The sequence below is a fragment of the Theobroma cacao genome, chromosome 3 (genome assembly GCF_000208745.1).
Source record: "Theobroma cacao cultivar B97-61/B2 chromosome 3, Criollo_cocoa_genome_V2, whole genome shotgun sequence".
Lineage (NCBI taxonomy): Eukaryota > Viridiplantae > Streptophyta > Magnoliopsida > Malvales > Malvaceae > Theobroma > Theobroma cacao.
This window is the reverse complement of record NC_030852.1, coordinates 32,407,755-32,660,311: the sequence shown is the minus strand read 5'-3', so window position 1 is coordinate 32,660,311 and position 252,557 is coordinate 32,407,755. Positions and strand designations below refer to the sequence as shown.

The 252,557-nt window shown below is 33.9% G+C and overlaps 34 protein-coding genes and 1 non-coding gene across 71 annotated transcripts; 11 read left to right on the top strand and 24 right to left on the bottom strand.

Moving 5' to 3' along the window:
- LOC18606253 (protein transport protein SEC16A homolog) lies at positions 931-8,461 on the bottom strand. Its single transcript, XM_007039768.2, has 14 exons — positions 8,352-8,461; positions 6,285-8,216; positions 5,759-6,079; positions 5,347-5,466; positions 5,143-5,265; positions 4,851-5,006; positions 4,279-4,404; positions 4,027-4,161; positions 3,487-3,614; positions 3,298-3,406; positions 2,898-3,221; positions 2,643-2,792; positions 2,232-2,530; positions 931-1,853 (listed from the first exon to the last, which is right to left on the bottom strand). Exons 2-14 carry the CDS (start codon positions 7,986-7,988, stop codon positions 1,358-1,360), a joined length of 4,191 nt encoding a protein of 1,396 aa, XP_007039830.2. The 5' UTR covers positions 7,989-8,216; positions 8,352-8,461; the 3' UTR covers positions 931-1,357.
- LOC18606252 (zinc finger protein ZAT9) lies at positions 14,948-16,246 on the bottom strand. The gene has a single exon (XM_007039767.2). The coding sequence runs from the start codon at positions 16,083-16,085 to the stop codon at positions 15,114-15,116; it is 972 nt and encodes a 323-aa protein (XP_007039829.2). The 5' UTR covers positions 16,086-16,246; the 3' UTR covers positions 14,948-15,113.
- Positions 21,647-25,413, bottom strand: LOC18606251 (WAT1-related protein At5g47470). 2 transcript variants are annotated; one of them, XM_007039766.2, is made up of 8 exons: positions 24,630-25,413; positions 24,457-24,522; positions 23,745-23,861; positions 23,405-23,636; positions 23,152-23,313; positions 22,524-22,675; positions 22,350-22,441; positions 21,647-22,050 (listed from the first exon to the last, which is right to left on the bottom strand). In XM_007039766.2, the coding sequence occupies exons 1-8, from the start codon at positions 24,827-24,829 to the stop codon at positions 22,043-22,045; spliced, it is 1,029 nt and encodes a 342-aa protein (XP_007039828.2). In that variant the 5' UTR covers positions 24,830-25,413; the 3' UTR covers positions 21,647-22,042. The 2 variants fall into 2 exon arrangements, with proteins under 2 accessions (XP_007039828.2, XP_017972196.1); XM_018116707.1 differs by lacking the exon at positions 21,647-22,050 and having other exon boundaries at positions 22,094-22,441; positions 24,630-25,399.
- On the top strand, positions 26,702-28,810 carry LOC18606249 (putative pentatricopeptide repeat-containing protein At5g47460). The gene has a single exon (XM_018116926.1). The coding sequence runs from the start codon at positions 26,829-26,831 to the stop codon at positions 28,641-28,643; it is 1,815 nt and encodes a 604-aa protein (XP_017972415.1). The 5' UTR covers positions 26,702-26,828; the 3' UTR covers positions 28,644-28,810.
- On the bottom strand, positions 29,232-31,091 carry LOC18606248. The gene is made up of 6 exons (XM_007039763.2): positions 30,478-31,091; positions 30,245-30,365; positions 29,981-30,168; positions 29,799-29,872; positions 29,559-29,708; positions 29,232-29,448 (listed from the first exon to the last, which is right to left on the bottom strand). Exons 1-6 carry the CDS (start codon positions 30,887-30,889, stop codon positions 29,311-29,313), a joined length of 1,083 nt encoding a protein of 360 aa, XP_007039825.2. The 5' UTR covers positions 30,890-31,091; the 3' UTR covers positions 29,232-29,310.
- On the bottom strand, positions 31,576-34,621 carry LOC18606247 (protein NUCLEAR FUSION DEFECTIVE 6, chloroplastic/mitochondrial). 9 transcript variants are annotated; one of them, XR_001926865.1, is made up of 4 exons: positions 34,312-34,620; positions 33,990-34,165; positions 32,833-32,903; positions 31,576-31,848 (listed from the first exon to the last, which is right to left on the bottom strand). XR_001926865.1 is itself a non-coding variant. In XM_018116652.1 (4 exons), exons 1-3 carry the CDS (start codon positions 34,482-34,484, stop codon positions 32,192-32,194), a joined length of 312 nt encoding a protein of 103 aa, XP_017972141.1. In that variant the 5' UTR covers positions 34,485-34,621; the 3' UTR covers positions 31,752-31,848; positions 32,171-32,191. The 9 variants fall into 9 exon arrangements, 5 of the variants coding, with proteins under 5 accessions (XP_007039821.1, XP_007039823.1, XP_017972141.1 ...); XR_001926867.1 differs by having other exon boundaries at positions 34,047-34,165; positions 34,312-34,619; XM_018116652.1 differs by lacking the exon at positions 32,833-32,903 and adding an exon at positions 32,171-32,211 and having other exon boundaries at positions 31,752-31,848; positions 34,047-34,165; positions 34,312-34,621.
- LOC18606246 (metalloendoproteinase 1-MMP) lies at positions 41,690-43,025 on the bottom strand. Its single transcript, XM_007039754.2, has one exon. It carries the CDS (start codon positions 42,921-42,923, stop codon positions 41,844-41,846), a length of 1,080 nt encoding a protein of 359 aa, XP_007039816.2. The 5' UTR covers positions 42,924-43,025; the 3' UTR covers positions 41,690-41,843.
- On the top strand, positions 53,403-58,808 carry LOC18606245 (uncharacterized protein At1g04910). Of its 2 annotated transcripts, XM_007039752.2 has the most exons (9): positions 53,403-53,988; positions 54,081-54,171; positions 55,060-55,136; positions 55,417-55,505; positions 55,628-55,817; positions 56,355-56,536; positions 57,074-57,176; positions 57,322-57,650; positions 58,123-58,808. In XM_007039752.2, the coding sequence occupies exons 1-9, from the start codon at positions 53,722-53,724 to the stop codon at positions 58,448-58,450; spliced, it is 1,656 nt and encodes a 551-aa protein (XP_007039814.2). In that variant the 5' UTR covers positions 53,403-53,721; the 3' UTR covers positions 58,451-58,808. The 2 variants fall into 2 exon arrangements, with proteins under 2 accessions (XP_007039814.2, XP_017973900.1); XM_018118411.1 differs by lacking the exons at positions 53,403-53,988; positions 54,081-54,171 and adding an exon at positions 54,230-54,543.
- On the bottom strand, positions 59,070-71,523 carry LOC18606244 (serine-rich adhesin for platelets). 6 transcript variants are annotated; one of them, XM_018117744.1, is made up of 18 exons: positions 71,338-71,522; positions 71,050-71,158; positions 67,913-69,579; positions 67,436-67,801; positions 66,910-67,056; positions 66,149-66,543; positions 65,615-65,936; positions 65,458-65,530; positions 65,194-65,246; positions 65,010-65,117; positions 63,145-64,931; positions 62,710-62,818; positions 62,129-62,309; positions 61,566-61,633; positions 61,332-61,447; positions 60,362-61,243; positions 59,527-59,620; positions 59,070-59,413 (listed from the first exon to the last, which is right to left on the bottom strand). In XM_018117744.1, the coding sequence occupies exons 3-18, from the start codon at positions 69,567-69,569 to the stop codon at positions 59,397-59,399; spliced, it is 6,375 nt and encodes a 2,124-aa protein (XP_017973233.1). In that variant the 5' UTR covers positions 69,570-69,579; positions 71,050-71,158; positions 71,338-71,522; the 3' UTR covers positions 59,070-59,396. The 6 variants fall into 6 exon arrangements, with proteins under 6 accessions (XP_017973233.1, XP_017973229.1, XP_017973232.1 ...); XM_018117740.1 differs by having other exon boundaries at positions 65,458-65,936; positions 71,338-71,523; XM_018117743.1 differs by having other exon boundaries at positions 65,458-65,936; positions 71,077-71,158; positions 71,338-71,523.
- LOC18606243 lies at positions 80,712-87,435 on the bottom strand. 2 transcript variants are annotated; one of them, XM_007039743.2, is made up of 11 exons: positions 87,043-87,434; positions 85,996-86,071; positions 85,672-85,782; positions 85,080-85,196; positions 84,484-84,831; positions 83,630-83,952; positions 83,182-83,281; positions 83,001-83,060; positions 82,306-82,392; positions 81,969-82,109; positions 80,712-81,242 (listed from the first exon to the last, which is right to left on the bottom strand). In XM_007039743.2, the coding sequence occupies exons 1-11, from the start codon at positions 87,171-87,173 to the stop codon at positions 80,913-80,915; spliced, it is 1,824 nt and encodes a 607-aa protein (XP_007039805.2). In that variant the 5' UTR covers positions 87,174-87,434; the 3' UTR covers positions 80,712-80,912. The 2 variants fall into 2 exon arrangements, with proteins under 2 accessions (XP_007039805.2, XP_007039806.2); XM_007039744.2 differs by having other exon boundaries at positions 80,843-81,242; positions 81,944-82,109; positions 87,043-87,435.
- On the top strand, positions 90,478-92,039 carry LOC18606242 (probable aquaporin TIP-type). Its single transcript, XM_007039742.2, has 3 exons — positions 90,478-90,700; positions 91,095-91,345; positions 91,509-92,039. Exons 1-3 carry the CDS (start codon positions 90,574-90,576, stop codon positions 91,881-91,883), a joined length of 753 nt encoding a protein of 250 aa, XP_007039804.2. The 5' UTR covers positions 90,478-90,573; the 3' UTR covers positions 91,884-92,039.
- On the top strand, positions 99,101-102,770 carry LOC18606241 (3-hydroxyisobutyryl-CoA hydrolase-like protein 1, mitochondrial). Of its 2 annotated transcripts, XM_007039740.2 has the most exons (14): positions 99,101-99,220; positions 99,356-99,436; positions 99,535-99,603; positions 99,720-99,783; positions 100,015-100,094; positions 100,331-100,414; positions 100,768-100,852; positions 101,067-101,152; positions 101,259-101,380; positions 101,480-101,540; positions 101,714-101,812; positions 101,896-101,997; positions 102,072-102,113; positions 102,197-102,770. In XM_007039740.2, the coding sequence occupies exons 1-14, from the start codon at positions 99,113-99,115 to the stop codon at positions 102,308-102,310; spliced, it is 1,197 nt and encodes a 398-aa protein (XP_007039802.2). In that variant the 5' UTR covers positions 99,101-99,112; the 3' UTR covers positions 102,311-102,770. The 2 variants fall into 2 exon arrangements, with proteins under 2 accessions (XP_007039802.2, XP_017973396.1); XM_018117907.1 differs by lacking the exon at positions 99,356-99,436.
- On the top strand, positions 105,683-108,318 carry LOC18606240 (VAN3-binding protein). The gene is made up of 6 exons (XM_007039739.2): positions 105,683-106,224; positions 106,647-107,028; positions 107,184-107,360; positions 107,490-107,539; positions 107,632-107,689; positions 107,901-108,318. Exons 1-6 carry the CDS (start codon positions 105,973-105,975, stop codon positions 108,137-108,139), a joined length of 1,158 nt encoding a protein of 385 aa, XP_007039801.2. The 5' UTR covers positions 105,683-105,972; the 3' UTR covers positions 108,140-108,318.
- LOC18606239 (formyltetrahydrofolate deformylase 1, mitochondrial) lies at positions 108,681-112,359 on the bottom strand. The gene is made up of 8 exons (XM_007039736.2): positions 111,946-112,359; positions 111,647-111,759; positions 110,950-111,100; positions 110,806-110,879; positions 110,528-110,687; positions 110,157-110,255; positions 109,968-110,054; positions 108,681-109,292 (listed from the first exon to the last, which is right to left on the bottom strand). Exons 1-8 carry the CDS (start codon positions 112,084-112,086, stop codon positions 109,146-109,148), a joined length of 972 nt encoding a protein of 323 aa, XP_007039798.2. The 5' UTR covers positions 112,087-112,359; the 3' UTR covers positions 108,681-109,145.
- LOC18606238 lies at positions 112,646-113,727 on the top strand. 2 transcript variants are annotated; one of them, XM_018118283.1, is made up of 3 exons: positions 112,646-112,863; positions 112,984-113,136; positions 113,411-113,727. In XM_018118283.1, exons 1-2 carry the CDS (start codon positions 112,858-112,860, stop codon positions 113,134-113,136), a joined length of 159 nt encoding a protein of 52 aa, XP_017973772.1. In that variant the 5' UTR covers positions 112,646-112,857; the 3' UTR covers positions 113,411-113,727. The 2 variants fall into 2 exon arrangements, with proteins under 2 accessions (XP_017973772.1, XP_007039797.1); XM_007039735.2 differs by having other exon boundaries at positions 112,647-112,863; positions 112,984-113,132.
- LOC18606237 (phosphatidylserine decarboxylase proenzyme 1, mitochondrial) lies at positions 114,178-118,658 on the bottom strand. Its single transcript, XM_018118282.1, has 12 exons — positions 118,339-118,658; positions 117,992-118,080; positions 117,563-117,616; positions 117,365-117,430; positions 117,211-117,271; positions 116,933-117,042; positions 116,587-116,846; positions 116,149-116,255; positions 115,990-116,057; positions 115,127-115,204; positions 114,857-114,979; positions 114,178-114,641 (listed from the first exon to the last, which is right to left on the bottom strand). Exons 1-12 carry the CDS (start codon positions 118,496-118,498, stop codon positions 114,483-114,485), a joined length of 1,335 nt encoding a protein of 444 aa, XP_017973771.1. The 5' UTR covers positions 118,499-118,658; the 3' UTR covers positions 114,178-114,482.
- Positions 120,178-122,842, top strand: LOC18606236 (inositol 2-dehydrogenase). Of its 2 annotated transcripts, XM_007039733.2 has the most exons (7): positions 120,178-120,456; positions 120,571-120,741; positions 121,414-121,578; positions 121,652-121,816; positions 121,905-122,039; positions 122,239-122,336; positions 122,481-122,842. In XM_007039733.2, the coding sequence occupies exons 1-7, from the start codon at positions 120,274-120,276 to the stop codon at positions 122,692-122,694; spliced, it is 1,131 nt and encodes a 376-aa protein (XP_007039795.2). In that variant the 5' UTR covers positions 120,178-120,273; the 3' UTR covers positions 122,695-122,842. The 2 variants fall into 2 exon arrangements, with proteins under 2 accessions (XP_007039795.2, XP_017972305.1); XM_018116816.1 differs by lacking the exon at positions 122,481-122,842 and having other exon boundaries at positions 121,905-122,142; positions 122,239-122,333.
- LOC18606235 (DNA mismatch repair protein MSH4) lies at positions 123,027-135,793 on the top strand. 8 transcript variants are annotated; one of them, XM_018117938.1, is made up of 25 exons: positions 123,027-123,172; positions 123,769-123,972; positions 124,070-124,105; positions 124,202-124,314; positions 125,124-125,169; positions 125,392-125,438; positions 125,572-125,697; positions 125,937-126,012; positions 126,738-126,810; positions 126,936-127,081; positions 127,168-127,253; positions 127,693-127,832; positions 127,941-128,080; positions 128,183-128,233; positions 129,010-129,073; positions 129,746-129,889; positions 129,975-130,042; positions 130,210-130,268; positions 130,728-130,884; positions 131,498-131,550; positions 131,627-131,725; positions 131,860-131,974; positions 132,063-132,173; positions 132,535-132,688; positions 135,383-135,652. In XM_018117938.1, the coding sequence occupies exons 1-25, from the start codon at positions 123,107-123,109 to the stop codon at positions 135,460-135,462; spliced, it is 2,454 nt and encodes an 817-aa protein (XP_017973427.1). In that variant the 5' UTR covers positions 123,027-123,106; the 3' UTR covers positions 135,463-135,652. The 8 variants fall into 8 exon arrangements, with proteins under 8 accessions (XP_017973427.1, XP_017973429.1, XP_017973428.1 ...); XM_018117940.1 differs by lacking the exon at positions 135,383-135,652 and adding an exon at positions 135,661-135,793 and having other exon boundaries at positions 123,030-123,172; positions 132,051-132,173; XM_018117939.1 differs by having other exon boundaries at positions 123,030-123,172; positions 125,590-125,697; positions 132,051-132,173.
- Positions 133,061-134,926, bottom strand: LOC18606234 (60S ribosomal protein L15-1). 2 transcript variants are annotated; one of them, XM_007039731.2, is made up of 4 exons: positions 134,825-134,926; positions 134,192-134,358; positions 133,598-133,795; positions 133,061-133,492 (listed from the first exon to the last, which is right to left on the bottom strand). In XM_007039731.2, exons 1-4 carry the CDS (start codon positions 134,826-134,828, stop codon positions 133,247-133,249), a joined length of 615 nt encoding a protein of 204 aa, XP_007039793.1. In that variant the 5' UTR covers positions 134,829-134,926; the 3' UTR covers positions 133,061-133,246. The 2 variants fall into 2 exon arrangements, with proteins under 2 accessions (XP_007039793.1, XP_007039792.1); XM_007039730.2 differs by having other exon boundaries at positions 134,192-134,454; positions 134,825-134,892.
- Positions 135,503-135,574, top strand: TRNAP-AGG. Its single transcript has one exon. It is a non-coding gene; the product is annotated as a tRNA-Pro (tRNA).
- On the bottom strand, positions 135,943-136,955 carry LOC18606233. Its single transcript, XM_018117944.1, has 2 exons — positions 136,792-136,955; positions 135,943-136,606 (listed from the first exon to the last, which is right to left on the bottom strand). The coding sequence occupies exons 1-2, from the start codon at positions 136,889-136,891 to the stop codon at positions 136,188-136,190; spliced, it is 519 nt and encodes a 172-aa protein (XP_017973433.1). The 5' UTR covers positions 136,892-136,955; the 3' UTR covers positions 135,943-136,187.
- LOC18606232 (E3 ubiquitin-protein ligase RBBP6) lies at positions 137,929-145,607 on the bottom strand. Of its 2 annotated transcripts, none has more exons than XM_007039727.2 (15): positions 144,708-145,607; positions 143,978-144,074; positions 143,694-143,775; positions 143,375-143,541; positions 143,191-143,267; positions 142,636-142,701; positions 142,390-142,546; positions 142,150-142,298; positions 141,906-142,070; positions 141,512-141,811; positions 141,058-141,099; positions 140,699-140,948; positions 140,372-140,491; positions 140,051-140,126; positions 137,929-138,778 (listed from the first exon to the last, which is right to left on the bottom strand). In XM_007039727.2, the coding sequence occupies exons 1-15, from the start codon at positions 144,871-144,873 to the stop codon at positions 138,125-138,127; spliced, it is 2,568 nt and encodes an 855-aa protein (XP_007039789.2). In that variant the 5' UTR covers positions 144,874-145,607; the 3' UTR covers positions 137,929-138,124. The 2 variants fall into 2 exon arrangements, with proteins under 2 accessions (XP_007039789.2, XP_007039787.2); XM_007039725.2 differs by having other exon boundaries at positions 137,935-138,778; positions 142,636-142,692.
- LOC18606231 lies at positions 146,803-150,374 on the bottom strand. Its single transcript, XM_007039724.2, has 10 exons — positions 150,162-150,374; positions 149,673-149,732; positions 149,521-149,560; positions 148,835-149,013; positions 148,647-148,685; positions 148,374-148,460; positions 148,141-148,201; positions 147,658-147,782; positions 147,240-147,331; positions 146,803-147,083 (listed from the first exon to the last, which is right to left on the bottom strand). Exons 1-10 carry the CDS (start codon positions 150,207-150,209, stop codon positions 146,969-146,971), a joined length of 846 nt encoding a protein of 281 aa, XP_007039786.1. The 5' UTR covers positions 150,210-150,374; the 3' UTR covers positions 146,803-146,968.
- Positions 152,472-156,652, top strand: LOC18606230 (probable glycosyltransferase At5g03795). 3 transcript variants are annotated; one of them, XR_001926894.1, is made up of 6 exons: positions 152,472-152,596; positions 153,614-154,183; positions 154,300-154,436; positions 154,547-154,895; positions 155,058-155,978; positions 156,405-156,652. XR_001926894.1 is itself a non-coding variant. In XM_018116865.1 (4 exons), the coding sequence occupies exons 1-4, from the start codon at positions 153,752-153,754 to the stop codon at positions 155,742-155,744; spliced, it is 1,605 nt and encodes a 534-aa protein (XP_017972354.1). In that variant the 5' UTR covers positions 153,356-153,751; the 3' UTR covers positions 155,745-156,357. The 3 variants fall into 3 exon arrangements, 1 of the variants encoding a protein (XP_017972354.1); XR_001926893.1 differs by lacking the exon at positions 152,472-152,596 and having other exon boundaries at positions 153,356-154,183; XM_018116865.1 differs by lacking the exons at positions 152,472-152,596; positions 156,405-156,652 and having other exon boundaries at positions 153,356-154,183; positions 155,058-156,357.
- On the bottom strand, positions 157,745-158,975 carry LOC18606229 (myb-related protein 308). Its single transcript, XM_018116810.1, has 3 exons — positions 158,560-158,975; positions 158,330-158,459; positions 157,745-158,167 (listed from the first exon to the last, which is right to left on the bottom strand). The coding sequence occupies exons 1-3, from the start codon at positions 158,858-158,860 to the stop codon at positions 157,867-157,869; spliced, it is 732 nt and encodes a 243-aa protein (XP_017972299.1). The 5' UTR covers positions 158,861-158,975; the 3' UTR covers positions 157,745-157,866.
- Positions 162,658-166,638, bottom strand: LOC18606228. Its single transcript, XM_018118302.1, has 4 exons — positions 164,965-166,638; positions 163,990-164,136; positions 163,570-163,686; positions 162,658-163,464 (listed from the first exon to the last, which is right to left on the bottom strand). Exons 1-4 carry the CDS (start codon positions 166,480-166,482, stop codon positions 162,856-162,858), a joined length of 2,391 nt encoding a protein of 796 aa, XP_017973791.1. The 5' UTR covers positions 166,483-166,638; the 3' UTR covers positions 162,658-162,855.
- On the bottom strand, positions 177,196-178,702 carry LOC18606227 (ethylene-responsive transcription factor ERF039). Its single transcript, XM_007039718.2, has one exon. The coding sequence runs from the start codon at positions 178,514-178,516 to the stop codon at positions 177,803-177,805; it is 714 nt and encodes a 237-aa protein (XP_007039780.2). The 5' UTR covers positions 178,517-178,702; the 3' UTR covers positions 177,196-177,802.
- On the bottom strand, positions 189,540-190,529 carry LOC18606226. The gene is made up of 2 exons (XM_018117135.1): positions 189,868-190,529; positions 189,540-189,783 (listed from the first exon to the last, which is right to left on the bottom strand). Exons 1-2 carry the CDS (start codon positions 190,527-190,529, stop codon positions 189,540-189,542), a joined length of 906 nt encoding a protein of 301 aa, XP_017972624.1.
- Positions 191,241-197,919, bottom strand: LOC18606225 (peroxisomal acyl-coenzyme A oxidase 1). 2 transcript variants are annotated; one of them, XR_001927208.1, is made up of 15 exons: positions 197,621-197,758; positions 196,363-196,471; positions 196,215-196,276; positions 195,758-195,967; positions 195,403-195,490; positions 195,169-195,331; positions 194,610-194,808; positions 193,925-194,122; positions 193,573-193,704; positions 193,186-193,306; positions 192,755-192,865; positions 192,381-192,450; positions 191,927-192,110; positions 191,458-191,837; positions 191,241-191,395 (listed from the first exon to the last, which is right to left on the bottom strand). XR_001927208.1 is itself a non-coding variant. In XM_007039716.2 (14 exons), the coding sequence occupies exons 1-14, from the start codon at positions 197,756-197,758 to the stop codon at positions 191,628-191,630; spliced, it is 1,995 nt and encodes a 664-aa protein (XP_007039778.2). In that variant the 5' UTR covers positions 197,759-197,919; the 3' UTR covers positions 191,400-191,627. The 2 variants fall into 2 exon arrangements, 1 of the variants encoding a protein (XP_007039778.2); XM_007039716.2 differs by lacking the exon at positions 191,241-191,395 and having other exon boundaries at positions 191,400-191,837; positions 197,621-197,919.
- On the bottom strand, positions 201,598-204,556 carry LOC18606224. The gene is made up of 2 exons (XM_018117923.1): positions 203,521-204,556; positions 201,598-203,013 (listed from the first exon to the last, which is right to left on the bottom strand). Exons 1-2 carry the CDS (start codon positions 203,985-203,987, stop codon positions 201,936-201,938), a joined length of 1,545 nt encoding a protein of 514 aa, XP_017973412.1. The 5' UTR covers positions 203,988-204,556; the 3' UTR covers positions 201,598-201,935.
- On the bottom strand, positions 204,622-207,424 carry LOC18606223 (transcription factor MYB1R1). The gene is made up of 3 exons (XM_018117924.1): positions 206,934-207,424; positions 205,928-206,136; positions 204,622-205,403 (listed from the first exon to the last, which is right to left on the bottom strand). The coding sequence occupies exons 1-3, from the start codon at positions 207,202-207,204 to the stop codon at positions 204,897-204,899; spliced, it is 987 nt and encodes a 328-aa protein (XP_017973413.1). The 5' UTR covers positions 207,205-207,424; the 3' UTR covers positions 204,622-204,896.
- On the bottom strand, positions 211,895-216,573 carry LOC18606222 (1-aminocyclopropane-1-carboxylate oxidase). 3 transcript variants are annotated; one of them, XM_018117691.1, is made up of 11 exons: positions 216,496-216,573; positions 215,739-215,931; positions 215,337-215,405; positions 215,063-215,114; positions 214,546-214,667; positions 213,966-214,066; positions 213,830-213,888; positions 213,358-213,414; positions 213,195-213,240; positions 212,800-212,879; positions 211,895-212,294 (listed from the first exon to the last, which is right to left on the bottom strand). In XM_018117691.1, exons 1-11 carry the CDS (start codon positions 216,571-216,573, stop codon positions 212,210-212,212), a joined length of 942 nt encoding a protein of 313 aa, XP_017973180.1. In that variant the 3' UTR covers positions 211,895-212,209. The 3 variants fall into 3 exon arrangements, with proteins under 3 accessions (XP_017973180.1, XP_017973182.1, XP_017973181.1); XM_018117693.1 differs by lacking the exon at positions 216,496-216,573 and adding an exon at positions 216,234-216,403 and having other exon boundaries at positions 211,903-212,294; XM_018117692.1 differs by lacking the exon at positions 216,496-216,573 and adding an exon at positions 216,256-216,403 and having other exon boundaries at positions 211,903-212,294.
- LOC18606220 (probable iron/ascorbate oxidoreductase DDB_G0283291) lies at positions 223,444-226,843 on the bottom strand. 3 transcript variants are annotated; one of them, XM_007039707.2, is made up of 11 exons: positions 226,629-226,843; positions 226,182-226,374; positions 225,810-225,875; positions 225,619-225,670; positions 225,290-225,411; positions 224,948-225,048; positions 224,811-224,869; positions 224,642-224,698; positions 224,482-224,527; positions 224,065-224,144; positions 223,444-223,792 (listed from the first exon to the last, which is right to left on the bottom strand). In XM_007039707.2, exons 1-11 carry the CDS (start codon positions 226,704-226,706, stop codon positions 223,729-223,731), a joined length of 918 nt encoding a protein of 305 aa, XP_007039769.2. In that variant the 5' UTR covers positions 226,707-226,843; the 3' UTR covers positions 223,444-223,728. The 3 variants fall into 3 exon arrangements, with proteins under 3 accessions (XP_007039769.2, XP_007039770.2, XP_017973922.1); XM_007039708.2 differs by lacking the exon at positions 226,629-226,843 and adding an exon at positions 226,468-226,592; XM_018118433.1 differs by lacking the exons at positions 223,444-223,792; positions 224,065-224,144; positions 224,482-224,527 and having other exon boundaries at positions 224,638-224,698.
- Positions 227,375-233,701, bottom strand: LOC18606219 (E3 ubiquitin-protein ligase HOS1). Its single transcript, XM_007039706.2, has 10 exons — positions 233,434-233,701; positions 232,706-233,099; positions 232,434-232,568; positions 232,160-232,335; positions 231,373-231,777; positions 231,113-231,271; positions 229,697-230,194; positions 229,190-229,327; positions 228,200-228,930; positions 227,375-228,040 (listed from the first exon to the last, which is right to left on the bottom strand). The coding sequence occupies exons 1-10, from the start codon at positions 233,548-233,550 to the stop codon at positions 227,881-227,883; spliced, it is 2,913 nt and encodes a 970-aa protein (XP_007039768.2). The 5' UTR covers positions 233,551-233,701; the 3' UTR covers positions 227,375-227,880.
- On the top strand, positions 237,986-239,638 carry LOC18606218. Of its 2 annotated transcripts, XR_001927269.1 has the most exons (5): positions 237,986-238,745; positions 238,840-238,911; positions 239,022-239,066; positions 239,184-239,263; positions 239,531-239,638. XR_001927269.1 is itself a non-coding variant. In XM_007039703.2 (4 exons), the coding sequence occupies exons 1-3, from the start codon at positions 238,152-238,154 to the stop codon at positions 239,025-239,027; spliced, it is 672 nt and encodes a 223-aa protein (XP_007039765.2). In that variant the 5' UTR covers positions 237,986-238,151; the 3' UTR covers positions 239,028-239,066; positions 239,184-239,479. The 2 variants fall into 2 exon arrangements, 1 of the variants encoding a protein (XP_007039765.2); XM_007039703.2 differs by lacking the exon at positions 239,531-239,638 and having other exon boundaries at positions 239,184-239,479.

Here is a 252,557-nt window from a genome sequence, read left to right as displayed (position 1 = left end):
TAAAAATTTAATATATTAATAATTTAATAAATAAAACATTAATAGTTTAAAATATTAATATTTAATATTTTAATCATATTAATATTAATAATGTTTAAATTATATATAAAATATTAATATTTTAAATTTTATAAATAATTTATTCTTTTATTTTATTTTTTTCCTTTTTTTTTCTTTTTCATGGGTCGGTCGCCAAAAAAGCGACCGGTGTAACAAAACGTCGATCTGGCGCACCATGTGGCCAGATCTGGCCACTACGACGCCAGATCGGTGCTTCCCCGCGGCTGGATCTAGCCGTGGAGTGCTAGATCCAACCGTGGGATCTGGTCGGGAAGCACCAGATCCGATGCTTCCCGCTGCCAGATCTGGCCGTTGAGTGTCAGATCTGGCTGAATCTCCGTTTGAATCTTGTCCGATCATATTCGGTCATAAAATCGCCGTCGCAGCCGCTTCCTTTGCAGTCACCGTCGCTTTCGCTGCCGTCGCCGTCGCCACTAACATCATCTCCGGTGTTGATGCCACTTAGAGAGAGAATAAGAGAGGAAAGAACATGAGAAGAGAGAGAAAGAAAAAGAAAAAATGAGAAAAAAATATATATATAGGTCTAGGATTGTAATTTTTTAAATGATAAGGGGCATTTTAATCATATCATAATTCAGAACTATTCTCCTGGTCACGAAATAGCAAAAATCATGAAAAATCTCGAGTTTAACTATGCCTGAGTTTTACCCCTTTTGAGAGAATAGCTATTACTAAGTAATAGCTATTCTTTGTGATATTGTCATACCAAACAGAGGTAAGTTATTCCCTTGGTAATAGACAAGGAATAGCTTAGCTATTCCCTGTACCAAACGTGCAGATAATGTTACTAGCACTACAAAAAGAGCAAACATCTTATTTTTGGAACTCAGAACACAACGCCTTTTCCCCTTGAGAATCCCTTTGCGGCTTTCTTATATCTTTCACCTCAAGGGAATAATTTCTATTCTTCAACAAATGAACAAATGACTGTACAATGGTGTGCCTGCTCAGGCTTTAGCTGCTTATAGTAAAAAAACCAAAAAAAAAAAAGAACAAAAACAACCCGGCTCCTTGAACCCTGGGACATACAGATGAAACCTAATAATACAACTAAATAAGCAACTGAATATCAAAATACAATGCAGAAGGGGGTAAGGGGTCTAGAAGTTTAGCCAAAAAGAACAATTTTGGTTTCCATTTTAACAGAAACAGTTCCCGTGCAAGCTGCCATTTTGTCGTATATTTGAAAGATGCAGGAGCAGGAATATCATGATTCTTGAGTACTATATATGATTGCAGGAACAAAACTTGATATTTACATCTTGACAACTCTGGTTCAAAGTTCCACCTCATGTAGCTCATCCCCAAAACTACCATTCGTTGGACTGGGCATAAATGAAGATGGAGGCATTCCCAGTGCCTCCCCTAAAGGTCTGATTTCCGCCTTACCAGGAGGACTAAATGCATCAGCCAAGTTCCCACCACTCCATGAGGCTGTTCGTCGTGAGTGCGGTGGAAAACCATTGGCATTTCTCATAATGCCTTTCTGAGCAAGATTATCCATGCTAGGGAACCTTTGCATAGTCATTGATGATAAAGGTGTGGGAGACTGAAAAGACTCATTGGCATTGGATTTTGTAGGATTATTACTAGTTGTATTTTCTTCCTGTGCACTTTCTGATATTGCCTCCATCGTTTGTTCATTTGTTGATGCAGGCGTGGGAATAAAGAACTTTGCATTTGCAGCCACTGCAGGTTTAACAGAGGGAACACTAGGTGATTGAAATAAATTTGCTTGGCCTCCACCACCTTGGTTGAAAGTGTCCACATACCTGTCAAGAGTTCATAATGACATAGAAAAGGGAAAATGAAATGAAAACTATGAATATTATTCTCTTGGTTTCTGAAGGAACAAAAGAAAGCCAAACAAAGCTCAACTTCCAAACCAAAAAATTTTCTATAGTTTCACCAATGAGCAATGATAGTGGTCTTGGAAATCTTATATGCTTATGAAAAGAAACTTTCATGGTCATATAAATCTTCTCCATATTTCTTAAGTCTAACAAAAACCAATATTTTCCACCTTATCTTACTTTCAACTTTCTTTCCTTTTTATTCATTTCTTCCACCAAATTTGTTCAATCATCATTCAAATGGAACAGTGGAAATTTTTAATAAAACAATTTAAAAAAAAAAACCTTCAAAAGTACCTTGCTCGAACACCCATTCGACCACGAGCTGAGAATTGATTGGAGCTGGCAGGAATAGGTGGGATCCCAGAAGCATGTTCTATCGGGGTTGGATTTCTGAATTTTGGGCTCCCATTAGGGGGAGACCCCTCACTCTTCAATGCAGACTTCAAGTTGTAGTCAGACGTTCCATTCTGGAATGCTGCGGTGGTTGGAGGTGGTGGCAAGGCTGCTTCTTCAGCTGGAGGTTCAGCACCTTCCTCCACCCATCTCTTGAGTTTTTCATCATAGTAGAATTTGTTCTTTTCACCCAATTTAGCCTACAGATAACAATGCAAATTATATTAAATTAAATAGTTTGTATATCAAGACTGCTATATGTGGTTCTTCAACAGAAATCTAAGAAAAACTAGCAATAAAAAAAGGAACTACCTGCTTATCTGTACGAGGCCTCAAGACTAGCCCCACAGTCTTCTGCAAAAGCTGTGAGCCAAAACCAAAACGAGCAAAGCGAGATGCCCCTCCCAAGCCCGATGCTTTGCCTTGTGCAGTGGATGCTACAGCTTCCTTTGATGAATCAACCTGATCCCATCAAAAATCACTAACACCTCATTAATTTTATTCAAGATAAGATGCACAAGCAATTAGCAGGAATTATTGTTTCGTCAAGTGGAGATAATTGTGAACCTGTCTTGGAGTTCTGCCAAAGTCCGGCTCTGAAACACTTCTATTATGCATCGTCATTCTGCCATCAACTGCCCTGCCAGCCCAATCACTTATAGGTTCCATTGAGGCAGATGACATCAAAGAAGACATGGCCATTGTTGATTGACTAGATGATACTCTTGGCCCACTTTGCTGGTGAAACTGATCATTAACTTGAGAATTTCCATTTGATGCTGATGGAGCTGGTGGTGGTAGACCACCAACAACACGATGAGCAGTGCTATCAAAAAAGTTGAGCAATTTACCAACTAATTTTGCTGGAGCCAAATTTGCAGCATATCCACCCTTCAAGATGAAAGCAAGCCCAATATAATCAGAGAAAATATTGATGAGAAGCCAAACCGAGAAGCTAAAAAGTTACCTGTTGATGGATTCTTATCCTGTCCTCAAGAGATAAAACTAATTGTTTCCAAGTTTCTACCTCAGGCGCTCGACCAGTTTTCAGAGATTTTAATACAGCTTGACAGTACCTGAACTAGCCTCATCATGTTAGGAAATTGAAGGTAAAATATGTTCATAAATAAAAAACTAACAACTTAAATATGCTTACTTCAATGAATCTGAAACTCTTCCAACTTCAGCCAGCATGTGTGCATAAATAAGCTTGTATGGCTGAAATGGTAGCAGGATAAACTGAGAGTTTCCCAGTACCTTTGAATATTCATAAAACTCAGTCCTCTGTGAGAAAAATCGAACAGAAAAGGTTAAAGGCATAATTGACAGCTCAATATCTTAAAATGTTCTCTACAATATAAAAATCTTGACCATCTGAGGACAGCTTAGATTTGTGCATTATATATAACCAGTTAGAAGAGAGATATGCTGAGAAAGCAAACCACATTTCCTATCTAGGTTTCAACCTAATCATCTTGCTTGAAGATCAAATTTTCAATTACCTTTCCCCCAACAGAGAAAAAGCACCTTCAACTACATACTATAAATCGGTCACAATACGAATTACTTAAACTATGGAATTACATGGTTCAGAACAAGTAAACATGCCAAAGTGACTACACCATGCTTGATAAATAGTTTTCCAAACTTCTATAAATTAGACAATGATTAAGGGTCACATAAATTTGAAGAGAACCTGGATAGCCTCTGGACTAGCGTAAGTTCGGGGAAACTTCCAGTGATCTGCTCCAATAAGACAAAGTCTAGCACTATCTGAATATGACTCAAAGTTTGCTTCCGCAACTAAGTAACAGATGTGTGCTGCAGTTATCTGAATTAAAACCCTCAAGTAAGAGCAATAGTTATAAACTTTAGGAATAAGTAAATAAGCTAAAGTGTGCTATCAACAAGAAGGGAGAAAAAGAAGCTAGAGTAAACAATAATGTACCTCACTTCTTTCCTTCCACAGGCAATCTCCAAGATGAATAATCACAAGCTCATCATCCTTGGTTCTGTTTGCAGTTATTACAGCCAAATTCTCTTCCCAATCATCAAGCATGCAATTAGCCCCTAACTGCCCACAAAAAAAGAGGAGTGGGGAATTCAGCTCTTTTTATGGCAAAAGTATTCCTTTCAAAATAAAATCAAACATATGGACATCAAATAAGAAGTAACAAAATGATATATAACAGGGACAGTAGCTGAATCAAGCACAAGTTCTCCACAACTAAGGATTCTTCTTGCCAAAAAAAATTGCACCATTCCCAAAAAATGGTTCATAGAATAGATGTATCAAAAGCATCTGAAATATAATCCCTTTAATCTATGCCATTTTTCTCATAGGTAAACCACTTCACACACTGCCATATTTTTTCTTATCTCTTACTAAGGATCTACAATTACACCAGAAAATGATCAGACCATATCAGTTGTCTTAGTACAGTAACCACTTCAGTTGGCGTTTTTCCTTCTTCCTGATAAATAACCTTTAGAATTGAATTTCTTGCACCAATTTATCACCTGTGCATGCTGTTGAGACATATCTATGCCATCAACTGAGGTGCCTGTGGAAAAAACTTCTGCTGGTTGCCCTGCAATTAGCAAGCATAATGTCCGCAAAGGAGACCCTGCTACCAGCTGATGAAGTGCCATTAGCTTCACAGTATCAACATAGAACTGCATTGATCCAAAGCCCCCAACCGGAAGAAAAGGCAGACAGAGAGAGAGAAAGAGATTGCAGCTTCAGTTAAAATCTTCCTCAAACATGAAACTCAGAATAAGTAATAGGCAATAGCATAAAGCAGAAACAAACCTGATCGCCCAGTTGTGATGCGAGAACAAGTGCAGGTCCCCACAACTGACCTTCTTGTGCGCATTGTAGAGCCTCTTTCTTTCTACCAGAAACCAGAAGATGCTGTACCTCAGAAGCGGTTGCCTACAACATACATTAAAATTAATTAAGAAAATAAGATAAACAGCCTGTTAAAAAAATAGTGCAGTATAGTTAATGGCATACCCGAATTTGTCCTTCAGAAGGCAATTGCTGCAAGCAGTGGCTAAGAGCACCATAAGGTGTGTCATTCCTCTTTGCAGATGCAAAGAGTTTTGCAACTGCTGATTCTGGAGTATCAGTCTCCTATCAATAACAACATGCCAATAAGAATGAAATATGATATAACCCGCAAGAAAAAAGAAGAGAAGATCAACAACAAATCTCATTTTACTTTGTTGAAACTGGGAAAAAACCCTCAGAAGATTAGCTATTTCTTAAGTGGTATGCTAGAAAAACCTAAGACAATCTGACTGAAAAAAATCACAAGAGAAGCATTCTCCCAAGATATAACTACAGGCTAAAAAATGAAAATCTAAGGAAATTGAAAACCCGTGGTTACTAAAATATAAGTTAAAATAACAATAAAAGTATTTACCTTCAATACAGTGTCAGCACCAAAAGGAGACCGGAGTTTTCCATAATGTTGGCAAGCTATTTTAAGCAATGAGAGAAGCAGCCTCAAAACTTCACCCTTTTTGTAGTCCATGTCAGGTGATTCACAGTTGGCAATTCTGTCATCAATCCACTTGTTCAACTCTTTACTGCCTGCATTTCCACCAACCAATGGACCAGGAAAGGATTGTTGGCACAGAGTACGGAAATAATCAGAAGCTGCCAGTGCAGCACCAGAACCATTTGAGTTTCCATTGACAACTTCCAACAAATTGAGAACGGTGATAGAGGCTCCTACAGAATCCTTCACACAAACACAACCATACAACATTAGCATTTAGAAAGTAGAAAATTACAGCAAGAGCTATTCATGTTTGGTATTTAATATCAAGATATTTTCTCTTCTGGAAACCAAAACAACAGACAACCTCAGAGAATCTATTTCTTACATTCATCAGCGTCTGCCAAAAAATGTAGATTTTTCAAAATATAACATTAAGTACTCTAACCTGGCTGCTAAATGACGAGTTCAGCAGAGGACTACTATCTTTCATTACTATCAGTTTTCCACCAAAACCAAAAGTAACAAGTGCATGTGGAGGACGCCCAGCTGATGATCTCTCTGTGTTGGAAGCATAAGAAAACTGATGGCTACTCTGAAGCGGCTGCTGGGAAACATTGACAGAGTTCTGGCTTCCGTAGATATCATTCGAGAAATGCATCTGCTCGCTTTGCTTTAAATTTGCCTGATTAAACTGGTGATTGAAGTTTTCACTAGGGACAAAACTCCTAAACCCAACAACTCCATTGACCTCAGTATGAACCTGACTAGCTTTATTGAGCAACTGAACTTCCTGCAGAGAATTATAGGATGACTTCAAATGATTTGCACGGCTGTTCACAGACATATTCGAACCAAAAGATGTATCCAATTGCTGGTTGCCAGCAAAACTTGAAACTGCCTCAGTTTTGGCAGCAGTCCCTGGTTGCCACATATTCAAACCCTGGCTATTATAATTACCATAGGAGTCACCCCAATTACCATGTTCACCAGAGCTTCCAAGACCTTGTGACCCATAATTATCTCCCAGTCCATATTTACCATACACACTAGAACAGTTACTTTGAGAATGCCCACCAGCAGAAGCAAATCCATTTTGATTTTGCTGATCATAACCTTGAACCGTTGACTGAAGAGATGATTGAACAGAGGCATCATAGCTCTCCAATGTCCGCCATTCTTGAGCAACTGTGTCATAATACCAACCAGGGTATTGAGGGTCAAAAACCATATGTTCCGGGTACCCATTATTCACTTGTGAAACCTGATTTGAATTTGTCACACTCTCCGTGGCACCACTCTCAGCAGTTGCCATAGTCCCTGCAACAGACTGAACTGCCTGTTGCAAATAAGAAACCCCTGCTTTCACATCCGTGGTCCCACTGCCATCACCACCTGAACTCTCATAACCCCCTTGAAGGTTCCCCTCATAGCCATCCACCTGATACCACTGCCCTGTATTAGCATCATACTTCCATCCTGGATACATATTCTCCCAGTACTGACTGCTGTTCAAATCTTGTTCATTTCCATTATCTACGGTAGAAGCTCCATAAACTTGCCCGCCATCATGATACTGCCCATAACTACTAACAGAATTTTGATCCAATGCACCCGGTTTTGCATTTTCATCCACTTCACCAGGGAAATCTCCTGTGGGATTCTCCCCTAAATCATTGAAAAATTCGGAATATGACCCAACTCCATTCACCCCATTCTCGTCAGAATCCGCATAAAACGAATTCCACCCTACTTCCTTAACCCCAGAATTCATAGATCCATTGTTCTTACTTATATTCGGATCAAATCCAACCTCTGACCCGGCCCTTACTTCTCGATGATTATTCGAGTCAATCACGCGATTATCAAGACCTAATGAATCACAACCGTCTTCACCTGCCTGTGCATTGACCGGTGCTGGACCTGCATCCACAGGATCTTTTTCCTTTTCATCGTAATTGTCAGCCTCGCCGCCAGAATCTTCGCCGATTGCTAAATTGGCGAAGGCTCTGGCGTCGTCGGACTCGTTACCCTCCGTGAATTTAGGGACGGTGGGAACCATGTTCTCATCATCATCATCATCATTAACTAACTTGTCAAAGAAATCTTCATCCGTCTGATCCTCCACCTGGAATGGAGGATTCGAAGCCATCGACCAAATGAAACAAAAAAAAAAGCCCTAACGATCTAATAACAAAAAAATGCTTCACTATAAGTTACTCTCGAAATTTTCACGAAAAGTAAATTAATTAAGAAAGATCTTCGGAATTCGAGCTGAAACTGTCACGCGAACATCGAGATCCAACCGCTAAAAGCCCGAATCAGATGAAATACAGGAACCGAACGAGCAAGATCTCGGGTTTTTGAGATCTCTGCAATCCTAAGAACATAAATTCTGGTGAAATTAAAGAAAAAAAAAACGAAAAATAACTGACAACTTGAGGCAAAAACTTAACTCGTTAGATTGAAATGAATAAGATACATCATAATGGAAACAGAAATAGAAAATACTTACAGATTTAGGTGAAATTTTGCAGAGAGAAAATTTTGAAGAGAGGAGAGAGAGAGAGTTCGATTTCGCACCAGCCACCCAATAAGAGAGAGAAAAGAGACAACGAGAGAGCTCTGTTTTTGTTATTTTAGTTTTATGTTTAATTGTTTTTTTTATTATTTTCTATTTCTCCTGAATTTTGTATTTCTTTATTTAATTATACAGCCATATTTCCTTTTTGTGTTAATTAATTATTGCTACTAATTTTGCTAATACCGTAAAAACGAAAGTTTAACCTTTTAATAGTTAATAATCTCAACTTAATTAACTAATAAAAGTTTCTAAGTAAAAATTATTACGCAAGATGTGATCATGCACCATTTTCGTCACAGCTTGAAAGAAAACAAAGTTTTTGCATTGAGACTGCACTTTCAAGTACATCATTCTCCCTGGACCTCAATTAAAAATTAAAAAAAAATCGATTTTTTGCGTTTTTTTTTTCCAATAAGAAATCATTAAATTGGATCTAAAATTTCGATCCAAACTGTCTTTGCTTGTCTTGAATTGTTTATTTGTGGCATGCCTATTTCATAATTGTATGTACATAAGATTTGAATCTAAACCCCAAGCTCTTAATTTTTCAAACCTCCTAAATGCCATTTTTAGATCGCGTCAACGCGGCAAGCCAAGGTTTCCCATTTGGCACAGCTTGATTCACCAATGATGTTGAGAATAATTGCCTCATTGGCTTATTCAGATTCTTACTTTTCTTGTTTGGGGTGGCAAAGTTTTTAGCAATGTCGCACTGTGACCACAGTAATCTGTTGGGTTGAAGGCTTAGGTAACAAACCTTTGCTTAAAATACTTTATTTGGACCATAAGCTTTCAATTTGAACGGCAATTATGGTAAATAATAATACAATTAAATTTAAAAAAAAAAAGATAAATGTATATGTCATTCAATGAATGACAGTTTCATCTGGGAAAAAAAAATCAAAGAACAGATAATTTCATAAATTTAAAGCACTAACAATGATAACAAGTTTAATAATTGCTGCAATAATTAACACTTCTTTAAGACAGCTTTATTGTTAAAGAAAGAGATAGGTTGTGTGTAAGTAAAAAACCGAAATAATTCAAATAGTAATGTAATAAAAGATAAGATTAGATTTTTGGGTAGTAAAGTATGACAGGAAATATAAAAAATCTCGCAAATATCAACACAACGTATACATCTTGATGTGGGACCTGTTGCCGAAGTAAGACAACTATGCAAAAGGCGAGCTTGTAGTACTTCAACTTTCCTGCATTGGTACCTTTGTTTTTTTTTTTTTTTTTTGCCTGGATTTATCCAATTGCTCTGCTGCTAACCCATACCGAATTGATGCATTTTCATGTCCTTAACCCGTACTCCAGTCAAAAAGGTAGTAGAAAGTTGTCTTTCTCATGGATTTTTTGTGGCTTTCTCAGAACAATTTTCATGGGAAAATTCTTGCAATAAGTTAAACGGGGAGAGAGACGAGCAGCTGGATCCTATTTCCCAGCCCTGTTTTCCGGACTAAATCTGGATTGCCCGTGAGCTTGTAATAAGAGGGCTTTGAACCTTTTTATGATAAATATGGGGCTCTAGCTCTGAAAGTTGGGCCTTTTGTGTCTTATATTTTAGGGTTCAACTTTGGGAAGAATCCAGCTACGGTTTGAGTACCTTGAAAATTTTTTTCGTAATTTCTCTTTGCCTAACTGGTCAGCACTGTAATTCACATGGACGCACCGAGAAAAGTTCGACATTTAAAGGGGGGAAAAACAAATTGATCACTAATAATACAAAGAATATTAATGAATTCCTAACTTTTTTTCTCTTGCCTTGGAAGTGATTCAAGTTGACCTCAGCACTTCAACATCACATCACTTTTATCATTATGCATTTGCTCCGAAGGAGCTATCAACCAGCCATTGTTATTGGAGTATACTTGTATAATGGAGAAATAGTTTTCCAATTAGAGCAATTTGAATATATCAAACTTTTGTCATGCATGGAATAAGTTAATGATCGGTTTCAGCAAAAAAGAATAGGTTAATGGGAACCTGGAAGTGGGTTGTAGACCGTGGAGAGTCCATAATCAACAAAATAATCAGGACTAATTGATTGATTGCTTAGTTACGTTCTTTCATGGTCTAATCATGAAGAATTATGCTGTCAGAAACCTATCATTTGAAATTCAGCTGCCGGGATAAATTTCTATCATGCTTTTATTAGGAGAACAGTACACAAAGTAGAATACAACAATTATTACTGCTTGCCATGCTTATCAACCAGAACAAATTTTTTAATACTTTTCTAGCCCTGCCCACTCCTTCAGGAATCAGGAGGGAAATCAGCTTTTCCTTGTACAAATGGTATATTATATTATGAGTAATTATACTTGGTAAATAAATATCTTTCCTTGCCCTGTATTTCTTTATTTAATATTCCTTTCCATCCTCATCAAAATTGAAAGCTAGTTGGCAGCAGCCAAGTAATACCTTTTTGGAAATAGGTTTAATTTTAGCTCTCGAGGGGCAAACTGGAAAAGGGGATAGCTGTTTTTAGTTGGTTTGAAGCAATGGGTTCAAACAATCTTGCAACTATTTTTATCAATGATTACCTAGCGACTATGGACTGCATCAGTGAGGTCCTATTTGTCAAGTTGAAGTCCTATTATTATCAAACAGATTAGGCCGTGCTGAAGGGCACCCCTATTTTTGAAGAAGCAGCCACGAGCTAGGCAAGTGGGTTATTAACAACAAGTAAGGTACATGCATGCTCAACTCGCTTGTTCTTAGTCTTTCCTTTTCCATTTCAGTGGGATATAAGATAATCTTTTAGTTCATCAAGGGAGTTATATTTCTTGTCAGTTGTACGTAAAGCGCATAAATTTAATTTAATTTCACTATTATCTTTTCTTATTACACAATAATTATAGTTAAAGGAATTGGAAAAGATTAAACTATCTAATTCAAGAGGTATAATTTAGTAGTAGATAAAAATTAAGTAACAAAACTTGAATTTTATTTTTTAATAAAAAATCATATATTAATAATTAAATCAAATATTAAAATACAATTAAAAATCAACTTTAAATAATACAATCCAACAAAAATACATAATAAATAAATAACGACTTAATAACGAAACGATTTTGAAATCATATTACGATTTCTTTTTAATTCTCAATGATCAATGAGCAAATAAAAAGCCGCTATGCTTACATCCACTTAATCTTCATTTATATACTTTGTCTGCAATATAATATTCCTTTTCAAGATACCCAGCATCAAATTAATCTATCCCGAATTCTGAAAGTCTAGATTGATCGCTACATAAAAAGGCATGCGTGGTTGTTTAGGTGGAAGGGAATAATGGGTGCTGGAGTTTCTAGTTCTTCAAGCCTCATATCTCCCATGTGAAAGGCACTATCCTGCTGGCAATGACGACTAGTTCAGCCAAGTCTCTGTTGTAGCCTAAAATGTGGCCTGGAATCATGGCATCTGTGGCGTGAAACAAGGGTAAAATGCCATTTAAATTTTGGAGAGGAAAAAAAGAAAGAAATGGTGTGGAAGGATGCTGGTAAAGTTAGCAAAGACAAGACATGTTACTGAACATGGCTATAATTTGTTGAAGAATAAAGGGTGGGGATGGGGAAGTATTCATGGTTAAGTCACAAAGCTTTGGCAGATCATAACCATGCAGATGCTTGGAATAGTCAGAACAGCCATAAAAATAAAAGCGAACCCACCTCGGTGTGGACTTCCTTTTATAGGATCCGAAACATACTAAAATGGAACGAGGTTGCAAGGAAATTGTGAACATCTCCAAAAGCATGCAAAGCCCACATCAGTAGTTTGTTAGCTACTAACTTTGGCCACTTTCATACTTAATTCTGAAACCTTATCCTTCTATAACTATAACGTTAATGTAAACCATATGCTAAGTAATTATATAAGCTTTTTATTTTTACATGATTCTAAATGAACCGCAAAACATTAAATCGCCATTATTTCTCTTCTTCATATGATGTATTCATGAGAACTAACGAAATGGAACCATTTAATAACTTTGCACAACAACCACCTTTACTTATTGCATTTTTTTTAAAAAAAAAATAATAATAAAAAAGTAACATATTAGATCCCGTGGGGTCCACATACATTTCTAGGAGAGAAAGATACATTAAGAAGTTGACCCAAAAGGTCTGCCACTTCATCCTCAGTTCTCCCAGTTTTCATAAAGAGTGGCACAAGTCACGCTGAGCCAATTCTCAATGTCAATTTACTAATTTGCCCTCTCTCGTAGGATTCTATCCTTCCTCTCTATGCCTCTTACAATTTTTTTTTTTCTTTTTCCTTTACTTTCTTTTCCAAAAAGTTCAATAAAATAGCTCAAATTCAAACAATAAAATTTGGATGTTCCAATTGAATCCAATTGGGGTCGAGTTATTTTGAATTTTCGATCATTGGAATTTTGGTTAGTTTAACTTTAAATAGTTGATATAACTTAATGCGAGTTCAATTTCAATTATAATTTAATTTTGTAAAACTTTAATCTTTATTTACTACATAATATGATATTATGAGATGCTTAATTATGTCTACTTTTATGATTGAAAATATGTTGTTAAATCAGTATGAATTCTCCGTAGTGTCACTCACTTCTCGTGGACATGGAATAGAAAAGTCGTCCTCCTTGCACTACTTTCATGAGTAGGAATTTATCTTCTGATAACCACAATACATAAATTTGATTCCTACCCCCACAAAAAAAAATAATAATAAATAAAAAATGAGCCTTGAGGATAAATGAGGGGTCAAACTCAAACATGCAATTCGATTGAAGACGTTTTTTTGTTGTTTTAACTAGGGTTTGCCATATGCAACCGGCTCTCTCTGACTCTTTCTCTCCTTGTCATTTTGTCTATTTCCAGTGATTTTTTTAATCTTCTATTTATATCCGTACAGAAAATAGAATAAATTCCCACTCATTCCACAAACCATCTCTATTTATGCCAACTTGAAGGGAATTTTTTTTTTTTGGGTTCTATTATTTTGCAATAAAAATAAATTTTCTCAGCTTCAAACCTCTTTTATTTTTTTCAAAGAAAATAAGTAATTTGATTCCAGGTGTTCAATAAAAAGTAGTGCTAACCTTTATCAAATTCATTAAATTAAATTTTAATTTTATCCACCATTCCAACAATGGAATTTTCAGTCAGGCAAACGAAGAAACCAGTTCTGCGGAAACTCGCCTTGAAATTTGAAAAATACGTGACGATGGTGACAAACCAAGTCTGTTGAGGATGCCACTATAGTTATAATAGATGCAGATTTCTTTATTTTCATCATTTTATATTTCCATCACGAAAGAAACAGTATAACATTTTACATAGTCAAAAAACAAATTCAACATTTGCTTGTATGATTTTGTCCTCAAAATCAGAATTCAACCTCAAAAATTATTATTATTATTATTATTATTATTATTATTTTACTAAGTAGATACAACTTCTAATCCACATGTAGTTTGCTTAGCATAAATTAATTGGGATCCTTTTGAGGCAAGAAATCACATGCATGCGTGTAAGAAAGGAACCTGAAAACCATTCTTTCTGTTGACCAAAATGTCCTTCGTATTTTTTGTAGTAATATTTAATAATCTTGGTTCTTTTAGGAAATGAGAAAATTAAAAAAAAAAAAAAAGAACAAAGGAAAAAGCATCGAACCAAAATGCATTTAATAAATCTGACTGATTCTTCGATAAGAATAGCATGGCCAATGGCACCTCCTTTTGCCCGGATATTTCGTTCATTTCAAGGTAGATAAAAATTTTACAATATCTTTTTATGCAGAAATTCAAGGGATTTTGGATCTCCCTCTGGTCAGTAGCAACATTCAAAAGATAGATATGCCAAGACCCAGACCGAGAACTGTAAAACTGAAGTTCCAGTGAGGTTATTTGAGTCAATTCGTGTTGAAGTTTCTGGTTTTTGTTCCTATCATTGATACTCCAAAATAGAGCAGAGAACAAAAGAGATGTAGATAAAGAAGAACAAACCCCATAAAATAATTATTAAATATAGTTCATATAAAGGTATAAACAGTTTACAGAACAGCTGGAAAACAAGAAACAGGACATGCTAACAGAATTGAACACTTTGGTACTTGCAGAGACCAGTGCTTGGTCCACAAGCAACCAAACCCCAGAAAAAATGCTTTCCTTTTTTTTTAGTTTTTTGTTTCTCTGACATGGGGTACACTTGAAGTGAAACTTGATCCAAGTCATTGCTATCTGATACCTCAACACAACAATGGCTGCTTCAGTTAATCAACTGTTTCACCAAACATAATGCCACTAACACCACGACAAAATCTTGGAAGAAGTGAAAATTGTACGGGGGGGTTGTGGAAACACTAGTGGTAGGAGAGTTTAGAGTTTGAGTTTCAGTACTAACTAGATTGAATGAAGCTTGTAACAATTTTCAGCTTGTAAGTTTTAGCAATAACAATTAACAAGTGTTGGAGACAAAACACTTGCGGAGAATTCAAGAAAAGAATTGTGGGTCAGCAACAATGAAGAATAGAAAGAATACCAAAAGAGAAAAGCTACAAAAACATTCATGATTCATCTATGAATGAAGAAATATTAGCCACTACAGTAAAAAAAAAAAGTTTGAAACAATGCATAGCAAATTGAATGTATAGCATCAGATCCACGTGAATTCCCATAACTGCTCGATAGCCCCATCATTCAATTTATGCATCTGATACCACACTAAACTCATCATCTTCGGATGGAGCAGGCAAGTTTAGATCTATCAACTTGTTGTCAAATTTAGTAGAATTTGCAGCAGCCGCATTTGAAGAAGAAGCAGCAGCAAGCAAATGAGATCTCTTGTGACCGCCGAGTGCCTGTCCTGACCCAAACACTCTGTAACAAAATGGACACTGAAATATCTTGTCGTTAGCAACAACAGCAGCAGCAGCAACTTTACCTGCATTTTTGGTTTCACAGCAAACTCTTTTATGTTCATCCAATGTATCATAAGATCGAAATACTTTCTTACAATTCCCACATCGATACTTCCCACGAATCTTCTTGCTTAACTCACTCTTGTTGTTCAAGTCGATCTCTTCTGATTCTTCCAACAACTCAACTGATTTTTGTTCTGCATTCTTTGTTTTCCAAACATCTCTTGAAAGCAGCATAAGACACATAGCAACATCTTCTTCAGGAGAAGTATCAGAAACAGAACTCACCGGTTCTGGCTCAGTCGGTGACTCGACCAAACTGGGTTTCCTCAACAACTTTGGTTTCTTGATTTCGTCTGTTGTTATATTAGTACCCACCTGCCGGTTTCTCTTGGATCGTCTCCGAGTTGGGTTTCTTGACTCAGTCTCACTTTCTCTATCTTGGACAACGGACCCTGAATCTACTGCAAAAGAGAATTCAGGATCTGCAAACCTGAAACTCTTCCTGGGATTCTCTCTTAACCCGTAAACCAAAGATTTCTCTTCAACTACTTCTCTGCTTTTCTCTTCTTGTAGCTCTTGCTCTTCACCTGATGAAGAAGATGAAGAAGAAGCTGACTCAGCACGGTCACCGAGTTGGTGCTGGGTCGTCTTTGGGGGCAGTGGATGAGTGGCTAAGTGACCTTTCATGTGACCTCCTAAAGCTCTGCCATTAGAGAAAGTTCGAGCACAGAGCTTGCATTTGTGCTTCTCCATTGCCACAAAACACAAGCAAAGCAAAGATCAAAGCTCTTTTTTTTCCAAGTGGCTTCTCTCTAAATCCCTCTTTTCTCTCTCTAAAAAGCATGAGAAAGCAATAGAAAGCAAGATTGGGAACTTAAAAGGAGTAGGTGACAAGCATTCCTCCACCAAAAGACACACAACCTAAAATTTTGATTTTCTTTTATTTTCTATAAAACATTTTTTTAAAATTAAAAAATTATTAGGAAAAGAGAAAAAAAAAAAAAACAACGATAATGTTGTTAGTAGTATTTCTTTAAAATTGGGCAAATCAAAATAAAAATTGTATGATCATGGACGGGGAGAGAGGGACAAGTAACATGCAAAATTTGCCCATTTAGGCAATAAACTTTTCTTTTTCACCACTTTCTGGAAGCCCATAAATTGCCAGTCAGGCAACTATACAGCTTTTTGTTTGCTAATTCATTTCATTTATACTATATGTAATTTGATGAATATAATGATATCTATACATGATTTTCGATATTTAAAAAAAAAAAACACCTGACCCACTAAGCAAAGAAACTAAACAACATGACCCAATTTGAAAATTTTGGTCGGATCCTTTTTTTTGTTCCTTTGATCAATTAACCAAATTTTGCTTATAGCACAATGCATGACTTAATCTGCATTGTTCATAATTTTGCACATTAAATTAACTATAGTATCTAATAATTGAATTAAAAGTTGACTTAATCAGTGAAGGGCTCTTTGGGGAAAAATAATTAGTGTTATCTTTTGTCACAGTATTTGTTTAATTAATCTATACAATATGTTTGCTGTAAATTGAATGCAACAACTTCACGCACGAAAACGGAGGCAAGTGCCCTGTCAAATCTCCAACTTGAATTTCTGCCCATTTATTAGTGATCTTATGGTTATTGTTTATAGAGCGCTCTTAGCCTTTTTCGATGAGTCGCTTGTACAAGTCAATCAAACTGTTTGGTTTTGTTGCAGCGCCAGCGACGGCAATTAGCAATATGGGGCATGGGTGATCAAACCACATGCCACCAGAAGTGCCAAGCCAAACCGGCCACCTCATCATTTCTTTTTTATCTTCTTTTTCTCTTTTTTTTTTAATTATCTCGACATTCACTTTTGTCAAATGACCTCTTGAACTAAGGTTAAATGAAATTAAGTATTACTATTAATTAAAAAAATTATCTCAAAAATGATTTAAATGAACACATATTTTGCAAGTAGAAGTTAGGAAAAAAAAAGAAAGTTTCTATTAATCACCTTAGAGTATTTGTTTTCTTCTTTCTTTTTTTGTCTAATTAATAAAATCTCTAAGATTCTGTTACCTTTTGCGCCAATATGGAAATGTAACAGCAGGCAGGTGCTTTTAATGGATAATTCTCCAACGCTCCTGGCAAGGCGCGTGTGAAAACAGACGCACCTAAATTATTCCAAACTCCCGCAAAGTTTTATTTGACCTTTGACCCGAATTAGACTTTTCATACTTCCTCTCGTACGTGATTAGAGCAAGACAGCAAAAGCGGCTCGTAGTATATTTTTGTTTAACAAATACTGATATAGAGTTTTTCTTTGCTTAATTAATGGAATAAAAAAAGGAGAAAAATAAGTCGAACATCATACTGCATAAGAAGCCAAATTATTTGGACTGAAATTAATATTTAAAAGAAACCAAAATTCTACTATGTCTGAACCAATAAACAAATCAAAGTTAAACTTTTGTCAAATACTATTACTGCAAATCTTTATTCTAACTTTATGGGAGAAAATGGGCGACGGTAAATGGCGGAGTCAAGATGATTTGGGACACGAAACACATAACTAGAAGTAGCTTAGCTTAGAATTTAGTGCAAAAGCTCCTTGTTGATGAGGCTTTTGAACACATCTCGAGGCATGTTTGCCCTTTTCGGATGGGCTCGGTGTCAAAGATACCACCCCCTAACGCTGTTTTTGCTCTGTATGCACTGTGCCAAGTAGACCTAGTCTACTCCTGCAATTTGCTCCAGTAAACGAATAAACTTTAACTCTAGTGAAAGGAAAAAGGATTACAGCTAAACCAAATTTAGATTATTTGGAGAATCATTTCCAGTGTTTGAGAGCCATGGCTATGACCGTGCTAGAACAGGTTTGGGATTTCAAGACACGGTCCTGTTAGAAGGCACGCGCAAGTAGTAAGAATGAAAAGGAATAAATTATGGAAAAAAAAAACATCAAAGGAAATATTAAATTAAGATAAAAAAATTTCTGTTTCATTAAAAAATGTGTTTCCATAGACAAAAACAACTAATCTTCAACTCTCACAATCATAGCTTAAAATTTTAATATGATTCTGACGGTAAGCTATGGATTGAGTTGAGTCCGACTGGATTTTACGGTAGGTCGATTTTGGTCATCCACTTATCCCTAATCCAAATCGTTTAACTTAAGACATTAACTGCCTTACCTCTTGCCATTAAAATAACCCAAAAGAACCCAATCATTTGACGATAAAACTTGCTAGCATTGTCTTAAACGGATTATGACGTGCCTTCGTTCCAATGTGCACCGACAATTACGAGAAATGATCATTATCTGAGAAATTTCTTAGAGAGGAGCGGAGGGTGGGTGTGTTTGTTTGTCTTGGCCAGAAGCTGTATGCTGGTTTCACCACCTTTTTCTTTTCTTTTTGTCGTAAAACCCGAAAAGTAGTCAAATATGTGAAAAAAAAGAAGAGAAGGGACATTGCGAAAAGGTCCAACTGATTACGTCCTTGATATATGGTCAAATTTAGAGTTAGTCACTTGGACTGATTAGTCGTATTTAACCCTTGGAGCAACTTTATTTGAAAACTTTTTCATTATATTTAATTTAATTTATTTTTTGTTCAATTATCAAACAAAAAATACCTTTACTTCAATTGTCCACAATCTTTTATATATTGATATTTGAACTTGATTTTTCTATTTCCATTGTTTCAGTGTATATTTGTACTCATGATTCTTTAGTTTTGGAGAAAAAAAAAAACGGAGAAAAATCGAAAGAAAAGGGGTTTATTGGGTAAAAAAAAATGCATATCAAACTATTCATGGATTTGGACTTGTGTCAGAGTCCAATAAACTGCTGGACAGAGAAAGCCCAAGAACACCACCCTTTGGCAAATCTTCCTGCACGGGCCCCACTGACACCACCCCTTTGGCACGAACCTAAAAAATCACAAAGGCTCAATTTTCATGCAACTCATGCAATTTTACTTTCGCCTTCATATAAGGACAGTGCCTCGGCCTGCCTTTGTCAAGCGCAATGTCACGTTTTAAACACACAGAGAGCAAACATCTAATTAGACTTTTTCCTCTTTTTTTTCCCACCCTATAGAAATAATATATGAAGGGGATGAAAGATTGGAACTTAGAATCATTAATTATCAATATAAAAAATAACAGCTCCGTTTCAAGATTAAATAAGGCTTTAAATTACATTGATGTCAAACTCATAAACTACATTGACTAGGTCGGCAGTTAAGTAAATTCTTGAGAAAAATTCTCAAGAAAAATTACTATGAATTGTTGTTTTTCTTTTTTTTTCTTTTTGCATTATTAAAACTTTATAATGTAAATTGGAAGACCCATGTTAATTTATTTAATTAAATAAACTAACAATTTTATAATTTAGTATCAATATGCATAAATGGATTTAATTTTTTAACCTGAAGAAAATACATTTCTGTTCATGTTAGGGTGCATAATAATGCTATAATATGACTATTAATTAAGTTAGTGGTAATTTGCATAGTTTCCCAATATGTTACTAGGTGCTAATAATTCACTTAATGGTAAAAATTTGTATCTTGATACGAATTGCAAGAGGCCATTATTCATATACAGTTAGTTCGTTTGAAAAAGGAAAAATAAACTGTAAGAATTAAAATGACATCTGAAAGGGTCAAAAACATTATAAAAATGGACAGTCACGGAATGGGCATGAGCAATGTGAGATTACACCAAAGTTGAAACTTGAAACCGCAATTAATGGAAAGTGAAGCAAAGCAAAGCAAGGGGCGAGCATCAAGCAAAGAATCTTTGGTGTAAATCTGGTTTTTTTTTTTTTTATTTAGCTGTATTAGTCACACGGATCAATACTTTTCTTTCATTCTATAATAACAAGTAATTAAGTAAGAACCTCTAATTTACTTTTCATTTATTAGCTTGTTATCAACACATCATCACTAGTGTTAATTAAGTAAAGTAGCCCTATTAATTAATGCCCAAAATGAAGGACTTTGAATCGTTAATCTTTCTCAATGTATTAGTTTCTTTTATTATTTAAAAAAGGATTTAATTTATTTATAGTCATCACAATGCACAATAAAAAAAAGTGGGTATTTTTGAAAATGTAACAATGAAATAAATTATACTCTTCAATAGAGTTATTTCTTTTTTTGGCCAATCAATATTTTATAGGTTGAAGATAAGTCAAATCAATATTTCATAGATTACTGTCCAAAGGCTAAGGGAATTATTACCTTATTAGGAGCATTAAGTCCATCATAACAGTGAAATAAACTATTAGCTTTGCTTGGTCCAGTCTCTCATTTTTATATAATTAAAGATTATTAATTTAATATGTACACAATCAATTCATAGATAAAATTATAAAAATAAGGTAAAAAACACGATATTCATTATTACAAGAAGAGAAATTTTATATTTTGAAATTATATATATCATTAAAGAGGTGAATCGGTTGATTTTATTTATGTTATTTGCTCGAAATTTTGCTGAATATGAACAAGAAATGGCTTTGCAAGAGACTCGCTACTCCTTCAATTTACGCATAAAGCAATACTTGAAGTCTCAAGTAAGAAAAAAAAATGTTTACTGTTACCAAAGAAAAGAATATGCATTAGAAAGAGAGATAAAAGAAGCTTTTGGTATTGTCTCCATAAACCAGGCAAAAAGCAGAAGATGGTTTTGTCTGCAGAATACTCTCTATCTTTACATTTCGGTCCAAGATAAAATTTCATTATTGAATGGTATATAGAGTGAGGTGCATCTTGCTAGTTGCTAGAGTAATGAATTTATAATTAAATTTCCCAAAAAGAAAAACAATGGGTTCTCTTTAGTTTGGTCATACCCAATATCTTTGTTGGTGATTTAAGATGACAAGTCCCTCAAATGGGCTTGGGCTTTTAGGCCGAGTCCATGTCCATCCATCTGAGTTGCAGTTTTAGTGTGATGAATTCGAGTTTATTGTTTACACCTAATAAAGAGGTGGAAGAGAGGAAGCAAAAGTAATCAAATCAAAGAAGAATAGTGAATGGAGAAGATCAAGGCGAAAAGCAAAAAGTTAAGACATAGAGTTAAAAGGATATGAATGGCATCGGCTTCAATCATCTCTCAGCGTGATTTGATTAAGACAACCATATTTGGACAAAATAAAGTAAAGATTTAATTAATTAGGCTGATGATTTCTATAGGTGTTAGCAATAGCCGGTAGTTTAGCCAATAAACGTGGAATTGTGTCCAATCCAGGATGTTTCTTTATTGGTCATAGTAAAGGGAACAGCAACATCTACAAAAGCGGGGGAAAAAAACGAAAGGGGTCTTTGAACAAAATCACAAGTGCTTTATACAAATATTGCCATTACTCTGAATCTAGAATGACCAATAGGCCAAAATCCCGGTGAACTTGCAGCAGTCAGACCATCTTTGGACTCATTTTTTGCCTCAAAACACATTATCTCTTCCTCTTGAAATGATGACAATTTGTGTAAATTTATCCTAGTAGGATGCTCAAGTTGTTTCCACTTCTCTAAGGCCTGCTGCTACCCTCTACACAATCTAATCTGACAGAGATAATCAGAGATACTATTCTTTTGTTGAAAGAAATTTCCGAAAAACTAATAACATTTGTCCAACTCTTCCCAAGCTACCTCTATCACCTTTACATAGAGTCAGAAAACTGTACAGGCTGCTGGTATATCAAGCTTCTGCAAAAACAGTTGAAATATAGGAATATTTACACTCTTGGCATTGAAAGCTTCAATCACACTTCATATGGTATTCATACCAGATATACTGGTCTGCGTCAATCATGTTTATGTGGAGCTTATGCACACACTAAACTTCGAAATTAAAAAGTTTTCCCCTGAGTTTTCATTTTTGTTAAATCTTTGAATTGGCCTAATTGAAACAAATTTACTTTCTAGTATAGGCCTGGTAACGATCAGTGTGCGAACTAAGTGGATAGCATGTTAACTTAATAGAGGCTTCTCTGGATCGAACTCACTTTCCAGGCCATTCCCATCCGAGAAAACTTCTTTTCCTTTAGCCCACAAGACGAAGTAGAGACCGGTGAACATGAGGAACATTCCAGCAAGGCTGCATCGAAAGAGTGATTTAATAGAATACTGAAGAAACTACTTGGGAACTTACAAGCGGAATTGATGAATCCGTAGTTTACCTTCCTAATGAAATTGTCTCCCCTAAAGTAACAAAAGAGAGAATGACTGAGATGACTGTTCCAATGGGGCTGAACATTGAGACAAGAACCGGTCCCCTCTTCCTCATTGCCCATCCGTTGAAGCTTACACATGCTCCGCCCACAGTACCTCCCTGCACATCCAAATTTTAATGAATAGATCAGTGAAAAGAGGCTGCATTCAGTGTCTTCAATGGATAATGGGTCTTGCACTTCCTGGCCTTGAAAAAGCTGAAAATGTAAAGCAAGAATTGATGTGCTTACTGGCATTTTCTAACTTGTTTGAATATGCATTAGCATTTTGTTTTCTTGGAGTGAACATTGTACATTTTTTTTTTGCCTGTTACAACTTTACCATGTAACCATAATGGAAAAGATTCTAGTTTCTTCTATTTCTTGATATCATAGTTTCATGAACTTGTTCAAACCCCAAAATTCTCAAGCAGCATGCAGTTCAGGAGAGCGCTACATTTTGCATCTAGATTACGGTTGGAATTCCTTGGCCATTTAGGGCACGAATAAGCAACTTCACAATTACTGGGACTTGGAAAAGCAGTATTAGTTAACTTTAGTATATGAGATTATTCAAAAAAAGGACAGAGTTGCATACCAGTAGAGAAAAGGCGATTAGGTCCTTAACGCTAACAAGGGGCCAACCCAATTTTAATTGATGATCTTCGACCAGCTGCACCATTGCAGTTATAATCACTCCAATTAATGATGTTATGGCACACAAAGACATCGGAGCAGGAAAGTCACCCAATGTTGTCGCCTGTAAAACACAACATCTTAGGGAAAGGAAAAAAACAAAAGAAGAAATATTCAATACAATGCCTCCTATATATTTTGTTTTTCCAGAGTACCTGCAAGACTACGTTGCTGGATAGAACCAATACCGCTGCCATGAGGTACATGCAACCGATGATTTTATTTTTGTCGAAAACGACATCGTCAGTCGGAGGAGCTATAATCCTTGCATCTTTTGATGAGACAGCGCTCTGCATTAAGCTCATTGTAAGGGCACCTACCACACACATCAATGTGCCTACAATCTTTACTTTACCGTATAGGCAACTTAGAGCAACTTTTTCTAGCCTGCACCCGCATTGCAAGATTCATCATTGGGTTTTCCTTACTAATTGATCGTACATCTACTTTATAAAAAAAAAAAGAAAAGAAAGGAAAGGATACTGAATATGACACCTGCAAGTCCAAGCAATTATGAAGATAAGGCCTGGAGCAAGGTTTGGCATGGCTGTTGCCATTGCTGGTGAAGTTAGATTAATCCCCTTGAGGAATAGGCATTGGAACAGAGTAACTCTGAAAGAAAGAGAACCAATATAAAATACTCTCTTACTACTACTATGTCATCTTTTCATTCCTCTTGCTTAGTTGTTTTCCTCTTTTTCAATTGGCACTTCATCATGGTTTTCTGTCGTCATCGCCTTTTGACTTTCAATTATCAAAGAGTGCAAGAAGGAGCAGTTGCTTAACTCACACACTAAAGGAAGGTAGGTGGAGATTTTGAGCATAAATTTTAAGTTAAATCCTTATAATCTCTCTCATAAAATAAAGAGTAAAAAAAGAAGTGCAGTTTCCTTCTGCCGGAAAGGATTGTGATCAAGGAATTGTCTTCCAAATTATGTTACCAAATTGTATCATTTTTCTTTTACTTGGGAAAGTTTATTTCATGATTGATGCAATATGCACTAAAAATTAAATTTCAATATCAATTTTTGGAGAGAAATATAAAAGAAAAAAAGTAAAAGAAAGGAGGATTAAAGGCCAAGGAATATCCAGTAGAAATTAACAATAATGATAGAAATTCAAATAAGAATAAAAAAAAAAAAGAGAGCGAAAGGCATTCTACCTTGTGTTTCCGAAAGGAAAAATGAAAATGAAAAATTATCCTTACCCTCCGAAGGAGATCAAAACCAGCTGAGTTATAAACTTCAAGGTCAATTGTTTGGGCCATTTGCTCCTGCAAAATGAACATTAAACCTTCACCAAACTTTCATGGCTGAGCAACTTCGGAGTCTCCAGGAAGAAAAAAAAGACAGAAAAGATAAAAGTGAGGGCAGAAATTACCTTTCAAAATAAACAGCAAAAGGAGTGAGAATAATGAAGGTGGAAAGGGTGAAGAAAATAATAATGGTGAAAGGGCTGAGGCCAAGGGACATAAGATAACCAAGTAAAAGTGAGTTCCCTGCATACACAAATTGCACCCCTACCAATCCTCCAATTATCGCCACATCTTCAAGGATATCTCTCTTGATGTACACCACCATCTTAGTTTCCCACACTTTCTTTCCGTCCAAACAGTACAAAACGAAAAGATGAAAGAACAGATATATAACCTTCTTCCTTCCCTCCAAAACAAACAGATGATCAAACTCTCTTCTTTTTCCCACTTCTTCTAACTTTTTCTTTCTTTCTTGTGCTTGTTTTACATGTCTGTTCCTGATCCTACATCAAATTCCTGACTTTGTTCTCTCAACTTTCGGTTTTGGGTTATGCAATCGTACCCGAAGGCAGCCATCTTCTTCTTTGTTCACTTTTTCTTTATTTGTTTTTATTGGTCATCGGTCTCTCCCCTTTGGACTTAGCTAACTTTAATGAGGCTTCTCCTACCAGTCTTCTCCAGATTATTCGCAAGAGGTTGGTATATACAAAGGGTGGATAGCTTTGTCCAACTGCTCTTCTCTTTCTCTCTTATTATAGCTTTGTTTATCACATAGAAAAATTTGGCTCCCTAGATTTTATCTCTTGTAACAATTCTGTTCTCTGAAACTCCCTGTTTAGATTTCGTTACACCATTTTTGGAGCTGGCTTTCCGGGGTTCCTTTATAATCTTGACTAAATATTTGTCCAATTATCCCCCTCCACAAATCAAAATCAAAGAAAACTTGTCCAATCCATCTTAACTTAGCAACTAAACAGTGGCAAAGTGTACTAAGTATTTGGAGCTTATTCTTGAAAAATCTAAGAATAATTAAGGGAAAATAAGAACAAATGGGAGCTTTAAGGAATGCAAAGGACAGAACTGCACGTGAAGTACACATGAATTGAGCATTGATAAAAGTGAGGAAGAATATTTGAAGTTTGAAATTTGAAGGTGGGCTGCCACATGTAAGGCGTGACACAGCCACCTGTAGGATGACTTTGCCTAGAAATAAGCAACCGCTCCATATCAATTACACGCAACAGCCCAAGTCTGTCTCGCAAAGAGGCTACCATGTGGCCCTGTCGCCCCAGAAAAACTTAACTACGCTGGTTATATTCTTCCAACGACAAATTGATTCCATTCATAAAATTATTTATTTTAATGTTAAATTATGATTATCTTGATACTATCTAATTAGAAAAATAAATTTTAATATTCATATCTTGAGTTGAAAATTAAATAATTTATGTATAGTGAATTAATTTTTATTGAATAATAGTAAGTCAATTTCACTCAATAAAGATAGTTTAATTTAGTCATCTAAGTATTAATTCAATGGTGAAAAGAAGTTTTGCATTGTTGTCAAAGTCTCTTAACTCAAGTTGGGTTAAAACCCCTTTTTAATCACAACTTCTAACATGGTTTTGATAATTAGAATATTTTACCTGCAACTGCAAATCGCTGTAAAGGTTTCTGAGTTAAAAAAAAGATAAAATAAAATCTAAATCTTAGTGGAGCCTTGTTGCTTTGCGCTTAAATGCTAAGCAATCATCAATATAATATAAAATATATGGATTCTCTTATTACTTTATACTTTATAGGCACTTAGACGCAACAGTGTATAAACGTGTATTACATTTTCATATTGAATTGTTTGAAAAAAGAGTCGGGAAAAATTAAATAAAAATTTATATTTGATATATTTATTCTTTTATACATTATTAATTAATGGTTTAAATATTATTATTTCTTTAATAAATAAATTTAAAAATTGATAATTATTAAAAATAAATATATATAATTTAAAAAAATTATCTTTTCATATTTATGAATTGTCGTTTTATGATGAAGTAATAACGTCTAATATTTATACATTGATATTATATTAAATATAAAATTTTAAATTATTCATGTAAAATAATATTAATGTTTTAGTGCTTTTTCTTATGCTTTTTATTTTTATTTTTTTTCTTATGCTTAATATTTTTTTGTTTTGGAGAAAGATCTTAAGAAATCTTCCTTTTATGCAATTAAAATCTTAAAGCTTTTAAACATCCAGAAAGAACTTCAACCATGGAAAAGTCGAAGAGAAAAAAAGAATTCCGCGCCACGTTTACAAAGCTATGCAAAGATCTCTGTTGAGGAGAGTCCAAAACTACCAGCCCAAGCAATGGCACTCATATAATCTCCAATCGAATCACCTTATTGGCACAAATCTCCCCTCCCAAAACAACAATGCCAGCAACAACGTTCCAAAGCAAAATTTTGAAACATGGCTTACTCTCATTTCAACCCTTGCCGAAGGTGGCACCGACATGGACCTTACCTTACATAAGGTGGCAAAACTTCTCCGCTCCGGGATTAAACCAAATGACTACTCCCTAGTTCACCTAGTTCGGGTCTCAACGGACCTGGACTATGACTCTTATTGCCAACAGCTTCATTGCTACATTTTAAAATCTGGATTTGTCTCCAATGTCTTTGTTTCTAACGCTTTGATGAGGTTTTATAGGAGGATTGACTTGCCATGTCAAGCAGGTAAGCTGTTTGTTGAAATTCCTCAACCGAGTGTCATTTCCTGGAACACTTTGATTTCTGGGTATGTTCAATTTGGGCAGTTTCGTAAAGCTTTGGGGTTGTTTCTTAAGCTTCAAAGGTCTGATATTTGCAGCAATGAATACTCATTTACCGTGGCTTTAGCTGCTTGTGGTCAACTGGGGTTTTTGCATCTAGGCAAATCAATTCACTCCAACATTTTGAAATTTGGCTTGGAATGTGGCATTATTGTTGGGAATTGCTTGATTGATACGTATGGGAAATGTGGGGCTGTGGACGATGCCGTTTTGGTGTTTCATAGCATGATTGATAAGGATGTTATTTCATGGAATTCAGTCTTAGCAGCGTGTGCCAGAAATGGAAAGCTTGAAGAAGCCTTCAGTTTTTGGCGCCAAATGCCTCTCCGTGATACAATATCTTACAATGAACTTATTAGTGGTATTGCTCAGTTTGGCAACATAAATGATGCAATTGATATTTTATTTAATATGCCGAACCCAAATTCATCTTCATGGACTTCAATAATGACAGGATATGTTAATAGAAATCGAGCACGGGAGGCTCTACAGTTTTTCAGTAAAATGCACTCTAATGAAGTTGAACTGGATGAGTTCTCGTTTTCAATAATTCTAAGTGGGATTGCAGGTCTCTCGGCTTTAACATGGGGAATGCTGATCCATTGTTGTACGATAAAGTGTGGTTTGGATACTTCTGTTGTGGTGGGAAGTGCTCTCATTGACATGTACTCCAAATGTGGGCGGGTTAAGAGCACTGAGTCTATGTTTCAGTCTTTACCTAAAAAGAATTTGGTAACCTGGAATGCTATGATCTCTGGTTATGCTCACAATGGTGATTCAACGAAAGTGATCCAGCTTTTTGAGCTGCTGAAAAGGGAAAGGGATTTGAAACCTGATGCGATCACATTTCTTAATGTCTTAGCTGCATGTTCACATAACGGGACACCACTGCAAGAGGTGTATCAGTACTTTGAATCAATGATCAATGATTATGGTATTAAACCTACTGTTGAGCATTGTTGTTCTATGATTCGGCTAATGGGTCAAGGAGGAGAGATCTGGAGAGCTGAGAGGATGATATATGACCTGGAATTTGGGTCATGTGATGTGGTTTGGAGGGCTTTGCTTGGTGCTTGTGGAGTTTGCAAGGATTTGAAGGTCGCAAAGATTGCAGCTGCAAAAGTAATTGAATTGGATGGTAGCAATGATTATGCTTATGTAATGATGTCTAACATTTTTGCACACTTTCACAAATGGGCGGAGATGAGTGTGATGAGAAAGCTCATGAGAGATAAAAGAGTGATAAAAGAAGCTGGTTGTAGTTGGATTGAAATGGAAAACGTCGAGTTAAATTCATCTACATAGAATTGGTTTTTAATTGCTGTTTGTGTCGTTCTCTGTTATCCTTTGTTGTGATTGTTTCATGCATTCCTTTAGGGTAGGGAGGATTGGGGTTGAATGGCAGACTTAGATGTCAACCAGGGAATCCACAAGCAAACTGTCTGAAACTTGTCTACATAAATTCCCGAATATGTTCCACCTTTGCATCTTAATTTCAGGGTGGAGGAATTTCCGTATGCCTAAAATGAATCTAGTCATGTGATATCATATCCATTGAAAATTCCAAGGCAAAATCACGTGTGGGCTACATTATTACTTTAATGAACCCAATTTTATCAGATAATTCTTTTTTAAAGCATTGAAAAGACAAAAACTACCATTCTGTGATGTATATCGTTCAACCCGCATTAGAGCCTCGGCACTTTTCTACTTACTATACCTTATGACTTTGGAGAGGGAAATATATTTGCTAATATATCCATGCCTCTATTGATAGATAAATTATTATACCGATTAATTCGTCTGATACAAAATACGAATGTCATATTAATTTTATATAAAAATTTAAATAAATTATTTTCAACATAAAATTTGATAAAAATCATCATTAAAATATTATACTTATTAATAGAGAGAAACATAAAAAAATTATTTTTTTTTAGGTATTATAATTTTGTAAAATTATAAGTAGTCATCTAGCTCCCTCACGAATTTTGGCTATCCCTCGTTGCAGTTTCAGGATTATTTTTGCAGCACGATCCCTTTCTTCAGGATCATTTGAATTTAGTTTACCAGTCCAAAAGACTATTTGCTTCTCCATGCTTTGAATCTGTAACATGCAGTACCTTCAGTTTAAAAAAAAAAGAAGCAGCAAAAATGTATATATATATGGAGGAGAATAATCCAAGAAAAAAGCCATAGCTGACGAAGAGAAAACACCTTTCTATGGGGCCATCTTAACACGCCATATTTGCGGCATATCTTCTTCAATACAGTGACAGACAAGTCCAACCTCCTGGCTGCCTCCTCAATGGGCAGATGGAAGTATTTTTCTATATCTTTCAAGGTCAGATTTCTGGTTCTCTCCCTCTGCATCACATCCCAAAGAGAAAATAACAAAGTCACTTAGGGTCTCAAGTTGGGAACCTCTATCAGAGTTGAAGATGGTGGCTAACTAACCTGTATTGACAGGGAGGGCTTGGGATGTTTCCCTTGGTTATTGCTGTTTCCTGCTTGGTCCATGCGGAACCCCCCTGCACAAAATTGAACAATTCTACCCAACTGTTGATTGTATGACAGAAACGGAGGTGCAAAAAATGGGAAATCAAACAATCCCCATGGTCGGGATTGGGAGGAGATACCTGCATGTGACGAAGATGGTTGCATGAAGTCGCCATTATTGAAATTTTCATCCCAAAGAAACCCCACGCATAAGGCCTCATAGAAACCTGAGAGTGGATCCTGAACGATGACGTATCCGGTTTGGCTTCGATGGAAGCAATACTGACTTAGAAACTGCTTCACATACTCAATGCTCTTTTTGCAGAAACTGTTTCAAAGTGTACCAAAATGAGTTTTGACAATTGGGTACACGTTATAATCAAATGATTGAAGAAGAAACTTACTCGAACATTTGATACTGATGGTCTGGAGCAACAGCATTAGTACTACCCGATCGATCAGTAAGAATAGCATGACAGATTATTCCAAGTCTTCCATGAATCTCAAGTTTGGTAACATTAATGCCTACCATTGTAAGAAAAAACGAAAAAATATCGTCAAAAAAGCATGCAATCTTAATCAAAAATAAAAAACAAACCCAACAATTGATACGACTGGAATTTGACACGAAACACACCATTAGTGTGAACGATTTCTCTTAGTACTTGGCAACAACTGCAACCAAATGGGACCGGTTCAATTGGCCAAACTGAAAGTGGCATTGAATTCTCAAAATTTAAGCTTTCTGTTCCCATATTTTTTTCTGTTGGATTATTCATTACCCCAGAAAGCCCGAAAAACCCCGCTTGAGAAGTCCCCGCATTACGCTCATTATAGAAATCCCGGATGACAGGATCATCTAAAGGATCAATAGTATCATTGGCAATTTCCTCACTGGACGGATCATGAATTGAAAAGGAACTTAACACGGATATATCCTGAGTGGTTAAGTCCTCAACTAGATTTTCAAAGTCCAGAAAGTTAAAAATTCCATCCGGGTACATGTCATTCGGATTATTATTGGGAACACTGGAATTTGGATCTTCCATGCCTGTACAATGCTGGTGTTATTATTATTTTACTATCTCAATTTTGTGGAGGAAGACGTTGAACTTTGTCCTTCGGAGAGATATTGGCCTTGGTGGTGGCCCGTGATTGGAAGCGCTGCAGCAGAGAGTGGAGTTTGATCAGGGCCTCAAGCCCCTACGAACGCCGCCGTAGGTGCTTGAGAATTGAGTGAGAGTGCGCAAATTGAAACTGAGAGGATTTGTCGTTTCAAATGTTACGTATTTATAGAAGAAGAAAGGCCGTTAACGACCGTTGTGACAAAGAAAACTGTCGGTGTTTCCTTCAAAAGGCTGAGTTTGAATTTGTTTATGACATGTTTACGGTTTAAAATTGGGCTTTGTTTTGGTCTGGAAAATATGGGCTTTTGTCTTCCTCAAAAACAGCATTGGCACACGTCTCTATGGGCCACCCCAAATATAGGGAGGAACATCGGAAGGGTGCCCTGCTCGTTCTATAGCCCTGAGTTTTACCATCGTTTAGTATTATCTGTGTCTCAAGATTCCACAATCAGTATAAACAATTTTAGATTTGCGTAAAAGGTCTTTTACCTGCCTTTGGAGATGAAGATTTTTACACATTGATTCCCTTCAAAATAAAAATTATACTAGCGCAACGAAAACACGTCTGCAGGAAGGATCAATCAAAAGGAAGCAAGTACATTAAAAGGTGTAGAAGATTCTGATGCTTTAGTTTGTTAGGCATAAACGAACGAGTCAAACAAGACTACTGCATTTTTATTTCAGACTCTTAGAGAAAACAAATCTCATAGCTTGTAAGAATCAAATCAGCTTCACTGCTGTTAAGGGTTCAAGAGTATTCAAAGAAATGACAACCTTTTTCGAATAATAATCTACAGGTCCTTGCTGCTTCAGTCCATTTGAAAACTCCTCATCATAATCATGATCTCTAACAAGTCACCTTGGAACTGCTAGACCAAACTCTAAGGCAACAGAGAATGCACTCAAATCAGAGACAGTTATTAGCAAAACTATTCTACAATGTTAAAATAAAAGATGCAATAGCACTTCATCCCAATCAACAAACAAGTGCAGCAACTCTATCTCAACCAAAAACAGATAAATTTAGAATGCCGTTAATGATATCCGGTTTTAAACTTATACAGCAGAAAGCTCATATGCCTTCCAGAACGTTGTACAAAGTTCTAAATTTAAGAACTCTTAAAAATGTCATGACACTTGGATCATCTAAAGTGGTTTCCCACATAGTTCAATGTCAAATGAAGAATAGATCACAGGGTCCACCTCCAAAACCAGCCACATGTCTCACGTACCATCAATTCTATCTGGGAAAAGGAGCAATTATGTTACCATTGTGTTCTAGATCACTCATAAATGAATCACTCTAAGTGCAATAAAATGAAGTCAAAATATTTGATTCCAAAAGATGATTTGACATTATCCTGACCTCTATTGCACTAATGCACAAATTTTTAGAATGCATTCACTAGGTCTATGTGTAACTACTCTTTGATGGGCTAACCATCCACCCTGATGTTTAAGCAGATAACTAAAAGAAGAATTTGACAAAAGAATGAAGCAATTGTAGGCACAAATCAGAAAGCTGGGTAGAAGGGGAGAGTGGGGTGGCAGAATTTATCATGTAAATTTTGATGATATATCTTTTCCTATATAACCTAAGCAAGACTAGTTGCTAGGAAGACAGGAAGAAATTGATCCAAACAATACACTAATGCCGGAATAAGATGGAATTTTCCAATCCCATAAGTACAAAGCAAAGCCATGTGTTACGTTTAATAGAGGCTTTTCTTTGCGGCCCCCACAAAGAAAGATTACAAAGAAGGGAACTAGTTTAGCTTCTAAAATAAGAAATGTGAAAATAAGGCCCTATTTTGATATAATTAAAAACTTTCAAGATCACTAAAAAAGCACTCATGTTTTCGTACTTGAGAATGAAGATGGGCCTGTCACTGTAAATTCCCACTTTATTTCTTTCAAGCATATTGAATTTATGTGCCTGCAGGAACCAAATATTCTGGTCAGATATTGTCAAGATACATGATTAAAGCACTGTTGGCCCCATTCCATAGCCCCTATTTTGTTTTACTCACAGGAGGCAAGCTCAATGATCTGATGGTGTCTAAAAGGTTGAGCACCAAAAAGGTCTTAAATTCTACTTCTAATTAGCTATGTTCTCTAAAATTGGAAACTGACACCTGTAACCTCAACCAAATTTAATGTAACAGCAAACTTATCTATTATAGAGACTGAGATAAAAATCATTTGTGATATCCAAGCAGTTAAGAAATCAACTTTCTTCAAATTCAAGTAGCATACAAAGTAAAATTTGGAATTGGAACTTTCATTCAAAAGCATGCATCTTAAGCATATTTTCCAACAATCTTTGCAGTCTGCCTCTTACCTCATAAGCCTCATTTGAAGACATGTTTTAAAATGTACATGACTCACCTATCCAAAGCAAGGTGGGTGTATGACAAATACCCTTCAAGAAGAGTGTTTCTATGCCTAATTGGCTAATTCAATGAACAGCTATGAAGATACAAGTTATGCATCCTCTCCACAACTCTCTTTCTGCAAACTCATAATATTCCTTGCTTGTCCTATATGTGCATGGACTACAGTCTACTGCAAAACTAAGCTTGGTGAGAGCGATAGAGAGCAGGAGGGAGAGAGAGAAAGAAATTTTGCTATGAGCTTCTTACTTCTAAAAGGAACGTGTTTAAAAAAAAAAACAATTATTTTAAGAATTAAAAATAAAATTTGACATTCACGGAATCATTATTTTTGAATTGGTTTTACTTGGCTATCTGCTCATTTTAATCAATATGATCCTGCTCTTAGACTCAAAGCTTTCTACCACAATTATAACACAGACATAAAGGTTAAAAACCATTCAGAATTTCCATGTTAACAACATCTTAAATCCCAAAACAATTGAACTAGAAAAAAGACTTAATCAATTTAAACAAAAAATTCAACACCAAAACCAAAACCAAAGAAAAAGGTGAAAGAACAACAGATATATAATGTCATAATAACAGTATGAGAAGCCAAAAAAAAAAAGGAAAAAAAAGCTACTCACAATAAAAAAAACAGATAAAACAGTACTAGAGGCCGGGATAGGTGCAGCAGAGTGTACCCTGAGAAAGTGCCCGGCAACTCCTCGATGTTGTGCTCAGGCATGACGTCATCCTTGACGCCGCCACTGCACTGTGCAGCGGCAACAGTGACTGCGCACATCCCAGCTCCGATGGACACCTGCCATCAGCAAAAAAAACCAAAACATCAAACTTCAAACAATAATAAAAAAGCGGAAATTCCCTATTTATAAAACGACTAATTGCAGGAAACACAGAGAAATATAATTTTGAAAACGGAAACAATTTTTTTTCTTTTTCTTGTACCTGGACAATGAGAAACGGCGAAGGGGAGGGATGGATTGGGAGGGGAGAGGTGATCGTGCGGAGGAGGGAGAAGCGGCGGATCTGGAAAGTAGGGATCTTGGACCGTTGGATCTGAAGGCGGATTTAATAGAGGACGATGATCTGCTGATGAATCTATTGCAAGTTGAAGCCATTAGAAAGAAAATTTCTTGACGGAGATAGAGAATTGAAAAACTTGTTAATAGAAATTGCAAACTTGGAAAATGTAACAATGCAGAGGACAGGATTTAGGGTTTTAGCGGTACGGAGCAAGTATCTGATTTGGTCAAATGTTGGGTCGGGTCGGGTAATTAATTGAAAGAATAATGATTAACAGAAATGATTCAAACTATGCTCTCTAGACAAATTATGTACTAATTAATGAATAAATGTTTAGATGTATATTTAAATATTATTCATTTAGAGATTTTAGTTTTAGAATTTAAGGTTATTAAAAAATTATATATGTTATGAAATATAACATGATATAACAAGTATGAGTGAAAAATATTAATAAAGTAAGATATGTGTATTAATAAATTATTAATTTCATTATAATATCTTCGAGTTGAAAAAAAATTATCTTATTAATAAATTTATAACAAATGATATATTAAGTCATATATTACTAGTAGGATATATTAATGTTTCGATTGCAATAAAATATGGTACTTCAGTACTAAAAAGTTTTTCATCATCTTTACGAGGTTGTAAAGAATTTTTTTTACATCTAGTGACCTTATAACTATTGGTAAATTTAATGAATGTGCTTTTTACAAAATTATTTTAGCACTTTTATTATATAATTTAATTAATTGACAAAAATTTTATTTGTCAAGTGTTCAATATGAAGATTTAAACAAAACATTGCTTTTTCTAAGTCTTTCATCTTAAATTTTTTTTTAAGTAACATTTTTTAAATTCTTTTTTTAAAAAACTTATGATTTTTTATAACTCTTCAAAAGTTTCAATAATATTAAGGTCATTAACATAAACAGTAATTATGACAAATTCAGATCCAAATCGTTTTATAAAAATATATGAGCATATAGGATTATTTTATAGCTTTCTTTTAACAAATATTCATTAAAGCGATTTGTTAAGGCTATTATACCACGTGTCCAAATTGTATTTAATTAATATAAATATGTATTTAATTTGATAGAATAAATTTTTTACGATTTTAATTTTGTGCTTAAGACAACTTAAAACCTTCAAAGATTTTCATATAAATAAAGATATCAAGTGAGCCATAGAAATAAATTGTAGCTACATTCATTAGACGCATATAGAAATATTGTATTCACCAGAAGAGAATGTGTCTCTTCATAATCAATGCAAGGTATTTAAGTAGAACTTTATACAACAAGGCATACTTTATATCTCACAATTTCATTTTTCTCATTTTGTTTATGTACAAAAATTCATTTAGATTTCACTGGTTTTATACTATTTATTATATGGATTATAGGTCCAAAAATTTCACGCTTTGCAAGTGAATTCAATTTCTTCTTGATTGCATCTTTTCACATTTGTCAATCATTTCTATCTCTACATTTTTCAATGGATGTAGGTTCAAGATCTTTATTTTTTTTTTCATAATACTGAGCGTTACATCATATGCAATAATATTGTCGATGTTTTATTTTATTACAGTTTCATATTTTTCTGTCATGACATAATTTATTGAGATCTCTTCATTTTTAATGATTTTAGGTACTTAAATTTCTTTTATAATTTTATCAATTATATCATAAGTCTCTTCTGGAGTTTTTGTTTCCTTTTTATACCATCTTGTATATTTACTATTTTTTTTTCAAGGATTTTATCTTTGAAACCGATTAATTTTCCATACTTTTGGCATACTTTATCTTATAGGGACATCAATTCTAATATAAGCATTACAACTAGTATATGAGATTTAGTCATTCTTTTTAAGTTAGTAAATACGTATGACAACTAATTTGCTCTATTTTATACATGAATTATCTTTGAATTTCAAGTTCTTATTGAATTGTGGGATGATTGAAATTAGATAATGATAACACATTCCAAAAAATTTCTTTTTTCAGTTGCTTATTTTCTCCTTTTAATATTAAAAAAATTATTTCATTAAAATGACAATCAATAAACTTTGTCGTGAATAAATTTCTTATTGATGGTTCTAAATTTTTAATTATAGATGGAGATTTGTATCCAATATATATTTGTAACCTCCTTTGAGGAATATCTTTGTGCATTATGGTAGAGCCATTGGAACATCTATCGCACATCTAAAAATTATTAGATGAAAAATATTTAGTTTTTAGTTATAAATCAATTGTTTTGAGGAGAATTTATGATAACTTGTTGGCTTGACGCGTACAAGTGTCATTGCATACAAAATGGCATGCCCCCAAATATAAATGGAGAGTTTAGTTTTTATAAGCAATAGCCTTACAATTAATTGAAAATATTTAATAAATGATTCTGCTGTACCATTTTATGTATAAATATGAGTAATCAATTGTTCAATAGTTATTCCAACTAACATACAATATTCATTAAAAACTTGATATGTAAGTTCACCAACATCGTTAAGATGAATAGTATTGATTGTATAATTAGGATAATGTGTTCGCAAACTAATGATTTGGACAAATAATCTTGAAAATATCAAATCACAAGTTAATAATAAGCACACACGTGATCATTTAATTGATGTATCGATTAAAATCATAAAATATTTAAATGATCTACATGGTGGATGTATAGGTCCACATATATCACCATAAATATGTTTAAAAAATATAGAGGATTCAGTCCCAAGTTTTACTGATGATGGTTTTATAATTAATTTGCCTTGAGAGCAAGCAATGGAAGAGAATTCATCAAATTGAAAAATTTTCTGATTTTTCAATAGATGATTACATGAATTTTCAATAGTTTTTTGCATCATTATTGATCTGGGATGGCCCAACTAGTCATGCCAAGCATTAAAATCAGTAATAAAGTTATGGTTTACAATAACATGAATTTCAATAATTCTAATATTTGTGTAATATAGTCTTGATTAATATTCATATTTTTCTTCAATACAATAAGATACATACATGTTAAGAACTTGCAAGTTAACATAAGATAAAATTAGATATATAATTTACTATTAAAACACATAATAAATACGTATCATTTAAATATAATGAGAACATATAAAAACATCTTCATGATAAAATTATACTAAAACATATTAACAAATTACTTAAGAAATTTCATTTTTGTATATTTTAATCACCAATTACATGATCAATACTCCTTTAAGGTGGACAAGAAAAACAATAATATCTAGATGTGTTATATCAAGTTGGCCATGGTTAAAATCATCTTGAACAAAATTTATTTCGATTTTTTTTTTTAGCTTTCAGTAATGCTTGATAAAGTTTAACAAAATGTTTCGACATACGATAGGTATGCGATCAATAGTATTTCATATCACATCGATAACAGATATTTTCTACATTTTTTTTATTTTTTTCTATATTTTCTTCATTACTCATCTATTTTTGGTGGGTAAAAGTATACATCCACTCTTGATAGGTAAAGATAAGGTATCCATCAACTCTTAGTGGGTAACGGTAAAATATCCATCCACTTCCAGTGGCTAAAGATAAGAAATCCATCCACTCCTGGTTGGTAAAGGTATTCATCCACTTTTGGTGGGTAAGAGTATCCATTCACTCTTTGTGGGTAAAAGTATCCATTCACCCTTGATAGATAAAATTATCCATCCACTTCTAATAGTTAACTGTATTATTAGGATAGTGATTAGTTTAACGACCATGATTACAATTATTATGGCGATCTCTTTTACATTCATGACCATAATTATTAATTATATCGCATTCATTTCAAGGAATCGACGAAGTTTATGATTTTTCATTAGTAGTTCGTTCTTTTGCTCAACCGTAAAAGGACATAAAATCCAAAGCAAAATGTATTTCAGATTACCAAAGTATAGTATTTTTCATTTTTTATAAAAGTAGATATCATACAAAGCCAAATATCAAACAAAGTCAATTCTATATGTTCAATTCAAAATATTTTATGTAAAATATCATAATATCAAATATAGATTTACATATGTCAAGCAAAATCATAGTTGAAATTCAACAAAAAAAAATCATATATTAAGAAAATCATATTCCAAAACTAGAACAAATATATCATATATAATTATATATATTTTCATGCTCAACTTGATTTAATAAATGAAGGGACAAAATATGATAAATAATACATGATAGCAAAATTCACATTAAGGTTGATTTTCAAGGAATGAAAATACCAAAAAGATATTGAGTTACTTACTTGATTTGCTAAAACAAAAATTCAAAGACCAACCATTGAAAACCTTTGGAAGCCTAAAGAAATGGAACTTCAACTTTTAGATGATGATAGAAATTAAATGATATCAAAACTTAGACTTTTAGATGATGATAAAAACTAAATGATACCAAAACTTGAGAGATTAAAAAATTATGCTGATAACGTGTTATGAAATATAATATGAAAGAACAAGTATGAGATAAAACTATTAATAAAATAAAAATCTTATTCTATAATGTGTTCTTATAAATAAAGTAAGGAATTTATCTATAGGCTAATAACCCTTATCTAGATAGAATTTTAGAAGATAAAGATAATGTTGACGGATTTGATTTGGATGGATTAAATCCAAATTTTAATCCAATCTAATTTACATATAAATCTAGATATATATAATCAAATATAAAAGTTCAAATTAAATTACAATCCTATGTCCAACCTACTGGGCTATTTGGCCTGTCTCAACTTTCTGACTTGATCTAAACTCTTGGACTGTGACCTAATGAACATTCACACATATATTCATAATAATATAAACCATTTCAACAATATTGAGTTATTGAAAATATATAAAAATTATTTAAAAGTATTTTTAAAATTATTAACTAATGAATAAGTCTCATAAAAAATAATTATTCGTATTATTTATATGATTTAAGAGATTGATATTGTTAAAAAAACTAATTAATTATATGCAATTTGAATAATTTAGTATCTACTATTGAAACTATATTTTAATAACTTTAGGTTAATAATATCATATCAAAAGTTATTGATAAAATATTTGTAAATTATTTGAATGTCATAAGAAGTTATTAGAAAAATTATTTGTAAGTTATTGGAATTTATTTAAATTTATTGAAAATATTTATAAATTACTGAGATTTTATATATAATCACTCTCATATATAATTACTGAGGAAGTATTTTCTTGTTGACAAAAGCATCATTAACAAATTACTTTGATTAACAAATTTTCAACTTTCAAGTAGGTACTGAAGTGTATGATTAGAAATCTATTACAACTTGCTAATATAATTGTTCGATTGTTAAGTACTGAACTTTAGTTGAACTTTGGACAATCTTAAATTTTGAAAATGAAAGTTTTAAGTAAGCTTAAAACCCTCACACAAAGATTAAATCACAAGAAAGCCAGAAGAGAGAAAGTTTAAAGAAATGTTTTCAAATTTAATTTCACCTAAACTTAAGGGTGAGCAAAACCAAACTAAATTAATTGTCTATCAAAATCAAATGCAATTTGGATAAAACGGTTCGATCTAATTAGTTTATTTGATCGATTTGTTCAAAATGTTTGATCTAATTGGTTTTTTAGTTGGTTCTCAATTTTAAAATTTTTAAACCAATCCACCCAGAAAACCAAAATATTATATATTATATATGAATATATGATATTTTTTATATATATTAAGAAGAATTGATAGTAAACTTAATTAATAATATACTTAAAATATATTAGTTTATTATATGTACGTATACAAATCATAGTCATAACAATTTAATTTTAGTTTTATTTATTTATTTATAAATATGTATTAATATGAAATTACAAGCTATATATTTTAAATGATATAACTTATATGCTAATATTATAATATATGATAGTAAATATCCTATATATTAATATGTTATAATTATTACACCTTGGTAATATTTCGTAATATAAAATGTTATGAATATATATAATTGTATAAATTATATATATATATATTTAATTTATATATAAGTATTACTATAACTTATAATAAACTTTATTTATATGATTACACTTAATAACCTTATAAATTATCACCTTAGTTTTTATAACATATTGTTTATAATTAGTTATTATTTATACAAACTTTGATATAAAACATTATAACATATAAGTTTTGTCATTAATTTCACATATACATAATATAGTAATACATATGTATATACACATAAGTACTACTGTAACTTAATAATTTTATTAGTTATTGCCTTAATTTTATAACATATTGTTTATAATTAATTATTATTTATACAAACTTTGATATAAAAATTAAAATATTATAACATATAAGTAGTGCTATTAATTTCATATATATAATAAAGTAATATTATATATATACATATATTTAATTTACACATAATTTATATATTTTATAATTATGGATAAAGTTTATAAGTTTTAATATTATAATTTGTAACAAAAAAAATAAAATTTTGATTTATTAGTTCAAAATTAAACGGATCAAACTAATTTTATATTTGATCGATTTGGTTGATTTTGGTCGATTTTTTAAAGATGTTTAGTCCATTTGATCTTTAGGTATAAAAGACCAAACCACACAAACCATTTATTTGCCCACCATTAAACTGATCTAATAAAGCTTTCATTTTTTTTTTAACTTTCGTTATTACGAATTTTAAAATTTATTTAAACTTTATTTCTAAAATTTAAGACCATACGGATTGAGTAAAAATCTCAGCACAGGACAAGTTCAAAAAGCACAAACAATATAGGCTTTGAAATATGATGATAACACGGCCACGTAGTGGATGGGTTAGATTTGGATGCATATAGAAGATGGGCCCATCTCTTCCCATCCTCAAGGAAAAAAAGCTTGAATTCCTTCAATTGAGGAATTAATACTAGTAAAAAAAATGTTTTTTAATGATTTAAGAATGTATTACCAAAAAAATACACAAAATCATAAAAGAATAAATAAGAATAAATCCTTTCTCTTTGTTTTTAATTTCAATCAAATTATAAAGGTATTAATCAAACCTCTGCATGCTTGACTTTCTGTACATTTCCTACATAGAAGAGTTTCACTGATTTTCCTTCTCTCCGTTGCTTACTTTCCGTCGTTCACCCGAGTCCCGGATGTAGGGTCAAGGGTTTGGTGTCTTTCTTTGTCGTCTCGTGCTCCAAATAGTTAGTGCACCTTTCAGGAAGTTTGAAGCATATAATTTTAAGCCAACAAAAAATTAAACACTACATATATAATAATAATTCACAAATATATATATATATATATATACCCTTAAAAACCAAAGAATTGTTTCAATTCTTCTGTGAGTGTGAACAATTTTTTCATCACCCATAAATAATCCTAGAAAAAAGGAAAAAAGAAAAGTTTAAAAGAGCTCAAAAAAGAAGCCCCTCATGTAATCATCAAAAGAAGAAAAAAAGATATCACTGCCAAAGAAAATGTCCACTTAGATGATATACAATTTAGAACATTTCCTTTGTTAGAAGAATTTTCAGACTCTAACAAAGAGCTGAACTTGAAGTTCGGATTTGACCCATACAAAGCCTGGACGCCTTCCACATCATCAAGTTTCAGGTCTGCCTTTCTACTACGAGGTCTCAAGCTCGGGTACATCACGGCTTCCGTTACTGAACTATGAGCCAACCCGAGTACGTGACCAATCTCGTGCGTCGCCACTGATTCCAGGTCAACAGCCGTCTTTGATCTCACTTTCTCAAAATCAACGGCCCACGTTTCAGCTTCATCAAGGTGGAACCTCCCGTTCTCCGGCGAAAAAGCATGCGCCAACACTCCTAGGACCCCATCAAACGGTTCCCCGTCACCGTGATCGCCACGGAAAAACCCGATTTTGATATTGGCCGATTCATAATCTTCTATCTCTGCAAAGTTTACAGGAATCACCGAAGCCCACCTCGAAAACGCGCGTTTAAAAACTGTTCTTATTTCCGATAAGCTTATGTAATCGATCATGTTAGACGGCGAAAAAGCGTACGTTAAAGTCATAGGCGATCCACGTTCCCATCTTGGCCTTCCATAGAAATAGGCGAAATGTTTCGTTGAATGAATTCTCGGGGCGGTGTCCGAAACGCCGCACCTGGGGGACATCATTGCTGATATTGTGCCGGAATCGAGCTTGCCTGTAACAGGTAACCCGAGCTTCTGTTGGTATAACATAACTGCGGATTCGAATTGGGTATCGAAAACGTCAGTGAAGTTGCCGTTTTGGTTGTCGGGAATCGAGAGGTAACCGAAACGTTGGAAGTATTTCTTGAGTTCCGACATGCCGCTGATGTGGCTTCCCTTCTCGGCGTCTTTAAAGCGAGTGAAATTATGCCACGTGGCGTTGTGAGTATCGGTAGTTATGACCGTTATTTGTTCCGGTGTGATTCTGGCGGGAAAACCAGGAAGTGGAAAAAAACAGAGAAAAAGAAAGAAGAAGAGGAAGGAATAATAACCAAACAACGGAAACATAGTTTCTGTTGTTAGTTATTTTGGGTTTAGAGCTGAAAATTGAAGAAATAGGAAGGTTTATAAAAGAGATTAGGTTAGGATTAAACCCAAAAAAAATTCATATTTACATAAATAATTGAATTTTAATTTTTTAAATAATAATTGAAACATAGCGAAGATAAGATCAAGGAACAAGAAACCGTGAGAAAGTTAAATTGATTCTGCCGTGCGTGCCTTTTCATTGGAGATTCTGACTTTGGAGGCAGAGAATGGTGGGTTAACCACTGCCTTAGTTTCTAACGAGATTATTGTTTAATATTTTCGGTATCTAATTTGAATATTTTGCTCGGGATTAAAGAGGGAATATACTTAATAGTCTTAGTTTAACTTTGATTGGTTCAAGTTTGGTTGAAGTTTATTACTTGTTTGTTGACCAATTGAGCTGATTTCAGCGTTTCCTTTTTTTTTCAGATCACTTTCCATCAAGGTTTTCTCTTGTTCTAACTTGTATTACAAGACAATTCTTGGTGACTCAAGGTCTTCGATTGCGTGCTTCATGTTCCATCAGTGAGATCATTGCTTTTGAATGGGTAGGCAGTTTTACCTGAAAACTGAAAATTCAGGAATGTCACAAGTCAAGAGAAATTTCCTACTCTCTCTTCAGGAAATTTTCAATCTACGAAAATTTTGTTCATGGCATGCACCAGTCTTTTGCGGCCAAATTTCTTAAAATGTCCTTTCCTTCATTCTCATTTCTTATTGTAGACCTCATACGCAAGCAATCGATTTTAAGTTGCAGTTTTTGTTATCAATGGTTAAGATGTGAGAATGAGTTGAAGAAGCAAGTAATCCAATTGCCATATGCAAATTCTTGTCTTAAATGTTCTGGGAGTGTAAACAGGAGTCAAACTTTTAACTTGAAATTTGGTTGGGGAGAACTTTGCAACTTTATGAGAAAACCTCAAAGAAAAGCTATTAATTAGGGGATTAATTAGTTGAAAATTTCTATGTTTGAATAAAAATACACTTAACCATCAATGCGAGGCTCCTCTGCTGTTGGCAACCGTATCCATTTCCTGTATGATTCCTTTGTTATCATCAAATTACATCATCCCCCACCCCCTCCGGATGGCTGCTTATTTTAGTTTGCAAATAATGACATTCAAGGCCAAAGTCTTCCATGGTTTCGCTTTCATAGCGCAATGAAGTTATCTTGATAAATGGAAGTGCTACTCCATTATATATTACTACTTCTTTCCTTCTGTCAATTGTCATTAGCTATTTCTCGAAGGGTCCCTTGCTTTCCCTTTCATATCGGTTTCCTTGTAAGGGTTTTTTTTTTTTTTGACAAGCTCCTTGGTTGATTTCATGATAGAAATCAAGTAGTCATCAAAAATATCTCCCAGCTATCTGTTCCTCTTTTGGCCTTTGTCAAGAAAGCTGATGATTAATACCACCTTGCCTTAATTCTTTAATTAGAACTATGGAGATGACACCCTTTTTAGGTCGATGTTTGGACCACCAAAAAATTAACTACCAGCTAACAATGTACCTTGGGGAATTTCAAAATTCCCAAAATTGTTGCTTCCACTTTTTAATCCTTGCATATATGGCTCAAAATTTTTACAAGGAGAGTTCAGTTAACATTAGAAACATTATGAACTTTTTTTTATGTATAAATTATAATAAAAAAATATAATTTACATTGATACTTTAGGGAAGGAAGATAAACTACTTTATAAGTAGCCATTGAAGATGTCATGATGAATGGGATTTTGAGAATAAACAAACGTATGCTGACGAATCAAGATGCCCATTCATTATAAGTTAGAGAAGGGTATAAAATTCAACCAAACCATAATCAATTAGAAGACTTAAGTTATTGGATTTTCTAGGTGAGGCATATTAAGTGGCTGAAGCAATTTCACCCCATGTAATTTAAACTCCTATCACACAATACCACGTCACCTAGTGTATTGCATGTTGACAGTTAATTCATGATTTTATATTAATATCTATCAACTTAAATTCTTAGAAGTATTTATTTCAGACTCTCCATTTGACCTCTTATGTCGTGATGTTCAGATATTTCCACATCAAGACTTCGATTTTTCTCTATTGACTGTTTAGGAGATATACATGCGTTGACTGGACATCTCAAAAGCCCACATACCTAAATTAAAACGATGGGCCCAACATTATGGAGCTTCAAGCTGAACCTGACCTGCAAAACCCATTACAAACTGCTCGTTACAACGTTAAGCAAATGGTCCAAATCAGGGGTAAACCCAATTACTATTGCTTCTTCTGTCAAAGCCCGATGGCCACCGCAACTACGACAAGTCGGAACCTGATGACCAGTGCCATGCCATCCACCCAGTGTAAAGTTGATTAAAAGCTGAAGCAGCTCGGTTGGTGCAGGCCTGATTCAAGTAATTCGTATTTTCGTATAGTAAACATATTAAACATAATTAGATATAAAATATATTAAAATTAAATATAAATACGATACGTTTAATATTAATATCTTAAATTTAAAACACGTACACGTATACATTTAATAAACGTGTAACACGACACGATTAACATGTTTATTAAACGTGTCAATAAATGACACGACATGATTAATAACACGTTTAAGATAATTAAATAAAAATATTTACAATAAAATATAATTTTATTATTAAATTTAAAATCTATAATTATAAAAATAATTATAACAAAATAAAAAAATAATAACATCAAATATAATAAAAATTAATATAAATAACATATATAAAATTCATTATCATATAATATGATAAAATACATCATTAACATCTAACCTTCAAATACTAATAATATCAAAAATCATTCATAATTTTCAATCGTAATAATTACATTATTACATTTATAAAATTAAAAAATACTTATTAAAATGATTATTTAAAATTATTTATATAGAGTTAAAATAATATTTAACTATTAATTTTTAATAGGTTAATAAACGTGTCATGTATATACGTTTAAACACGATAACATGATTAATTAAACGTGTTTATCATGTTTGACACGTTAAGACACGAAAATTTTCGTATCTTAATGTATCAGATACGATTAGACACGAAACACGTTAAGACTAAACTAAAAACCTGTTTAACTTGTGTCTTTTTGTGTCGTATCTAAAATTACCAAGTTTATACCTGACGGCCTGTCCCTTTTCTGAGCGAACCTTGCTCATTAAGAACAAGCTAGAACTTGGATTATGGTGTAATTAGCAGTGGAGTCAAAATTTTATGTTTAGGGGACACAAATAATATCTATGAAACGGATATATTAAAATTTTAATATTTATAAAAATAAAATTTTATAAAAAAATAGAAATAAATTTTTTTAAAAATAAAAAAAAATTATAAGTTTTAAAATTTTTAAAAATGTGGGGCTCTACTAACTCCCTCCCTCCATCTCTAGCAGTATACTTGGTTCATTAGAAATGATAGAATGAGAATAAAATAATCATTCAAAGAGAATATAATAAGAAAATAATAATTATTATATACATTGGTTTACGGGAATGAAATATGATAGAAATGATTATTATTACTTATTCAATTGTTTGGTTTGTAGGAATAATTTTAAAAATAGTTAAAGAATAATGGGTAAATGATAAAAATATCATTTATTAAAATTTAAAGATTTTTTAATTAAAAAACAAAAATACTATGATAAGAAAAAAAATATTGTTTATTAAAATTAAAGAATTTATTTTGTTAAAAGATAAAAATATTCTAAGTAATAAAATCAAAATAACTTTTACTATAATTAAATAATATTTTCATCAAAATACAAATATATTTTTATTATAAATTAATAATATTTTGTATTATAAGATAATTAAACCTTTTATTATAATTAAATAATATTTAATATTAAAAGACAAAATATATTCTTCATTAAATTTAAATAATACTAAATAATATTATTTATTACATTTATTATATTCAAATAATAATATTAAATAATATTTACTTCTTAAGTTTTGATCAAAATTATATGAAAATTTATTAGTTTTTGAAATAGACACTCTACTTCAAAAAAATACTTTTCGCTTGACACATAAGCCCAGCCGTTAATCAATTGTTAATATTTTTATTTATTTGCTAAAGTGACAAAAGTAAAAAAATAATTTTACCATCGATTAATTTTATAATTATAATTTTTTATTTTTTACTAATTAAAAAAAATTTCCATGTCTGTTGAATATTGAAAGAGAGACGAAAAGTCTGGAAAAATCTAGAGAAAGCTTTGTTGATTGTTGAGAAAGAGACAATGAAATTGGAAGAATTTAGAGAAAGTTAAGAGATGAAATAAAACTATGATTGTATATTTTGTTGGTGAAAAGAAACATTGTCAGTACAATAGACTTTTATAGTCAAGTCTTCATGTAAAATCAAAATACAATAATAACCTTAAACATTTAGAATATTTACAAATATACCACTGTACATGTCAAAATATAATATCTAACAATGTAGGGGATCCCAATGGGAGCTCGATGCTCCCGTAGGGAGTACATGCCAAATTGGGCTCCCTAAGGAACACTAGCCAATGCTCCCCTCTCTTGGGGAGAACCGATTGATGCTTCTCATTTTTTTAATATAATAATAATTTTTAAATTAATAAAAAAAATTATTTTAATATTTTCATAACTTTTATTAATAATATTTGTATTTTTAGAAGAAATGTTGATTTTAAAAATTAAAATTTTTTTATGTAATTTCAATATAAACTTAAAAATAAAAATATTTTAACCTAATAAATTCGATAAACTAAGATATTGCGTCACTTAAATTTATTTCTTTTTTAAGAAGTATTTGGATTCACCTGCACAAGCATTAAATACTTTACACTTCCCCTTTTAGAGCGTTCGTGCGTTAATCCATTATTTGCAGCTCATTAAAGCAAAAATTACTAGAGGAAGGGAGACAGGAGTGAAGCGGGGTGGCGGGGAATGCGAAAAACGGAAATGAAGTGAATCTTTAGGTGCTATAAATTACGTGATGTGACCATTTGGGTCACAAATGCTTCAAAACGGCACAGCTCGCTTACATTATTATTACGCTCTGCTTCTCCTTACCCTTCCCTCTGAGTGTATTGTTTGTTTCTTGATTGGGGAAAAGAAAACAATTGAACCACCTGTTAATTGAGCAAGTGGGTCACTAGCTCGGACCTTATAGCTTGAAAAAAGAAGGTAGCGGTTTGAGTTTTGACCATATGACTAAAGGTTTACATGCTTTTCAAGATTGGGATTACAAATTTACAATATTCATTTATATTATTAAAAAGTAAAAATAATAAAATCACACTTGACAATTAAAATTGATTCAAAGAATTTAATATAAATACAATTTTTAAATGAATTCATTAGTATATCATCAACGATTACTTTTTTTTATATATTTTTAATATTGATCATTCGAAATAAGCATGTATTATGTTAAAATTTTTATTTATAAAAAAACATATAAATCTTCTAATTTTTCTCTTATTTATCACCCAATATTTCTAAATAAATTTGAAATCAAAACTCGTTTACTTCCAAATTATGAGAAACTTAAGTCCAGGTAAGGCTAAGACAAAAAGCTATCATTCCACTAGTCTAAAAACATCATGATGCAAGTAAAACCTCCTTTAATCATAATATAAAACCTTATTTAACGACATAATCATATCAAAACCATAGCTTTTTCTTCCATCAAATTGTGCTCCACCACTTTATATGTATATTCAACTCACCAAAGCAACTAGACCTTAATTAAACCAATCTTTTTTTCCCTTTGGGACTTGAATATTACCCTTGAATCTGCAGTAGCGCCTTTGAAACTCCACGAGCGCCCGTGATCCATCACTTGCCTTGAAAATGTTTCTCTTGACAACGAGATCGATCTCTGACATAATAACATCTATTTAAAAAAAAAAAATTAAAAAAAATAATATTTCTCATAAGTTCAATTCAAAAATATTATTTTTTATAATTTTAATTATTTTTGATTAATTTTTGACATGACTTGACAATAATACCCTTTAAACAATTTTAGACAAATTAAAATGATTTCAGTTTTATCTCTCCCGACATCTAAATAAAAATTTCAAAATTAAATCTCGATTTCTCTCTTTACTCAAATATATCTATCTCGCCATCTAATTCGCAAAGATGATATCAAGCTATTTCTTATTTTATTTTATTTTTTTGATAGTGGATTTTGGAGTTCTTAAGGTCGATGAATAACGATTTTACTATTTGCAAGCAGTGATTTTGCTCAGGGAGAAAGAACAGCTAAAGTATGTTTGATGGCTTTTATAGTGGTTCACGATTTTGTTGTCTGGGATTGAGATGATTGTTAAGCATGTTTGCTAGGAATTTTGATTTTTTTATGAGATTTTGAGTTGAAATTGTTCAGGGAATATTTTGTAAAGAGAGTATATTTTGTTTTTGTATAAGGTGAGTGAGCAAGGCCTCCTGATAGGGATATATTTTCTTTTGCTTTGAAGAGTTATGGAGTTTTGTAACCTATCTTTTATGAAATGCACAATTTCGTGGCTTAGCAAAAAAAAAGTATGTGTTTTAAGTTCTTGAGTTTATTGATTTATTCATAAAATCCAAAATTGAGTTTACTGATTTTGAGGTATTGCGTGACTTAATCACTGTGTGATTAGTTTTTAAGTATTACGTGATTGGTTTTAGGTATTACGTGACTGATTTTTAAGCAATACTTAAGTCACGCAATGCCTTATTAGAAATTAGTTACGCAATGCCTATCAACTAATCACACAATGCTTTATCAGAAACTAGTCACGTAATGCCTTATCAAAAATTAGTCTCGTAATGTTCAAAGTCAGTCACGCAATGCCTTATCAGAAACTAATCATGCAATGCCTTATTAAAAATTAGTCACGTAATACCCAAAGTCAGTCACGTAATATCCAAAGTCAGTCACGTAATGCCTTAAAGCTAGTCACGTAATTTTTAAAAATCACCAAAATTATTGAATTCCATTTAACAAGATCAACAACTTCAAACAATATATCATATTCCATTTAACAACATAATTAACGAATATGAATGCTCAAAATGTTCAAAAGTTTTTCTTTATACATAAAAAATCATTGTAAAATGCTTAAAAATGCTCAAAACGCTAACAGATTTTCTTCGTGTATCAAAAACTATTACAAAATGCTCAAAATAGTTAAACGTTTTTCTTTCTGGTAAAGAATATTCCAGAGATAAATAGTCTGGTGAGGAAAGCTCAAAAAATATGAATCAGTTTGAGGCACAAATCTAAACATACTTGACTTGTTAATAGGTTTTGAGCTGAAACACGAAGCCAAATAAATGGGTCGACTTCATTAAGGGTAATTTTATCTAAATTTTAATTATCTTGATTAAAAACAGTTAAAATAATGAGGAGATCTATTATTAAAAACACGTTATGCATAAGACTCATTTAAAAAAAAGAACATTTTTTTATCACTTATACTATAATTTATTGTGGTCAACTCTATTATAATGTTGCTTCGGTCTTTGGTTGAGTGTCTTCGGGATGTTAGTACTTAAAAATAAAAGGCTTGGATTTGCTAGTTTTCCATATAAAGGAAAAATAAATAAATGTTTGCATGTTGGTAAGAGTTGATCCTGATATGCAATTAATTCTTTGAAAGGCCACCGATCCGATAAGATCACGTGCCTGTATCATTGTACTTAATTCTTTTAGTTTCTCTTCCTAATACTATATGATATGATAGTGAGGGGGAGCATTTGCATGCATGATTTGTCTACCAATGTGGTTGACATTGGACAAACTTTCCCCCTAATTCAAGGCACAAGAGCTCTTACTTTAAGAGCGGTTTTAAGTTTCCACCATAGAAAGAAAGATAAGAATCAAATGGAATCATTCTCGCATTCAACCCCACTAAAATTCATTTTATTTTTTGAAACTTTAAAATTCAGGATGGAAATGAAAGGAATTGGTGCTTTCAACAGATAATATTTTATTTTTAAAATAGTGAAAAATACTGTAAAAAGAGTATGTTGGAGACAATTTGTAAAGGATTTGGGAAGGTTAAAAGGTCCAAGAAGTAAATGAAAAGATCACAAGGACAACGATGGCTGGAGATAGATCAAACGGATGGAGACAGAAGTCCACTTGCTTTACCTGCTAAAGTTTCAGGTTGAATGGAAAAATATCTTGAAATTGAAAGAAAAAAATAGAGAAAAAAAAAAAAACTTTCCTCACGTGCACCTCAAATTACGTTGATATTTTCACTTTTGGTGGACAAAGACAGCAACTAACATTCGTTGATGATAAAATGTGGTTTTAATCTCATGATTATCAAACAGGCCATATCTTTGCCGAGACAACCTATTTCTTAAATGGGATGTTATCAATTGACGTGGGTCCCTCTTTTTCTCACAACCCAAAATTCTTTCAGCAACGACATTTTCTTTTTCCTTATTTTAATAAAAAGATTAATTCAAAAAGATTTTGCTAACTTTTTTTGTTTTTAAGGAGATTTAAATTTAAAACTTCAATTGACAAGGCGGCATAGGATTTTCCTCTAGTAAAATTACTTGACTTTTAACTTAAGTTATTGCAATTAAGATAAACCTTATTTCATTACTTTCATAGCTTTAAATTTGAAATCTAACACGTAATTTTATTTTTATATTTTAATATTACTTTTCACTTTTTTGGTGTTATTAAATCACTAAGTTTTGATTGATTGGTTCAACTAAGATAACTGTTCATGATTTAGATAAATTTATTTCGTTTTGTCTTTTTTGTTTAGGAAATTTCTAGACATTGTAGATAAAGAGCTATGCCTATACATGTGCATAAAGAAAAAACATTTGGTAGAAAGTTGGTTCAATTGAAGGAGGGTTGAATTATTGGGTCTGTCACCAGTGTCAGAACAGCTTAGGGATAAACTTCGATTGAATGCGGTTGAAAGTGTTAATAAGAGAGGGGCCATGGCTGCTCAGTTCTGAGCTCCCCTTCTCTTGCTGTACAAACAACAGCCTTAGATCTACTTGAAGCAACAATGCATATTTATATGTTTCCACAGGTTCTTCTGATCATGGATTGAATTTTGTGGTACCCAACCCGCAAACAAAAGTAGAAAAATCTAGGACCACCCTTATCAGACTTCTTTAGCTAATTCAAGAGCACATTTGATGGTGGTGATAGCAACAGGCCAAGGTATCTAAAGGGAAAAATGGAAGTAAATAAATAAATAAAAAAACCCTAAATTGACTTGAAAAAGAGTCATAGTAGATGGAATAAGACTGGGGAGGATTTGTAGTTTTGTACTGCAATTCAAAATGTGGGTTCCATACTTCATCTTCCTCCCTAGGATTGGTTCTCTTCTCTCTAATTCTTATTGTTAAATATAAGATTTTTTTTTTTGAAGAAAAGAGTTTGAAATTTGTTCTTTAAATAGAACTGTAGAGGATCATAGACTAATTATTAAACCAAATACTTGAATACTTATTACCAAATACAAAGTTTTTTTTTGATATTACTGGGAGAGTTTTATTACCAAATACAAGGGTGATTATGCAATTTTACTATATAAGCATGGCCATTAATCCTTTTGCCATAACGTTGTGAAATGAAAAAGGAGGGACTGTGCCTTATGGCCTGTGATAAAGGGTCTGTGGTTATTGTTGGCACTGAAAATGACCCCCCTATTTTGGTTATCTAGGTTCATATTATTTCGTGACTTGTCATCTAGCTTAGGTTTAGGAATATTTGTGAAAGTTACATGTAGCAAATCAAAGCAGAGATTTTTCTTTCATTGGACAAAATTCAATCACATACTTAAGCACGCACCATGTTGGGTTTTGTCAGTGAAACTATAAAAGAAAAAAATTTTGGAAAAAAAAAAATTAAACAACAAGATATTAAATTTTTTTTTTGTATTTTATCTTATTTATTTATGTAATACATAAACCAAATTAGGAGTTGTCACAGGTATACAACAAGATAACATGTAATAAAAAAGGAGAAAAAGTAAACTGACCTTCGGGCATATGCTTTCTTGTTTTTTTTCTTTAATTTTGATAAACAGATAAATGCTTATTTAAATTTCGGGCACGTACTTAATCAAATATTAAACCATGCTTTCTTAGATCCTAAAGTAGTTTATTTAATTCAAATTAAATTCTTATTCCCAAATCACAGTAGTCACTAATCATCGACTGCTCAACTAATAAGATCGACTAATTCATTATTTATTGGTTATTACCAAATTGGCCCTTGTCTTAACCTAAATCTCCATAGACATACTCTAATTGGGAGATAAAAACAGTAGTCTTCACTTCCCTAAAAGCCGGAGTAAAGCGAAGCATCTTCCTCTCTCTTCCCTTCGCAACTATTCTTCATTTTCTTTCAAGTTTACATTTATAAATAATAAAATTAAAAATATTTAAATTAAAAGCTTCACATTCTCTCTCTCTCTCTCTCTCTCCCTCTCTTTACCTCATTCTCTCTTCGCTCTTCTTTTCTGTGTTAACGAAAACCTGCAAAATCTGCCCCGTTTCGAAAAACGTTGAGAGTGTCGATCGCAAGAAACAAAGCAGACAAACCCTAATTATTCTTCAATCTTCACCTCCCGCATTCGCGGTATTTACAGTCGTACCCCTTCCGTCACTTTCGCTTCTCAGTCTTCTTTACTCATTGATGATAGCGTGGACGTTGGAGAGAGCGGGGGACGGCATTTGGCGTGAATAAGTGATGGAGTTTAGGGCGGAGTCGTTGTTTCTCTTGTTGTTGAGTCCGTGATGGGCGTAGCTAAGTCGTGGAGGTTTAGCGTGATATCGGCGAACCTGGCGCTGTTACAGCATCCGAATGGCAGTTTAAGCAACAAGCATGTGTGTTGGAGGTGGCGATCCTCTGCGGCGCAGCAGAGGAAGCCGATCTCATGGTCGCTCGTCTGTGGCTTGATGCTCTTCTGCTTAGGCATGATTTCGCTCTTCACTGGACACGTGGCGTCTGATCTAGAGTGGTACTCTCAACGACTTGTGAAACGAAGTCTCTATTTCAAATTGGTAAAATTAAAGAAAAAACTCTAAATTTTGTTTTTAAAATGTTGATTTTTTTTTTAATTTTTGTTTTGCTGATTTTGATGCAAATGCTGTAGGATGGAAGTAATAAAGGACCAATTGATATATGGAAATCTCAATATGCAAAATACTTCTACGGATGCAGCAAAAAAAGTCGTAATTTTCCTCGTACGTTTTATTTATTTATTTATTTTTTATAATGCATTCGGTTTATTTATGGAAATTTAAGTGTTCTTTGCACAAAACTGGATTAATAAGGAAATTTCAACCCTAACAGGAGTTGTTACCTTGCTCAAGTATGTCAGTTTTATCCATAATTCTCTTCTCATTTGGCATTTTTTAATTGATAACATAGCGTTGAGTGGTGCAAAGTTCCGTTGCTTTAGATGCTTATGTTGGTTTACTTGATATGTAGAGTTCTCATTTGTCCTGTTGGAAGTTCCAAATTATCTGCATCTCTATAAGTTTGTGCTTTTAGATGATGGATGTAGCTTTAGATTCTGTTGATGGCAAATTGTTTGGTTCTGCGGTTTAGCAAAGGTACATTGTATTATTCTGTAGCTCTGTGATCTTTTTTGGATGTCTAGACTTGTAAATGCAAATCTGTGGTACAAGTATTTCTATTAGTAGTTGGTAATGTTGAAATGGATGTGTCCATAATACCATCATATAATTAATTGGTTACTGCAATTGTTTAGCTATTTCTTGACTGGTTGTTTTGCTTAAATAGATTTGGAGGTTTGAATTTGCCTATGTTTATTATGTATCGGCCAATACATGGGTGTTTAACTTTGAAGAGTGAAACTATATTGTTGATCATTTCTCCCAGGAGTGGAATCGGATGGAATTAACTCATTTTGAAGCAATTTGCTGATGCTTTTTTTTTTCTTTTTAACATAAGTTTTCAGTAAAATGGTTCTAATTACCTGATGTCCTTTATCATCTGTTTTTAGTTCTTAGAAAAGAATCCATAACGACACTGTTTCATTTAAGTTTCAGCAAAGCAATCACATAAGTTCACTGATTGTTCATTTTCGTGGATAATTTGATATCTAGATGCTGTACGTGGGCGATCATCAAATGGTTATTTGCTTATTGCAGCAAGTGGAGGACTGAATCAGCAAAGAACAGGAGTAAGTAGAATATTTTATACAGTATGCTATATTCTTAGCTAAACATCCTAATGGAAGATCTTGTAATTGCATCAATTACAAATGTAACTTGTCTATGAGTGTGTACAGAGTACTGTTGCTCCTGCATTATGTATATTGAACCAATAAGCTTTACTTTAGTTGATTTGAATAAATTGAGTTTGTGAGCCTCTCTGATTTAGTGTTTTTACTTAATTTATTATCTTCACCTACCATGGGTGTGCTAATTGCTTAGAATTAAAAATTTTCTTCTGGCAACCAGATATCAGATGCTGTAGTGGTTGCACGAATTCTAAATGCAACCCTAGTGGTACCTGAGTTGGATCATAACTCCTACTGGAAGGATGGTAGGTAAGTTGAATCAACTTATTACAAGTTCTGCCTAATTTATATCATCCTATTCTGCTTTACTGGATTTACATTTCAAGCTACAAATGTTATCTTCTTAAGTGTATTTTTCTTCTGACATGCAGTGACTTCGTCAACATTTTTGATGTCAACTGGTTCATTTCTTACCTTGCAAAAGATGTAACTATTGTCAAAAGAGTTCCTGATAAAGTCATGCGATCAATGGAAAAACCTCCGTACACTATGCGTGTCCCGAGGAAATCCCCTCCAGAATATTATATAGACCAAGTGCTGCCAATACTGTCAAGAAGACGTGTAAGACCACTTTCTTATACTCTATCTCTAATGCTATTTATGTTGATTTTACTAATAATTTCAACAATTGAACTTTCTGTTTCTTGTTGAATCCCTCAATTATGAATTAAATGCATCTAATTCCACAAATTATCAAGACTTACAGTATCTGTGGGTTGATAAGAGAGAAATAAACGAGCAGAGAGATGATAGAAGTTAATAAAGTGAACTTCAAATTCTTTTAGTTGTCTGGGCTGGAAAGAAGTATAAAAGGGACATTCGAATGCCACAGTTATAGTAGTTTTCATCTACGTTTTATTTCTCCACTTGTGAAGACTCTGATTAGTAGCTTAGGGGAGCAATTGCGAGTGACGATTTCTTCTCTCTCTCTCCCCTTGTTTGGTGGTTCAAAGAAGAGAGTTTTAACATTTCTTGTCCTTTTTTCTTCTCTGCATCTCTCAAATCCAAACATGTTAGTAAAATATTCTGATTACAGTTTCCAGGATATTATGGCTTTCATGTGGGATTGCAGCAGTTAACTCTCTGAAAATTTTGTAGGTCCTGCAACTGACAAAGTTTGATTACAGACTGGCCAACAACATCGATGAAGAGCTACAAAAGTTGCGTTGCCGGGCTAATTTTCATGCTTTAAGATTTACAAAACCTATTCAAGAGCTTGGACAGAAGCTTGTCATGAGAATGCGAGACATGGCAAAAAGTTTTATTGCTGTCCACTTGAGGTTTGTAGTGAATACTACAGAGGTAGAAGTTGACTGATTAATTTTTAAAAGTATTGTGCATATCAAAAGCAACATTGACACTGAACCTGTTAAGATGTGCCTCCTGAAATTGGATTTTGTCAGTTATCCTTGGGGACAGATCTGCAACATAACACAGCATACTTTGGAATTTGCACGATTAAACTTATTTTGAAATCCCTTCACTTTCAGGTGGTGATCTTTAAGACTTTAAACCAGATAAGCTAGTGACAGTATAGACTACCTTTCACTTTAGTGCATACTCCTCAAAATTTTGGAGATTCATCTCAATTTCTGTGATTATATATATACATTGAGCTGTTATCTTTGACTCTGTATCCAGCAACTAATTTCTGCATCAATGATTCCTGCAGCACTTCAACATCTGAGTGCATGTGTATTTGATGACAACACATTGGCTCATATGTATATGGACATGTATAGACAAACATTTTTAAGTATGCTTAAAATCTGACGATACATGTTTTCCTTATATGTGTCCAATTCTATTAATGGCAGATTTGAACCTGATATGCTAGCATTTTCTGGTTGTTACTATGGTGGAGGAGACAAGGAGAGATATGAGCTTGGAGAGATACGAAAACGATGGGCAACATTACCTGTGAGTTGCCACATTTTATGAATTCTGAACTAGATATTTCTGTAATATATACCATAAGATACTTTTTAGAACGAGTACTAATGATTCTTTCTTCTGCATTCTGCATTTATCTTGTAAAATTGCACTCATCATCGTATTCATGCAGGATTTAAGTGCTGATGGTGAGAGAAGGCGAGGTAAATGTCCACTCACTCCTCATGAAGTCGGATTGATGCTGCGGGCACTTGGTTTTTCAAATGACACACACCTTTATGTTGCATCTGGAGAAATATATGGTGGAGAAGAAACTCTGCGCCCTCTAAGAGAGCTCTTTCCAAACTTCTATACGAAGGAGATGCTTGCTAATGAAGAGCTGAAACCTTTTCTTCCGTTCTCTTCTCGCCTTGCTGCCATTGACTTCATTGTTTCTGACGAAAGTGATGTTTTTGTCACCAATAATAATGGAAATATGGCCAAGATTCTTGCTGGTCGAAGGTGAGAAATCTAGTTATTTCTTCTCTCCTGCTTATTTCTGTTACAGTGCCGTGTCTTGCATGTATATGCCAACTTTTAAAGTAATCCAGAAATTAATGGTTCAATTAATTTAATGAAGATTTGGACCAGGCACCAAAGGCATCACAACGATAAAGAATAATAATGCTCTTAACCTGATCCTTTGTAATTTGCCTGTGGGGATTTTGATGGCTGATATTTATCTCTTTGGTGGGCCTGTGTGTTAGCTTAGATGTCAAATGATAGGATATCTTTCTTACTCTGAGAATAGATAATGGATGAAGTCTTTACAAATATCTTCAGTTGAAGGTTTGGTATCGAACTGCTTTGCATAGGCTCCTTATGTGTGTAATTTTTTCTACTTCTTTGCATTTTAAATTACTTGGTATTTATGCATATTTAGTATGAAGTTGTTTTTCTTTAATTCTGCTTGATTGCATGTTGGGATCAAAAGGAGGTACATGGGGCACAAGAGGACTATAAGGCCAAATGCCAAGAGGCTCAGTGCTTTGTTCATGGAAAGGGATCAGATGGATTGGGATACCTTTGCCAGAAAGGTGAAGGCGGCTCAGAGAGGATTCATGGGAGAGCCAGATGAGATGAGACCAGGACGTGGAGAATTTCATGAATATCCATATTCTTGTGTCTGTGAGAAGCCACTGAATGATGTTGTAGACAGCAGGAGTGGAGATCCTCAGTCAGAACAAGTCAGAGGATATCAAGGATTGAGGAAAGAAGAGCCAGTATCTTTAGGATACAAGGACGAAGATGCTGCAGGCTGATTTCATGACCAGAACATGCCTTTTCTATTGATTGATAATGATCTAACATATTGATGCCTCTTGCCTATGCAACTTCAATGCCTTCTTTATTATGCCGGCAGAAAAGTTAACAGCACATGCCATTTGAGCCAAAGCAGGGTCAGATATAGCTTCTGGTTTCTTCTCAGTTTCTCTGGTTGGATCCATGAAAGGATTGAATCTTTGTACAGGGAAAGGGAAGTTTAAGAAACAGCAATTGTTCATATATATATATTTGTTAGGTAAATAGGGCATGTAGTTATGAAGTAAGATACTGGAGTTTCCTGTGTTTGGTGGACTATATTTAATCCAAGTGTCAATGATCAATTATTCAAAATCATTCTGGGCCCTTGCTGCGCTATGTTACAAAAGGCCCATTATTTCTAGATGAGAATGCTTAGCTGAGCAGGGCAGTCATACACCAGAATCTAGACCAAATAGGCTCTCTCTATTCAAAATCGTTATGACGGCTGCTACCACACTTGGACTCATTTTAAGTTTTCAAAATCGTTAAAATTCTCTCATTTATTTTGCACCCTTTTGGAGCCTACACAAAACCAGAAACCCCCACCAATTTGGAGCTTAAGAGTTAAAAGTGCAGTTGAAGCAACAAAATATATATGGTTGATCACTTGCAACGCAGCTCTGCAAATATCAAAGCCAAACTACATGGAGATGTTCCATATACAAGCTAGGAAGGGGATGGCCTAAAGAGATCAGATTATAATTGTAAAGAAACTAAAAATCAGTATATATTAATATATCTAATACTACATCTCAAAAGCCAAAAGAAGCAATTTTCATTCCTAATTTTCTCCTCTATCATAATTTACACAAGCTACACTGGTGTATGTTGGTCATCCAATAATCTCTTGAATTTTCTTTCATGACTGGATTCGGTAGTTGGTAGTTGCAAATGAACTCCCTCTCAACCATGGTTATTTCCTGTTATCATTGCATGCATTAGTGTGCACGTTTTGGCAACAAACAAGGCTCAAGGGCAGCAGCAACATCACTTCAGTATACCAAACGAGAAAATAAAGAAATTTATGGTTCACCTCTAGTACTCCTGCTTTGACTTTTGTGACTTTTGTCATGTGAAACAGAAGGAATTTTTGAAATGATCAACGAGCTTTGTAGACCTTCCAGTAGCTGCGGGCAATAAAACAAGGATCCATAAGCAGATTGGGACAAAAATACAAGGGGCACAAACACAGACATATCTATGAATATGAATACATAAAAATACATGTGGTTAGTGACAGTAACAAGTTTGCTCCTTTTTGATAATATACATCACCATCATCACCTTACTCAAACAAAACAAATAAAGCTAGATAATGTAAGAGAGAGAGAGGTGGACAGACAGGGCAAAGCTTGATGGTGCAGAAAAAAAGTGAAACCATAGAGGGAAGTGGCATATCCTACTAAAATACAGTAGGCACCAAGCACAAATATCTCCTAAGAAGCAAAAACAGCATGAGTTAACACTTTTAAGTTCCCATTGTCATTCAACACAATATTCTACATAGTTTGAAACTACCAAAGTAACATACCCTAGCACCAGAGTTTAAAAAAACCCACTACTGACAAATTTATATTTTTGCCACGTATAACCCCTACATCCCTACTTGTTCCCTACTGAAACCAGGAATTTACACTTAACATGTCACCCCCTTCTTTTGCATGAAAAATACTTCGCAAAGCATAACTCAAAGTTCACAAGGGCACAAGATGTACATGCGAAGAATTTTTCATTTAATTTTCCACAAATAAAGTAACATAATTAGCATAAGAATTGATTCCATAAACTAGAAATTTTGACACTAAAATGTTAAATGCATCAATGATCTCAACCTATCAAATGAGAAATGACAATATCTATTTACTTACTCTTGAAGTTGGCTGAATCCTGCGATTAGATCTACGAGGTTCAACAACTTCAGAGATTGTTTTTGTTGAATTGTCATTGAAGACTTTTTCCTCCTCGATTTTACCCAACTTCCCGGCAGCTGCCGCAAGTTTCCCCTTATTTATCCGTTCGAATTTAGCATTTGATGTGGAAGTTTTCTTGGAGGGTGCATCTGATGAGAGAGCCACAGAAGAAAATAAGACTGGGCCCTCTGCTGCTCCATCAGAACTTGAAAATGATCTAAACTCCATCACATTATGCTTTCCTGATATATTCTCAGCATGGCTTACAGAATCTTTGAATTTTGACACGTCTGAGGCCACAGCATCATCAGGTTCAGAAACCATGGTGTTTGATAAGTTGTCCTTCTGGGGAATAGTTCTACTAGAAACACTAGGAGGTTTTCCGGACTTGAGAACCTTAGGCTTGGATACAGCCATTCGTTTTTCCTTTAGTTCAATTTTATTTTTGGTTCCACGTGGTCCAGATCTTTGAGGCATCAAATATTTCGTAATCTTTGCTGAATCACTTGTTTCATGAGTCTTGCTGCTTTGATCAGCAACATAATGTTTGCTTACTTCCATAAACTTTCTCTTCTTTCCTGGCTTAGGAACACCAAAAATCACTCTTGATCCTTCCTTCTGTAAACCTGTTCGTATCATTCTAAGTGAATCAGGCTTACTCTCATCTCTGGTGCTTTTACCAATATTAAATATTCTTTCACTTGCAGAAAAATCCAGCAATCTTGTGTCATCAGGTTTCCCAGATTCCTTAATGTCAACACCTTTTGAAAGCTTATCTTTCCCTTTGGCCTCAACTGTAGGACTGCCTACCCTTAACCGCTTTTCCTGTGGGGTATCACCCTGAAGAACAGATCAATGACTTAGTACACAGAAGCAATTAAAGTATTATCAGAGAAACATCAACCACAAGTATAAGTTAACATATCACCTCATGGGAAGAGACATTATTATCCCCAGAACTGGACCATTCAACCCAACTACCATTCTTCCACATCAGCGAAGGACGAAGAAGCCATGCTTTGACAACAGATGTTTCTCCTCGAGCTGCAATAAGAACAATAAAAAAGAAGCTTTATCCTCAAAGCACAAGCTGCTTACACTTTACTAGTGAGCACAAAAAAGTCATGATTGTAAATAGAATGTTGTACTTAGTTATACATACCAGGAAAATGGATAGTAAAAGAAGTTTCATCTTTCTTGCCCTTCTCAGTGACAACTCCCTCCCACCAGCTGAAAGACAAACAAACGAACATAAGTTCAGAGATAGTGAGCAGAATTTACATAGTAGTAATTATGAAGTACTGCTAAGTGCTAAGTGAAGAAACTAGCTGGAGTAGAGTGATTTAGATTCACTTTCGTTTCTGCTACAGCTAGTGCGAGTTTAAAATACGCATACAGATTCATCCTGCTACAGCTAGCGAGAGTTTAAAGTATGCATACAGATTCATTCTGGTACAGCCAGTGAGAGTTTAAAATATGCATACAGATTCATCCTGCTACAGCTAGTGAAGAGTTTAAAATATGCATCCAGATTCATCCTGCAGTACTTTTTGGGCAATATGACAAATCACTGATGTTGCTAGTTTGGCTAAAAAATATTAACAAATTATCCCACACTACTTTCTCATGTAGATTTTTTAATGCCTCTTCAACAGTACAATTGCTGTCCATTGCACTGAAAGAAATACATAGCAAGAAAATATGTAGAAAAGAATGCATGCATACCTATCTTGCATCCATGTATCAACTCTATCTCCAACAGACCAATTATAGTCCCCCATGGCTGCCCTGCGTCTCTTCCTCGTTCCTTCAAATGGCATGGCCGTAATAGGACGAGCAGTGCGTATCCTGGGTGCCCTGTCTCCTTCACCTTCAAGTTCCACCCATTCCTTTAGCCTATCACCATCTGTAAGATAAGCAGGCAAAACAGGTTTGTTAAGAAAACAATCATCAATGCACGTGCATCAGGCTTATTTTCTCTACCAAGAAAATGTATTCGCATAAGAAACCAACAGCACAAAGTACTTAGACAAGAACATTAGGAAAGGGAAAGACCCCCATTCGGGTGCATTTAATCATATTTTCTACCTCTCCACAACAGGGGAACACATTATACAAGCAAAATCCTGATTTGGCATAGAGATGATCATGCAATAATCCCCAAAGAAAAAGTGAAATCGCATCGACATCAATGAGGAGTTATATAAAAATGAAGGGAAAGGATTCTCCAACAGATCTGTTTTATTAGCTATCAACATTCAGTTAATTCAACCAAAGCATAAGCTACAATAGGTGTAATAGCTCACCTTCCTCTGACCGAAGTTCATTGTAACAGACATAAGCTTTGCCATCTTTCAAATTCAGTATATCAGCCAGGAACCATGCTATTTTCAAGCCACCTCCATCTCTCAATACCTACAAAGAGGAAATGGTAAAATTGTAAAAAATCATACATACATATAGAAGATCAATAAAACATGTCCAACTGCAACAGTTCCTACAGTAACTAAGAAAAATGCAGGCAAAAGTTCTCAAACTGACCACTATATCAACATATTTCAGTGAAATGCAAGTGCACACATACACATTAGAACTTAAAGCAAGAGTTCTCAAACTGACCACTATATCAACATATTTCCATGAAATGCAAGTGCACACATACACGTTAGAACTTAGAAAATTTATATGTTTCAACCAAAGATCACACATCTCAACTTATATTTCAAGTAAAAATCACAAACCTCAACATGGGAACCCTCCCTTAAATAGTTATCCTTTGAAACTTCCCCCGCTTTTTCATGTTCGGTCGGAGTGGTCATGGAAGGTGATCCAAACCCAATCTCAGATTCAGAAGTGACTCCCTTAGTTTTGGCGATATCTGAAGCTTTGCGGCCCTTTTGTCCCTTTTTGTCCTTTCCACTTGCTGCAGACGGAGAACCCAAAATGCCACCTGTCAACCTAGAACGATCCTCCAGAGACTCTCTGGCTATCTCTCTAAGAGTGGGTGACATTCCATGGTTGGCACTTTGCTTTTCCCTTTGGTCCAATGGAACCTCTTTTAGATGCCAGGCAGATGAACCAGGAGCTTCCACACTACCACTTTTGCCTCTGTGTTCTCTAGCACCATCTGGCTCAGGAGACACTTGGGGCACTTTCCAGTATGCCTCAGGACCAGCTCTGACCAATTCAGTCAATGAGAAAGGCTCACCCATAGCAACAATCTTGCCAGCCTGTGAAACAGCTTCAGCTGCCAGCTCAGCAGCTTTAACAATGGCATCCATGTTTTCAGCTCGCTTTGAGGCAGCTGAAGCAGCTTCTACCCTCCTTCTTGCAGCCTCCCTTGCGGCAACAATAACAGAGTTCGAACTAATAGTAGCATCTTCACCCCTCAAGATGGATGCAGGAGTAGCGTTCCCCAGCTTCTTCACACTATCAGAAGAAGAGATAGCATCAGTTGGAATAGAATTTCTATAGCCACTCGAGACCAATGCTTCATCTGCCATCAATTTTGCTTGCAAGGCAGCATTTGAGGCAACATTGGCAGCCGCAGCTGCAGCCTTTGCAACAGCCGCAGCTGCTGCTATTGCAACAGCTGCAGAAGTCAATTTAGTTTCAACATCTGGTGCCAACCCAGAATTTTGGTGCTGGTCCAACTTATTCCATATTTCTTGATTGTGACTAACAGCAGCAGCAGCAAAAGCAGCAGCATCCTCTGCCTGCTTCTGAGATTCCTTGAGTTTACTAAGGGTCTCTTCAGATATAGTAGCCCTCTGATCTAAATCTTGGTCGCCCTTCTTAAGATGATCAGCAGAGACAGACGTAATGAATTTGTCAGTGGAGGACTTGGAAACAATGGTAGCAGGGGTTGAAACGGCAGCAGGTGTAGAGGCATGACCAGTCGCAGCAGTAGCCAAAAGCGACTCTTTTTGAGAATGCAGCATAATCTGCCCAGGGTCCTCAGAAGCGGTTGACTTTTTTCTTTTTCTAGGCTTTGGATCAGCAGAATGTTGACCAGCTGTTACTGTTGTCTTTTTTGAGTCAAGCAGGGGAGTCCCGGCAAAAACATTAGCAGGACTCCCACTCTGAACCATGGGAACCGGGGAAACCGGCTTCATGCCAGAAGAAGGCACAGATGCTTCTCTTACAGGAGTCAAATTAGCTGTTTCTGTGATGGGAAGCACAGGAAAACGGGCATTGCCATCAAATGCAGAAGTCTGTGGAACCCACGGGCCACGGAAAGGGGATTGGGACATCCAAGAAGCATTAGGTCCAACAAAATTCCTCATGGGTGGAGGATGCAATGGAGAAAGTGCCTGCTGATAATCCATAACTGCACCTCTTGGAATGCCACTAGGTTGAAGGGGATCACCAGAAGGGGTAGGAATACTCCACAGTGGTGATGACAGGGGTATCATTGGGTTTACAATTGTTGTTGGAGTACCCTTGCTGGTGGATCGACTGGCAGGTGAGGATGTAACCTTACCCTGAACTGCATTCAGTTTGATTGCTTGATCAGAAGGTTTAGCACCTGAGCATCTCAACCAAGGCACAAAGTTAAGAGACATCAGAATCAGAAGATTCAACAACTTAAAATAAAGAGGCATACCTATACGTGACTGCAATGGGGTTTCAGGGCTAACAAGATGAGATTTTTGACCATGTACCCTCTCTATACATGCTCGCCAGGCATTCTCCCATATGGACCTTCCACCATCTGCAAACAATACAAAATAGAGACTATATGTATAAAATGTCCCAAGATGACATAGTTAGGGATAAGAAAACCTAACCAGGTCCCCCAAATGCCGATATCATATAGGCCTCATCAGGTGCTGTTCCTTGACTGCAGCAACATTGTTCAAAACAATTAGACATGCTCAAATGATCAACAGTCCTAATGGAAAATGCAAATACCAGAGACAACTACGCTTGACAATGATTAGTAAGCACATCTACAAAAATCTCAATACATGCTCCGAAGGAACTCAATATTATGCCAACACGTCACAGGAATACAAATGTATACCAATATGTACAAGTGTTACAAGACTTACATCAGAGCTCCATATACAAAGATCTGAGCACGTAATTGAACTTGTTGCAAATCTGTAAAAGGCTGATGAAAAACTGCAGATGAAGAAGCTGAGGTGTTCAAGTCTGGCAGACTAGATACTGAAGAAGAAAAAAGACCAAATGGTTTCATGTTACCACCTTCAATGTGCCCATAGTGCTGCATCTCATTGGATTGAATGAGCTGGCCAATTCCAGCTGAACTGAGTGATGCATTACTTGATCTATCACTTCTTTCTGATTGTCTAGCAGGAGTTGTTTCTTTTGCAGCAATTCCCTTTTTTGCAGCGTCCTTTCCTGTGTTCTTACCACCTGTTCGCCTTGTTTTACGCTCAGAAGTCCCTCTGGAGCCAACACGCACTTTCTCCCTCTCAGATGCCTGAGGATTTGCATGACTTGCATCCTGAGCAGTCTTGGCAGCCACTTTGCTTGAGCCAGAGGTTGACGGAGTTCCCTCCACGACCTTATTGTGTTATCAACACAAAGAGTGAGAGAGCAAGTGCAAGAGAGATAGAGCATAACCAGAATGAAATAATAAAAAATAGGGTCAAATTATCCACCCCACTTAACTTCTCAAAAATCTTCAGCTAAAAGATAGGCATTAGGAAGTTATTAGAACACAAAAAGGGCCACTTAACATAACCAAAAGTTCACTTTGGGAAAATTAAATTTTACCGAGGACAGTTTGTCATGTTGCATGGTAGAAAAGGGTTGCCAATTCTTGCCAGCTTCTTTTTCAGACATATCAGCCAATGGAGGTACCTTAAAGGTGAAACTTCTGTCTCCTGGAGATGCATCATTTCCTTTTGTATCCTGAGAAATAGACTGCTCCTCGCTCGCTTCCCCATTAATGACCCCAGACGCTGAAGCACTCTGATCTGCGGATCTTTTCACACCCTCCTCAATTTTACTTTGTGACTGCTCAGAAGTTCTAATGACAATCGGAGAGCCGCAAGAAGGATTGTCAAGATCAACACTACTACTTCCACTTTCTATCATGTGAAACTTAGTTTGAGATTCAGATGAAATCACAGAAGTAGAGGAACTAGAATGAGTCTTCGCAGGATCACCTGCAACATCAAATTAACCCATCAGAATCATAACATGAGATAATGTGGGAGAAAAAGGAAAAACTGATAAAATGGTCTCAAAAGTGAATAAAGCCACAAAAGAGGCTATGCATGAAATCAAATAATGGACTGTACATCTCTAAAAACAGTAGATAGATCATAAATTGCCCTTAAACAGGACACAACTTCATAAAACAGAAATTACAAGCAAAATGATGGGGGGTGGGGCAAAAAAAGAAGAAAACAAACAAACTTTTTACCAACACAACAAAGAACAGATATAAGGGATGAGAGTGGGGAGGGTATAGGAAGGATTCCATCGTGACAGGCTTTCAGAAAAAAATAAAATGATACAAAGAAACTCACCATCAACATGATGCATCTTCTCTTCAGAAACTAATTTGGGGTCACTGTCTTCTGAACGATTTTGGTCAGGATCATGGGAGGGCTCCTTTGAAGTTGAAGGCACCGGATTCGTTGGCGTCTTGTCATTCTGCTGAATTGATACAGCACCTGAGCGAAATTTTTTGTTTCTCAACATTAATCTCATGGAGTTTCCAGCATCAGAAATGCAAGGAAATATGCTTCATAAAGTAAAACAACAGTAGCTCATAACCAACCAACCGTCACCCAAAAAGATGAATAAAATATTTCAGAAAGAACTGCAAAGAGTCAAGGACAAAGCACCATAAACACAAGATATAGGAAACAGTAAAATAGTCATTCAAATAATTTCTCCAGCTATCGAATATTAGCAAATAGAATTTGCATACCCATCCTTCAGGATTAATATATGAGAAATTGCTAATAAGAATTTACTCTATTACATTCAGATTTAAGTTGAGATGATTACTAGGTAAACCAAGATAACCTATAAATTATAAAAGGTTACCTGCAGCTTCTGAAGAACCCCATTTAGAAATAACTTGAGCTTCAGCTCCATCAGTCTCTCTCACCACTGAATCAGAGACAACAGAAGATGGTTGCATATCCTTTCCACCCTCCAGTGTGACTCTGTGAAGTGTCAGGTCTCCACTTTGGCCCTCAGCATTAGAGGCATCCATTGCCAAGGACTGATCAACCTTTTTACAAGAGAACTGTTCACCAGTCTCACAAAGTGCACCTTTTTCGGTTGTCAATCCAGAATTTGTCTTCATGATTGAGAAACTTGCTTCTGAAGCTGACACTTGAACCTCTTTCTGATTAAAAACAGTGCCGGTAAGAAGACCCTTACCAGAAGGCAAAAGAACAGAATCCACTGTACCACAAGGATACCTAGTTAGCACATGATGCAGAAAGGGTAAAAGAAGGCAAAAAGAAAGAAAGAAAAGGCTCAATAATCAGACTTAATGCTTCACAATCTACATACCTGACTTGCTACTGGCAGCAACATCAGATTGTATATTTGAAACTAACTCATTTTCTGTGCTACATGTGCTAAAGGATGAGGAATCAACCCCCTTTTCAACAAGTGGAGATCCACCATCCCCACAATCTGCATTATCATAATCAGAAGGCAATTTAGTGTTCTGCTTTGCAGCAGCCGAAGCACTTTCATCACATTTATAATCATCGTTATGTTCAGTGACTATATATTCTTCACATACTCTCATGGTTTCTACTCCCAATGTATTGTGAAGGTGTTCACCTTCACCCTTAGAACCTTTACCATCTTCCACTGACGACGAAGATTTCTCAGATTTGTTGCTCAAGATTTTCGTATCTGGGTGGCAATCAGTTTCTAACAAATCCTTCTTCTCAATAGCATCACATGTTAACTGCATCATTGAATCCATCTTTGACTCTAGACTTGTACAAGTTTTAGAATCAGTATTGCTGACCTGACTTTCATGCTCCTTAAGGGTCATATCACCAACAAAGGGCATCGGTGATATGTCATGTAATTTTCCTCCAGACAAGACAATGTCTTCAGATTTGCCAGTTTGCAGAGGAACTTCTACACCCAAGCCCTCGCTGCATGCTTCCACCATATGGTGGTCAGAATTCCCTTTCACTATCCTATCACAAGGCTCACCAACACTAGCTGTGCTATTTCGAATAACATGTACACCATCCTTAGATTGCATGTCCAAGTTCCCACCATCAATATGAACTTCTTGCTTTGAATCAACCCTCTCTAAACTGTCCACAGTTTCATCAATGATATCATTTTTCAAATGTGTGGTATCTTGACTATCTATCAAAGCACTACTTGTGCAGGTATTTTGCAAAGAGGGAATCAGAGTATCAACTTGTGAATCAGAAGCAAATTTATCTTCCTGTCCCCTGTTATCCACAGATTGATCAACCAAAGCATCCACTTGATTTTCATTAACAACAATTTGCTCACAATCTTTAGACTCATCTCTCTCAGTCACAGGTAAGTCAGTATTTCTGCTGATGGTATTAGGATCTTTGAATGCCCCATCTACAGTTGGCTCACCTTCATGCATTTGAGAAACATCTTCAACCAGTGGATGATCTCCTCCAACATTACCTTTCAGCCCAGAAAATTTCCCTGGAATCTCACCTGCCTGTAAGGCAGGCCGTAAGCCATCCCCCTCTTTAGAAAGACCACTATCTCCGTGCTTCAAACTAGGCTCCATCTGCTTTATTATGCAGCCCAGTTCATCACAGGCATCTGAATCCTTACTAATAATTTGACCAGGAATAGTTTCGTCCTGTCCTACAGATTTTAATAGCATTTCAACAGATTCTGAGGAGGCTGCCTCAGACCAGACATTATTGCGCCTAGAAATTGAACACGGTTCTGCTGCACTTGAACTAAATACAATCCCAGTACTCCCCCGTGAAAAATCCTCAATCCACTGATTATCTTCACTACTTTCAATGCCCAGAAAAACTTCAGTTTCAACCAAACTATCAAATCTTAAATGCCCATGAAGGTTGTCATCAAAATCAAATCTTGGGAGAGCATATGGTCGTAAAACAGGAGGAAATTTATTATTTCCCTCACCAGCTAAATGAAGATTCTGGCTTTGGAAATCATTGTCATCATAATCCATGAGTGTATTCCTACAACAGAAAAAATTTAGAAGAAGAAAATGGGTTGTAAAATTGCAGTTCAAATAATACACAGATAAATTGATCAGGCCTCTGAGTTTTAAGAGTCTCCTGCTACAGTATGAATTGCACAGAAAAGCTATAAATTTAGAACTTTATCCAAATAGAACAATCCACATTACCAAGCTATATACTTCCAGTAGATTGAATAATAATTTACAGTTCAAAGAACAGTAAATTCACATGAATTCATTAATGATAAAGCTTAGAAAAGACATTAAACTGTTCACATTGTATAGTCCGACAGCATCATAACTATGACAATGAGTTAATATGCAAAATGCATAGATGGTGGATATTTAATTTTTTTTTTTTTCTCTTTTCCCAGTATAGCATGAAAATCTGATAAACTACATTGATGGATTTTTATGCATGCCAAGTCAATTATAAAAAGGAAAATGTCTCTAAATTTTTCTTTGCAGTAAACATGCAAAAAAAAAAAAATCAAAATATAACAGCTAAAATGTCATATCACATCAATAAAATCGAATCTAGAATTAGCTAAGTTTACCTAAATATATGAGGAAAGAAAACTTACGCAATTCCATAATTCACTCCCTAGGCCCCATCAAGAGGTTAATTTGAACCTAGAATATGCCAGCACCATGATCTCATAGTTTTGTCCAAAAATGAACATGGTTTTTGAGTTACAAAAGCCAGAAAAATGTCAATTGGTAAATTTTATTGCAAACTTAATGTGATATTTCAAATGTAGCTCAATTTGAATAAAAATCACATCAGGTTAAAAGATGAAAAGTCTTTCAACAAAGAGCATGTGGTAGTTTGCTATGTTAGCATTAAGAATAAGGATTATTATCCTATACACTCATCATGGAGTTTAAAACTTCACAACCACAAGTACATACTTTCCACGCGGTTAACACAAGGAATTCAACACCAAATTATTAGGTTAACATATTTAGTTAAATGGAAATGTGGCCAGCGTATAAACCAATTGTGGAGTTTTGGAAACTCCACTGCAGTGTACAAGAGAATAATCTTTAAAAATAGAAATAAAGATACATCTGTCTTCCAGAACTTATCAGTTAGTTGCACTCAGATATCAATACCGCTAACTAACTTCCAACCAAACCCTAGCTCAACCACTAACTAGTCAACTGCAAATTGAATTAGAAAAAATCTAGCTCAAACACTTTAACTATTAAAAAATTATATTAAAAGAAATGAAACTGATAAAACATAATTGACTAAGCCACAATCAAACTTGTCAACTGCAAAAACGAACTCAGTTCCAATCTATTTAAGCAGAAAACCACAGAAATTTAATTTAAACTCTAAACAATACTAAACCCACCACTTCAAAAAGATAGACAACTGTTTTCAAGCTCTAATTAAACACCAAAATGAAAACCCTAAAACAATTTGTTTATTAAAAAACCAAGTAGGAATATGAACAGTTACCAGAGCAAGTAAGTCTAGAGACGCTACCTCCCTCCATCCGGTGACGAAATCCCTGGCCGTTTGATCTCAACTCCTCCCTAATCGTGCGGTCATCTACTGCACCACAAAACTCCAATTCAAAACAACACCACTTTAACCACACCATGACAACAACAACAACAAGAAGGAACCAAACTACGAACAAAGAGAAAACCAAACAAATAAAAGATAAAAGAAAATTTGTTTAAATAAAAACTAAACTAAAGGGAGAGTAAATTAATTGAAGAGTTTATGGTAACTGAGACACACCGGAATCTTAAATTCTCCGGCGGATCGAGTTAGGGTTCCGGTGAATCGAAATAAATAAAAAAAAAGCGAGCGAAAGAAAGAGACGAAGAGGATGAGAGAGAAATAGAAAGGAGAGATTTTTCTGATGTGTAATTAGGAGAGGCTTTTGGGTTCTTTTTCTCGCTAGGGAAATGGGAAAATGATACAAACGAGTGATGGTGATCGAATTTTGAAAAAGTGGGGTTCAGTGAACTCGAAAAATGGCTAAAATCGGAAGGCCCTAAATGTTCCGGAATGTGACACGTAGCCTATTCTTATACGTCCGATAAAGCGACAATACTAATGTTAACGTTACCGGTAATCTTGTTTCGTTTGCGACAGACGAGTTCCTTACGGTTCGATTTATCCCCCGTGTGTGAAACTTGACGGTGAAGATGGGGTCTGTGACCCGTGAAATTCGACCGAGGAATACGAGGCTGGGTTGACTGCCCTTGATCTAAAAGTTTAAAAATCCAAGGTCATATCTAGTGAGAAACACGTGGCGAAAGACCGTTAGGTCAGGTTTGGATACGCGTATCGTTTATTTATCTACGGTCCGACATTTTTCGTATCTTTTGTATGCGATTGTTGTGGACCGTTGGATCAGAATAATCAGTCCAATACTTGTGGATTAAGTCATAAGAGCTACACGACAGATGTTGCCAAAAGCAGCTTTCGCAAATGGTAAAAGGTAAAAACCGGTTAGGGATGTAATTTAAATAGTGAATACAAATAAAAATAAAAAAATCTACATAATCCAATAACATTATAAATCCGCCATTGTCTAAAGTTCCGTTCCTGTGAATTTTCCAACATTGTTTGTTGAAATCAAATTTTTCATATGGAAAGATTATCAACCTGAAAGATTTTTTTTATGGTGATATAATTTAGGAGTGCGCAATCAATTAAATCAGTTAAAAATATTATTAATCAAATCAACCTCCTTTAATTCTTAATCGATTTAATCAATTAACCAAATCAATTTTTTTATTTTTTTATTTGTCAACTTACTTATTAGTTTATTTTAAAAATTTATTCATTATTTCTTTTTTATGGTTAATATAAGCTTCTTTTGGAAAAACAGATTAAAAATTTGCTTTCGAAACTTTTATAGATACCATTAATAACAATCTAAATTTAGTTTAAAGAAAGTTATGTTATTTTTAAAATAAAAATATAAAATGTTGAAATTAGTTTCCTTGTAAATCTTTCCTGTATAGCTATGGAAGGAGATCTTTAAAACTAAACTTAGATAATTGGAGTTTTAATGTATTTAGTTTCATTTTATATATTTTAACAAGGAATTTTATAAAACTGTTAAAAAATATAATATTAAGGAATCATAAATTTTATATCATGGGTTAGAAGTTGTTGATTTGCGTTATGAATTATAATTTGTGTGTGAATGATTTACATGTAAGAAAACCCTGATAAGATAGACGCAATTTGAATAGTAAGTTGCATCATACATGTGAGTGACGTGTAAGCGCTTCACATGCAAAAAATTCGTTCCAAGCCATAGAAATAGGAAACATAAAGTCGAACCGACTCAACTTAATTGATTAAATCGAGACCTTGATTAAATTAATTATTTAAATGACTTAACCAAATTGAATTAATCATTGTCAATCAAATCATTAAAAGCATGTTTGATTTGATTTTTTATAAAAGTCTTATAAAGAATAATAAATTTTAAAATTAAGTTAAAATTATTTGATAAATTTACTTTTTATAAACTTTATTTTATAAATAAATTGTTTGACAAAATAATTTATATAAACTCTAAATCTAATTAAAATTATCATAAAAAGTATTTAATAAATAACTTTTTATTAATAACTAATTTTTTTGTTCAAAATTTAAAAAAATCAATTTAAATTTTTTATTTAAAATAAATTTTTGAAAATATAAAAAAAATTTATATAATATAAAGTTTATAATTAATAATAAATCATAAAAAAAATGAAAAAACAATCTACTACTAAAACCCTTAATCCTAACAATAAAGAAGAACAAAAAAAAAATAAAAGTATAAAGTGAGAATAATAATTTAGAAAAATCACGTTTAGCTATTGATGTCCTTACCAATAAAGTTTACCTCCATGAACAATATTATCTTAACAATCATAATCAACAAATATTATCTCAATTTTCATCTAATTATCTCAACAGCTATTGACTTATTTGATTAATTATTTCAATCATAATCATCAAATATTATATACATCATAAAGAAGTTAAGAATAAATAAACATCATATAATTGTCCTATCAAACAATAAACTAAGAAATATCAACTAATAAAGAGAGTTTTCAAAGTCCAAAAAAAATGATAAAAAATAAAATGAAAAACAAAATAAAAAGAAAAAAAGTATAATGCCTGAATGCAGTTTTAAATTTTAGATTTTTTTTTCTTAATTTTTGTAAGAACCAAAAAAATCTAAAATAATGATTTGCAAAAAGGGAGAGAGGAGAGGCAGATCAATAGGGAGAGAGAGAGTATTTTTTTAGAGAGAATTTTTTTGAAAAAAAATAATTTTTTAATAAGTTGGTGTGTTTTTTTTTTTTAAAAAAAAAGCTCCTAATTTGATTTTTTTTTAGATTTTATTTTTTAAAAAAAATTATTTTTTTAAGAGCTTTTCACGAAATTCTGTTTACCTCAACTTCTACTTTTAAGTAGTAAATAAGCTAAAAATAAATCAAACTAAACGGGCACTAAGTTGATTCTAATCAGATTTTTGTGCATCATTAACATAATACTTTTTTTATAGTATAAAACAACATGAGATCATGCGTTTTGTTAGCAAGATAAAATTTATAGAATTTGTTAAATGGAATTCGTTAGGTTGTAATTGGTTGTCTTTGCTTTTCAGAATTTAAACTCTTTAATATTTAGCTAGCATTTTGTGGAGTAATATTAATTGTAAATGCTGCATTTAATCGCTTAAATTAAATCGAAGTATCGAAATCAGCTAATTTGTAACCTATAATGTGTAGTACAATGCATCTTTAATACTAGTACTAGTCTGCATAAATTCTTGAGAAGATAAAAGTGGTCCCAATATTAAAGTTTCTATGGTTTCTTACCGGGGCAAAAAGAGGATTCCAATAAAAAGGAACGAGTCTATAACATTAATTACTATTTGTACCTGCCATTCCCTTCTTCTACTATACTTACAACCCTTTATTTAATTGGAATTAGTAACTATTCAAGGAGACGAGGGAATAGCTAATATCAAAGTCTCTGTTAGTATTAACTATTCTAGGGGTCAAGAAATAGAGTAAAAACATTAATAGACAAAAATGCCATTCATTAATTTGATGAAGTATCATACTACATAAAATATATTTTATTCATTTTTTACAATTTCTTTCTCTCTACTCAACTATCTCTCTCATTCTCTCATTAAATTAAAATGAATTTAAAATTTAAAAATGAAAAAAATTAAAATGAATTTTTCAAAAAAATGTAAGTTTTAATAATATATTATAAAAAGTCAACATTTTAAACTTAAAATTTTAATTTAATTTTTTTATAATTAAATTTTTATATTAAAAAAAAAAAGAATAAAACAATAAAATTAATATTTTAATTTAAAAATTAAATATTATAATAAATAATATTTTTTAATTATTCTAAACCTATACCTAGCAACCAAACATTAGAATAATTCATAATAACAATTATTTTCCTATTTCATTTCCATGAACCCAACAACATAATAATTATTTATCTCTTATTCTATTTTTACGAAATAATTATTCCATTCTTATTTTATTTTTTCTTGTGAACCGAACATACTTTTATAGTGATAATGTCTTTTATCAAATAAAAGTCATTTTTATTATATATTATCTCCACTTTATTGAACACGCAAACACACATACACATTCAATTTTTAGTACTGAGTATTTATGTGTCTACATTCTAGTACCTATAAACTTCATGGAACATAGAAATTTTGAAATTTCTGAATATAATGTAGAAAATCTATATCCATTATAGCATATATATATATATATATAAAGCAAAAAATCTCATAGGCAAAGGTTGATTCATAAACAATGATAAAGAATTTTTTGAACAAGAGTGAGATGTTGCAAAACAATTTGAGCTATCATATATCTTTTCTAAGGAAATGAGGGGTTCAATTTTTGTTCCCAAATCTGATTTTTTTTAAAAAAAAAAAATGGAAGTGACCAAATTCGAAGGGTTCACGTGAGGCAAATATGCATGCTCTGAAAATTTGGAAGCCAGAGTACAAGAAAGTAGGTCATGAATCATGATAGTTCCATTTCCACAGCTCAGTAGGCAAAAAAGGGTGTCCCACTTGCTTCATGAATTGAGACAAAAGTCCCAAAAACGATACTAGAACATACGGGTTTAAGGCAAGATAACAGACTTGTACTTGGCAAATTATTTTGAAGGGGACATTGATTCAATTTTAGCATTTCAAAACCAGGATTCAGACTTGGGACTGGGCAGAGAAAAATAATGTCAATTTTACATGTAAAACTACATAAAATACATTTTTCTATACTCACATGAAACTGAAGTCCTAAGAAGACGAGTATATTTGGGAAGCTATGCATGTGTTTTATGCAACCATCCATGTACTTAGGGAGGTTCTGAGTTTCTGTAAGGAGTATTTCTAATACTATCGTCTCTCTCTGCTGCCTGCTGAGTTATCTTGGCAATTGCTTTTATCTGTCAAACTCGAAAAACCGAATCTAGTTGCCATGTTGCCATAATGCTTTTCATTTCTTTTGGCCAATAATGTTGCTGGAATTTGAAATGAAGAATCAACCCCAACTTTTTTAAAAATACATATTTCACTAAGAAATTAAAACAATATTTTTACCATGTGCAAATGTTAACCTGCAGGGGTTGCCCTTGGGACAAAACTCTTGCAACTTTTTAAAATCATAACGATCGCCTTCAATGCTGTCATGTCTTTTGATGAATGAAATCATCTTTTATTCATCAATGTATCTGTAAGTTGTAATACAATTTGATTCCATCCTAAACATTTTAGAACCTTTACTCGTAGTTTGTAAAGTTTCACATACTTAATTCCATCAATCAGAATAATTGAATTTGTTTTCTTGTGTCATTAAGTATTTCACGTGATATACAATTGTATTAGTAGCTTTTCCATCAATGTTTATAAAACCTTGCACATTTTCTTCTTTTTACAACTTGTATTGATTTTTTTGACAAAATCAAAATACATAAATAAAAATCAAAATATATAAAGTAAAAAAATAAATATTATTTTTAAAAAATCAAATAGTATAAATAACAATTCAAATAAATATAATATGGATAATAGCAAATTTTTTCAAACACCAATTCAATTACACATAACAAGTAACACAACTACAAAAAAAAAAAGTAGTTTAAAGTTTAACATCAATCTAAAATAAACAAATCAAATCCTAAACTAATCAATTACTCCCACCATGGTTTTTCGATAGATTATGCTTATATAGAATCCAGTTTAACTTATCACTTAAATCTGGTAAAAAAATAAAATTGAATATATTTTATTTCTTTTTAATCAATTGTAGTGCAAAGTTAAATTTATTTGCACTCAATCTCCTATTATTTTGTAGAGATTTCAATGTTCGAATGCACTTCGAAATACTATATTGTCCCGTGGCTTGCAATGACGCTCAAATTTCAGCTACGTTATGACTTTTTATTGCTTCATACAATTGTTCCAATGTTCTTTGCAAACTTGTTGCAGTCCTAGTTTTTATCTTACTCTTTGTCACTTTTTTTTTCCTTTTCTTCTGGCACCATTTGTTTCTTCTTGATTTAGGTGTTTACCATAAAGTTGCCATTTTCATCACAATTAATTTTTTCAGCTTCGGATTCAACACTATCTTGTAGCGAAATTAAATTTACAAATTTGCCAGTATCTTCAATTAGTATACCCATCACTAGTGTCCATATATTTTGACTAGTGGCTAATGTATCATTAAATATAGATTTCAATTCATTAGTATGTTCCAGCTTGTGATATTGAAATCTAGCATATTTTAGATTGACCTATACAAACATTAAAGAGAAAAAAACTTTCAAACGACGTGCATATGTAAAATAATGCATAGTAGTTGAAACATATAAAATTTAAAATACTTCTTTTATTTTGAGTTCCCACCATTTGACATCAGCTTCGATGGTTCCTGTCTCATGGTTTCAACCCAAACTTGTTTTTTTGCCCTTCAATTGTTTCCATAAAGTCTATTCATTCCTTAGACTATCTAATCTATTTTTCAATTGTTTTTGGATATATTTTTATTAGCATGAGCATTAAATTCCTTTATTACAATTTTCTATCTTTTAGTTCTAAATGAAATTATTTGTTTTCCACGCTTATGAATCTCATCCGTACAAATTTGAAATAAGATTTTGATAGTGATCATATCCCACTTTACATTATGTTTTGGTTTTTCTGAAATTTCAAAATTAGGTGGAGGCATTTCTTAGTTAACCATAAACTATAATAAGACATATAAAGTAATAAATCTTGTGTCATCACTGTCCAAAAATTGATCATTTGCCAACATGGTCCATTAGGACCGCATATGAATTACACCAAATAGAACTAAACCAAGATGTATAATAGGGCAAAAGATGCTCGAAATTCACACAAGTCTATATCACTCACAAATAATCTAATATGACTCCAAATCTTGCATGACATTCAGAGACACTTCCAGCAAAACTCAAAAATAAGTAAATTAATATGAATCATATCCACAAAAATACAATAGTTTATAGAAAAGTGATAGTTATTTATTTGGATATATTTTTAATCATTTCCAACTTTAATAAAGTTTGATACATATCATACCTCAATATATTTACCTACACTTTGGAATAGAAAAAAGAAAATATTGGAATACAAGCAACCACATAAGACTATTGGGATGTAGAGCTACCCGTACTAGTTCATCAACCATACGGTGATCTAAACCCAAAATAAGAGATCTCTCGATCAAGATTTTTCAACAATTTTAATGGGTCTAGGATTTTTACTAGGAACCCAAAACGAAGCTTTGATTCTCTAACAATAACTCAAATGCATATCTCAAAATTAAAAGATAATTAAATTGAAAAATAAAGAGAGATTTCAAAGCCAAAAAAAAAAAAGAACGACAAAAAGAAAATGAAAAATAAAAAAAAAAAAAAAAAATATTTTTTTTTTTTTTTTTTTTTTTTTTTTTTTTTTTTTTTTTTTTGTAAAAACAAAAAAAAATTTAAATTTTGTTATTCTGTTGCTGGGTTTTCTATTGTTTTTAAAAAATCTTTGCAAGAAAAGGTAAAGGAGAGAAAGATCGTGATTTACGTTGGAGATCGATGATTTGCAGAGAAAGAAAGAAGAAGGAGATGGATTGAGAGGTATTTTTGAGAACCTAATGTTAAGATTATTTTTAATAAATGGGACATTTTTGAAATAAAAGAAAAAATTCTTATGAAAAGCTAGAGTGTTTTTAAAAGAAGAGAAAAAAAAAACTTCTCTATAGAGCTTTTTCTAAAACTTTTTTTTTTAGATTTTGTTTTTTAGTCAGACTTCTACTTTTAAAAGGTAAATAAATTGAAAAAAAATCGAATCAAATAAGTAATATGCAAAAAGAAAAAAACAAATAATATTTTTTAATTTTAAAAAATGCACAATTTTAGTGCGTGTTAGATAGTTTTTTAAAACAGTGTTTTTTTAATAAAAGAGATAATGTGGGCTATAAATAAGGAGTTTGACTGTAATTCTAATTATATTTTTGAAAGTTAAGAAGAAAAAAAATAATGATGAAGAAATGAGTTCATATATTTATAAAAAAGTATTAAATGGAATTTACATAAGTAGAATTTTCAAGCAAATAGTTGTTGGATCGATGGAAATTAAAAATCTTTGATTTATGAATTAAGTGTTATTTATAAATTATTTTTGAAATTTTTTTATGATTTATTATTAATTTATATAATTTTATTAATTATTAATTATTTTTATATTTTTTAAAAATTTACTTTAAATAGATAAGAAAATAAAGTTAACTTTTTTCTATTTAAAAAGAATTTTTTATTAATAAAAAGTTATTTATTAAAATTTTTTATAATATTATATAAGTTGTTTTACTAAATCGCTTATTTAGTATATAAAATATATTTATTAAATAAATTTAATTAATTTAAAAATATTATTTTTCATAAAAACTATTATTAAGTTAAAAAAACTTAAAAAAAAAATCAGTCCAAACATACTCATAATTTAATCTCTCTTGAAAAANTTCTATTATATAAAAATATTTTTTATATTTTTAAAAATTTACTTTAAATAGATAAGAAAATAAAGTTAACTTTTTTCTAATAAAAGAATTCGTGATTAATAAAAAGTTATTTATTAAAATTTTTTATAATAATTTTATATAAGTTGTTTTACTAAATCGCTTATTTAGTATATAAAAGTAAATTTATTAAATAAATTTAACTTAATTTTAAAAATTATTATTTTTCATAAAAACTATTATTAAGTTAAAAAAACTTAAAAAAAAAATCAGTCCAAACATACTCATAATTTAATCTCTCTTGAAAAACAAGTTCTCCTCTTTCAAAAAATTATATTAATTTTTTTTCTCTTTTCACTAACGAGCGTGCCGAATGAAAATTACTGTTGAATTATGATTTCCAAATCCCAAATTCCAGGAGCAGTAGTAGGATATCTGATGAAACAGTAAATCTTAATCAAGCAAAACAAACACAAGGATTCTTTGGTTGATGTGAATGGAGGACGAAATTTACTACGGAGAATGGGCCAACAAGGAGCACGTCCTCTATAGCATTTTTGCCGCTGACTCTGACTCTGGTGATGACAGCGGCTCCTCGTTCAGAAAGCAGCCGAGGGAACTCGACTTTTTCGTTTCTACAGGTACGGTGATGCTTGATGACTTGGAGAAACAGAGTGATGATAGTGAAGGGATTTTAGCGACAGGTTTTGGGAGGAGGATCGAGGAAGGGGCACTGAGGATGGAAAAGGAAAGGGCGAAGAAGAAAAATCATGAGGTTGGGGATTGGAAATTTGGAATAAAATTGCTTGAGAGTATTGTTAATTACTCAATTGAAGCACGAGGAAGGTATTGTTAATTACTCAATTGAAGCAAAGATTATGTCCAAGAATATGGGAATGGGGTTTAACGATTTCAACGAGCAGTTTGAGGAGAATGAGGGTACCATTGAGAAACCAACAGGGAGCGGGAATTATGGACCTGACAGCTTGATATTTGCAGTCAAACTAATACTACCATTAAACGCCAATATTCCAGGGTTGTTACTGTCTCAAGACAATTAGGATCTCACAAGAACAAAAATGTCACTACTTATTGACTCAAGATTGAGCGACGAAGTGTTAAACTGAAACGATTGAAGATTAGGATGTACAACGAAATGGATATGGAATTACAAGTAATGATCGGATACCCACCACTCAGCCAAAAGCTGCGTTTCCATGACTTACAAGATGTCGAGAATTCTCTCTGATTGTCTAGAGTCAAAACTCACACCCACCATGGTTTCTCTGTTAAGTCTTTTGATAAAATATACCTGAACCTTGAACTATAAGGCAACCAGTCAATAACCTGTGATGGCTTCTTCTTGGATTTACCATCCATACATTTCTGTATTGAATTGTGGAGCTTTTTGTCAACATTTTCAGTAACCCAGTTCAAGAGATCATCTGAGCTGATAGAGGCTTCTTTCGCAAATCGTTCCAGCACTCTTGGTAGAAATACTTTCTTTGACTTCTTCACAACTACATTTGCTTGAAGAAACTCTCTTTTTGCAACTTCCAACTCTTCTTTAACATTTGATGCTGTGTAAACTTTTAGCTACAGACAGTAAGATGAGCAGAGAACAGGTTAAGATGGGTAGCAATGTCAAGGAAGAAAGGATGGCTTGAAAAATCAAATAATATGACTTAGAAATTTACTACTATAACATCCTCATGTTATTAACTACCAAGATGATCTATTAATGAGACAAAAGTAACTAGATAAGTTTCTGGTTGACTTTGACATTCTAACTTGAAAACACATACTGAAGGAAGCACTATTTGGACTATTTCAGTTCCCTAATATCTCTGTTTCAAACTCCAACTACTCCTTCCCGGGAAAAAAACTGATTTAGCAGTTCAATATCTGCATAAGGTATATCATCCAGATACTGTACAAAAGCTGATCCAATCCCTTCACTTCTGCAGCAAATTTTTATGAACTAGTACAAGGTGCATCAATATGCATGTGTAGTAAGACAGCACTTAAAATCCAAAAGATTACTATCATGTACTGATTTTTCTTTCCGTGGGGGTGGGCTGGAGGCAGGGTGGCAGGAGAACCATAAAGAACAAAGAAGTAGATTCATCATAATTCAGAATACAGTTGCATTCGATCTCCAGGTGATGTAAAAACAACTTATTCATTCCCCAAATACTGTGATATTCCTGAATGCTTGTCAAAACTAAACTCTATTAAGCACTGAAATGAATCAATTATAAGTAGTCTGACAATCTTTGAAAGTCATACTTCATTACCATGTGAAAGAGAAGTAGAAGTTACCACAGGATCAGAAAATGCTCCACTACAGAGAGCAAAGCAAGCAAGTGGTTGGGAATGTGGAAGACCAAATTTTGAACTGATAAATTGCCTTTCTTCACCAGATTTTTTCCTTAAGGCAGCGGAGAGGATGGTCTCTAGCCACTGTTGTTTAAACAAAAGCAGATAAAACATGTGAATATCTGGAAATTGGTATTTTCCCATGCATCAAACGAAGCTATGGTAGGAGATTTCCACTACAAGAATTATTATAAACAATTAAATAAAAGCTATTCCTATTTTCAGGACGTTAGCGAAATATTAACCCATTTCTAGCACTCTTAGTTGTGAAAAGTAATACCCGTCCAACTCTGGGTGTACGGAAACAAAATATTGACTGCTCTATGGCATTTGCACTTATGATATGGCCACCAATGTTGTATGCAGCCTGCACTATACAGAAAAACCTATCAGTTTTATGGTCTAATAACTGACTAAATCAAAATGAAAGAATACTGAAGGTGCAACCTCTCTCCTAACATATACAGACATGCAAAATAAAAGGAGATAAACCCACCCAAAGTGAGATTCACAAATCCTTCAAGAGATGATCATAGGAGATATTGCCAGTTCAGTAAAGTTCACAAAGGAGTACCTTTTGTTAGAGTAATTGACAGTTGGATATCATTGAAGATTGCGTGAAAAGACTTTACAGTGAACAGGGTTTGGTATCTTTATGATTTAGCTCCATATGATCCTATTTCTAGCTCAAATATTGCTGCTGCTTGCTACCAACAGTTCTTTGGAGAAATCATATAAAGCATCTTTCAGGAAATGCCAGCACCAGCATTACTAGTAACAAAGTGTGGAGAACAGTGCCAGGAGAAAACTTTTTCGTAACAAGGTTGACAGACTTTCTTAAGATGTCATCAAATGCTTTCTATGTTTCAACATTATGTACTTTCGGAAGCCTGATCCTAAACAAATTGTTTTTGATAGATAAAGAAGTGGACACCTGAACAAATTGTTTTCGGTTTAGTTAAGTAAAAGGACTACCTTGTGAAACAAGGCTAATCGTCTCAATGAACTGTGGGGAATTCCATATGCTAAATATGCCTGCACAAGGCAAAGAAGAGAGTTAATTATAGTAAAAAGAGAAGGGCAAAATCAATGAGCTTTTAAATAGACAAAAGCTTACATGCAAAATCAATGAGCTTTTAAATAGATATAAGCTTACATGCATAACAAGGGCATTGTACACATTGATCCAGAATGCAATTTGGGAATTATATTCCATCTGACTCACTGTCACTTTTTCTAGTTGCTCCACTAGAGCTCTGAAATTGAAAAAATAATGCACACATTATGTTAGCTTTAAAGAATGTGGTGACATATAAGAGGAAACATAAGTAGGTTAACAAAAACAGGGAATATTAAACCTGAATATGATTTGTATCACATAAGCAAAAGGTAGAAGTTTCTCTAAAATTGCTTGAGCCTAGGGAATACTTTCGATCAAGATTTATGCTGCAATGTGCACCTTAATTTCCTCAACACATAGCATTCCTCTATTTTGCTTTTCTTTCACCCTTCTCCCCCCCCCCTCCCCCTCCTCTCTCTCTCTCTATCTATCTAATTATCTCTCTTTACTTATGTAGTTATGTATGTATCTATAATAAACCAACCTGTAGTTACTAATGGCATAAGATGCACGAGAAAATTGGCTCTTATCAGTTGATATCCAAGATATTTCAACATTGGACGTGCAAGAGAAATCCTGGTCCTCTCCAACGCCACGTCGAGGAAGTACAACATTAGTTGATGACCTTGACAATAAAGGTGACCGGTTTTTCTCAGAATTCATAGATGTTGCACTACGAAGCCAGCAATATACCGCAGCCATACACCTGACCATTTCCTCAGACAACTTGCTTGGACATTGGTACAGATGATCTTTCAGACTTCGCAGCACTGAAGTTTTCTCCATACTCTGAACCTTTTCATGAGCCTGAAAAATAAATGAGGATAAGAAAGTCTGGACAAACACATGCATGGCATTATATGACCTGCAGTTGAAATGTGCCCTTCCCTTTTAGATGGCATGCAGAGTGTGAGATAGCAGTTGCAGAAGATGCCCAACCATCTATGGCGTTAAAGCCCTCAATACTAAGAACTGATTTTATGATGCATGAGAAACTGACGATTGTCCTTTATAAGTCAAATCAAAATGATTTTCAGGAATTACAACAAGCTTCTTTCTAAGAGCCATCTAGTATCGATAGAACTACTAAAACTTTTAAAGTCAACAGAAATTACTATGATTTGTGTGCTCCCACTGTTTGTACTGTAATTCTTCCTTCATAATCATCGAATACTCAATCACAGTATGACAAAACATCTGCATTCAAGCCAAGCCTACCTTTGACACAAAACTCCTAAAACTCCTTAATTTTCACAAACTAATGCCAGAATTAGCTATAAAATGAACAATAAAAGCACGTAAATGAAAAAGAAAATTAGAGTACCGAATATTCCCTACCTTAACTGGGTGTGAACATGTCTTGTCAAATAGCGTGTCATCTTTTCCACAGAACTGCAGAGCATCAACACTTCTAGAGGTTCTTTTCCCCGAGTCATTTGTGGAAACTAGAGCTTGCAAGGGTCTCAGAGGAAACTTTTTTGATGAACAAAATGCACTTGAAATAATACTCGGGTGTTTCCTTGATGTATGCTTTGTATGGGCAGGAGAAGCCTTGCCTGAGCTTTGTTCAGAAGGGGGGCGACTAACACAGTGGTCAAAAATACTCCTGTACAGAGAGAGTACATGTTGCTCACGGTTTGCAACCTCTTCCTCAAGTAACTCGATCTCTGCAATCAATTCCTTGGTCTGAAACCAACCAATAGTTGTCAAGTTATTTTCAAGCAGGGTGCCCTCCACATAACTCACTATGGATTGATAAATATTTGATATTAAACATTTAAAAATATCTCAAGGGTATCAATAAGTAGATGCAGGCAATTTAAAGTATCAAGTTTAGGGAAATTTTGGGAAATATTTTACATGTTGAATAGTAATTTACTAAGGATCAGTTTTAAGCAACAGCTCAGAAGTTACTTTCTCACGGGTAGCATTACCTGTGCTGCAAAATGCCTGTGTCCTGGAGATAAAGTGCTTGAAGCCCTCCCCATTGCTCTCTCAAGTGTAATTCGCATAGATTTTTCTTGTTGCAAACGTAACTGCAGCAGCTCAATCTGAAAATTGGAAAACCATGGTTATGCTATTGCTAAAAATTATGCAGCGAAGAAATCATGAGACAATCATTCAACATTAATAAGTCACTGATGCCATTGTTTTATGTGCACAAGAAGTCTCTCATAGAATACATAAAGGTCATTAGCCATTTAACCAACCAAAGTGGAACTAAAAGGGTTCACCCTCACCAGAGAATACTGACTTAAAGTGACTATTTCAATATTTAAATCTGCAGCTATGCAAACAAACACTTCCAGTATTTCAAAGATTTTTTCACATATATACATATGACACAATAATTGTTTTCTGTATTTGCAGTATGATGTTAAAAATCCATTTCAGTCATCTATATGAAGGAAAGTTGTGAGAACCGAGAAGCAGGGTTACACCTTGTATCATCTCAGCCACCTATATATGTTTTATTTACAGGACGAACATTCTAGTCAAATAAAGCAATCTTATTTCAAGGCTTACATCTTTCTCCAAAGAGGCTCGCTGGTTCAACGAAGTGTTCTTGTTGCTATAAGCAGACCGGTCATGAAAAGGACTTCGAGTCCTATAAGTCCTTGTTGATAGTGGAGATGCCTGCAATGTTCATATTCGAAAAACAATAAAAAAGTAAACAAAGAAGAAGAACTATTCATGATTCTCATTCAATACTGCAATACATGGCTATACGTATCTTCAGTCGACTATGAAGGTAAGCACTGGAAATGCTTGAGGGCAAAATGATAACATGAGATAGCCACAATTTTGGCATTGATTAGGACCGAGTTAAAGCTACAATTGTATTCTCACATGTAGTTCATTGTGCTCTTTCTTGATGGAATGCAAAACTCCACCTCTTGAAGCATCCAAGTTTTTGTCCGATGCACTGGAAGTAAAGCAAGAATAATACTGAAACAGTTAGAATGAAAATTAACTGAATCTGATAATTACAGTCAGCTGTGGGAAGAATATATGTTAGAAAATTGGACTCCAAAAGTTAACAAAATAAACCCTTGTCAGAATTTATGGCTAATTACAAGAACTGCAATTTGTCAAAGCATTCATTGAGGACCTCCTTATTTGTCACTTCACAAACAGAGCAAAGATCAATGAAGCTTGCTGCTGAATCCAAGGCCTAAGAGAAGCAGAATGGTGAAAAGCTAAAAACATAAAGTGTAATTTCTGATGCTATAATTTCTAAACCACTATGCTAAAAATTACTGAGGTAATTAGATCAAATTCTAAGGTTCATAGCTCCATGGTCAGAACTTAGCAATCAAACCAGTCCTTACGCATCGGGAGTCAGGACAGAAGGAAAAAATCAATCATTCTCCTAAACCTTGTTTCATTTAACTTGCCAGCTCAACTCATTTGAGCCGTAAGCCAAAGCCAAGAAGGGATATTCATGCATCCCATTGCACCATATTCTAACTTATTAGATCCAAATCTTTCACTTGCTCAGATGAAATCAAGTTATAGGCACGCTAAGAGTCTAACCTCGTGAAAATACCACATTAGAAGAGAAAAAAAAAATGCAAACACATCAAGTCCAAAGAAAGATTAATACTTAAAACTCCTGAAAAATTGACTTGGTTAAAATTAACTTAAAATAATTCCCATGATAAGAATACTTCCAAGCAAGGAACAGTGTCCTCCGAATTTAAAACTGATAAATTTGAAATTAGCCCCTTCTATTTTTTTTCTTTTTAAAGCTGCTAACACCCTTTTGTCCTTTACATACCAAGAAAAATGGAAATCCTCAAAACTCCAAGAAACTTGATTCCGTTCTCAGTTGATTATTGCCAACAAGTTGACACAACAGCATAATAAACTTGAAACTTGTACGGTGAATGTTACCTCTTAGAGCGCCTATGTTGAGACTGAACATGCGGATGTGACCAAGAAGTATCTTCAGTCACTTTCTTCGCTCCTCCTGCTGCAGCTGCTGCTTCGTGATCTAAACCAAAACCATCCATTTTCCCAGTCATCAACTCCACACACTAATCCAGGCTCTCACATTCTTTAACTCTATAGCATATGATAAGGATTTACTATTTATTATGTTCTTGCACACAAACAATCAAAGAACAAGTTTACATGTGACAAAAATAAATAACACCCGACCGAGATTCTATATGATGTTGTAATAAAAGGGGCAAGACTTAAGAGATAGTTCATCAAATGGGGTATGCTGTTAATGAATTCAAACTACAAAGGAACTCTGAAGGCTCACATTTAAAAATGGAAGTTTGTAAAGATAAAGAGAATGTGAAGTGAAAAAGGCAAAACTACCCCCCCAATGGGACCTGGTAGTTGCCTGCCTAGAATTCAATTGATCACTTCAGAGTTGTTGAGTGCATTCAATGTGAGGAGTTATTTCGCCTGATCTTTTCCCTCTCTCTCTCTTTTCATCTCCAGAAAAGTGAATTTCAGAAAACTACCGTTAGAATTTTGAAAATGAGAAAGTTGCAACTCAGTGGGGTTTCCAAAGTGTGTGGCTACTCTCCATTCTTCCACTGACTGACTTTCGACCCGCCAGAATACTGTTGCCTGTTGAACGTCAGTCAGGATAGTTAATAAGGTTAAAACAATAAACCATGCAATAGAAAATTAAGTGATTCTAACAAAATTCAAGATGAGGTAAAAGTTTTTTTGGTGAATCATGTCCAATTAATTTGCATCTAAAGAATTCGGAGCCATTAAAACTTTTTTGTAGTATAAGGGTGAAATATACATTATTACATTATCAGATTGACACAGGAAAGTCATCAGCAATCAGTTTTGCCGTATTCATTGAATGGAAAGGTTTATGTTTCTTTTACAAGCTTTCCATGTAATTCTAGAATGGTACCATAATGTTATTTACATATGAGATTTCACCTAACAATTAGAGATGAGTACATGACCTCGTTCATGACAAAGCATTCAAGCCTTAACTTTAATATATATAATAATAATAATAACTGGTTACAATCTATGCTCGATGCCACGTTGTGAAGTATGAGTTGACAATTGACATGTGTCTCTCCCCTTGTGCTGAATTTTGATTAGAACCTCGAGAAAGCCCGTTATATTTTCAAAAAGAAAAGAAACCCATTGTTTTTTAATTCAAAAAGAAGAAAAAGACTGGAAATAGAGATCGAAGCCAAGGCTACTGCCTGTCAATTTTCACATTACGCTCCATGTGTAACTGACTATCTAGCACAATGAAATCGAATGAATGCAGCAATTTAGTATTTGAAAGTCATACTCATGTCTTGTCCTTTTCAAATCCACCATGACCACTCCTTTAACACACACTAATTTTGCAACTAATTTTCCATTAAACACAAAAAATTACAGTTAAAAGAACATGAAAACACAATCTAATTTGCCTGCCATATATAGTAGTGCTACATATTTGATTTGGGTAACAAAGATCAATTATTCAAGCATTCACACAATCACACTGTACCCACCACAAATTATAACTTTTTAGTACTAACCAGCTACAGGCCATGGAACCATTGATGCCCTTGCAGTCAAAGTTAAACTCAGGAAGGACTTGGTCCCAACAAAATGCTTGGTTTATGCCTAGTTATGAGCTATATCTAGGGTCGAGGGTGTTATCAATTTTGTCTTGATTGAAATGTTTTCGTTTATTTAGTAATAACAATAAATGACTTGCAAAAAGTAGGTCATTATTCGGCTATATGATTATCAGGTTTTTTTTGGTTCATGAAAGCACTGTTTCTTCTAATCTTTGCAACAAAAAAAAAGTAAAAATAGACGGGGACAAGAACCTGAAAGCGTTGAGTTGTGCATGTTTCTCATCTTCGCTTGTTGCAAGTTCCTAACCATGTTGATCCTCAAATGGATATCTTTTTTTTAATTAATTCTCGCAAGTGGTGGATAATTAATTCTTATCTTTTTTTTTTTCTCGGACTCAAATTAATTACGGCATAAATCCCCGTTTAAAATTGATAGAAAAAAAGAAGAACGAAATCCCAACCTAATTCAATCCAACTCAAATGAAACATTTTACATATAATTATGATAAGTATGAATCTATGCCTTGTTGTATTTATTGTAATGTAATTAATTAAGCTGGCCTTCAACTTCGAATGGTCATGGTTGTCATCTTTACACAAAATCTACTGATTCGTACACGAGAAGGAACAGAGGAGAAGGGGCAAAAGCTGAGCAAAATTGCAATGATAAAAGCAAAGCACCAACTCTCCAGCGAGAAAGTACGACCGCCATGCATTTATTGTTACCTCCAACACAGGAAACTTGGGAGTTAAAAATTTTGACAATTTCAATGTGGAAAGCATATCATCCCTCACATTCAGGTTTAATTAACAATTGATGATAAAAAAGAATCCCAAACAAATTATAAAATTAAACAAAAAAATTTTGATCTATGGGCAGATTAGAATATAGGCTAAGCATGAGATTAGCTTATGGCATCAAATCAAAATTCTACAAGTGGAAAAAGGATGTTAGGTTAACATAATTTGGAATTGCCATAAACAAAATTTTCAATCTAAAGAAATTTCCACTACGGAACGAGGCAATGAAAAGCGTTTCCACTAGTCACTACTCACCTGATCCTAGACATTATAATATCGGTTCCAAAGCGCTCCAAAAATTTTCTTTCTCAAAAAGAACTTTGAAATCTATCCACCATTTTATTTTATTGTTGTCTTCGTAATCCTGATATTTAAACAACTTTGATCTTGAAGAGATACTCGAATTAAATTAATCAAACAAACCCAGCAAGCTATTGAAATGTTCACAGGTGCACACGCATAAACATTATATATATATATATATAATTAAAAAGAGAAATCAACATTTTATCAGAAGAAAAGCTTGTGGAAGAAAGTTAATTTCCATGGAACTCCCCTCTTATTTTTATAATCATCGGCATCATTGTTCCAGCAACCCCATGTTATATTTAATCAAGCTAAGAGGACAATGACATCAGACATAGCTCTAGCAATAATGTTGATGGAGCATACTTTCATAGTATTCCATCACAAACATAATTATCCTTCTTAGAGTTTTTTCTTTTCCCTTTTTTTTTTAAGAAAAAATTATTGTCTATTTGTTCATAAATTACTAGTTAAGTTAGTTGTCTTATGCTCATAATTCAGATAGTTTATCAAAAGGCGGTTGGTCGGTTGCCAATCAGACGGCGCCAGTTCACTCTTGTAGGCCCAGAGTCGGTGCCGGCGATGGCTCTCTCTTCTTTAACCTACTATTTAGCTTTGTATGTATATATACACCTTCTTCATGAAACGTGAACTCACACAAAGAAAGGTGTAGATATAGACAACAGGTTTTCTGAAAGTCTTGAGCTTAGTTTTTGAGTCTTTTTTTCTCTTTTGTTTTCGTGAGCCAAAAATGGTTAAGTTAGCTTTCGGTAGCTTTGGTGATTCTTTGAGTGTTGGGTCCTTCAAGGCTTATTTGGCTGAATTCATTGCCACCTTGCTTTTTGTCTTTGCCGGTGTTGGATCGGCTATTGCTTATGGTAAGATCGTGAGTGAATAAACTTTGTTAGGATGTTTGCTAATTATCCCTGGCTACTTTGGCTAGCTAGCTACTGTTGATGCGCTGCTTCCTCAGGCCCTCCTTTAATTCTACCTTGTTTTGAGGTCGTGTTGACCATCAATGCCAACTCCCTTCTCCCCACCTTATTTTCTCAATTAATTAGATACATGTCAGAAAAGTGGAAAACTTTCCATCCATCAAATCTACACAATTTAACCTACTGAATGGGTCCAATTTAGATTCCCTATAACTCCTATATATGTAACGTCTTGACTAAAAGATATAGTTGGTAATGTTAATCGAACTTTGGATTATAATTTGGTTCATCCTTTCATTCCATGCCAGCTGAAGGCAGTAATCTTTGATGTTTATAGGTAAGCTCACGTCCGATGCAGCTCTAGACCCACCAGGCCTTGTGGCCGTAGCCGTGGCTCATGCATTCGCCCTCTTTGTTGGGGTATCCATTGCAGCCAACATATCCGGTGGCCATTTGAATCCAGCCGTCACCTTTGGGCTAGCCGTTGGAGGCAACATCACTATCTTAACTGGTATTTTCTATTGGATTGCCCAATGCCTTGGCTCCATCGTCGCTTGCCTTCTTCTCCTGTTTGTCACCAACGGATTGGTAAGGAAGAACTTAATTATGGCAGGGTTTCTAAATGAGAACCGGTTTTGACCTTTGAGAATGCTTCAAAATATTAACGGGCTAGGCCCAAGGTCCAAGTATAAAAAGAAAAAAAATATATTGTAATTTGCTTGAATTTCTTAAATGTTGTTGAATCTTGCAGAGCATCCCAACCCACGGCGTTGCTTCAGGAATGAACGCTCTGGAAGGCGTCGTGATGGAGATTGTCATAACATTTGCCCTAGTCTACACCGTATATGCCACGGCAGCCGACCCCAAGAAGGGTTCTCTAGGGATAATCGCACCCATCGCAATTGGATTCATCGTGGGTGCAAACATTTTGGCCGCTGGTCCATTCAGTGGTGGTTCAATGAACCCAGCCCGTTCTTTTGGACCAGCTGTCGTCAGTGGGAACTTCTCTGATAATTGGATCTATTGGGTCGGCCCACTGATCGGTGGAGGGTTGGCTGGGCTGATTTATGGTGACATTTTCATTGGGTCGTATTCCCCAGCCCCGGCTTCTGAGGACTATGCTTAGAACTATTGTGGGCTTTGTTTTGTCTTAAATGCTTTGATTTCTTGCATATGGGATTTGACTTTTGAGTGTTTACATTATCGAAAGAAAGGAGCTTGCACTTGTTAATAAGGAAATGTAAATAAACCTATTTGCCTTTATGGATCTTTTCCCTGCCAATCTTCTTTGTCTAATTTCCTTTTTCATCTTTTGCATAATAAAAAACTCTTTAAGAAATGAAAAGAGCTTAGAACATATAGATACTGAACTGTTATAATTGAATTCAAAAGAAGGACAAGGTGTTCTTAATTGCATTTTAAAAGAGTGAAAAAATGATGGGTACCATTAGTCCATTACCAACGAAATAGGGATGCAATGTCTCTGCCACCTGCCTGCCTGCTCTACTTAGCTCTGTCCAGGTCCCTAGCTGTGTATTATTTGTATTTGTTGCATTGTTTCTAACGTTGATTAAAACTGATTCTTGTTGCCTTTCATGGGCCAAGGCATGGAAAATGAAGCAAGACGTGAAGGTTAAGATGAAAAGGAGGAGCCAATATACTGTGAATGTTTCATACTTTTACTAGGTTATGAACAGATCATGATTCATGTTTTCTAGGAACTTAACGTAGACAAATCTTTCCCAAGAATGCAAATGGAAAAGAAAAACCTGGAATCTTGCTTGGAAATTTGGGAATCTATATTCAAACGTGAAAGTGATGGAAGAAAAAAAAATGGACTATTCCTAAAACGTGAAAGTGATGGAATAAAATAAAAATAGACTATTCCTTTGTTTAGGTTAGGCGAAAAATCATTATTCACGTAGCAATGAAACTAATATAACAATGCCTATTGTGGTAACGTGGAAAAATTAAAAAGTTGTCATTAATACTTTTTTATTTAGGTGTGATTGGTCGTTTATTAAATTTGTTCTATTCGACGGAGTTTTAAATTGATCTTAGATCCATCTAAGAAATAATAGCCCGGTTTGTGAATTTTTAAAGTTTGATTCGGGAGTACAATTACCCCCGAAAAATGGTTAGTATACCCGTGACGTCCATTCCATGAATAGTATCATCTAATCATATGCTATTCTATAGAAGCCTTAATTTTTAAATTTATTTCATTATGTTTCTTTAATTATTGTTTATTTGCTTTATTCTTTATTTTATTAGATAATTAAAACATTTCATTTGGTTTTATGAGTGTGGCGTGCACATAATGCAATTATAAACTGCATGGCATAAAATCCGAAAAATGCCAAACAAAAATCTTTTTATTGAGGATGTTTTTCAAATCTGCTCATCATACTGGTGGGATCTAAAGATATTCTCTCACTTAGAGAATTACCCAAAAAATCACCTTTGCAAGTTTAATGAATAAATCCCATCATTGGAGTAATCATTCGCGTATGAAAATAATATTTTTCATAAATGCAAACCTTAATACAAGTGAGAGTTTTTTATTAAAGACATTCTCTAAGCCTTTCCATTACATTGGTGAGACTCGAAGGTATCATTTCACCTAAAAAAAATTTCAAAGAAACTTCCTTTAGAAAGATCCCTCGAAAAGTCCCATCATCGGGGCTTCTACTCGTATACAAAATATGTCTACATGCCATGACATTAACGGTGCAATGATGAGGTACGATGTGCCCGTAAATTTCAATATTTGTTTATTAACCTTCCGACAACTCTTTTGTTATTTCTTTGAAATTTCTTTATATTATTTTTCTTNTATGTCTACATGCCATGACATTAACGGTGCAATGATGAGGTACGATGTGCCCGTAAATTTCAATATTTGTTTATTAACCTTCCGACAACTCTTTTGTTATTTCTTTGAAATTTCTTTATATTATTTTTCTTTGTATGCATATAATATATATATATATAGTAATATAGCTATAGTATATATATATATATATAATATATCATGGATAAATATGTTATATTTATTATTTTATTTAACTATATTTTTTGTTTCATTTTAGTATATATTTTTACATTTAAGTATTTATCTATTTTTGCTGTATAAATTTTCCTTTTTACCTAAATACTATTTTTTAAACCAAATATCTCATTTCATGATTATTATTTATGTTTTTTTTATTTTTATAAATCAATTTCTTTCCTATTTTTAATTAACCTAACCTATTTTCTTTTGACTAACTATTTTTTTTTATCTTTTCGCATAAATCTATTTTATATTTGCCTTTTATATTTTAGTTGTGTTGACCATTGTGAATTTACCATCATTGAAAGTTTTATTATTTGTTACTATTTATTTATTATCTTCATTATTTCTTTACTTCTTTTATTTTTATATCTTGCTTAATTAATAATTAGGTTAATATATTTTCATTTATTTAAGATTAGAAACATCGATATTCGATATTGAGAACATTTCATTGTACTGGTGGGACCTTTATCTAAAAAATTTCATTCGAAATTGTGACTTCTCATGCTCCATATGAACATTTCATCATCGGCATTGACCTTAAAATAATCCTTATATTTATATATTTATAATTTCATACTATGTTATATTCTTTTATTTTCTATATATACCTATATATATTAATTTGTATAATTAAATATTTTATTTCTATTACATACCTAACTTATTCTTATTATTAAAAAAATATTTTATTTACTTTTATTTATTTAACTCATTTTCATATGATTATCTATTTTAATATTATTTTCAATCCCTACTCGATCTATTTTTCTTGTGACTAAATATCTTTTAATTTTTTTTACATTTTTATATATTTCCTTTCCTTTAGCTAAATTAATTTTTTCATAACTAACTATTATTTTACTTAGTTCTACTTTTTAATGTCAAATATTTATTTATTTCTCTCATATATTTTATTTTTAACTTAGATCTACTATTATTAGTTTTTAGATTAAACATTCATTTTTTATATATATACACCTATATTCTATCTAACTAAATCTATTATTTTATAATTAAATATTTATTCATATTTTTTCGTTTATAGCTTTATATATTTTATTTTTATTTTTTTATTTTAAGACATCATAAAATTTTAATAACATATTTTTATTTAAACTAAACAAACTTTTAAACAACAAATTTTTTTAGGTTAGATAAGTGGGCAAGCCCCAATAAACACAATCAAAACCCACTAACAAAATATAGGGTTTTACCTCACTCGGCCAAGAGCAATTCACAAGAAGGAAGCTTGTCTGTTATGGTCCACCAAGTCTTCTTCCAAAATGCACCGTTTGGTGCCCACAACGCAACTCCCTTTCTTTCCTCAAAACGACATCTTCTTGCGCTAGGATTTGTCTTCCCTTCACTCTTTCAAAACGACACCGTTTAGACTTGTAACCTTAAGTATAAATTCTTTCTTTTCTCTCTTTTTTCCTTATTTATCTTTTTCACTTTCTCTCTCTAATTGTGTGCTCCTCTCCTTTTTCTTTAACCCAAAGCTTTCTCTCACTCTTCTGAAACCCTAGCCTTCCAAATCCTCTAGCTCTCTCACAACCAATCAGTAGTCTTGAAAACCCACTAAATCCGAAACCAAAGCTCTCCCAAAACCATAAAAATCCCAACAGAAAAGAAAGAGCCAAAAAGAAATCCCCCGCCAAACCTGCTGATTTTTGTTTCTTAGTTATTTTGGCTATTTTTGGTTTCTTTTATTTGGTTTTGCTTTTGATTGTGGTTGTTAGCTGCTGATAAAGGTGAGTAAATGGGTGGATTGGCTGGTTTGATCCACTATACCTAAGGACCAAATGGATCAATTATTTTTAAAAAATAAACCAAAATCAACCAAATATAAAGGAAGACTAAACCAACCAAATATAGAATTGGTTTAGTTTTTCGATTTTGGACCAATGGACCAAAATTTTATCACCTTTTTTTTTTTACAAATTATAATATTAAAACTCATAAACTTCATCCATAATTATATGTATATATGAAATTAATAATATATCTTATATGTTATAATGTTTCATATCAAAATCTGTATAAATAATAACTAATTATAAACAATATGTTATAAAATCTAAGGTGATAGCTAATAAACTTATTAAGTATAATCATATAAATAAAGTTTAGTATATATTATAGTAATGCTTATGTATAAATTATATATATATATATATATATAATTAATGATACAAATTATATGTTAAAATGTTTTATATAACCATATAAATAAAGTTTATTATAAGTTATAGTAATGCTTATGTATAAATTAAATATAGAGAAAATTATGAAGAATAACCTTTCTTGATAAGGGTATTTCAAAAATAATCATCAAAATAAATTTAACTATTTTTAGCTATATTTAGTCATGACTTGACAAAAATACCCTTAAAACTATTTCAAATAAATTAAACCATTCATCATAATTTTTTTTCCATTTGTGCTTCCGATTTATCTCTCACCATCTCGCTCTCTTTAATTTTATCGATTTCTCTCTTCGGCATTCGTCTACTACGCTCCGATTTCTCTTTTTCGCGTTTTCATATTTCTCTTTCCTGCGCTATCAAGACATCAAGCGATGGTTTTGATGTGTTTGGGTGGATGGCTATTTGAGAAATTTGATTTTTAGGTATTTTGGATAAAACTAAAATGGTAGAAATGATCACAGATGTTTGAAATAGCTTTTAATTGGATCAATTCGGGACCTAGACACCAATAAACTCAAAATTTTGAAACTTATAAATCTAGGTTTTCAAATGAATTTTTTTTTAATTTTTAGTCGAAATAGATGTTTTATATAAGAAAATTTGTGTTTTGATTTATGAAAACATATTAGAAACACTTTAATCGGTGCCAAATTATAAAAAAATAAAAAAAATGAAAAGAGTTAAGAAGATTTGAAATTTTGGTTCGTAATTAACAATAACATTTTAACTATTAAAGTGTAACAAAATGTTTTTGAATATGACGTGTAACAACAATATTTTTTTTAATATGGCGTGTAACAACCTAATTATGACGTGTAACAACCTAACTATGATGTGTCACATGTTTTTGTACATGACATGTAACAACATAACCATGCCGTGTTACATGTTTTTGTACATTGCGTTTAACAACCTAACTATAGCGTGTCACAACCTAACCATGGCGTGTCACATGTTTTTGTACATGGCGTGTCACATGTTTTTGTACATGACGTGTAACAACCTAACCATGTCATGTAACATGTTTTTATACATGGCGTGTAACATCATGACGTGTAATTTCATTAAGAGTAATTTTGTCCAACTTAGTTAAAATTAGTTAAAATTATAAAGAGGGTTATTTTTGCAAACATCTTATCTATAAGGGTTATTTTTTAAAATGCCCCTTAAATATATGTATATGTAATATATGACTTTATATATATATATATATATATGAAATTAATGACATAATTTATATGTTATAATATTTTATATCAAAGTTTGTATAAATAATAACTAATTATAAACAATATGTTATAAAATCTAAGGTGATAATTAATAAAGTTATTAAGTATAATCATATAAATAAAGTTTATTATAAATTATAGTAATGCTCATGTATAAATTAAATATATGTATATATAATATATTTATACAATTATATATATATTCATAATATTTTATATTATGAAACATTACTAAGATGTAATAATTATAACATATTAATATGTAGGATATTTACTATCATATATTATAATATTAACATATAACTTATATCATTTAAAATATATAACTTGTAATTTCATATTAATACAGATTTATACAAAAATAAATTTATATAACTAATATTAAATTACTATGATTATGATTTGTATACGTACATATGATACTCTAATATATTTTAAATATATTATTAATTAAGTTTACTATCAATTTTTCTTAATATATAAAAAAATTATATATATTACTATATATATTTAAATATATAAAAAATTAGTTTGGTTTTTTGGGTGGATTGGTCCAAAAATTTTAAAACCGAGAATTGATCAAAAATCAATTGGACTAAACATTTTGGACCCATTGATTCAATGGACCAATTAGACTTAATCATTTTATCAAAATCGCATTTGGTTTGGGTGAGTAATTGATTTGGATTGGTTTTGCTCACCCCTAGCTGCTGGTAGAAAGTTATAATTTTTTTTTTTTTGTTCTCTCAAAAAATTCCCTTTCCTTATGAAGTTTGAGGGTTTTTATAAAACTCGATTGTTTAAGTCTTTGGACAATCCAGAAGTTCTGAGCGTGATTTCATAGGTGAGGAACTCCATGTAAAAGAAAACCTAGGGGTGGTAGCCGGAGGTGACCCAAATCTAGTTGCCCAAGGGGGATTAAATCCTTGTGTAGGCTATTTCTTAAGTATCGAAGTGACGGTGATTAGAAAAGCAATAAGGTAGCCATAGGGTTGAACATCTGATCACTGTCACGAACTACGCTTCTTCGCTTAAGTATGTAATAGTCCGTACGGCGCTTGAGTGAATGTTTTCATACAAACCAGCCAACAACTCGTTTATATCTAATTAAACATCATCAATAACAACAAATTAGATTAAGGCAACGTACATCGAAATTATAGGGTATACCGAATGTTATATATGCAATCATTGGAATCAAATAAAAGAAAATATTTTATTAATATGAAAATGAGTACAAACGAACCAAGATACGCCATCGTCGGGCCATAAGGGCAGCCCTAGATGATTCGATACAAACATACCTTTACTAGTGAGGTAGCCCAACAATTTGCCTACTACTCACCCCTTATAAAGAGTTTACAAATATTTTACCAATAGCTATTACAATACTTGAAATAAAGACATTCCTTTTCTACAGGGTCTTTTCCCCTAAAAACTTAATAAGTATTTCTAGAGGTGTCACAACGAGCTGTTACAATGTTTGAAAAGGAGAAATATTACAATATTTGAAAGGAGGACATTTCTCTCACAAGTACAAAAGACTCAATCTCGTATACAGCTTTACCCTGACAAAGTCCAAGACAAGGTTCGCTTATGACATTCGTGGGAGAAAGAGGCTAGGCATACTAAAACCGTCAATTTTAGTTTTTTTTTAAGAGCAATTTATTTATTTTATTTATTATTATTATTATGATTTTTACTTGAGATCCATGGGTATAGCTGTCTACACCTATGAAAGAAAAAAAAATTCAATTCTTGCCTAACTAGCTTCAATATTAGATTAAATGCTCGATATAAACCATATATATATAGGCATAGCAGAGAAGCGTGGGCAAAGAGAAAGTAAACAGCAAAGATGCAAAGCTTCAAAATACTAAGTCCTTTTTTTAACAAGCACCGTCGTTTTGCCTCGTTTACCAGAAGCCTGTGCTCACTCAACAGCTCTAGCCATTATGACAACTTGGTAAGCTTTTGAATGTAACAATGTATGCCTTCACATATGTTGTGTAAGCTAATAGTGGATATATTATATAATCTGTAAATTTTCTTTTTAAATTTTTTAATCGAATTAACGGAATATATATCTGTGATTTTAAAGATATTAATCGAAGAGAAAGGTAGTTCACGAACTGTTATACTTAACAGACCTCATGTCCTGAATGCTCTTACTACTCCAATGGTTTGTTTTCTTACCATTTTCTTGTATTATCAAAAGTCAAAAGAGATAGAATCCAGAGATAGTTTATATTAACAAACTTATTTTTAAAAATTTATCAGGGAATTTTTCTTAATAAATTATACAAATCCTGGGAAAGGGACCCTACAGTTGATCTTGTTGTAATCAAGGTAAGTGCAAGAAACTTTTTCTTCCTCTTCGGTTTTCTAGTATTGCATTTTATTTTATTTTTTCCATCATAAACTTGAGTAATTAAAGTTGGTCACTGTTTGCTTTGTTGCTCAAGGGAAACGGCAGGGCGTTCTGTTCTGGGGGAGATGTCGTCCAGCTATATCAATTAATAAATGAAGGTGATAACAGTTTTGATTTCCCGATATTCTTATTAATTTCTTCCATACAAGCATTAATATATACAATACTGTTAGAATTCTTTGTGCTAACATAGTTTATTTACTCTACGGAAATTGCATAGTGACCATATCCGATTTAACTTGGTACTTACATCTGGGAAATTGAATTACGGGAAAATCTGATTCCTGCCATTCAACAATCTTCTAACTCAGTTTTTGCTGTGTATTCAGGGAGAGTGGAAGAATGTAAAGAATGTTTCAGGACATTTTACAGTTTCGTGTACCTTTTAGGCACATATTTAAAGCCGCAGGTGAGTCTCCTATTCTTTCTGATTCAACAACTAAATAAAGTATAACCACCAGAATCTGCAACAGTTTTTGGACTTCTCCACGACAATTTTGTGGTTTCGAGGATTTATGTCACTGGATTTTGCCTGGGAAAATGTCACACATCTACAAAACTTGAGGCTTGAGTCTCCTGTTTAACTGTTTCAGTGACTACAGTCACTCTGGATGTTTCTTTTTAATTCTTGTTTGATGCAAATAGGTGGCTATCTTGGATGGCATTACAATGGGAGGAGGTGCAGGGATTTCTGTTCATGGTTCATACCGTGTTGCGACAGATAAGACTGTACGTACTCTGGATATATGCTTTGTAAACTGTAAGAAAATCCATTACTTCAGCCAAAATCAGGGGAGATATCAACTGATTTCACTATGTTTCTCTGCCTTTTAACAAGACTGATGCTATCCGCAATCACTTAACTTTTCCCTATTGAGAAAACTTGGTGCTGGAGGGGCCTTGAAATTATTTCCTACCTTCATAGAATTTGATCAATTATAATCTCTTCTCTATAATAGTTAAGCAGCCTTTCTCCTGACCGATGTCAAGACCATTGCCTCTGCGTTTATCTGAGTTTCAGTTACCTTTTCATCGGTAAGTTTAGTTGAGAAGAAAATTTGTCTCACGGTAGATGAGTGCAGGTATTTGGTGTTCCTGAAGTTCTAATTGGTTTCCATCCCGATGCTGGGGCTTCTTATTATCTCTCACGCCTGCCAGGTTATTTAGGTAGGCTCTTAAGTTTGCACATTATTGGATTTTACAAACATTACTTTTATTATAAAAAAGGAAATATATTTTCAGCATTTGAATTTTATACCACCATTTAAGTTAAGAGGCTTTCACACTAATAGAATAGTTGTACCTTCACAAACTTCATAACCATTTCTTGCTACTGTATTACAAAAAATGTTGCTTGGCTGCTGTTGCATTTTCATCACAGGAGAATATCTGGCTCTAACCGGCGATACACTTACTGGAGAAGAAATGTTTGCTTGTGGACTTGCAACTCACTATTCACTGAGCACAGTTCGTCCATTATCTTTTGAACCTTTTCCCTTGTCGATGAGCATCAACTGTCTAACCTAGCCTGCTAATATGTGAAGATTTTTCTTCTTCTTTTTGTAATAACCAGAAGCTTCCTGTAATTGAAACGCAACTCAGTACATCAGCTAGGAAGGACTTTTCTGTTGTGGAAACTTTTCTGGCTAGATATAGTCATCCCAGATCTCCAAATTCAAGTAGTGTTCTTCACAGGTTTAAATGCATACTAACCTTTATTGTATTATAAAAATTTTCAGTTCTTAATTTCCGTGTATAGCCTGTGGTAATTTACTTTGCCCGTACCATATGCAGGATGGAGATGCTAAACAAATGTTTTGGCCATGGCACGGTTGAGGAAATTATTGCTGCTTTGGTAAGACTTAATTTCTTATTAAAGGATTTAAGATAAACCAGAAACCATAACTATAATCACTAAGGACAGCCTGGTGATCCCAACATCAAGTTGGTTTTATTGTTAGTTTAGTTGTAAAATTTTTAAAACTGAATCTGTGACAGTACTTCCTGACAACTAGTGAATTACTTCAGGAGGTTGAAGCGGCTAGATCAAAAGACAAATGGTGTATTTCAACCATGAAGAAACTAAGAGCGGCTCCACCTTTGAGCTTGAAGGTTTCCTTAAGATCTGTAAGTCCAATTCCTACTTACTCTACACATGTAGGAATTGCTCGAGTTACATTCTAATGGTTAATTAACCAACCATATAACAGGTAAGAGAAGGCAGATTCCAAACTCTGGAGCAATGTCTTGCCCGGGAGTATCAGATGACACTTCAAGCTATCACTAGACAGATCTCTAATGACTTCTCTGAGGTGCGAAATAAGACCTAGTTCCTCCAAGTTGGTCTTGTAACTTTATATTGACCCCCTTTTATGCATTATATTAGGGAGTTCGGGCACGATTAGTGGATAAATGCTTTGCACCAAAGGTATCTTCCGATTTCCGTTTTCCAAACTGGTAAAATTTTGACAATAATTTGCTATTGTACTGATTATCTGACATTGCATGCAGTGGGATCCATCCTGTATGGAGAAAGTGTCTGAAGATATGGTTGACGCATACTTTTCTGCCCTTAGCGCGTATGAGCCTGAACTAGAGTTTGTATGTGAACTTCCGAGAAGCTAGCCTGACTCGTTAGGCATGTATCATGTCTTAGCTGCAGTCAAGTTGGGCAGAGACAGGACATTTAATTCCAATAATGCAACTATTACCTGTTTGATCAGCGGATCTGGATATGTGCCTCAATTTTTCTGAGTTAAGTTCCTCAGGCCATTAAAATAAAAATTTTGAAAGTTCATTAATTATTAAAGAAGCATCTGCAGAAATCATTTAGTCCACTTCCAAAACCAGATGGAAGTACCACTTTAATTCCAGATTGGAGCTTGATGTAACATATACATGGGCACTATGTTGTTATATATATATACACATATATACATACATAATACCCGAAACTTAACTGAGACCGTTAAGCTATATATACATGGTCCTTGGTTCTGGGTTCTGAAAGAAAACTGTATTTGATCCAAGTCCCATACGGAAACGGGGAGAATAACTTTATATCACATCTTTTGTCTTTCCTATAGGTTTGGGCATTGATTCCTTTGATACGGTGAAGTGATTGAGTTAGATTTGCTTTAGAATAATGTTGAGCTGGAAGCTGGTTTTGGTCATTGGTTAAGCCATGAATGGGGGCAGTAAACTGAAAAAAAGGTTTTGTTAGTGGATCTCTTTTGGAAAGGCATATAAGTGGTGGAAGATGACACATTTTTTGCAGCCAGCTACTTTCTCAACTCCATGTCCCCTTTCACTTTTCCATTGATTCACTTTAATTTGGATGCACTCAAAAGTTGCCATCAAATTAATCCTTACACGTTTAGTCTTGAGCACTTGAGTTTGATATTGAACATAAATTTTATGCATTTGAATCTTCAAAGAAAATGCAACTATTCAAATTTATTTAATTCCAAATAGATTTTCTTTCATTTTCCTTGAACAACAATGAACAAATTTAAATATTCTTTCATTGGCAGCTCTCGGTACAAAAATATACTTTACATGCAAGAGGGTAGCTTTCAATTGCAAAAAACTGAATAGTTTCTTACATATATGTTTGTTGATTATGATTAATGTGGTTGAAGGTAGCTTTCAAGTGGTCAAGCCACCCAAGAATTTCTGTGCTCAATCATATTTGATACATCCATATCTTAAGCCTCTAGAAGTGGAAAGGAATTGAAAAAGGAAATAGAGAGGCATAACCGGCCATATCTACCTCTGTTGGTGTCAAATCTATCCGAAACCTTCCAAAAAACTCTTTGGCATTGATTTAATTGACAAACTTAGATAAAAGGGGTCTATAAAAATCTATTATAATACACATATTATGTATTTCTTGACAGGATATGTATCTAGTTACACGTAATAATATATCTTTTACTACAAAACAATAATAATATTAATTTTAATTTTAAAATTTTGAATTTAATTTTTTAAATAAAATATATTAAAATACGTAGATATAATTTTGATTTTAAATCTAAAATAATGGTATAGACATGACTTCGTGTTTATTTATTGATAGTTTAAAACTCCCAACATCTTCCATTATGTAGTTATGGTTTTTGAACTTGAAAGACTTTGTACAGTCTGGCTTAGTCAAATCATGTTATCAGGATAGACTGTCTTTGTTCATCGATCATGAAATGTTCGGGCCCTTCTCTGCCTTTTTCAGTTCTAAAAGATAAGGGGAAAAAAATAAAAGATGTCATCATGATCTGCAGTATCCCAAAATTTCAAGCATCAAACGAAACCCTTTGGTAGAAACAAGGAGAGAGAAAACTGGGTTTTATCCTTTACTTCTTCTAGTAGAAACCCCGTTGTGACCCAAAAGCATTGATTGAACAATGACCTTACTTAACCAAAACATTGATTGTACAGATAATCCACCATGGAGGAAAAGGCAGCTCTTAGGCTAAACCTACTAAAGCTAAATCTGAGTAGTCGAACCTGTGCACAACAGATAAAAAATGCAATAAAATTTAACTCGTGTAATTTTAATCGGATTGCTATGTACAAAATTGATTCTAACTGATGATGTCTCACACGGCAAAGAGGGGCGGCAAGTACAGCTACGTAACCGGAAGACGGTGTACTTAATATCGAAACGTCAAAAATTTCGGAATTTGACTATATTTGTTTGTTAGGTAGTTCTACGAAGTTGATTGATCTTGGGGGTCATGATCAGGAATAGCTTTGGAAATGACATTGCACCGACTGCAATTTAGTCCTCAAGATTATACGCAGCATCGATCCAGGGTCTTGATCCTGATTTGGCATCGAAAAATCACAATCACTAGCCAGATGAAACGCAGATTAATTTGAAAAAGCTTATGTTTTATTCTCGATAAAGAGTCAACCACCGCTAGCTATGCACGGACAAAGTTTTGGGACCGGAGCTTGGGGTTATATAATTGGAGCTGGTTTTAGGAAGAGAAACAGACAGGAACCTACCCATGTAAATTTCACGTGAACATCGTTTATTTGTCTGGGGTACCAGGTAGGCCGCAGGCGCTGGCAATAATCAACTTGACATGGTATTCGTATAGCTGATTAATCAAGCTCCATTCCTAAATACAATAAATATTTTCCTTGCATAAATTTTGGAAAATCCAACTCTAGAGATGGAGTAGCACGACTGAGCTGACTGCTTGCAAAGGGCAAGCTCAACTGCTTTAAGAAAACAAGATCAATATCAAACTTGAGCTCAGTCTAGCCAAACTATCCGTAAGCTACTAATTAAGCTTGATTTTGTTGCTAATGTTAGTTAATTAAGTAAAGAGGGCCTAGTTTGTTGGTTAATGTTATCCGAGTCTGAGTGGCTAGCTAGCAGACAATGAACTCCTAGATATACAAAAAGGATTGCAGATTGAATTCTTAGGAGTAACTGGTACAACGGAAAAGGAAAATGGTTATTTGTGGTCATAAGATATAGGAAATTGCAACTATTCTGAACCTTCCGATTAAGCAAAAAAGGAAATGTGGCAGCCATCCATGGAAGCATCAAACCCTTACACGAACCCACCGTCCAGTCAAAGTTTCATGCAACGCCATTGGCTACTGTCGCTCAAATACTATCAAAACTTCCAACAACCGAAAGTGATATGGCGCTAAACCCACAAAAAAGAAGAGCAAAAAAATAGATTCTTTTCTTAGTATACTAAAATATGAAAGATACTCATAATCAGAACATCATATCATGGATACATGCGCTTAACTGCATGAGGCTTAAGGAACAATCCCCCCCTTATCCAGGACAAATGCTTTCTTTATGTTAATTAAGCTAATCCTTGATTAATATTTTATGGGGTTTCGTGAATTCTGTTTTGACTACTCCCTGTCTCTTTCACCAAACCGCACCTGAATTCATGGGGGGTTCAAAGCACTAGATTTTGATATCTGCTTCTGTTCATTATTTTGTCACTCACTGTTTTAAGGGGGGGCCTTTTTTAATGTCTATATAATTATAAGTTTGCTCGGACAAGACAGTAAGTTTTGTTCTTAGTAGAGAACCTTTCTGGTTTCGAAAGGCAATAATTTTTTTTCCCAACTTTTATACCTCTTAAGACTTGTTTTCTGTCATTTTATCTCACGGTCAAGGCCAAAGATATCAAAAGTTTTGTGGAAGTATTACTACAGGAGATAATAGGAGGATTTAGCTTTTGAATTCATTCAAAACAAGTTTGAAAGTGTTAATTTCCTGTCAGCTGAAAAAGGATCCTAAGATAGAAATGGAAAGCGGGTTTTATTCAGCTTCTTTGTTTGGGCTGGAGAACCTAGAAGAGGATGGAGAGCTGAAAGCAGCATCGTCGTTGCCATCTATCCCTCAGCCACAAACACCAAAGGAGCCTATGGAGTTTTTGTCTAGATCGTGGAGTCTATCTGCATCAGAAATTTCAAAAGCTCTTGCTCAGAAACAGAAACAGTTTGAGTTTGATAGTAATCCAAGTTCATTTCCAGACACCTTTGTTGCACCACATATTGTAAGTGATCTTGTTCTTAGCATCATTTTCCCCTTCTAAAGATCCATATTATACCCTTTTTACTTGTTTTTTTTTTCCTCCAATCCTAAGGATCCTTGAGTTGCCATGGATCAAAACTAAGAGAAATTTTTATCCTCCTTGAGAAAGATTGCATTGGATAATTTTTTGGCTTTCTGTTTCTTGGCCCTTCCCTGTAAGAAAGAAAGAATGGTTGTAAATAGGACTTGTCTCTACATCCATTATAACAAGTACTATTACTTTCTTCACTCTGAACAATCTGGCAATTTCCTTTGAATTGTTGGCTGACAAACGCAACCAACTTCATAGATTTCTCTGCTCTGATCTCTTTTTTAACCTTTTCTTTTCTGCCAGGATAGTTTAATTGTTTAATTTTTTTATAAAAAATCTGCTTGTGTTTGTAGGCAGGGAAAGTCATAAATTCAATTAATGCTCGAAGAACTGGATCAATAGGGAAATGGTTCCATCACCACAGGGACTCAGGTACTAACACAGTGAAAAAGAAAGATAAGATGCGTGCAGAAAATGCTCGGCTGCACTCTGCAGTTTCGGTTGCTGGACTAGCTGCAGGCTTGGCAGCAGTAGCCGCAGCTGGAAACTCCAATGGCACAGGCTCACAAATGAGCATGGCATTGGCATCCGCTACTGAACTTTTGGCATCACATTGCATTGAATTAGCTGAACTAGCCGGGGCAGATCATCACCGTGTTGCTTCTGTTGTCAAATCAGTAGTTGATATTCACAGTGCTGGTGATCTGATGACTCTCACAGCAGCAGCTGCAACAGGTACTTGCTTCTGCAGTTCTTGAAGAAATTCAAAAGCATCTGCGCCTGAAATTCTACGCCATTTTTGTTCATCCCAGATTGTATTTTGTATTTCCAATTTCATGAAAGGGCTCTGAACTATAATTTGCAAAATTTTTTGCCTTGATTAAAATTAGCTTTAAGAGGAGAAGCAGCTTTGAAAGCAAGATTGCCAAAAGAAGCGAAGAAAAATGCAGCTATAAGTCCTTACGAGAGGAGCATGGCAGAAGCTCATTGGTCTGCTGCTTTTCATACTCAAATAAAGGAGCAGAATCCTCCTTGTGAGGGCGAACTGCTGCAACACACACGGAAAGGTAAAATCTCCCTCCAAAGCTCAAGAGGTCTTAAAAGTAAACTAAAACCAGGTTTTAGAACTTTGATCTATAATTGATTCAGCTAATTTGGAGTATCATATCTGAATCACTTGTTACTGCTATTCTCAGGTGTATTGCGATGGAAAGGCGTCTCTGTCTACATCAGCAAGAAATCTCAGGTACAAAAAAAAACCAACTTGATGGAATTTCAAGAAATTATAGCATATTCAATGGCTAGTTTGCAAGCTCTTACAAACGCTCCATTTCTCAGGTCATGATTAAGCTTAAAAGTAAACACGTTGGGGGGGCATTCTCCAAGAAGAATAAATGTAAGCATTGTGTTATTTTACTGTCTGATTTCGCGTTAATCTAATGACATCTCATCATATCAGTTCCTTTCCGTTTTCTTTTTCTTTTGTTCTTTCCTTTGCTTTGACTCCTACAGCTTTAGCAAGACCAACTTTTTGGCACAAAACGCTACTACTTATTATATAGCTTTTTGTTTTCTCTCATGCTTAAAAGTCCTATTATTTATACCAGGTATTGTTTACGGGGTTTGCGACGAGACTTCTGCATGGCCATACAGAAAAGAAAGGGAAACCTCTGAAGAACTCTATTTCGGCCTCAAGACTGGACAAGGTCTTCTGGAGTTCAAGTGTAAAAGCAAGATTCATAAGCAGAGATGGGTCGATGGGATTCAAAACCTTCTCCGTCAAGTCAGCTATGCTGAAGCAGCAGAGCTTTCTCTCGAATCTTTGAGTATCGGTGACAGTATATAGGATAGAGTATGGTTGTTGTGCATACATACTGATTTTGGTTTGTGACATATAGAATAGAAATCGTCTTCAATATGTGAGCTATGCAACAAGTTCTTCCAATGTATGCTACCAAAGAGATGAGGTTGCAGAGGAAGGGGTCCCGATCTGAAGGGAGAATAAATGAGTTTTTATACAGACTTAAGAGATCTTTTATATATTCATGCTGACAAAAAGTACTAACAATAGCAATGATCACGACTATAAAGACAAAAGAAAATTGATAATCTCCAATGGGAGGTAAAAAATGAAAAAGAAGCTTCCTTTTTTTCCTGGTTGTAGAGCGGGGGATGCTCTAGGAAAGATAAACGACAAGAATGAAATTGCCCAACACGAAGATTGGTTGTGCTAGATATACAACAAAAATGTAGCATATCGTTCCCATGCTATCACAATCATTGCACCCTAACTTAGAGCAATGATGCACCTAGGTAGTTTTCTTTTTCTTTTTCTTTTTTTTTATCAAAAGAAACTCACCACGAAAAAATCTGCAATTACAAGAATGTGGTCCCTGCTCAGAGCTCGATCGCTCAACCACTTGGTTAGCTCGATATTTGATAGTGCAGACAAACTAGGCAAAGCTCTCTAAATGAATAAGCCTCTATCAAGAGGTTAACTAGTCAAGTAAAAGAGGCTTCATACAAGACAAAGTGATCGAGGAAAAAAGACAGACAATGGAAAGAAGAGGGAAAGGGGGGGGGGGGGGGAGGAGGGTGTGTGCACGGTTGGATCAGAAGCATCTTGAACCTGAAAAATTTCCTTTTCTTCTTTGGACAAAGGCAATGGATCAAACACCCAGATTCCTATATTGACAAAAGCCCGCTATCTGCAGGATTTTTGAAAGCTGGTACAAGGAATTAGAGATGCATGGAGTGAAATTACTTTTGCTAGACATTCCATATGATTAATTGAACGTTCATAACACCCCAACCTCCTCCTTTTACACTGCTTTATCTTCTAATTTGCCCTCTCAAAATACAACAGTCCTGTTCTCCTCGTATGGTAAAACTCGCAGTTCACAATATGATCTTATAGCCTTGGAAAGGCATTGCCTCTCAAGGTTCTCTGATTTTTGCACAAAACTCTGCAAATTGTCTCTGTGAGAAACTCCTTCAACCTGTCAAAAAGGGCACTCAGAATTTGAGGGCTGATCATTAATTTAAAAAAACCACCATAAAACAATGCAGCATCAAATAACATGGATGGAGCAGATGTCATTGGAGAACAGTTAACCAAACGTGGAAATTTATAGATGATAAGCACCCATATTTAATTAAACTTGAACGTTGCAGCAACAATAGCTAAAGAAGTTGGCACTTAAAAGATCATTTATTTAAAAACTCTGTTTTCAGCACTCTCTATCATAAGAAAGCTTCACAGATCACATATAGTTGTTATCGTTTCTGACAAATTTTATAATAACGATGGCATCAATGTCATAATTAATTAGCCAAATAAATTTTAACAATTTATGAGGAATCACAACCATCAAAACAACCTTTCCACTACGTCTAGAGAAATCAACTTTATCCTGTGAATACCAGAATTTTTCAAGAATGATGACATCCATGGGTCAGACAATAAGAAATTGCATTGTCAGCTATTACTCAAAGATAAAAAACTGAGTTAAGTTAATTCAATCTAATTAAAATAGTGAAGTTTAGAAACCTTGTAGAGGAGAATAATCACAATTAATTGTAATCAATCAAAGGAGATCTAAGCAGAGTTTTACAGGGTAAGCAATGAGAGGATAAAACATTGTTCACAGCAGCAGTAAACAAATAAAATATACCATCTGTTCAATAATAGGCCCCGAATCAAGTTCTTCAGTCACAAAGTGACTTGTTGCACCAATTAATTTCACACCCGCATCAAAAGCCTGCCAACATAATCTAGAAAATTTAACATGCATCTAGAGTTAGGAAGGAAGCATGAAATGGTCAACAATTTCAATTGCTCATTAATAAACAAGAATACTCACCTGTTTACATGGATTCCCACCCTTAAATGATGGCAAAAGGCCATGGTGAATGTTAATTACATCCTTCCCATATGTCCTCAAAAAATGACCAGATAAAACCTGCAAAAAAAAATAGTTATTCTCTAGCCTCTGAACATAACTCTACTTGATTCAACCCCTCCAATATATCTAATGATGAATACTAGCAAGAACAGACACTACAAGCTTCTGCTAATTTTTAATATACATATACACTTGCTTGTGTCCTTTATGAAAGAAAAGGTAAATTTTATTCTTTCAGTTAATATTGTGGAATCCCAGACTAAAATGTTTTCCCTAAATTGCTTTGCAATGAAACAAAATTATAAAAAGAATCTTATAACCTGATTTACCTGCATGTACCTGGCAAGTACTAAAAAATCAGTATTCAGAACCAACTCTAAGATCTCCCCTTCTCTTTTATTCTCTTTAGTTGTTTGCAAATAATGATACGGAATATTGTTCCTTTCAAGAAAGCTCATCACATGAGTGTTTGGATCTCTATGATGATTACTGCCATACAATTGATGAATCAGTATTTGGACATAAAATGCAAATAGGACTAAAAATAGTTTAGAAAAAAAGGAATAACGACAAAGGTCACACAGAGGGATGACAGTTTAAACATCACCTTATCACACAAGTAATATCAACTGGAAGTCTTCTGTCCTGCCATCCATGTAGCAAATCTACGAGGCAATGGTCCTGGAGCAAGATAAATATGGTTTGATCATGAAAAACATTAAGAGAGAGAGAGAAAAGTAACAAGCCATACCTGTTTTGAAGCAAGGACACTGATTTTAAACTTGGGGTCTAGATCAGGGACCCTGACAACAGATCTTGTAGCACTGTACATTCTTGATAGCTTCATGAAGTCTTCATCCATTTGCTCCCGAGGCCATTTAACAGGGTCAAAAACAAACTCACTGCAATTTTTCACACAATAAGATCCAGGTCTGATAATGGTTCATTCAATCAACTTGTTGCCACAAGGTACAGTCACCATTGAACATATCACCCTTTGTCCAGGCCAAACATCATTCTTGGACATTCACAAACACACAAGAGAAGCTCAAACCAAAATCAAACCTACTTCTAGGTGGTGCTGGTATAGATTAACAAGAAGAAATTTAGAAAACAATTACACTATCTCTTCCTATAATTCTCTTTTAAACTAAAACTGATGTACTCAGCTTAGTTTCCTAGTTCAAACTTTGGCCAAAAGAACAACTATCCAAACACCAACAACACAATCGTCCAATAAAAACTAAATTCTTACTGCAACATTCACTTGTTCCATTGATCCAATATTGATTTTTTCCGAGCGTGTTTCCTTAGGACAAAGCCCTAAGCTTTATCATTTTGGCATAAAGTGATGACTACCACGACTCGACATTTATCTCTTGCATTTATCAATTAAAGACATTTAGCATTGAATAAGAAAAATTTATACCACTGAAAGATAACCTTACCTCCTGGAATAGAAGACATTCTTGTTTTCAGGAACAAAAACATCAGCTCCAAGTATGTTTCCTCCTCTTGAAGCTATACATTCTGATAGCTTTGCAACAATCCCAACTTCATCCTATCACCCAAAAAAAAAAACTATATCCAATTAAAGATTAAAAAAATTAGACAAAATCATCATTTTTAATTAAAAAAAAGTTCTTTTTTTGTCAAGAAAATGGGTGAACCCATGAGAACTTAGCTGGCAATCGAATTCAGCAATGGAAATCTGGAAGTGGGTAACAAATAGAGAGAGGGAACTTACAGGGCAATGGAAGATGTGGATGCCATAAGTTAGAGAGGGAGAAGAAGAGGGATCTCCGGGTAATTTGTAAGATTTGAAGGACCTCTTTGCAAATCCAACAAACTGGGGCAAGCTTGAAGAGACGCGTCTCGTGAGACTCATTGCTTCAGAATCTCAGTTCTTACTTACCCACCAAAACTTTGCTTGGCGCCTGGCGGCCTTTTATTTTTGGCCGTTGAAGCTCGCAGATAGATTATAACACGACGGCGTTTAAGGAAGGCTTTAGACTCTCTGGGCCCAGTGGAACGGGCGGAGTGAGATCTGATAGGCTGGTGATGGCAGGGAGCAATCATAACCGTTAAACAGTCATCTGCTCCTCCACCCACCAAATATGGTAACTTAACGGTTGCAGACTCGGGAGTGCCCTTTTTAAAGTGGAATTTATTGTAATATCATTATTTGAAATATTTTTTCATTAATTTACATTCTTTTCTTAAAGAATTTAATTGAAATAAATCATGTGTTTAAAATTATTAATTTTATCTTATCAAGTCAATTAAATATTTACTTCACTTCTATTCAAAATTTTGCAAAAAAAAAAAAGCATAAACCCAAATTTTGCATCAAAACAAAAAAAACATAGCACAAATGGTTGTTGTACTTTTGACCGCATATGACCTAAACCCTAACTTATGTGGGTCCCCCAGTTTTTGTCATCTAACAAGTGGCAAAACAGGAGCATAATCCATAACTAACCGGACCAATCTCACAGTAGAGAATCGGGAACCCCAGAGATCCAGGTTTTCCAGACTAAGCCCGACGTCTCGTCGTCTCTGTTTGTAAAGTTCCTTTCTTCGTCCAGAGGCCGAAATCTCGGTTTCTCGAACTACGGTTACACTCAAAAGCGAAAGCCCTCTCAGAAAAGAAAAAGAAATGCCAGTAAGTATCCTTCTCCAACTCGATTGAGATCTCACGATTGTAATGATAAGATTTTTGTTTGTGAATTGTGAGTATCAAAGTTGATTGCCTGATGTTTGATTATGATTGTGTGCGGTGCAGTTCAGGAGAATGATAGAGGTGGAACCACCGAGCCCGCTCAGATATATCATCGGAGCTGCAATCATGATGCTCGGAGTCGTATTGCCCGTCGGATACATGATGTTCCGTAACAAACGCGTCCCTTCCTCTTCCTCTTACTCCAAACAGACGTAGGTGTGCCTTTACTTAAATGCTCAATTTACATTCCCTTCAAATAAAATTAGCTTTTTCCCCCTTAATCAATGGCATATGCAAAATCAGATCTGGAGTTGATTTTTATTTCGGTTCTTAATCTTTCAGTTAATTTTAGAGATTCAACGGAAATTGGAATCGGAGGGAAATTTATCATTTATTTCTACAAATATTCGTTATCTTATTACTTTGTTTGGATTGAAAAATGTTTCCTTGATTTGACAAACTAATATTAGTGTTTGGTGTTGGCATTCAGGAACAAAGTTTTGATATAGAGATTTTGGTGGAAGAGAGAAATTTTTTTACGCGAAACTTATGGAGTTCTATATGAAGGAAGAATGCTTTGAATGACCTGCAGATACAAAAATGTAAATGAATTATAAACCCCTCAGTTCATGTTAGTAGCTGTTTGGATATTAATTCAAGTTTATTGAAGATGAGGTGTGTTGTTTTGCTCAATTTATGGGTTTTCATACGGTTACCAAGTTAGCATCATAACTATCAATTCTATAATACTGGTTGTTCCAATAGTAATTTGAGTTTATGAAAGTATGTTCTTTCATGTTTTTTTGACCTTTCGTTGCCGGAACATTGCTCATTTTCTCCCCATGGTTTCATCCTTTCTTACATATGGTGTGTGATGAAAATGGCATTCTGATCGAGTCTTTGCTGTCTGTTTCATGGGGGAATGTGAAATGGCTTTTATTGTTTTTGAGCATTTGTTTAAGTGTTGGATATACCTAGGCTACTTGTATAAACTAGCAGCATGGTTTGATTTGTCTGCTTGGTTATTCAAACAAGAGTATATTTTATGGTAGTGCATTTATTTTCTTGATGCTTCTTTCCAATTCATTTTCTTGATGTTAAACTTAGTTTATGATAGGATGCATTTTACAAGAGATTGTTTGAATGATTTAAGTGGCCCTTATTTGGGAGGATGTGTTCTTGTAAAGAATGAAAATTGGCCCTTATTTGGTAGGAAGGAATGCTTGCTTCATCCAAACTGAATTTTGTAGATTGACATGTCTGAAGAATGGAATGATAGATTATAGCATTGAAATTAGAAAGGCATGTATCACCATTTACAATCATAGGACCCTTACACTGTTGATTCCAAGAATATTTTTCATCTGAAGCTGAACTTTGCTAACGGTTTCTATTTGTGAGTTCAGCGCCATGATTTCTCCTTGATAGTATAACAAATAATAAAGCACCACCAATGTTGGTATGTTACATGCTTCGAACCAATCACACTACCAGTGCTGCTCCGATGACAACAATGGTATTCCATCTCCTAGTTCATGAAACTGATGCATTTCTGACACCCCTCATGAATCATGCCATCTTCCCATTGCTTCTCCTACACGAATTCTGTCCCCACGTCTAATAGAAAACCTGAACTCTGAAGCATTACTGTTCTTGGGTGATTTCAATGTGGGGGCTTGGAAAACAAGCACAACTGTTGATCCCATGTTGAAAGCAGCCACCTGGAAGGATCAAAGTGCATTGGAAAATGCAATCACAATCTAATTAAAGGTAAGTCAAAGTAAGCACAAAACCGAGTGTTCAAATTATCTAATTAAGATTCAAACTACTTCTCAAAATGAAACTCATTTTAGGTAATAAGCATCAGAAGATCAACAAACAATTCCCACAGTATGACAGGCATCAGGTTTTAAAAGGAAATTTTTGTGTCTCTAACCTCTTCTCCCTTTTTTAGCATTACACCAACCCCTTCAGGTTTATACACACATTCTTCTGGAGGCCCTGAGTGTAATAACTTTTTTCTTGGCCTGTTTGTCCGAAGTTCTGGTTCTATGAAAAGCTGTCAAGCACAAATTTATGGAGTTAAAGCACAGAATTTTATTGAAGAAGATTTACATGCCAGTGCATGGACATGTCCCTGTCTAAATAAGATTTTTTATCTGACTTTTCTTAAGGTTCATGGGTGAAAGGGGCATTGGCACTTAACCTCAATTGATCCAATATTTGTTGCACCAATTGCTGCAACTGCCATATATCCTTGTTGCCATAGACCTTCAAGGACAACCTGATGACATGAGTGTTGCAACCACAATTTAGTGAATTCCACTCAAAATGAATCTATAAGATACATATATTTAACAAAAAGTATTTAGGACTCAACTGAAATGAAACTCAGAAGCTTTTGGCTAACTTCTTTAGCCAACACCTTGAAGGTTTTAGATCATAGTTTTAGAACACTCCCATATGCAAGGCTAAATGGCTATAATTAATCCTACAAGGTTAAAACAACATGAGAGAAAGTTAAGCTAAGCCCCAAAGTGTGCAAATAACATGATTCTCTTGGCATTTTAAATCCAAAATTACTTTTCTTAGTTCGAAACTGGTTAGGTTGCAGCAAGTATGTTGAGCTGTTACCTCTACCTACCTAGTGATGGTTAAATACTAGGAAGAACCCTGTGGAAAAGGGAGGAGATCTGGGATTCGAAACAAAATGTTTTTCAAATACTTTGAGTTGATCAGACAGTGAAGCCTTTTCCTGAGGCTCAAATTCACCAAGAATTACCTTTTATTTCTATGCATTAAAAACAGAGCCTATAGAACTCCTAACATCTTAGGTTTCTATGGTATGATATACCTGACCTTGTAACATTAACACTACTTGCAAGTTGCAATAATGTTCTGAATGGACCACTCTATCTTCATCTTTCAGATAACCTATCCTTAGATTATTTTATCCTTTTCCAAGTTACATCAAATCTTTTAATTCAACCATTTGCAATACATCAAGAATGAAAATTGGACAAGAAAATTTGCAAATTCAACAGATAAGTCAAGGGAGATCAGATTTACCCTTTCATTCTCGACATAAAGATTCCTAATTGTTCTTGTAGCACGTTCATTCAAAGGAAAAAGGTGACCTGCCAGATAAGCAGCAAATGAAATCATATAATCATGTTATCACTGTAAGAAGAATTTTTTAGTTGTTATGCAACTATACCATCAAGTTACCTGCAAAATGCCGTCGAACAAGAACATTCCAATCAACTGGTGAGTGTATGCGATGATAGTCTCCTGGCTTCAAGTATATTACACAGTAATAGAGGCCTTTCATTGGACTGCAATTAAAGTTTTGTGTATAAACTACCTAAGCTCAAACTTTTTAGAGCAGTTAAATCATGTAAAAGACTCTCATAGAAGTACAATAAAATATCTTGGATGGTCCAACAATCTAGGGAGTTTGAAGAATAAACACAACTGCATAAAAATTAGAAAGCACAATTACAGAAAAATAATGAAAGATAAAGCTTACCATACCGATTCTGTTAACAATTTATGCTCAATCAATCAAATAAAGGTATGGAGAAATACATCTAAATAAAACTAAATCACTTGTGTAAAGAAACAACAAGGCAAATATTGCACAACCAAATATGTATACAAGATTACCATGCAGAAACAGTTTCCCGGACTTTAGGAGAAGCCAATGAAATTCGCCACCATGACTTCTTACTCTTTTCTCTCTGACTGCTTTCCTGCTCAATTGTACTGCTATCATCTTGGGTATGGCCCTCAGCTATAATTGGAAGCAAAGAACTAGCACCAAGAAGAGATGAAACAGAGTAGGAAAATCCTTTGACTTGCTCAATCATAGCCCCTGCACCCTTCAACTCCCCAAATCTAAGAATAGTACCATCCACAGGACTAACCTATTATATAACATAACTCACTATTAGACATACTGCAGAGTGAAACAGAAAAGATTAACATGTCCAAGATGCCCGTTACCAGTTACCAGGCTATAAGGATCAGGGTCAATAGGCCTGCAACCTTCTCTCAAGGTGCGAACAAAGAAATCCCTTAAAGAAGCATATTCGTCGAGGGGCAGAGCTGCTTCTTCTAGGTCTGAAATGCAATCCAAGTTATAATTTATACTTCATATTTAGCTAAATGTGCATGTATTTTGTCAATCCAATAAAAATAATAAAAATGACTGACTGCAGCAACTAGATAACGAACAGAAAATGAGGGCAAAAACAAAAAAAAAAAAAAAACTATATGAGGTAAACATACTTGAGCGGAACGCACGAGCCCATGCTCTATAAACATGTGGACGCAGCCAAACTGGAATTTCCTAAAAAAATGTTCTTTAAGCAGGTAAAGGCATATCAAAACAACACAACAAAGGGTCAAAGATATTATCTTCTAAAAAAAGAAAATTACTCACCACATTTGTCAAGAAGCCCCACACTCTAGAAATAGATCGCAAAGGTAGCATTCTCAGAAATGCAGCCTAAAGTTGGAAAGGTTTGAAGAGAAATATGTCAAATATTAGGCATGAAAATCACCATACAGATATCTTAGCAATGAAAAAAATGAAACCTTGAAAACAAAATCATTGGAGAAATTAGCATAGATATACTACTTTTACATCTGGTTGGAACTCAAATTCAACCCCTTTCTCCCGTGCATCTTCAACCTACTACCAAGAAAACATATATCAATAAATAAGAACAAAAAACTCCAACTAAGCATCATACTAACGCTGACATATAGGGTTTAAGAGCAAGCAATACACAAACAAACCATGAGTTTCAGTTTGACAAACTACATGGATTATGGAAAAATTTAAACCAGGACATATAGCCATGTGGAGGGCAGGACGGAGTTCTATTTGTGTTAAACTCACATGGAAACGAATCCAATGAAATCCAAATAGGTTCAGAACAAAAAGGTCTTTTAAAAAAAATTTCGAATTATATCAACACAGAACTTATCAATCATAACTCATGAGTCAAACAATCTACAAGGTAAGAGTCAGAAATGAAGGGAATGTTATTAAGCCAATTTATACCTTCTTGTCATCGTAGAGCCGTCGAGCATGAAGAGCCCCAAGCATGAGTAGAGTAGCCACTGTTGCACCGGGCAACAGAAAAGCGTTACCTATAGACACAGAGCAATGAGCTTCACATGCCTCCCAAGATGGTAAACAAAACACTGCAAACTAACATAGTCTAATTTATAACGAATTCTCCACTCAAATTATTTTCTGAATAAATCAAAAAACATTATTTTGTTGTGTTTCTCTTTGGTTAGAGATAATATAATAGCAAGTTTTCCCTCTTTATTTTCTCGCGGATTTTCTCAGCAGCCAAAAAAAAAATACCCTTCCAAATTTCAAAAACAAGTGAATGGTTTAACCTTGAGAATCGCTATTGCCGCCGCTGACAGAAGCGCGAGCTTGCGACGTTGTTGGAAACTGCTTGGCGTACCAAGAGAAGAACCGGCGGTGGATGTGAACATGGCCGGCGTGTGAATAGGGAGGGAACATTGGAACATGTTGGGACAACCGAAATTTCATCGTTGCCTCAAGTTCGAGTAACAGAGATGCTTTGTCTCGTCACCCGTTAGGGTTTCCTGGGAGTTTCAGTGAACATTATGACCTCTGAAGAGCCCCAAAACGGTGCCGTTTCTCCTCCTTAAAGCGGGAAGTTTTGCGCCCTCTTTTCATATATTAACGTTTTTGGGTGATCGCTCAATTCTATCGAATTTCATATACTAGTAGTTTCGTGTATACTTTTTTTTGTTAGATGCAATTTTGCATCTTGAAATTTCGAAATCGAATTTTTTGTAATAAAATATAAATATATTTTTATAAAATATTAAATTTTAAATAATATTTAAATAAATGCATTAGACATAAAAGAAAAAGATCATTGTTTGTCAAATTAAACAAGCTTTCATCCAAACTCGCGCTACAAGCGTAGTCAAGCCACCGATGAATAACTATAGGCCTATGTACCAAATTCTTTTTATTCGTTGGCTAAAGTTAAAGAATTAATTTATCGTTCTCATTTTTTAATTACTGAATTTGTAAAAGTTATTAACAAAGTTATATAAGTATATGATGTTTTAATAAGAAAATAATCTTATTTACTTATTTTTTTAATAAAATTTATTAAAAGAGTATGTCCATGATTACTAAAAAATAAATGAAAGTTATCAAAAATAATCATGTATTTTGAAGGTATTGATTTTACAAATTAAAATTACAAAAAAAATTATAACACTATTCGATATTCAGTACTTATATTTTTAATATTTTAATAATCCTAACTTAACAAATATTTATGAAGTATTTTAACGAAGTACGTTTAAGGGTATTAAATAATAGATAAAGGTTAGAAAAAAACATTTTACCATTTTATGAATAAAGGTTATTTGGAAAAACACTAAAAATTATATAATATGATATTTTAATAATCGCATATCTACTATTTTGATAATTCTAAGTTATTAAATACTTATGGAAGTTTTTGACAAAGTTCATTTGATGTTATTAAGTAATAGATGGAGATTGCGGTTACTAATTTGGAAGATTAAGTACTGAAAAATTATAAAATTATATGATATTTTAATAACTCTATATTATTGAATATCCACATAAATTACAGACAAATTACATTTGGTGTTACTAAAAATAGATGAAATTACAGACAGTCATGTATAAGTTACCAATTTTGTAAGTGGAGATCATTGAAAAAGTTATAAACTATATAATATTTCTATAATCTTAACCACTAAAAGATTATTAACAAGTACAGATAAAGTTTCTTAATAATATATTGAAGATTATAAAAACTAATTATGTATTTTGAAATTATTAATTTTATTAATTAAAGTTATTAAAAAAGATTAGTATTTTGGTAACACCTAGTTACTGAATTTTCATATAAGTTTACTAACAGAAAGAAAAATGAGAATAGGCTAATTAAACTTATTTTACATGTTTCTCCATCTTTTCCTTTTAACTTTTTGTCATGGAAAAAAAATTATTTTAAAATATGATTTATCTTTTTGTTCGGAGGCTAAACTCCTCCTCATGCAGGTCCGGCTGGTCTATACTCTATACGATTCAGTCCGGCCCAGAAAATAGCAGAAAACCTCGTGCTGTCACGTGCATCAAAGCAACGTCGTCGTTTCATTTGCTACGACAGTCGAACTCAATGAACTCTTAACTGCCAGGCAACAAAGAGTCGCAATTTCACCACAAACAAAAATTAAAAAAATCATCATATTTCTAAACTGAAGTCTTGAAAGTAAAGGTCCCCAAAGTTGAGTTCAACTCTCCCAGGCATGGCAATTACTGAAACAGTGAAGTATGGAATCATAGGAGTAGGAATGATGGGAAGAGAACATCTGATTAATCTCCACCATCTTAGAATCCAAGGTGTGGCCGTTGTTTGCATAGCTGATCCTCACGTCCTCTCTCAACAACTTGCCCTGGAACTGGCTCAATCCTTTGATTGGCCACTTAAGGTATGGATTTCGTCCAAGTGATAATTATTGAATTTCCAATTAGCTGAAAGGAATTAGTAAGACTTTGATACGAAAGGGTTGTGACTTGGGATGTTTATACTTTATCCTACAAAGGTTTTCTCAGGGCACCAGGAGCTACTGGACAGTGGGCTATGTGACGTGGTGGTTGTGTCAAGCCCCAATATGACTCATTACCAGATCCTGATGGATATTTTGAACCATCCTAAAGCCCATCATGTGTTAGTGGAGAAGCCATTGTGTACTACAGTTGCTGACTGCAGAAAGGTCAGTCATTTTGTTTTATTAAGTTTTATATACAGCTTGTATTTGTATGTGAGAGGTGAAGATTTTCCAAATTGATATGGATTTGTTTCTATAAACAACAAAATCAAAAGAAATGCTTGCATGTTGTTGGTTGATGCTGCATTCATCGGATTTTTGTACAAGCCCCACCAGCCTTGCCATTAGACAACTGCTACCTATTTGAAGAGTAATTTGAATGATTACGCAACACCCAGCTTTAGTTTCTAAAATATTAAACATGGCATTGAGCAAGTAAAGTAGGAAACACTTTCATAATTGTAAAGACCGAATGTCTGGTTAGGTAGCAATTTGAATGGTAAAGTTTGTTTGAATTCGTCCTTCTATAGAAGATAAACATCAAGGAAATATACTGAGTGTTGGAAAGGACGGAAAGAAAAGGCAGTCCTGTTTGAATCTGTACAAAAGTTTATTTGTTTCCTGGAGTAAGCTTTTGCACTATTGTGAGCATTATGTAATTGGTTGTAGAAGTGTCTATTGTTATTGTCTCAATAACCGCTGGTACTATCCTGGTATCTTAATTATATTTCTTCTGAATCTGATTGTGTGTAGCAGTTTTTACACATGTTGATTCATTGCTATCTTCTTCCTCAGTTAATTAACTGATCTGGTAAATGTAGTTTATCTTGAAATTAGGTTGTAAATGCTGCTAGAAAGAGGCCGGATGTGCTGGTACAAGTTGGATTGGAGTACAGATATATGCCCCCAGTTGCTAAGTTGATTGAGATAGTCAAGGGTGGAACTCTTGGACAGGTCAAGATGGTGGCAATTCGGGAACATCGGTTCCCTTTTCTGGTTAAGGTAAAGTTAGCTACTCAACTTCCCCTTGCTCTCCTTATCGCCATATAGGTCATTGACTTTGTGCTTGTAATAGGTTAACAATTGGAACCGGTTCAATGCTAACACGGGGGGGACACTGGTGGAGAAGTGCTGCCACTTCTTTGATTTGATGAGGTTGTTTGCAGGTGCAAACCCTGTTCGTGTGATGGCTTCTGGTGCCGTGGATGTTAATCACAAAGATGAAATATATGATGGAAAGGTCATAGTAGGAGAAATTTTTGCATGATATAGACTTGATATCATTCTGATCACCTTTCCTTAATTTCATTTTCTTTTTTGTTGTCCAGGTACCTGACATTATTGACAATGCATATGTTATTGTTGAATTTGACAATGGTGCTCGAGGGATGCTCGACCTCTGCATGTTTGCTGAAGGGAGTAAAAATGAGCAAGAGATATCTGTTGTTGGTCACTCTGGAAAGGTCTCTCTCTGTCACACGTGTGTGTGTGTGCGTGTGTTTCATTCCTTTGTAACAGTGTTAACTTTTAAATGCATTCGGATCGACGATCGCAAAAGAGATTCTCGTACATCCATTATTTGCAACATGTTGATGTTACCTTGCATGCATCTTGATTTGTGTTTTCTCTCTAATTCTGATTCAAACTATGATACTGCAACAGGGTGAAGCCTTTGTTCCTGAAAATATTGTGCTTTATGGCTCTAGAGTGGGTGGTAGAGACGGGGTCCAGACTCTGAAAGCTGAGGATGAACGAATAAAGTTGGTCGCTCTCTCTTCTTCCTTCTTTAATCTCATTAAAATGCTATTTCTGATTCTCCAGTATGATCGTAGTTAGAGATAAAAAAAAAGCTTCTTGTTTATTGCCAGAGTCTCAAATTGGTCAAAAACTGCCTTGTTTTCCAGGTATGAAGGACTGCATCACGGTTCTAGCTATTTGGAACACCTTAACTTTTTGTCTGCAATTAGGGAAAAAGGTGCGAAGACTCCAGCTGTGGATTTGCAAGATGGGTTAATTTCAGTTGCTATGGGAGTTGCAGCACAAGTTTCCATCGAGAAGGGTCGGTTTGTTACCATTGAGGAAGTCTTGGGTGAACGTAACTGTGAACCTTCTACATAAATCTTTCATTTAGGTCCGGAAGTCACTGTTCAGAAGCCAAAATCACCATTCTTGTTATTTACTTTCAACTTTGGTCTCTGTAATATTACATTTACAAACAATAAATGTTTTCTGGTTTAATTGGTTAAGTTCCACATGAATGTGTGAATTTATCTTTTTTATTTTTTGTTCAGATAATTAAACAATTTTTTTAATTTTGATTTCGAGAAAATACGAGTAGTAAGCCACGAGGTGATCGGCTTCCTTCAGTTATAAGCCACCTTAATCGTATTTAAATCAGATTTCCGGTGCGTATGTTAACAAGAGTACGCACCATGCTCAACGTACTGAGGGCCGGACCTTGTATAAATACGACACGATTTCAGGGCCCATTTTCATTTTTTGTGTGTCTACTTTTTGTTGCTTAATTGAAATGGAAGACGACGGAGGAGAGAGGTCAAGCTTCGTGATCGGTCTCATCGAGAACAGAGCTAAAGAGGTACCTCTGTTTGGTTTCTCAGAAAATGCACGAAAACTGAAGAATGTTTGAGCTTTTACTGTTATGTTTTCTTTTCCATTACTCGCACCGAGAGCTCTCAAATTTTTTTCATTGAAGTAAGCTGATTTCACTGTCGTAGCTTGGCGAATTCGAGTTTCCACTTGGAATTGGAAAATGAAAAATAAAATCAACTTGAGAATTCTCTTTATTCTGTTTTCCTTTAGTTTTCTAATCCAGAAAACAGTTGTCTCGACTCTCAAGCTTCATCTTAATATTTTTTTATTCTTTTAAATTTTCGTGCCTGATTTAAAATTTCACGTAAGAATGGACGACTAGGTTTTATAAAACTACAATAAGATAGAGCTACTTAATTAGAGATTGATTTGTTGAAGATAAAGTTTTTCCTATAGATAATGGCACCCTTAATCGGAACGAAAAAGAGAATAATTAGCACAATGTGTAAGAAATTTTACGACAGAACGTGACATTGAATACAATACAAGAATTTGATTTAATAATGAACTCTGCAAAGTAAGATGATAATATAGCAGTGAAATTCACAATGCCTTACTAACTGCAATCACTGTACCGTACAGGTTGGAGTGGCTGCCTTTGACTTAAGATCAGCTTCTTTGCATCTTTCTCAATACATTGAAACCAGCAGCTCATATCAGAATACAAAAACTTTGCTTCATTTCTATGATCCCATGATGATCATTGTTCCTCCAAACAAACTGGCTCCTGAAGGTATGGTGGGAGTATCAGAACTAGTAGATCGGTTTTATGCTTCAGTCAAGAAGGTGATGTGACTGGACAATTAGAAATGTCCTGGTGTGGTTGTGCAAAGTAGAAAATTCGCCTGTTCGATGATCTAATTCCATGTGTTGTTTTCTGCAGATTGTCATGGCTCGTGGTTGCTTTGATGACACCAAGGTCACATAGATACATCTCACTCTTCATTTGCATGTTACATTATGGGTCTGACATTGTGTATCTTTTGTCGGAATGTCACTGTGGTTAAAAATTCAGGGTGCAATGCTGATTAAAAATTTAGCTGTCAGAGAGCCTTCAGCCCTTGGTTTGGATAGTTACTACAAACAGTATTATCTTTGCTTGGCTTCTGCTTCTGCTACAATCAAATGGTACTTTCGGAAACTTAAGCTATTTTATGTTGGTATGGTAGCAGGTTTAAGAGTGTTTCATTTGTTGTTCATGGATGATGTCTAGTTCATTGCAAAACATCTAAGTGAGGAACACAAAAAAAAAAGCTGAGATTAGAGGTCATCCCTGATTGGGTAATTTCCCCAAGACAAAAGCAACTACCAGCATTAGTCATTATAGTACAACATCTTCATCTTGGCCCAACAACTGAAGGTTAGCATTAATTAGACTGTATCTTAAGGTGCTTTAAGGTCATTATGTTCATTGCATGCTGAAAATAAATGAGATGGAGATCCTATTATTTCCAGGATCCAGAACAAATTGGAGCTATTTTTGCATGTAATTGCCCTTTTCTCCAGCTCATTATCTGTTGTGAATTGTTTAAGGCAGCTCTTCCACACGGAAAAGTTCAAGTCAGACCGAGTTTTAGATTTACTTGAAAATGGTATAATTCTTTGGAGTCAAGGGTTGCATAAAACTGTGTTAAAAGGGAAAACTTTGATTGAAAGCTGTAAACCGAATATAATTTCATGTTTGAATCTCTATGTACTTTCTCTTAAAATATTGTTCAGTTATTTAATAGTTCTTGTAACTACATTATGTGTTCCATTCTTCATGGAACTATATAATCTGTTTTCATCTTTGAAGTCTCCTTTTAATTTGATCAATTTTAGTGATCTGAGGTTTGCTTCAAGTTTCTGATTTCAAGGTGCTTGTCATTATTTTTGATTTACTTTTGTTGGTTGATTTATACTTCTGAAGCGCAAGTTCAATTTGTGCCATTCCTCAGGATAGAAGCAGAGAAAGGTGTTATTGTCACAAATCATTCCTTATCGGTATGTGCTTCATAGCTAATCCCATTGGAATGATTGGGACAAAACTAAGTGGTTGTTCTGTTTGAAGTTTATTGTACCACTGAAGTTAATTCAATCTCTAAAAATATATGTGTGACATCTTGAGGCAAAGTAGGAGTTGTTATGATCAGTTCATCCTCCTTTTTCTTTGGGAAGAATTACAATCTTTGCCCTTTTTCTTTCTTGGAACTTTCTCTACCCCAGGTTACTTTTAATGGATCATTTGACCACATGAACATTGATGCTACTAGGTAATGTTACTTTCTGCTTCAGTTTCACCTATAAATTGGACCAGTTTCTGGTAACATATTTACTACTACAGCATATTCTAGAGCTTTACAAATCTTGATATTTACTGGTTTTTCTTTGTTAAAATGCAATAAGTTTGATTGTGGATGGCAGTGTCCAAAACTTAGAAATTATTGAACCTTTTCATTCTGCACTTTGGGGCACAAACAACAAGAAAAGAAGTCTATTCCACATGCTTAAGACAACAAAAACTGTTGGAGGGTATGTTGAGAATCAGATAAGTTGGCTTATGTGACATGTCATCTTTTGAACTGCTTCCTAACTTCTCTCCCGAGTCATCACTTCTTCCATTTATTTTTAAGCTGTCAATCCATTGGTTCACCACTTCAAAAGTTCCCTTTTGGAGTATGTAAGACATTTAATTGAGCACAGAAAACCATTTTGAGTAGTACCTAATCTTTTTACTTTTACATGCCAAAAATGTGGAACTTCTTCTCCAGGACTAGACTTCTTCGTGCCAATCTTTTGCAGCCTTTAAAAGATATCGAAACTATCAATACGCGTCTGGATTGCCTGGTTAGTCTTGCTTTTGCTTTCCACAGATTTCTCCTGTGGAGCTATGTTAAATTTTGATCCACTCTAGAAGATGCTTCTAACTTCCATAGACTTCTCCAACTTCCCCGAGAGACCTTATGGATCTTAATATGAGTATCCCATGTAGCCTGGCATTCTTTTTGCAGCATTGTGGCTTCAACTGAAGTAGTAGTAATTACCAGGCGATGCCAAAAATACTTCTGTTGTTTGGGTTGGTTATTTTTGTTCTGCACGCATAAACATGTACATTTGAGTGCTGAGATAAATGTAGATATTATAAATTGTGTTTTCGGTAAAGAAAGTTAAGTCACCACAACCTTACACATCAACCACTTGGTGGTGGTGAAAAAATCCTTTTTAAACCAATCAGGTGCCATTATGTTTCAGGGATATCGCAAGTGAACCAACTAACTTAAACAAAGTGCTGTATACTATTGTTCATGTTTACTACCCCTATTGTTTTAGTGTGACACTCGTTCTGATGCTCAAAAATATACACATTGTAATGCCTAGGGCCTTGTCTGACAGGTTGTCTCTCTGCTTAATTGAGTAAATTTCCAAATCTAGATCATTTTTTCATTTCAATTTTGTAGATGAGAGACTCATTCTCAATCACTTCTTAAGATTTAGTCTTACCCTAATAGTTAAATTCATTAAGGAACAACTCTTTTGGAGCAAAAGATGATCTCTTCTGCACTTGATTTCAGGATGAGTTGATGAGCAATGAACAGCTATTCTTTGGACTGTCTCAGGTCTTGCGAAAGTTCCCAAAGGAGACTGGTAAGCTAATTTCTGATGAAAAGGAGCAATTACACAACAAGAAGAAAATAGATTAGACAGCCTTGTGGAAAGTTGTAGATTTATGACTACTATCTAAACCTGACCTTTTCATTCACTTCATGCAGATAGGGTACTTTGTCATTTCTGCTTCAAGCCAAAGAAAGTAACAAATGAAGTCTTGGTTGTGGAAAACACTAGAAAGAGCCAAATGCTGATATCAAGCATCATTCTTCTCAAAACTGCATTAGATGCCTTGCCGTTACTATCAAAGGTAAAGTTCTTTTCCTCCTTTCATTGTTGGACTCCTACTGGAACTTATTTTGATATACCGGTGGTTTTTTTATTTTTTATTTTTAGGTGCTTAAGGATGCAAAAAGTTTTCTTCTTGCAAATGTTTACAAGTCTATATGTGAAAACGAGAAATATGCTGACATTAGAAAGAGGTATGAGACACTTTTCCCTAAACTAACAACTTACAAATCTTTCTCTTTCCATGGCTCTCCTTGATAGTGTTCATCATGCATCTGTTTTCCTCTGTGTTCTCAAGATGCTAATTAGCCAAAAGAAGAATGGCAAGAATATTCACATTTAATGAAAAGGCAATGTGGGATTGGTGTCAAGTGGCAACATATTGGTCGTGGATGGCCAAAAACTTAAGAACTTAACATTTTGATGACATTCTATTCACAAATTGCAGTTTTTCCTTCTTGAGAATGTTTGGTAGTTTCTTGTCATATGGTATACATGTTTTAGTTTATTGAATAGTGTTTTGCTGAGCATGTTTGTCATTGATATTGGGTAAAGATCATCTTCAAAGGTTAAAATAACTATATAAGCATACAGTAAAACAACTCATTTCTGGAATAAACTTTCTTCTGTTAGAATTGGAGTGGTGATTGATGAAGATGTGCTTCACGCACGGGTTCCTTTTGTTGCCCGCACACAGCAGTGTTTTGCTGTCAAGGCTGGCATTGATGGGCTATTGGATATAGCTCGGAGATCTTTTTGTGATACCAGCGAAGGTTCCCCCCTCCTCTTCTCCAAATCTATTGTCGTGGCTCTCCTTTATTTTCGTCATTTTAAAATGGGTTGTTTGTCTACCTAAAAACTATTTAATAATGAATTGACAGCTATACATAACCTTGCAAACAAGTACCGGGAAGAATTCAAGATGCCGAATCTGAAACTCCCATTTAACAGTAGACAAGGTTTTTACTTTAGCATTCCACAGAAAGACATTCAGGGACAGCTTCCCAGCAAGTTCATTCAGGTTGGCATAAGAACTTTTCTCTGGTACTTCATGTATTGCTCTGTATATGAAAATTTCCTTGGATCATCTCTGACTCCAGTATGCTTGTGATGGGAAAATCAGGTTGTGAAACATGGGAATAATGTACATTGTTCAACTTTGGAACTTGCTTCTGTAAGTACTGTTCAATGATGCTGTAGTTGTGGTTTGATATTGGTTCATGGTATGATATTGAACTTGCTCATTTATCATTAGAGGAGGTAATGCTTTAAAAGATTTTTTATATGCAAATAAATTTAAGCGAGAGTTCTCTTCCTATTGTTTCTGGAGTAAACTCAGATCTATATCTGCCATTTGATTGGCTGAATGACCAGTGAGTCAGGTTAAATCATTTTTTTCTGACCTAGGGTAGTTTGAGTGTTGCACAACTACTATGGTGCTAGAGAGGAGGTATGTGGGGGTGCTGTAAATATACTTGAATTTGGCATGTATCATATTATAGACTTCCTATCTTTTCCCTAGGATAGTGAGTAAAGCAATCACATTGTTATGCATGATAAGGCAGGTGCGAGATATATTAGACAATTAAAACAATTAGTTAATATGATAAGTCCAAAATCAAGTGATGTTGTCACGTATTTACCTGCAGTACAGTGCAGCGCTGCATGTTGTAAAAGTTATTTTTTGTGGTAGTATAACTATCCAATATGATGGTTGATGTGGTATATGGTGTTTAGTATGCATAAATTCATTCAAACATTATTTTATGGGTTGATTGATTAGTCTATTAATAAAACCAGGGTACTGTTTGATTTTGTATGCTATGCAGCCATATATATTTTTGTTTGTGAATAGCAGCATGCTACTATGTTTGTAATAGTTGTACATTCATGAGTCTGTCTAGTCTTTAAAATGCTTCGAGCTATCTATCTAAATTGCATAATTTGCAGCTGAATGTCAGAAATAAATCTGCGGCTGGAGAGTGTTATATACGAACAGAAGTTTGCTTGGAAGGTTTGTGATTGACTGCTTAGTTTCAAGAACTCTGACAAGTTTTACTTGTCTATTTGTCTCTGAAAGGAGTTTTCATGTAAATTCACAGAACACTATTGATCTCATGAAGCTTGGTTTTCTTGATGTTAAGTAAAAATATTTTAAAATTTCTTGAATCTCTTACTCAATAGATTTTACCTTAAGTGAATTAAAACTATCAGTATTGAGTTGCAGAAAAAGGTGCTTTACTATTCTAATGGTTACCGAGGGATCACAGTGCGGATTGAGCATGCAGTCAAATCTTCGAAAAGCATTGTCAATTTTGCCAGGATAGAGTTTTTCTTCTTATTTCTTGGGCTATCCAAGACTATGCTACAAAGCTTAAGCTGCTCACATAACTTCTTCACAAATGTGGACATTTCAGTATCATTTCTGCCAATTGATATGACACTGCAAATCTTGTCAGAAATAAGTGCCATTGCAATTAATTATATGAATTCTATAGATTTCATTTAACCTGTAGCCATTATTGTATTATTGATATTGCTTTTGACAAAATATCTGAATATATATATATATATATATGTAAAATATCTTTTTGAAGCTTGCTTCACATATGGTACCTTTCCCCTATGTTTTCAGATGTTGCAATGGTATCATTCATGACTTATGTTAACGTTATGTGATTTGTAGCCCTAGTTGATACCATAAGGGAGGATATCTCTGTGCTCACACTGCTTGCTGAAGTCCTGTGCCTGTTAGATATGATTGTTAATTCATTTTCTCATACAATATCAACCAAGCCTGTTGACCGATATATTAGGCCAGAATTTACTGGTAATTTATTTCCCAACTTTTAGAATGTATTCTTATCATCTTCCAGGTTTGATCAGGAATTATTAATGGTGACTAATTCTCACAGATGATGGCCCTCTGGCAATTGATGCTGGTAGACACCCCATCCTAGAAAGCATACACTGTGATTTTGTGGTATATTACTTTATTTAGTAATTAAGCAGTACTTTTGCTGCTTATCTCAGATTCTTTCTTGGAGAAATTCGGATAATTACACTGCTATCATAGATAAATGACAGTCATGGATTCTTCTTAAAGTTCTTAGGTGCCCCTAAGATTTTAAAATGTTGTTTTGGTGGCAGCCCAACAACATCTTTATTTCAGAAGCATCAAACATGGTTATTGCAATGGGGCCAAACATGTAAGTAACTCTTTCATGGAAACTGCTCCTTGCTAGGACTTGTAAGTCATTGAATGTACGGTTTTCCGTTTCGATTATAGCCTTACTATCTGCAACATAGAAAATGTAATCTGATAAAACCTGTACTACATAACAAGTTAGTTGTCTTTTTAACTTCAAGTGACGCCTTGGAGACCAGAATTTTTTGCGTTGCCTTAGACTTGTTTTATTAGCCCTAATCATCAAGTTTAGACCAAGCCTCATGATTCTGGTCGAGGGTAAGTCTTAATTTCACTTCTCTTTAGTTGTGGGTTGGAGGGGCTGCCTCGGGCCGTTGACCATCATGACATTATTTTTTCTCCTTGACAGAGTGCCTTTACATGGATATGATCAATACCAACTTCTGATTATTATATGTAAAAACCATAGCAATTTAGATGATATCCTGCCCTAGTCTAAACTATCTATTTTTCCAACCAGGAGCGGGAAGAGCACTTATCTTCAACAAGTGTGTCTCATAGTTATTCTTGCTCAGATTGGTTGCTATGTTCCTGCCCGCTTTGCAACAATTAGAGTAGTTGATCGTATATTTACAAGGATGGGCACAATGGATAATCTTGAATCAAACTCTAGTACGGTAAAATTTCTGATATTTTCATTTCACCCCCTTGTCACTACTCCTGATGAAAAGAAAAGAGAAAAAGATTGTCTGCTCGATGCAGTGATTCTTTCAATGTATGTTTACGCTCTCAGCTTTAACTATCAAATAGAAGCTGGACATCAGTTTTCACTTTAAAAGTTACTCAACATATTGCTAAATTTGAACTATATTTATTTTTAGTATCTAAACATGCAGAGAATGGTTTTCATCCTTCTTGTAAGTATGTACGCTATACTTATTATCATAATTCAACAAATTGCTTTCTTGAACTTTCTGGTATATAGATAACTGCCAGGAGTGAGATTTTCCAAGAAATTAAAGTGTTTCTGACTCCTAATAATACTTTTATGAATTGGCTGGAGTATGCAAACTATCATTCAGGCTCAAAAAAATTAGAGAGTTTCCATGCAGAGGCTGGAAACATCCTGTGAAGAGTGGAGGCAAATGAAAATGGTTTAAAATGCAATAAGTTTAGACATTTGCCCCATGATGCTATAAGATGGAGTCACATATGGTCTAATTTAGATCTTCCTATAAATGGATCGCATGGAGCAAAGCACCATCTCATCTGGTTGTTTGGATATTGCAGTTTATGACAGAGATGAAAGAGACTGCTTTTGTCATGCAGAATGTCTCCCAAAGGTAAGAAACTGTTTGAAGTACTTGACATCTTGGGATATGCAACGGTAATGAATATTAATTGACTCATTTGATATAGGAGTCTGATTGTTATGGATGAACTTGGGAGGGCTACTTCGTCCTCTGATGGATTGGCAATAGCATGGAGCTGCTGTGAACATCTGCTATCACTCACTGCGTAACTGCTATCCTAACCTATTTCCATTCTTCCAGTAACCATAGCAAAGGATTCAAAAAAAGAAAAGAAGGGTGTTAAACACACATGAGCAAACTTGCACAAACTAACATCTTTTCTTGCATTATCTTCTTTAGGTATACCATATTTGCTACTCATATGGAGAACTTGTCAGAATTAGCTACCATCTATCCAAATGTGAAAATTCTTCGCTTCGATGTTGATATTAGAAACAGCCGCCTAGATTTTAAGGTGATTATTTCCATATCTCTTCTGCTCTGGTAGAAAGTTTGCTGCCTTTTCTGACTGAAATTCTGAGTCTACCCAGTTTCAACTCAAGGATGGACCAAGGCATGTAGCACACTATGGCCTTCTACTAGCAGAAGTGGCAGGATTACCGAGTTCGGTGATTGAAACAGCCAGAAGCATAACATCAAGGATTACAGACAAGGTGATTTCGGTCAAGTAGATAGAAAGATGGTTTGAAATTTATGCAGATTTTGAGTTCACTTTTATTTCTGCTCCATCACACTTAAATGATGACATGGTCCTTACTGTCATATTTGTTTTACAAATACTCGGTTTGGTTCCATCACCAGCTGCATGAGTGAAACACTGCTACTTCAAGAACAATATCACCACATCAATTCCACAGTTCATTGCAGTTATATATGTGAAATTTATACCATACAGCTATTACGTAAATTCTTGATTGCTATGTTTTTTTTTAAATCTTATCTCTATGGCGTGTAAAGAATGCCCTCTTTCTTGAACAATTCTGATTGAGCATTCTCCTAATGTTTACTGCCCAGGAAGTGAAGCGAATGGATGTAAACTGCCTGCACTATAATCAAATACAGTTGGCATATCATGTTTCTCAACGACTGATATGCTTGAAGTACTCCAACCATGACGAGGACTCCATCCGGCAGGCATTGCAAAGTCTCAAAGAGAGCTACATTGATGGTAGGCTCTAAACTTCTCTTGTTCTATAGATTACTCGTAAAATTGTAATCCATAGCATGCCCTTTAATGTGAGCTCCAAAGTCACAACCCAAAAAGTGTTAACTTTTCATGGCCTATCACGGTAAAGCTTCGTAATAGTTTAATGAATCGACGGTCTAGAGTTGGAAAAATCATTTTGTGCACTTGGAATAAATCCTATTGATGCGCCATTAAGACAAATCAGTTTTGTTGAAAGAAATACACACAGTATAGACGTTAAAACACAACGATTGAAAAGTGGGGTTTTGATGGAAAATCAGACCAAATTACCGACCATGCAACCATATCTGAAATCAAACTGGGGAAATTGACAGGGTTATCATGATAATCCCATAACATATAAATTTGGAAATTCACATCTCAAGCAAAAATAAATTCCATGTAAACTTAGAACTTAATTTTTGAAACTTAAATAAAACAAACTTCCAAAAATTTCGAATCTCCAAAATTTCAAACAGAAAATGATGACTTATAAAATCAACAAGGGAGGCAATAACAAGCCTATGCAAACCACTAAACTCAACGGTAGCGACGAAGGGAGAGAGTGTTGTTCCTCTTCCAGGTTGCCCTGCGAGAAGGCCGATTCTTGTGGTACAAGTGACCCTTTCCGTGCAGACCCCTGTTTTTCTTACCAGCAGATGTGAGCCCTCGAAGCTCCCTGTGCTTGTGGACAGGATTGCAGATCCAGTTAATCCTTGGATCATTGCGGATAGCATTGTGTGCAACATCAACCAGGATAACCTCAAAGTACTTGTAAGTAGAATCCTACAGAACGAAATGCAACAACATAAATGAGTGTTAATTAAGGAATCGGGACAACCAAATACATACTAAGGTAGCAAACCAGAACTTTTTGCAGGTCGTACAAACCTCATTGATCCAGTATGAATTCACAACCCTGAGACCTCCCAATTTTCGACCAGCACGCTCCTCTGCAACAGATCGCTTGCTGCGCTGGAACTTCAATTGGGTAACACCCTGGTTTGTGGGCTTACCATAGACAATACCCTTGGGAACTGGCCTCTTTCGACCACCCCTCCTAACACGGACACGATAAACCACATAACCCTGGATAAGGAGTGCCCAGTTTGTCAGATGGAAATATTTGAAAACAAAGTACATGCATATATACAAGATTTAATTTGGAAAACGAATGAGCAAATTATGGATTGATAAAATTATGCGGTCTATAAATCCCACATTATATACCCTTTTAATTTAGAATAAAAAACACCTAAGCCACAAAACACATGCATATAGACACATAAAAGCCACTTGCAAATAATTAACTGCTTCATTAATCAAAATGGTCTCAAGAAGCATCCCTTTATTAAATTCTGGACACTGCTAGACCTAAGCAAATCAAGTGTTAAAGCTAACGTTCTTGCTGTGTTTTTTTGGAATGAAAAGGAAAATGAATATTAACTAACACAAGCTTTCACAAACTGTTGAATGGGACATTACCTGCTTGGCCTTGTAACCCAGGCGGCGTGCTTTGTCAGGACGAGTAGGGTGGTTGACCCTAACGATTGATGGATGCTGGCGGTATTCCCAGCACCTCACCCTCTGCAAAAACCTCATTACATCGGACTGCTTCTTTCTCCATAGCTCCGAAACGTACTTGTAAGCCCCTACATTCATTCATCCCCGTAAATAAAACCCCGGTATAATTCAAAGCAACGGTTCAGCAAGACAAAGACTTTTTTACATGAGCAAATCGCTTTCCACTGCAATGGTCCCAATTTTTAAGCCATAAAAACCAATCCATTTTCTAATTGACAAGGAAAAAAGATTAAATTCACCTCACCAGAGAAAAAAAAACATTTCAGCCACTTTCAAAACAGAAAGCTGACTACTTTGTTCCACAGCATAAACAAGAGATAATTACCATGACAAGAAAATGAAAGAAAAGAAAATCTCAAATGATTCTACTTATTTCAGAACCATACGCAAATAAGATTTAGGATCGACCCCTAAGTAGAAATGTTGCAAGACTTAACTGAAACCCAGAAGAAAAATACTAGCAGAGAGAAAGAAAGAAACGATCTGTAGCTGAAATCAGTAAAGACGCAGAAAGTGAGTTTGAAGAGAAAGTACCCATTAGCGAGCTGCGCCGAGAGTGGCTAGGGTTTTCGTTTACAGAACGAGGGACCTGAGGCTAGGGTTTGCTGGTAAAATAACCTTTTATAGTGGGCGACCCTGATTGGACACTCCAAATTGGGCCGTCCATTTTCTTTGCTATGCCTAAGAGTCCGAGAGACTACATCATTAGTTAGCCCAATAAGTAGATATCGGGCTGGTTTAGAACCTCCAATTGGGCCCAAGAGAGCGCTTTGTCATTTTTTGGGCCGAGTGAGTGCATATGTTGTAAAGTAATTCTTTTTGTTTCTATCACAAAGTTTCCTCTAATCAATCAGGACAATTTTTTTTTTGAAATTTATTCAAATGATGGATTTGAATGGTCATTAACTAGATAACTATGAAATCAGGGGTGATTCGTAATCATTTCGTATTTTTTTTTGTCTTTAAATTCAAATTAAATCATTATTTTAGGTCAGACTACATTAATCCCTACTGAGTTTGACGTCTCTAGTAATGTAAGACTTATGGTCCAAAAAAAGATGTGGTTATAAAATATGGTGGTTCATTTTACAGTGTGGGGGAATTTTGGAATCAAACTTGATCAGTCATCAGAGGGATGCGGTAAAACTTCGGCCCAAAGAATTATCGAATGAAAAATTGCCAAGTGTCATACATAACTTGACTACCAAGTGAGGGCATTGGGTCTAGTGGTATGATTCTCGCTTAGGGTGCGAGAGGTCCCGAGTTCAATTCTCGGAATGCCCCTCTCAAAATGTGACGTTTGTTTTCTTTTAATCTCAACAGAATTGGTGTTCCATCAACTCACTGCTTTTTTGCTTTTATTACTCTAGAATCTCATCTCTATGTTGTGATGACCGTGGAAAAGCATAAGCAAGTATAGCCAAATATTTGGAATGTAAATATCAAGTCGAAACAGCTTTAACTCTTAATGGGCACAACGTAAAGGATTACCACTTGCCAAGCATGGGAGTTGTTCCTTTTTTGTCTGTTCAGCAAGAAGAGAGAACAAACATGCAGCCTTGAACCAAATCCAGAAAGAAATAGAGGAAGGAATCCTTTTTATATGTGTAACGAGTAGGAATTGTAAAGATATACGTATAGATATATTGAGAAAAATATATTTTCTATCCGAAGACATTGTTTGACAGGGGGAATAGAAAATTAAGTGGAGGATTAGTGTTGAAATGGTTAAGATTAATATATATGCTTGAGTTTTGGTTGTTAATGGATAGACTGAAAGAGCAATATTTATTACAAAGAATAAATAGTAAATTCAAATTCAAATTAAGGCTAGTGCTGTTCATGTTGGCCCTCTGCTGTTTGCTATCCAGGCAAACTGTGTTGCGGTCGGGCAGCATCACTCGTCCCACCCAGTTGCCTTAATCTGATCCAATGGAATTGAAAAGTAGTCGATTTCTTTAACAACCTCGTTTGCTGCCCTTCTTTTGTTAAAAGTAACCTCTTTTCCTTCATTATCGGATGATGACCGGATTCCGGAGACAAGTTCTGGATCAATTTCCGGATTCCAATCAATGTTGGCATCGATGTACAGGTCTGCACTTGGCAAGTGTTTCTTGCAAGGAAAACCATGGAATTCTGCCCAGAATCGTTGTTTGGCTTCGTCGAAAGCCTTTTTCCCAGCCGAATCATTCCATTCATAAACCTTGTCAGTCCGATATAGATTGTTCTTTGCTTGCACAAATCTTTTCCAGGGCATTGCACCCACTACTACGCAGAATCTTCGCTCCCATGCAGGCAAGGGTTGCCATGACGAACCTGGAAAATAAACATGAGAACAAATCGAATTAATACTACGCAAATCAAAAGTTCCAGACGTCCATGCTAGTTTTAAATCAACGTATAATCAAAGGCAACACTCAAATATATAACCATATATATTGTTCCTTTAATTTGTTTTCATTAACATAAAAAATTAAGAAAGGAGAGAGAGGAAAAGGTACCAGTATCATCGACTACCCTTTGGGGAAAGTTTGGACGACTCATCCTTGGACCTCCATGTCCATAACTTTCTCGACGATATCTTCGCTGATAATATGACATGTTTTCTCGAGAGAAAAGCCACCAAGGAACCGAGGAGGAGAAAGGAGACGGTTTATGATATGTATATGAGGTGATCTTGTGAACAAGGTTTGAGAGCCACGGCTTAGTTTATAAAGTGTAACTTCACCGACTCAATGTTTGACAAGGATTGCCTGCTTGTGAGTTTGTGATTTCAATGTCAAAATAGGAAAATTAATCATATTAATATTAATTTATTTAGTTCGGTATTTTCGTTACAGTGTTCGTTTTAATTTTTCATTTCATTTTAAATTATAAAAGAATATAATTTATTTAAAAAAAAAATTGAACTTCATTACCGACTAATCTTTTTAATTCATGTATATTTTCATTTTAATCTCCTGCTAAGGTTTAATTAGGTAAAATTCATTCATATATAAGGTGAGTTAATTAATATTGAATCCATATATAATTCTAACATAGGACAGGATTTATCCAAATTTATCTCTTATTCCATGAATCTAATGGTCAAATAAAGATTTTCCTAATTTGTTTTTGGACAGTTAATGATGCAAGATGCGCTGAAGCTTCAACCAGGATAATCTTCCTTTTCTCGCTGATGTAAATGATTAGTAGTAATTAATAAAACCATATCCTTGGCTTAACAAAACGTACACAGACAATTAGATTTCGCCATTCTTCTTTTGGAAATTGAAAAGTCATTAAGTAATCAATTAGGTAACAAATTAAAGAGAAAGATGGGCAGGCAGTGCACCTATTCAGACAGCGGACCCTTATCATCTTGTGCGACCAACCGGTGTGATTTGGGTCCTTAATCTTTTAGAATATTGCGCAGCTAGTTTCCTTTGAAATAAAGATACCAAGCAAAGCTCGGGCAGATAACTAGAAAGATCTAAATTCGTTGCATAAAACCTGGATTTCTTAACACTTGATTCAGGAATAATAAGTAATGCCGTATTATGAGAAGCAATTGTGTAATCATAAAGCACTGCGGGATATTTATATACTTGACTTGTGAGAATGAGAGAGAGAAAGACTTCTAATAGTACAAGCAGAAGGACCAATAGAACTTAGAAGACAATACTTTTATAATTATTGAAGATACTAGGATTGTAAATACAAAGCAAAAAAAATTTGTATCATCTCTCCACATAATTCCTCCCATTAGGGGTATAATGGTGCAACAGTATGCGATAGCTCCTCCAGAGCATTCGCTGATGCTACAGCAAGCAGCGATACAACCTGCTCTACATTCTATCTATGTTTACTATAGCCGCTACGCTCTCGTTCCCTGGATCCTCTTGAGTGCCGCGGTTCTTCTTCCCACTCAGCTGATGGTGGCGGCGAGGACTCATACCTTGAGGGCTTCCTTTTGAAATGTCTATCATCGTCACTAGACTCGTAATCTACAGCATTGCTACTAGTGCTCTTCCTCACACCGCCACTAGTAGCAGAAACTGCCTTGGTGGCAGCTGAAGAAGTCTTGTAGTCATCATAGTATCCATTGGAAGACGGCTTGTGATGGCCAGAAGATATAGGTGCATCAGAAGATAGCTTGCGTTTCTTGCTGACTTCTCCTTCTGGAAAGCTAATGCGAGAGAACACGCTTCCCTTTTGCTTCTTATCCATTGCTGCTGTAGTGGCCATCAAAGTGGCTTTGGTGGCTGTCTCAGGAGCAAGCTTGGAAGACTCAGATCGATGGTGATGCTGGCGCTCACGGTCACGGTCACGATCATCATAGTCATAGTCATGATCACATTCACGGTCATGATGCTGGTCAGCTTTTCTCTTTAAAGGGCGGGGAGGTGCGTCATGGTCCCGCAAGGAGCGTTCCGGTGAGGTCCTCTCTGATCGGTGCCGAAGATGTTCATTGCGATGGTCACCAGCTGACATTTGTGGGATAGGCTTCTGCAACAAACAACATAATTGAAATGATCAAGTTAAATGCATTCCCTCACATTGAACATCAAAGAGGAACCAAAAAACACTCATCCTAAAAGATGGATCTTTTTCTTTTTTAAAATTGTTCTCCCATTTGGGGGAGCATATTTCCCCTGCTATTAAGGTCGTTCCCCAGAATTCTTTGACCCCTATTAACACATCATCAAAATACCATTTTCTAATCGTGTCACTGCCATTGGACAAGAATAAAAGTAACTGTATTTATCTTTCCAATAAAACAAGAACCTTATAGTAGTATTTTATGAATAGCCAGTATAAACATACATCACTCTTTTTGTTGATTTTGAGGATGGAAATAAAAAATGCATAATGCAAGAGCTATTTGGTAGATGAAGACACTAGAGGAACTGGAGATAAAATAGCAGTCCACAAGTACTAAAAAATTCCAAATTATTTTTTATAAATACTTGAAAACCAGCACGGAACAAACAGAGACACATACTGAACGGGAACAGAACTTCAATTAGCAACTTCATATGACAAGCTTATGTCTAACTGTATGCCAATGAGTTTGTTATTTTCATGTTTCACTTTGCTGTCTTTGTGGAGGTGATTTACTTCAAACCCAATAAGATTTGGCACCATTACTGAAGTCCTCAGGATGGATTCCAGGTTTCAAGTATATCTCCCTTGTACTTCATTACAAACTCAGAAACAAATGGCTGAAAACAGTCTTAAAAGAAACAAGGAATGAAGCAGAGTATAGAGCAAATATTTAGTAGTATAGGTAACATGGTATCACAAGGTTGCAAAGTTCCACAAATACACGCTTAAACTGCACAACTCAGACTAACCACATATGCTTATCCTTTTTCAATGTAAACCACCAAAAAATTTTGCACAGAGAGAGAGAGAGGTAGAGAGAGTAGAAACTTCAAAATTTTACAGTAGGTAGGGAATTAAAAAGGGCTGCCTGAGTTTCAATTTTATACCCTTCCTTTGACTTCTCATGTCAACACGTGAAACATATGTGCATAACCAAAATAAAAAACTTAAAACGTTAAAAGCATCCACCGAAACAATCAATGAATCCCATTTTATTTGAACCTAATGACACTCACAAAATAAAATCTTATATTCCTTTCCCTGAAGAAAAAGTGTTATCTACAAACAAGGGTGGTGCCCTAACCAAATGGTTGCTGGACATCATGTAGCCATACCTCCTGGCATCACAAACTGAAAGAACAGAAGAAAACTAGGAAAATAAAGAATGCATACAGATTTAGACTTCAATGATGAAACATCACCACTGCTGCTCACTTCTCTACTGAATTCCCGATCTCTAGAGAACTCCCTGGAACAATTTTAGAAATAGTAAGCAAACCATTTAATCATGTGAAATCCATCCCTGTGAATAACAAGCAGAAACAAATTATTTTAGACCTATAGCAAGCCCTTTTCAGCGATCTCAGGACCTACATGCACTATGATCCAGGGAGTAGCAAAAAGGCTAGGAATTATTCCCAGGCCAAGGGAAAGTAGTCCAATTGAAAAATGAGTGTACCTAGTCAGCTTAGAATGAGAAAGTATGTTCAGTACCTTTCACCTCGTCTCTCATTTTCACGCTTCCTCCTCAAATCAGCTTGCCGAGCCTCAAACTCCTCTCTGCTCATGATAGGTGGGGCAACATTCATACCCATTCCAAACTCAGCAAGATCTCTATAAAGCATTCAATTCAATAGTCCATTCAAAGCTAGTGAGACCATAAATATCCAGATAGCATCAAGTTGCATATTTAGCCATAAGCTCATTGATATTCAACCCAATAATAATTCCAAAACACACAAATGCCATGCACACACTCGAGCAACACAAATGCAACTGGTACAAACATAGCATAGGCAATTTAACAAATGTTAAACATACCTCTGAGGTGGGATAGGCGGAAACATGTAACTTTGAGCACCAAAGGGATCTGGAGGCATGACACCTCCAAATGGCACGTCCAATGGACTTAGTCCATAGCCCCCCATATAGGGCATTGCACCAGCATAAGGACCCATAAACCCATCCATCCCAGGCTGCATGCCACCCCAGTAAGGATTATAGGCAGAGGGACCCATAGACATCATATAGTTCTCAGCTGCAAGATCCTGAGGGGTTTTCCACTGCAAGTCTAGAGGGCAACAAGAATAAGATTCAGGTTAGAAAACATTCCTAATGATTTTAAAAAACTCACGTGGTTTGCACCATCAACAAATAGGAAAAAGGGGCTGCAGACCTACCATTTGCTGGCAAACGAACCTTCTTCTTTTTCTTTTTCTTTCCTGGAGAAGAAAAACATCACAATTAAACCTTCACTCCATTTATTTTCCTGATTTCCACTAAAGAAATAATACACATACAGATCATCCATCCAACTCCGAGTGCAAGATGGAATGGGAAAGAAGATGACAAAAATTTACTGCCTGAAGAATGTATGACTTCTTAGTATACGCACCAGAAAATTACCTTAAAAAAATGACACAAGTAATATATCGCAGCCACAATCTTTCAAGAACAGGAATGGTACTGAGGCTGACATGGAATGGGATAGCCCCACTCCAGCATTTTCTACCTAGGTTTGAACCCTAAATCTCATCACTTTCGCGAGAGGTCAGTACCAATGTTCTTAAAGATTGTCTTTCAACCTCACCCAACGAACATAACCAATAAATTAAGAAAAAAATTTATCATTACCTGCCTCTCCAGAAACCACCTTCTGTTGCACTTCTTCCTCCGCAAGTGGGGCACTCCCTTGTGATGCAGGCTCCTTCACACTCATCGACTCCAGTGTAGCCTCAGATGCATCAGCAGGTTTAGCAATCTTCACTTTCTCCACAACCTGCTGTGGCGGAATAGCTACCTTCACCTCATTAGCTTTATCCTTCACACTAGGACTTTCTTCCTTAGCAGATACTGGCTTCTGCTCTCCCTTTGACGCAGCAGATGTAGTAGGAGACGGAATTTTTGGTTGTGGACACCGGGCAGACTCCATATCTAAATTTGAAAGAGAGGATAAATCAAAAATGTTTCTAACATCATAGAACTCATTAATGTGCAATTCATTTCATTATGTCAATAGCTGATGAACCTTGAACTTGAAAAGTGCTTCCAGCATTGTCCGCACTGCTGTTACCAGACTCCAATATACGATTAATTGTATCTCTTAGAGTCTTATTTGGCAAAAGATCATCGGCGAGTATGTTTGTTGCCCCACATATGCACATTGACTTTGAGATAATGTGGTCCCTTATACCTGAGTTACATTTTAAAGTGAGCTTTAACATGCATAAAAGAACCAGAAGATGCATGCAATCAGTAGCTATAAAACTTACATTTATCGCAAAAACTCTTAAAACAACATTTGCTAGTTAGAACAGCATCTTTCATCACTTCCTTGCACAATGGGCAATGGAGTTCAGGTGGAAGGTCACCAACAGACCGAGTGGAAGGTAAGCCCTCAATTTCTTTCTCAAATGCAGCCCTACCAGAAACACAGAATCAATTTTCAAGCATAAATAGTAGAATTCCCTACAAACGTAGTCAAAACCACACTTATAAGACAAAACGCTTACTCATTGGGTTTCAAAACTGCAACTGCTCCACTTGGCAATGCATAAGAGCCATCTGGAGTTGCCATTAGCATTGACTTTGGAATGCCAGTTGGAGGCTTTACCCGTTTGATATCGTAGTTTGGATCACCATTTGTGGGGCAGTGCTGAATAAAGTGCCCTGCATCACAGATTCCATAATAAGCACAGGTTCCCTAAAAAGTATAATCTCAAAGCAAATAGGAAAAGAAGAAAGTATTATCAACATACCAGGCACCTTACAGCGGTGACAAACATAACCCTGAGGAGGCGTTTTGCGCTCCAATCCTAATCGACCTCAATGAGAAAAACATAAACTTCAGCTCCATATACAATTTCAGAAGTACAATTACAGGAATGAAATGTCCCACAATTTCAAAACTCACTGATCTAAATTGAGCATAAATGGCCATAACTCTTTCAAGCACACATGTTTACAGAAAAAATTATTATATGTTATAGCAACAACAGTGAAACTTCAAACTACAATAAATTTACAAGAGCATAGAACACTGACAAGCTCACACCTAAGTGATACAACTATGGACATGATCAGCACACTCACATGCAGTAGACAAACTAACTAACAAATCACACTACTAACATGCAAAAGCACAGAGGCACATTTATACCACAATACTAAGCAGCAGAAAAAAATCAAACTTCAATGAACTAGAGATTTAACATAAAAAGAGCATCATATACACAAACTCGTACTCCGAACCACCAAACCCCACCACCATGATAAACAATGCAAATAAAAAGAAAAGGGCATAAGAGAATCACCAAAACCACGCCCACCCATCCTCCCACCCATACCCCTTCCAAAGCCTCTACCAGGTCCAAAACCATCTGCACCTTGGCTGCAAACCCAAAATAACTAAAATCAATAAGAATGAAAATTGCATCAAGACAACAAACAAAAGATTAAATAAGAAAAAAAAGAAAAAGAAAATAGCAGTCATCTCACCGCTGCCAGTCCAAGGCAGGAGTATCAATTAAAGCCTTAATTTTGCTATCCTCATCAGCTTTATTAGTAGGAGGAGCATCAGGAAGTGGATTGCTTGACTGCACTGGCAGTGTTTCAGGGATTGAATATAAATCATTCCCAAATTCATCCCATTCGGAGTCTTCAGGCTACAAGTAAAAATCAAGCTTAATATTAGCTTTCTCTTCTTTTCTCTTTGTTGATAAATACAACATTCCTCAAATGCACGCAACAGCCGAAACTAATAGCATGTACAAAAACCAATTTTTGTCAATGAAAATATATTAGGAACAAAGCTTACATATTTTGGAACAGATGAATCAGCATCCAGGAAGTTACTCTTTTCTGGTTGAGCATTTTCAATCTGATTTTCCACCTTAGGCCTGTGAAGCATAATAAAGCCCAAACTCAAACCTAGAATCAAATTTTGTCTCACAACAGTACATGCTACAAGTTGGAACTGATCTAAACAAACAACTGATCAAGTTCATGCAGTTAACTGAACCATTCATACTTGCTTTTTTAACAAGCCCACTAAAATTAAAATATTTGAGTCATTAGGTATCTAAAGGATCAAGATAGTACTCTTGAGCAGCAACAATGGGCATGCGAGGCCTTCCAGGAACCCGGCGAATTAGTACAGAAGTATTTTTCGGGATTAACATTGCTTCATCAAGATATTCTGAAATTGAAAAGAGAGAACGAGTCTATAAAACACTACAAACAAACTAATCTGTGAATGACAAAAAATTACTAATATACAATCTACATATCCAGTCAAGAAACAAAGAATGAGCCACAATAGAGCCCAATGAGAATTCCAATAAAAAGGTAGATTTGGCCATACTGCAAACTAACATTTTTATGCTAGATTAAATAAAAAATCAGAATCCCCTCCTGAAACAAACTATTCTTTGTCGATTTGGTCAGTAACTAAGCATCCAAGTAACCAGTTAGCTACCTGACGCTTTCAAAGGAAGAACCCAAACTCTACACACTCAAAAGTACAGAAAGCTAATCAAGTTTAGAACCACCTACATAAGAGAAGCTATCCCCGTGATAGATCTCTATTGAATTTTGGGGCAACCATTGTATCAAAAACTAGACTACTTAAAACCCAAAAACCAGTACCTTAAATCAATTTGTCTGTGTAAGGATATAAAATACCCAAATTAGAAAGCTTAGACTCCCAAAGGATAAAACTATGAACATTAAATAGTTAAAATATTACTAAATGCATTGTCTGCCCCCAAAAAAAATTAGTTAAGCCAATTAAGATTCAATTAACTATAACTAGCAAAGAGCAAAGACCAACCTTCGTTAGTTTGGGCATTAGTGACAACAAGGTCGAAGTCGGTACCCCTGCCCAAGTGCTTTGATTCAAATATTTTTTCTTTCAAAGTACCAACGCTTATAAACGGACCATCCATGGCAATTGAATCAAAATCTCTTGCACTCTTAAACTTGTAATAAACAGCCATTTTTTTCCTTTTTTCCTCTTAAAAATAATAATAATGAACACAAAAAAAGTTTAATACTGTAATGAACTTATTTATTGGCCTTCCAAAAAAAAATAAGGCCTGATATTCACTCAAAAAAGAAAACAAATATAACCAGTACAAAAATTTCTTTTTTTTTTCTTATATTCTAAGAGAAACCGAACCAAACTCGTCGATTCTTCTCCGATCCAAAATCCGAAGCTCTCTTCAAGAAATTAACTCGGACAATTTCTCCACGATATTCAAAGAATCGCCGAATTCCGAATTTGGCAGCGAAACCAGCAGTTTCGAATTAGACTAGGGCAAATCGAAGCGAATTACGAAAAAGCCCCTTGGTCGTAGATCTTGATCAAATTCAACACGAACTCTTCGATTTCTTTTGTTAGAAAAATGGCTTCGAAAAATCAATTGTTCGCCGATCCAGATCTTCTAAAACTCGAACAAATAATAAATCTTCAGAAACAGAATCCCACGACCGGTCGATCTTCAAAGAAAAACTCGGCAACTTCGAAGGTTGAGATTCTGATAAGCCGATATTGAAAAGAGATTATTAAAAGATTGAAGAACCTTGATTAAACATTGGAGAGATACAAATGATCAGCGATCACCGTGAACCGCTAGGGTTAGGGTTTGGGTAAGGAGGCTTCATGGAGAGAGAGAAGGGGGAATAAGCGAAGAGGCTATCGAAAACCAGGCTATTACTACCGAAACGGAGGCTCATGGTCTTCAAATTGTTATGCGTTTATCTAAATACTAGTTCGACCGCCATATACCCCGCACGTGCGGTCGGTGCTCGTCAAAAGTAATTTTCCAAGCAAATTACAAAAATCTGCGAATTTTTATATTTAATGTATTATTAATATAAAATCTGTATTATTAATAAATTATATATCAATATTTTATTAATAAATAAATTTAAAAATAACAATAAAATATTTTTATTATATTTAAAGTGTAAATATATAAAAAATAAATATTTATTTGTATAACAATAATTTTTTTTTTTTTATATTTACGTAATGTTGCGGGCAGCATTCAATATTCAAATATAAACACAATCTTTATCAGTCAATATTACTTTGGAAAGAAGTCATGGGCATCAATTGGATAAACAAGTGTATAAAACTTTCAATTAATGTACCATCAAAATCCAATAATCTGACTTGCGATAAATTGTAGTTTAAATTCAAATATAAGCGCACAATCTTTATCAGTCAATATTACTTTGGAAAGAAGTCATGGGCATCCATTGGATAAACAAGTGTATAAAACTTTTAATTACTGTACCATCCAAATCCAATAATCTGACTTAAGATTAATTGCAGTCAAATCTTCCGATAGCTCTCGAACCCAAGATCTCAACGACAATGATGCGTGCATCCTGCCGTAAAGATTAAGGGACGGCTATGATAAATGGTTATTTTATAAAATAATAATAATTATTATTATTAGATAATGTTAACCTTAAATATAAACTGAGGTGAAATTACTGAAAAATCATTACCCCACAGCTCATGAGCCGATGGACATAGTAAGTCTGAATATTTAAACCTTGTTGATTTTAATTTTTTTTTTTTGAGAAGTGATTTTATTGCACGTTGAGCCTCCGTGCCATCCAAAAGTTTTTAACAATCGTTAGAGACTTCTACTGACACTAGGCTTGAGTGAATAAGAGATACATACAATTACACGAGAAAAGTTGCTTCACAGGATTGAAGGCAACTCCTAGCCACAATGATCATTGAGACAAAAAGACGAGCTCTCTACCTAAAACTAGCAACTTAACCTAACCAAAAAAGAGCAAAAACCTTCAACAACTTAGCATCAAAACCCTTTTCAACTTATTGGTTTGAATTTAATACAAAGATAACTATGGCAGTTGCCAAAATTCCTGGTATTGAGCATACCCACTCAAAAGTCAAAACTAAAAGAGTTCAATTTCTTTTCTTTGAATAACTGGATGTGAAGTTTTCGATAAAACAACATAACTTGAAGCAAACACTTTGATCAATTTAATCTAGATTTCCTAAAGAGGGAAGAAAAAAATTTAACAAAAATTAAAGAGGGAAAGACAATTTCACACATCAGTTAATATTAAAGAAGATACAATCACCACGTATGCTAGAAAAAAGAAAATAGCTATTTGAACGAAGAACTTTGGATTTTCCCTCATGTTTGGAGATGTAACCGCCCTGCAAACCAGAATCCAATCACTTTGTTAAGCCTGGAGATGGAGGAAATGGATAATAGAGGACAGTGCATGTGAAACATATGATTCACCAAGTGTTTTTTGTGGAACTTATGCAGCAACCAGATACTACCTTAAAAAAAAAAAAACCAGATACTACCTTGCAATTCGCTGTGAAAATCGATGAAATGGCAAACTCTGGATGAAGACAATGCCCGGTCCTGTTAGAACAGCTGTTACCAAATTGTCACCCTACAATTTCGCAAAAAGAACATCACAATCACAAGGCCATAGGTAAGTGATATGCAGCCATGGGCATCAAGCAAAGTCCTACGAAGCAGTGCAACTGAGACCACACCATCTCATCAATCATAAAAGATGAACCATATTTAATTAATAATTCTTGTAAGTAGAAGCTGCAATCAACAAGAACAAATTTCTTGGCCAAAATACAATTAAAAACACACACATACACAAATTTTCACAAAAAAAAAAAAAAAAACATGCATGCACCACCACCCCCACTCAACCACCATCATATCTCGAGAGTACAAAAAGACTAACTCAAAGCCACTTACTCCAAAAACTGCTCTTCTCATTGGACCATTGAATTTGATTTGGACGTCGATGGAAGCAGTGAGGGCCACAATGCATGACACGTCAACTGCCAACACCTCACCCACCTCAAGATTTTTCTGCACAACTAGCAAAAGAAAGAAAACCACAAAATCCCATTAATCAGTTTACCTAGGGATATGTCTATCAACTTCAACTTTTTGCTGTAACTAGCAAGAGGAATATGTTATCAATGATTGGTTAAGCAATATGAAAAGACTTTTTTTTTTACTTTCCAGGGAGGGAAGGGGAGAACAAAAAGATAATAAGAAAAAATGGGAAGAATGAAATAAAACATGCTCTTGTATGACCTCTAAAACATGCATATGAATTTACATAGAAAAACTAAGTACAGCCCTAACCTGTCATAAAACCAAAAGGCAAGTAAAATGTAAAAGGTTGTGGTTTTTTTAGCACTCAAGTAACTCTAACAAAAATACACATACCAGATCCACCAGCAACAATAAATGCAAGCCCCTGGCCAGATAACTTCTGTCTCAGAAATCCCTGTCATGACAGTACCATGTTCATCAAATACAAAGACAGAAACCGCTTGAAAAACTTTGAGAAATATATCAAAGAAACAGAAGTACATATCAGAAAAAGATCAGTTGAACACAGCTTGAGTACACATCTGATAAGGAGGGAAAATGTAAAAATTAAGCTATCATTATGTCACCTCTACACCAGTTACGACATTTCGTGGCCGCTGATCAACCGTATTATTGACCTTCACATCATTGATGGAGCAAAGAAATGCATCTGGCTACAAAACAAGTTTACAAGATGACATAAAACTTCCAGCTAATGGAATGAAAAACAAGTTAATTCAGCAGGAAAAATGAATTTCCATGTAGTTATTCGAATTCTCAACTTCAATGAGAAGTACAAAGAAAAGGAAACTAATAATTAGTGGAAAGAAAGGAGAATGACCAATGAACAAGTCAGCTACCTGACACAAAAGCTCTCCACCAAACATTGCCAAATCAATCTGTCAAATAAACATGAACCAGGAACAAGAGAAACTCATGGTTAGCCATACGAAACTAACAATTCTGGGATCATGAAGTACTCAGACTTAACATATTCTATAAATAAAATAAGTAAATTGTTGACATTTTGTTAGTTTGAAACACGAACCGGAAGAATCCTTGCCAGAGAAGGTGCAGCAATTCCAACAAATCCATCATTTGGACCAGGATTGCGAAGAGAAATACTAGTTATACTCTTGCCAAAAAGCCACTGCCACATGCCTACCTCGTTTTCAGGGACATAGGTGTTTTCCATTTCAATGGACCCAGACATGAAGCACATTGAGCCTACATTTTTGTTTATGTCAAGTCCATCACAATTTGCATGAAATAACATTTACACGATAGCAAAGAATGACTAATAGAATGCAGAAAGCCAGTCATCTTATTGATTCAGCAGTTCTCCTAACTGTTCTTCAGCTGATGATCTAATTCATAGAAGTTTGCTGATCATAATTATAAGCAACTACAATGGGATAGGGATAGATGGTCTAAATTGATACTAAAGTAGATTCTCCCTTTTATTAAACGTTTTGACTCCTCTAACCACTATTTGTACTACAATATATTCTAGGCAGTAGAAAGCTCTAGCATTTCAAATAGGAGAATATGGGGCTGAACTCCTAGTACCCAGAAAGCCTAGCCATTCATAATTTCACCATGAAACATAAGTGCATAATCACCAGAATACTAAAGCTATGATGAATAGCATTGAGACACTAATTCCTATATTAAAACACAAAAGTATAGTAGCACTAATCCAACCGAGATACAACAGCGCAGAGAACAACCTACCAGGTTTTGCAATAACTTTTTCTTGCGGCTTCAACATTATCTGGCAAATGAAAGAATCAATACCAAGATTAAAAAAAAAAAATTCACAATCATAGGGACCGGATCATAGGCGTAATTAAAAATGAAAAATCCTGATAAACGCTTGGTAGTACCTGAACTATTTGAGCCTCACCACCCAATATTTGAAATGGGATCACAGCATCTTGCGGACTCTACACGATTTTATAACAACATGAGATTATGAAGCATATGAAATATATATTAACGTTGTGACGTTTACACGAGACAAAATTAATATTCTAATTTCCTTTAGAAAAGCTGAAAAAATATTTGCTGTTTCCCGACCTTGGCATTTACACTAGCTATTCTCACAGTTTGATCACTGCAGTCTCAAAACAGTAGAAAGTTGTGTACAAATTGACTATAAAGGGATCAATTTCAAGAGAAATGGAGTCAGAGTCAACTCTATTTAAGGAAACCCAATTCACGAATCTTCAGATCAAATGCCAAAGTAAAGTCTAAATTTGATTAAAATTTCACTCCAGTCAACAAGAAACAAAGTTCAATTTCCTTCAAATGTTACCTCAATTTTCTCAGGAACCAAACAGAAAATCAGTGAAGGAGTAAAAAAAAAAAATTACCTGATAAACGTAAGGTTGAAAAGGAGTAGAAAAGAACGGGGCGGCCATCTAGAGATCTCGAATGAGAAATTAAAACCTCCGATTTCGAGATTTAATCCGGGTTCTACACTTTAATCACTAATTCATTTCAGCTACAAGATCAAAAATACGGGAAAAAAATAAAAATAAAAATAGATTCTCTCAAAAATTGTTTGCTCCGCTTTTCTTCTTTTAATCGAAGTGGGGCGATCCGAGATTAAATAGGTGGAGACTCAAGTTACGGAATTAGCCTTAATAATTTTGTGATTTTTCAGGTGATTTGGCGGGGTATGGGATGTTCGGTGGCTTTTTAGTCATTTGAGATAACGGATTGGGTCGACATTGGAGCGTGTGATGAGGTGGCGTTGCGTTATTGGTAGAAGTTGCAAGTCTCGACGTGAGCGGAAATTGTCAGTCTAACTTTATCACGGAGAGGAGCATAGGAAGAAACGTTTCTCGTGGCAACGACGTCGCTTCACCTGTTTCTCTTTCTGATTTTTCTAAGAAAAAAACAGAAAATCTATTTTATGAAACCATTTTTACCCTCAAACTTGCCTACTTACATTGACTTCAACGGCTGGTTTGATTTAAAAAAATTTTGCTGATTTTTGTTTCAAAAATGAAAATTAATTACATTTGCCTAAAATAGCAATTTGTATTTATTGTGTAAATTTGAGTGATACATATATACAGCAATGAATATTTTAATAATAATAAATTATTTGACTTTGCGCTTTATTATTTAAAACAAAAATTTATGTTCATTTAACTTAAAGTTTCTTATGAGATTAATTATGTTCCTTGTTTCACAGAAGGAAAGTTAGAAACATATATTCAAATTTGAGATACAAAGAAATAAATAAATGATCATTTCAAGATTAAAACTTTATATTTTTTTAGTCAATTGGTTCTTGAAAATATTAAAATTTAAATGAGAATGGATACTTTATAATTGAATACTTTGTATTACTCAATCCAATTAAGTAGGATTAACATATTTTATAATAGAGTTCGAAATAGTTGAAATAATAAAATTACTATCCATCACAAATCCGGATGGAATTTACGAAGTAGTTTTAAGATATCATTATTTAAACTTAATTATAAATAATAATTTTTAATATTAAATTTTAATTTTATATATATCATTTTTATTTTATAAATTATTTATAATTAATGTAATACTTATTAAAATTCATTAATTGTTATAAATATAATTTTTAAATTTTAACTTATTTTTAAGAGTTAATTTTAATTTATTAATTTAATTTTTATTAATAATATACATAAATTTTAATTTTAAATTTATTTTAATAAAGTATTTAACGTGTTTGGATTTAATGTAAAATTAAATTCAAATAATTACTTTTTTACATAATTTCCCAACAATTAAATACAATTCAAATTAAAACAGATTAGTAACTCTCCAATGAAATTGGGGCACTAAGCTTGCTCGGGCTATTTCAGTGCTGAAAGCGAAGATTTCTCTTCTCTGCTGCTGCGTCTGGCTTGGAATTCTATCATATTTGGAGGGAAGGGAATTCAAGGAAGCAAACTTGTAGAACATTATCTCCTTATGCCGTTTTTAATCAAATAGCTTATAATATACAATCTAGATTTAATTCTTTAACTATTTCTATTACCAATCCTTCACATGTGGAACATTGCAGGAGATAGGAAATTATTTTTCTGTAACCCTTTGCCTATTTTGGATAATGTAATACAATTTTAATTATCTAAAAAAATAAATTAGTAATTATGAATATTTTTTACATTGTTTTGTTAGTTAAATACACACATGTATATGCATTACAAATATTGACCTTCAAATGTAACGTAAACTTTATCTATATTTTTAATTTTTTCATGTAATATTATGTTTTGTTCCCAAAATTCTCTAAATATTTTTTTCAATTAACATCTTATAAATAATTTCTGCATCTACATGAAGCTACACTGTCAATTACTTAATTTTATCTAATAAAACTATTAAAATACCTCAATTCAAAGTTAGTTTATTTATTTACATTTAAAAATATTTTTATAATTTTATTACATGAATTGACAACGTAATTGTTGTAGTTATCAAGAAGCTACTAATTGAAAAAAAAATGAAGTGTCATGTGAAAAAAATTAAATTCATAAAATGTATAAGTAAAATTTTCTTCAAAACGTATTATTGTTAAATAAAATAAAAAATAAATAAACTGGGACAGACAGTTGAGAAAAGTCAAGACAACTATATATACCATTGCCGAGACCGTTACCGCCTCTTCCGCTGTTTCCCTCCATTTCAAACCTTTCTTCTCTGTCTTTTTCTCTCTCATACGAAACTCTGTCTCCATCTTTTCTCTTCTCTGTTCACTCTCGATCAGATCCCTTCAATTACCAGAATCTTTGTTTCTCTCTTCATTCAGGTAATAATCTCTTTTCTCTTTTCCTTTGTTACCTTTTCTTTCTTCCTTCTTTCTTTCCAGTCTAAGATTTCACGTTGACACATAAAATTCCAGCTAAGTTATGATAACCCCACAGAAGACGTAAGATTTAATATGCGGTTTAAAAAGGATCAAGAGTGTGAAATTCTAGATGGATGGATTCCCAAGTTTGGAAGCTTTCAAATTTCAGACATATGCAATTGATCTTGGTCAACTGTTTTATAAGAACCGTTCATTTTTCGCTTAAACAGGAAACCCTGATTTGTGTCTACTTTTTCAATGTTTTTTTCCCTCGTTAGCTTTGTCGGATTCATCGTATTTAATTTGCCCTGCTTTAGTTCTTATCACAATTGCAATTATACGCTTTCCTGTTGGATATATTCTTCAATATAATTTTATTAGGATAAAGACACAAATTTCTCGGTTGTGAACTTCATAGAGTTGCTTTGCTGTTGGAAGTTGATGGCTACCCTTAAAATTTGGTCTTTGGCATTTGCCTACTGCCTTGATCTGTTCTGTTTTTCTGGGTTGAGTTAACCAAATTCTTTGACTCTGTGGGTGGTCTGCTGGAAATCTTGGATAACTTCAATATGGTTGTCTTATCTAACTTTGAAATCTTTTCTTGAAATTGTTAAAACTTGGATCAATAACTAAAATAGTGAAGATTTAATGAAATTTCATGAATTTGACCGAGATCATAAGAACCATAATTTTCTATTAATTTGTCCATGCAATGGAAACAAAATTTGATATCCCGTACCGCCTCTATTCAAATTCAAAGAATCTAAAATCAATGCAGGGAAACATATTCGAATCCTTATTGTTTTCTCGTGAGATTATATCTTAAGTGTGCCTTAAGTTCAAATATGGTACAGCCACCTGTTTTTCATCTGTTTTCTTGAACTATTTATGGTATAACATCTGTGTCTTATTGTGGAAAGACTGGTGAAAATGTTCTTGATTTGATACTTTAAATTTTCTTTTTCTGCCTCGTGTTAGTGTCTGTCTCATTAACAAGATGGAGTAGATGAAGTTGGGGGATCGAAGGCGTATTATGTTAAGGCAAAGGCCAGAATCACTGCACTTCTTTGCCCTTTCTGATTGGCAAGTTGGAACTCCTTGTGTACAATTAATGAGATGAGGAAACTATTGAAACACGTTGCTGTAGCCCTGATTAGAGAATTAATCCGGCATTGCAGATGGCGCAAAATTGACTGGAGAAAGTTGTTTTTTGCTGGAGCAGTCATGTCAATAGCTGGTGTAGTACTTCCAACCTTGTTGTTTACTTATCGCCGAAACATCTGGTTCCTCCCTTCTCTTGTTAATGATTCATCACACCAATCTTTGAATGGTTCCGTGCATTTGAGCAACAACCTGACAGAGACAAGATCGGAACGATTTCAACTTCTTTCAACTGCTCCCTCTGTTTCATTCAATTCATCTACTGAAGCGAAAGGAAGACATAGAGTTTCTCGTAGAAGGCGAAAGAGAAGGCGGAGGAGTAAAATCGACGATGGACCACAGGTCATAACTCCTCCTCCTCGTAGAACAGTATCTCCACGCCTACAGGTAGAGATATTAGAGTCATTTATCCCCCTTCTTCTTTTCCTCTTCCATTTTACATGTGAAGTATGGCACGTTAGCGATATCAATAATCTAACCAATATGTGTCACTTGTGGCTTAGAGATACCTTCGGTCGTTGTCACCTGATGAGTCTCTTCTGTACGCGAAAAAGGAAATTGAGCATGCACCAGCTGTAGATAATGATGATGATTCTTATCTGTATGCTCCGGTATTTCGGAATGTCTCTATTTTCGAAAGGTATTTTCATTTCACAATTTCATTTCATTGACAAATGAGTTCCAGTGGTGATTTTGGCAATGTCAATGGTAGTTAACCATTGAAAATTACGTTATTGCTGAAACTTTTAGGAGCTGCGAGTTGATGGAGATGATACTTAAAGTCTACATTTACCCTGATGGAGAGAAGCCCATTTTCCATGAACCTCATCTTTTAGGTATTTATGCTTCTGAAGGATGGTTTATGAAGTTACTGGAGGCAGACAGGGAGTTTGTTACCCAAGACCCGAAAAAGGCTCATCTGTTTTATCTGCCGTATAGTTCACGCCAGCTGGAGTTGGCACTTTATGTGCCTAACTCACATAATCTGAGACCACTGTCAATCTTCATAAGGGACTATGTGAACATGATTGCTGCAAAGTACCCTTTCTGGAACCGCACACATGGGTCAGATCATTTTCTTGTTGCATGCCATGATTGGGTATGGTAATCTATTTTCTGCTTTATCCATAGAAAGAAGAAGTGCCATTTTGATTAGACTCTATTCTTACATGTATATATTCCATATATAGGCATTTTCTGGTTACTGATATCATATCTTACCACCTAAGTTTCCTCTAATCTATATTTTAACCCTTTGCAGGGTCCTTACACAACCTCTGCACACAAGGAGCTAAGAAATAACACCATAAAAGCCGTTTGCAATGCTGACCTATCTGAAAATTTCATTGCTGGAAAGGATGTTTCTCTACCAGAAACCGCCATAAGAAATCCTGGTAGACCTCTTAGATATATTGGTCGTGGGAACAGAGTTTCACAACGCCCGATCCTTGCTTTCTTTGCTGGGAACATGCATGGCAGGGTCCGTCCCAAACTTCTCAAGTATTGGCACAACAAAGAAGAAGACATGAAAATCTATGGTCCTTTACCAATTCGAGTTTCTAGAAATATGACTTACATTCAGCATATGAAATCAAGTAAATATTGTATATGCCCCATGGGTTATGAAGTGAACAGCCCTAGGATTGTTGAGGCTATATATTATGAGTGTGTGCCAGTGATTATTGCAGATAACTTTGTCCTACCTTTTAATGAAGTCCTGGATTGGAATGCATTTTCTGTGGTCGTGGCTGAAAAGGATATTCCAAAACTGAAGGAGATTCTATTGGCTATTCCATTGAGAAGATACCTTAAAATGCAAATTAATGTGAAGATGGTGCAGAAGCATTTTCTTTGGAATCCAAGACCAATGAGATATGATCTGTTCCATATGATACTACATTCCATTTGGTTTAACAGGCTGAACCAGATCCAAATCTCTCAGGACTAGCTAGTTTTTCTATAGGGGAACATTTTGCCAAGAAGATGGAAGCTGAAAAGGGCCCAACCTCGTGACTAAGCAAGCATCAGTTACCATAATTCGAAGGCTTAGCTGTCGATGTGACAAAGATTGCAACGGAATGTTTATTGCCTTGTGAACTGGTCTCATGCTCAAGACTCAGTGATTGGAGCTGGAAAGAGGAATGAAAGTGCCGATGCCAGAATGAAAATTGTTGATACAGAGGTATAGCTTAATCATTAATCTGAATTTCTTGGTACTTAAATCTTCTAGTTCATGGATTATGACGTTTAGCTTCGACTCTGGCATTGAGTAAATAGGATCTGATATACCAGCACAAGGATTAGAACCTACTCCCGCTTCTACTTTGGTATATTCCCTTTTGTGTTAGTTATCATACATCATCATAAGAACCCCCTACATCAGGATATGCAGCGATGTAATAGCAAATATAGCAAACATAAATATCACTATTTTCTGTAACATTCAATTTTTTTTAGTCAACTTCTGGATAGTTTATCAAAATTTCTGAGTTGAAGTAGATAAATCTAGAAAACTTCATATTCTGCAAATTAATTAGTACTTTATAATACTTGAACCTTTATCTTTACAATGATAAGACCATCGATCTTTTCCTTTTTCCTGCTGCAGGGAAAACCCAAGACAACCTTTGAACTCATTTGGAATAAGAAGATAGGAGACCTGTGAAGTTATACCGCACAGTTTAAACATGTGGCATTCTCTTAGGAAAATGACTTCGCTGTTCTCAAAACATAGATTAGTATAGTAGTTGAAACACTGTGCAACTTTCCGTTCTTCAATTTTTGTTTCACCGTGAACTACTTTGTTGACTTGGACTGGAAAATGTACGTATTTTCAAATGATTACAATTTAATTTCTGAATAGCTAATGCCCACCAATTCCAAGTCTTTTCTCGAATCTAATCAACTTGTTGCCAAATATATACCATTATAAACTCAAGCTAGCTAACCGTATAAACCCAAAATTACCATGCACCTTCATCACTCTTCATTAATGTAGGAGATAGATACACCTCCCATCATCTAAACTTCACCAACCTTTTGTCTTTTTTCACCTTGACACCAAGGCCTCTACGCTCTTGATTCCGAGGGAGAAAACCGATAAAGTTCTTAAGGAAAAAGCAGGACCCTGTCTCAAAGGAAGCGTAGGATGCAAGAATATTTGGAAAGCGTTCACTTTTGTTATTGCATATTTTCCCCTTTTCCAATTCATTGTTTCTCCCCCAAAAGAAAAAGAAAAGGAATATCAGCAGCACTCAGCGACAAAAAATATCCTCTTGGCTGTCCAGTGTAAAACTGCGACTCCGTACACAGGGGATAGGATTTGAATGACAAAAACATGATCTAAATCTAAAGCTGAACGCTGACCTCGACCCCTTTTTGTGTTTTGTTTCGGTTGATTTGACGTGGATTAATTGTAACTTAGCCTCAAATTTCTGGGGGAAAATCAACTGAAAATTTCGATGCAAGAGTTTTCATCATACCGACAGTGTTCCTGTTTCGCCTTTTTTTCACTTTAAAATCATGGAACTAAGCCAAATTTTAAGTGTTTAAACTGATTCGTATACCGAATAGATACTACAACGTATTACAGTTATGTGTTCACATTGCTGATTGATCCACTGGATATGTACATGCGTCATGCCTGACATGAAGTCACATGACGTTCTGTGGTTTATGGGAATGGCTTGATAGCTTGTACTGTTGTTGCCATGCGTCTAAGTTTGTTGAGAACTCCCACCTTTGCTTTGTACTAATGTAATTTTTTATTCAAGAATAGAAAAGGACCACTGAGCCACTTTTGCACCCTGGGAAGGGACCAGAAGTGAATATGCATATCGCGATTACCAGGTTGTAGCCCACCAGGCCAGATTCCACTGAGCCAATTGGCTCTCTGGCATACCGTGACATTCTCAGTTGGCGAGCAACCCCACCCGATAATCATTTGACTAAAATAATGCAGCAAATTAGAGCAATTTTAATTCAAGTTAACACATAACAATGCCCCAAACATCTCTTTATTTTATTTTTTCAGAGGAGGAAGCATGGATTATTACAAACTTATACAATTGCTATGGAGTCTGATCATCAAGTTCAAGGAACTTATTCACCCAGTCCAAACCAAAGCAACCTTGAGTTGAGAAGTCAAAGAACTCGTTTGCATCAAAGCTAAGTTCCAAGTTCTCATCACTTCCTTTTGCTACCTCTTCTACCATCTGAACTGTTTCCCAAGTTTGCTGTGGCACAGTTTGTTCTGAGGTTGAAGTTTGTTCTGTTTTCTCCTGATTTATTTTCTTGCTCAAATGTGAATTCCAGTAGTTCTTAATTTCATTGTCTGTTCGACCTGGAAGTCTCCCAGCAATCAAGGACCACCTGTACCGACGTTTAAACGGATTCAATATTAATGCTTAGAATTCTCTTTTATTAATACAAGAAAATACACTAGGAATAGTTTTTAATAATGGAAGCGATGGACTGCAAGTCAAAGTCCACTAGATACCTTGCTTTCTTTGTTCAAAAATAAATGATACCAACCTGTTCCCTAGCAGTTTGTGAAGCCTAAGAATTAAGTCCTCTTCTTCATCAGATATGTTTCCTCTCTTGATGTTTGGTCTCAAGTAGTTCAACCATCTCAATCTGCAACTCTTGCCGCAGCGACTCAAACCTATACATGGAAACACTGCAGCCTGTCAAATCCAAATTCCCACTGCTCCAAAAATGGATGCGATGGAATTTCAGCTGAGAGCTATAAAGAAGGCAATTACCTGCTTTAATTGCGATAGTTTTCCATCTCTTTGCACCATGAATCTTAATATATTCAGCCAATTTTCGATCTTCCTCAGCTGTCCATGCTCCTTTGTTCATAACTCTTTTACTCACTCCATCCTTCTTAGGAGCCATCTGCCACTGTGAGAAGGGACAGAGAGAGAGAGAGAGAGAGAGAGAGAGAGAAGTAATNAGAGAGAGAGAGAGGAAATTAAGCTGGGGAGAGATGCTTTTAGCTGCTAGATTTAGTAAGAGTAACTTTGACTGGGAAAACAAGGAGGGAAGTCGAGTATAAAACATGTGAGAGTTTGGCTTGGTGAGACAGGATTGAATGGTCAGTGAGTGTCCATCCCATCTACCCTTCCTGCGAAGCGAAAGACGGAAGCCCTCAACTACCGGTTCTATTAGACTTTATGTTACCATGGGAGGTGCAACCTCCATTGTATATAGTTTGCTGTTTGTGCTGATTCATGTCCTTGAATCATAGGGAACAATAAAATAACTAAAAAGGTGAGTTTATTTTATTATTTATACAACTGATCATGTTTACTAACTGACTTAATCCAACTTTTCCTTTGTTTTGGATGTGTCCTGTTTCTTTGTTGCATGATTTCTCCATGCTTAATTTAAATTTAAGTTCAAATTTTCAAGCCAATGTACTTTTAAATGATTGGTATTAGACCATTGACCAATCTTTCATCCTATACAACTTATTTTCACCTTCAAAAACTCCAGTATTAGACCTTTAATTAGAATATGAACCCCTCATACAGCTAGCTAGGTGTTCTTCTAAGTACCAATTTCATTATTTCAATTACATATATGCATATTCAAAAAATTAATGTTCAAGAACTATAGGATTGAAAGCTCGTTGATGAAGAGTGCAGAAGTCTTGATTGCAACATTTTAATTTGCAACCATACAACCAAGAAGATCTCATCACTCTTTGAATTTTATCCAAGAAGAGGTAGTTGGGAACTTTGGGACTGTTTTCCATTACAAATATGGAGATAAGTAATGCTGCCATGGCAGCCGCAAAGTGGACCAATAGGCAACAGCCAGATTTTTACATACCAATATCCCTGCAGCAGGGGAGTTAGCTAATTTTTATTAGAAGAGTCAAAGATTAAGAAGAATAAAAGTTAAAAATTTTTAAAATTAATAAATTAAATTTAATTATTAATAATAATAAAATTTATAATAGATAATAATTTTATATAACATGTAAATTAAAAAAAACAAAAAAAAATTTATAATAGTGCTTTAGAAATATTTTGTTCGACGATGATAATATATTTTTTAATATAAACAATTAAATTATTTGTAAGAAACTTATCATCTATTTTATTTTGAAATCTTATCTTTCTAGATAAAAACGACTAAAAAATTAATATAGTCAACATCTATTATTTTTATTTTATTATATTTAAGTTTATAGTACTAAATATTAAACTATAATGCATAAAATATAAATAACTAAATATGATATATAGAATTAATAATTTCTTCTTATACTCAAAAAAATGTCTTTTCAACTAAATATAAAACGTAAAACACATTAAAAACATATACTTAAGATAATTTTTTCTTATATAATTAAGATTAATAAAAAATAATATATTAATAAAATTTTAAATAACAACCAATAATACAACACTTGAACTTATATTTGAGAATTACATAAACGATAATTTTTTAATTTTTAAAAATTAAAATCATTAAAAATAAAATCCACATAATAAAAAAAATCATGACAAGTAAGAGATATAACCTATATAACAAAAAAAATTAATTGATGAGTCGTAGAAATTTAAAAAAAAAATCTATAGAAACTTAAAATATATTAACAAATAGAATATAATTGAAAAAACTAAATAAATATAAATAATAATAATATAAATAAAAACTTTATCTCTTTATAATTTCACAATACAATGATAAAAAAAAAGATAAATAAAAAATTTTAAAAATTAAAAAAAAATTAAGAATTTGAGTAAAATTGAATAAGACTTATACGGTTATTTTATTATTTTTTAATTATATTAATTATTTAGTAAAAAATATTTTAAAAATCATTAAATATATATATATAATATATAAAAATTTTCAAATTTGGGGCGGCAGCAGCCCCTTTTTGACCTGGCTGGCTTTCATCTTGTTGTTAGTTGGCTCTTCCTCTTGTCCTTCTTTGTGGCTGTTAGCTCCTGCATTCAAGAATGCCAAGAAAATGCCTTGACCACATTCGGCTTGCCTGCAAAAAACGGCAAAAGAAAGTCACATGACGAGGGCCATGGGGCTTTTAAAGTGCAATTATGTTTCACCCATTTGTCTAATCAAAGCAATTTCCCACGCAAATTGGTTTTTTCCTTCTTGATGTATCAAGTTACCACAAAAAGAAGCAAGGTATATGAGTTGGTTTTAGGTAGAAAAAGAAGACTTCTTGTGTCTTAAATTATACAAAGAGACGAAAATGTAAGGATTCTCTAATATTTCACACATTTTTGTCCTTTTTTCCTTCGTCCCTCAAGTTGAATCTAAAATTTTTTAAAATTTAAATCTTTAAAAACTTGGAGAAGAGTTAATTGTTCAACCAAATTCAGTGAATTTTGAATATAAAACTGTCTTAGAAGAATGCAAGTGGTTTGATTAACATGCATGGCTGCTGCAAAAACACATTGCAGCTGCTTGTGCTTAGCAATTTTCTATGAAAACTTTGGAATGGTGGCCAATTACGTATCAGAAACATGATGGTATCTACATGGACCACCCATCACATGATTCCCATAATGAGTTCTACGCTGTTTAGGCAAATTTTTGGCTTTTTTTTTTATATTTATTTACGTCATTTACTCCCTGCCCTTCACCTTGGTTTTCTCCTCACTCCCAGTTCTAATTCAATTGGGAAAATGATGAATTTTGATTAACTCTTAAGATTCTTATACTAAGATTATCTCTTAGAGAAACATTTGATTGAAAACAAACCTGATAATCTTGGGAGGAAAAGTTTGTGATGGGCTCAATTCCAATTGAAACTTGTAGTGTAAAGATAAGCATATTCAAGAGATGAATCTTTAACCCAAGATGTACCATTTCAACATTTTAATTCCTTTTTCTTATAGAAAATGAAATTCTTTTCCATTCAATATTCCTCTATGTTTTTTAAAAGAATTAATTTGTTTTTTCCCACCTGTCTTTGTCGATAATAAAAACCAGCTTAACCGTCAACTAGACCTGAACGATTTTTTTATTAAGGTTTTCTAACATAAGTACGAAATAATGATTTATTAGTGATTTAATTAGTAAAAATATTGCGGTCCCCGCTTTTCTAGTTTCTTCAGTTTTCAAACGTCTCACGTGAATTATCACAAAAATAAATAAGTAAGAATTAATTACATGCCATGGACTGCCTTACTAGTAATCTCTATATATAAAAATTGTCCTATCTTTTTTAGTAATTTGAAGAGTATTAATAGCCAAAATCGATTATTAAATTATGCTAGTATTTTGTATTTTACAGTGGACGGTGGCCATCAAACAATTAACATCCAATTTTTGTCGTATGGTTTAGAATCAATAATAATGACGATAACTTACATTTTGATAAACATTAAGAACAAAACAAAGTTCATGAAATAACATTATTGCCATACATTATTTATCATACAAGAGAGCTTCTTTTGGGCTACATTCCAATGCTCTATTAATTTTTCATCATTCTCAATTTCTTTTCTTCCATTTCATTTGAAATCACACCAATAAATTTTGATTTTAATTATATAGGGGTACTATGAAAACTACAGTAATTTAACCTTTTAATTACATTTTTTCAACATTTAATAACAATATTAGAAATATAATTTTTGGTAATATATGCAATTTTTGTAATTATACTTTATTTTATAAAAAATAATATAAAAATATTATTTAAAATATTTTTAATAACATTTTAAAAATATACAATCTTAAATCAAATTTGACATGAAAATGCAGCGTAACCCTTCTTTTTCGAAAAGAAATTACCATAAGATGAAATATGAATTCAGAAAGCCGAGAGCATTACTATCTCAAGACTCGAGAGAGAGCGTCAGAGCTTTGGAAGGAAAAAGAATAAAGGCGTTTGCAAAATTTCTCTCCTGCTGCACATGTCATTTTGGATACAGAGAGGATGACAAGTACAAGGAAAGGAAACCACCCTCGCGACGAAGAAGACGGAAAAAAAATGAAGAATATGAGCCTTTTTTTTTTTTCTCACATTTTATGTACCATTTTCTCCCTGTTCTTGTGTTTCATTTACACTATCGATGAAACAATCCAAAAGCTTTCTTAAATACACTAAACACAACAGATAAGAGCAACACCATCAACACCTTTTTGGAAGCCAGCACCCTAAGATTTACCCTTAAACCATGTTTTCTCATTAATCTCACCGTCATTGCACCCATCATTAGAAGCCAGGAACCCATTAAGCAAACCAGAGTTTTCATGGCCTCTCCAGGTCCACTCGCGCTTGCTGCATCACCTGGGACATCCACATAGGACCACTTAGAACCTACATCAGTATTTTCGGGGCAGTTTAGGCCAAGGCTTTCATTCAACCAACTGGATAACCAGATAAGCAGCTTTGCAAGCCATGCAACCTCATCATCAGAGATTGGGCGCTTCATCCAGTCACCCTTGTATGTGATATTTGCTAGCGTTTGGTTGCCAACTCTTCTGGGCTTGAAGATTTCATCACGTAAGTGCTGAGGCTGTGTCAATTCAGGTGAAATAGGAATTGGCTTCACCATTGAGCCACCAAACAAGTAGCCCACTTTAGCTTTCAATGAATCTATTAACTTAAGTCCGTGTGAAAGATTATCACCAGATATCCCTTGCAACTCAGCTTCTGCACGCATTATAAACAACTGCAACAACAAAATGATTGTCAAAGGATGAGAACAAACATTCTGATAGATTACAAATAACACAACCACAGCTTTTCAATAGCAAACAATAAAAACTATAAAAACCTGAAGTAGTTGCTGTCCCCCATCTTCCCCATCACTAAAGAGTCTTAGATCCTTGTTCCAATTCTCATGCAAGAAAGATCCATCAGCGTCACTTTCACATAACCCATCCTCCCAGTCCTGATGTCACCAGCAAAAGAAATTGATGAAATGAAATGTGATGCTGAGAAAGTTGTGTTATTGTTGGCATGTGCTGAGTATCAACAAATGTGGGAGAGTGACCTAAAACTACCTCAGAAACTATTGAGGAACAATAAGTGAAATTAAAAAACAAAAAACAAAAAAATGAACTTGTACTTAATATTTGGTTCAGAATGCTGATCAGCTGTTCAAATTTTCATCAACTTCAGAAAACATTTGAACCCTATTTGCTTACACGGATAGGCAAAAGCACTAGAGTATAGAGATTGAGTTAGAAATTACCTGCAGCTGTTCCTGAATTGAAGGAACAACTCTATATGTGCTATTGAGTGTTGATTTGCTTGATACAGCTTGTTTAGAATGAAAAACAGTATCTACATTCTTTATCAGATCAACCAGCTCTTTAGAGGATGTCAACAAGCTTATCACCTGTATAAACAAGATAAAGAATGAACAGAATCTTGAAAGAAAAATAGATAATAATATCGAAGACAATATTCTACGTTAAAATCATAAGAAAACTCAGGTACATGTACCAAGTGCACTATGACTGCCCAATATTCCTTATTTCAGCCCAATGCTTCTCCATTATCTACAACTTTAAGACAGTGTTGAAAGCCTATAAAAAGATGGTTGAACATGATTTGAAATTGATATGAATCTATGCAATCAAAATAAGCCATGAAATGATTATTCCTAAACTCCACGTGAAACTAACACGCCCCCTTCTCCCCTACTCTATTCAACTTATATAGATGGTAGATTTCCTCTAAAGATGACAAGACCATAACAAGAACTTTATTTTCCTCTAGAAGTCACATGCATATCACTGTTCAAACACTCATGCAATCTCAGGCTCAACTTAGGACAATCCAAAATCTAGGCCTAATCTCACAGTTCTAGAACAACTAAAACACCACATCAACCCACATTAATTTCGCCACTAGAAAGCCCCAATAACACCTGCATTCCCCCATAAGGAAAGGCAATAATGTTCCTTTTTCAGAAACTAGACTTATGCTAATATATGTATATAGAATATTCTTATTCTTTTAAGTAACCATTCTAAACATGGGCTGGACTTGTTAGGATCATTAGACTAGAACCAGATTTTTTGGCAATAAAGTAATGAAATCTTTTCAATCTTCCATTTTTTTTTTTTTGTGACTAGATCATTGATATTAGATTAAATCACAAGAATACACACAGAAAATTTCACTTGACCAAAGTGAAAAAAGCCATAATTAAGAAACAAACCTTCAATACCATGTCAACTATTACTTCTGGATCCGTATGGAGAAACTTGTGTGCAAAGCCGATAAAATGCATAACAAGTGAACTGTAGTATAAGTAATTAGACAACACATAGCCTTGCCATAATGGCAAATATCCAGAAGCTTCAGACTGCAGTTCCTGCTTCCTCACATCTTTACTTGATCCGTTCACAATCGCATCAAGCTCTGCAAAATCATCCAAGCTAACTGTCCAAGGCTCCATATAAGTAACCCAAACAGAAAACACCTGGGATGCATTCTTGATTGAAGATCCCACAGGACAAAACAAGAATGTTCTCAATATAAACCTATATAATGGCCTCTGTATCCACGAGTTCCAAGAACCGACAGAACACAAAGAAACAACATCCCTCGACTTCCCACTATCAAAACCGCCAGAAACCCTCCAGCTTGGACTTTCACTATGCTCAATTTTGCCAAACCCATCCGTGCTTATCACTGAGCTCAAATTCAAGTACTTCACAAACAACTTCACCGCCTCACCCAACCCGCTAGTTGGTGGGGTCTCCCCAAGCACTGACCTAAACGGAAATGATACACCAAACGATTTGCATACATTAACAGGCAATGGCGAAAAATCATTATCAACCAACCAGTAATGCACAAAAACGTTGACCAAAAACTCAGCTCGAAATATAACTGAACCATCGCACTTCAAAGAGTAATTCAAAATCGAACTACGATAAGGTTGGTGAGCACCCAAATCAAATATAGGAACAAAAGCATGAAGATACGCATATAAAAGCTGTATATAAAGATTACCCTCGAATTTTTGGTCCATTTCACGCTTATTCAACCCCGAAAAACCCCGAATTGAATGTGTCCAATTCTCTAACCTAAACTTCTTGCTTCTTTTTACTGAATTAGAGTCCAAGTTCTCGCTGTTTCCTTTACAAACCGGATAATAAGCGAACCAAAACATATAATATTCGATAACATTCAATTGAATTTGACATAGAGAACCCTTAATTGAATCTTCTTTGACTTTACCTTTAAACAAACGGCACAAATCGGATAAAACCCGGCAAGCTTTTTCGTTAGATAGCATGAACCGGACCCACACCGGGAGCCGTTCGATTGGGAACACGTATTTGACTAGAGAGTGTCGATCAACGGCTGAGATTGAGTTCATTAAGGTTCCGTTTGGGGAAAGGAGGGAAAAGATATTGGCGGAGAAATCTGGGTGATTGGATTGGGAGGCGAGCTCGATCCAGCCGTTGGACTGGGGATGCTGGAGTTTTCGTGGCGGTGGAGGTGGGGATGGTGACGTGGCGTCATCGAAGCCGAAGAGTTTGCAGATTAGGGTTGGGAAGGTGATGGAGAAGAAATGGCGGGACTGATCGGGGGAGTGCGAGTGCAGGAAGGAGTCAATGGAGGCGCAGGTGGCGGAGATTGTGGTAGGAGTGTTGGAGGCGAGGATTGCCGAGGTAAGGTCTTGGGTTTGGGAAAGGGAATCGAAGGTGTACGAGTGAGGGAGCATAGTAAAGTTCGCGGATACGATTGCACCAAAACGAGAAAAATATTAGGGTTTTGCCTAGAAAGACACGGAGAGAGAAAGAAAGAGACAGAGGAAGGGTTTTGCCCTCTGGAGAGACAGAGGGGGGGTTTTAAATGATAAAGAGAAGTAAATGTGGCGCCTTTTTATGGGTGAAGGATGAAGGTTACGTGGCAACGGATTGAGGGCCTTGATCATGAGATTGTGGGGCCTATTTTCAAAAATACTTTCTAAGTTTCTCCGGTTGCTTCACGATGAGGCCTTTTTTTTCTTTTTAAGATTTTGATCAGAATGGGCGGGAATCTTCTGATCTTGCCACGTCGGATTATTAATTTCCATATAACATAATACAATTCCCATGCTTTCTTTAGTAAGTAATTAGATTTAAACTAATAACATCGTTAGCTTATTAAAAACATTTTTATGACAAGTCACATTATATCAAGATATATGCAATGCAGTAAAAAAATTTAAAAACCAAAACTATTTAATGTATACTATACATATCATTATCAATAATAGATCCTAATGCTAATTTTCTGAGATTCATTGGAGAATTACTTAATTGAGATTAAAATTGTTCGTTATTTCACGTTTATCTTGAAACCAATCAGTGTGCTGATTGGATGGTTACCCATCATGAAAATTTATATTTAGGTTTACATATGTGTGATGTTGCTTTTGATAATATTGTTATATGTTTATTTGTAGACTGTCTAAGCATAGCTTGATCTAAAATATGTACACTGTTTTAAATATTTGTCATGATATGAAAATTTTAATTAAATATAAATCCCTCAACTTAGTTGATAAATGAAATATTAGATGTTACGTATTAATCTTATTCAAAAATTTTGTCATTTTAAGAGTTATTTTCAAATTTTATAATCTAATAGCACAAAAATATCTTATCTTTTTTTACACTTAAATTTACTACTTACTAGAGTTTTTTTAATATTATTTTCATTGACATTAAATTATCTCCTTTTCTTTAATATTATTTTCATTCTATAATTTTATGAATTAATTTTGTTAATCTCAATAAAATTACAATCCATTGTATTGGTTTAGTCTTGGCATACATAGTAGGTTGAGAAATGAGACAAAACAAAGTTAGCTTTCATCTCATCGTTTAGAAAAAATTAAATCTTTTTTGGCCGGCTAAATAAAAATTAGAAAGCAACAAGGGTTCCGCCAAATATAAGTTTTCCTTTTTGTCTTTAATTCTTTTGGGCCCTGAGTTCAGGATACCTTGCAGAGTTATTGGGCTCGAAAACAACATCACGACCATGTCCCAATCAATTTGTGGTCCGTTTGTTCAAATTCAGATTCTGAAGAGTACAGTTTTTCTAGTAGTCAAGTGTTGGTTTCAATATTTCTTTCAAAAGTTGAAAATTAAGAATTTTTTTAGAGATAAAACCCTCTAATTAGTAACACGAGTTCACGTTTCGATATATATGTATAGGGTAAATATAAAAAAAGCACCATGGACTTTGAGGTAGAATAAGTTTTCTCTCTAAAATTTAATATAAGACGCTTAATTATCCTATTTTTTTCATTGACAATGTTAAATATAAACTCATTAGAATATCTTTTATGTCATTAAATTGGTATTAATAATAAAATAAAAAAACTTAAAATTAAAGCTTATGTTGTTAGGTAGAAAAGTAATACAAATAAACAAGAGATAGCTAAGTGTTAAATTTTAAATTTCAATGAATAAATTTGCTTTACATTAAAAGCATATTTGGTCTGATTTTTTTTTTAGCTTAAAAGTTATTATAAAACTCTTATAAAAAATAATAGCTTTTAAAATTAAGTTAAAACTGTTTGATAAATTTACTTTTTATAAACTCTTTTTTATAAATAAGCTGTTTGGTAAAACAACTTATATAAATTTTAATTTTGATTAAAATTACTATGGAGGGTATTTAATAAATCAGGTAAAAAATTAAATCAAATAAAAAAAGATGAGTGTGAAAAAAATATTTGTTGTTTTTTTTTTAAATTGTTTTGAAATTTATGACCTTTAAAGCTAAACAAAATTAATATTACATACAAGGAAGAGAACCCAATGTGGTATTAATAATGGATCTAACTGGGTCAGGAAAATCACCAATTGATTTCGTAACCCATTTTCTTATTGAAATCATCAACGCTAATTTCTAACAAATACAAGTCTATCAAGGTATTGATGTCCCCACCAAAAAAGTTCCCCTCCATGAACAAAAAGGTTTTGGTTTTTATAGGTTTTTTTTTTCATTTTTAATAGGTTATTTATTTTGTCAAGGAGTGCTACATCATCTGTTGGGTACTATTAGCTCAAATGTGGAATTTAACTGCTAAGAAGTTAGAGATTTTGCAATTCTTGTTGCTAAATAAATTAAAGTCTATTTCAATTTTCTTATAATGTAGCATATTGTTATATTTTAAAAAAATTGTTTAAATTGGGTTACTAGAAACGAATACAAATACTGATTTTTTAATTTTCATCTAATTTATCTCAATAACTATTAAAAATAAATAAACATCACATAATTATCATATCAAATAATAAACTGAAAAATATCAAACAATAAAAAAAGTTTTCAAAATAAACAAAATGATAAAAAATAACATGAAAAACAAAACAGAAAGACCACAAAAATAATATTTGAATGCAATTTTAAATTTTGGATTTTTTTTTCTCTTCATTTTTTAAACAATAAAAAAAACTTTAAAAGGATGATTTACAGAAAGGGGAGAGAGGAGGGAGATCGATAAGGAGAGAGGGAGGAGATTTTTTTTTAGAGAGGATTTTTTTGAAAAAAAAAATAACTCTCCTAAGAAGTTGGCATGTTTTTTGAAAAAAAAAACTCATATTTAGAGTTTTTTAAAGCTTTTTTTAATTTTGTTTTTTTTTTTAAAAGTTATTTTTTTAATAGTTTTTTATAAAATAATGTTTGGTCCAACTTATGCTTGTAATAAGTAAATAAACTAAAAATAAATTAGATCAAACAGACACTACATCATAAAGTATTTTTCTGTAGTTTATGTTATAATATAATATAATAATTTCTTCTTTCATTTGAACGAGTATATACAAAAGATAATTGGTACAAATTCCTTTCTCTCTCTGACCTGGTCCAAATATACAAAAATCGATAAACAACACAAAAGACTTTTTTTAGTCAAAAAAAAAAAATCCATCAAGAAAACAAATTAAAAAATATATTTATAAACATAAAAACAAAGAACTTCAAATTTTCTTCTCCTTTTTTCGTTCAAGTTTGGTGGTGTTCTTGGAATTGGTTGGGAAATAGTTTTCAAGCTTTTTAAAGGAGGAACATGATGAGGAGGTGGGGTCTTAGCTAGTGACTAGCATACAACACAAGTTAAAAAAAAAAAAAAAAATCATGTTTCTCATCCAAAATGGAAATTGACTGATAGAGAAACAAGAAAATGCTTTCCTTTTGTTTCCCATTTCTTATTTTGTTTCACCTAAATACACTTTATATTGAGGTAAAAATAATTGATATGATAATTTTTTGCACCCTAAATATTTACTATGTATATATGTACATCATCTTACACTCGTTATTCTTTAACTAAATGCATGAAGTTAATTTTTATAAGAAAAAAATAGGGTAAAATACTTAGACTTCTTAAGCTTTAATGGAAATTTCATGTGAATTTATTAAGTTTTCGAAATAGATAATGAAATTTAAAAGTGTAAACACTGTTAACAAAAAATATTAAAGAATTAAAATACTTTTTCTTTTTTTTTCTCTCAAACAATGTAGTTCCCATTCGTCGACTGACTACCTCAAATCGAGGAGAGTACTTTTGGATGCATTGATATGGTGCTCCTTCCTCTCTCCTAAAGAGCACCAAGGCTTGAAAGAATTTTTTTTAATGAAAAAAATAAAAAATATAATTTATATAATAATAATTTTTAAAATTAATAAAAGATAAAATTATTTTTTTAATATTATCACGTAATCAAACTAATCGAAATATTAACATTTGACTTATATATCCAGTGAAATATATATTTTTAAAATAGAGTGTTTATTTCAAAAAATTAATGGACTCACCGAAATTTCAATTAAAATTTAGAAAGATCTAGGTATTATACCCAACAAAAATTATAATTGAACATTATTTCACATTCCTAAAAGGAATACATATGGAGTCTGTTGAAAAGTTTCCAAAGAAAATAAAACATTATTAATCAATTAATGGCCCTCTTGTTCTCAAACCTTTGATCCTAGGCATGTTCTACTTCACTATTTTTGGCAATGCCCTGTCCTAATGAGACCACAACATTTGCAGCTAAGCTACAAAAGCGAAACAACCTGGCAAAAATTCTTCTCCAATCAAGAAAAATACTACAAATTAGAAAAATAATTGTGGAATGTTTGGATTGGACTAGAAGCCTAAAACTGTTTTTTGATTGGACTCAAAAAGGTTTTTTGTCAAGAATCTAACGAATGATTAATTTCTGTTACTTAGGATTTTGATGAAAACAAATGGATTTCCTTTCTCTTCCTAGGATGCTTTCCTAATCAAATGAATTGGTGCCATGGAAATTATTATGCTTCAAACTAGAACACTCATTAAACACTAAAGCAACAGCGGAACTGGAAAATGACTAGCAAACGCCTTGGACGATTGACTCAATATTTTTGTAATTAAAGTATGGTTACATTATGTAAAGTTAAGAAGGTTATTGGATAGAAATCGAGCATTTAATTTATAGGTTGATACATGATCTCATTACTTAAAATGTAAAATTCGAATCTTTTTTTCTCAATTTAAAAAAAAAGAGTAAAAATAAATATTTTTGTGAGACGATACAATTAAGTTTTAAAAAGATTATACGTTCAATTTTTTTTATTTTGAAATTGAATTATTGAAAATAAATAAACATATTTGAATACAATGTTAAAATTGATATTGCTTTTGTAATTAATTTATGATTTTGACGCAACATCTTAATTGATTTCACCCCTAAACAGCTTAACGATGAATCATATCATATATATGCACCTGCCATATATAGTTATATTTGTGGCCAAGATATTTGAGAGAGTTCATTGGTTTCCTTTTTTCGGATAAGTTTCGAAAAAGATTTTCAGGTACTGGAGATTTGGGAACTATTAGTTCAAAGTTGGTTATCTGTTTTAGTACTTATTTGTTAATTAGGTTATGCAATTTAAGGATTAATCAACAAGAAAATCCTTTAATTCTCTTAATTCACATCTATATAATCAATAGACTCGATGAGTTTGAAATGTCTAACTTTCTCATGAATGTAGCATCAAAGCATTTAAATCTCGACCAATTTTGTTACCTCCGTCTAATTTGGTGGTAGGCCTCAAAAGATCAAAGAAGAAAAAGAGAACGTAAGAAGAAGAATTTGCTAAGGCAAAACTCAAAAGCAAAACCCAAATTAAGTACAAGTAGTTAGAATTCAAAGTCATAGTGCTGATCCAATTACTTGTAGAACCAAGATCATGATGCCCTGTCGATGCTGTACAACCCCCGTGTGTACTTTCTGCAGTCCCCCTATCATTCTACACAGCCAGAAAGAAAGGAAAGCCCAAAATCTTTGAAGAGCGTGCGAATTGAATTTAATCATCTCATCCATATCTGTACAAAGTGGTCCAAAACCACATTGATTATAGAAGAAAAAAGAAGTGCTGGTCCTTTCATAGTGTCATTGTCGCGCTGTTAATAAGCTCATTTTGTAGTGAAATAGTAGTGTGGGAGTGAGAAAGACTTTGTGGCTGTGGGGAGCTGATGTGATATACAGTATACTCACTTTTTAGCTTAGACAAAGATGGAGCAACTACAACCCCCCCCCGGGGGCAGTATTAAGAAGGGGAGCTATAGCCCTGGCAGCTGGCTCATTGCATCAAAGGGAGCGAACTCTTTTTGTTTGTGGTTTGAGAAACGTACAGGGCTCAATTTTTGTTCTTATGGATTGATTCTCTATTCATTTCTTTTTTACAGTCGGCTGATAATAATATGCAAATCTACAGAAGAAAAAAAACCTAGGATCTAGATTCTAGATGCTAAGGCTTACTGTGATACAAGTGTAGCAAAAACTTTGACTCTCTTTATTGTTATAGTGCTAATTTTGCCTTATGCCAACGAAACAAGCGTGCTACCATTGTTTTCTTGAACAAAGAGTTCACTATTTGTGAAAACTAAGATTCTTTTATAATTTTTTTTTGAAAATTATGAACATGCTTTTATTAAGCTTTGTGAAAAAAGCAAAATTCCAAACATATCAAGGCAAATGTACAAGCCTTAGCATACTCAATAGGCAGGTAAATACTGCCATAAAAAAAAAAAACCCAAATTGAAATAAAAGAAAAAAGAGCAAATCCAAAATTGCGTTGCAAAGGTCATATTAATTGATTTGGAGAGAGAGAGCCATCAAATTAAAAACTTGTACTAATTGATAAGCATTTTGCTTATCTCTTATTGCATTGATTACTTGTTTTGAATTTTCAAGTAATCAAACAACAATTGAAGGCCTTACTTCAATTAAGAATAATCATACCTCCCAAAGAAAAATCAAAGCTTAGTACATAAGTTGAAGCTTTAATGCTAACGGTCATTTGATTTGATTGCAGACTTTTTCTGTTTTCAGACAAGAGTTGAGAATTGACCATTAAGCATTGAAGCAACTTAATAAATGTGATTTATCGTGCAATGCTTTGGCGAGGCTTGTTTAATTGCAAAACTAGTCCTAATTCGTCATATTTACAAAAGCGTGATGAAATACCCTTAGGGAAGGGGAATAACTTTTCATGGTCAACAGCTTGTGTAAACTGCACTTTTCTTCCTTAGGATTTTATCATTTTTATTGGACTGGATTTGGTTTGTAATTTTCCCAATATTCCTTCAAAAATTACAACAACAAAAACACCAACAGCAGATATTGTTGGTCCCTTTGTAACGGCATGTATGAAAAGCTAGGCAGCCCCTCGTTTAGCTTAACATGTTCCCTGGAATGCCAAGTTACAATCATAGCTACCCAATTCTGGCTTGTCTTCCAAGTTTTTAAGGTTGTGGGAGTAAGAGCATCATTCGTCCTTCTCTTCTTTATCATTCTTTTTCATTTTTTTTACTTCAACGTATAAATATCTTCTCTTTTCTTTCTTTTCCTCCTCTTGCTTTAATTCCCTTTTCTTTGATGAAGAATGCCTTGAATTCTTCTAAAAGTAAAATATACCCTTTTTTTTATCTATAAGCAGAAACCCACCCTGTGTCTTCATAAATAAAGAGAAAGAGAAAGAACACCTGCCTGTCTTTGGATTTAATGCAAATTGATTCCTCCTGCTAATCATATTATTATGTAATCATTCATTTCACTTGATTATAATGTAAGATGCTTTATTCCAAACTAACTTAATTTGTCTGTCACTATTAGCCACGCCAACTCAACCACATGACATAAAAAGTAAGGCTATATACTCCCTTTCTCTTTCTCAAATGGTGCCACCACGAAAATCAAAATATACACCTATATATGTGCATTCCTCACGTGTGCTATAATAAGTAGCACAATAATTTATATTTGATTGTGGAGAGACATTTGTTTATAAAATTGCAATTGGTGCACATTTTTATGTTTAATTACCAAAAAAAAAAGAGAAAGAAATAAAAGCTTTTATTTATAATTAAAATTAAAAATTGGCATATAGAAATTGGACGGATTAAAGATAGAATAATTAATTTTCAATTTCAATGTCCAATTATCCAACAACATCAGTGGCAGGCTGTTTAAGGATTATTGTATATCTCATTAAACATCTAATTAACTTTAATTAGAACATGCACAATCTTTTAATTTTTATTTATTTAAAAGATCATTAAATATTCAACCATTTAGGATCTAATATATAGTTAATTATAAATGTGATGGTGTGTTATATATTGAATTTTATTTATCTTTAAATAACAATTTAAGTGGTGTCCAAAACATTTACTAATTTGTTCCTAGATCATTTATTGGAAAAAAAATAATCAAGGAATTGGGTGATAGGGGCTTAAGATTTTTCAGTTCTTCACCTTATAACTAAGAGTTGTACTTTTCATTGAGGAGGTATTGAGCAATTACTACTACAGTTGAGACAACTTGATAAAAGTATTTTTCATCCAAAAAACAAAACAAAAAACCACTTCCATAAAAGCTTTAATATGTGTTTTTTTTGTGCTGAAAAAAATCATGCACCTTTCAATCAGAAAAGTCAAAACTAGTACAGGAGGAAGTAATTATTTGAGAGGTTTTGTGTAATGTGAAAAGGGAGGCAATGGGAAATTGACATTAGAAATGAACAATTAATGCACTAAATCATCTTTTCATCGATTTTAATTATGCTTTAATTATACCGTTCTTTAAGTCAAACTCATTTAATAGTAAAGAGACCCTAATTGCATTGCACTTTGTCTTAATCTCTTTCTTTCTTTTTAATGAACAGGCCTTACAACTTTCAAGAAATTAAACAATCACAAGCTTTCAGGTATCAATATATCCCATTTTACTCAATCATTGTTGTAGTTGATAAACAAACAGAGCCCATGATGAATGATGAATGATGAGCTGCATGTGCCTTTATTTTGTGTCCAAGCCAAGTGGCGTTATGTCGACTTAAATGGCCCCCCCTTGGGGATTGTCGTTCTATCGGGCATACAATGAAAAAAGTCAACAATAGTTTGCAATCAAACCATGACACTTGACACGCAAACATTCGAGAATTTGACTTTTACCCTTTTATCACTCAAGAAGTTTTAGGATAATTGAAAGCAAACCCAAGGTTTTAAGTAAATTTTTTTTTTCTTCAAAAGAATCCATGTCTTATCTCTCTGAGAAGAAACTGGAATGTTAAAAAGAGAAGAAAACTATGTGCATCAAAAGCATACAAGTATCTTAATCATTTGAGTGACTAGCATTTTCCAAAACCCAAAGTAAAGACAAAAAGATGGGTTTTCAATTGCCCATTTCGCTTTCGAAATTTCAATCCCATTCACCCACTCTTTTTCCACCTTTACGGGGCCATTCTGTCTGTCCTGTACGAACACCCGAATACTTGACAAACATTATACTACTGTATAAATCAATATAAACAGTACTTAAGGCTTCTTCTTCTTCTTCTTCTTCAATAGACCATCCACGACATGCGGTAGGTAAACCTTGTGCTTATTCCCATATTAGAACATTGATTATCCAACCTAAATAAGAATTATTTATTAATGATTAATTTATGTTATTTCACTTTTAAAGCATAGGATGCTTCCTGTCACACTCCAACCAGTCCCTTTCTCTTCTGCATTTAATGTTTCAAAATTTTCAGCAATACTAGTCTTGTTTTTTTATGTGTTTATCTCTTTATGTTTAGCGTAATTTAGACATAGGTTTTAAATTATTATCTGCATAATTTTCCAAGTCAAGACAGGTCATTGTACTATCTCCACTAATTAATTATAATTTAGAGCCATAAATATATTTATAAAAATATAAATAAAATTTTAGCTATGATTGTGTATTTGAAGTCATACTATAATTTTGTTATTATTTCTCTAGTACTATCCTATGTATTCGATCCTTCTATGTTCTCTCAGTTGTTATCATTGTTCTCCAATAAAAGGCTGGCCAATGGTCCATGAAGGAATCTATGATTTTTTAGGTGAGGCCATGAAAATTACGTGGACTAATTTATTCCTAAACTCAATATAAAGCAAATTATTCTTCAATTGTTTTATTTTTTAATAAGAAATCAATGTTGATATATATGACTACCCCTAAATCTTGAATGAAAAATTTTAAATAAAAAAAATACTACTACTATCGATATTCTCTTATCAAAGATCAAAACATTTTCGAAATTGAAATTTCATATCATCTTAACAAAGTACGAAAAAAGAAGGTGATTATTGTTGGCCCTTCTGATAGACAAGAACCAGGCTAGAGGGGCAGACATTGATGGGGAAGTGACCCAATGAGTTATGGAAAGAGATGGTGAAGATAAGGCCGAGGTGCCACTTAACCCCTTCGGTGGTACAGCTAATCTAATGGGTCGTTGTTGCATGTGTCAACCAATCAAAGAAAAGAAATAAAGAAATAAAAATAATTAAAGAAAAAGATTTCTTAACTCTGAATATTAAATTGCTGTGGGGGTGGTAAAGCTTATTTTGACTGAAGGCTTGTTGTGGTCAGGCAGGATTTATCAAATGTGGGCTCTTGTTTGACATTTATTCTGTAATAATGCCCTTTTTCTTTCTTGTAAAAGTTCAATTTAGGCTTCAAGATGAAACAATAAATTTCTCAATTTAATCAATGTAATTTTTTTTATTATTAATATATTTAAAACCAGAATTTGTATTAGTGTGTGCTTTGGTAACCAATGTGGATCTTTTGCCCCCTCTTTTCAGAGCTTTAAATCCACAAATAGATGTTCCCAATCTTTTCCCTTGCTTTCTTTAATCAGGTGAAGAAGGAAAAGATATTCCTTCTAGATGCTTTTTTTCCATATGGAGCATCAGCTTTAAATTATTTTAATATAATATATATATATATATCTTTTTAAAAACAAATGAATAAGGTAGATAGTAGTAGTATGGTTAATAACAAACAAAAGAATTCATCAGCACATGACGGAATTATTTGATGCTGTATCATACTTGTTACTAAATTTAGCAAGGTGGGTGAAATTCTGACTCAATCATGTCTCATATGCATCAAAACTCAGGAGAATTCTCCTCTGAACTTTGGGTGCTCAAAAAAAAAAGGAAAAGAAAAACACAAAAAAGTACAGTACTATAAAGGATTCCTTCCTTATATTCTACCTTGTTTCTAGCAATTTATGTACTCTTGTCAAGTTACAATTTCACCTGAAAGCTAGGTAAAAAAGCCTATAACCCGATAAAAAAAAAAAAAAAGGGAAAGAGGGGGTGGGGGGTGAGAATAGAGAACCTTAGGCTATCTAATGTGCATAAAACTGTCATTTGATCATATTCACAATGTTCATCTAACATAAAATCAGGGAGGTGAGAGCTTCCATGTTATCTTGAGCAGGGTGACTTTGGAATGGATGAACTGTGACCTCTCTGTTAATCAATGGAATTCCAGGGTGGTGATTTTGGGTAAGCAAGATATTAAATCAAACCTGTAAATTCCATCTTGTCTTGCGCCAGATAGATTTGGGCATCCAATTTGGAAGAAAATTGGACATCTAGTGACTAATGTATCAAGCCTGGGAAGCTTGGGAAATTACAGGCAAGGGAGTTGCTGTCTCTTCTCGGGTACTCTCTAGCAGTATTCCCAAAGGCAAGGCTCCTCATATCCAAATCCATTTTCAACAGGATCATCAGTTGCAGGCAGCTGCCATGATAATGAGCCCCAGAACTCGTCAATCTGATGATTCATGTCCAGCAAGAGATCCGGAAGGTCAATGAATGCATCATCATTGTTGATTAAGGGTGAGCTTGATGAGTCTTGAGTGTCATGAGATGTCACTGTGCTTGCTGGAGATCGAGGAAACATTTGATCAACCTGGCTCAGCTCTGCTTCAACTTCATGGCTTTTAGGATAGTTTAAGGCAGCTGCTTTAGCAGCAGCAGCTTGGATATCCTTTGGTGATGCACTGACCGGACGGGGAAGCTCATGAGCTATCTCAGGGAAATTTAGGTAAGCTGACTTGCCTTTAATCGTTAGAGCTGCTACATCATGTGCTCGAGCTGCCATTTCAGCTGTAGGAAATGTGCCTAGCCAAATTCTTGACTTCTTCCTCGGTTCCCGGATTTCAGATACCCATTTGCCCCATTGACGCATTCTTACTCCTCTATACGTTGGATGTTTCCCCTCGACTTCATCATTTTTAACCTTTCTCTTGCTTTCGTTTGCATTTTTCACTTTCTCAACTTTCTTGGACTTAAATCGTGTCGACGACTCGCTTGCCAAGGGGGATGAAGAGGAAGATGCAGAGGATTGAGTCTCAAATTCAGCAAACAGTGGCACTTCCATGGTGGATAGTCTTTTGGAGTAGTAGGAGAAAATGTGAGGGCATTGCTTGGAGGAGAAGAAGCTAAGCTAGCTTCTTATAATTCCTTTGACACATTATAAAGTTAGAAAAAGTGTATTCAAGGCAATGGGGCCTAAGGCAAAAAAGATGTACCATTCGATTGTTTTGTTACCCCAAGTTGATATTAAATAATGCAAGGTTCGGCTTTATCTAGCCCTGTTCCTTTTTCTTGGCTTCTCCTCATGTCTCATTACCCAGTTTTACTTGCAATCGATTAAAGCATTTTCTATCTCACATTTGCTCATTTTCTCCTCATGTTAATATTTTAATAGTCTGGTAAGCTTGAGCCATTCATCGTGGGCCAACAACATAGGTGTTTTTTGGGCAAAAACTCTTGCAAATTCAACCCACGCATTTCACATGAAAGCTGGCATCGATCCATCTAGCCCCTCCCCCTTTGAAATTTTACAACACCGCTGCCCGTTGGATCACCTCTTTTGGCGTTATTGAACCCAATCCCACTGCTTGTTTCGCCTTTCTAGTGTTCTTGGGCTCTACTCTTGGCAAATTAACCAATCAAAGCTAACTTTTTTCTTCTTACCTCTATTCATCCTACACCTTCAACCAATGGCAAATTCAAAATTTTGCATGAAAAAAAATTAAAAAGTAATTATAAATATAATTATATTATATATATTAAATTTTATATGTATCATAATAATAACAATAATTAAAATTTGAGGACTGGCGGCTAGAGTAGACCTACTTTCATGGGAGTGAGGTCACATGACGTTATTCAATTACAAAAAATATTTATTTATTTTATTAATTATCTAGTGTTTTATATAATTAAGGATACTAATCAACCCATTAATTTTTTTACAATTTTGTAAGGAGTGGGGATAAAAAGTAAATTTTATTAAAAAATTTATGTATTAATAATATTTAAATATTATCAAAAAGTAATTTATATATTAATACTTAAATATGACATGAAAAGATAAATAAAAAATTCTTCTATAATTTAAGATTTTATTAAAAGAAAAGTGAAAACCTAAACTACTCTCTTCAAAAATTCAAATCCTACTCTTGAGATCCGCGACACTTCCTTTTCTCGGTCCTTAATTGTGTTTTTCATTCTCTCGAAACAATTCATTTAAGTTTCAATTGTAAATAATTTTAAACTCAAATTAAGTTTTTAAATTCTTCATCTTTAAATATTTTTTGATTAATTTGATAGTTTGTTACTCAAATAGAATCTAGCTAATAGAAAATAATATTACATGTCAACTAACATCTTGAAATTATGAGTTTTTCTTTTTTTATTTAATTTATAGATATATTATTTGATTTTTGTATTTAATGGTTTGTGGATGCTTATACTTAATTGTCATCAATGACTATAAATTTGTCAAATTGTTAGTCGTTGAACTTGATAATTTGTTATGCAAAATTATATTTCATTTAATTTTAATATTTTAGTTTCTGTTATAAAAAATAAATAGTAATTTTTAATAAATTTGTAAATAAATAAATCATGAAAAGATATTTTAAAATATAAAAAATTATCTCGTAAAACTAGATCTTAGGTAACAATAATATAATTATAGTAATAATAGTATTTAATAATCTTTTAAGTAAAATCGTATTGAATTTAATCTAAATACTCTCTTACTAGATCTTAAATTGAGAAAAAATATTTTTTTAATTATTATTATTTTAATTATAACATTACTCAAAAAAATTTTTGAATCTAATCCTGATTAGCAGCCATCACCACCCGCCACCCTTGGACTTCACCCCTACCTTAAACTTTTGTCCGCGATTAGGTAAATATTTCCATTTTTGTTTTCACTTTTACCTTCTTCTTATAGTAGGTAGATCACAAGCAAATCAAACGTCCAGAAGAGAATTATAAATCATTTTTCGTATACAAGTTCTATTTTGTTTCAACTTCTAACATTTTGCTTTTCTTTCAACAAGCTCGTAATTTCTTATGGGATGCATGCATAGAGTTGAAAAAGTGGTGTACGACCAATTTACGGAATCGAATTTGTGCTTATATGTTTTTTTTTGTCTTTAGTTAACTTGAACATTTTGGAATCCCCCCCCGCACCCCTCTCCTCTGTTTATCAAACTAGATGTCTAGGGACTCAAAATCAAGCCAATAAAACAAAACAACCCATCAAAGTCCAATCAATGGTAATAAATGTGAAAGGACGAAATTTTTTTATTTGGGTGAAGAATGTTTTGCTTATTTTTCAATAATAATAAAAAATATCAAGGGACATTTGGTGAATGGATTAAGACAAACCTAACTGTGTTTGGCTTATTAAACAGAACATGTCTAGGATAAAGACAAGAGCTGTTTACAGTTTACACCCAATATCATCATGACAAGAGATCTCGTCTAACTAATCTCTGCATGATTTAATTGGTGAGGAAAAACATTTTATTAAATAAATGTGCATGACTTTGTTTTAGTTGGTGAAGAAAATTAACAATACTTGTTACAATTGCTTCACTCATTGGACATTTACGTGTTCTAGAAGACGAATATATATAATCTCTTCAGAAATTGTCAATATAAGAACAACTGTAATTACAGTGAATGATGTTTTGTTCGAGTTTAGCAGCTCCAAATAAAAAAGGGTTTTTTTAATTTTGAGTACGAGGCAAATTAAAATAATTGAATTTAATACTAATATTCATGATTGGGTAACAAAAAAATATAGAAACAGAGACTAGATAGACATGATTAGGTTTATATCTTCAATGATGCAACAAGTGCTCTCGTCCTACTATCCTTCATAATTTAATTGATTCCCCTTATACTGTAAAATTAGAAGAACTTTTACTCCCCTCATTCTAGACTTTGACGGACACAATTTTAAATAATTTCATTTGTTTTTTATTGAGAAAGAAGAAATTTTAATTTAAATTTTCATCATAAAAAACATATATTAATCATTAAACCTAATAATTATATACATTTTAAAATATTTTTCTCATTGTTAGTGAAACACCATTTAATTGTGACTTTTATTAGAATGAAATTACAAAATAAAGTTCAAAAATGTAGAAGTTGGAAGATGAAAAGTTAAAATTTTAACTAATTAAAAAAATTACAATAATCAAATAATAAGATTTTTAAAATTAGAATTTAAAACCCTATGGATCCTAAGATCCAGAGGGTGTCCCTGTATCTAATTGTTCCTCGTCAGTTTCCATAGTTGTTCCAATTAATTTCACGGGAATTTTATAAGACTTTTTTGGGAAGTGGGACAATATATTTAATAAATATCACATCAATAATTTAATGGGATGGTGATTTGATAAAACAATATAATAATGCCGATTGGGAAATAAAAAAGGTAGATAAAGGGAGAGAAAAACATTTGCAAGACCATCCAAAGACAGAATTAATTATATTTTTTTATCTGGCCATTAATTTATTAATGTTAAGTGTTTGTTTGTGTGAAGTCATGGTTTTCACTGCTGGATGGATCAATGAGTCGAAGTCTTCTCTTTTTAACTCTTGCCACCCCAATAAATATTTCCCAAAATCCAAACACCCCGTTACTTTTATTATTTAATTCATTTATTTATCTCATATATAGTAAACCCACCAATTCCCTTAAAAAAATATAAAAAAATTTCTCGTACTTATTTGGATGATAATTGTGAGTTTGTTAACAAAATTTAAAAAATTTACATTAAAGGGTTTATATTTAATATATTGTCAATATAAAATATCTATACACTATCAATAAATCAAATATTATCATTTTGTTAATTAAATAAATTTAAAATTTTTAAAAACTAAATTTATAATTTTATATATATTTATTTTAAATTTTTATCTTTACACATTTATAACGTGATACTTTGTGATTAAGTAATAATATATAAATATTATATATTAATAATATATCAAATATAAACCTATAGTTTATACACATAAGAAATCAAATTGAACTATATATATGTGAACAAGAAAGTGGTGAAGGATTTTATTTTTTTTAGTTAATATAGTACAATTTACATATAGAACTTGGAGTTCAAATAAAGGAAGAGGTACAATTATTTTTCCATTATTTGATAGACATTTACCGGAATTCTTGGATTGAATATACTATATATCTATATATATATATATATATATATATATATATTATTTTTCCATTATTTGATAGACATTTGACGGAATATCTTTTCGTCAACAACATTATTTTACAATAAGAAAACAAATCTTATTATATCTTCTATCTCAAAAGGAAAAAAAAAACCTTTGTAATTAACGTTAAAAGGAGTATAAGATAATAAGAGTAACGATGACACAGAATTAAATTTCTTGGGAATTACTATATTTAAAGAAACCCTTTCAATTTTGCTTTTAGGTACAGCTGCCTTAGCGTGTGTTTATAAAAAGGCCAAAACGATTTTTTTTATTGATTAATAAAAAAAAATCCAATTTCAAGGAACTATTCTCTCTCTTTATGAGATTTTGTCTAATTTTTTTTAAATGCATAACAAAATTTAAATAAATCTTTAAATAATTTATTATATTGATATGTTATAATAGATGTTGATATAACATTTTGATGTGAAATGATAACATCGTTACATGGTATTTTTCATGTTCNAATTATTAATATAAAAATTTATTTAAATTTAAAATAAAAATATAATTTTTTTAAAACTAAAAAATTTAATTAAATTTTTTAAAATAATTCAATGAAATTTTTAAAGCATTATACCTTGAGAAAAGCATTCAACTTCAAGGAACTTTCCCTTCTCTTTTAGAGATTTTGTCTAAAGATATATATATATAAAATATATATATAAATGCATCATCTACATGAAAAACACATGAAGGATAAAATATAGAAAATAAAAATTCTTAATTGGAACCTGCAAATTGCAATGATGGCACCTATTGAACAAAAACCAAATCAGCAGTAAGGATCAAGGACATTAATTTGGACATTTGCAGATGTAGAGTAGTGATCATTTTTTCTTGAAAATTTTGATTTTTTTCAACATAAATGTTAGTAATTATATGAGTAGATAGGTGAATTTTTTTTTTTGAAATGAAGATAGGTGAAAAATTCACATCTAAGAAAAATATAAATGATTTGACTTAAAGAAGTAAAGAAACAATGACTATAAAAATAATGTTTGTAACAATAAATATCTAAACACTTTTTGATTTAACAAAATTTCAAGTTTAATTTACACGATGTTCAAAAATTTAAATTTAAATTATCAATAATAATTAATTTATAACTTTATATAAATCTTAATAATAATATTCACGTTTAATGTGCGACAAAGAATTACAAAAGTATCCATAAAAGCATCACTTGATATATTTATAAAATTCATTTTCATTATTACTATATATTTATTCATTGTTATTACGCAATATTATATTTGCAGAATCTTTTCTGCAGACCACAAGCTTCAATTTCCAGGGTTGTTACCTTTTTTTTTTTGTATATAAAATACTAATAATAATAATTTTTTGTATTATTCACGTTAATTTGTGGAAAACACTGAAACACATTCTTCCTTTGAAAAAAGAATTCCAATTATATACTTACATGTTCAAAGGGGAATAATTGAAAAAAACTTGTAATTCTTTTTTTCCATTTCAAATTCTTAAATACCCAAAACCGAAGAGCTGTAATTAATCAGATAAAAAAAAATTCGGAATTAATCTGATGGCTAACAATTTTACTCTATCAATCTAATAGAAATCCTCACCACAAAAACTGGATATGCCCCTATCTAACTAGGGACCATTGCCTTACATTAATAAATATTTGATTATTCAATTTTTTTATTCTGGGGTTTTTTTTTTTAGGTCCCAACAGGAACAGCCTCGCACACCCTTTGGACCAAACTCTAACAAAACCTGAAACATGACCAATTCCAATCATCAAAGCCAACCTGACCTCTATAGGGTTTGACACCTTAAACAACCGTAAACCCTAGATATTAAATTTAATAGCATAGGCCGCCTTAGATAAATGGGCTCTCTTATAGATATTCAAAACCTACTTAGTAGGTGCTGCACAAAATGATACTCAATTGCATGAACTTACGAAGTCGATTTTTTTTTTCTTATTTTAAAACGAATAGTCAACGTTCAAGGATTTAATCATGATTAGGACAGCAAGTGTAAGGTAACGTTCTGTAACAAATTTGGATCACTCATGTCGCTTTCATTCCTTTAACTATATAAATAGTTCGGTTTTGAAGGGCAGATAAGTACATATATAGCTAGAGGAAGAAACAAATTAGCTCTTAGTTCTTTTAACTACAATAAATTTAGATTTTAATTACACTCTTTTAATTGATATATTTTTTATGCACTAAAATCTTAAAAGTGAAATTATTTAAATTTTTAATTTTATTTTTTTACATTTAATAATAATATAAAAAACAGGAATTTATGTAATCTCTGTACAAAGCCTTGTGTATCCATGGGATTGTGGCTTCTAAAGTTTTTAAAATCCTGTATATATTTTTTTGTATTTTTAAAGGTATATTTTTTTGTCTTAATGATTTTATAAAAAATTTTAACCCTTATTTCTCTTTGTCTTTGGCCTCCAACAAAAGTTGACTAATTCCGTCCCTTATTACAAAAATGTTGTAAAAAATATAAAAATATATTATTAAAAATATTTTTAATAGTATATTTTAAAAATGTACAATCCTAAATCATATTTATTGTAGTGGATCTTTTGGGTCAGAAAATAAATCCTCACTTAGGTAGCTTGAAGAAAGTAAAACTTAATGAGGAACTTGTGTAAAATTAATAATTTTTTAAAAATTTACCAGGGTGTGGAGAGCAGCTTATTGTTAATTTTTATTGTCCTTTTTGTTAACATCCAAATCGTTGGTCCGCTGGGTCTGTGATGCAAGATTAAAGTAATGAAATCGTCCAAACACATAAAGTTTCCTTTATTCTTTTTGTCTCTTACAACCTTCTCCCCTCCACTGTCTTTAATTTACCCTGAAAATTAACCTAATTTAATGTTTAAAACATGATTAGACATGCTGGAAAAAGTGTCGGTCGAGGTTGTAATAAAGAAGCTTAGTACATGTGAGTTCTAGTGGATCTAATAACATGTTCTTGTTGTTAATTCACATTCCCAAAACTGGAATGTGAAAGTTAAATGCAAGTCTAGCGTTCTAATTAATAGATTAAGAGTATAAAAATCAATTTAAATTTCTTTCTAATGCCTAAGTAAATAAAATATTGAAAAAAGCAAGATATATATGGAAGTGTTCATGCTTGTATACACATATACTGTTTGTGGACTCTAGAATCCCACAAAAACCTATTTCTCCCATACAAAATAGATCCATATTTTTCATTTTCTCAAAAGTTGAATGACAAAGAAATTTGCAAGTGAAACAAAGCAAGTTTTCCTTTTTCTCAAAATTTGGCTGTAAATTTGATATATATAATTAGATAAGTAATTCTCTTTGTCTAATTCAAATTTAAATTTAAAATTTTTAAAATTATATCAAGTTTTAACGGTCAAAGTTTTTTTTTTAATTTTTTTGTGTATATATTAAAAAATTAACCACATTGACTGAAGATGCTCGATTTGGCTAGACTAGGATTTAGATTTTGCTTGATTTGTCGGGCTGGATGTCTAGTTGCTCCAACTAGAGTTACAAGAACAGAACTAATTCGACCGGGTTGAGTTAGCCTGTGACAAAGACTTAACCTATTGTAGCTTTCTTTTATCCTCCAACTCGCCGTGCATGGGTTCAATGCCTTGGATAATTGTCGACATCATGAAAAAATTGCAAGCAATCTATTTCTTCCTTTCTTCCTTTCCGTTTTTGTATCTTTATGATCAATAATATACAACTTTTCTTGTCACCAGCCAACCCCATGGGTGAACCAAGATAATGTGCCGACCAGCGGACGACTTTGAATGGTCTCTATCCAAAGAAAAATGCGGTAGCAAATAATTCTACGTACTCTTCTTGTTTCCTACTCCCTAGTGCCTCATATCTAGAAGGGCAAAGATTACCTTCAACCTCTGAACCACAAGAACGTGCTTAATATCTGAGATTCAGAAATTTGCAACTTGGTCCCTTGGTCCCTTTCCAACAGCGCTAACCTCAGACACCAGCTTAATTGTATGAGGGAGCAGTTTCTGAACTGCAAATCCTACCAGATACGTGCTGTTTGTCTGTATGATAACCGAATTTAAGAGCAACAAGACGTATCAGCATGGCCGAGGGCATTGAATTTTGGGGTCTTTCTCAAAGTTGGGATGGTTTTCTGGTCGGATTTGGGACAATAAGCTGCTAATAGCGACAGTTTTGAATCCATCCTCGTCCAATTTTTAGCATTTTGTGGGTTGGGTTGCATTATTTTTGTCAAGCATGTACCAATCCAGGTTGTATGTAAATGCTTTAGCCATCTCTAAACCTTTCAGGGTTGTGGTTTGCTGTGATAAGTCTTTATATACAGGAACAAAGCCTTGTGGCAGCAAGAATGCTCTGTATTGGTGCACATGGAGAAACTTGCAACAGATATGCTTGAAGAATGTGCCTGTGATCATGAGCCCCAAATCTTTTTATCATCATTCTACAAGAGATCTATAACTATATACTAGTATTTAGTAATAGTTGAAACAATTGTTTACCTTTAATTTTGTTTGATAGAAAATTGAAACATTGTGTTTGTGTTATAAATAAAGTAGTTTACAATAGAACCAGACAACTGTAAAAGGAGTTAGCTAAGTTCACTTACAACAAGTTCCTTCTAGATGAAACACAACAACCTTTTTCTTACCCCCATTCTTTATTCTCTAAATCACCTGTTTGAGCATCAAGTTCATGCAGTATACAGCACAAGCTGCTTTTAGCCATGATTTTCCGCCTTCTACTGTAAAACTTAATTACTGTATACGAATGTGGAGCTCAGCCAAACTCAATTTGACTACTTTTATTTTTTTTTATTTGTTGAAAAGTAAGTTTAATTTGACTACAATGATGAGTAGGTTAAATTTTTTATTTATTGCTTGGTAAAAGCAAAATGGAATCTGCATTCTTATTGAGCGTGTCTAGCTACATCTGGATTTGCTTTGCCAGCTAGTTTCTTCGCTCTGCTCACTTTCAAATGGGAATGTCATGCATGTGATCTTTGAAATGGACATCCTACGTTTCCCTTTGCATGCCAACAACAGATACGAAAGGTAATTAAATGTAAACTAAAGATTCATCGAATTGTGAAGTTTTGTGGGTGATGCGTACAGGAAGCTACTTTGACGTTGAGAGTCTAGACCGATGGTAAATTATGGTACCATTCTTACAATTAAAAAAAGAAGAAAAAGCCTTGTACGTTAGATCTATACAGTGCCCCTGTTCCTTCATATTGGCAGTATGCTGATAAATGATGATAAAAATGTCGACCAGGAGGCCTTATGCACCAAGGAAAGGATTGCCTCATGTCTTCTCCAAAAGACCTAGTCCACCAAGGGCGGCTCCTTGTTTGCCTGCTCCTCCTTTTGAGAGGGCTTGAAAAACAAGGGCTGCCCTTGTGCTCATCACGACACCCACAGGGGGTTTCCTGATAACTGCAACGACCCACCCAGTCAACACGGAAAGACGACGGGTGCAAAGGCTGCTAGATATCCTCCCAAGGATCAAAAAGTGATGAACATGGTCCGCAGATAATCTGGTAAGTCACTGATCTGATATATATTATAACGGCATGGCTATTTTTTTGCTTGACGAAATAGCAAAGTTAGGCCCATGGGCCTCGAGAAACAAAACATTATGAACGTTGCTGCAAGTGAATACATGGTGAGATTGATGAATTTCAGGGAGATTTATACCCAAAGGCTTAGCAGAAATGTAATGCATTCTTGGCAAGCATATGCAGTATGTTGCATTCTTATCTGGAAACAATATCTCAAACAATCAAGTTAATTAGTTTGATGCCTAAAAAACACAAATGACAGGTTTGATCCGAATAAGATAAAATAATTAAAACTATCTATATATTTTCAATTACATGTGTTACCGAGAACAAAAGGAAAATTCTTTCCATTTTATCTTATGACAGTTCATGTCATGGTATGAGAGCAATTGTAATTAGTAGCAGATAATTAAGTTTGGAAGACAAACAAGAGAAATTATTTTGTGAGTTGGAGCCACAGAAAAGAAACCCTAATTGTAAGTTTATCTATTGCCAAAGAAGGATGAAGCACAACTTTGTCACACTCATATCATTGCCGGAATTTATGTTTACCTAATTAATCATGCTATATATATATATATAATTCAAAAACTATTAAACTAGCGAAAGTTTAAAAATCTAAATAGTTTTGAGATTTCTATCTTATCTTGTCCATGTGACAAGATACCAAAAACACATATTCATCTAGTCAATTTACCAGCAAGACATATTGTATGCGTCCAAACTTAACCCAAAACAAAAACTAAAATTTCAAAAATAAAAGTACAATATAACTAAATTAACGAAAATAATGATCATAATCATTGAAAACTGTATTATGACAAAACAAATGTTCAATTTATAAGAATATAAAGAACTATTGATCTTACATTCAATTTTCATGATATGATTGGAATATAATCTAATTGACAACCACACAAGTAAGTTTCAAGTTCAAATCTCCTTTTAAAAATTAATTAAAAGGAATACTACCTTCAAGTTCGATCACAAGAATTCAGGAGTAGTGACTTAGTGGTAAGGAATATGAAATCAGATATAGCATACCAAAAACAGATATTCATAGAGCCAATCTACCCCTGAAGACAGACTGGGTAAAAACTTCAAAACAAAATTCAAAATTTTAAAAATAAAATTATAATTTAACTAATAAAAGAAAATAACTATCATAATTAATGAAAGTTATATTATGACAAAACGATACCCAATTTGTAAGAATATGAAAAATTGTTGATGTTTTATTCATCTTCGACGCAAACAAGTTTCAAGTTCAAATCTTTTTTCATAGACTAGAAGGAGTAATACTTCCTTGAATTGTTGTACCATTTGATAAACTTTCTCCTTCCTCTATAACGAGGCACGTAAACTCGAACCCACAAATGCTTTCTGTTGACAAAGAATTTTGCTTTTGCTTGCCCATTCAAAACCCATGGTATCACCAATGAAGTAGTGAAAACAATACGTCCGAACTGAGGGTCCTGCCCTGGATGAGTAAGTTCAATGAAAACATCTTGCACCACTTCTCCCCATTTCCTGCAAAAGCAAATCATAATGCTACAAAACAAAACTAAGTAGATATAGAAGATAAAAGAAAGAAATCCAAATAGTTTGACATACGAGGTAAAGAAGTAAATAATTTCTTCCCGGCTCAAAGGGTAACCTTTAGAGAATGTCAGAAACATTGTTCTTGTATCTTCCGGGGTTTGTACCGGAGTAAACTCATTAGCACCAGGATTCAAATTTGACAGCTTGGGTGCCTCACTATCTTGATTCAGTAGCAGCTGGTTAGATTCAGTGGAAGCCTGTGATGTAGTAGATCCCTCTCCAAGAGGTCTAGCCACTGGCTTCAGACCAGACTCGTCAACTTCAATGGCAGCATTCTCACCGAATATTTTGTCACAAACAATCTCCATGATGTGCACGTAACGCTTGTACATAAACTCGCGATTGTAGTAAAAGAACCTGAAATTCATTGGCTCATCAAAAAGGCCTAGAAAAACACGAGTATCATGTGAGTCAGTCGGTGGTGCAGCATTTGGTTGTATGAACTCCAAGCATCGCAATGACTCGTTGAAGAGAGCTTCGATGGTCTTGTCATCGTAGGAATGGACCATTCGAATCAAATCGTGGTACCCTATTTCTTCGAGCATGAGCCAGAGAGCCATTGCTCTCTTAACTTGTTGGGAGTTTTTGCCCATTGATCCCACCATTCTGTTGAAAAGGACTCTTTCCAGAGTGTAGAACAGCAAGAGGTCTACAAGAGTACCTATTCCAGGCATGTTCTCACTATTGGAACAGGGAAAAATAGAAATGCTGCTGAAGATGAAAGAGATTTCTTGGGGTGGGATTTTGGAGGAGATGAAGGGGCTTATAGATGTAAATTACTGACGCTTAGGGACTTGGGAAAGTGCGACTCCTTGGGAAATTAAGAAATGCATTTAGTTATTTATTGCTGAAATGGAAATCTGATGTTGCTAAGTATCGTTGGTCTCTGAACTGCCATTTTTGCCACTCAAATCATTAAAATTTGGCACATGTTGTTTATGAAGATTATGAAAGCAGATGATTCTTGCAATATCAACTTGAGTTAGTAATTAACTCTTTTAAGTAGATACTGTAACCACTCACTAATTAAGCACACCTTGTACAAATTTGTCATTAGCATCCTTTTATATACGATATTATCAAAATATTAGAATTAGATGCCGCTGCCTGGTACAGTCAGGTGAAAAATGTTACTTTTTTATGTTCTTTTTCTTTTTTTGGTCGCAGGTGTTGGAAGAATTGATAAAATATTAAGGAGGACTATACTTATTCACAAATTCACATGCAAAATACTTTTTCCAACTTGATGATATTCATTATGAGTGAGCTCACGTCAATTGAATTGGCTCTATAATTCAATTCAAACTTGGAGCCAGCCATTCGTAGAGTGTACCGCTTTTTGTTTACACCTTTTTAGTTTGCATCAGAAAAACGAGATTGAACCATAAGCACAATTACGAAACTTACTAATTTGAGGATTAGGCAAGCTGCGTTTGAATACATATAGAGTACATAAATACATAATGAGGGATCAGGGAAATTACTTGATAAGAGCAAAATATATCCTTTGTTCCAAGTACATATGAAGAAAAGATTTTATGTCGACTTGATAAGAGCAAAATATATCCTTTGTTCCAAGTACATATGAAGAAAAGATTTTATGTCGATAAAGAACCACTACTCAGCCATAATCTAAGAGATGTAAATAGATGTCTATAGACCAGTGAAACTGACCTTCCTCTTTCAGGTTGAATAGGTTGGCACTTTATTCATTCATAACCTAATATGCAGTTCAGGATGTTGAATCAACAGCATGGTGGGATTTGTTTTCTTTAGAGCCTTGCAGTACGAAGCTGTTGCTTCAAAATTGGCCGAATGTACTCATGGTAACCATCTGGCACAACCGTATCATTCAACGGATCCTTCCATGCCTCCTCGTAGAGTTTTGCATATACATTTCCATCGTAGCGGCCAAGAACCGAGCTAAGGTAGTGGTCAGTGTAATTGAATGCATCAACAAGGGCAATAGCATTTGGGCGGACCTAAAGATTAAATGAGATCAGAACTAGTGGATTATAGCGGCCTTTCAAGCTGAGCACCATATTAACTAAATTGAATTATGGCAACAAACCTGCGTGTACAACAATCTGAGCTGTTCATTTGCTAGTGCACCTTGCTTGGGAGTAATGCAGCCAGTGGAGACGAAATCACCAAGATGTTTGTGTAAAATAGACAAAGCATATACATTACAGAGGATTTCCATCTGTCTTTTCACTCCCTTTCCTGGTATGTCTCGTTGCAATTTCTCAATGAACCTGAAAGAGAAGTTTCTTATAAAACTTTAAGTAAACAGAAGAAGCAGCCCAGAATAAGTAGATCCCATGTATTGGTGTTCAACTTCTTCAGCCAATTCCTTAAAATTGCCAAGAAACTGAAAATTTTATGAGGTATTAGAGTTTGGCTCCTTCCATCCAAAAAACCAATCATTTCATATGACATTATGCGGAGCACCACAAAAAGAAACCTCATTAATTATTAATATTGTGTCCACAACATTCTGAGTGGATAAGACTGGAGAAGCTTACTTGGAAACTACAATTAACTGACAATGAGCAACTGCAGCCTCAACCAAATCAGCTGAGAGTTCAGCAAAACCTGAAGATAAACAAAGAGAATGTGGAAGCGCATCAAACTTATGGACTTCAACATCTTCAACAGAAATTTGCCTTATAGCATTGGACCTTTTTGTTTACTATAATAACATAATAATATTGTTTAAAAAACTAATCCAAAATTTTAAAATTATATGCTCAGTGTAGGCCGAATTTTATGGTAAGAACTGAAAGCATGAGCATCTACTAGTGGACCTTGCAACAGTTAACCTGTTGAGTATCATGTCAAGAAAAAATAACTGAAAAAAGACAATGCTTATTCCTTAATCAAGGTAGAGAGAACATACCCTCTTCTGGATTTGAAAATTTGCTAAGGCTTTTAGCACAGGCAACAGACATCCTAGCAGCCCTCGCTTCAAATGCCTCCACTATTACACTAGGCTTTAGCCAATCCTCAGCTGCAAGCCAACAGAAGGAATGAAGTTATTATATTGTGATTAACCCAAATCGATATTAATTAATGAACGAGTATGAACTGATGTATGATTAGCACCACGTACACCAATCTAAAGAGTTGGCTATATTTGTAGATAAGAGTTGAAATAAGCTCAAAATTTTTTGGGAATCAATGGACCAGCCAACCTACTCATAGACATTAGGCAAATCCTAATTAATGTTTGTGACAATGAAAATTTTAATCTTCAAAAGAGATGAAAATTTAAAATAGCAAATATAAGTTGTAAACAAGCTCAAGCGAAAAAAAACGTAAAACAGTTACCCCTTTGAACATCACAATGGCATTGCATGAGGTATTCTGCTCGTCCCATATAAGCTGTAGTTCCAACAGGCTTCTTTTCAGAACCCAGCTGGGCAACGGTCTTCATTAAAAACCTTGCAACCTACAAAAAATGTTTCCTCTTAAATTGTCAATAGGCATGGCACCTCATCATCATTAATTGTTAACACCAATAAACACCAGAAGCACTAGCTAATAGGATATTGAAGTTAAAGATTTTCAAAACAGATAGCAACCCATACTACTGTACACTCAGATTAAGTCTCCATCAGAACATTAACAAATTCATCCCCTACCATCTAAAAGAACAAAATGAAAATTATGAAAGGTGTTGAAAATACAAGTGATAATATTTCAGATTTGACATACCTGTAAAAGCAGCACAATATTGTCTCCTTCATATGTACAGGCAGGGACATAAACTGCAAATAACTCAGGAAGCCCACTGCTAGAAAGGTAACCATGGCCACCACATAATTTTCGGCATTCTTCAATAGCATCCTGCAAAAAATTAAGGTGTTATGTTATTTTGTGATGGATGCCAAAATTTTTAATAGTTAAGAGAGATCATTTATGCCATCAAAATGCTGATAGAAGCAACATAATACAAAATAACTGGCCAACCAAAATATATTAGCTACAGAAATCTTTGACAGAGTGGAAAAATAATCAATATATTTAGGAGAAGGAAGAGGGGTGAAGATTAGTAACAGCGACATACCGCAGTTGCAGTAGTAGTAAGAGACTTTAACCCTGCAGTACATGCATGAGCCTCAGATAACGTGGAGAAATCATTGGCTTGCAATCTTTGGGTCACATCAGTGTACAGCCAGTTCAGCCACTCACCAACAAATCTGAAAGCATAGGCAGAAGCAAGCAAAGGGAAGAGTCTACTTTGCTGAGTTTTATAGTTAATCACCTGGAACAAAATATATAAACTAAAAAGCATTAGATGCATCAGCCTCCGCGACATGTAAAATTAATTCTGAAAATTCAGCTGCAGCGTTTAAAAGTCTCTTCAACACAATTATCTGGAAGTTTCTAAGGGAAAGAAAAAGCCAATAGAAGTGGTCATAAAAGGTAGCTGTACAGCATCCGTACTTGAAATAACATGTCTATGAGCATAAGATCCAAACGACAAATCAGAACATTGCAATGTCACATGTTCCATCTATCTAGCAATGATCCAAGTTAGTACCATGACCATCAAGAATATTTATTTATCTTCATGTAGTAGCTTCCATTGGAATTACGGTAGCAGGGTCATATATTGATATTAAAAGTGTATATACATTTGTTACCATATTATATTTAGGCCAAGTTAACCAAGTAAATTCCAACAAAGCATACTCCTGTGCACTGAGAATTCCCCAATAATATGAAAATATAATGGGATAGTCCTATACCTGAGTCTCTGGACCACCATTCTGCGAACCAAATTGTCTACGAACAGCACTATACCTTGTTGCAATACAAACTGCCCTTGATAAAGCACAAGAAGCATCTAATACAATTTGTTGTCGGACATAGACCATAGTACCGTAAACCAGCTGGCGAGGAACATCAGAGTGCATATATTTCCCTTCTCTTGTAACCTGTGAAACCCTGAGACATTTGGGAAAAAAAAGGAAACTTCAGAACAGTCAACTAAACAATATGTGAAACTTCTTGGCTTATAATTTCTGGGTGGGTTTTCTTCTATTAAGGAAATAAATTTTATAAACTTTAGATAGATGAGCAGCCTAAAACTTCTCTACGGCTAAGTGAAGTAGCAGAAAAATTTACACAGCTTTGTAACTTCACCCAAGACAACTGCTCATTACAGCAATCGTCAAATGATATATTAAATTCTCTCCACAAGATGGCCAACCAAAGAAACATCAAATTTCAGGTGAAATATTAGCATTCAGAAAAAAGAGCAGATAAAAGGACAAAGACATAGAGAGGAACGGTTTGAGAACAAACCGCATCAACATTTGATCCCTTGGAATGCGCACATGATCAAATCTCAGAACACCATTGTCCATGCTGTTATATGCCCCACTTCCAAATTTCATTCCAATATCACCAACTGTTATGCCTGGAAGAGGTAGGTGATCATCCAAGCTCCGTAGCTGAACAATAAAACCTGAAAAAAGGATTCTGAATTAATGTCTGAAATACCATCTAAATAAGTACGTTTATGCATTTGGCACTTACCATGCACTCCATGGTCTTGTCCATCTGTTATAAGACGAGCATAAACCACAGCATGTGTGGATGCTTTACCCAATCCACCAGGCCACCACTATTAACGACCAAAACCCCAACAGAGAATGTTAACACAAGAATATATAAGGAGATCAACAGTCACAAAAAATACAGAGTACACTATAAGAAAACTACACATTGCAAACCAGAAAAGAGGAGGACGATTTCACTTGAGAATGTCTTAGCCAAAAGGCATTGAGAATCAGAATTGAAGCACATCTCATGATATATTGCTTAGAATGCCATACAATTAATCAATCTCACAAAAAGAATTAGTCAAAAGCCTTGTAAATATTATACTCACTTTGCTTGAAGTCAATGTGGGACTATGAATGACAAATTCGTCAGTCTGAGGATCAAATGTTGCAGTGGTCTCAAGCCCTTGGACATTGGACCCATGACCAAGTTCAGTTTGTGCATAGCATCCAATTATTTGCATCTTATATGCCACTGGGAGCCACTTCTGTTGCTGCTCCTCTGTACCTTGTCCTTTAATAGCAGGTATAAACATTCCCTATCAAGAAAATATACATTAGTGGGTTAAAAAAACACTTCAAAGCCCTTTCTGAAAAGTATTTCAAACCCAGAAATCAGCATAAAAGAGACAATCATTTTTATATTAAATTTGGCAAACTAGATTTAAATGATGATTTTAACAAAGGTATGTTGCTTTTTCCAAACATTTACATATTGCTTAGCATACAAGTAGCGTACATAGTACTTGTGAAGCTTAGAAACAAGAAAAGAAAAATAGAACTTACCCAGTGAAGATCTGTGAAAGCAGGCTGATCCACAAAAAACCTCATTCTAGAGGCCTCTTCTTCTGTTATAAAAAGCTATTAATATTAATCAGATATCTAAAGGGAAAATCAATTTAGAATATGAACAGAAATGCAGTTGAATTCAAACCAGAGAGACGAAGCTCAATTATCCGCTTCCATGCATGAGCAGCCTTTTTCAAAGTATCTTTAAACAAGTCCTTCCTACTTAGCATAGTTCTGTTATCCTTTCGAAAGACCTAGAGAAAATTGCAACAAGATTACTTAGTTATTAAATAATGATAATTAAAATGCCAAAATGAAAAATGACTCTAATTCTTTAGGTCACAGAAGGAGGGAAAAATTAGGAATCTTGAATATCTGGGCAGAAACTAAAAGATAAAATAACAAGAAGATCACTGGCACAGGCAGTCCACCAGGTGAAAAGAACCCTGTTAATCATATTTTTCCTTCACTTCACTTTTCCAATTACGCCAATTCCTTGGAACTACCAATCACCAGACCTCAATAATCTAAAAATCTAAGCACAACTGAAGGTAAATTTCTGAATCTTCACTCTTTCTATTCCCTAGAGTTAAAACTTAAAATTGTTCAATAGTTCAACATTTTTCAAGAGTTAAGACTCAAATGGCAAACAGAAGCAAATGAACTTAAAATTGTGATACAGATAAAACTTTTATACCCTGTCTAACAGCTGAAAAGCTTAGCAACATCATGTTTTCTGTTATTTCAGCTTCTCAAAATGCTAATGCACGTTTAACAGACATAAACATAATAATGAATTCAATACACCAAACAAAAATCCGATTTTCTTCCTGAAGTTTCGTGAGAAACAAACACATTTATCTCTAAGAAGACTAAAAAAACGCACCATATCATTGGAGAAATTATAGAAGACTATAATTAACAATATCTTGACAAACCAATTAACAACAAGACGCCAATGTTAGCTTCATTCCTTTCCCACATATTCTCAGGAACCAAACTGAAAGAAAATTAGCTCAGAAATTAAAGGAATCACTGGCAATGAAGAGTGAAACGATAGGATATTTCTAATTTTTAGAATTTCTGTTGCAATTTGAACTAGAATTCCAGTTCCTTCCTATAATTCCCCCGAAACCAACAAAAAATAATAATCTAGATAAAAGAATAAGAAAAATAAACGGATCATTCAAAAAAAAGTGAAAAACTAATTTTAAAATCCGTACAAGAGCTTAAGAAAACTGAATTAATTCCATAAATTTAAGTTACAATAACCAAAACGCTCAAGATGTCATTAAACATAAAATTTTCTCTTTCATATACTTTTCTCCGCCATATTTTAGGTAACTAAAAAATCAGAAAAAAAAAGACACAAATTTTTTAAGAGAAAAAAAAAACTAAATCACCGGATCGCTAGCCACGAGACGAGCAATCCGATCAGAGATTTCATAGGCGTGACGAGACCCTGCCCAAACGATCTTCATCTCTTCCACATCGAACTCCGCCTTGCTCCTCTCCTCCGCGTGGTAATCCAGTGCCTCCATTTTCCTCTCGATTCAAATCTAAATTCCGAAATTGTATTTTGGCTTTGGTTATGCAAAAAAATGGAAACAAACAGAGCAAAAAGAGCAACAAGAACTAGGAGTCTTGGAATAGCCGAATTGCATATGAATATCCCTAAGATAAAGCTCGTTGAAGTAATGTTGACGTTGCATCGTTGTCCCACTCAAATAATATTTTATTATTACAACTATTCTTTCTTTCCCTTTTTTTTTTTGGGTTTTATATATATTTTCTTTTTCCTCTTTTTTTTTTTATAACGACTTAAGAAAAAAAAGATAGTTCACATTTTACACGTGAATGTCAACGTTTTTAAGGAAAGAAAAGTTGACCAAAGGGTTTTTTAGAGTGCAAATGGAATTTGGATGCGTCATCGCTTTGGCATCCTACCTTGTACCCACCACTATTTTCTTTATTTTTTACTTTTTTTTTTAAATGAATGCTTACCAAAAATAATCTTTCGATTTTATCACATTGAAATTGGATTCAGTCAATTTTTCAATTAATCAAATAATACTAGTATTTCTTGTTATGGCTTTTTGTTAGACAGAATTTACCTAATGAATTTTATAAGCACAATAAATAATACTATTAATTAATTTAAATGATCCTTTTAAAAATTTTTGAATTATTTAAAAATTTTAGATAAATTTAAATTTTTATTATATATATTATTTAAATTAAATAATTTTATAATTATATTTAATTAAAATAATATTTATTTTTTTATATTACCTAACACTAACATAAAACATAAGAATATCACGTGTATATCATTTTCATGTACTGATTAAGGATATTGTTGATACTGCTGTGTTTAGCGTTGTGCATGATCTTTTGTTTTCAAGTCGCCGACATGATGCTAAAAGCAGGATACATAGGATTTGGATCCCTGGTTTTTTCGCTTTGCTGCAGCCGGTTGGGGTAGGCTTTTGTTTTTTTATTAAGGGATGTCACTTTGTCAGTGTGATATACTCGCTTGGACAGAGAGGGTAAATCACTCATCATGCTGGTGGTTTGGGGTCTATTTGTGTTGGTTCTTTTTTATGAAAGGAATTACTTCATTTCATTTTTATAATTTTGTTTTAAAAAATGTATATTATTACATCATATTAATATATTATATTATTATTTATTATAATATATTAAAATTATGTAATATAAAATAACTAATAACGTTATGACTAATATTAATTAATCAACTATCAATTATAAATATTTATTTGATTTGAAATAAAATAATAAAAATTAAATTAAATTTAAGAAAATAATAATAATTTATTTGAATTATCTTGAATAATTTAAAATGTTTTAAGTATTATATCAAATTAATTTGATTGAATTTTAAAAAATAAAAAGGTGACTCATTCATACAAGTGAATTGATTTCGAAACTTTGAATCTTGGAAAATGTTAGTAAAATCCAAAATTTAAAATTAAAAATTCAATAGTGTACCCCAAAAAAATTGAAAATTCAATCTCATAATTTAAGGATGCCCAACGACTTCAACTGCCAACTTTATTTATATTAATTGGATTGAACGTGGGTCAGAAGTACGAATGCCGATAAATCAAAGTGCGTCACAAACGAAGCATATCGTCCACAACTGTAACGATATTTTATGTGAAAAGGGGACTAGGCCTAGATTGCTAAAATTATTTAATTTATTTAATGAATTATATAAGTAAGTTATCCAATATCAGTAACGGTTTCTAAATTCTTTTCTTTTTTGTTTTAATTTTTTTCTAAGATATCTTTTCCATTTTCTTTAATTATAATTTGGTGGAAATAGGATTGTCATGTCTTACCCATTATTTTGTGTTTTCTGTGTGGATTTATATAATTTCATTGAGATTAATGACTAATACAAAAAAAAAAGGTCTGAAATGAAGAAGAAACGTTTTCCCATTTGCAACAAAATTATTTAGTTTAATTATTATGCCATTATTTACTATACCAAACTCACTGGCTTGAGCATTGCTTTATTTATGCCCTCATAAATAAAATGGTACATCTACAGTCTAGACTTGGTTGTTTTGAATATGATATATTAACACTCTACAAGAATGACATAACTCCTTTATTTAATTGAGTTATTGTATTGATTTATATTGTTTGATTTGTATAATTAATTTAATATAAATTTAAATAGCTTCATTATGTTAATCATTTTAAATGAATTATTAACATTGATTTTTGAAAAATATATTAACATTTAATAAATATATTCGTACATATGTAGATCATTAACTTTTTTTAATTAATTATAACGTCTCCGTACTTAGAGGCGGAAAAGAAGGGGGGCTAGTAGGGGCCTCGCCTCCAACTATTTTAAAATTTTTATACTTTTCTTTATTTTTTGTGAAATTTTTTAATTTCACCCTTATAAAAAATTTAAAATTTGTTTAACATGTTTTATTTTTTAAATTTTTTTTAATTTTACCTCTATAATAATTTTTTATTTGATGAGATACCCTACGACAATCAGCCAACAATTAATTTTAATAGACTTAGGACTAAAAATAAATTTTATTTCAATAAAATTATACTTAAATCTCGCTTTCTCAAAAAAAAAAATTTCTTACCAAATAAAAATAAAAATAAAAAAATTATTTTTTCCCTACACTTTTTAGCTTAGGCATTATTTGCGTATAAAACCTCTAGTTAGTAACTTAATTTTCAAGTCATGATAATTAGTAAGTCTGGTTTATTTATTGTTATTTTATTTTTAATATTTTTAACTTTATTCTTTTACTAAATAATTTCTATTTAGGAATTATGATTTAAAGTTTACGGTTTTAGCCATTTTTTGTTGAAAGCAACAAAATAAGGATTTGATTAAGCTTATAAAATTAGTTATTACTTATTTATTTAGAAATTGCTTGATTATTTTCCTACAAATTATTTGTGTTCTGTTTTTACTTAAATTATTGTGAACAATTAAGTTTTTTATATGAAGATTGTTTTCTCATTGAATTGTTTATTGATATTGTATTTAATTTTAGAAAATTACTTTTCATTGAATTGTTTATTAATAACACTTAATATTTTTTAAACTATTGCTTTCTATTAAGATTTTTGTTATTATATTTATTAATTTTTGTTTGTTGCTAAAATTTATCTAAACATTGAGATTATTGTTATTATTAAATTATTTATGATTATAGTAGTTAATTATTTTAAATAAATTATTAAGATTGTTTCTTTTAAATAATTTTCAAGATTTTTAAAATTTGAAAATAGATTATCATGATTAATAAAAGAATTGAATCTTATTTTAAAAAAAAATCTTTCACAAAATGTTACACTCTTAAATCTTTACCCCTCCAAAAGCCTGAGTCCGTTAGAACATTGACTTTTGAGAAAAAAATTATTAACATTGAGCAGATGATAACGTTACGGATCAGTGCCATGTCTAACACAAAACAAAAGCGTTCCTAATTTTGTGAACGTAGCGAGGAAGGTGATAACTGGTGGAAAAAGGAGTTCCAACGGCGAGTGCCTAGTCTCATCTCTTGCAGCTGGTCACCACCGGTGTTCACACCGAAATCAGTCGTGAATCTCGCAGCTTGATGCCTCTCGAAACCTACAATTTCGTAAACATATGTGACATTGACGTAATCAATGATTATGGTATGGATGGTCTTTTGTTTTTTCTTTTGGGGTGGGGGCGCAAGATTATGGGCAATGGGTTGTCTTCAACCCGGTTATATCAAAAGAATAAGAAGCATGGGCAAAATCACAGAACTGCAGTCCCCCAGGTATGGAAACAAAAACTTATACAGGTGGAAGATGGCGACTTTACGATGCATAACACCAGGAATAATCCATCTCCTAATTTATAATTCATTACTTTCACGAAAACACTACAACCATTTTGCTTTTGGGAGTGATAAATATTTTCCTTTCACAAACAACAACCTTGAATGCTCTGGTGCAGCAGAGAGCCAATTTCTTCCATTTACATGACATTGAGTGCTCATTAAACAGAAGCTCCTTGAATATCAGTTGGGTCATCAAGAAATAAAAGAAGAAAACACTCGATTGCAGAAATAGTCATTCTGTCTGACAGAGAGCTCTTTGTTAAGCTTGCATAGTTGGAGATCAAGAGCATACGTGGGGCATGCTTCCCAAGAACTGAACCACTGAAATTCTATAACGTCACGATGTTGTTGGAGTTGGAATCGAACATGACCCATATTTTCTCATAACCTCAATAGTCTCTGCTATTGTTGACCCAGCAGTCCCAACAAAACCAAGTGAAGCACAACTGCAAACTGTTTCCTCTATATATAGGAGTACATCAGGTACTATATCAGGAGAGCAATGCTTCTCCAACTTAGCCACTGCATCCAAACTTGCAGGAACAGATTCAAACCTCAGGCCATGTCCTGCAAGTGCTAGCTTCTTTGCCGTTTTCATCACAAACAAATCTTCTCTCAGAAAATACAGCTTAAAATTGGCTGAATCCCTAGCCAAATCACCCAAGTAACTTCCAGTCCAATTACCTTGAGGGAGATCAGTCATCACGAATATATGAATTGGTCGAGAACCTGCCTGCCTTAATGAATCTAATTTTTGTTTTAAACCCAAAAAAGTAGCTTTCCAGTGGTTCTTAAACTGCCCATCTAGCAGCCTAAGCTGTGCACAGAGAAAAGGAGCCTTTATGGACTGCATAGCAAACTGCTTTCCTGAGCTTATAATTTCAGGGACAAATGGAAGAAATTCAATCTTTTTAATTAAAGATTTTATCTTCAGATCTCCTGGTGCTTTTTGGATATCGATATAGAGATCTGAACCTTTATATGGGGCTGTAAAAAGGCTTCCAAATGCCAGAACAGTTGCTGATTCAGCTTCACTACCAGGCCCAAGAGTCTTGTATACATTTCTGCGTCTTCTAACATACGAAATTTTCTTTTTATTCTTGAGTTGTTCATCAGGTTGAAACGAATCTAATACCCCATCAACTTCATCATTTTGGTATGTCCAAACTGTTGTTCTACAATCTTCATCTACAGCAAATAAACATCGATCTATATTACCATCAATCCCAGATAGCAGAGAGCCACATTGCCTTAGGCTACCAACCATAGACTGCTGTGCATTCAATTCATTGGAGCAAACCAAATCCATGTTCAAACCACACCACAAGGACACAAAAACCCTGAAATCTATGGCTCGAACAAGTGAAGATGACAGTAATGAAGAAATATCAATGATATCAGCCATGGAGACATACCTGCATCGTGAGGTAAAAATATAAACAAAACAAAAGCTAGGAACTCCAAATGGTGTTAACCAATACTGAAGTTGATTAGTGATTGAACTTTCCTGAATCTGAGATCAGCAGCAGCATTGCCGAAAAAAAAATAATTACAATTTGTTTTCTTTAAATAAGCTTAAGTAATTTGCGTCACTTACATTTTCATAATTCATAGGAATCAGAGGAAAATTAAAGCCCCAAGCTACGATTGTTATAGTTACTATGAACTTGAACTTGAGAAGAACAGAAAAGAAACAAGATTACAACATCCATGAACATCTCTTGTAATATATCTTTGGGATCGCCACTCAAATTTAACCACATGTTGCCGCCACAAAGTAGAACACAACCAATTGAAGCAAAGTAATCTAAAAGGGGAAAATAATAAAGCCCAGAATTTCAAACATACAAAAAGTTCAACAGTTCGGTAGCGAAATTAATTGAAATGGATATACTTCAAAGAAAGTGGGCAACCCCAATTACCTCTCACTTCTAATGAGCTCATTGATATGATCCCAAACAGAAAGCCGGATCTCTTTAGCACTCTGAACCCTAAATTTAGGGCAGCTACCAAGAACTACGGCATGGTGATCAAGAATGGGAGGGACGATTAAGGTACGGTTCAAAATACCCGCCATTAGAATTGCATTTTTGAACTCAGAAAGCTGGTTACTGAACCCACTATGAGGCGCATACCACAAGAATTTCTCCCCTGGAATTTGAGTAGTGCAATGTGGGTATTGGGGGGAGAGGGCTGCGTTTACGGTCTTGGAAGAGGTTGAGAAGAGGGATTTGGGGATGGAAATGTAAGTGAGGAAGAAGAAAACGAGGAGAGAAAGGAGAGAGAGTGAGAGGAAAAAGAATGGCGATCTGCGTGGTTGTTGCTGCTGTAGGGATTTCTTTTTGTTCCATAGTTTGGGAGTGGCAATGGTTCTGTTGAGATTGAACATGTTGTTTTCCGGTTTTCTCGGTGCTGGTGCTGGAGCCTGGTGCAGGGTCTTTTGCTATTTAGATGCTCTTTCTCGCTTTGTTTTTGTTTCTAGAGGATAGAGGGTTGGGCTTTTTAGATGGGCCCTTCTACTTAGTTGGGTTCCAGGGCAACTGCATGCGCTGCAATGGCGAAGGCCTCAAGAGCTTGCACCGCCATTGGCCATACCATCATCACCAGATCCTCCGTCAGCAACTTTTTCTCAAGAAATATGGCTTTGACTTTTGATACCTCTTCTTGTTAACACCAACAGAACCAATATCCCTATCCGTATCCATAGATTTGGTTTTTTATATTAATGCAAGGCAATTGCAATAATGTGATGTGATTCTTGAATTGCAGGCGAGAGAGCATGGGAGGTGTTAGATAAGGCCTTCCTTTAGGAAAAACAGAGGGAATGGAGAGGCGTGGAGCTCATCGTTGGCACTGAAAGAGGAGGGCGGACGACGAAGAGGGCGCATTGGAGATGGAACAGAGAGTAGGGAATAAGGGACTTGGATTCTCAGTCACAGTGTTCCATCTGTGTGCTGGTTGCTGAAAGCATGCTAATGAGTGAGGAACACAAGAAGAATACTCATAACTGCACAACTTCGAGCTAGGTGAGTAGCATGAGCAATATTATGCAAATCATGACAAACACAAACCGTTAGGGATTCAAATAATTTCTGACAAGATGCTACAACCTAAAGCTAAACATTGAATTAAGTTACTAAAAAAACAGAAAAACAAACTTATTGAGTTGATCCCACAAAAGAAATATATAACTAAACCCAGACCAGACTGCACATTATTAGTCTTCTATTAACAATGACCTGTACTGCTCGCAAACCCTGAGCTAACCTAAGACATTAAGTTCAGAAAAAGTTGGGACTTAAACTGCATGGATGGGGCTCCCACTTGAATTCATGCTTGAACTACCAGAAGCAGGATTGGCATGGAAAGCAGACTGCCTAGATGAACCATCAAGAAGTTTTAATGAAAGAGAGGATGGGCCATTATCACCAATAGATTCTCCCAAACTTAATTTTGACATGCCCACCAGCTCATCAACATTGATTGGGCTCTTCGAATGTACTGCTGTTGGCTTGACCACTTCATGTGTGTCCTTCTTGGTTGGTTCTGTATTACCACCCATCCAATATGGAAAGGAAAATGGAATGAATGGTGGGAAGTAAGCAGGATATACTACGGGGTAACAGGGTTGCGAGCTCTCTGACTTTGGAGGAACAGCTTCCCCATCATTTGAGTTGTTGGAATCCATTGATTCATCTTCTTCATCCAATGGAGGCGGAACAGGTAATTGGTCATTGCTCTGAGTTTCAGCTTGGAGATGGTTTGCAGAGAATAAATCCTGTGATACCATTGCAGTGTCCACTGACTGCAAGAATGTAAAGAAGAAGATGTATTAGACACCTAGAAAAGGGGGCAAAGCAGAGGATACATAATGTTTACTAGCATTGGATGCATCCATGAAAATAAATCAACTGAAGAATATGAAGATGGATACTGTAAGTAAATATGGTACTATAAACCTATTATCTCAAAAAGACCTAAGCTAGAATAGCTACACAAAAAAATATGTGCATTAAAATTGGAACAACTGCAGCTTCCAATTTTTATCAAGTAAAAAAACAAAGTATTTCTGCTGAAAATTATCAATCTTTAGCCAAAGTCAGTGAACTAAATGATTAGTTCCAACAATAAAGAAGACAAAATCTTCACAAGCAAGAATAGAAATCTCAAGGTATGTCCATCCTTATCAAATCTACAGTACTAATTTCTTAATGTTTAAAAATTGTTAGAGGTTATAATAATCAGTCAAAAACTACCAAGTCAAATTAGTTATTCATACATGAAAAATATGACAATTGAGGTATCATTTGTAGAGAGAAGGGTACTAACTTCATCTGCAACAATATCAAACAGGCTGGAACGTCTTTTTCTCCTAGAAACATTGGACTGCCTGATGAAATATTTCTGAGCATGGCTAGCCACTTGAGTAGGAGTCCTTGATATAACATAGTTGCGTGAGATTCCACGCCAATCACCTTTCCCAAGCTTTTGCAGACCAAGTAGAAACATCCTATGCTCCTCTTCCGTCCAAGGAACACCTGCAAAACAAATTATAACTCATTCAAGAATTGCGGAAAGCACACCCTTGCATACTTCAGATCACTTATTCCATTCAAAATTCAAGTCAGGTTTGAGCATCCAATTTTTTCTTCACACTGGATTATCCACCATTCTTATTTAATTTATCCAAGTAACATAAAGCAAAGGTAGGGCTGGGTAGACAAGCACCGGGCACGAAAAAAGGTACTACTTTGTTACCTCCAAAACTCAGTGAGAACACATCTGCTAATCATTCTTTTGGACAAACTTTAACCCAATAATTAAACATCATAGCATAAATTGTCAAAGTTTTTTTAATATCCTTAAAATCTTGGATCATACACATACTTGTGCATTTCATATTTCTTGATCCACCATTTTCACATATCTTCACATATTTTAAGTCATTATTAAAGAAATTATCTTATCCATTTCTTAGTTCAACAACAACCCACTTTACTGCAAGCAAAAGAAAAATCACTATATATTAAAACCCAAATTACCCTAAAAAACACAACTTTCGTTTAAATCCATAAGCTATTTAATCATACCAATGTAAAACTAAAATAAAACATGTCAAAATTTTTCAGAAATCATACACGATCACTGTAACAAAAAATAAATAAATAAAAATGTTAAGCTAAATCAAATAGTATAAAGCATTTGGAACATGTCGTCTATCACTTTGTGATCTTCACTCTAATTAACCACCAAGTAAGAGCTCAAACAATATAAAGCAAATAAAACAAAGAAAATTAAGAAAAATCAAATTATTAATTTCTTAAAGAACTGAAACCTTTTTTTCTTTCACGACTCGAAGACGACCCGGGGACAAAATCCTCGGAAGCATAACCTTCAGCGTGATCCGGACCCTCACCGGGCGAACCCGACCCGTTCCCGTTATGCGCCCCGGAATTCGACCCGGAGTATTGGCTCAGGTTACCCATACTGGCGCTCTTCCGAATCGACCCGTCAGTCAACCGGACTCCGAAAAGCTTCACCCCTCGGTTCGGGCATGTCCGAGAGTTGTGCCCGTTGTGGCTGCAATGCGAGCAACGACGCGTCATTTTTTAACGTCGGGTGGGTTCGTTTTGGATCAGATCAGATTGGAAACTAAAGAGATATATGTGAATCGGATCGTTGAGGATCCAGATCCGAACCGCATGTAGGTTAGGGCTCTGCTTTTGAACGAAGAAAAAGAACAAACTTCTTCTTTCTCCTTATTTGGCTCCTCCCTCTCTGGCTGTCTTTGCAGATAGACCGAGAGAGAGAAAGAGGGACAGACAATATCCATATATCATGTTTTTATTACAAGATGAAAATAAAATAATCCGGTGCTTCGCGGACTTTACTTAGCAGACATTAATATATTGGATTTCAGCCGTTGCTTTAGTCAAAATTGGCGTGACATAATATGCGTTTGGTGTGGGGAGTTGACTTAAGACAGGAGTCCATTCTAATAGTTTCTATATATCCTTATTTTATTTTATTTTTCCTTTCAACAATACACTATGTCCTATGTTGTCTCTCCATTTTTTAAAATGAACAATAAATCTTTTATTTTAATTAAGGGAAGAGAGAAAAAAATAAGAAGAAAAAGAAAATTGTTTACTTCTTTACCAAGGGAAGTAAAGCACCTTTAGACTAGATTTGGATAAGCATTTTGCTTCTTTGAGAAGAGGATAAGAAGAATATGGATTAGTATGACACATTAAAGAAAGGGAAAAAGGGTAGGATTTGGAAAAGACAAAGGTTTAATTTTGATAATTAGGATGTAGATAATATTCTCTTTGAGGGATTTAATGATGTGAAATACATGTCCTAACACTTAAAACTTTAGGCATGAAAATAGCCCAAAGTGTGAACAAAAGGACTATGGTTTAATGGTTGATGCACCAAATATTACTTGATGCAGATTCAAGGTATAGTAAGACATGTACAAGCAATTTACTGGTTAGGTGATGCTTCTTTAATTAGGAAGGATTCAAGGTTTTGCATTGGAGTTTAGTTTAAATTGCATGGAAGGGAGGAGGCAATATATATATTATAAAAAATGGGAAAAGTAGTATGTCTTAGTTAATGAGTTTATTTACAAAAAAATAGTAAATATTATTTTTTATATTGTATTTTATGTATTTTTTTAATTAAGAAATTTTGAATTGAACCCATATATTTATATCTATTATGGTATATGAGTGGGATTTCTCTAATAAGGTGACTCACTATTAAAAAAATTATATCCAACCAATTTTATTAATAGCTTTTTTTTTTTGTTCTTTGTAACTAATTATCCACTTCTTCAATATATGGACATCCCTATACATGATTAAATTCCAATTTGTAATTATATGTTACCCATTTTTTCACAAAACATAAAAGTTAATTTTGGTTTTATATAGGATTTTCAACTGGTTATCCCATAATAAAGTAGTGAAAGAAAACAAACAACTTTTTTTTTTCTTTTTGGGTAAAAGAAGAAAGTAGTATTAAATTGTACTAGCAATTGTCCCCATCTCTTTTACTCTGCCTTTGTCTTATACTCAAAGCCGAAAAAAGTAAAAAAGAAATATCCAATAACATCCAGTCATTGATATGTGTTAGTTGGGTGCTCTTTAATTCAAGGGTCCACCCTCACAAGAACAATTTCGGGGTGCAGGAGGATAAAATAAAATATTAGTACTTCGTAAAACAATTATTATTGTCACAACGAGTGGGAGAGAGAAATCTTAAATTAAGGAGAAAGACTTGATATGACACGTGTACGGTAAGGGGACGTTCTTGGGAACAGAACGTAATCTTGGTCTGGATCAAAAAGGTTAGTCAGATCTATTGGAACCGTACACGTGGATATCTTTCCAAATTGAGACGTGTCACATATTCTAGCGTATAGTAGCATATAGGATAAGTTATCGTCTGAAAAAAAAGGATTTCTGCTTGCACAAAGCCTTTATCCAAAGCCACAGGCAATTTTTATCAATAGCCTGTTTAACATTTTTTATTTAATTTAATGATCTATATATATATATTTACTTGTGGACCCCACCGGAACAAGAATCATAATCTTTTCGTAGGACCAGATCGTCGACGGACGGCTCAGATTTCTGGGTCGAATTAACGTGATCAAGCTGGAACAGACACCTTCAGTACCATAATTAGATATCAACGACAAAGATGATAAAAGGGTGATCCTATTCGATGGGGGCCTTTGCTTTTATATGACATTTTGTGTTGGTTCATCAACCTTTTTTTTTTTTTTTCTCTTTGGTTCATATCTAACTTTGCCCAATGTTTATATATTCCTTTTAAATGTAAGTTAAATTGTCTTGTTTAATTTGATAATATAAAAACTCGAAAAAGAACAGGGAAAAAAAAAGCAAGACAAAGCGTGGTGTCCAAATGTCTTTGTCTCATTGCCTGTCTCCAATGAGTTTAAGGTGTGGCTTGTAAAATTTAGGGACACCATGGTAGCAGTCCACGTGATTATCCACAGCAGAGGTAGGGCTATGATTCAATTTCAACCACAAAAACGATTTTTCTTTGTTCATTTTCCTATAGTTTGATTGGCATTGTCTTGCTTCACCTTCTCACTGTGAAACTGTGACATCCCATATTTTCTCTACCAAGAGGATTGGAAGGAGGAACTATGTAGACTTTATTAGCTGACACGTGTCACCGGAATCATTCTTCCAAGTAAACTGGGAACTATCTTCACTAGTTCCAAGTAGCTTCCGGGTTTTGACGCAAGTCCTTCCCCTGGGCCAGGACAATGGAAAAATCTAAGCACACTGACTTTGAACAAGCACGGGTTTCAGTCTCAGCAGGTCAAATCCAGAAAAATTTGCAACCCAAACATTCTTTAATGCAAACAAAATTTACGGACTTGGTTTAATGTATAAAATTTGCAATGATCAATATATACTAATAATTAAGAGAAATTTCTTCCCTTCTCTTTGGAGTGTGACTATTACTTCATCATTACTGAGGCCTGCAGCTAGCTGTGAAGTAATGATATTGCAGTATTTGCAATTTCTTTAGCAGCAGAAAGCTTTGATAACGAATTAAGTGCAGCAGTCAATCTGGGGAAATATTGCATGACTTTCAGTGGAAGCCAGCCATGGATGTTAACTCTAAAGCGTTCTTCCGGGTAGGCCAAGCTACGGATGGGTGGAAGTCTGCATGGAAGAAGTGGAAACATTCCTTGCTTAAGATTAGACATGAAAAAGACTTAAAAATCAGAGTGGTTTTTCTCAGTTGAACCATCAAACCTAAGCTCAATAAATTTTTTGGGACTTCAAATGCGTGCGTCTCTAATACCCTATCAGTTGCAATGGATGAGCAGAAGCACCCTACGTCTCTTCCTTAGAAGGGGAATCTCCACCTAAAATATTTAGACCATCAAAATTCACCCAGTAAAGGATTATGACAACAGAACGTAAACTTTGATGAGTTTCTCAAACAACACAGAATGGAAACGTCTTGTTAAATGATCAGATGGATAGTGCCAAAAATTCATTGAGAAAGAACAGGAAAAAGTATAAGGATGCCCATAGAAACCAGAACTTAGTTCACATCAGTTGATGACTTGAAACAAATACAAAGACGACAATAAATGCCACTGTACCTGGATAGTGCAACAAAGGCAATTTTTCCTCCACCCCATGATTCACGAGATAAAAGAAACCATGATCCAAGCATGCCTGAGATAAAATTTCCAAATTGAGACTTTGAACCTTCTTAATCATTCAAAAACATAACCCTTTTTTTTAAAAAACGAAAGATTCTTAGCAATCAACAGTTCAACATAAAGTACTGGCAATGAATGCTAAATTTGGATAATCTGTATCTGCTCTTTTGCTTCAGTTTCCATTAAAAAAAAAAAGACCCCCCGAAGACAAGACAGTGCTTGAAATCAAAAGCAAATTCTATGGCATTACATTGATGATATTGCATTGCTTCCCATCCTATAGCAGGGAACAATTGCCTTTATTCAATGGAGAAGAAAGAACCAATTAAAAAGTAATACATACAAAGCTTAACTACAACTACCAGAGAACATTAATATTAGTAAACCTGATGACGGATAGACCAGTTGGCGGTGGAGAGGCGATCAGGTGAAGACAAGTCGATGATGGTGAGTTGATGATGACATTTTTTTGGTTAATGCCGCAACTTTAGCTTGCTTAGCAATGAGTCTTGGACCAGTTCCCTGATACTTCTATACACTCATCCGACAGTTCTGGTGGTGAGTTGGTAATGTCTGGAACGTTTTTGGCCTAAATTTTTTTCCTTTTAAAGTTGAAGAAACCCAGAGAGCAGAACAGATGCCTTGTCTTTTATGGAGTGTATTTATTAAATTTGTCTTATTTAGATATAAACTGCTATTCTTTCATTGCAATGCTAATTATGTAGCCAACAAAGTAAAATTCTTTTCATTAGGTTTATGCATTTCATTTTAAAGATAAACTTCTATTATGAAATGCCTGAATCACAAAAAATGCAAATAAAATTATTATTTATTACACTATCTCATTTATAAATAGTCGGACAATAAAAAATCAGATAAAATAATATTACTCACATTGAAGTAATAAAAAATAAATACTTATAAAATTATTATTTATTGCACTGTGTCATTTATGAGTAATTGGGCATTAAAAAACCAGACAAAATAATATTACTCACATTGAAATAATAAAAGACATTTATCACACTATGCCATTTATGAGTAGTCGGATGGCTGGATAATAATTTCCTAAATTTAAAAAAGAATAAAAGATATTAATATGTGATCTACATTTATAAATAAAGTTCAATTAGTACATATAAGGAACTCAAATATAATATTTATTAGGAAGAAAGAATGCATGCATATTATTGCAATCATATTTAAACAATATTTAAACAATATTTAAATGAATGCATGCATATAATATAATATTTAAACAAGCAAACTAGGAAAGCAAATTCCATTTGCTTCACTTGAAGATAATAAACTGTCCTTAATATTGCTGCAATCATGATTGCGGCCTGCAACTTATCTAGCAGCAGAAAGCTTGAGACGACTAACTGTAGCTAAAGCAGATAATCTTCAATAGAAGCTGTAGCTGTAACTCTAAAGCGTTCCTGCAGGTAGTCTGAGCTACGGATGGGTGGAAATCTGCAAGGTCAGAATAAATAGATGTTACCCCCCATGTTGTTGTGAAACATATGGAAGAAAACCTGGAACATTCTTTGCTCAGATTAGACATGAAAACTACTAGGTAGGCTTGAGTGTTCTTATTCAGTTGACTCATGGATTTAACCGGCAAACCTAAGCTACAACTCAGATTTATTTACAGCTTTCAAGTTCATAGTTGAGCTCAATTAATTTCGAAGTTTCAATGCATAGGGGATTATTCAAGTAATTATTGAGGTGACATTAGCTTTCTTAAAACTGCCACAAGTGGGAAAGGGCAAACAACACAACAATGCAGATTCTTTTTGGCCATCAGCTGCATTATAACCAACAACCTCTTTTCTGATTTCAGTTATTGGGAATAAACAGTTAGATCTGTGCCCAAAAATACAAAAGAAGCTGATATTGGTCAAAATCTATTTGATAGGTTGTTTTAGCTATAACCAAAACCGTTAACACAGAGCTAGAGTACCAGTTGTAGCTATACCTTGGGGGACAAGACTCACTGCAGCAACTTTCCAAGCATTCCACCATACAGTCTCTGTCGGCATCTAAAAAGAATGCCACCTGAAATGTTGCATTACAGAACTTTCAGGACATAGAAAGGCCTTCCGCAATTGAAAAGTGCAGATAATTGTGACTCAAGACATCAGAGGAATGTGATAGCATTTCAATCTTTTGGTCCCCATCAAATTATCAGATCATGAAAAGATAATATCACCTTCATGTGAAGCTTGTCAGAATTAAAAGAACATTCAACAAAATGTTTCAAAAATAACTTGAAGTTTTCATGAATGATGTGCAACAATTATTTTGAACCACTTGAGACGTGATGACACAAGAAATGACAGTAAAAGTAAACAGGAAAAGGAAATTGTTTACGGAGTAGCGTTCTTCTCCTGCTGGCACCACTCTGTGCAGTGTTGACCTAGAAATAGATGACACAATTAGAGGAGATACACAGAAAGTGCCATTGTAAAGACATTTAATGAACACTCCAAGAGAAGCATCAAAAGCAATTCAAGATAACAGGCAACTAAATTACCGGAACAAACAATTAGTCCACCTCTCCATCATGTCCCCAATATTAACAATGAGTGCCCTGCAGATTCAGACCCAATGTTCAGAGACTGGATTCAACAAGATTAAGTACGTGGTTTATCCTTGGATTTGTGAAAAACCAAAGAGAAACTATTATCAATTCCTATGGTGTGGAAAATCAGCAAAGTACACTGAGAGGTAAAAATAAAGGTATTAGTTGCAATCTAAATTTATTTTTGAAGGTCCACACAAAGTTATAGTAATTTAATTCACAGGAATCACAACCACATCTAGTTCATTATTTCCATAACAGGATAATCAACATTTTTGTTGTCTATCAGAATGAGTATCAATCTTTTATATTACTCAAACCAGTCTTATTTTCTGTTTCTCTTTTTCTAGGGGAGTGTGTTGAAAGGTAGAAACAAAGCCTTAAAAAGTGCTTCTGTTTACATAATCTACCATCATTTACTCACCCACTTATGCTTGGCACATCCTCCCAAAGCTGTGGTTGCTTGGATTTCTCCCTGCAAACCTGTTAGTACTTTGGTGAAACATGTTGGCATCAAAGTACAACATTTAAGGGTAACATATTATTAACAAGGAACCTACCTGAAGCCCTGGAACACCATCAGTCAGCAGAAGAGTAATCATTCCATAATCTGAATGAGCAGAAGCACCATATGTTTCTTCTTCAGTGGAGTCCATGTCCTCTAACATCAAAATAAGAGGCACATTGCGTTGTTATGGCAATGAACTTTTCATCATATGTTTTTTATCTATAGATTTGTCCTCAAAAAATTTCAATTTATCAAAGAAATTGTGGGAGATATTTTGTAGTGCTGGCAGTCAACTCAAAATTAACACTTGCATTTTGTGCTTACAGACCATCAAAATCGAAAGAGTAATACATCAGGACTAGAGCAAAAATACAAATTCTAACTTCATATTTCTTCCTGATGCACTAAGACCATGAAATTTGAACCAGTAAAGGATTCTGACAAAGAATGTAAATTTTGAGTTCTACGAACAAGATAGCAGGGAAAGCCTTGTCAGATATCTACATGTATAAGGCCATAAATTCATTAAGAAAACATAGGAAAAAATATAAGAAAGCTCTAAAAACCAGAATGTAGTTCACATCAGTAGATGAGTTAAACAAACACAAATAAGACAATCAATGCCACTATACCTGGATAGTGTAACAGGCGAATAAACGCCAGTGGATCATTCAATGCTCCCAATTTTTCGAAGAAATCTTCATCCAAGTTCAAAGCCAGGGCAATTAAAGAAATTACCTTAGTCCCAGCAGACCTGAGGCAGAAAATCTAGTACCATGTAAACTTGCAGAGTTTTTCTATATTTCGGCCAGTAGAATAAAGTCCTATTGGCAGAACTGTCTCATATAATTTTCCAAGCGATGTATGTCAAAAACTTAAACCTAATTTTGAACAGCAAAAGACCATGATACATACATATAAGGGATGATGCAGGGAATATGTATAACAGAAATCATATTTTTCAAGTTACAGAAGAAACACCAGTCAAAAGGAGTATATTGAGAGACCAGAGATGATTAATATTAGTAGGCAGGTAAGCTTTAAATTATTAAACAGCAACCCTCTAAACTTAAAAACCATAATTTATCAAACTTTATTCCCATCCGCAGACCATCACTGTCAACATGTAAATCAACAGTAGGGACTCACAGCACTTTTTTACGGTAAGCCTCCATTGTGCTTCTCCAAGATGGTAGATCTTCTGAAATTCACAAGCAAATTGAAGTATCACTCAAATTTATTTTTATCTGCAGAAATTATTATACAAGACAAAAAGGTGCAAATAAAGGATGAATCAAGAAATTAGGGAAAGCTATCCGAATATGGTTTTTGTAAGGATCTTATGGTTCATAACTCCAACACATTAGCATTAAATATAAACATAACAGCCTATTGATCAGAATGCACTCATAGCATTACATACCTTCAGAAGGCCATTGATTCAGGTGATTTTCTGTTTGTGGACCAATATAGAAGCTTTCTTTAGAGTCACCTGCTTTCAACCAGCCAAAAGCAATCATTTGTTACCTCAAATTTCAATTCCTTGTACACTCAATAGTAAACAAACCAGTGATAAAGAAAGCAAATGGACTTCTTTTATATGCAATAATTAATTCTGCTTGATGGGTCACAGAAAGGGGATAGAATAAAAGTTCAAGATTAAAAGCAATGAAAATCTTGATTAGCAATCAAAGTTCATTTTTGGTTTGTCTATTAGATGGACGATGTTGACTACTCCCTAGTATCTCAAATCAATCTTGTTGCAATGAGTGCTGAACAGTACTCAAAAAAGAAAGCAGAAAAAGAATAGATAAAACCAAAATACCTTTGGAACTTAAAGAAGGATCAAGTTTCTCTTGGTACATCCCTGTATAACCTCTGTGATTCTTGACAGCCAATTTCATCTTCTCTTCAACCGGGAGTGAGAAAAACATCTTACTCTGCTCAAAAACTTTCTTGAGCAATTCTTCCTCCAACCCATGATTCACAATATAAAAGAAACCATGGTCAACGCATGCCTGAAATACAATTCCCAAATTCAGACTCTGAACCCTCTTAATTTTTCAGAAGCATAACCCTTAACTTTAATATGAAAAGATTCTTGACAATAGACATGAATAACTGGCAATGAACTGGACTGTGAAGGCTGAATTTGGACAATCCATCCGCCTTATTACTATATTTTCCACAGGAATAACTCAAAGCCAGACACTTCAAATGCCGTGACTAGACTATTCCTGCTACAAAAATAAAAATCAAACATATGGCTACATCTACAGCAATGGAAAAACGGCAAAACAATAAAAGAAAAAAAAATTACAGAACAAGGGATACGGACGCACACTGGGTGACTGACTGGCTGTCACTGATCTAACAGAATTGAAAATTTTCCTTAATTTCAAAAGCAAATACAATTGCACTTAGAAGTACAAATATTCATGAGACTGCATGGTTCTTCCGTTTCTCGCTTCCTAAACACTGCCTTTTCTTTAATCATAGATGAGGATAGAAAAATATATATATAAACTAAAAGTGAAACTGCAACTACCCAAAGATTGAAGAAAGAGAAAAACATCATTAACCTGGCGGATAAGGTTGGCAGTGGAGAGGCGATCGTCCGAGGACAAGTCAATGATAGGGAGCTGAAGAGCTTGAGACATTTTCCTTTGGTTTATGCTGTGAGCAAGGAGAGTTTTGGATCTGATCGGCTGTCGCAGGCTGATTACAAATTCAACTAATGAGAGTTTATCGTGCCTTCAAAATCTCAGGGACCGCCCTTTCCGTGGCTTTGAATAAGCCTTATCATAAACTTCCCCTTAAATATGAGGAACAAATAAAAATGATCGCGTGATCAACATTCAACATCATGCCACCGAGAAGACAACTGATTAGGCTGATTAGACCCTTATCTCCTCCGACATGCGACTTATTTCAGACGTAACTAATAATGATATGATAGCAATATGGTTCTTATCTCTCTTTCAGATAACTCATCACCCTGGTACGTTCGCTCTTTACTTTCGCAAGTTCCCTAAACAAGGGAGTAGATGGCCACTTGTTTTGCCAGCTAGTTTCCCAAGTTTTTTCGAGTGCCAGAATATCCAAAATCAGCTACATTCCAAAGGGGAAAGGGCAGGCGGAATCCAGCATCTAACATCCGCTAGGGATAGATTATACCAATCTTTGTTCCTAAATTCTCTTGACGTTATGCCATATCAGCCACATGATGCTTGGAATCGAATCTCTCTTTATCCATTTTATAAGGAACTAAGAGATAATTGCAATAAATTTTGGTAGCAAAGAACACATAGAACACGCAAACTAGATAGTCTACTTCTGTTCCTTTCATTTTTATTGTCATCAGTCTGATTATAACTGAGGGCTGCTCCTCTGTAGCTGTGAAAGTATTGATATTCCAATGTTTGCAATTTCTTTATAACCAGAGAGCTTGACACAACTAGATGCAGCGAACAATCTGTCAAAACGGTGGAAAAATATGTTACCTTTCCTGGTTGATGAGATACATATGCAATAAAAACGTGTGCAACGTTGGGATTATTTAAGTAAGAGAGGTGCCATCAGCTTTCTTGAGAAAGCCATAAGCGGAAAAAGGCAAACAACACAAGGCAGGTCTTATTTGCCTATCAGTTGTAATAGAACCAACAACCCCATTTGTAGATTTCAGTTATTGGGGATAAACAGGTAAGATGTGCTGAACTTTGTCATCAACCTAGAGTACCAGTTGTTTCAATACCTTGGGGGACAAGACTTGCTGCAACAGCTTGAATCCCAAAATTTAACTCTTTGCTCCATTCTGCACTTAAATCCCAAGTTACTTGATGATAAAGAGTGTTTACAATACTTTTATGTATGGAGGAAAGAAGTAATAAAAGAAAACAGACTCTGCATTCTGATCAGGGAAAACAAAAAATTGACCAGATTGGGTCTAAACTCTGACTACATACAAACATCGATGATCCAATATGGTGAAGAATGAAGATTCACTTGCATTTTTCTATACCAAGCACCGTCAAAAATATTAAATCCACAAATATTTCCCATCTATTTACCCACCTGATGTTTACTCAAAGAATGTGGAAGTAAAGACAGCAAAGAAAGCCTGTTCTTTCTAATTGTTTCATCTTCCTGCACATAGAAGTCATGTTAGTAAAATAACATGTTAATACAAATATTCTTATTGTGCAATAAGCACCATTGTGTCTTATTGCACAATAAGAATGCCATAGAAAATATATTAAATATCTATTTTGTACTATCATACATTTGATAGTAAAATAGGAATGCATCACATACCAAGATATTAAATTTACATATTAGCACCACTATACCTTAATGTATAATAAGAATGTCACAATGCCCACACTTTATAGTTTATATATTTCTCCAAACACAACAATGTGGTTTTCATCTTAAACTAACCAACCAAATCCGTCATGACAATAAACAAACAATGAATTCCCAATTGACACCATTGTTCCTTAATGTACAATCGGAATGTCAAATTAACACATCAAGCTATATGTTCACAAAAGCATCATTGTGCCTTTATTGCACAATAGGAATGTCATGTTAAATATTTTAAATATAAAAAATGCACCATTACAACTTTGATGGTAAAATGGGAATGCATCACAAACTAAGATGTTAGATTAACATATTGGTACCATTATACCTTAATGTATAAGAATGTCACATATGCCCACAACTTACAAATTCTTTATTTCTCCAAACACCACAAAGTAGTTCTCACGTTAAGCTTAACCAACCAAAACCATCATGACAATAAAGCAAAAGGAATTCTCGATTGACACCATTGTATCTTAATGTACAATCGGAATGTCAAAAAGCTATATGTTCACATAAGCACCGTTGTACCTTTATTAGACAATAGGAATGCCATGAAAAATATATTCAATATGAATTTTGCACCATAATAGCTTTGATCAAATCGTAGGAATGCATCCTATAACAGGATAAGATTGAAATATTGACACCATTATACCTATGTACAATAGAAATGCCACACGCCATACTCTTAAAGTTTATTTTATTTCTCTAAACAACACAAGGTGGTGCTCACCTTTAGTAACCACTGAAATCCATCATAGTTTCAAAAAATAAAATGTTGCCTCCCCCTTTGAATGAATACAACAAAATTCTAATAAAGTATAATAGCATATTAAAAAAGCTAATCCAAGAAGCTTCTGCAAACTTTGCATTTTCTATCACTAGTAAGAATGAAAATGGATGAAAATCCATGCATCACAGGCCAAACAACCAAAATCTAAAACACCCAATGACACATTTAACCTCCCCCTTATTTGAGCTCATGCATAAAAAACACACAAAGAAAAGTGTTCTCAGCAAATAGTCATCAAAAGATAGACTCAGAAACAAAAAGAATCATTAAAATGTATAAGAAATTATTTTAACTTATAGAAACTTGCTTCCATATACTTACGCAACATTCCATGGTTCAGGACAAAGAACTCAAGTATGTCAAAGGATTCATAGTCTTGGCTCCAACCTGATCATTACAAACAAAATCTTAATGAAACAAACTGACAATTGACAAGAATTTAAAAATCAGCGGGGTGAAAACCTTCTCCGCCATAAAAGAAAGTAGAAGAACATAATGGTAAACGCAATTATGGTAATGAAATTAGGCCATCACTATGACATTATCTTTGTGTTGCTGCATTTCATCACTGCACGTCCAACGGACACCCAATATTCCTACGAAATTAGCAACAATTACACCTATTTTCATCGCTAACAAGTAATTTAAAACAATAAAGTGTAATAGTAGCAATACCAGTGTAAAAAATAGTTAAAAAGGAATGTGAGTAGTTGTAGTTCTTGGAACCTGAAGACTTTGAATGGCTTGTTGAAATGTGAGATCAGAAGCTTTCTGCGGCTCGTCGCTGGCATTTGTCCTGGAATGCTGTTGAATTGAAGAAGTGTTAAACGCGGAGGCAGTTGTTCGACTGAAGCAGCGACAGCTCAGCAATGGTGGTGCGTTGAGAGGGATAGCGGTTCGGCTTGGCAACTTAAAACAATAAAGTGTAACAGTAACAATCTATATATCGCCAGAGGAACCCAGTTCCTCCAGAGAATGTCAGAGGGTAGGAGCGGATGAGAGACCTGCATTGGATGCACGTTAGTGTAGCCATTCATACGCTGAAGCATGAACTGTCAGTGCTCAGGAGCACAGCACGGGCAGCAGATCAGCCTCTGCAGGTTTACATATGTGTTGGAACTGGCCACCATAGTAGGGGTTCTCGCACTCCAGCAAGACTTCCAGTTGCTGTACAGCGATGTCTCCTTGAAGAAGATTGCCTTGACTATATAGAACCACAGCCATGGCTACTTCAAGTTGTGATATATTGAAGCCATGGACTTGACAGCGTGAGGCATAGGAGTATTTGACACAACAGAAAAACCCATCAAGTCTTAGTCGTCATAGTCATTCTTGTATCTGTACGTGGGAGGAAAAGGAAGACTAAGTAGTTGAAGTAGGAAAAGGATTTGGAAAAAGAAAAGAGAGAAAGGGGAAAAAGAATTAGACGTGTATCATTAATGTGTAGCCAGATGACAACAGCAATTGCATTTTGGTGGCATCGGGGGGGGCTGACACCAGCCAGCAACTTCTTTTCTCCGTTCTGTTAATTTTGTATCTTAATTTTTACTGTTCAATTCTTTTTGTTTTTCAAAATAAAAAACAATAACAGTGTAAAAAATAATTCAAAAGGAATATAAGTAGTTGTAGTTCTTGGAACCCGGAGTCTTTGAATGCCTTATCGAAATGTGAGATCGAAAGCTTTCTGTGACTCGTCGTTGGCGTTTGTCGAGGAATGCTGTTGAATTGAAGAAGTGTTAACCGTGGAGGAGGTTGTTCCACTGAAGCGGCGGCTCCACGGTGGTGGTGCGTTGAGAAGGATAGCGTTCGGCAGGAGAGAGAAGGTGGGAAGCGTGAGAAAGGAGATGACTAAGAGGAAGGCGGGGATAGCCGTTGCTGGCTCTGTGCCTTGAGGCTTAAAAACACCGCCAAGGAATAAAATTTATAGGCCAATTAGCGTCAGGATTAAATAGTATTTTTCTGTTTTGACCCGGTCAACTCAAATCAGTTCCACCGAGTTTGGTGATTTTGCAAAAAAAAGGTCGCGAAGATTCTTGCGTTAGTGTAAATCGAACAAATTTGTCGGCTAAGGAAAAGCCCAGTGCATCTCTTCAAAGGCCCACATCACTCAACCACCATAACGTAGGATTGGTTGCTTCTTTATTTCTCATTCCGAGAATGGCATTTTTTCTTTTTTTTCTTTTTTTAAATATTCTTTCTAAATCAATAACAATTTTATTAAGAGAAAAAAATAAAAAGGGAAAATGTCAGGCCACTTTAACTATAAGGATAATTTACAAATAACATCATAAGTTAAAAAAATAAGATAAAAGTGTTTTTTTTGGAAAGACAAAAAAAAAAGATTACTTTATTTATTCAATTAATTCATTAAATTAATTTTTTCCCGACATGAAAACCTTATACATTATTACCTTATGATGTTTTTCAAATTCAATTTTAAGGTAAAATTATTCCAAAAATTATGACTCATCTTCTCCCTAAACTTTTTCTTTTAATAAAACTTTCATTAATTTATTTAACTCTTTAATAACGATATATTAATTTTCTGATTTTGTTTTTATTTATAACTTTCAAATTATACACAATATTTAAATTTAATTCAACAGAATTATATAAACAAAATATGTCACTAATTTTTTTTAATCTGAACATCATCGTGCTTAAATTTGGTTTTGGACATGAACATTTCATAATAGAATCTTTGTTATATCCTCCCTTGACATCTTTAGATGTAGCCTAACTAAATTAGAAATCCGGTAAATAAAATACAACATTGTTAATCCAGTATGTCTCCCTTGTAACTTGTATATCTAAAGTTAGCTTTATGCAATCGAAAATAAAGTTCAATTTTAGAAGATTCAAGTATGAAAATTAAATTATAGAATATTCTTGATCAATCTAATACCGTAACTGTGACTTTCGTAGTGTGCTATATACTTTCTATGGAGAGAGATTTTTTTTTAATGAAATTATCTTTTAAATCTAATAGTTTGTAAATCTTAGGCGTTCTAGTAATTTGTTTTACTTGATTTAATTTTAAGGTCGTAAATTTAACTCTAAAAACGCTTAAATTAATGATACAAAATTTTTTTAAATAAATAAGTCTAGATATACCAGTATAAATAAGAATTAAAGTTTATACCTTGCAATAAATTTGACTTTTGGCTTTTTTTTTATGTCGTACAATTCAAATTTTTTTTGTTGTAATTTTTTTTTTTTTTTACTTTATAACGGCATTTCTTCGAGTTTGGTTACACAATTCAAAATTTTTATAGCATTCTGAATAAAATACAATTATAGAAGCTGCATATACTAACTACATTTTACTAATTGTTGTTAAAAATAAAAAAAAAGAGTAATTTAAAGTTTTAAATAACAACACTTTTTTAAATGTTTACAATATAAATACATATACTGCACAAAATAAATGTAGTTCAAATCCAAATTTATTGTAATAATATATTTAAAGTCTTTGTGACAAATTATATATAGTCTTGGTATATGAAATAATTAAATATATATATTTACATGAATAAGCTATTAATTTTGAAGATAATTCTTATTTTTCAAAAAAAATTCTTAAGGATTTTAATCCCCTTCTCATCGTCACCAATCATAGCATACGTATTTTTCTCATCGTAGATCCCTGTATAACCTCTGCGATTCTTGACGGCAAATTTCATCTTCTCTTTCAACTGGGACTGAGAAAAACTTGTTACTCTGCTCATAAACTTTCTTAAGCAGTTCTTCCTCCACCCCTTGATTCATAATACGAAGACTCCATGGTCAACGTATGCCTGATGAGAAACAATTCCCAAGTCAGCTCTCAACTCTTCAGTAGCAAAACCTTTTCCTTTGAGATGAAAAGACTCTTAACAATCGACATGAATGACTGGCAATGAACTTGACTGTGAAGGCAGAATTTGGATAATCTAATCAGCCTTATTGCTATATTTTCCACAAAGCCAGCCAGACACTTGAAATGCCACCGACAAGACAACTGATATGTCCCACTTGACCCTTACCTCCTCGGAAGCTGTGACACATGAGAATTATTGCAGTACTACGTTTCTCATCTGTCTTTCAGATTTGACTTGTCACCCTTCTACGTTCACTCGTTACTTTCCCAAGTTCCCTAAGCATGGGAGAAGCTGGCCGCTGGTTTAAGTCTTTTCGAGGGCCAGAATGTGCAAAATCAGCTGCATTCGTAAGGGCAGGCCTTCAACGCAAAATGCAAGGTTTGGTGGAATCTGATATTCACTTTTATATGGTGAACAGGAACCCAGCATCTAGCATCCACTTGGGATGGGTTATACCAATCTTTGTTCCTAAATTGTCTTGATGTTATGCCGTATCAGCCACAAGATGCTTAGAATCAAATCTCTCTCTATCCATTTTATAAGGAACTAAAAGATAATAGCAATGAATTTTGGTAGCGAAGAATACATAGAACAAGCAAATTAGATAGTCTTTTTCTGTTTCTTCCATTTTTATTGTCATTGGTCTGATTATTACAGTATCATTATTACTGAGGGCTGCTCCTCTGTAGCTGTGAAAGTATTGATACTGCAATGTTTGCAATTTCTTTATAACCAGAGAGCTTGACACAACTAGATGTAGCATGCAATCTGTGAAAACGGCGCTTGGCTTTTAACTAGGAGCCATATGTAAGTCTAAGGCGCTCTTCCAGGTAGTCTAAGCAACGGATGGGTAGAAATCTGCAGGTAAGAACAAAAATATGTTACCTCCCCTTGTTGATGAGATGCGTATGCAATAAAAACGTGCAACATTGCCCATCAGCTTTCTTGAATAAGCCATCAGGGGAAAACGGCAAACAACACAATGCAGATCTTATTTGCCTATCAGTTGTATTAGAACCGAACAACCCCATTGTTAGATTTCAGTTATTGGGGATAAACAGGTAAGATGTGCTGAACTTTTAACTATAATTAACACCATAAACATCAAGCTAGAGCACCAGTTTCAATACCTTGGGGGACAAGACTCGCTACAACAGCTTTCCAAGCATTCAACGATACAGTCTTTGTTGGGATTTATGAAGAATGCCACCTGAAATGTTGCATAATAAAGCTTTCACGACAGAGAAAGGCCTCCCTCAATTGAAAAGTGATAGAATAAACCATGTGCAACGATTATTAATTCTACTGGAGACTTTGGACTGGAATGGATTCTGAGAGAAGTGACTGCACTTCAATTCAATCTTTTGGTCCTCATCAAATCATCACATCATGAACAGATAATATCACCCCGATGTGAAGCTTGCCAAAATTAAAAGAATATTCAACAAAAACTTTCTACCGTAATTGAACTTTCCAGAAGATGATGTGCAACGATTATTCTTAACCACAGACAAGAAATGACAATGGAAGTAGAACAGGAAACTTACAGAGTAGCGTTCTTGTCCAGGTGGCAGCACTCTGTGCAGTGTTGACCTAAAAATTGATGACAGAAATTAGAGGAGATACACAGACAGTGACATTGTTATTTTGTAAAATCCTCCAAGAGATGCATCCAAAGCTATTTAAAATAAAAGGCAACTCAATTACCGGAACAAACAATTGGTCCACCTCTCCATCATGTCCCCAATGTTAACAATGAATGCCCTGCAGATTCAAATCCAATGTTAAGAGGCTGGATTTGACAAGATATAACTATGTGGTTTCCATTTAAACCAGTAGTTCTGCACATGAACAATCTGCCACCATTTATATTCACCCATTCATGCTTGGCACGTCCTCCCAAACTTGTGGTTTCTTGGATTTCTCCCTGCAAACCTGTTAGCACAAAGGTGAAAGAGATGTTGGATCGAAATTCAGAATTTAGGGGTTGCATATTATTGACAGGAAACATGCCTGAAGCCCTGGAACACCATCAGTCACCAGAAGAGTGATCATTCCATAATCTGAATGAGCAGAAGCACCATATATTTCTTCACTATAGGAGTCCAAGTCCCCTAACATCAAAATGAAGAAACAGAACGTCATCTTTTAAGGTTTTACGGCTCTGAACTTCTCATCATCTGTTTTTTATCCACATATTTCTTCACTAGAAGGGAAAGTTTTGTTAAATATCTACATGTACAAGGCAAAATCTTAATGAAGAAAAGGAAAAAGTAGGAAAAAAAGGTTCCATAAAAACTTCACATCAATCAATGGCTAAAACAAATATAAAGAACACAATTAGTGCTATTATACCTGGATAGTGTAACATGCGAGAAAATGCCAATGGTTCATTCAGTGCTCCCACCTTTTCAAAGAAATCCTCATCCAATTTCAAAGCCAGCGCAATTAAAGAAATTAATCTAGTCCCAGCACACCTGAGGCAGCAAATTTGCCACCATGTAAATCTTGCAGTATTTTCATTCTACAAGCTCGAATTCTGAAATACTTCTGCCACTAAAATAATGTCCTACGGGCAGAGGTATCTCATAGAATTTTTCAAGCAATATATAATCAATGAGCAATTTTTATTCTCATCAGAAAACCACAAATACCAACACGTAAATTAACAGCAGGGGACTCACAGCACTTTCTTATGGTAAGTCTCCATTGTGCTTCTCCAAGATGGCAGATCTTCTGAAATTTCCTTGCCAGAAAACATCGGATTATAACTCATTTAAACTTTTTATATGAAGAAACTATCTAAACAAAGGATGAATCAAGAAATTTGGGACAACTTTTACAAAATGTTTTTGCATAAGAAAACCATACATACCTTCTAAAGGCCACTGGTTGAGGTTATCAGCTAAGGGACCAATATAGAAACTTTCTTTGCTGTCACCTGTTTTCCAACCAGTCACAAGTGCACAATCTTGCATCATATATATAAATCAGGAAGAAACAAAGCAAAGTAACTCGACTAAAATGGGTAGATCCAAATAATGGGTCACAAACAGAGTATAGGAAAAGAATTCAAAATCAAAAGCATAAAGATCCTGATCAGCAAGCAAGTTCATTTTTTTTGGTCTCTGTTTAATTCCACTAGTATCTCACATCAAACTCGTTGACATGATCATTGAACAGGCAACTTAAGAAAAAATAAGTAAAAAACAATAAGAAGAAAAAGAGAATGTTAATTAAAAAATACCTTTGGTATTTAAAGAAGTATCGAGTTTTTCAGCATAGGGCGCTGTGTAACCTCTGTGATTCTTTTTAGCCAATTTCATCTTCTCTTCAACTGGGAGTGAAAAAAACTTGCTACTCTGCTCAAAAACTTCCTTAAGCAATTCTTCCTCCACCCCATGATTCACAAGGTAGAAGAAACCATGGTCCATGCAAGCCTGTTGAGATACAAATATTATAGCCAATTCTGAGAGCAAGTTGAATCTCCTAATCCGAAAAGCAAATTTTATTGCATTTGGAGGCACATAAACCTTCATACGTGCAGGGTTGTGCTGTTTCCAGCTTCCTAAACAGCATCTTTACAACAATAAATTTACAGATCCAAACTGCAACTACCTAAGGATTGAACAAAGAGTAAAAGAAAAAACATTATATTTGACATGCTAGAAGCAAAAGAAAGAAAGAAAGAAACCTGACGGATAGCGTTGGCAGTTGAGATGCAATCTGGTGCGGACAAGTCAACAATGGGGAGTTGAAGAGCTTCAGACATTTTTTTTTCCTGGTTTCCGCTGCATTGGGTACGAAGTTTTGGAGCTGTTCATATAGAATGCAAATCTTCGGGATTCTTGAGATTGTAGCAAAAACTGGAGAGTAACGATTGGAAACATTGGAAAAGAAAAAAAAGACGGGAGTTAACGTGCCGTTAATAACTTCCATTTATTGGACAGATGGCATAATTTCATAGAGGGGGCAGGAAATGGGGCACCAATTACATTCGTTCGTACATATCTATATCTATAAATATAAGGTTGTTTGCTTCTTAATTGTTGTCTTTCTAAAAGTCCACAAAGCTTTTCTTTAATTGTTGAGATTACTCTCTTGTTTTTTCCAAGGAAGTATAAAGTAGAGAATAAAAATATTAAAAAAAACGTAAAATGCATGCATAAACTTTGATTTGAGATCTTCATTTTAAAAAATAAAGGGTAATTATATATCATTTATTTATCTCATCTTATTTTGATTAATTGAGTTTTATGTCCTTTCATAACATATTAATTGTTGATTCTTATTCCCTTACTTTATCATTGATTTTTATTTTTAAAAAAATATACATACTTATCATTAAATCAAATATTCAAATATATAAAACTTAATATATAATAAAGTCGGTTACATTCCAAGGATTAAATAAACTTTTTTTTTTCTTACTCATTAAAGCATATACCGAATACTCCATTGATTTTGATTCCTCGACTAAACATTCTTTCTCTAATTCAGCATGCAAAACTGTGTTTTTTCTTTTTCGAAAGAAACATAAAAAGATAGAAAAGTTGGGTTACAGCTCGACAAACTGAGAACTATGAAAAATGCTGCCTTGAGCTCACTTTTAGAAAAAAAAAAATACAAAAAAATATGGGTGATCCTTGATGAATTGATCCCCCTTCAATTATCCAAAAACTTTGTTTCATAATGATATCAAGAAGACAACCATGGCCCATTGCCCCACTGCTCTGGGTTTGTGATATATGCGAATACCAGACCAGTATATGGCAGAGTTGGCCCTTTCTCCCTCTCCCATGGAAACTGTGAAACATGAGCAAAGTAACTCTCCCCCAAATTTACAGGTTTGGGTCACTTGGTCACTTCTGGTTCATTCGTTACGAAAAGGGCAAGAATATATATTCAGATAAGAGAATGGTGTATTACATTGGCAATGAGATCTTTCATCTTCGGGCAAATCTCCTTGTTCTATATCCCCTCATGGGGGTTGCACCGACTTCTACAGTTCTCTCTGGACTCTGCTCTTCCTCATCACTAGTTTCATCAGATCTCCATCTCAGCCCCACATTTGCATTTCTGTCCTCAGAAGACCTCTCTCCATGGCTGCAAATAGGCCAAAAATCATAAACAAGGTGACAAGATGATATGGTAAAAGTTCCACCCATCTGTAGTTATCACAACATCTAGAACCATATTGAGAGAATTAACATAAGACAGTTGCAAAGGAAAGAGAGAACAAGAAAAGAAATTAAAAATCTTTACCTCCAAGAGACATCCATTAAGTCCTCTGTAGGAGGCACTTTCCAATGTCCATCATCTCTATCTGATTGGCCCCTCTTACTAGAAATATTTGAACGCAGGTTATTTGCAGAACCTTTAAACAAACCATAGCTATTGCTAGGTGTTGATACAGGATTAGCTGTCACCCTTCGGGAATATGGAGGACTTGTATTGCGGATTTGGTTAACAAAACCATTTTGCTCACCCTCTGAAATGATTTTATCAGATTGTTTTTCTTGAAGGTGTCTGTTTGGAAGCTCCCTCGATGGACTCTGACTGATTCCTTTTAATGGTGTAGCATATGTGAGACTTGCACGACAAAGTCCAGAACTTGAGATGTCATCAAATTTGATGTTTTTGGCTACTTCAACATTTGATACTCTTTCTGCATCTGCAAATAACCTCCCCTGGAGAATTGAAGAAGATCCCTGGTTACCAGCTTGAATGTGAGAATTGTTGACATATCCACCAAATATTTTAGGAATTTCAAAAACTGGTGGTCTCAAAGGAGTAGCCATATGGTCTGTTCGTAGAAAAATGGAATCAGAAGTGGAGGGAACCAACAAACAGGCTGACTTTGGTTCTTGCAACTCGGGAAGACTAGATCTTGCTGGCATTTCATCCTCTTGACCAGAAGCAACCACTATATCAGACAATGTACCAGTCTTTACTTGTTGCTGCAGGACTTCTGGCAGCAATTCTATACCTTTATCCTGTTGAAGAAAAAGTAAGGAAGTCAGTAGTTTCATCATGAATGCTATTTGCTACCAGTGCCCTTAAACTGGACCAAGCATGGAAATCAAATTCATTCTTAAATTAGTTTATTAAACAAGATCAAATCCAAAACCATAAAGATGAAGAAAGAAGCACCCACCCCCCTCCCAAAAAAAAAAAAGAAACCAATAAAAAATGACAGAATTGAATTACTGTTATAGCAGCAATGAGAATACCCTCAAAGTTCAAAGCACTTACAACCAATTCTTTTCTTTTCTGACGTTGTGATTCCATTCTGGATAGAACTTCTTCATTGACAGAATCATTTGCAATGAAGTCTTGCTCCAAGCTCCAAAGTTTAAGATTAACTTGATATGCCTCAACATATCGATAGCGCTGGATTAGTAACAGAAAACAAGTTCATAAGCTTGAGTGATACACTGATCAAATTTATTGCAATTAATACATAGTAATAATCATCTATTCAACCTAGAAAGAAGCAATCCTGAAAGTGATGAGCAATCCATAGTATCAGGCAATAAAGAGAATTATATAGCATCTAACAGTAATAAAATGTAAATCATGATAAGAATGAAAGGCATAAACATAAGACGAGTAGCCAACAATATACAGCCCCCATTTTACCCCATAGAGCCCAACCTAAATGTTACACCATTCCATGCAGTACACATCTAGACATCACATTAACAACATAGGAGTCAAGATGATATCCCTTCATTAATCTTTCATTATTCTCTAATTTACCTGAAGATAGAACACAACAAGGAGACTTCCCATTGTAGTTGAAGGGTCATCGGCAGCACAATCTAACAGGCATTTGTGGATATATTTCTCCTCATCAGAATTCCACGGCAACTCTATCATTCGATCTACCAAGTTCGTCCGAATACATAAACAACAAAACTCAGTGACCAATACTTCTATCCAGTCCATCCAGGACCTGCATTGACCTTTCAGATCATCAAATGCCTCCCCACTTGGTCCATAGTTGAACTTCTTTTCCCGGACTTTTGTACTAAGCATTCGCTGATATGTAAATGCTTCAGTCAAAAGCCCACACTCCACTTTCACCCGAACAATAGTGACAGCCTCACTAAGCAAAACCAACTGTGATCCACCATCACGACCAGACCAACGTAAAACCATTTGAGCTGCCTCAGGATTCTGCCTTTCTAACAGAACTCGTGCAATCTTAGGATGAGTTGCTGGGCCACAGATCTCTGGAAGAAGTTGATGACATTCCTAAGAAACATGATTTAGGGAAAATAATCAGAACATATAATAATATTAAGAGTGAATGAGCATAGCTGGAAGGACAGAAAATAGTTCCTTATTGGCATCCCCTAAATTCAACAAGCACTGTGATTCCATACAAGACAATGGACCACAGTAATATAGTTAAATAATTATTTTGGATTCTTTAAACTCAAAACATTTCTCTTTGATTGGGCAGAGAGTGGAGTTGGAGGAACTATATTAATTCACTTAGATATTAGTCTATTAGAATTCACAATTAAAACAAAAGAAGCTACTGTGGACAAAATTAGTGGTCAAAGATAAAACAAAATACCATTTAGTTTGAGATTTAACCAGCAACAGTAAAATCCACTATATAGTAACAAAGGTATGCTATATTCACATCTTCTCAGTACAGGTACAGCTTATGTCAAAGCTTGAGCATTCACATTAAAAAAGAAATGACCATTTATTCTGGGTGAAAACAAAAGAACCTACTATGGACAAAATTAGTGGTCAAACATAAAACATGATACCAATTAGTTTGAGATTTAACCAGCAACAGTAAAATCCACTATACAGTAACAAAGGTATGCTATATTCACATCTTGTCAGTACAGGTACAGCTTATGTCAACGCTTGAGCATTCATGTTAGAATAGAAAGCATTTAGATATACTGCAAAAGTCACTTCCGTATGCAACCTGGAAAGTCACCTACCAATCTACACACCATAGTATAATTTAATGGCAATAGTAATAATCGGACCAATCGATTTAATTAGGAGGTCACAGGAAGTTAAAGAAGCAAATGAAATAGGCACAAATTTATATGATTAATCTGAAATGTGTACAGTGCCATGGCAACAAGCAAAAATAGGCATTTAGACTCAACAAGCTTTTGCAAGAATGATTACAGAAATTACCAGCAAAGCCTCATCTGAGTGATCATCCAGAAGACAGAAAGTGAATGATTCAAGCAATGAATGCCTGCTTATACCAAAGGAGGCTGCAAAGTCATCCACGATATGTCTCCATTCTTCTTCAGGCATACTCCAATGCCGATCAAACAGGTAATATAGTAACTGCATCTCAGTTAAGAAAATTATAGAAATTCGCCTAACTAAAATATGCCCAATCGACACAAGAACCCTAAATGAAAATCACATCAAAGAGACAAGGATACAATTGCTTGCTTTGCAACCACCAAATCAGAACTACCGCGTAGAAAGAGTATGTCCACAGCAGCTCGGAGGTTTTCGAAAGGATAACATCCTGTCATTCCCTCTATTTTAGACCTAAAAAAGGGCAAGGCTCCGTTCTTCTGCAAAAATGGAAAATCTGACTCTTCTCCTATCTCCTGGTCATATGCCTGCTCTATTTCAAGATTTGCTAGTGCATCTTCAATGAAAAGAGAACCAGCCTGTCCGGTGGGGTCAGCTGAGTGATCTACCACATCAGGCCATGCACGCTTAATTGCAGCTGATTTCCTTTCACGGACAAGATTACGCCAGGATGTGAAGTTAGTATGACGAGACCTCACATGTTCCAAGAATTGATGCCTTATACACCATATTGCTATCTCAAGATGCTGAAAATTTAGAACAAATACTGTCAGAAAATATTGATAATTGCATGACTGGAAATACCTATATAAGCTGTAAGGTTTACTCAGACACTCTTTCTTCAATTTTCCAGTGAAATACTAAAATGAGAATTTTAATGATGTTAATGACACAATAATGTATAGTATTCAAAGACAAAAAATACAGAGAGCAGCATTACCACCAGAAGTTCAGATAAGTACAATGATCAAATGACATTGATTAGTTTCTCACAAATTCTACACTCCATCTACTGTCATTCTTTAATTAGTTGGTTTTCAAGATTGCAGGTTCTGAGACTTTGCTACAAACAAATTGCAACTGAGAGATGGTAAAATACGGTAAAAAGTTTGCTTATTTGAACCAAACCTGCTTCGTCTTCAATATACTCTCTTGAAGGTGGTGCAAGTCATGGAGCTGTGCCAAAAGACGGCCCTTGAAAGATGACTCCAAAACTTCAAGTACACAGGATAAGCCGGCTAGATGTACTGAAAACTTTAGAAGGGAACCTAACCTACTTTTCATCTCTTCTACCTCAAGATAATCTGATAAAAACAGTTAGGGAACACCCAACATATATGGCATGGGCAAATTACCAAAATAGTATAGTTCTAAAAGAATTTCAAAAAATTTATAAGGATACATATCCCTTGAAGTTCTATTGCAATGTTTTTAAATGTCCGCTTCACCCAATCCTTCACAACCTTCTCATCCAGCAACAAAGCAGTGACAGCATCACTGGAAACAGCAGTTTCATCCATACATATATCTGTGACATCTGTTTTTTTTTTTTTTCTGTTAAAGGAAACATGAATTTCTAACATATGCCCAAGACAGCAGTATTTGGGACATGTTATAAAAATATAAACAAATCAATATACTAAAACTTGACATAAAAAAACAGCAAAAGGATACAATGACAAACCAAAGAAACCAAGTTATTCTCCAAGGCTACATCAAGAAAAGAATAAAGACGTTGAACATCAGCAGTCAGCTGATTATCCCTATCTTCTTTATCTTGAAACCTCTCATCACCTCTTCTCAAAATGAGGCCAGCATCTATACACTCATCATAAAGGCGAAGGCGAATTCTAGTATTACCACTTTTCATCAATGGGATTCTACAAATTGGACAAAGATCACACCGTTGACTACACTCCGCACATAATGAGGCATGTCCACACGAGTACAACACATACTGTACATAACGTCCACAGCTTCTTAAATCTCTAGTTGCTCGGCAGTACTCAACTTTTGCTTCATTGAATAACTCAGTAAGGTCGATGGAAGCCAAGCGTTCCAAAGCTTCCTGAAATTTAAATTAGAACGAAATATAATTTCTCACAATATAAATCTCCGGTAAACATTACCCAAGCTATATAATAGTACATTCTATCATTACATACGCTATAAATTCACCTCAACTAAATTTAAATAAAAAAACAAATTAATTGAACTTAAACCCTACTATTTGTAAAAAAAAGTTTCTAATACAATCAATTATATGCAAGCAAATGTGAACTTAGTACCTGATTACAGTACCATTAAAAGCGGCAAAAAAGATATAAAATAATTTTAAAAAAAACTAAAACCCTAAAGAAACACAAAGAGTTAGGGTTTTTGCAGCCTGCTGGGATATGTACCTGAACAGCTCGGCTACTGAAGTTAGGTTGAAGAGGAGGAGCTGGCGATCTAACCGCGCGAACGTTACTTGTGGAGCTTGAAGGGAAAATCGGACCGTTGATTTCGGTTTTCTCCATTTCGTTTGTCAGTTTTGGTAAGGATTTGTTTCGGAAAATGAAGAGGAAATGATGTAAAGTGAGTGAAGCTTGAGACTTAAAGAGTGTCTTCAAGGGCTTAGAGCTAATTGAGCGGAAAATTCAATTAAAAAAAAAAGAATTTTTGAGGGACAGAAATTTTTTTTGAATTTGGAGATGCGAATGCCAATTTGGTGTTTTCGCAATCATGGGACGAGGAAAAATGGGTTTGAGTCGGGTCGGTCAGGTGGCCCAAGCCCAGTATTTATTCGCTTTATATCAATGATTGAATCAGCCCACAATGAAATAAATGATCTGGTCTTAACTTTTTTATTTTTTATTAAAAAATATAAGACCATTATTGTACCCAACAAATTTATACATTATTTAGAAAAAGAAAAAAAGGTTTTACAATCAAAATGAAAGAAGAAAAGAAGGCATTACCTGTCGTTAGTTGACAAAAATTGACTAGTCGAACGGTTTGGAGGGGCTTGAAACGCGAGACACCAGACAGGGTCAACAGACCCCATCGGAAGGTGTGGTTTTTTTTTTTTTTACTAATAATATTTTTGTCACAATAAGAGTTTCTCTTTTTTAAGGGTAAATAGTCAGTACAACAGATGAGATAAAATATTATTAATTTTGAATGAAATAAAATATTATAAATTTTACATTTGTAAAATATAGTGTATTTTTAAAGCTTAAGGCTGTATGAAATTAGACTTAAATTTTGACTCGTGATAATTTTTTTTTAAATCAATAATTTTTTTTATCTTCAATTCAACATGGAAAATTATAATGAAAACTTTTTTAATTCAAGTTAAATATAGTTTGTTGTTGAGGAGTGAAATCTCTCTTGAATAAAATTTTGTGAGCCTTCATATATGGAATCGAAATTCTTTATATATAAAGAGAGATCTCAATTGTTAAAAAATTCGTAAATAATTTTTATAATATTATATTAAAATATGGTAATCACCATGTTTTCGATTTTTAAATCTCAGGTAATATTTTCATGTTTTTGTAACATAATAACTATGATTTATTATATTATATTAAATATGTATCTAATTTGTAATTATCTTTACACCTCAAATACAATTTATTACATACAGTTGATAATTTGCCAATCAGTCATACCACATTCCCATTTATCAAATCTTGTTCCTTTATTTTCTCCTACAATTAGAAACCTTGCTTTTTTTTTTCAATAATAATAGTAACAATTACACAAATAAAAGTAAATAAAATATCAAAAATCATTGTACTATGTAGACTTAACAGTTTGTATTTCCATGTCATGTAAACATAGGATAGACTAATACGTTTAATAAATGTGTAATATAACACGATAAGATTAACACATTTATAAAATGTGTAGTGTTAAATTTTATACGATGCGATATAATTAATACAATTAAAAATTATATGATTTATAATTTGTATTAATTAATATAATTAACATGCAATTGATATGATTAATATCATTAGAACAATTAAATTAAAACATGTACAAGTAAAATATGATTTTATTATTCAAATTTACAATAAAAAGTATAAATATAACAATATTTACCAAATATAATAAAATTCAATATTATTAAATATTAATCATCATAAAAATATTAGTATTTATATAAATCAATAAATAGGTCTTAATTGTGTACTAATCATATTTATTATATTAACCTAAACTCAAATTCATTTAAACTCTTATGTTGAATTATTACAAAATTTAAATAAAAAATTATTATTTTATTGTATTGAATTATGTTTTTATATTTTTTTGAATCAAATAGAACAGTTATTATTACTTATCATTTTATATTTCATAATACTAATATGACATATTGACATACGATAATGGATAGTAACTATGACATAATGATACGGTATTTTTAATATTGTATGCCAACACTATGTTAACATAAAAAGATAAACGATATTTTGATTAATAATAATTAATTTAACCTATTTGATTAAAAATAACAATATATAAATTTAATTAAACGTATTCACGACTTATTTGAATTTTTTAAAATAATTTGAAGTTTTTTTCAACCATTATGCCTATTTTGTGTTTTATCAGTTGTCAAATTTTTTTTTTTGATATTTAACTCAAAAAATAAGTTGGGTTAACTAAAAAACTATCCTCAATGCACCAACTTAAGAAAAACGAATAGATATAAAAAAGAAAAAAAAAAGCAAGTGGGGCTTAACTTTGACTAATTTATTTTTGAATTCTTACTATTAAATTATCCACTGTTTACTTCCAAAAAAATATATATATCCACTGCCATATTTGATATATTTTATGGCAAATTTGTGTTAAAAGTTATATGAATTAAATAAAAGTTTATTTAATCCAAAAGAGCTTATATATACAAATTATTTATATTTTATATATGTTTAATTTGATTCAAGTTCATCAACACTTAAATTTATTTTTTAAATAAGATAATAATTTAAGAAATAAAGTGGCAATAAAGAGCTTTGAAGGATGAAAGTGATGAATAATAAAATAAAAAAGTTAGTATTTTCTATGTTTACGATGGAAAATAAGTAGTGTATTTTCCACGAAGGCATTAGGGAGATTCCAAACTTAACCCATCAAAGAAGTTATCATTTTCTAACGTGAAATTTCCTTTCGGTTATCAGAGCAGAGGTCGTAGCAGACACTTTTTGTTTTCGAATCATGTTTTAACTTGAAACAAACAAAGCTTCTAGCTAGATACCATCCGATTCAAAGAGTAGTATTCCTTTGACTTTTGGAATTTTCTTTTCTTGTATATGTATTCAATTTTCACGTTTTGGCCCTTGCGCACTTAATTTTCTTCTACTCAATTTTCTATTCATATTTGACAACTTCCAAAGTATGAACCTTGGGATTAGTCTTTTCCCAATCGAAAACCTACCAATCAAGGGCTAATACCATGATATTATATTTGATAATTTTATATACGATACAATAATATGATATGAATATAATTTTTTATTTTTAAAAAAATGAATTTTTAAAAATATTATACCTACAAAATATAAAATCCACGTGAAGAAAAAACCCGATTAGCAAACCTAGCAGGAGGACAAAGGATAGTTTGGAAATGAAGAAATACTTAAGAAACGTTTATCAATTGTTCATTGTGGAAGCTTTGCTGTTCTCCCTGCTGATCTGTATTCTCTACCCGTCCAAGTTTAAATGGAAAAAAAGAATAATTTAATCTTAGAAGTACAAAACATATTTTCCTAGTGTAAATTTCAGGTTAGCAATATATAAAACCATATTTTCATTCAAAATAAAAGGTTATACATATATTTAAATGATTAGCTAAGGGAAACTGAATTTTTTTTTTCTTTTAAATACTTAATAAGCAGTGAATATTTAGAACGTGAATTAATTTTTTCAAAAAGATAAATGTGGAAAGTACAAAAATTTCACTTTTATGTAGAAATGTATATTGACCAAATCTATGCAAGATTTACACCTTGATATACTTGTTTTTGTAGTTTTTTCTTATGAAATTAAATTATTCGTGCTTGTATTTTTTTTTTCTATTTTCCCTTAAGCTTATTACATATAAATATGCAAGTTATCTTAGTGTTGGAATTTATATAACCATAGATGGGTCCAAATCTAAATCCCTCACAACAATAAGAATTGTTTTTGTAATTAATAAATCTAGAAAATGGTTTATTATTCTCGGCCTGTTACTCATGTATAAGAGATAAATTTTTGACAACATTTTCTAATTACCAAATATATTATACAATAAAGTTTTTTTCGAAAGGCTAAACAATAAAGTTCGAGAATCAAAATTGAAAAAAATGATCATTAATAATAAGGGAATAATTCGTCTATGTATCTGATAAGATATATTTAGTTTCTAAGTGCCTTATCATGATTCTCATCCTTTAAAATTTTTTTTTTCTTATCCATAAATAATCATAAACCATTAACCATTTATCATAACTGCTTGACAATTTGTTTATTAATTATTGACTACCTCTTATTAGGATTATATCAACATCATTTATAAATATTTGCATGCAACAATTCAAGAAAGAGTAAGTGAAAATTAATAGCAAGATCACATTTGCTATTAATATAAAGTTTGTATCTTGCTTCTTTTAAAAATTGTTTAAATTTCAATTATTTTTTGTTCAACATATATATTTTAATTTTCTATTAAATCAACCGCTCTGATTTTACAGTCGATGGGTCCCACATGTAAACGGTGTAAAGTAAATCGGACGCTTAAAATTAAAGTACACCCACATATGCAAATCAAACGTCACAAAACCGTCAAGAAGTACAACACCAGCGTAGCATCTCCCTTCGAGTACAAAAATGTAAATAAATAAAAGATCAAGGTCAAAAATGCCATAACGGAAAAAAACCCGGGTGCTCCCGCTTTTGTATAAGTGACCTACGCAAAATTTCGGTTCTTCAACAAACACATTAATATTTCTTCCTCCTTGGCTGCTCTTCCTTTGCTCCGCCACTTCCTCCACCGCGCTCTCTCTCTCTGTGTTTTTTAGGTTCAAAGAAGCGTCGTCGTTTATGTATAGTTGTTCTTTTTGTTGGTTTTCGTTTTATTATTTTGATGGCAACTGCACCAGTAAAGTCTCAGCCTTTACACAATTTCAACTTTCCGTTTCTTAAATGGGGGACCCACGGAGGTGGTGGTTCTTCAACCTCCAGTGCCGACCACCGACGTTCTCCTGAATCCGACTCGGACCACGACCGTCTCCGTCCGACGCGTGTCGGGTCACGCTCCACCCGCATTCAACGCTTATCTTTCCTTCCCCCACCAAAACCCATCAAACAAAGCCACGGTGAAGACGAAGAACAACAACAAGAAGAGCAGCCGTTAAAGCCGCACAAAAATGAAGCTGAAGAAGAAGAGGAGGAGGAGACGGTGCAGAGACCGTGGAATTTGAGGCCAAGGAAGGTCGTGGTTGAAACGACGGCGGTGGTGACAACGGCGATGGAGAAGGTGAGTGAAACGGCAGCGCCGAAGTCGATGAGATTAAGGGGTTTGGCTGAAAATGGAGGGATTGTAGAAAAGAAAGAAAAGAGGAAGTTTTGGATGGCTTTATCAAGGGAAGAGATTGAAGAAGATATCTTTGTGATGACAGGTTCGAGGCCCGCTAGAAGGCCCAAGAAAAGGCCCAAGAATATTCAGAAACAACTTGATGTAAGAGCAAATCTTTCTGTGTTTTTGTTTTTTTCCTGTCTCTTGTTCTTGATTTTGTGATAAACATTTATTCTTTTTATTTTTCGTTTTTTAGGCTGTTTTTCCTGGGTTATGGTTGGTTGGTACAACGGCTGATGCTTATCGTGTTGCCGACGCTCCTGTTAAGGTCTGTCGCTTAATCTAAATTATCATGTGAACTTGTTTGTTCCAAGGATCATTAGCTGATAACTGAGTTTGTTTTTAACTTGTCTTGTTTTTGTTTTTTTTTTTGTACAGAAATAGATCTGCGTTTAGATGCTTAACAGATAACCAGATACAAAGGTTGTCACCAAATTTCTTAACTTTTATGTGTTTTAATGTTGTTTTTACTTATTTTGGGATTTTTTCGGTTATCTTTTCATGTCCGGAGCTGAAATAGTTTGATGATGGTGTTTGCAGGGGATGGTTATGGTGTTAGTGAATTTGGAATATCTGGGAGCTTTGTAGGGTATGGCACGTTGAGACCTCATTTTTTTGAGGTATAATGAAATATGATGTTTGTAAAGAAAAAGGAAAAGTATGAAGAAAGATATTTAATTTCTTTTGTGTTGCGCAAAGAAGGGTAAAGGTAGGATAGAGTTTTAGTGGTTTTTTTTTTTTTTTTATGCTAGTCCTTTAAGACATCAGATATGAACAGAAATATGGATGAAATAGAGCAAATTTCTTTCAAGGCATTTTATTTCAGTATGCCGAATTCTCGGTCTTGTAAGTTCTCTAATCTGTTGATTGCTTATAATGTTTGACAGGCTTCCCTACATCGGTGGGGGGCAGAGTTTCAAGCCGTATAGTTAATTTGCAATCCCTAATCAGATACTTGATTTATTATTGAAGGCACTGCATTCTTCCTTTGAGCTTCAAGTGGAGCACCTGATAAGGTTTAAAATTTATTAGTTGGTTGCATTTTTTTATTCCTGTTTTCGGCACCCCTTATGATATGTTTTTAGCTTTTATTTACTATATTGTCATTTGCAATTGGAGATTTTATCATGGGGAATTTTTATGATATGTTTTAGGGATAAAGAATTTTGATTTTACAAAATTTCATGGCATTTCACAAGAATAAACTCATTATCTCACTTAAAAATTTGCATAGCCTGAGTTTGAAGACTTTGTCAGCCCATGCTTCATATCTAGGATCTTTTAGGTGCTTGTCAAAAACGGTATCATTCTTTGAAGGTTAAATAAGTGTAATGCTTGTTGGTTCAATCAATACCAAGATTCACTTGCTAGCATATCTTAATCTATAGGTGCTTGTTCTCATTAATAATTATTGTCTTACCTTAGATGCCAACAATCCCTTTCAATAATATTCCTGGTAATAATAATGGAAACTTGCGTTTCAGTAGCCACAGGAGTTTAATATCATTTCAATTGTCTGTCTTAATTCTTGAAAGTTAGAGTATGTGGGCTTTCATAATTTTTGATGGCGGCTAGTTAGTTTCTCAGGGAACTTGTTTCAAACTAAGAGTGGAGGAAGCTTTTTATATTGATGCCTTTTTATTTTTGTCCATTTTTCCCGAGTACTATTTTTGTTAATTTTTTAACTCTGGTTTCATACCAGTTTTCTTTCTGCTTATTGGTATTGAGCAGGGTCTGTGTTTTTTACCTTCCTTTTGTAAATAATAAAATGGGGGTAACAGGATTAATCTCAACACCCCCTCTCTCCCAAAAGATAAACAAAAGTTATGCCGATTTTCTCATGAACTACTGTTAAATGTGCCAATTTTACTTGAAGCGGGCTCATTTCTTGAAAATACACTTTTCCAATATTTTTGCATGCGTAACTGCCTGGTGAAGTATTAAGTAATCGGTGCTAAATATGAGTGGAAATGAGAGTTTCCAAATCCATTACCAGCCAGCCCTTGTAAGACCTTCTAATACTTTTCTGTGTCATGTTCTTTTTGAATGATTTGACTCTGAATTGATCTGGTGAACCTTTTATAGCCGAAGCAGAATAAATCTGTCATCTACGTTTGCTCATTTTCTTTTACTTTATTTGATTGGGATTTCCTTACTGGCTAGAAATCTTTATTTTGCATTTTCTAGTTAATAAATTCCAGGCCTAGTCATTACTGATTATTGAAAAGATTGAGTTTTCTCTTATAAGGTTGGGAATGGGGCTTAGCCATGAGAAGTGTATCTGATTGATTCAAGTTCAGTAAAGGCATCTCACTGTTTTTGTATGAATCACTAAATACATTTGCAGTGATACAACAATTTATTTAGAAGATTATACCCTAGTTTGTGATCTCCACTTCTTTCCCATCCGCACATTAATCTGCATTTGCAAACACAGATGAAAACCAAAAGGGTTCATAATCAAAGTTAGGATTCACTTGTATGGTGTAATGTTTTATTTTCCAAGATTAGGCCACCTGATTCAATGGCATCCGGTTCTAGGAAGTAGGCAGCATTACTTTATTTAGTTGATGAGTGCAATCTTTTTCAGGTATTATCCTGATGGGAAGCCTAGCTTTTATTGTTTTAGAAATTAAGACAAGGAAACCCAGATTTTCTAAAGTTAAGATATTTAGTCCAGAAAATTTTTTTTCTTAAACAAGAAGGTAAAAATGCCGTTGGCTAAAGAAATCGAGGTATGAAGGGTATATATGAATCACAAATGTAAAAGAAAAATTTAAGCTTAATTGATTGATCTAATACAACTTTTGCTTCTCCTCTTGGAAACAGAAGATTTAGGCCACGATGGTTATGGTTGGCCATCCATGATAAGATTGACATCAACTCTTGGCCATAATTTCTTTTCAATCTTTTCCTACCCATCATTAATTAGTTCTTTCTTTTTGGGCATTGTGTTCATGCTGAAGAGGGGTCCCTTATGCTCTCCAGTTTAGTTAACTGTATCTTTCTTAGTTTCAGTTCCTAAGTCTTCGCAATTGTTTCCTTTCTAATGCATTAATTAATCACGGTGATAGCTTACGAGTGGTCAATCGGCCAATAGTTTGGGCCAGGACGCAGCACACGATAGGCCCGACCTTTTTGTTTACCTCCCTCATTTTAGATCCAAAATTGCTACGTGTGAAGTTGAATTCTTGGTTTTGATAGTACGATAAAAGATGATTTTGCACCTTAAATCTTGATTTCTTTTGGTTTTTTTCTCCTTTCTAAAACAACAGGCGCCCGTGAAGAGTGTGCTACAACTACTTGGCAATGTTCTCGTACTCCTTATATTAGCAACAAGAAACCCATGGCATAGTGAGATAATCTAACGAGTTTTGCAATGTGTGTGAATTTTTCATCAAGTCAATATGAAGCCTTGTTCGGTTACAGGCTATCTGAGTCAGAGAAAGTGGTGGTGAGAGGGGAAGAGCAAGATGGAGCAGGAAGCTGCTGCTCCTCCGCGGTGGTTCAGTTCAGGCAGTGTTACTTCCTCCCATGCACATCCAGAGCAAAAACCAACGGTCCTTGGGTGACAAATACGAGTTAGAAGGTCATAACAAGAGGTCAGAACTGTCTAGTAAAAGTTGAGCTGGGCTCGTTTCAGAAACGGGAAACGCCAAACTTGGGCTCTTCTTTCAATGTTTGAGCTCAGTCCAAAATAAGTTTATAATAAACGATGACTTTATTATATAATGATTACAATAATAATCAATGGTTATATTTGTATTATTATAATATTAAATTTTGATGCAAACTTTAAACAAAGTTACATAATTAATTCATAATTAAGGTGAATAATCAAGTTACTTGTATTGCTATAAATAGAGGTAAAACAATCAAAAAGAGGTACAAGTTTGACTTTAGTTTAATTAATTAACTAGATGAGCTCATCCTTAAGCTTTAGCTTGTTATGTTAATAGAAGAAATGATGCTAGTTTCCTGCTGTACACTTTATTCTTATTAGTCAAAAGCATATGAATTTCTTCTGTAATTTGTGTTTTTCTGTCAACATTGTCAAAACTGATAATCAGTGACTGAATAATAATAATAATAATAATAATTAAAGGGTGTTATGACGAAATATGGTTGGTAAATTTCACTTTCAGCATTAAATATTCTTTCTTTAATAAACCCTCATGCAAACAAATACTAAAAGTCAAAACTACTGTAAGTTCTGAATGAGTAGTCTGGTTAATTTCTAAGAGAAACATGATGAGAAGTGGAAATAAAGAAGATTGCCGTCAAAAAGCCTTTGATAGTGGAAATGGCAGCTACAAGAGCACTTGAAACTCACGTAATTAGGTAAAACAATACTCTCTTTTGCTGCTTTGAGCTCTCTGTTTCCTTCCTTTTTTCTGGATTTGTCCTTGGGCTTATTAAATGAGGTTGGAAAGGGAAGTCAATGGCTTCCAAAAGTAAATTTTCTGGTTTGGGTTTCTCTTTGGGCTTAACTCAAAAAATTGTGAAGTCAAACCAAATGGCAGCCCAGATAATTTGTTTGGCAGATCACTCGAATACTTACTAATATATTTTCTGTTCCTGCCTCGCCAGTGGAAATTAGTAGTGCTTTCATTTAGGTATGACGATAAGCAAGCTCTTCCAATCTCCTTAAATTCTTCAAGAACAAATGTGTTTTGAGGTTACCATGCAACTTTTATGTTTCATCAAAGTATTTTGGATTTGGTGAATCAATCTAACATATTTATATAAGAGTAGTGGCATAATAGTAAGTATGTTTAAATCCTTGTTTTGTTTGCTCAACCTCTTTAATTTGCATGGCTAATAAAATAACCTACAATTAGCAAAGAAAATTTGAAGAATATAGACTAAAAAGATTTTCCAAACAGGTCAAAGAAATTCTGGTAAATAAGTAAAATAACAAGTCAAGCATAAGCTATCATGATTGATTGAAATCACATTTATCAATAAAAAAATTTACATTATCATGCACGATCAATGTGTCGAATATGTACAGAATCTCATTTGTTAATAAAAGATATTTTAAAATTAAGTTAAAATAATGAAAAAAGATATAACAAATTTTCATAATAATTTGTTTTTTTTAAGCTCAACATGAAGATGGAGATTCAGTAATTAAGAAAAAATCACTATACAAGATGACCTTGACATGGCTTACGGTTTGTAAATGGGATTCCAACTTAGGTGGAAGGCCTGCTCGTAGAGGTTTAAGAAAGTCACAGCTTGCAGTAGTCTAAAATAAAAGCACTAACTAAACGTGAAACCTTTATGTCTCCGAAACTTCTAAATGGATTTCATCTTCTTTATCCGAAACTTCTACATGGATTCCTATATAATGAAGTTGCTCACACTTTTTGCAGGGTGTGCCCCTTTATGCACATCTCGAAGGCATTTGTAATGGTACTTCAAACCATCAATTTACAGACTTGACAGAAAAAATGTATTGACTTCTCTAAGCTATCTCCACGATTAAGGCTAAATTTAAAATTTCCACTTTTTCCAAAGTAAACTTTTGTTTAAGGGGATTGATATATGAAATCCATAAAAGTATAAAAAACGTAAATTTTACTCTTACACTCATGTTGGAAGTGATGAAGCGAATGCGAGCTGTCGTTGTCTTCTTGCCTGGCTCATCCCCTAGCTCGAAGGGTGCTGTCTCCACTTCCGACTCTTCCAACTCAGATGTGGTCTTTGGCTATGACTCTCCACCCGACACTAGTGATGCTCAATATTTGTAAGGACGAAATAAAAAAGATCGAGCCCCTACTAACCCTTCCCTCCATCTTTGTCTCCACCAATTATCCTGCCATCGACTTTTTTTGAAGAGTGTTTATTTACTGCTATATTCATGGATGAAAAAATTATAAATTAAAAAGATTTTGAAAACAGATAAAAAAGATTCTCATAAATAAGTAAAATAATAAGTTAAGCATAAAGCATTGTGATTGATTGAAATCACATTTATTAATAAAAAAAAATCATAATATCATATATCGAATGTGCACAAAATCTCATTTATTAACAAAAGATGTTTCAAAATTAAGTTAAAATAATGAAAAAAATATATAAACAAATTTGCATAACTAATTGTCAATGAATAAGATCTAATAATATTCTCCTAAAAAAATCTAAACAATATTATTGAAAATAAAGTTGCACAAACTTAACAAACTAACTGAAATTTTGATACGAAATTATTAATCTCGTATATAATTGATTGCTTTTTCTAATAATAAGAAAAGTAGTTAATGACTAAGAAAACATTAAAAAATAGCAAAACAATTTGCAAAACTAATTACTGATTAACAAAATTTAATAATATTGAAAAAAATCTTATAAAAGAAGTTCAAAAATAGAGAGATAAATTAAATTTAAAAAACAAAGAAAAATCATATAATTGCATATAATTAATCACTAATTTTAAAATAATCAACATCTTGTTAAATGACAAAAAAGTCTCAAAAATAAATAAATTAATGAAAGTTTGTATAATAATTTCTTATTATCATAATCACACTTGTAACTTGGAAAAGAGAATCATATTCAAAGAGAAAAAATAGAATATATCATGTTAATGTTTTTAATGAAACCTTTGAGCTTGATTTCGTTATAAAGCTGAAAATATTTTTTTAAAATTCTTTTAAAAAGCAATACATAATTTTCATTCATCAAAAAGAGAGAAGACCTGCTCAAGGATGGTGTAAGTGTTCTCTCCACTGATTACAAGCAACAATGTTCAAGCTGGATAATCATTCCCTATGAATCTATCTAATTGATCATCTCATTCATAAACTATATAGATATAGAGTGCTATCAATATATTCACAATTCAACAATTTAAAAGAATCTTGTTACTCTTTCAAAATCTTACAAGTAATTGTTGAGTTTTCTAACTTTTTTCCATTTCATATTCGAAATCGTTTAACTTTATTTTCAGAATTTCATTAATATATTTATCATCTATCCGCTCCATTTTCTCTAATTTATTGTATCACCACTGTCCATTTCCTATTTCATATTCATCTTTACTTTCCATTTCTAAATTTCGGTCTTTTCTTTTCTACTTGTTTTAATTCTGATGGGAGCCTATTTATATTGCTTCCCTATTTTTTTTAGCCAATTAGAAAACAACACTTGTGAGGTAGATTCGTAATTTTATTTACAATTTGAATGGCATGTTTTGTCTTCACAGGCTGTCATGAATATTTTCTGATCACATTTTCCTCATTGCTTATATTTGTGTGTGTGGTTCTCGAACACCTTTTCTTATCTTAAAGTGGTGTTTGGTAGTTACAACGTAACGTAATTATAAAGAAGATAATATTATAATATTTGATATATAAGTAAATTAATAATTAAAATATAAAAAAGATTAAATTATAATTTTGGTTTATAAGTACTTTATTGAAAATATAATGTCGATTTTCAAAATTATCCTTATTTATTAAAATGCAACAATATAAATTTTATTAACAATCACCATGACTATTAAGAATAATAAAAAAAATCCTCAAAATTTATATAAAAAAATAAATTATAATATTATAAAATATTTTTAACAGAGTAACAAAGTCAAAAAGTAAAAATATCTTTAATAACATTGCAAAGTACAATGCAATCTTAATGCATTGATTTTGAAATGCAATTACTTCACATCCATTGATTATAATGTAATTGTATTGCAATATTATATTGTAGTGGTTTGTTGTAAACAAACACAGTAATATAATTTAATTAAACACATAATAGAGAATGTACTCTCACTTTCATGATGTCAAACGCTACTTAACTTTTTTTTCTTGCACACAACAAGTTCATAAAAATAATATATATTTAATTACTTCATCTTCCATTATTAAGCACTGAGTAGATGTATTTGGCTTAACATTCTTCCTCATCTAGATTCAAATAAAAATGATAGTAAATTGACAATTGATTTTATATTTTTATTTGCTAATGCATGTCAATTAGAGAAATTATTATGTAAAAGTAAATAATTGCATCTTAAAAAGATTATTATGTGAAAATGTGCTTAACATTCTTCCTTATCTTTAATTATTGTACAGATACAAACTATATATATACTATATGCAGCATGCTTCACATTAGCCTTTTACTAATTTTTTCCCCTCAAAATCTTGATTAATTTCCATGGTTGGCAGTTGTTTTTGCTTAAAAAAAATTAAATTATTTTTGGAGAATAAATCAATAAATAATTTCATAATGGTAGTACATCGTATGAGTCTATGTTTTAGGTGACAAGGGCAGCGTTAATTAATCAATATAGTCCAATGTAAGAGCCTCCATTCAATTAAAAAAAATATAAAAAGAAGAGATTATATTAATGACAGTAAAAGGGTAGTATTTTTATCTTTTCCGTGTAGTAAAAGGACAGTATTTTAATACATCGTAATTTGAAGACAAAGTTACTGGTAAAACTGTTAAGTCTCAACCAAGCAATCTGACAGGTCGGACTCAAAAACATCGGATAGCTTTCCCTACATCCAAACCAGTTAAAGCAACAACTTGGTCAATGTTAGAACAAGTATTATTGGAGATGATGGATAATATACAGTTCATTTGATACATAAAAGACGGAAAAGGCCTGTTGGCTTATCCAAAATACACATAACCATGCCTATACGGTAAAAAGATCAATAGCTCTCCGACCAATACATGCCATATCCAACTTCCGCCATTCTTTTACAATTTCTTCTCTCTATTCACCGAAACCACTTCTATTTTCTGATTAATTTGTATTCTTTTATTAAAAAAAGCAATAATATTTCTTTTAACACGTTTCTTATGTTTTTTTTTTTCAAACTGGTTAGCAATTTAGATTGATATTTTTTTTAATTAAAAAAAATTAAATCTTCTTCTTTAAATAAAAATATCATACTCTAACCAATTAATCAAATATTTCGATGCAGCCACTTATATTGGTTTATTTGATTACTAATTTCATTATGTATTTGGGCTATATTCAAGCTTAATTCTTTTCGGCGCTGTGTTAGCCCTCTTCTTTGCTTTTTGGGCCTGTGGGACAAGCCGAGGTCGAGAACACAAGATCAGATATGATTCCCAAGTTGAGATTCAGGTCGTTAATTTATCTCATCCTTTTGCTTACTTTATCATGCTTTTTTTATTAATCATTGGCCTCAAGGAAATGTCGAAAGACTTGCATTGCATGAATTAACGAAATAAAGCAAAAGTTTAAAAGACTTACAAATATTACTTTTAATTCTATTCAAGATAAAGGTAAAAAGAATTAACAAAGAAAAGAAGTAATGATCGATGCTTATAGATTAAATTCAAGTAATACTATTGGCTTAGGGTAAAAATATTCCTATTTATGTAAACTTAGGAAGACACTGCATGGGTAAATATATTCTACGAGTATTTTTTACTCTTTTTTTTTTGTGTTTCTGAAATGATTTTCTTCTATAATTTGTGTTATATTCCCTCTACATTGTCAAACCTGATGATCAGTGACTGTATAATAATAAAAGAAAGAAAAGAGGGTGCTATGAGGAAACATGGTTGGTAAATTTCACTTTCAGCATTTAATATTCTTTCTTTAATAAACCCTCAAGCAAACAAACACAAAAGGTCAAAACTACTGTAAGTTCTGAATGAGTAGTCTGGTTAATTTCTAAGAGAAACATGATGAGAAGTGGAAACAAACAAGATTGTCGTCAAAAAGTTTTTCATAATGGAAATGGTAGCTGCAGGACCACTTGAAACTCACCGTAGGTATTGGGTAAAATAATGCTCTCTTTGGCTGCTCTCTGTTTCTTACCCTTTTTGTCCGGATTCGTATGAGGTTTCTGGCAGGGAAGTCAATGGCTTCCAAAAGTAAATTTTCTGGTTTGGGTTTAGGGTTTCTCGTTTGGGCTTAACTCAAAAGGTTGTCGAGTCAAACCAAATGCCAGCCCAGATAATTTGTTTGGTAATTGTCATAGAAGTTGGCAAATCACTCAGCTTAATTTTGAGAAAAGAAAATCTCGTAAACCAATAACACTTTGTGCACCTGCAGACCTATTAAACACTGTACATTTTATGCTGTGACCAGGTAAGCTAGAACAAAAGCAGTTTACAAGCTGATAGGTGTTAGTTCTAGTTCTAAAGCAGATTTTAATCTACACGTCGTGATACCCACAAGTTAGGTTTGATGGTTTGATTCCATATAAGTGAACTGCACAAGTTAGGAATAGATTTTTATCTTGAAAAAGTTGATTCCTACTGTTCTCAAATGTACTAGATGGAGAAAAAAAGAACCCTAAGACATTGAAGACCCTAGGAGAAACCTTTAGGATGGGTTTTCAGCCCTCAAATCTCCAACACATGAAGCATCCAGGATAGATTTTGGCATAGTTTGAATCTCCTTTTTGGGCTAAAATTTGCAGCTGTTCGGTAGGCATGGCTAGTAAAAAAATAAAATAAAGGCACGCTCCTGCCTGCAGCACGTGCATGTGCACTGCTGGGTTTTGATTTCAAACTAGTACATAAATTCAAGGTCCTTCGTAAGGTTAATGTCTTTCCATGCACGTGCACATGTTAATTTCTCTCTGACATTTTTTTTCTCTCAAAATAAATTGGCTTCACTCCAATGTCCCCTCCAGGCAGAAGAAAGCTACAAGTGATTCATTATAGTAATTTGTCGTGTGCATTTCAGAAGAATTTTCACCTCTTTATATCAGCAAAAGGGCAGCATTGAAAAGAACATATGAAAATGTTCTTGGTTTGTGTCAAAAGCCATTTTAGGGTAGTAAATGCACACTAGTGAACGTGGTAATCAAATGGAGGAAAAGGAATCCCAGGAAAAGGGTGCTGCTTATTAAATTACCAGGAAAAAGCTGTGCTTTCTGTAAAAATGTCAAGGCAAGGACGTTTCTGCAGAGCATGTGCTTTCTTTGAAGTAGACCTCTATCAAACTGAATGTCCATCAAGACAGGTAGAGATCCTAAGATTCTTGTCATGGTTCACGCTCTTTCTCAAATTTGTCCGCAGACAATTAATATAACTTTACATCCTCAGTTCAAATATTTCGTATTCCAAACGTAATATTGGATCTTCTTCTGAGTTGATGACCACAATTTCAGTTCCAAGACTTCATATCATCACATATGTTTAAGTTCAACAAAAAGTGATGCAACATGTTTGAAAATGTATCCCAGTTCTTTCGAGTTCTATGAGTTTGCATGTGACATGAGAGACGTATTAAAGTGGGACCCATTTTGAATCCTCCAAAGTCCAAACCTTATTAATTCGGTACTAGAATTTTTCACCTTAAAACGAGGACCAAAGAATCCTCCCTGTAAAGAGTAAGTGGCTTGAGGCTTATGATTAGAATCCCTACCACAATTCACCATGGCCAAATAAAAAAAGGAACGAAAGAATCATGATGTACAAAAAAAGAGGTGAAAAAAGTTAACAAGATTTGGGTACCCTAAACTCCATCTCTTGACATAAAAGCTTTTCTGAGTTGTGTGTTTGAAAGTTGAATTCAGATGTGACTTTGAACAAATAAAAAAGCTTGATGCCAGCTTAACACTGTCTCTAAATATTTATATTACTGCCAGTAGACCATGTTCTTCCCCGAGTTGAGCTTCTTATTTTATTCCAATCCCATAGGGAACATCCTCACTTGGGAAACATTGGGAAAAAGAAAAGAAAAGCATAGGCTTGATTGTTTACAGCCAAGCAAATATTTTTGTTTGCCCATGGATCATCATTAGGAGTCGCTCACATTATTCTTCTAAAAGGGCAGGCTTTATTTTTTTGCACGGATTTGTGGGTGTAATTAATTTAATCTTCCAGTGGGTTCGCATTAAAAATGTGATCATCTTTGTTAAATAATATTATGGAAACAACTTTTCATCATTGGAAGTTAAGGAACCATGATTAATTAGTTTAAGTTTAAGCTAATAATCCCATACGTTATCTTATATTTAAATGATTAAAATTATCATGTGCCACCATTTTCCCTGTCATTCCCAATTATTTTTGCAAAGTCCGCCAACCAAACATGCTTCCCACATAAAATCATCGAGACCATATATTCTATCGAGTTAATTCCAAGTCTTACCCTCGACTCCGCACGTGAATGCTTATTTAAAAATTGCCGGTAAAGGGTAGACATGTCAATTTACTTAATCCGTACATCCTAACACGTGCATTCCAACTCGAGCTTTAACATCTATTAACTGAAAAACCGATTCTAAACAGATGATTTGCTTAGCCGTTAATCACATGGTGACCAGCTCACCCGGTCAAATTGGACGACATGCATGACCCACTAAATGCTGCAAACAATAACAATTAAAAAATAAATAAAACAAAACAAATCTGGTTTTATAGTTTAAACCGCTTTCTTGTTTGAGGGATTCACTTGCACGTGTGAGGAATCAAGTGATCGACGGCTGGGAGAAGTTCGTAGTCTGGTCACCGAGGGAGCCGGTGAAGAAGATGGGAGGAAAGTGGGAAAAGGGTTCGATTGGGATCTCAAAAGTAAAACGGGGAGAAAATAATGAGGCAAATGATTTAGGTTTGACGGTTGACTGGGATCCCGCAAACGCAATGTAACTTTGACCGAAAGTGCACGTGCGGGTAAGCAAGTTACTCGTGTGCTTTGCTGTCTGTCGGTTGCATGAAAATTCGCGCGCCACGTAGAATCCACATGAGTGGTAATAATGGAGGCGCAACTTGCCGGGGAATACCCGGAGGTTATGACACTGTTGTCAAATTTGTCAAATTACTCATTTATCCTTGTAATAATGTACTAGTATGGCAGTATCTTTCCCCATCTTAAATAAAAGAGTAAATTACAACTTAAATTACTTTCCTTAATATCTCTATGATATGATTTAGGATATAAATAAATTTTGGATTAAAAAATATTTAATATTAATTACAAACTGAGGAATTAATGATTTTGTAATATCATTTTAAACATCGATTAGTTTTTTTTTTTTTATGAACATACACATACAATTTGCAAAAATAACATATAAGTACTGTGAATTTATCAAGTTTTTTATATGGTGTCTTTGATATGTGCAATAAGGAAACACAAACCTACCTTAATTCCCCCACACCACAAAGGCAATGTCATCTCTTCTCTTTAAATATTAATTTGTTTGAAACTTTAAATAATAACTTAACTGTCAAATCAACATCTAACTTTGCAATATAATTTAGGGGCCAATGATTATACTTATGATCCAAGCAAAGCGACTGCTTTATTATATATATATATATATATATGTATATATATATATATATATATCTTTCAAAACTCTAACTACTAAATCTTGTGATATAACTAGTGATCATGGCAAATTATTTTTTCAATTCGGATCATGAATTTTCTAGTCACGAAATTAACTAAACTAAATATATTCCTTAACAACGTTGTCTAGAGACAATAATTGTTAATCAGAAAGATATCATCATGGAAAGAAACGTACTTTAATGGCTGAGAAAGTGATTTTCCAAGTATCTCCTTGAAGAATGACTTTTTCTTTTGTAGATGCATATCCCTTGAAGAATATGATAATTATAGATGGAAAATTAATTATTCAAACGTACTCTAATAGTTAAAAAAATGTGAAAAACACACAAATAAGGAAAGATTTGCAACACTTCTGAACAAGGCAGGCTGTTCCTACTTAGATTTTCTATTAATGTCAACATTTGAACGTGAAGGAAAGGTGGGAAATAAATGCTAGATCGAGTTAAAAAAAAAAAGAAAAAGAAAAAAGCATCACACACCACTTTAAAAAGTTCAACCTGTTTTAATTTTAAGTACATTTTTGTTCTACAAGCCATTTAAACTAATTAAAAGTACTACTTGTAACTTGTAGGATGGTGCAAGTGGTTGAGATTCACAAGCAA

Excerpts from the sequence above, each read along its gene's own strand:
- LOC18606253 (XM_007039768.2), bottom strand. The coding sequence starts at position 7,988 with ATGGCTTCGAATCCTCCATTCCAGGTGGAGGATCAGACGGATGAAGAT. Across the intron at positions 5,266-5,346 it reads CTTCTGAAGGACAAATTCGG|GCAACCGCTTCTGAGGTACA; the intron begins GTATGCCATTAA and ends TGTATGTTGTAG. Across the intron at positions 3,615-4,026 it reads CTAGTCCAGAGGCTATCCAG|AGGACTGAGTTTTATGAATA; the intron begins GTTCTCTTCAAA and ends TTTTTCTCACAG.
- LOC18606252 (XM_007039767.2), bottom strand. The coding sequence starts at position 16,085 with ATGGAGAAGCACAAATGCAAGCTCTGTGCTCGAACTTTCTCTAATGGC.
- LOC18606251 (XM_018116707.1), bottom strand. The coding sequence starts at position 24,829 with ATGGTGGTGTACATCAAGAGAGATATCCTTGAAGATGTGGCGATAATT. Across the intron at positions 23,862-24,456 it reads GTTTTGATCTCCTTCGGAGG|AGTTACTCTGTTCCAATGCC; the intron begins GTAAGGATAATT and ends TCTTTCTTTCAG. Across the intron at positions 23,314-23,404 it reads CCAGCAACGTAGTCTTGCAG|GCGACAACATTGGGTGACTT; the intron begins GTACTCTGGAAA and ends TGTGTTTTACAG.
- LOC18606249 (XM_018116926.1), top strand. The coding sequence starts at position 26,829 with ATGCAAAGATCTCTGTTGAGGAGAGTCCAAAACTACCAGCCCAAGCAA.
- LOC18606248 (XM_007039763.2), bottom strand. The coding sequence starts at position 30,889 with ATGGAAGATCCAAATTCCAGTGTTCCCAATAATAATCCGAATGACATG. Across the intron at positions 29,873-29,980 it reads ACCATCTTCGTCACATGCAG|GGGGGTTCCGCATGGACCAA; the intron begins GTATCTCCTCCC and ends AATTTTGTGCAG. Across the intron at positions 29,449-29,558 it reads TAAGATGGCCCCATAGAAAG|ATTCAAAGCATGGAGAAGCA; the intron begins GTGTTTTCTCTT and ends TGCATGTTACAG.
- LOC18606247 (XM_007039759.2), bottom strand. The coding sequence starts at position 34,484 with ATGGCTTCAACTTGCAATAGATTCATCAGCAGATCATCGTCCTCTATT. Across the intron at positions 34,166-34,311 it reads CGCCGTTTCTCATTGTCCAG|GTGTCCATCGGAGCTGGGAT; the intron begins GTACAAGAAAAA and ends TGCTGATGGCAG.
- LOC18606246 (XM_007039754.2), bottom strand. The coding sequence starts at position 42,923 with ATGTTTCCGTTGTTTGGTTATTATTCCTTCCTCTTCTTCTTTCTTTTT.
- LOC18606245 (XM_007039752.2), top strand. The coding sequence starts at position 53,722 with ATGGGCGTAGCTAAGTCGTGGAGGTTTAGCGTGATATCGGCGAACCTG. Across the intron at positions 53,989-54,080 it reads GAAGTCTCTATTTCAAATTG|GATGGAAGTAATAAAGGACC; the intron begins GTAAAATTAAAG and ends CAAATGCTGTAG. Across the intron at positions 55,137-55,416 it reads TGAATCAGCAAAGAACAGGA|ATATCAGATGCTGTAGTGGT; the intron begins GTAAGTAGAATA and ends TCTGGCAACCAG.
- LOC18606244 (XM_018117740.1), bottom strand. The coding sequence starts at position 69,569 with ATGGATTATGATGACAATGATTTCCAAAGCCAGAATCTTCATTTAGCT. Across the intron at positions 67,057-67,435 it reads GGGTTCTTCAGAAGCTGCAG|GTGCTGTATCAATTCAGCAG; the intron begins GTAACCTTTTAT and ends AATTTCGCTCAG. Across the intron at positions 62,310-62,709 it reads TGAACTTCGGTCAGAGGAAG|ATGGTGATAGGCTAAAGGAA; the intron begins GTGAGCTATTAC and ends CTTATCTTACAG.
- LOC18606243 (XM_007039743.2), bottom strand. The coding sequence starts at position 87,173 with ATGACTGGGAAAATGGATGGTTTTGGTTTAGATCACGAAGCAGCAGCT. Across the intron at positions 84,832-85,079 it reads ACAGGCATTTTGCAGCACAG|ACCAAGGAATTGATTGCAGA; the intron begins GTAATGCTACCC and ends GGTTGGTTTCAG. Across the intron at positions 82,110-82,305 it reads GTACACCCAGAGTTGGACGG|TGGCTAGAGACCATCCTCTC; the intron begins GTATTACTTTTC and ends TTTAAACAACAG.
- LOC18606242 (XM_007039742.2), top strand. The coding sequence starts at position 90,574 with ATGGTTAAGTTAGCTTTCGGTAGCTTTGGTGATTCTTTGAGTGTTGGG. Across the intron at positions 90,701-91,094 it reads TGGATCGGCTATTGCTTATG|GTAAGCTCACGTCCGATGCA; the intron begins GTAAGATCGTGA and ends TGATGTTTATAG. Across the intron at positions 91,346-91,508 it reads TGTTTGTCACCAACGGATTG|AGCATCCCAACCCACGGCGT; the intron begins GTAAGGAAGAAC and ends TGAATCTTGCAG.
- LOC18606241 (XM_007039740.2), top strand. The coding sequence starts at position 99,113 with ATGCAAAGCTTCAAAATACTAAGTCCTTTTTTTAACAAGCACCGTCGT. Across the intron at positions 99,784-100,014 it reads ATATCAATTAATAAATGAAG|GGAGAGTGGAAGAATGTAAA; the intron begins GTGATAACAGTT and ends CTGTGTATTCAG. Across the intron at positions 101,541-101,713 it reads AGGAAATTATTGCTGCTTTG|GAGGTTGAAGCGGCTAGATC; the intron begins GTAAGACTTAAT and ends GAATTACTTCAG.
- LOC18606240 (XM_007039739.2), top strand. The coding sequence starts at position 105,973 with ATGGAAAGCGGGTTTTATTCAGCTTCTTTGTTTGGGCTGGAGAACCTA. Across the intron at positions 106,225-106,646 it reads CCTTTGTTGCACCACATATT|GCAGGGAAAGTCATAAATTC; the intron begins GTAAGTGATCTT and ends TTGTGTTTGTAG. Across the intron at positions 107,540-107,631 it reads ACATCAGCAAGAAATCTCAG|GTCATGATTAAGCTTAAAAG; the intron begins GTACAAAAAAAA and ends TCCATTTCTCAG.
- LOC18606239 (XM_007039736.2), bottom strand. The coding sequence starts at position 112,086 with ATGAGTCTCACGAGACGCGTCTCTTCAAGCTTGCCCCAGTTTGTTGGA. Across the intron at positions 111,760-111,945 it reads TCCACATCTTCCATTGCCCT|GATGAAGTTGGGATTGTTGC; the intron begins GTAAGTTCCCTC and ends TTTGGGTGATAG. Across the intron at positions 109,293-109,967 it reads GGCCTATTATTGAACAGATG|GTTGAAGGAGTTTCTCACAG; the intron begins GTATATTTTATT and ends CCTTTTTGACAG.
- LOC18606237 (XM_018118282.1), bottom strand. The coding sequence starts at position 118,498 with ATGAAATTTCGGTTGTCCCAACATGTTCCAATGTTCCCTCCCTATTCA. Across the intron at positions 118,081-118,338 it reads CGGCAATAGCGATTCTCAAG|GTAACGCTTTTCTGTTGCCC; the intron begins GTTAAACCATTC and ends CTGTGTCTATAG. Across the intron at positions 117,617-117,991 it reads GGCTCTACGATGACAAGAAG|GTTGAAGATGCACGGGAGAA; the intron begins GTATAAATTGGC and ends TCTTGGTAGTAG.
- LOC18606236 (XM_007039733.2), top strand. The coding sequence starts at position 120,274 with ATGGCAATTACTGAAACAGTGAAGTATGGAATCATAGGAGTAGGAATG. Across the intron at positions 120,742-121,413 it reads CAGTTGCTGACTGCAGAAAG|GTTGTAAATGCTGCTAGAAA; the intron begins GTCAGTCATTTT and ends TCTTGAAATTAG. Across the intron at positions 122,337-122,480 it reads GCTGAGGATGAACGAATAAA|GTATGAAGGACTGCATCACG; the intron begins GTTGGTCGCTCT and ends CTTGTTTTCCAG.
- LOC18606235 (XM_018117937.1), top strand. The coding sequence starts at position 123,107 with ATGGAAGACGACGGAGGAGAGAGGTCAAGCTTCGTGATCGGTCTCATC. Across the intron at positions 125,439-125,571 it reads ATGAACATTGATGCTACTAG|TTTGATTGTGGATGGCAGTG; the intron begins GTAATGTTACTT and ends AAATGCAATAAG. Across the intron at positions 125,698-125,936 it reads ACAACAAAAACTGTTGGAGG|GACTAGACTTCTTCGTGCCA; the intron begins GTATGTTGAGAA and ends CTTCTTCTCCAG.
- LOC18606234 (XM_007039730.2), bottom strand. The coding sequence starts at position 134,368 with ATGAATGTAGGGGCTTACAAGTACGTTTCGGAGCTATGGAGAAAGAAG. Across the intron at positions 133,796-134,191 it reads TGGGTTACAAGGCCAAGCAG|GGTTATGTGGTTTATCGTGT; the intron begins GTAATGTCCCAT and ends CTCCTTATCCAG. Across the intron at positions 133,493-133,597 it reads ATTCATACTGGATCAATGAG|GATTCTACTTACAAGTACTT; the intron begins GTTTGTACGACC and ends TTCGTTCTGTAG.
- LOC18606233 (XM_018117944.1), bottom strand. The coding sequence starts at position 136,891 with ATGTCATATTATCAGCGAAGATATCGTCGAGAAAGTTATGGACATGGA. Across the intron at positions 136,607-136,791 it reads AAGGGTAGTCGATGATACTG|GTTCGTCATGGCAACCCTTG; the intron begins GTACCTTTTCCT and ends TTTATTTTCCAG.
- LOC18606232 (XM_007039727.2), bottom strand. The coding sequence starts at position 144,873 with ATGGCTGTTTATTACAAGTTTAAGAGTGCAAGAGATTTTGATTCAATT. Across the intron at positions 144,075-144,707 it reads TAATGCCCAAACTAACGAAG|AATATCTTGATGAAGCAATG; the intron begins GTTGGTCTTTGC and ends TTTCAATTTCAG. Across the intron at positions 142,299-142,389 it reads GCAGTTTTGAAACCCAATGA|GGCTGCATTTGAGAAAGAAA; the intron begins GTAAGCGTTTTG and ends TGTTTCTGGTAG.
- LOC18606231 (XM_007039724.2), bottom strand. The coding sequence starts at position 150,209 with ATGGCCGCCCCGTTCTTTTCTACTCCTTTTCAACCTTACGTTTATCAG. Across the intron at positions 149,014-149,520 it reads AAAAGTTATTGCAAAACCTG|GCTCAATGTGCTTCATGTCT; the intron begins GTAGGTTGTTCT and ends ACAAAAATGTAG. Across the intron at positions 148,461-148,646 it reads GTGGAGAGCTTTTGTGTCAG|CCAGATGCATTTCTTTGCTC; the intron begins GTAGCTGACTTG and ends CTTGTTTTGTAG.
- LOC18606230 (XM_018116865.1), top strand. The coding sequence starts at position 153,752 with ATGAGGAAACTATTGAAACACGTTGCTGTAGCCCTGATTAGAGAATTA. Across the intron at positions 154,184-154,299 it reads CAGTATCTCCACGCCTACAG|AGATACCTTCGGTCGTTGTC; the intron begins GTAGAGATATTA and ends CTTGTGGCTTAG. Across the intron at positions 154,437-154,546 it reads AATGTCTCTATTTTCGAAAG|GAGCTGCGAGTTGATGGAGA; the intron begins GTATTTTCATTT and ends TGAAACTTTTAG.
- LOC18606228 (XM_018118302.1), bottom strand. The coding sequence starts at position 166,482 with ATGCTCCCTCACTCGTACACCTTCGATTCCCTTTCCCAAACCCAAGAC. Across the intron at positions 164,137-164,964 it reads TAGTTGACATGGTATTGAAG|GTGATAAGCTTGTTGACATC; the intron begins GTTTGTTTCTTA and ends TTGTTTATACAG. Across the intron at positions 163,465-163,569 it reads GGGGACAGCAACTACTTCAG|TTGTTTATAATGCGTGCAGA; the intron begins GTTTTTATAGTT and ends TTGTTGTTGCAG.
- LOC18606227 (XM_007039718.2), bottom strand. The coding sequence starts at position 178,516 with ATGGAAGTGCCACTGTTTGCTGAATTTGAGACTCAATCCTCTGCATCT.
- LOC18606226 (XM_018117135.1), bottom strand. The coding sequence starts at position 190,529 with ATGCCTGGAATAGGTACTCTTGTAGACCTCTTGCTGTTCTACACTCTG. Across the intron at positions 189,784-189,867 it reads ATTATTTACTTCTTTACCTC|GAAATGGGGAGAAGTGGTGC; the intron begins GTATGTCAAACT and ends TTGCTTTTGCAG.
- LOC18606225 (XM_007039716.2), bottom strand. The coding sequence starts at position 197,758 with ATGGAGGCACTGGATTACCACGCGGAGGAGAGGAGCAAGGCGGAGTTC. Across the intron at positions 195,491-195,757 it reads CCACATTGACTTCAAGCAAA|TGGTGGCCTGGTGGATTGGG; the intron begins GTGAGTATAATA and ends GGTCGTTAATAG. Across the intron at positions 192,866-193,185 it reads CCATTGTGATGTTCAAAGGG|CTGAGGATTGGCTAAAGCCT; the intron begins GTAACTGTTTTA and ends GTTGGCTTGCAG.
- LOC18606224 (XM_018117923.1), bottom strand. The coding sequence starts at position 203,987 with ATGTTCAATCTCAACAGAACCATTGCCACTCCCAAACTATGGAACAAA. Across the intron at positions 203,014-203,520 it reads GAGCTCATTAGAAGTGAGAG|GTATGTCTCCATGGCTGATA; the intron begins GTAATTGGGGTT and ends CTCACGATGCAG.
- LOC18606223 (XM_018117924.1), bottom strand. The coding sequence starts at position 207,204 with ATGACGCGTCGTTGCTCGCATTGCAGCCACAACGGGCACAACTCTCGG. Across the intron at positions 206,137-206,933 it reads GAGTCGTGAAAGAAAAAAAG|GTGTTCCTTGGACGGAAGAG; the intron begins GTTTCAGTTCTT and ends TTTGTTTTGCAG. Across the intron at positions 205,404-205,927 it reads TTGATATTGTTGCAGATGAA|TCAGTGGACACTGCAATGGT; the intron begins GTTAGTACCCTT and ends ACATTCTTGCAG.
- LOC18606222 (XM_018117691.1), bottom strand. The coding sequence starts at position 216,573 with ATGTCTCAAGCTCTTCAGCTCCCTATCATTGACTTGTCCTCGGACGAT. Across the intron at positions 215,406-215,738 it reads TCCTTCTTTAAGTTCCAAAG|GTGACTCTAAAGAAAGCTTC; the intron begins GTATTTTGGTTT and ends GGTTGAAAGCAG. Across the intron at positions 213,889-213,965 it reads ATGGTGTTCCAGGGCTTCAG|GTTTGCAGGGAGAAATCCAA; the intron begins GTAGGTTCCTTG and ends AAGTACTAACAG.
- LOC18606220 (XM_007039707.2), bottom strand. The coding sequence starts at position 226,706 with ATGTCTGAAGCTCTTCAACTCCCCATTGTTGACTTGTCCGCACCAGAT. Across the intron at positions 225,876-226,181 it reads TACTTCTTTAAATACCAAAG|GTGACAGCAAAGAAAGTTTC; the intron begins GTATTTTTTAAT and ends GTTGGAAAACAG. Across the intron at positions 225,049-225,289 it reads TCGCATGTTACACTATCCAG|GGGACTTGGACTCCTATAGT; the intron begins GTATAATAGCAC and ends TTTTGATGTTAG.
- LOC18606219 (XM_007039706.2), bottom strand. The coding sequence starts at position 233,550 with ATGGAGAAAACCGAAATCAACGGTCCGATTTTCCCTTCAAGCTCCACA. Across the intron at positions 231,272-231,372 it reads TGGTTGCAAAGCAAGCAATT|TTACTATATTACCTGTTTGA; the intron begins GTATCCTTGTCT and ends ACTGAGATGCAG. Across the intron at positions 228,931-229,189 it reads AGAAAAGAAAAGAATTGGTT|GATAAAGGTATAGAATTGCT; the intron begins GTAAGTGCTTTG and ends TTTCTTCAACAG.
- LOC18606218 (XM_007039703.2), top strand. The coding sequence starts at position 238,152 with ATGGCAACTGCACCAGTAAAGTCTCAGCCTTTACACAATTTCAACTTT. Across the intron at positions 238,746-238,839 it reads ATATTCAGAAACAACTTGAT|GCTGTTTTTCCTGGGTTATG; the intron begins GTAAGAGCAAAT and ends TTCGTTTTTTAG.